Below are 268,792 nucleotides of genomic sequence, written 5' to 3' on the forward strand. Positions count from 1 at the left end.
TATAGGGAGAAAGGTACTTGGCTTTCATTCATGAAGATAGGTCAGATAATGTTATCTCTGATGATCTCAGATTTTAATGCACACTTACACTAAGATGCCTGGATTCCAAGAAAAATCAGGGAAATGTGCATAATTAAAACAGCTCAGCAGGATTTTCAGTTTACTTAATCACGTGACTTTGACACCACCCTCCGGATTCTGGAGGTACGATAGAGCAAGGATAAGGATGTAGTGGTATAGAGAGTATCTGTAGCATTCTACAAGCTTAATAAAGGGTACTTTACTGGCTGATTCTCAGAAGCCCAGATACTATCTTACCAAGTTTGAAGACTAGTATAGGAGTTTCATATAAATGATATCTTGATGTAGCCTCAGGTCCCATAATATAAGGAGAAACGGTAAGGGAGGCAAGGGGTTGATTCAGTGTCCTCCATTTTTGGCAGATAGCTGGTACCAAGGCAGCTGGTTTGCCAACAATTTTCCCTTGCCTAGGAAAAGTGATTTAATTTTGTAAGATTTTGAGTTGTTTTCCAATGTTGCTAAAAGAGTTAAAAAAAAAAAAAAAGCATTTGTCTTGGGTTGTTTGCCTAGACTATATGACATTAAACTCAATTCCCTTTTGACTTAACTGTCCCATCTCAGACCCTTATTCCTCTAAATTGGGATCTATCATCTGTGACTGCCACACACATTCAGTAAAATACAAACCAGATTCACTGCAGAAAGACAGGCAAGTGAGTTTACATTTCTAAATGTAGAAAATTGAAGGGGAGATTGTCAAGGATGCATAGTAAAATATTTTTCCAATATGATTTAAAAGGTTTGATTTAAAAACGATTGAGTACCTGCTTCCCACATGGGAGGTCCTGGGTTCTGTCCTGGTGCCTTCTAAAAACTAAAACAAACAAAATAAGCAAACAAATGAAAAAACAAACCCAGGGGCTGCTGATATGGTTCAGTGGTTGAGTGCCATCTTCTTGCATATGAGGTCCTGGGTTCAGTCCCTAGCCCCAGTACCTCAGAGGAAAAAAAAAGTGTGATTGAAGGAAGTTAAAGTAAGTAGAAACAAAGCAAATAGGAAAAAAAATCACCTTACATAGAGATTAGAATAAAAAATTTCTGAGTTATACATTGGCTGTTGTTGGGTTACTTTACTTGAAAATTCTAGTTTATGGTGCATTAAAGGATTAATTAATGAGGAATAATATAATTTTTAAAACCTTGAGTCCATTTAAAATTTTTTTTGTAAGATTGTCTTTATATGTTGCTTAGGTCAGGATAGTAGGGTTTTATTAATGGCTGTTTTTATTAGTCAGGGTTCTCTAGGGAAACAGAATTAACAAGAGGTATCTGTCAATAGTATATGATTCTATAAGTCTCTCATGCAGCCGTGGAGATGCACAAGTCCAGGTTCTGCAGGCAGGCTGCAACCAGGGGCTGCAATGAATGTCCAATGAAGGTTCTTGATGAGTTCTGGGAAATGCTGGCTGTCCAAAGACAAGCTGGGAAATTATCTGTCAATGCTGGAATCACTTTCCCTTTTAAGGCATTCAACTTGTTGGGTTAAGCATCACTCATTGCTGATGGCAATCTCCCTGATTGATGTAATTTATAACCAGTATATATGATTTACCAATGGAGTAGAGTCAATGGTGACTAAAGTCCATTAATGCCCTTGTATTACAGTTAGCCCAGTGCTTGCTTAACCAAACAACAGGGTACAATTACCTGACCCAGTTGACACAATAGCCTAACTATCACAGCTGTGCTGTCCATTAGCCACAATGTGGCATTTAAATTGGACTTTTAACTATTGTCTTAGTCTTCCAGGGCAGTATGACAAATACCAAAGAATGAGTTGGCTTAAAAAACAGAAATTTTTTGCCTTACAGTACTGGAGACTATCTATCCAAAATCAAAGTTCTGGCATGGACATACTTCCTCTGAAGTCTATAGGGTTCTCACAGTAGCTTTTTAGCAACCCATGGCTTGTGGCAGCATAATCCAATCTCTGCATCCATCACATGTGCTGTCCTTCTGTATGTGTGTGTCCAGATTTCCTCTCCTTAAAAGGACACCAGTCAGACTGCACTAGATCACACTTGGGTCTCATCATAACTAATAACTCCTTGAAACATCCTCTTTCCAAATGGGGTCACAGGACGGGGAGTTAGAATTTGAACTTATCTTTTTTGGGGGACAAAATTTAATCCATAACTATTGAGGTTTCAAATAATGCCTTTAATCTCGTAATCTACTTGATCCCTTTATAAAAGTGGGAATGAATATTAAATAATGAATTAAATATTAAATTAGTGATAAATTACTCAATAAAATAGGGTTTCTTAATTATAACTTCACATTGGGGTGAATAAACTTACCTCTTGCCACATAGGAAGATATCTTAACAGATAATAGATTCTTTCCAAAGCACAACTCAGTTTTGAAAGATGGCACTCATTCTAGGTTTGGTGACCTCTAGAATTAAATTTTTAGATGTTTCAAGGATGGAATTATATTATGTTTAGAGACTTCTATGCATTCACATTAAGTTTATTCCACGGAAAATTTCTGAATGGCTTTATACTCTGTTTAGGAAAGCCTTGGAACTTAAAAAAAAAATTCCCACATGATGGTTGATTTGTGGTTTAACCACTGTGCTTTTGACATGTGAAGATTCTTTAGAAATGATAAACATTATACTATGCACTTTTCACATTCCCATTTTAATCTATAAATCATTTTTACTGTGCAAACTTTACTATCCATACTGAGGTGTGTTTGTATATGGCCTGGATCAATGAAATATGTAAAAGATACATAAGGTAAAAAGTAAGTGACTATCAGCTTAGTGAAAAAAATATGTATGTAGTTTCTGTAGAAAGGATATTTTAAATGGACAATAACACTTTTTAAATTATAGAAGAATATTACCAGAAAAGTATGTGCAAAGAACTTGATGGATTATACATATAATTGTTAAAAACACAATATTTTTGCTGAAAAGAAATGAAATCTGTGGTATTACCAATTCAGGCAGTTAGGGTGACTAGTCTATAAGTTAAAACTATAGTAAATTGCCCTTATCTTGTCAAGAACACCCATGTTTTTAACAACCACAAGAAACGGTTTAGATATTCCTTAAGATAAATGATAAATATTATAGAAAAAGCTAACAAATTTTTTTCAGATCTACCATTTTAATACTTAGAGTATGAATTATTAATTTAGATAAGCTTCATCTTCTCCAGTCTCTGGTCAGTTTATCAACTGCATATCATATTCAAGCACAGAAGAGTAAAAATGTTATTGAACAAGTGTTTGTGCTCTTCATTCACAGATTGTAATTTTAAAATTGTTCCCTTAACATTTTGGCAGTTTTGAAAAAACTTAAGTACTCTTAAAAGGCAAAGGAGGCAGACTCCATAAAACTTTATTTTTTGCTGCATTTTCTTAAAAAGATAGGGAAAAACTCTAAAAGTAAAACATAAAATACATCAGAAACATATTTAGCTTTTACAGACTAAAGAAAAATAAAGAAATGAACTATGAATTAAATATATCTATTGGGGGAAGCGGCTGTGGCTCAATCAGTTGGGCTCTCATCTACCAATGGGAGGCCCTGGGTTCGCATTCCAGGGCCTCCTTGTGAAGGCAGGCTGGTCGGCACAATGCGGAGAGCTGGTGACCTGTGTGCCGTGGAGAGCTGATGCAGCAAGATGACGCAACAGAGGGAGACAAGCAGACACAGAAAAAACATGGAACGAATGGACACAGAGAACAGACAGCAAAAAACAAGCCACAAGGGGGTAAATAAATAAATAAATAAATCTATTGAGTAGTAGTTGTGTTCAAAGTCCCAATGCTAAACACTGTGGTGTATATAATGAAAAAGAAGAGAGAGAGTCCCTGACTGCAAGAAGATAGTTTAGTTTAGAAAAGGGAATAAGACACAAATCTAAATAACTATAAGGCAATGTGAAAGTTTTGTAGAGGTTCATGTTCAGTTGGAAAGATCAAAAAGACTGTGAGGGATGTAGTTAATGAGCTTGAAACACAACAAGTTATAGGTGTTAAGCATTACAGATAAAATCCTGGAAGTGGTTAAAGCAAAGCATGCACTGGGGACACACAAAAAATTTCGGTTTGTTTGGAATATAAGATTTGAAATCGAGAGTATTTATAGATAATTGAAAAAGTAAGTGTTCTTTAAGTCACAATCTTAGAGGATCTGAATGCTGGATACTAGATTCAATAGACATTTAGGAACCCTAAAATGGCTTTGATCATAAAAGCCACATAAGCACTGATTTTGGAAGATTAGAAGAAAGATTGAAGCAAGAAGGGATTTGATGGTGGAAGCCATTTGAGCAATTTTGTGATAGCCTGGGGATGAGATGAGGAAGACATGCATCAGGAAAGAGCAGTTGGAATGGTACTGGGGTTATATGAAATATGCTTTGGAGGTAGAATCCATAGTATCTGGCAAACAGAGTGTGTGTGTGGGGGGGGGGGGGAGAGAGAGAGAGAGAGACAGAGAGAGAGACAGAGAGAGAGACAGAGAGAGAGACAGAGAGAGAGAAATAGATTCTAGGAAATGACAGTAACAGTAATGGAATTAAAGTAGAAAGGGGTGATTTGGCAGTGGATGGGGTGATGGTGGTGCAAGGATGTTAGTGGGGTTCTGGAATGTGAGAGTGAACAGGGTTGGGGGATTGGATTGGACTATCCATGGAGCTGGGGGGAGGGCTGGAAGAAGGAACAGGTGAAGTCTGGAAGGAGGAGGTCTGTGGTTGAAACTACAATTATGGGAATGTTCTTTTGGCAAATATGGCAGGAGAAGGTCACTGGTTCAGGGTGGTGGGGAGGGGGACATGGGAGAAAGAGTACACCTGGGGAATGCCTCTGTGGAATATGATGTGTTCTAGTCATTGGGCATTATCTCAATGGGTGGAGACCCATACAATAAACAACAAAATATTAAACTCTTATCCTGCAGAGTCCTGCTATGTTCTCAAATAGAGGGACAAGAATCTCTCAAGTACATAGGCAGCACCTAATAAAAGAAAACAGATCAATATGTTAAGCCCTCAATATTAATGCATGTTACTATGAACCTCGTTCTTATAAAATTGAAACTTATCCTAATAATACTATTGCTTAAGACTTACTTCTTGAAAACCTTATTATTCAAATGTGGCCTCTAGTTAAGCCAAACTCAGCAAATAAATTCCCTTTCCCTCCCCTCAGCTGGGCCATGACTCCTTGGGATAAGTCTCCCTGGCGCTGAAAGATTATTATCAAGCACCAACCAGTGATGCATTTGGAAAAAAACCTTGGCCAAAAGGGGGAAACATCAAATACAAAAGACTTTTTATGGCTAAGTGATTTCAAAATGAGTCAGGAGGTCATTCTAGAGGTTACACTTATGTATGTCTCAGGGAGATCTTACTAACTGCCTCTGTGAACAAAGCCTCAAGTAGGAAGGCTCCTGAGGGCTCTAGAGCCATCCAGACACTATAAGCAAGGCCACAGTCCCTTAAAATTAGCATCCTGTTGGTGGGCCTTACCTTGAAATATATGGCAACCTATTTCCCCAATATAACAGAGTTAGACTCATTTATAATTTCCCTACACATGATTCTTCTACTCCTTTTATTTGAGCCTATAATTAGTACTATACCCTTTAAAGATATGTCTCAGAGACTTAAATCTTCAATCTGTTCATATGCTGACTGAGCTCTGACTCTCAGAAGAGTTGTGGCCAATACTTACTCTCCAGGTCTTTAGGCTCACCCAGGACAACTAACAAAATGATAATGATGGACAACATCCATCCTCCAAAAAGAGAGTATCTACAACTGCAAGTGAAACAGTTCCTTCCATCTGCCCCATAAGATCTAAGCCCCCTCTCAATATGAGGCAGAGCAGGCATCACCATCCCAAAATCCTTAAGGTTGAGCAATGAACAAACATAAGGGGGACATGGAACCATTGACAAAGTAAACTTGTTACTATTGTAGTAATGGAAGAACATGTAACATTGTTATAAAGACAGTGGCTACCAGAGGATCTGAGGGGAGCAGGAGGGAATAATAGGTAGAACATAGGGCATTTGTAAACCATTAGAATTAAGTATAAACCACAATGTAAACTATAAACCTTGGTTAGTAGTGAAGCTTCAATAATTATTCATCAATTGCAACAAACATGCCATACAATTGTAAGATGTTAATAGGGGAAGATGGTGGGGGGCAGGGGGCAGTGTATATGGGAATCCCTTATACTTTTAATGTAACTTTTCTGTAATTTGAAACTGCTTTTAAAATGAAGTTTATTATATTAAATACATATAAGCATATTTGAAGTGGACAGATGTGTCAAAAATGATTAGGTTAGTTTTTATTCATACTTTTAATAAGTATTTATTGCTCTCCTACTATGTGCCAGAAACTGAGCTGGGTGCTGGGAAAAACTGTGAACAAATCAGATAGATAATAATTTGTTGAAGAAGACAGCTGTGCCATTTGATTATGCAAACACACGTAAACTGTTAAGTATAACAAATGAGATAAGCACTGCAAAGGAAAGATATCTAGTAACATTTGAGGCTGCAAGGAGTGCTTCTATTGCTTCTAGGAGGCCGTGCTTTACCTACTAAATCACTCTTAAACTGGAATCTAAAGGCTGAGTAGGGAGAATTAATTAGAAGAGGGCAGAAAAGGGCTTTCCAAAGCACAGGTTGTATATGTGTGCTGAAATCGCACCATCACACCACCATCACGACAACCACCATAACCCATATTGCAACACCTTGTGGTGGAGAGGAAGAGGATAGCACATGTGAAAAAAAAGAGAAAGCTGGGTATTGTAACTGAAGCAGAGAGTGAAGGGAGCTGAAGCATGCATGATCTTAGACAAGAGGGACAAGAAATGACAAAACTGTTCATGTCCTTTTAGTTTATGTTAAACAGTCTTTTATTCTAAGAGCAATAGGGTGCATTGAATGTTTTTAAGTTTGAAAGTACCAGAGAGTGATGATAATGAAGATTAGTATGGTGGTGGGAAGCAGGAGAGAAGTGATCATGGCTAGGAAATATTTCATAGGTTTAAAGTGTCAGATTTCATGATGGATTTGAAATTGGGAATGAGGGAGAAGAAAGGGTCAGGGTGACTTCTGTATTTCTGTATTAACCAAGTAAATAGATGAGGTGGGGGACAAAAAGAAACATCCATGGATAAAGGAAGAATCTATGAGCTGAGTTTTGGGTATATGCAATACAAGGCATCCAGAAAAATATGTCCAAAGTATTGAAAAAGACAAGATGTGCCTGAGATAGAAGAAGGTTAGGGGTAAAGATGTGAAAATCACTGGCAGGGGAGTCATCATTGAAGTTATTCAAGAGATAAAATCCTAAAACAGACTACAGGCTAAGATAAAGGAGACCAAAGAACTTTAAGAGATATCCACATGAGAAAACAGCAGAAAGATGTCCTTGGGCAGGTGGCAGAAAAGGAATAATCACAGAGATGGGAGTAGAGTCTGAATATTGATACACTACAGTTTTATTTATCCCCTTGATTTGTATATAATCCCTATTATTTATTCAATGATATGAGCAATATCAAGATGTACAAAGATGTGCAAGGACAACTCCTTCTAACTGCCCTTCCCCCTCTGCTCCAACATACACACACACGTACATACCTGCTACCCATCAATGGTAGGAAAGCAAATGATTGTGAAAGTTATTCTTTATGTTCCTTAATAACAGGGCTACATTTAGATCAATATATTCTTGCTATATTCTATTGAGATGTAAAACAATTATTAGAAGTAAGTGAAAGATTATCTCTAACATTAAGTATAAAGAAATTATAGCTGTTATCTGAGATTGACTTGCTGAGATGTTGTGGCATAGGGCCTGTTTAGCTCAACAGTGGACAGTATCAACAATATAACAACAAAGTTGCCAGTTTATGTGAAAATTATAGAAGAATATTAGCTGGGTTATTCTTGCCCTTGAAATGTTCTTTTCTTTATTTCCTCTTTTGTTGCCATAGGACATCAGCTCAAATTTTCTGTCATTGTTTTCATTTGGCCAAAGAATTTCATGAAATGTAGTAGGCATTGAACCTTGTGTGAGTGTATAAGCCCGTGTTTGAAGAGTGACTTCTCAAGGGGTTTATCAGATTGGCTGAGTGGTTTGGGAATACAAATGTGACAGAGAGGATTTTTTGCCCCTCAAGGGAAATGTGCCCTTAGTAGTGTTTTGTACCTCATACAAAAGGTATGGCCTTTAGGAAATACAATTTTCATTTTTGTAAGTTTTCAAAATTAGTCTCTAGACTTAGGTAAGCATCCTGAAATTCCATGAGAATTTCCCTAGAAACAAAGATCTGCTTTTATGGAAAATAAGCCTAAGGCAGGGTTTCTCAACCTTGGCAATATTGACATTTTGGGCCAGGTAATTTTTTGTAGTGGATGCCTGTCCTATGCATTTTAGGATATTGAGCAGCATCTCTGGCTTCTACCCCGTAGATGCCAATCATACTCCACCCCTCCACAACTTCTGACAATCAAAAATTTCTCCAAACAATGCCAAATGTCCCCTTGGAGACAAAATCACCCCAGGTTGAGAACCACTGATCTAAAAGAAGTGCCTTAAAGTAAAGCAAAATGAATAGAAGTTGTTAAACAGATATGTGCATACACGATTTCAATTCTTCCTAGCTACTGTCACTAAGTAGTATAACTGTCTCTAAACAAATAGTAAATAGTAAAATCATCTAGAGTAATAATTTTTTAATCTTTCTCATCATAATGAAAAGTTAGGTAAGCTCTCCGAGGTGTTTTGATTTTCTGCAGTGTTTTGAATTTTATATGCTATTTTCATTGATTATTTCATTCAGGGAGTATTTACCAAGCTCTTTCTATGTTCCAGACGCTCTTATAGTTGTTAAGGAATAAAATAATGACTGAGAAAAGCAAAGTCCCTGCTAATCTCATTGAGTTTAAATTCTTATGGAGGAAGATGCAATTTACAAGTAACATTCTATTATGTAGAAAATCCAAATAGGATGATATGATAGTGCAAGGATTGGCACTCTACATTGTTCTGTTTTTGCAAATGAAGTTTTATTGGAAAACAGCAATATTCAATGCTTTGTTTATTATCTATGGCCCTTTTCACACTACAAGAGCAGTCAATTAGTTGCAACAAAGCCTGCAAACCTAAAATATTTGCTCTCTGCTCCTTACTGCTTGCCCCCGTAATAAAGTGTGATTGGGTGGGTGTTTTTTCATTGGGTAATTGGAGAACAACTTACAGTGTGTGTGACATGCCATTAACTGATAGCTGACAAGAAAGAATCAGTCATGAGAAAAAGAGGGAAGAGCAGGCAAAAGGAGAAGCTGAAACTAAACTTGTAAGGCAAAAATGAGCTAGTGTGGGTGATAGGGATGGTTTGAAATGTGATCTGAAAGAAAATGGGGACCTGTTCCTGTAAAGCTTTAGAGACAACGCTAGAGTTGAGGGGTTTTGCTCCAGGTAAAATTGGAAGCTCAATGGTATTTGAGAGCTTTGTGTGAGGTGGTCTTGGTTACTTTTTAGCAGGAACTCTCTGGCTGCTCTGCTGAGGACAGGATATAAAAAGGCAAGTGGAGAAGCAGGAATATCAATTAGGAGACTAACAGTCAAGCTAAGAGACAACCGTTTCTTGGGCTAGGCTGTTGTTAGTAGTGTACATTGAGAGATATGACGAATTTAGGATAATTAATTTTAAAAAAACTTTTACTTTGAAATATTTTCAAACTTTTAGGGCAGTTTCAAAAATAATATAAACCTCATTTGGGGCGCTTTGACATACCCTTAGCTCCCCTAGATACCCAGATCCATAAAATTTTACATTTGCCACATTTGCTGTATCATCCAACTATCTATCTGTCTCTATCTATCTATCTATCTATCTATCTATCTATCTTTCTTTCTCTCTCGTCTATTAATCCATTTCTGAACATTTGAGTGTAGGTTGTATATATCATGCTCCTTGAAAACAGTACTGATTCATATATTTCCTAAGAACAAAAATACTCACTTATGTAATCCCCTTAAGTATAATACAGTTATCAAGTGCAAGAAATATAACATTGATATAAAGCATACAGTCTATGTTCCAATTTTTCCCATTGAGCCGTTTTTTCCTTCCTTGTTAGATCTCATTCAGGATCATGTATTATATTTAATTGTAATTGTCTCTTTAGTTGCTCATTCTTTTTTAATTGTGTTATATACAACATAAAATTCCCATTTCAACCACTCACAAGCATATCATTCAATGGGATTAATCACATTCACGACATTGTAGTACCTTTACCACCTTCCATTACTAAATTTTTTCCCTTCTCCCCAAACAGAAAATCCCTATGCTCATTAGGCATTAACACCCCGTTCCTCCTCTCCACCTGTGCTCCAATTTCTCTCTATGAATTTACATATTCTCTGATATTTTATTTGTAATTACCATGGGGCTTACATTTATCAACCTAAATCTTTACAGTCTTTTTTGCTTTGATACTAACTTAACTTCAATAGTACATACAAACTATGTTCCTATACCCATCCAACCCCCCACCTTTATACAGTTCTTGTCACAAATTACATATTCATACAGTATGAGCCCAAAAACATGACTTCTCATTACATTTTATGCATTTTCTTTTTAAATCCTGTAGGAAGTAAAAAAAAAAAAAAAGATCAAACCAAATATACAATATTGCTGGCATTTATACTTGCTCCAGTGTGCCTCACTGATAGTTTTTAATGCTTTAGTCTTCTCTTTTGCCTGGGCCTTTACCTCCTATTTCTTTGTATCTTTCGTAGTCTTTGTTGAAAGCCTGACATTTTTATATTTTAATATTTTATCATTGGAATTTAAACTCTGAGCATCTGTTCCTGAAACTTGTGTCCAACAGGTATAGCATTATGACTGAACTTTCCTTGATTGCCAGTAACAGAAAAACAAACAAAAAGAAGAGGAAGAAGGAAAAAAAGAAAACATCTTTCCCAGTTTTTGCAGAGTGACCTGTGCAAGTGCTCTCCTTCAGGGATTATTCATACAATGAATTTAAGAGAATAGCTGCAGACCAATTTGGAGGGGCACCTGCTCCCTTCTGTGTATGCCTCTTGTCTTGGGCAAGCATGCACTGCCCTAGGATTTTCCATTTTTCCTAGAAGACAGTTTCCTTATGGGACTGGGCACTGCCAGCAATCTCTTGAGCCATGCAACACGACTTGACTACTCTCTCACAGCTTTCTGTAGGAAGTCAGTTGGTTTCATGAGTTGCCTTCTACACAAAGGGCTCACTCAGGTATGGTGAGTCTCTCAGGCCACTATCAAAGAGATTGAACTAAACTGACATACTCCCAATATGTACACAAGGGTTCCTCTGCTCCCTCTGAAACTGTAATTAGGGATCTGCGCTGGTAGCCCGGGCTGGCTCCTCACTGAGTCAGTGAGCCAAGGTGCCAAGAAATCCTACTGCTTTTAAGTAGCTTTTCTTGATTCAGCATGTGCCCTGTGCTATAGTCCTTTAATTGTTTATTGGAGCTTTGAGAAAGAGATTTCTGCCAGTTCAAAGTTTCTGTAGGGGAATGGAGTCCTGAGGCATCTTAGTATACCACCTTGAACTGGGATAAGTTTAGAAAGTAAAATTTGCATGACTTGTGTAGCAGTTTGATATTATTTATGAATTCCAAAAGTAGATATTAGACTATGTTTGTAAACTGGTCTGTCTGAGGTTTCACTTTTACTTGATTAAATAATGATTAGGGCTTTGATTGGGCCATGTCAGGAGGGCGTTGTGTCCCTGCCCTTGGTGGGTGAGGACTCACAGATAAAAGACTTGGCAAAGAACAGAACTGGGAGTTTTAATACTGGAGCCTGGGAAGTAAGCACACAGAGAAGCAGAGCAGCTGAACCCAGAGAGAATCAAGGCCAGGGGAAAGAGACAGAGCCAGCCACTTGATAGTCTACAGCTGGCCTTGTGGAGCAAGCAGGGCAGTGGAGCCTGGAGAGAAACAAGCCCCAGAAAAAGAGGAACCCAGGAAGGCTGAACCCTTACAGATGTCAGCAGCCATCTTGCTCCAACACGTGGCAATCGACTTTGGTGAAGGAAGCAACTTGCACTTTATGGCCTGGTAAGTGTAAGCTTCTACCCCAAATAAATACTCTTTATAAAAACCAACTTATTTCTGGTATTTTGCATCAGCACCCCGTTGGCTGACTAATACAACTTGCCAATAGGTTGGTAAAAGGATAAAAAAGAAGCAGAATCAAGAATAGTTCCTGTTTGTTTGTTTTGGGGGGGGGGCTGAAGGATTTGCATGGATTATAATACTGTTCACTGATGTTGGGGGGCCCAGGTGAAAGTGAAGCTTGAGAGTCTATTATGTTAGAAGTTCTGTTTTGGGTCTATTAGACATCTGACATGAAATACAGAAAAGAAATTTGGATATATAAGGAGTTGCAAGGAGAGGTCAGAGATGGAGATAGGTATTTAGGATGCATGGATAGATAAGTATGCATATATTTAAGTTCATGGGAGTGGATGAGCTCATTTAAAGAGATGTATATAGAGAAGGGCAAAAAGAGGATACAGTTCAGAGCATCAATTAATTCCACATTTAGGAACAACTACAAGAGGAGGATGAAGTAGAAGATTACAAGGAGTAAGAGGTGAGGAAGAAATAAAGCTAGGTAAGTGGAATTGTCATGTAATCAACAGAATACTCTATCATCTTGTGACACCAAATAGTTTTATTTCCATTTTATAAGGAACTGGAGGTTAATGAGATTGGGCAATGAGGAAATATGAAGTAATCAGTAGAGTCATGACTAAATTCAGATCTTCTTTTTCATGTTACCTAGTGGAGTCCTGGTAATCCCAAAATATTTGAGTTAGACACTTGGTTATATCTAGTTAGTATCTCTTTGGGAACCACCTCGCCACTCTATTCTCACTCTATGTGGCTGGAGTGAACTCTTCATCCTTTTGGCTTCACTAACAATTTTGGGAATGGATTCATGACAGAAGACAAGCTCATAAGAAATTTCCTGGCTCACTTGTATAGGGAAATCCTGCTTAAAAATAGGACCAATGCAGAGACAATGGGAAGAATGTGAAAGATCATTGCACTGGTAAAAATATTTGAACCACTGATTCCCAGTTGGGTCTGAAGCCAAAAATACTTTCTGCCCTCACCATTATTTTGCTTAAATTGGTTTGAGTTGGGTTTTTTGCCTCTTATAACCAAAAAAATTCTAGTACAATACTTTCATCTTTGTCTACAAGCATACCTCCATTTGTACATAGTAGATTGTCAATAAATTTTCCTTAAATAAAATTGAAATGTGAGTTTTTAATGATAGCATACCAGATTTTAAATTAAGCAACTGGTTTAGCTATTTAACATAGGAAAATTAAAAGATTTGAAAAGATTTTCTTCCCATTACTATTAAAAAAATCAGCTGAGAAAACTAATTTCACACAAAAATTTTGGTTTATTCAAAATGCCAACTCTGTGAGATGTCAATGTTTGTTTGATTGCCTTTCTAAAATTTAAGACTCTCTCCTTTTTCTCAAATTTATTTTCATAGTTTAATAGATGGATGAATAAATATTTTAATTCTTCTGATGGTTTCACTTACATTTCTGTCTTATTTTTAAAGTATATTTTTACACGTCTTCTTTCTTACTCTTGCTACTCCTTGAGGTCAAGCCTGACATATTGGTCTTCACACTAAGTCCTTAGTATATTGCCTTGCATTGCTAAATTACAAATAAGCATTTAAAAAAATATATTTTAGGAGATACTGGGGATTCAACCTGGGACCTCATTCTTGGAAAGCAGGCACTCAACCACTGAGCTACAACTATTCTCCAACAAATAAGTTTGGAAACCTTTAAAAAAACAGTGTAAACTAAGGTTATAATGAATATTGACATAATCAATATATATAGTGCCCACCATCTGTTTCACTTTTTTCCTCTTCTGAAATTTCTGAAATTACCTTTTTAACTTTTTGTCACTAGAAGGAAAGTAATCCACAATTTTCTGGGACTCCAGAGATGGTAATATTTCGGGACCCTAGAATTTCAATTTTAAGTGCCTACAGGCATGATTCTATCTACCATAGTCTCTGAACTTCTAATGTTTTTACGCTGAAACTGTAAAGAATATGATTTGAGGCTATGAACAAGGTAGGCTTTGACGAAGTTCATGATCCACCAACCTCCACAGTTACTTTAGTCACTACATATTCCTTTCCTTCACTTCTTTGTCTTTTCTGCTCCTTCACAAGTTATTAATTCAAGTTTTGCCTGTACTTTTTCTGGTCTCATCTGACCCAGCTTTGTTTTTCAAAGTGTCAGATTATTAACTAAATTTATGCTAATATAAAGCAGTTTGCTTCACTCTCAGCATCCCTTCTCAAGTTCTTCACTATTTGGATTAATCTAGCATTTATTGAATACTTACTTTCACACATTGTGCTTTAAAGACTATTCTTAACTCCTTTTCTATTTTTAAAATGGATTTTATGATGTACTCATTATTAAGGCCTCTTTTGAGAGAATCCCACCTAGGTGCATCTGACTCAGACTTCAAGTAAACATTTTTGTTTCAACTGTCATAATCTTCCTGAACTTGTTAAGTATTACATATTGGAAGTTAGCATATCTGAAAACAAAAACAGAACATACCAGAAGAATAGTTTCCACCAATTCCAATTCATAATGTGTTATGTGTTGCATAAAATATTATTGTAAAATGTCTTCTCTTGAATTTCTATTCCTCATTAAAGCAGAACCTTGAATCATACCTCAAGAAAATTGTTGAGTCATGTCTACTACGCCTATCCATTTAGGCATTAGATAAAATGTCATCCAATGTCTTATATTACACAAAAGCTGAATTTAACCAGAAAGAGAATTGTCTAAAGTGGATCTGACATCTCATCCTCTGATCCTAGTGAAGAAGCTGTTGGGGTAAACGGTTCTATCTATTAGTAGAGCTTGGGTGTGTGTGTATGTGTGTGCATGTTTTAACTGATAGAGGGGGAAAATTACAATTAATAACTTTATTTAAACAACCAACAAGATGGGTAAAGAATAGCTTACTAACATTTTTGGATGAAATATATTTGAGCTTAAACCAAATAAATATATCAATTCACCACAACCTAATGCTATAGAAGGCTGCCTTAATAAACTTACAGTCTGTAAAATGTCCAAATCCACCTATACTCTTGAACATATTTTAAGAGAGCCACAAACAAATTGAATTGTAGTTAGAAAAAAAATTAAAGGACCAGAAACCAAATAACTTGAAGATCAATTTAAGAAACTAGGAAGATTTTTCCTAAAAGAATGACTATATGACTATAGGTAACTATATGATGCCATATTAATATAAATAATATTAATATTATTAGCTCAAAGGTGGATGATAAACTGTGGTTAACAGGACAAGCATAAGAATGTTCTCTTGATAACAAATATACTAATATAGTATTGAGTGGGGTTGGGAGAAAAATACTCCAAACGTAAGGGGCTATAGTAAGTAGTAATATTTTGACAAATAAAGTAAAACTTGACAGTAGGTGAATCTGGGCAAAGGAATTAGAAGTATTCTTTGTACTGTTTTTATATTTGCAACTTATCTTTGATAAGTTTTAAATATTTGAAGTTATTTCCAAATAAAAAGTTAAAAAGTAAAAGCAGCCAGAAAAGGACAGATTACCTAAAAAAAAATCATCAGTTTGACAACTAACTTCACAAATATAATAGCGTAGGCCAAAAGACAGGGGCATTATATATCTAACATACTGAGAGACAAATTATCATCAAGCTAGAATTCTATACCCAGCAAAATTGTCTTTCAGATCTTTCTGGAATGAAGGTAAAATAAAGTTATTTTTAGACAAAGAGATATTTTTCCACCAGTGGACCTTCACTGAAGGATATACTTCAAAAGGATATACTTCAAGCAGAAGGAAAGTGATCCCAGATGAAAGGTCTTGGAAGTAAAAATTTTTAATTAAAAAAAGAAGAAAAAAAAAAAAGGAGACTGTATTTTTCTCCATGGACCCAAGAAATAAAACTGAGGTCACTGAAGTATCTCCAAATAGAGATATTTTGGTTCTTTGTAAGGAAAAGTTTTCTTTTGAAAATCAAAGTACCCAATGGGAGTGAAATCTCTTAGCATGTTTAAGCAAAGGCTATTATATCACAAAATTAGGCTGTGTGTTTGGGATTGAAGCATTGGTTTTTCCTAACCCAGAGATTTTCCTCTATCCTAAGACATTCTCTACCTCCATCTATGAAACTGATGCTTATTTAGCCAAACTATGCAAAAATTTTCTTATTTGCTTGATATTGTAATATAGTAGAAGGCAGTTAACTGCAGTGAAAAACTTCCTTGGGACCTATTATGGCATCAAACCAAGGTGTATAAAAATGAACTCTTTATGTCCCGAGGTCTGTTCCCCTTCTTATATTTTATATTTTTAATAAATATATGCATACATAAATGTGTTCTTTTCCTTTTATTAAACCAATTCAGTTAAGTCTAAGTCATGGTCCTTTTTCTTTAACAAGTGTGTCACATGCCCATTCTTCATGTCTTCCCACTCTAGAACTAACACGATTCCAGACCCTAATCCACTAAATCTAAACTAGGTCACCAACCTCTTAACAAGAGTTTCTGCTACCATTTTCCTCCCTTCCATGTATTTTTTTAGATACTCGGCCATACTAATGTCCCTCCAATACTTCTCTTATTTTGCATGTCCCATTTTCAGTAATCTTTGTATTTGTTACTGACTACAAACTTAGTACAGATTCCTAATCATAACATTTGAGGGAAATGGACATGGCTCAACTGATAGGGTGTCTGCTTACCATATGGGAGGGTCTAGGGTTTGATACCCAGGGCCTCCTGACCTGTGTGGTGAGCTGGCCCATGTGCAGAGCTATTATGCTATGTAGGGGTGCCCCACGCTCAAGGAGTGCACCCTGCAAAGAGAGCTGCCCCACGTGAAAAAAGCACAGCCTGCCCAGGAGTGGCGCCACATACCTGGAGAGCTGATGCAGTAAGATGATGCAACAAAAAAGAGACACCGTTTCTTGGTGCCGCTGAGGGTGCAACCAAACACAGAAGAACACACAGCAAGTGGACACAGATAGCAGACAATGGGGGAGGGGGAGAAATAAATAAAAATAAATCTTTAAAACATAAATAAGTAAATAACATTTGAAACTCCCCATAAGTACAAGTTAAATGTTTGTTTCTTCCTTGCTTTTTAAATAGACATTTTAACTATAAATTTATATTAAATACTTGAATAAACTACTAGCACTTAAATTATAATATGTATGAGATAAAGCCCAGATATATAACAGTCCTGTAGGTTTTGTAATATGGCTTAATTGTGTATAATAATCACAATTATACAACAATTATTTTCTACAACATTAGACCTTTAAGAATAGTGGCAATTCTCTGCCAATATCCAGAAAGCATATTAAGGCAGAAGAGCCAGAATACATACGATCTACATCTGAATTTACAGAAGACTGGCCTGAAGCTGGATGAGCCACGGTGCCATCTAAAACAGATTGTTATTTTTAACTCTGCCAAGAAATAACTAATTTCACGCAAGAATCACCTCACATCTGACCTAGAGAAAAGACTCTGGCTATTCTTTATATATGTTGATGCAACAGCAGAATTGTTTCATGTTTTAAGAACCAAGTAAGGAAGAACATGAGAAAAAGAAAAGAGATTTGTAAGTTTTGTGGGGGTTTTTTTTTTTGAATACATATTTATGGCAGAAAAAGAAAAAAAAAAGCTGTCAGATTTAGCAACTGGGAAAAACCATTTTTCTTAATGTTCCTTTAGGAAATTGACTAACTTTAGCAGGTGGTATTTAAGTCTCTTTCACTCTGCTGTTGACATTCAACTCACATAATCACCTCATTTATCCTTTTATGTACATTAAAAAATATCAATGTTCACAATGTTGATTGCCTTTGCAGCAATCTTCTTGTGACCTGCTAGAATACAATGGAAAATTGAAAAGAGGTCATTTAGAGAGCCAGGTTTAGGGGAAAGGAATAGAGTAGGAAATCAATTGTATTCATCACTTCAGTCCCTTTTCAGAGGCTGCCTTCCAAAATGCCACCTTTTATTTCCAAACTCATTTTTCTTCATACTTAGATGCAACTGTAGCTGTTAAGAAAGACTTTGATCTATATTTCATAGGGAAATGTTATTCAAGTGGATACTGATTTCATTAGTATAGAAAATATAAGCTGCACATATCCCTTGACCTCACTGCCTCTCATCCTCACTTGCGGGTCATGAAATCATGTGAAAAGGTACATCTGTTCCTTCATTAATACCAAACATTAAATAGAAGCATGAAGCCTTCTTGATCTTCACATTTAATATTGGAAACAATTTTTCTTCTAATCAACAATCAAAAGAAAACAATACACAAAAGGGAAAAAGAAAGAACCCAGTGACTTCCTTGGGGAATAGGAAGAGTGGTGTTTGACGGGTGGAGGGCATATAATCAAAATCATCAACCCTACCGAAGCCTGGCATTGGCATTAAATTGTACCCTTGATGACTCATCTCATTATCCATGAGTAAAATGTAACTATTTGGGGAAGGATAACATTGAGTTTGTCAACCCCTTCATAAGAAACGTTTGTAATAAAATTTCAAACAGTCAATTGAGAGAGAGTTTCTACCTGAAAGAAGTGAATGCAATTTGGGTTTGACATTAAAGAGGGCAGAGAACTCAATGCTGGAAACTTGAGATTGAAAAAGCAGCCTTAGGCACAGTGTGCCAGAGGCCTGTGTGTGTGTTTGTGTGTGTATGTGTGATTCTGTGTGTACATGTGTAAAAGGAAACACTACGAAATAAGGAAGTTATGGAGATGAGAAACCATTGAAGATGACCAGATGATTCCATAATATCCAGGGCCAGGCCTGATTGGAAATACTGGAAACTGAGTTCATAAATTTCAGTCTGGTAAAATGTCTACAGAGAGATCCTGACAGTTGGCAGACAGAAACAAGAGTTTCTGGTAATAGATTCATACTGTGGATTTCCCCCCATTTATCTGTGAGTATATAAAAGTAGAAGATGCTTTTAGAAAGATAGGCCTTGGTTAATACACTTGCTGATTCCTCAGCACACAACATCCAGTTAATAATGGAAATGAATCCTATTAATGAATATATGCTCTTTGCGCTTAGATTTAAAATCAAAATGACATTTGAGAAGTACATTAAAAAAAGTAAAAAATGTTGTCCTTGGTGTGTCCTATGTTTTTGTATGTCATCCTGTAAGGCCACTTTCTTCTCTACTGTTTTCACATAATGTGAAAGAGCACCTATAAGAGTTATTTGGTTGTTAGAGCATATAAATGAATTAAAAGTGAATAGACCCCCAGGGTTTTTTTCACTTCCTTTGTATTCTGGGGCTATCCATAAACTTACAGATATTAAAGTGAATTTAATAGTTTTAATTTTGAACCTTCCATTATTCTTTCATTATTTTGTAGAAGATATATTACCATGAATAATTTAAATCAATATTTTATTATTATAAGAAATAGTATTTTATATCCTCTTTCACTTTGGTGACTGAAAAAGGAAATCTGCCGTGAAAGAAAATTAGTATTTAAATATCTAACTATACAAAGCACTGAACATGAAAGTATGAGTATATTATACAAAACACCATAGCTATGTAGAATTTTACACACACACATATGACCAAAGTTGAATAATTTCTTTTGGTGGTAGAACATTATGATGTCGTTTTTCTGGTAAGTGGAGATATACATTCTGTATTAACAAGATAACTTTTGAGGGGGCAAGATGGCGGCTGAGTGAACATCCCTGTTAGAGTCTTCTGCAGGGAATCGGCTGGGCGGCGTTGGAGACTCTTTGGGACCGGATTGTTTCGGGATTTTTGCTGGTCTGGAGGTGTCTGGACATCGATTTGGAGGAAAGGTAACAGAGAGGATTCGTCTGTGAAATATACACGGAGATCCCAGCTACCTGCAGAGGATTCCCTTCTTGGGTAGGCGGAGACGAGGCATCTAGCCCCGCTCGGTGGGGCTGAGCCAGGCCGGGCCGGGCCGCGGTAGCGTTTGGAGCCGGGCGGGGCCGGTGCAGGCCCCGGCTGCGGGCCGCGGTAGCGCTTGGAGCCGGGCGGGGCCGGTGCAGGCCCCGGCTGCGGGCCGCGGTAGCGTTTGGAGCCGGGCGGGCCCGGGTCAGGCCGCGGCGGGTACGGAGCCGGGCAGGGCCGGTTCAGGCCGCGGTGGCGGGAGGTGGATGCCGGAGCCGGCTGGGCCGCTGTAGCGAGCGGAGCTGGGCGGAGCCAGGCCAGGCCAAGGCGGCGTGAGGAGCCGGGCAGAGCCGGTCCAAGCCTCCGCGGCGGGCGGAGCCGAGCCTGCGGAGGGGTTTCTGTTTTTTTTTTTTGTTTTTTTTTGTTTGTTTGTTTGTTTGTTTGTTTTTTTTTAATTTTACTTAAATTTTTTTTTTTTTTTTTTTGTTTTGAGCATCTGCAGTACTGGGGAGTTCGTGGGCCCTGGGCGGCCTATTGGGGGTTTGTGGGAAGGGAGGTGCTTGCAGACCCATTTGGGCAGACAGACGGGGGGGTTTTAGGGCAAAGCGGGGGGAAGTTGTTGTTTTAGATAGTGTTGCAATTGTGACACGTGTGTACCTGTATCTCTCTTCTCCCTATCCGTTCCCCACCGTTTGCCCATCCTCTTTTTCTTTCTTCCTTTCTTCTTGCCTTTCTTTTTTCTCTATTATAATTAGTTTGTTTTTTTTTTTTGTTTTTTTTTTTCGGTTTTCTCTTTCCCTCTTGTACCTCATCTTCCACTTATTTTTACTTTAATTCAAGTATACAATAGGTGCTACAGGGAACACCTCACATTTGCTGGGTTTTCCCATCCTCCACTGCCTCATTTCTGTGTGAACTGATTTAGGCTACCTACACTATCCCCCTTCCCCTGCATCTTGATATCCACTATCATCTACTGTCTCTCCTATATTCCACCCCCCACCTCCCATTCTTTGATCCACAAAGTGTCTAACTCTTAATTTCTAATACCTTTGTTCTGTTTTCTGTCTATTATCCACTCTTGAAACTATTACCTTTCTTTTCTTTTTCCCTCTCTCATGAAAACAATAGCTGTGTAGTTCATACCATATTCCTCCCAAATTCAGTCATCAACTTCATAAAAGGTACTCTACCTACAGCTATAACTCTATACAATCTACATGAATCTAACCTCCATCCTTCCAGATCTCATATTCCTGCTTTATTAACATACATCACCAATACAACTTTACACTTTTCCCTTGCTTACACAATTGCCTTTCCCCAACACTAATACTTTCCTCTAAAGTGAACTTAACCAACAACAAGTAACTAGAATAAGAAGAAAAAAGTGACAAAGAGAAGATATAACACCTGTGCAAAAATAACAACTAATTAACCTCCAAGAGCAGACAAAGAAGCTAAGGAACTGATTAAATTCGTCAAAATAAAGAGATGACCAGAAAGCAACAAAAATCTACGAACCAAACCAATAATCAGGAAAACATGGCTGAATCCAATCAACAAACCAATAATCACGAAGGGGAGCAAAACTTGGCACAAGCAATGAAAGATCTCAGAACATTTATCACCGACAAATTTGATGCAGTAATGAAAGAGGTTAACAACATGAAGACATCACTTGGAGGGGAAATTGCAGACATACGCAAAAACATAACAGATATGATGGGAATGAACACCACAGTTCAAGAAATCAAAAATACACTTGCAGCAAATATCAGCAGACTAGAAGAGACAGAGCAGAGAATTAGTGATGTGGAAGACAGTACATCAGAAATCAAACAGATAGTAGAAGGGGTCAATAAGAAGATAGAAAAAATCCAATTAGGATTTAGGGACCTGAATGACAATGCAAAACGCTCAAACATACGTATTATAGGCATTCCAGAAGGTGAAGAGAAGGGAAAGGGGTCAGAAAGAGTGTTGCAGGAAATAATGACTGAAAACTTCCCAAATCTACTGAAAGAGACAGATGTACATATCCAAGAAGCACAGCGCACTCCACAAGTCATAAACCCCAACAGGCCCACCCCAAGACATATACTTGTCAAATTATCCAATGCTCAAGACAAAGAGAAGATCCTAAAAGCAGCAAGAGAAAAGAAAACCATCACATACAAGGGAAGCTCAATTAGATTAAGTGCTGATTTCTCTTCTGAAACCATGGAGGCAAGAAGACAGTGGTATGATATAGTCAAGGTACTAAAGGAAAAAAATTTCCAACCAAGAATACTCTATCCAGCTAAACTAGCATTCAAACATGATGGAGAGTTCAAAATATTCGCAGACAAACAGAAACTGAAAGAGTATACCAACAAGAAACCTCCCCTTCAAGAAATTCTAAAGGGAGTTCTGCAGGAAGAAAGGAAAAAACAGGAAAGGCAAAGTTGGAGGAGAGTATAAGACCAACAACAACAACAAAAAAGACAAAAAAAAATATAAAACAAAATATGACAAACACAAATCCAATCAAAATATGGCTAACACAAATAATTCCTTGATAGTAATAACACTGAATGTCAATGGATTAAACTCACCTATCAAAAGATTCAGACTGGGACATTGGATAAGGAAATATGACCCATCCATATGCTGTCTACAAGAGACACATCTTAGACCCAGAGACGCATGGAGATTGAAAGTGAAAGGCTGGAAAACAATCATACAAGCTAACAATAACCAAAAAAAGGCAGGAGTAGCTATATTAATATCAGACAAAATAGACTTTAAATGTGAAACAATTGTGAGAGACAAAGAAGAATACTACATTTTAGTCAAAGGGAAAATCTGTCAAGAAGATCGAACAATCATAAATATCTATGCCCCTAACAAGGGTGCCTCTAAATACGTCAGGCAAACGCTGGAAAAACTAAGTGAAAGAATAGATACAACTACAATTATAGTGGGGGATTTTAATACACCACTATCAATTCTGGACAGAACATCTCAAAAGAGAATCACCAAAGACACAAAACATCTGAATAGTATATTAGAGGAGCTCGATCTAATAGACATATATAGATCGCTACACCCAAACACAGCAGGATATACATTTTTCTCAAGCGCACATGGATCATTCTCCAAGATAGATCATATGCTAGGCCACAAAGAAAGGCTGAACGAATTCAGAAAGATTGAAATCATACAAAACATTATCTCTGACCACAGTGGAGTCAAGCTGGAGATTTGCAAGGGAAAGAAGCCCAGATTTCACACCACGATTTGGAAATTAAACAACACACTCTTAGAAAAACAGTGGGTCAAAGAGGAAATCTCAAAAGAAATCAATGACTACCTTGAAACAAATGATAATGATAACACAACATACCAAAATTTATGGGATGCAGCAAAAGCAGTACTGAGAGGGAAGTTTATAGCCATAAATTCATATATCAAAAAAGAAGAAAGAGCAAAAATTGAAGAACTAACTGCACATTTGAAGGAATTAGAAAAACAACAACAAAGTAACCCAACAGGAAGAAGAAGGAAGGAAATAACAAAGATAAGAGCAGAACTAAATGAAATAGAAAATAAGAAAGCACTTGAACAGATAAACAAGACCAAGAGCTGGTTTTTTGAGAAGATTAACAAAATTGACAAACCTTTAGCAACACTAACAAAGAAAAAAAGAGAGAAGATGCAAATACACAAAATAAGAAATGAGAAAGGCGATATCACCACTGACCCCACAGAAATAAAGACTATCATAAGAGGATATTTTGAAAAACTATATTCCAACAAAAATGACAATCTAGAGGAAATGGACAAATTCCTAGAAACACATAAACAGCCCATATTGACAAAAGAAGAAATTGATGATCATAACAAACCAATCACAAGCAGAGAGATAGAATCAGTTATTAAAAATCTCCCAACTAAGAAGAGCCCAGGGCCAGATGGCTTCACAGGTGAATTCTATAAAACATTCCGGAAAGAACTGACACCAATCCTGCTGAAACTATTCCAAACCATCGAAACAGAAAGAACATTACCCAACTCCTTCTATGATGCCAACATTACCCTAGTACCAAAGCCAAACAAAGACATCACAAGAAAGGAAAATTACAGACCAATTTCTCTAATGAACCTAGACGCAAAAATACTTAACAAAATACTTGCTAATCGTATTCAACAACACATTAAACGAATTATACACCACGACCAAGTGGGATTCATCCCAGGTATGCAAGGATGGTTCAACATAAGAAAATCAATCAACGTAATACACCATATAAACAGATTGAAGGAAAAAAATCACATGATTATATCTATTGATGCAGAAAAAGCATTTGACAAAATACAGCACCCTTTCTTGATAAAAACACTCCAAATGATTGGAATACAAGGAAATTTTTTGAACATGATAAAGAGTATATATGAAAAACCTAAAGCCAATATTGTTTACAATGGAGAAATCCTAGACTCCTTCCCTCTAAACTCAGGAACAAGACAAGGATGCCCACTGTCGCCGCTCCTATTTAACATTGTCTTAGAAGTACTTGCTCGAGCACTGAGGCAAGAACCAGAAATAAAAGGCATTCAAATTGGAAAGGAAGAAGTCAAAATTTCATTATTTGCAGATGACATGATCCTATACATAGAAAACCCTGAGAGATCTACAACGAAGATTCTAGAACTCATAAATGAGTTTAGTAAAGTCGCAGGTTATAAGATCAATGCGCAAAAATCAGTAGCATTTCTGTACACCAATAATGAGCAAGATCAGGAGGAAATCAAGAAACAAATACCATTCACAATAGTAAATAAAAAAATCAAATACTTAGGAATAAATTTAACTAAAGAGGTAAAGAACTTATACACTGAGAACTATACAAGATTGTTCAAGGAAATCAAAGAAGACCTAAATAAATGGAAGACTATTCCTTGTTCATGGATAGGAAGACTGAACATTATTAAGATGTCTATCCTACCAAAATTGATCTACACATTCAATGCAATCCCAATAAAAATCAATGCAGCCTTCTTTAAGGAACTAGAAAAACTAACTATGAAATTTATTTGGAAAGGAAAGAGACCCCGAATAGCCAAAGACATACTGAAAAAGAAAAACGAAATTGGAGGAATCACACTACCTGACTTCAAAACATACTATAAAGCTACGGTGGTGAAAACAGCATGGTATTGGCATAAGGAGAGACATATAGACCAATGGAATCGAATTGAAAGCTCTGATATAGAACCTCACATATACAACCACATAATATTCGATAAAGCCACCAAACCCTCTCAACTGGGAGAGAGTGGCCTATTCAACAAATGGTGTCTGGAGAACTGGATAGCCATATGTAGAAGAATGAAAGAGGATTACCATCTCACACCTTATACAAAGATCAACTCAAGATGGATCAAAGACCTAAATATAAAAGCCAAGACCATAAAAACCTTAGAAAGCAGTGTAGGGAAACATCTACAGGACCTTGTAATAGGTAATGGATTTATGAATATCTCACCAAAAGCACGAGCAGCAAAAGAACTAATAGATAAATGGGACTTCCTCAAAATTAAAGCCTTCTGCACCTCAAAGGAGTTTGTCAAGAAAGTAAAAAGGGAGCCCACACAGTGGGAGAAAATATTTGGCAATCAGATATCTGATAAGAAACTTATAACTTGCATATATAAAGAACTCCTACATCTTGAAAATAAAAAGATAAACAATCCATTTAAAAAATGGGAAAAAGACTTAAACAGACACTTCTCCGAAGAAGAAATACAAATGGCAAGAAAGCACATGAAAAAATGTTCCAAATCTCTAGCTATCAGGGAAATGCAAATCAAAACCACAATGAGATACCATCTTACACCCATAAGATTGGCAGCTATGAAAAAAACAGAAGAATACAAGTGCTGGAGAGGATGTGAAGGAAGGGGAACACTCATCCACTGCTGGTGGGAATGCAGAAGGATCCAACCATTCTGGAGAACAGTATGGCGGTTTCTCAAAAAACTAGCCATAGATTTGCCATATGACCCAGCAATACCACTGCTGGGAATATACCCAGCAGAACTGAAAACAAGAACACAAACCAATATATGTACACCAATGTTCATAGCAGCATTGTTCACTATTGCCAAAAGTTGGAATCAACCCAAATGCCCATCAACAGACGAGTGGATCAATAAAATGTGGTATATACACACAATGGAATACTACTCGGCTGTAAGAACAAACACACTACAAACACATGTGATAACATGGATGAATCTTGAGAACCTTATGTTGAGTGAAGCAACCCAGACATTGAAGGACAAATACTACATGACCTCAATGATATGAAATAAACAAGCTGCCCTAGATAGCAAGAGACTGAACGATAGGCTTGCAGGAAATCGGAGGGTGGAGGAAGGATATGAGCCGATGTCTGCAGGGGTGGAATTTAAGACGAGATGGTGGTAAGTATGAACACAAAGAAGAGATAAAAGGGGGGCAAGGGGTTGCCTTTGCTTGGGGCTTTGCGGGTTTGAGGGTGGCTGGGGAGGGACGGGTGGGTAACGTTGCCCAAAAGTGGGGGGAGGGAGGGGTAGCATACGAACCAGGAGAGGGTCAGGTGTTGGTGGAGAGTAAAATGCCGAGAAAATCATATCAAAATATAATAAAGAGGGTTACCTGTTTAGAATGCTCGGAGGGGAGGGTCTGATGCAGGACGGGCTCCTGGGGAATGTCTAAATGCTCATTCTGCCAGAGTGGGTGACACCATGGGGTAGAAACCCAAGTAGTGAGAGTGGGGGTGGACCCACATCCTGGGGAGGACTAATGCCATCCAATAGAGGGAACTGTATCCCTCGAGAGAAAGGGTGGCTCCCAGGGCATTGGGGCAGTTGAGCAAGTTAGGCCCTGAACACTATTCCATCTATCTCTGGAAGTGGCTCCTCAGGAAACGGAGGTTGGCTATCACTGAGGGCACCAAGGTGGAAGGGAAAATGGACGTTAAATGTGTGGAACCAAAGTAAATGGGGGGTAAGAGAGGAGTTTCTTGAGAGTACACAAGGATGGATATAAAACATGTAATATTACACCATAACATATAGGAGATGACAGACTGATAATGTAAACCATAATGTAAAACATAGGATAACTAAAAATGTAAAGAACTGTGTATCCTAAAGTATGCACCATAATGTAAGCACAGATGTCACCTTGTTAGAAAGCTAATGTCTCAGACTCTGTACATCACTTTAAGTAAATATGATATGAATAGGGCGTAAGAGTATCACTGTGGAAGGGAAAAGGTTTTCTGGTGGATGTGTGGGAGTGCTGTATATTATATATATACATTGCTGTGGTCTAGGACTCCTGTGAAGAAAAGCTGAATAATTAGGGGGGGGGGGGGGGAAAAAAAAAAAAAAAAAAAAAAAAAAAGAAAAAAATAGGATGTGGAATTTTTTCAAGTCAACATTCTTTATCTAAGTTCTTTATCTAAATTTATCCAAGTTCTTTATCTATCCTTTAAACTCATCGCTATATGCCATTCCCTAGTAAGGGACCATGACATTATATTGGGCTTCAAATTTCGGGGAGTTCTGGATCACAGAGTGTTTCAACAATGGCAATGGAGGGATACTGGTATGGGATACCAATGACAGGTGATATATGACTGACAGGGAGCTGTACAGAACATATGTCCAGGGTGCATAATAATGTTTGGATATACTCATAGTGGCAACAATTAAAAACCACAGTAGGGGGGGTACTGGGTTCCTGGCCAGTGGTGCTCTGTCGTGGTCCCTAGGGGAGCAGCGACAGTCTCCCAGGTACAGTGGTGGGGACCGGGAGGGAGTGAGGATTCAACAGTGAGCCCCTGATACTAATGACTATGCTTGTGAGCTGATAAACCCAAAATAATAACAAGGCCTAGAGCAACTTTGTGCCTGGGAATTTCCTTCTGTCAGCCTTCATGTTACTCAAATGTGGCCAGTCTCGAAGCCAAACTCAGCATGTAAATGCAATGCCTTCCCCCCAGCGTGGGACATGACACCCGGGGATGAGCCTCCCTGGCAACGAGGGACCACTATCAACTACCAACTGATGATGCAACTGGAAAATGACCTTATACGGAAGGTTCAATGCGGATCAGCAGAATATCCATGTCTACATAAAATACCATGACTTTAAAATGCTGTTTGACCTAAAGTAAGGGGGAAATGGAAAGGAGAAATGAGTTTATATGGCTACGAGTTTCTAAAAAAGAGTCTGGAGGCTGGCAGAAGGTTTGCCCTCATGCACAACTGAGCAGAGTCAGAGAGACAGATAAAGCAGATACAACCCCCAGATATTGGTTCCTTTGAGGGCTAAAGAGACCCATGGGAGTTATGGTCATGGCCGATGGGGTTAACTACCAGGGCAGATGGCCCCTCTTTGGAAATGGTGTTTATGTGTGATGAATCTGGACTCAGATGGGATCTCCCTTCATAAGACATTCATGCTAATGTGCTGGAGGTGCAGTTAATGTTGGGGTTTAAGATATATTTAGGGGATTTGAATCTCTGGACTGACAATGTGATAGCCAGATCCTGAGCCTCAACAGACTCCAGCACCTACAATCTGATTTATTGGACTTACCACACTCAGCTAAGATGGAGGTGAAGAAGGACAACCACCACACCATGGAGCCTAGAGTGATTACAACTGAAAATGGGAGGATTGCATCCAGCATCCAGGTGGAATCTGAGCCTCCTCTTGACATAAAGGTGCAATGGACACAACCAATCCAGTGTCCACATAGAAGAGGTGGCATTGGATTGGGAAAAGTGGACATAATGGACAAAGGGTATGGGGAAAGGCAGGAAGAGATGAGAGGTGGAGGCGTCTTCGGGACATGGAGCTGCCCTGGATGGTGCTTCAGAGGTAATCACCGGACATTGTAAATCCTCACAGGGCCTACATGATGGAATAGAGGAGAGAATGGGCCATGATGTGAACCAATGTATATGAGGTGCAGAGGTGCCCAAAGATGTACTTACCAAATCCAATGGATGTGTCATGATGATGGGAACGAGTGTTGTTGGGGGGGGGGGGAGAGGGGGGGTGGGGGGGCGGGGTTGAATGGGACCTCACATATATATTTTTAATGTAATATTATTACAAAGTCAATAAAAAATAAAAAAATTAAAAAAAAAAAAAAAAGATAACTTTTTTTTTTTTTAATTACCACCTCTTCTTTCCTGACCCATCTTGAACCCCACAGCAGATAATATGAAATACTCTTTCACCCAAACCCTTGGTTTCTTTGGTTCTTGTATTTCTGCTATGCCCACTCAATCAAACCACAAACCTGATCTAAAGCTGCACTCTTCCTTTGCCAATGCCCAGCTCAAGAAATTCATAAATCCTTCCAAGTTGGCATCGCTATCCAATTCATGGTCTCCAAACTCCCTTGTATTTTCAGAATAGATTTTCAGTACTCTTACTTGTCCTTCCCCTTGTCCTTTTCTTTTGAACTCAAAATTTTTACTACTTTAATTTCCCTTGAAGAGGACAATTTTGTCTACTTCATCTAGTAGAAAATGGAATATGATCAAGTATGAGAGCATGATCACCCTCAATCTCTCACTACTTGGAGAAATTTATTTTCATTTAAATATATCCATGGTTTCTCCATTTCATCCTCAGAGGTCTCCTTTTTTCCTCAGAGGTCTCCTGTAGGATGAGATGCCCCTTAAACTCTTTCTTTTAAATTCCTCTATTGGCATATAAATTCATGCTTAAATTTCTCTCATTCCAAAATTTTGTTTCACTATACCTACCTGTAATGACCTTTACCTTTAAGAATTGTTGGAATTCTCTTCCCTATTCTTAAACAGATTTCCTAAAAGAATAATCTCTACTTCTCTTCATTTCCCTATTACGCATTCTTTTCAACCCACTCTTCAAATGAGATTGTTCCCACTAAAGTCACAATGATCTTAATTGCTAACTCCAGGAAAGCGGACTTGGCCCAATGGATAGGGCATCCGCCTACCACATGGGAGGTCCGCCGTTCAAACCCTGGGCCTCCTTGACTGTGTGGACCTGGCCCATGTACAGTGCTGATGTGCACAAGGAGTGCCCTGCCACACAGGGGTGTCCCCTGCATAGGGGAGCCCCATGTGCAAAGAGTGCACCCTGTAAGGAGAGCCAACCAGCACGAAAGAAAGTGCAGCCTGCCCAAGAATGGTGCTACACACATGGAGAGCTGACACAGCAAGATGACTCAACAAAAAGAAACACAGATTCCCGGTGTCGCTGATAAGGATAGAAGCAGTCACAGAAGAACACACAGCGAATGGACACACAGAGAAGGCAACTGGGGGAGAAGGGGGTAGGGGAGAGAAATTTTTTAAAAATTGCTAACTCCAATGGGTGTTTTGAAAATTCTTTTTAAAAATTTGACTCCTGTCTTGCCTTTGAAACTTTGTTCACTCCCTGGAAAACCTGTTCTCCCTTGGTTCCAGTCTATCATACGCAATTGGTTTCTTTTGCGATTCTCCATTCTATCTTCTTTCTCTGTGATTTCTCTTGTCTTTTTTCCCTTTGTTTTTCTCTAATTGTTGATCTTTAAGGCTCAACTCTTAATTCAATGCTCTTCTTATACAAATACTCTCCCTTTATGGTTTCATAACTCTCAGGTATCAGTTATTTGTCAATGCTGCCAAATCTATTGCATGTATATGCAGCTGCCTAATCAAAATGCTCATCTACTTATTCTATAGATGCCTTCCACTTTTCATTTCCAAACAAGAATTCATTCTCCCTTCCCCTAAACAGATTACCATTTGATATTCTCTTCCTTAGTTATTGGGGTTATTTTTCACTGTTATTAAAACTAAAATATTGGCAGACTTTCCTGACTCTTCTAACTTCTGATGACTCTTCTAACTTCTGAAATTCTCATATCCATGCAATTATCATAAATTGATTAATAATACATTTATTAATCAGCATTTCTCAATCCAGGTCGCCAATTAAGATCACCTAGGGAGCTTTAAAAACATCCTAGATCAACTAAAGTAGAATTTCAGGGATTGGGGATTAGAAATTTGCTACTCTAATGTGCAGAGAGGGCTTGGAAATATTTTTCTCAATATTTTTTAAATGTCACTTGCTTTCACTTCTACTACCACTGCCCATTTCAGTTTCATCATCACTTACTATGTGTCCTAATTAGTCACAACTGCTTTCGGATGTGCCCCTTGCAATCTATTATCAATCTGCCACCAGGGTGAACTTCATGAAATATGAATGTTATGTAATGTCACCTCCTTTCCTCTTCTTAGTCAATATACTCTCCCCTGGCTTAAAATTCTTGAATGATTTTTGTTGCAGTTTGAGATTATTTTGTGAGTCACAAAAAGAGAAAGATTATGTTTTTAAACTAATCTATTCCTGTGGGTGCAATAATCTTTGATTAAATTTCTTTGAGGGTCTTTTGATTAGACTGCTTGATATGATCAATTTAGGGCTTTTGATTAGACTAGGTCAGTGAAGCATAAGCCAACATGGGTCTTCACCCTCTGGATAGGTCTGATATAAACAGAGACACAGAAAGAGAGAGAGAGAAAGGAAGCCACCATATTTGGTCCTGCAATGATGGGGAAAGGCCTAGTTTTGCCCACAGCTGAGCTGCAAGGAGAGAAGCTCTCAAGAGGCTCAAAGAGCTAACTCAAATAAATGAGTAAATGAGCTGTTGGGACTCATAGATGATAAATTAAAGATGAATGCCTATAAGCTGTAGTCTCCTGAAGCCATCAAGAGCTTTTTAAAAATAGAAAAGGATAATTTTTGTAAATTGAGAATGGGGAGTTTTGGAACTAATAGGGAAGACTTTTTGTAGACTTGAAAGATATTAGATCTCTTTTTCCATTGTTAGTTATCCTTGTAGGCAATTTACTCCTTCCAATTTATACATTCATTTAAGAACTTTCTGGTCTGAATATGGCTTCCGGAAGAGAAAAATGAATATAAAATTGGTCTACATTAATATTGGTCTGCCTATAAATTGCATTTCTAATAGAATTACATGGTTTTTGTACTACAAATTAATCTCCTGTGAGTTTGGTTTATGCTTTATTTCTTTCAGGATCCAATCACCTTGGAAAAATTGACCAATTTCCAGATCAGCTCAACTAAGTCATGAGATCATTACCAAGATCTAGTCCAGACTTAAAATCCTAATTTTTTAAAATTTATTTTGAAAAATAAAAATACAATATTGTATTATATTTTATATTTTAGAACATATAGGGGTACTCTAGATAAATTATAGTGATAAATTCTGTCAAATTTTACATTCTTCACACAAATTTATGTGGAAAAATGAACCATATTTTTCTGAGTCAAGGCATGAAATTTAAGGGACCATGGAAATTATATTATGAAATATCAGGAGTAGATGGAAGCCATAGAACTGGGACAAAGTAGTAGGTTTATTCCAAGTTTTAAAGTAACTATATTTAATATCTTGATATAAATCCTCTTTGTTTTACAGAATGTTATCAAATAAATCACTGTCTTAATTGATTAACTGATTTTGAAAACATCAGTTTTTCTCTTGGATATCCACCTGTTTAATCTGAAATAAACTTGTGAGTGGAAATCTCTTAGGAATGTCCCTTACTCAATTTCAGCCATTCTGCTCCCTGCAATACTGAATTACTCATGATAACTGAGCCCATATAGTGCAATGAGAATTGTAAATAGTTTACTATATATATTCATATAGTAAACTTTCAAAAATATACTGTGTTTAGTAATAACAAACTCTAATTTCTATTTACTAAGGAACTGATGAGAACTGGTAATAAATGTAGCTAAGAGAACAATGTTCACATAAGCAAATTCTCTATTTCAGCCAGGTATCCTGAATTGTTCTTGTCTCATGCCACCTATTTTAGCTTGTGAAAGGCTAGCAAGCTCTCTTCAATTTTAAAACAAGGATTTCCTTTCCTCCAGTTTCTGATAATACATTCATCATTTCCTTCGAAGGCCTCTTTGGAAGTAACTTTAGCACCCATATCTCTAGCAAAAGTCACTTCAAAGCAGTCTAGGCCTTTTCTATCAAGCACCTCACAATTCCTCCAGAACCTTCCCCTTACCCATTTTTAAAGCCACTCCAATATTTTTGGTATTCACATAGTAGCACCCTATTTTCTAAGTACCAATTTCTGTTTTAGTTTGCTTAAAGGCTGCCAATGCAAAAATGCCAGAAATGGGATGGGTTTACAAAGGGAATATCAGGGTAAAATCTTACAGTTCTGAGGATTGGAAAATGTCCAGATAAAGGCATCACCAGAGATGCTCTCTCACTAAAAGTCAGCTGCTGGATGGCAAAGCAAAACAGTGGCTGGACTCTACCTTTTCCTACAGGTTCACTTTCTCCCCAAGCTCAGTTGTGGGCAATCAGGCACATGGCTTGGCTCACCCCTCTCCCCTGGGCTTCTTCTCTTTAGCTTCTACCTGCTCCAGTGATTCCAGCCTCAGCCTTTCACGGTTTCTCTTTCTGCAGCTACAGGTGATCCTGAAGTCCTCTCTCACATGGCAAGACAAAATGGCAACCCTTTTTCTGTTCTTACCTCCATTTATATAGGACTTCAATAAAAAGATTAGGAGGCCCTTACTTGATGTGATCTAATAAAAAGTGATATAATCAAAAGGTCCTCTAACTGAATCTAACCAAAAGTCCCACATATAATAGGGTTATACACATAGATGTGGGTGACCTTAAGAACATAATTTTTTATGTCTACAAAACACTCAAACCAGTCTATTTCACCCTCTGGGCCCCAAAAATACATGTTCTTTCCATATGCAAGGTCAATTCAATCCATCACAATATTTTAAAAAACCCTAAATCATTTCAGTAGTAATGCTAAGTACAAAGTCTCATAAAAATCAGTGATAGGCATGGGAGGTCTGCGGTTCAAACCCCGGGCCTCCTTGACCAGAGTGGAGCTGGCCATGCACAGTGCTGATGCGTGCAAGAAGTGCCGTGCCACGCAGGGGTGCCACCCCGCGTAGGGGAGCCCCACGTGCAAGGAGTGCACCCTCTAAGGAGAGCCGCCCAGCGCGAAATAAAGTGCAGCCTGCCCAGGAATGGCGCCACACACACGGAGAGCTGACACAACAAGATGACGCAAGAAAAAGAAACACAGATTCCCATGCCGCTGACAGCAACAGAAGTGGACAAAGAACACACAGCAAATAGACACAGAGAACAGATAACCGGGGTGGTAGTGGGGGGGGGTGAGGAGAGAGAAATAAATAAATAAATCTTAAAAAAAAAATGGGGGAAGTGGATGTGGCTCAACTGATGAGCATCTGCCTACCATATGGGAGGTTCAGGTTCAAACCCAGGGCCTCCTGACCCATGTGGTGAGCTGGCCCATGTGCAGGGCTGATGTGTGCAAGGAGTGCCATGCTACACAGGGGTGTCCCCTGCGTAGGGGAGCTCCACATGCAAGGAGTGCACCCTGCAAGAAGAGCTACCCCACGTGAAAAAAGAGCAGCCTGCACATACAGACAGCTGATGCAGCAAGATGATGCAACAAAAAGAGACAGATTCCTGGTGCCACTGACAAGAATGCAAGTAGACACAGAAGAACACACAGTGAATGGACACAGAGAGCAGACAACGGGGGGGGGGGGGGGTGGGCAGGGGAAGGGGAGAGAAATAAATAAAAAATAAATCTTAAAAGAAAAAAATCAGTGATGCAGTCTGTCTTAGAACAAAATCCATTCTGGCTGTAGACTTGAAAACTTAGAAAACAAGTTATCTGCTTCCAATATACAGAGAAGGGACAATCACAGAATACATGTTTCCATTTCCATAGGGAGAAACTGGAAGGAAAACAACTGTCATGGGTCCCAATCACTTCTGAAAATGTGCACGGCATACTCTGTGAGATTTCAAAGTCTGGGAGTTATTTGTAGAACCATATCTTCTTTTCCTCAGGGTCTCATGGAGGCCCACCCCTTCTAAGGGCTTGCCCAAGACCATTTTCTTAGTTCTACCTCATCAAGCATATGTGTGGCTGCTGAACTCTAGGCCTCATCCTCTAAGAACACTGGGGTGACAGCCACATCTCCCCAATCTCCAGGGCATGTGCTCAATTCTCTTAGGACAGTTGGGTGTCAACCTAACTCTCCCAACCCCCAGGAAATGTGCTCTACCCTCTCTAAAACCTCGAGTGGCAAAACTTTCACTGAACAAAGAGGCAGAAGTTCCACCTTCTTCAAATGCTGGGGAAAACTCAACCTTTCAGCACACATGGGTGGGGTCCCTCTCTTGGCCCAAGAAGATGTCTTAAGTCCCAAACTCAGCTTCCACAATTTTGCCCTTGAAGTTGTTTTCCCTTCAATCTCTCTTTTTTCTGTCCTTTTAGTCCAGCCTGGCCATGGATCTGTTCATACAAATCTCACAAAACATGTGGTTTAGAATGCAGAAAACAAGAGTCCAAGCAGTCAGACAGTAAGACCTTACACAGGTACTTGCTGGATAATTGCATTTCCAGTCCTGACTTGCAAGCCTATGGCTGGCTGGTTCCAAGTTAAGTCCTCACATAGGGCCCTTTTCTCCTGGGACTTGTTTTCTGGAAGCTCAGAATTTCCAAAACCATCAATTTTTGGTTTCTTTATGCCCAGGAATTCAGTTTTCAGAGTTCTTATCTCTTTCCTTTCAAATTTTGTTATAAGCTGCAAGGAGAATCAAGGCTGTGTTTTCCAATTTAGTTTGGAAATCTCCTCAGCTAAACATACAAGCACATCACTTTCAAATCCTGCCTTCCATCTAACATCAGGAGTCAATTTTGCCAAGTTCTCTGAAACGTTAAAGCAAGGATTGCCTTCCTCCAGGTTCCAATAATACATTCATCATTTCCTTCTAAGGGTGCACTGGAAGTAGCTTTAGCATCCATATTTCAAGCCACAAGCTCTTCAAAGCAATCTAGGCCTTTTCTAGCAAGCATTTCACAGTTCTTCCAGAATCTTCCTCTTACCCATTATAAAACCTCTTCGAATTTTTGGCATCTGCAAGCTGCAGCACCCCACTCTCCCAGTACCAATTCCTATTTTAATTTCCAAAAGGTTGCTAATGCAAAATACCAGAAATGAGTTGGCTTTTATAATGGGAGTTTATTAGGTTAAAATCTTACATATATAACCACATACCACAAAACCTGTCTAAATCAAGACATCATCAGAGATGCTGTCTCATCAAAGTTTGGCTGCTGGAGATCCTGGACTCCTGCTCTGTGGCAAGAGAAAATGAAGGCCAGTGTCTTGCTTTCTCTCCCAGGTTCACTTTCTCCCCCAGCTCAGCGATCAGGCACATGGCTGTCTCTCCCTTCTTCTCTGGGCCTCGTCTCTTCAGCTTCGAGTTGCTCTGCTGATTCCAGCCTCCTCCCTCTCTCTCAGCCTCTTGGGGTTTCCCTTTCTGTGGCTGCAGGTGCTCCTGGAGTCCTTGCTCACATGGTAGGGTAAAATGGTAACTCCCTTTTTCTGTTCTAGCCTCCATTTATATAGGTCTCCACTTAAAGGATTAGGACCCTGCCTGGGTCTTGCAATCTAACCAAAGGCCCTTAACTGAAGCAATCTAATCAAAATATTTTTTATTTTTGCTCATATTCTTTCCCTTCTGGTTGTTCTGGTACTTTAAACTCTCTTCAATTAGGATTCCCTCAATACTGCATCCTGTCAAGGTCTTCTAGGAGAATACTGCTCTATTGTAAGGGTGACATATCCAAGTTTTCTCTAGGTCACAAGTCCCCAGTATGCCAAACGAAGCTGTACTTACTTCAGCCTACACAGTTCTGGAAAACAACTTGTTCTTGGGAAAACTATTTCTCAGGCCAACTCTTGTCACCTTGAAGTAGTACCGCTTATGCCCTGAGTATCACAAAGTCTCCTACTGCACAATTTCTTTATACTCTTATGTAGAGTCCCTCTCTGCAGGCAGGTCTTTCTTGTGCTTTATTTCTTTTGGCTCCATTGTATGTGTTTAGGTGTACATTTTTTTCCCCCCAGAAGTTGTTGCTTTTTTAAAGATTTATTTCATTTCTTTAAACCCCCTCATTGTTTGGTTTGCTGTGTCTGTTTGTTGTGTGCTTGTCCTCCTGAAAAGGAACCGAACCTGGAAATTGAGAGGGAGGCACCTAATGCTTCCTGCTTTGTTGTCTCTCATTGTTTTCCTCCTCATGTCTCTTGTTGCATCAGCTTGCCGTGTCAGCTCATCTTCTTTAGGAGGCACTGGGAACTGGGCCCAGAACATCCCATGTGGTAGGGAGGAGCTCAATCACTTGAGCCACATCTGCTTTCCGCCCCAGAGGATCTTTTTCCTCCCATATATACCAATTGGCAGGGAGGTCTATTGTCCCATCAGTTCATCAAACAAAACCAAACACTAAATCCTAGTTTGGGCTTAAGTAGGAACCCTACTACACTAGGATTTACTTTGAAATCTTAGATGGCTTTGATGAAATAATAAGTTGAGAATGAAGCTCTAATTTCCTGATTTATTATACATACACACATAAACACACATGTACATATATACACACATATGCAAAAATACATGTAAAGCACATACCACAAAACCTGTCATTTGTATCAACATGTATGCTTGATACCTTAAAGTTGTATAATACAAAAGTAATGGCATATGCTGGAACACGTATTTTACTTGTACACTTTCACAAATATGCATATTAGTAATATACTTAGTTAAAATGTTACCTTAAGCCACTGTTTTGCTTTGCTCTGTAAATACACTTTAGAGTCTTTTTAGATTTATTGTTAAGATGACTGTGGTAGTTTGAGGCTTGTATGAACCCCAGAAAAACATGTTCTTAAATATAATTCATTTCTGGGTATGAGCCCATTTTCAGTAGGACCTTTTGATGAGGTTACTTCAGTTAAGGTGTGGCCCCGCCCAATCAGGATGGATCTTAATTACTAGAGTCCTTTATAAGCCAACTGAAATTTAGAAGGAGAGAATGCCACAGGAAGCAAGAGACTGGACACTGAAGGAACCCAGAAGAGAAGGGAGAGACCAGGAGATGGCTGCCATGTGCCTTGCCATGTGACAGAGGAGCCAAGGATTGTCAGTAGCCAGGCCCAGAATTCCAGTCTTTAGGAAGAAAGCATTACCTTGATTTGGACATTTTCTAGCCTCAAAACCATGAGCAAATAGATTCTCATTCTTTAACCTGCACCATTTCATGGTATTTGTTTGAGCATCCAAGGAAATTAAAACAGATGACCCAATAAGTTTTTCTCTTCAGTTTTCCCTTAGTAAATGTAGCTGTTGTTACTAAGACTAAAGGAGATATGGATGGGTGGAGGAGATATGGAGAACACTTTTGCAAACACAATGTGAAAGCAAGGAACTACTCCTTAATTATTGCCATAGATATAATGAAAAATAAAACTGCTTCCTCAACCCCATTTTTGTCACTTGACTAGTTGCAAACAATACAGTTTTTCCCCCATTTTTTAATTAAATAAAAATCTTAACTAACTAAATTTAAGGTTGTAAAGAGAGTTTATAATAAGTTGGGGCCCTTCACATAAACAATTAGTCTGAAAGTGCTTATCTAGCTAGAAAGTGGTTGGAGCCATTGAGAAATACTTTATCTGATTAACAAGTTACTCAAAGAGTAGAGATAAAACAAAGAAAAGCATATGACAATATCTGAGAAATCCAAAATGTACAATGCATTCAACCATTATAATTGTAGTGGAAAGAAAGTTCCAGAATTGTTAGTATAATATAAGGTAGGGCAAAATAAATGCAAGGCCTTTGTTTAATCTATGATCCTGTCAAAAAATGATCCCAGCACAGTGGTTTTTTCCTTTTAAGACTAGCCAGGTGTGGGCCTTTTAAAGGGTAAAAAGGATGGAGCCACAAAAATGCTGGGAATGAATGGCAGATATAATGTTTTTTTGTGTGTGTTTTTTTTTTTTCAAGAAAGAAATCTCTGTAGAACAAAGGTGACTCACATAAAATACAAAACACAAAAGATATTTTCTTCTCAGCCATTTATGCAGAAACTTGTACAAAATAAACAGGTGAAACAAGTACCATTAGCAAACGATTTTTTTTTTTGTTGTTTGTTTGTTTCACCACCATCTGGTCCTTGTACTGTCCTGGTATAGCAACAGATAATATTTGGCCAGGGTTGACAATCTATTTGCTTTTTTTTTTTTTTTTTTTTGTAATCATCCTGACGTATGATATGCAATTCTCCTGGGAATTAACAATAAAAGGGAAGCCCTCACTAATTTAGAAAGTATCGGTTAGCAGTCGGGTGTTACCCTTAGCCTCCTTTAGTCTTAGAAGCTTGGTGACTACTTTTCCTTGATAGTCAACAAGAAGCAATGTCTTAGACCTGTTTTGCTGCTGTCTTGTGCAGATGAGTTTGGCAGCCCTAGGGAGATGAATTTCTTCAGCCTAGGACTCACCCAGAGTAAAGAAGCAACACCCTCCCAGCCACTACTCTGTTGCTATGAAACAAAAGAGAAGGAAGGTGAGCGAAGCAGGAAGTCCCGCCTTTTAGCCCCAGTCCGCCTAGGTTCCCCCTCGCGACGCTCACGCCCACTTGCCTACCCCTCATTGGTCAGCTCACTAGTGCCTTGCATCCCTTCTTCCATATCCTTTCCCTTTTCCATTTTCGTTCCAGGGCCTACCATGGCCCTCCGAGTCCCTCTCCATTTGGGACGTGCGGAAAGCGGACCTCCCTTTGGGGCCCATTGTGTACGGTGGAGGACGTGGAGGAGGTGTAGCGAGAAGACCGGCGCCTCCTGCTTATTGGTGCCACCTGCTGTCTGTCAGCTCGCGTGCGCGTGCAATTGGCTCAGCCGGGCGCGCCCCCGCCCCCGACTCCTCCTCGCTCCTAGGTCTCTGTGTGTATGTTCCAGGGGTGGGGTGTTCCGCGAGCGGTCTCCTCCTCCAGCCAGCGCTGCTGCGGCGTCCCGCGCCCTCTCCGAGTCAGGCGGGAGGGAGGAGCGGGTGTGGATTTGTCTCGACGGTAACTGTTGCGTTTACGCCTCTCGGTGGCCTGTGCCTTGGGCTGCTCCTTTCTCCGGCGCGTAATATTTTGGCGATTACACACTCCCCGCCCGGGCTACCCACGCACCCTGGGCTGCGTGCGTGTGGGGTAGGATCCGCTCTCACGCGTGTCTCGGGACAGCTACGGCGCGGAGCGGCGAGGCAGAACCGGGGGGCCGGGCAGCCTCGCCGCTTTTTTCCAGCAGAGGGGCTCTGGGACAGCCAGACGCGGGCCACGGAGGAAGAGGGGACAGCCCCCGGCTGCCAGCTGCTGTCGCCGCGGCCGTCACAGTTTGAAGAGGGGTATTTAATTACCGGAACCCGGGCAGGGCCGGGGGAGGAGGAAGAGGGAGAAAAGAGAAGAACTGCTGGGATTGCAGAAGACCCAGTGCGCCTACCGGGGCGCCTAAGATCGAGTGCCCGAGGCGGATGGGGCTGCTGGCGCTCGCGGCGCAGAGGGCATACTTTGTCCTTTCTCTGTTCACTTTACTCCCCCAGCTGTGGTCCGAGAGTGGCAGGGGAGGGGCCTGACCAGGGAGAGGGCACAGAAGTCCCGAAACAAAGCTCTGGACCTGCCGCCACCCCCACTCCCTTGGGTGAGACCTGAGGCTAGGAGCGAAAGAAGTGAACTCTCTCCTCCTGTTCTTACCCTCTCTTGTCAGTCGTTCACCCATTTAAAATGGCTTTTTCTTTTAGTTGGTTTATTTGACTTTTAACTTGGGGATAATTATTCTCACCGCGTGTATTTTAAGAAATGTATGCGTTTCCGTATTTGTCGATTTTAGGGGGGAAAGTCCAAGTCCTATGCCTTTGTTGACAAACAGACGTGCTCCTTATGCTGTGTAGAATAATCTTTACGTTTATATTACTAGGCAAAATCTAGCAGCGAAAGTCAGGCTTCTTAGTGAAGCTCCCAAACCTCTGAGCTTCGGTTGTTCTAGTATTTGGAACTGGGATTAAGGCCCTGGAGAGGGAGAACATTGTGTTCTTATCTAGTTGGAGGAAACCTATCTAAGTTGCTTTTTTTATTATGAGTTGGGTATTAATCAAGGCTTTGCAACTTGAAATGTGTGGAGGACGCATCTTTAACTGTTAGTGTTCTGAAAGCAAAGCTAGGTAACGGTCCCTGAACTTACTGTGTGCAAAGTTTGAGAGTGTAAATTCACATGCTCTTTGAAAAGTTGAATTTGGTCCATGGATTTGGATCTCACTGATGGAGGATGTAGTGGATATGAGTTAGCCTGTTTAGTTTTCTGTTGGGTAAATATTTTCATGCCAAACCAACTTTTCATTTTCTGTTTGCCTTTCAAAGAACTAAGATTCCAGATGGCAAATTCTATGAATGGCAGAAACCCTGGTGGTCGAGGAGGAAATCCCAGAAAGGGTAGAATTTTGGGCATTATTGATGCTATTCAGGATGCAGTTGGACCCCCTAAGCAAGCAGCAGCAGATCGCAGGACAGTGGAGAAAACTTGGAAACTCATGGACAAAGTGGTGAGTTCTCTCTGACCATGCCTGTACATAGTTCTCTTTACTATGTTTCTACCATACTTCAGTATGGTTTCTCCAGATTTATTTATGCTGTTAATTTCTAATAATTATTATTATGGCAACAAGATTTTGATTTGGTTGACTTTTTCTTACATCTACTCTGAGTGCTTTGAAAAGTCACATTCAGAGCAGAGACTTGTTTTTTTTTTTAAGCTTTTGTCCTACTTTTCAAGGTTCAAGGTTCCTCTATATGACTCAGATATGCAAAGCTTTTACTGTTGGCTGCTTTTTGTTGGTGCATGGCCATAGCATAGTTTGGAAGTGTTTGTTCTGTCTTATGTGAAGTTGTGTTGTCTTGGATTAAAAAATGAGTGCAAACAGGTAATTTTAAAAAAGCCTCTGACTGAGCGCTCATGACAGCCACATGCATGCTGCTGAGAGTATTTACTTGGAAAGAACCAGATTAGCCTTAAAGTGAAGGTAGTATTTGAGAGAAGTACAGAAAAATAGTTTCCATTTTCATCTTTGACAATTCATCTTCATTAAGAAACTTCTGTGTTGTTATTGTTAATGGTAGAGTTATAGTTTCTTTCATCTACTATTCCATTTTAAACAGGAAGCTTTTCTGATGCACTTTGTTTATTGTGAAAGGAAAATTTATGCTGGGGGTTGTGGGGTTGAGAGTATCAGAAACCTCTGTGGTTTCTACATGTTGCTTTCAGATCAACTAAAATTTCACAAGAAGACATGAACTAAAATTTCACAAGAAGAAATCAAACATGATTTCAGTACTCAGAGAAGTCCAGTTAAGAGGCAACCTGAATACCTTACAAGGGTCTACTCAGAAAACTATAGCTTTTAGTGTCCTGTGTTACTAAGCAGAATTACACAATACATATACTTAGGGTATAGCTTGCTGCTTTGCTAAATAAATAGCTCTTGCATTTGAAGCATTAACACTGTCCCCATGTATTGGTGAAGGTTCATAGCACTCTATGACTTTATTTTATAGATTTTTAGTGCTAATTGTAAATTTAGTTGAGGTAGGCTTCTTGATCGTTTTCTTGATAGCTTCATGGCTTCAGGAGTGAACTTTTTTTAAAAAAATTTCTTTGTAGGGATATACGAAACCTCCATGGAATACTTTGGTAACATTCACCTTTGCTTTAACTTGGAACTGAGTGTAAATATTGGCCACAAAAAGCTACTGTCGGTAGTATTAGCAGTACAGGAAAGTGACAAGATTTATTTATTTTTATTTATAGAAAGTTCAGATGGATGTTTGAGTAATGGGCCTGCCATTCTATGGCCATTGTTGCCAAATGCAGAGCCAGAATATTTTTGCCAGATAAGTACCCTTAGTTTGAGACTTCAGTGTGACCTATTTAAGCTTCTTCCAGTTTATTCAAATTGTTATATTAAAGTGTTCCAGACAGAATGATGTCATGGTGTCAGAACATTGCAACTTGATGTTTGGGGTCAGGTTTTGATTTTAGCATTGGATACTTAAGAATGAGGAGTATGCAGTTGGGCAAATTGAATCTATTTGGCAGGCAAAATCAGAATTTTCTTTGCTTTTCTAAAGAGCATGCAATTGATGGTTACCCATACAGCCTACATCATTAGTTGGTGGTAAGAGAGGAATTCAAGGGTTTTCTGTAACTTATCTGTTATATATGTGAGTAACACACGGATCAGATTCTACAAAGGGTGCTCCTCCTCCCAACCCACTCTCTCCTTTGAGTGGCCAAAATTTCTACATTTTTGAGTGTTTGTTATAGCATCAAATCAAAAAGATTTATATGAGGAAGTGGTTAGGTAAAGTTACTCTAATTACTTTAAAAAAATCAAAATGTGTGTGTAAATTTTGTCTATAACTGGTTGTTAGCTTAAGTTTCATTCACTTTTAATTATTTGATCATGAATTATGGCAAAATAGATGGATATTTGATAGTTAAGCATCTGCCATTGTTTGTATTTTTAACCCTTTTGTGGGTTTGGGTTTACCCTCTCCACTTGAGAATCTTGACTCACCAGGAAATCTATTATCTAAAGTCTCCACTTAGTGGAATGTGGGTGTGGATATTGGCAAAGGTGTAATACTGTGGCTTTCCCTATTTGTCTTCGTTATTTGTCAAACATAAAAATTGTTGTGTTCATTTGTGAGTGAACCGTGGGTTTTGTGGAGGGAAATCACGAAAATTATTATGAAGGAGTTCTGTATGTTTATTTCCACTCTATTACATAGTAAGAGAAAGTGAATTGGCAATATATTTTATTGTGTAATGAAAAGCATCCCCCAAGTGTTTATCTTTTCATATTTGTCAGTGGTGAAGGAAGTGGTGCATAATGTCAACCTAGTCCTGATGATTTAATCAGGAGCTTTATTTTAGTCCAAAAGTTAATACCTTGACACATTACCCACGTATTTTGTAAAATAACTGCAAAAGCATGAATTTAACTTATAAATAACAGAAAACAGTAACTTTCAAGTCTAATTGTTAGTTATGTAAAAGAAAGTATAAGTATATAATTGCATTTTTTTCCTTATGAAACCTTTTCACAAAGCAGATTCTAACTAAGTTTGGTGTGTCTCAGCTACCTACAAAGTAAATAAATTATTTTACAGAGCATAATGAAGCAGTAGTAGACTGAGGAGAAATAGCTAGGCAGTGTATAGTTTCACCATTCCCTGGTGTTTGGATGGCTAACTGAGATTCCAGTTTCCACTAGTTACGTGTTCAGAAGGCAGTCTTCTTGTACTAGGTCACTGAGAGTAGGAGAGTTTAACTACTCCTTCAATAGCATGGAGTTAGCACAGTGCATATATTGAAAAAAAGAGTAGGTTATCCAAAAGCATCCCATTTGTATGTATTTTCTGGCCCTTAACTTTATATACCAATGAAGTCTATAACTGGCCCAAAAGTCTTCAAGTCACTGGATCCTTATTTGATACATGATAGAGCTATTAGTCATGGATAGAGATCAAGGTTCAGATACACCCAGGATGTTGATTCTGTTTGAAAGGTACGTCAGAGACATGATTTCTTAAACATTTAATAAACACTTCTTGAGGACCTTCTTTGCTCCCACTACGTGCTTATTACTGGGGATGCAAAGCTAAGCAAGATATAATCCCATGCCTGCCCCATCAAGGAGCTCAGAGAGTAGCAATCAGAGTCAGGCATATAAACAGATAATTGTCATGTAGCATGGAAAGGGCTGTAATATAGATCTGTATGAAGCACAGTGGGAGCAGAGCAGAGAGCATCCACCTGCCATTGACCATAGTTGTTTGTCTGGACTCTGCTGCTTTTTGGAATAGCATAGTTGTGCTCTTGTAAATGCTGAGGTGAGAGTAAGGGAGTTATTGCTAATCAGTGTGGAAGGTACCATTAATGTGAGGTACCTTAGTATGGTTTGCACAGATCTTGGCAAGGTGATAGAAAATAGAAGAAAGAATTTTCCATTTAATAGAAGCTAAAAATAATGAATTGATGCTAGAGAGCCAAACAAGTTGAGCACCTGCTTATATTTTTGTCTTGCTGTCCTTGTTATTTTTTGGAATTCCATTCCTGAGTTATTACAGCATTTGAAAAGTGAGGCTGCCTAACAGCGTTTTCCTGCTTTTTACCCTCAGTACATTTAGTTCGTTTGTCAAGCTTGGAATATAATTTGTTCTCTATCTTTATAACTTCAGTGTGACCATAATATACTTTATAGTTTGTCATTCAAATATGCTTGGGTTATAAACAGATATTAAAAAGTAGTATTAAGTATTTTTTTCTAAGTTAAATTTCTCATACATCTGAAAAATAGTGTATGCATGTAGAGTAAAGCTTTGGTTTGGGGTGCCTACTGTTTGGATTTTTTGGTGTTGAGAATATCACCTTCCTAGGGCCCTTGGCACAGAGAATATTGTTTATTTGAATATTTCCTTGTCACATCATTCCTATTCCTCATTGAAATTGTTTTTTCATGTTAGCAGGATCATGGCATCCTAGTAAACTCGGACTGGGGCTTATAGCACATGAAATGCCTAGATAATTTTGTTTCATTTGAATTTGTTCTGAGTGAAATGAAGTGTTCCCACAGCTGCAAATTCTAGGAAAAGTTTTTGATAAATTGAAAGATTTAAAGGAATCCTACTCAAGAGTTATCTTGATTTATCCCTGTGATAGAAAACAAATGTTTGAACGGAGGCTTAATCATTTAGTAATCTGTTAACTTATAAAATTTTTACCATTCAGAATTTGAATCAACGTCTTCTTTTCTAAGTTACTTTATATGCTGTATGTTGTTTTCATCCCAATTAAAGAAAGATAGCATTCTTTCTATCTTGTATGACTGTGCCATACAGTAGAATGTAATACATGCTATAATGTAATATAAATAAAGTGCTGTGGTGGTGAATATTGCTTGCTGGGGGTGTAAAGTTGATGTAGAATGAAGCTTAGAGGAGGAACTACCTAGCTGTTCTTTAGGGAATGGTTGGTATTCTAGTGAGTTGGAGGACATACCAGGCTGAAGGAATAATGGTTGAAGTGAACTTGTTGAGTGAGAGAAGGTAAGTTAGAGAAAGATGGTAGAGGCCTTGTATGCCCTGTTAAGGAAGTTGGAATATTTTATTTTGGTAGACAGAAAAGAACCATTGAGGGCTTTTGAACAAAGAGGAAAAACAGCAAGGCTATGTTGTGATAGATTACTCTCTTGACTCCATGAAGGGTGTGAGTTAAGATAAAAGAAACTTAAGAAAATGATCAAGAGGTTAAAGACCTAACTCTACCCCTGAAATAATGAAGGACTATTTGAGTTTCCTTGGCTGCTCAAGCAAATACCATACAGTGGGTTCACTTAAACAATGAGGAGTTATTAGCTCAAAGTTTCAAGGCTAAGAGAAAGTCAAACCATGACATCATTGAGGCGATGTTTTCTTTCCAAAGACTGGCATTCTGGGGCTGATTGCCGGTGATCCTTGGTCCTGAGCTTCTCTGTCACATGGCAGTGCACATGGTAACCTCTCATGGTCTCTTGGTTCTCTTCCAGGTTCCATTAAATTTCAGCTTCTTGTTTCCCATGGCTTTCTGTCTGTCTGAATTTCATTCTGCTTATAAAGGATTCCAGTAATGCGATTAAGACCCATCTTGACTGAGTTGGGTCTTATCTAAAGTACCCTCATCAAAAGTCCAATTTACAATGGGTTCACACCAACAGCATTTATTTTTGGAGGGTATATACAGCTCCAAACCACTGCAAGGGCCAAACTAGAGAATTGGCAGTAGGTGTATAGCAAGTTTGAATCAAATGTGGGAGCCATTTTGGAGGTAAAATGTATACCTCTTGGTGACTCTTTTGAGATAGAGGATTAAAGAGAAGGTGATGTGAAAGTGACTCTTGAGGTTTTCAGCCTAGTTGACCCTGAAGGCAGTGATGCCATTAATGAGATAAGGAACATAGGAAGAAAAGAGGAAGTTCAGGGGTTAGTGTATAAATTTTTTTTTGGCCTGGTTGAGTTTGACATGCCAGAGTGAAATCTATTTTGAAGTCAGAAAATTGAACTCAAGAGAGAAGTTGAAAATAGAGACAAACATTTTGTAGGTATGTCCACAGAGGTACCATTTCAAGTTATGGAACTCATGATATTTCCAAGACAGAGTAAAAGGAGAGAGTAGAATAAGTCAGAGAAGAGAATTGGGTGGGGTTATGTGCTTGTGCCTTTAATTAGATGTCAGAGAAGGAAGAGAAGCCTGCGAACAGTGGTGTTCAGAGAGGTAGGAGAAGAAATAGAACATAATAATTTCCTGGGTAGAGAGAACTTTAGGAAGAATTGTCAAGTTCTATAGAAAAAACCAAGCAGTTTGAAAATTTAAGAAGTCAAATTGACTTTCATCATTAGGAGGCCATTAGTTGACCTTTATGAGTAGTTTGACTTATGGAATAGGACTAGATTAAAATGACTGTATGGTGGTTGTTAAAATTGTTCTAGAACTGCAGTAACTTGGGAAAAAGAAAATTTGTTCTGGTAGCTTGAGGGTTTGAGCAGTGTTGAAATAACTTTTTGTGTTTGTGAGAGTACTGTAGAAGTGATTTGTAAATTGATAGGAATGGATGTAGGTAGGAAGTGATTGAAGATGTATAGGAACAGGGACTAATTGATGAGCTGGCATTCTAGGTTACAGTGTGGGAGGTAAAGGCTAAGACTAAATAGAAGGGTTAACTTTAGTAGACACATGTAACTTCTACTGAGACAAGAGGGAAGCAAGGAAGTATATGGAGAAGTTTTAAGGGCATCTGTAAATTTTATATAAGGTTGTCAGAAAGTGATTTAAGTCATAAAACTTGTAATGTTTAAACCATGTCTTAAAATTGTATATTACAGAATAAACAAAATATATTTTTACTTTTGGCAATTAAGTGGGTAAATAAATAAAACACTGAAATGGAAATATGTTCTCTTTTATATTAAGATCATCTTAAAGACATGCTGTGACCTAATGACTTAAATGATGCCACAATGCTATTTTTATCTACTGTGCTTGGGCATATATTTAAGGTTTTTCTTATGTGTTTGTAGATTGCTAATTTTCTCCTTGTAACCAAAAAAGTATTTTGAAAAATATCAGACTCAATTTTATAGCTTTTTGTCATGTTAAAGTTGCCCATGCCGTCTTACAATAGCATTAACAAAAATAGTTATTAAGTTAATGTTCTGCCTTAAAAGTTAATGTTCTGCTTTTAGTATTTTAGCCCAGCATCTTTTCCTGAAAAATCTCTTGGGTTTGAAGAAACTAGAAGATTCCACAACAATGTTAGAAGTATTGAACCAGTCTTAGAAGGCTTAGTTCCTTCTTTCCTTCATAAGACATGCCAGATTTTTCTAAGGGTTTCAGTTAACATGAAGAACTTTATGAACTAAAATAATTTTTGAAGTTGTTATGATCCCCAATAAAGTGATCAGAGTGGTCAAATTCTCATACTTGCACAAAACCCAGAGGGTTTTTGCCCTGTTGCAATGGAATATAAAATACGGAAAGGAGAAAAATACTTAAAAGTAGGGAGTGCCGACTGTGTAACAGGTGCTGTGCAGAGCTTTCTACATTTCCTCTTCTAGCAAGTCTAAGGAGGTTTCCAGAAGAGAAACCTACCCAAGATTGTAAGGCTTGTAAATGAGGGCCAGATCATAGTGTGCTTGATTATGTTCATGGTATGAAGAGAGTCAGACACACTGCTCCATGGAATAATAATGATTCTTCCTCTTTCCATGGAAAGTAAATTAAAAGGGTATTTTCCCTATTATTTTATACACTTTTTTTTGCTTCCACTCTAAATTTTGTATCCATTTTTAGATAGGTTTAATTCAGTAGCAGTATGGATATTCTATTTTAGTGTTACCATACTTCTGATAGATTCTTCCTTACATTGTTTCTTTCCTCCTCTTCCTCCTTACTTCCATGAGATATTTGTTGCAAGTCTACTAAATGCAAAATTCTACACTGGGTGCTCGAGATAGACCAGTGAGCAAAACAGGTGTGCTCTCCACCCTTAGGGAAGTTCCTTTCTCCTTTGTAAAAAAAGATAATGAATAAATGAAAACCAAATTAATATTTTAATTACAACTAATTGGTTATTTAATGGTGTTCCTTATATTAATCTTCTAATGAAACTGTTATTGAAACTGTAAAAATTAGTAGTATTGCCAAAATCCTTCTATATCTAAATATGCTAGACTCATGATAAGTTTAATGTGTTAACTTCCTTATTTTTACCCAATTTATATCCTTTTAGAAAGAGTTTTGTATTCTTTTTCTTTTTTTAGCTTTTATTTTTAATAAAATTTTATTGATATATATTATTCATACATAAACATACATAAACAATAAGCATATGGTAAAAGTTATGAACTTACTTAACAAACATGCATGTCATCATGCAGGGCCTCACCACCACCTTGCATTGTTGTGAAACTTTTGTTAAAAACTATGAAATAGCATCATCAAAATATTACTACTAATTATAGCCCATATCTTATATTTGGTGTATTTTCCCCCAACCCACCCAATTAATTAACATCCTGTATTAGTATTATTCATTTGTTATACTTCATGAGAGAACATTCTCTTATTTGTCCTGTTAACCACAATCCATCTTCTACCTCTGGATCCCCTGTATTATACATTCTCATGCTTTGTACAACCATTTTGTATTATTTTTATACTTTGGTCCACAGTGATGGTTTGCTGAATTAAAATGGAAGGAATCCAAATAACTCAGATTTTTAAAAACACCATAATTATATTCTTTATGTAACTACAGTAAAAAAAGCTTCTTATTTACAGGAGACCAGGGCAGGGAGTCTTTCTAACTTTCTATACCGTCTTAGAAAAATATCATTTTTCATTTTGAGGGTACATTGCTTGATTGAGTATAATGGGGAATGTTCCATAAACTAAGGTATGTTTTGTTATGAAAGTCTATTATAGAACAGGTACAATTCTTTACTCTCCCAGTATCCATTTGCTTCAGTAGATTTTCTTTCATGTGCTTAAGGGGCTGGTTTGAATCTTGTTTATAAGGAATATGTTAGCTGATCTCATATTTCTTTATTTCCTTTTGCCTGGAAATTTTAATTAAGGCACAAAGCAGGAAGCTCTTTAAATGTAAGGGTATTGAAAAAATAATTAATGGCTTTGAAAATTCTTATAGCATTAGAAAATCCTGTTTTTCTGTTTGTGTCTTTGCTTTGATATGCTCTTTGAATATATATTTTATGCATGTATATGTTGAATAATATGTATTCATTTAAATACATAGGTATTATGTATATATTAGACATTTTTATGTATATGACAATGTAAAAAGGTACCATGTACCAAGCGGTCTGCTTAAAAATCTTTAAGTGCATTTAAACAGGTTAAACAGGCTGCTGACTGTTGTCATGGAGAGAATACCCGACTCTTGAGTCCAGATGTCAGAGTTCTGAGCATCTACGGCATCTAGGATCCATTTCTGTGTTTTTAGTATTTGCATGTGAAAATGAAGGTGTTGGATATGGCAATCTCCAAGCTTGTCTTTAGCTCTAAAATCCTTTGTATTATGTATTTATAAAGGAATTTTCAGCCTAATTGCCCTATTGAATGTTTTAGTTTTTATTTCACAAGAGAAGAATAATGTTGCTAATAAACTAGTCCTTTTATGCACCAGTTAGTGCTGCAAAATTTCTTCGTGGTATAATATGACCATGATGATTTGTTCTTGGCGACAGCTCTTATGCTTTGGGGCAAACTTTCATTCTAGAGAGTGACTTAGATATTTCTAGAAGAATGAACTTGAAGCTCGTGGTGAGCATGATAAATTCCTTATTCATCTGGAACTGTCACACATCACAAGGTTTAATACTAACCCATCTGAATCAAGTGCACACTCGGCTTTGTGTAATAGTTCAGCATTGTATGTTGCATTTTCCCAAGTGTAAGTTTAGAAAATGGTGTGGCCTTCAAGGGCCTGATGAACTAACCCTAGCCTCCTGCAAATTCCCTTGCTGCACTCACCCACAGGTTTCCTGTGATCCCACCTTTTACAGTGACTATATTTATGCCTCTCCGAATGCCCTGTGCTCTCTTGTGCTTCTTAAGAGCCTCAAATATTCCTTTTAGAACATTTAAGTATGCCTTTCTTGATGCTCCCCTGCAGATACGAGCTTCTCTTTTTCACCTGTGGTACTTCTTACTCCATTATAGCACTTAAATTTTACTGTAATTCTTTTTTAAACCACCAGTCTTTTTCACTAGACAACTCCTTGAGGGTAGGTCTGTGATTTATTCCTTTCTGTATTCCCCAGGGCCTGAAAAAATGCCTAACACAAAAATGTTTGTTGAATTAACAAATGGATCCTGAAGTTTACGCTAATTTTTAAATGGAATAAAATAGAAATTTAAATGAGTTTAACAGCAGCGATCATTAATTATATGCCTAACTAAATAAATTGTGATATAGTTAGACTATAGGCCTGAAATTCAAAAGATGTGGACTTTTTTGTTGGATTAATGGTTTTATAATAGTCCCTTAATCTTTGTAGTTCTTAGTTTCTTTATCCAGAAATGAATGGATTGGATGGATTTTTACTAAGATCCCTTCCAGCAAGAATTATATTGCTCCCAAGTTAATTATAGAGAACTGGGTCTCTTTTCTGCCAGACTCCTTGAGGCAAGAAGTATGTTCTAGTCATCTATAATTTCTTGACGTTAAGCTCTGTACATGGTATATGGTAATTATTCAAATAATTTCACTGAATTATGCAATAAATTCACAGATTGCATTGTTAAATAAGGCAAATGAGAAAGAGCCAGATAGTGAATGGCGAATTAAAACTTCGTAAAACTTAAAAGAAAAACCACAGGGAAATTTTTAAAAAAATATTAATTTTTTAGGTATTGGGGGTGGGGATTGAACCTGAGACTTGCGTATGGGAAGCTGGTGCTCAACCACTGTGCCACATTGCCTTCCCTAAGTTGGTTTATCATTTGTTTTGCTTGTTGTTTGGTTTTTGTTTTTTTCAAGAAGGTACTGGGAACCCAACCTGGAAACTCACATGTGGGAGGTGGGCGCTCAACCACCCGAGTCACATCTACTCCCCTGAGAGAGAGATTTTTTTTTTATTTGTTAAAAAATTTACCAGTGGAGGAAATGAATTTGAAACCACCTGGTTCCTTAACTGCAAGTTAATAATTTATCAGTCTATGGCATGTTTTAACAAGTTTTATGTTTTTGAGGTTAAACTGTGCCTGCTATGGGTTGCTAGTTGTGTTCTTCAAATTTGCATATATTTGTTCTAGTCTAAATAATTGAAAAACTATATCCATTGCAATCAGGATTTGTTAAATCATTGCTGTATTTGGAGCCTCATCAATCTTTAGGTCCGAAAGAACTTCTCTGATTATATCAAGATTTCATAAAAGGGGGGGAGTTTTATCAGCCCATTCTACTATGTTTTTATAAAGATTTGGCATTAAAGTCAGATCAGTTGTAAAATAAAATAATACAATCAAACTATTTGCTTGTAATATGTAGTGTTCTAGAATACTCCATCCACTCTTTCATTTGTTAATTATGAATAACTAGACAAATCTAGTTTAGGCACTGTATGTAAAAAGGAGAAAGATCTGATAATGCTCCAGATTGATGTGAGAAATGGTGTCTTAAATAAGGTGCTGAGGCTTGTTTAATTTGAGCCAGATTTTCCCCCCACGGAAAGCAATATAGTAAATTTCTTAATGGAAGCAAGTGAAATACTGTGTATAAGAGTTCTTTTTCCACTTTGTTGTGTCCTTGATGTATTGTTTTTGTGGTTTTTGAAATTATTGTTGTTCAGTTGTTCTTAGTTCAGATACTTTTATGAGTACCTATGGACAGATCATGGTTTTTTTTTAATTTTTAAAAAAATTTTTAAGATTTATTTTTTATTTCTATTTCCCCTTCCCTCCTGTTGTCTGCTTTCTTTTTTTTTTTAATTTTATTTCTCTCCCCTTCCACCCCCCCCAGTTGTCTGTTCTCTGTGTCTGTTTGCTGTGTGTTCTTCGTCCGCTTCGGTTGTTGTCAGCGGCATGGGAATCTGTGTTTCTTTTTGTTGCATCATCTTGTTGTGTCAGCTCTCTGTGTGTGCGGCGCCATTCCTCGGCTCTCCTTATGGGGCACACTCCTTGTGTGTGGGGCTCCCCTATGCGGGGACACCCCTGCATGTCATGGCACTCCTTGCGCGTATCAGCACTGCGTATGGGCCAGCTCCACAAGGGACAAGGAGGCCTGGGGTTTGAACCGCGGACCTCCCATGTGGTAGACGGACGGATGCCCTAACCACTGGGCCAGGTCCGCTTCCCTGGATCATGTTTTGTAGAACCTGAAACTTTAGACAATTTGAAGGGGTCTTTTTAAAGAAAAAGAATACAAAATTGGGTACAAAATCGAATTTTCTTTAGAATGAGGAAAATGTCATAAAAAATTATAAATTTTAAAAACGTACAAATACACAAACATCAGAAATGTTTGTGCTTTGATTTTCTTTCAGTGCCAACATTTTCCAGTGCTGGGTGCTTTGTTGAACAGGCTCAAATTGACAAATTCAAATCAGCCCTTTTGTCCCCAGACTGGCCTAGTAAGCACTGTGGGTGCTTGAAGTTTTCTTGAAGCCATTCTTTTATCAGGACTGCTGACAATATTTCAACTATTTACAGGTGTGGCTGTGCACCTCATATATCTTCCACTCAACCCAAATCAAACGCATCTCCAACCCCAGTTCTTATTAGCCAGATTCCAAAAATGCCTGGGGCCACTACAGTGCTTCCCTTCCTATGCTGGGAAGGAAGTTAGTGATCTTAATCAATTGAGCTTAAAATATCTTGCTTTTGAAAATTTTACAAAAAATATATAATGAGGACCTTAGAAGAGGACCATATGTTTGTGGGACCCCAAAGCTTAAACTTCATTAGCTTCTCAGTAAATCTGCCATTATATGTATATTCTGCTTTTTATAAGAGTGCTGCATTGTTAGACTGTTATGTTCTTGTCCAATTCCTAATGATTTAACTAAAATATATATATATTTCATTGGAGTGTTCTTTGTGTTCTGGTTAGAGGGGTAAAAATGAACGGGGCTTGCTTACTTTTGGACAGATCATATGAACATGTAGAAGTTAATGTAGCAAATTACTACTCTTTGTGACAGGTGGTATCTTCAGTTTTATAAGTGGCCCTGAATGCCTCAGTGGTTCGGTGACACACAGTGGATGACTGAACCGTTATATAACACATGTTTATAGGGATGGTAGAAAATATGGGAAAGTGGAGAAGACTAGTTCTGACCTGACATCCATTTACTACTTAATAACTCAGTTATTAACATATTACCTCTTTGTTTTATTCTCTGGGTTCAGGAACAATATGTGAAAACATTAAATAAAATTTATGAAAGATATTTAGCTGGGAGTTCAAGGTAGTAAAATAATGTTTAAATGTGAGAAACTGGTTGCCAGCAAACAAGGTTCATTTCCTCATTTTCCTTAAAAAAAAAAAAGGATTATTAGTGGTATGCAGTGATTTCCATACTGGGGTTTTATTAAGCTATAGAGAGAAAATATCATGGGAGGAGAAGATAGAACTTAATTGTATTAAAACAGACGCCATTCTTTGCAGGTTAGAAAGAGTAATTTAAGATCAAAATTTATGTTATAGAAAAATGAAGAAACAGTATATAGTTCTATAAATTTATCATTTTTTAATGAAAGAAAATATTGTGGCTCATAAAATGTTTTGTTTTGTCTTTGTTTTTAGGTAAGACTGTGCCAAAATCCCAAACTTCAGTTGAAAAATAGCCCACCCTATATACTTGATATTTTACCTGATACATATCAACATTTGCGTCTTATACTGAATAAATATGATGACAACCAGAAACTTGCCCAACTCAGTGAGAATGAATATTTTAAAATCTACATTGATAGTCTAATGAAAAAGTCAAAACGGGCAATAAGACTCTTTAAAGAAGGCAAGGAAAGAATGTATGAAGAACAGTCTCAGGACAGGTAAGAATATTTAATAATTATTTCCCTTCATGTTAAGATTATTTATGTTGCTTTTTGTCTCATAGTTAACATGAATGTCACCAATATCTGTTTTGTAGGAAGAGTCATCAATGTGTATATTTACTTTTCACTTTCTTTATACCTTGCACATTTAAATAAATTTATGACAGTTTGTGAGATGGTGTTCTCTAAGGTAGTCTTATTGGATGTGTGGGCTTGGAAGATTTGGGGTGGCAAAGATTAAAGTGATAGCAACTGAGTTGCCATTTCATAGCTAGGATTCGTGACTTATGGAATTCATGACTTTGGCTAGTTCAGTGGTAAATTTCGTGGTCTCTCTTAAACTAAATAAAGAAAACAATAGGGTTTTCCAGTTCTGTGGTATTTTTAATATATCTAGAATACTGATTGATGATAGTGATTGATTTAGATTTCCAAGTTGGAAAAATGTACATTATCTAAAACTTAGGTTGTCTTACAATCATTAGTTAAGTTGAATATTAGTGTAAGGTGATTAACATCCCTGAATTTTAGTTTCCTTACCTATAGGTAAACCTTTAAGAAACCTTTAATGTTTCTTTCATGTCTGAAAAATTAGTGTCATTTATTCTAATAAAGTATAGGATAATATAGAAAATTCAGTAATCTCAGTATATAAACTTAAGAGTTTTCCTTACATACTGGCCAAGGAAATACCCAGAGTGAGTAGAACCGTCAAATTAAAACATAGGAAAATGCTCTGCCTAATATAGAATGGTGTAAGTCATTTATAATTTACTGATAAGCCCCAGTGCAATTATAGAATTCTCACCAATTATGTAATTGTGTCCTTCATTTAATACTTTTGGATTCCAATTTACATATCTTGAGGATGGTGAATCTTTGAGTGGCCTTTTAGCTCTCCAGTACTATTAAGTAGAATTTGAATTGACACAAAGTACGAAATTAAGGTAGAGAAATATCCTAATGATTGTTTACTACAGACATTTCAAGAATGATGAAGGTCAAGGGAAGCTAGATATGTTAATAACTGTATTTTCACTTTGTATTTCTTGTATAGATCTAATAAAACTGAGTTTCTTACAGATATCTTCATAGTTCTTATTCATATTTAGGTCCTGAAATTCTTTCTGATTCAGCAAATCAATCCATTAAATTTTACTTTTATGGTATGAGGATGCTGAGGTGTGTAACTTCTAGTTCTAGGAACTGGAGTGGATATAATGTTTTTACTGGATATGGTAATACATAATGTGGTAAATTTATATTCTGCTTTTATATCTTCTGTCCTATTTGACCTAAGCTAACCCATTCCTGTGCATGTAAGCCTTTTATATGTGGGGCCTTTTGGTAGATTCAGTTAAGGAATGTGTTGATTAGATGACATGATTAGTTCACCTCACATACGAGCCTTTGATTAGATTTCAGGACCCATGTTAGCTCCTAATCCTTTACTGGACATAGGAGAGAACAGAGAAAGAGAGCTATAATTTTACTCTGCCATTTGAGAGAGGACTTCAGGATTGCCTGCAGCTACAGAAAGCAGAGAAACCCCAAGAGAATGAGAGAGAGGCCAGAGACTGGATACAGTGGAACAGCTTGCAGCTGAAGAGAGGGATCCTTTAGGAGAGAGAAGAGGCCTGATAGCCACAACGAGGTCTAGGAGAAAGTGAACCTGGAGGAGAAGGCTGAGACCAGTTGCCATTTTTCCTTGCCACATAGCAGGAGTCCAGGATAGCCAGCAGCCAGCCTTTGATGAGACACCATCTCTGGTGATGTCTTGATTTGGACATTTTCACAGCCTCGGAACTTTAGGATTTTATCCTAATAAATTCCCATTATAAAGGCCAGCTCATTTCTGGTATTTTGCATTAGCAGCCTTTAAAAAAACTATAACAGAAATTGGAACTGGGAGAGTGGGGTGCTGCTGCTTGCAAATGCCAAAACTTTGAAAAGGTTTTATAATGAGTAAGGGGAAAGATTCTGGAAGAACTGTGAAATGCTTGCTAGAAAAGTGAAGAGATTGTTGCTTGAAATATGGATGCTAAAGTTACTTCCCTTGAGGCCTTAAAAGGAAATGATGAACATATTGCTGAAAACTGGAGGAAAGGTGATCCTTATTTTAAAATTTCAGAGAACTTGGCAAAATTGATTCCTGATGTCAGATGGAAGGCAGGATTTGAAAGTGATGTGCTTGGTTAGCTGAGGAGATTTCCAAACTAAATTGGAAAACACAGCCTTGATTCTCCTTGCAGCTTGTAGCAAAATTTGAGAGGAAAGAGATAAGAACTCTGAGAACTGAACTCCTAGGCATAAAGAAACCAGAAATTGATGTTTCTGGAAATTCTGAGCTTCTAGAAAACAAGTCCCAGGAGAATAGGGCCCCATGTGAGGACTTAACTGAACTTGGAATCAGCCAGTCATTGCCCTGCAAGTCAGGATAGAAATGCAGTTATCTGGAAAGTACCTCTGTAAGGTCTTATTGTGTGATTGCTTGGACCCCCTGTTTCATACTAAACCAACAAGCTTTTTGTGAGGTCTGTTTTAACAAATCCACTGCCAGTCTGGACTAAATGGGACAGAAATGGAATATTTTGAAGGAAAAACAACTTCAAGGGTATAACTGTGGAAGATCAAGTCTTGATTTAAGACATCTTCTCAGGCTGATAGAGGGACCCCATGCATATGTGTTGAAAGGGTGAGTTTGCCCCAGCATTTGAAGAGGGTGGGCCTTCTGCCCCTTTGTTCAGGGAGAGTTCTTCTACCCAGGCTTTAGAGAGGATGGAGCACATTCCCTGGGGGTTGGGAGAGTTTGATCACCACCCCGTTGTCCTAGGATAATTGATCACATGCCCAAGAGATTGGGGAGATTGTGACCATCACCCAGTTTTCTTGGAAGGTGAGGCCTAGAGTTTGACAGCCACACAGATGCTTGATGAGGGAGAACTGAGAAGATGGTCTTTGGAAAGCCTTTGGATGGGTTGGGCTTCCATGAGACCCTGAGGAAAAGAAGATATGGTTCTATAGATGACTCTCAGACTTTGAAATCTCATAGAGTATGCCCTGCATGTTTTTGGAACTGTTTGGGACCAACACAGGTGCTTTCCTTCCAGTTTCTCCCTATGGCAATAAGAACATATGTCCTGTGACTGTCTCTCCTCTGTATATTGGAAGCAGATAACTTGCTTTCTAGATTTTCAATCTGCAGCCAGAGGGGAATTTTGTCCCAAGACAGATTGCATGCTCATAACTGATGTTTATCAGACTTTTGTACCTAGCATTGCTACTGAAATGATTTAAGGTTTTTGGAAATATTGTGATGGATTGAATTGATTTTGCATATGAAAAGAACAAGTATTTTTGGAGTCCAGAGGATGGTTTGAGTGTTTTGTGGATTCTGGAAAATTATGTTCTTAAGCTAACCAGTTTGTTTGCATGTAAACCTAATGTATATGGGGCTTTTTGGTTTGATTCAGTTAATGGACCTATTGATTAGTTCACTTTTGATTTGATTGCTTTAGTTCAAAAGGCCTTTGATTAGATTGTGGTACCCAGGGTGGATTCTAATTGTTTTTACTGGAGTCCTATATAAATGTAGGAGAGAACAGAGAAAGATAGCTGCCATTTTTACTCTGCTATGTGAGAGAGGACTACAGTATTGCCTGCAGTGGCAGAAAGACAGCTAAACCTCTGTAGAGACTGAGAGAGAGGCTGAAAGGTGGAATCAGTGGAGCAGCTCAAAGCTGAAGTGAGGAAGTCCGGAGGAGAGGGGAGAGATGACCAATGTACCTGATGCCCACTAAAGGAGAAGACGGAGGCTGGCCGCCATTTTACCTTACTACATGGTAGATTCCAGGATCTGCCGGCAGCTGACCTTTATGAGACAACATCTCTGATGATGCCTTGATTTGAACATTTTTAAAATGTGGGAGCATTTCATAGGGAAATCCTGTAATTTTGGTCAGTTTTGTAATACTGCCTGTCAATCCTATGTATCTGATTTTTTTTTTCCTTAATATTTAAGTAAATTTTGGTCCCTCTCCTAGATGTAAGCTTGAGACAAAACTTACTAGTTTCTGTGCTGGTATAGCATATTTCTAATTGGATTTTCCTGTCATCCATGTTCCATTTCTGATAGTATTCTGAGCAAAGCTATGCTTATACAAATTTGAGTTTGGTAAATGGCTAATCTTACTATACCATTTTTGGTAAACTTTAGCAAGGCTGTAGTTATTTTATATTGGTGTTTTTTCTAGTAATAATTGATTTATACATATTAATTTCCTTGTTCTTTTAGTATTTGTATTCCAAACTGAGTAAAGTGTACTATTGGATAGGAAGTCCTTGGCATTTAGGAAACTTTCTATAATGTACTTATGGTGGTTAGGCGCCAGAGTATTCTCTTTAGTAGAATGACTCTACCTAACATTTGTGCCATATTGGTTATTGGGGATATTATAAATTCTTGGAACAATCTTATCTTTCATTCTGCTAGTAGCTTACTAGGGGCATTAGTATCATTAAGCTCAAAATGAAAAGTTGTGATAGTAAAAAGAGTAGTAATTTGGAGTTGACTAAACCAGCTTTGCCACAGGTGATTCTGTACTTTATTAAAGAAAATTGTGCTGGTTGCTTAAGTGAATAAAAGTGTTTATTTTAATGTCCATATACCTCATTTGTGTCAAAATAAAATTTTGTGAATTTCTCTTAAATGTAACGGTACAAGGAAAAGAAAAGGCATCAGTTTTGAACTGTCTCTTTTAATTGATTCCTAAAGAATGAGTAGGCTGAATTTTTAAAGCAATTTCAGGCATAGGAATATAAAAAAAGGCATTCAATATAATTCAATAGCTACTGCAGAGAGAGGTAGAAATAAATTATATTTAAATATATTTATTTGCCATTGAAATAGATGTTAACAGCACAGTGGTAGCCTCTTGCATTTAAAATTCACTTGCAGTATAAGTGGAATAGTGATTTCTGGTAGAGAAAATGAATGAGTAGGCTGTATGCCTCAATTTACTTTTATAGTGAACCTCCTCTTTTTGCCAGTTTTTGTCCTACAAAAAGTTGAACTTCCACTGAGTTGGTGCTTTTGTGGATGGTGTCTAAACTGTTCTGAACTGGCTTTTCTAGGAAGAGTAATGTATTTATTTCTGGCATACATGTATTTTACATGTGTGTTGTAAGTTTGGTGGGGATTATATAGAGAAGGGTGAGTTTATCTCTGCTTCCTTCCTCAAAAAGAGAACCTTTGTATCATTTTGCTTAATGTTATAGTGGCAAAAGTCAAAATGGATATGAAGGTAAATAGAGCTGACAAGTGTAAAATTAACAGGAGGCTTGCTTCTTATGTGATTTGACTGGCAATTTCAGGTGACCATTTTAATCTTCAGTTAAATTTTTCTTTCATTCAGAAAGTATATATTCTTACCCGCTCTGCAAGGATTGGTTTTGGACACTGTGTTGCACAGAACTTCCAGATATGAGGCATAAAGATGTTCAGATTTTCCATTTTTCAGAACTATGTCAGTAAACTGGAGTACTACAACCCATTTCTCCCTCCCACACTCTGAATTATGACTACTGAAACAAAACTGAAAGTCAACTGGTGTGGAAAGAATATCTCTGAGTTTAATAAATTACCTATGAAGAAATATAAAGGCTTTTTAGAAATTTGTGCTAGAGATTAATACAAAGATCCTGTCATTAATAATGTCATTTTAGAGCTTCAGACAATTCTTTAGTACAGACAATTCTTTAAGCAAATCAACTTCTACACAGAATGGGGTCGGGAAGTAGTAAGCATTTTTGCATGGTTCGTACAATAATATTTATACCAAATAAGGTAACAGAAAAATTTGTCCTAGAAGAGGCTAGTCTTTATTTAAAGTCCTTCAGGAGCATCAGGCAAAAATCTTTTTCTCCATTAACCATTTGTTCAAAGAAAAGTATATAATCTGTGAAATTAATAAAATGCTTTTCCCCCTAAAGAATCACAAATGGCTATACTTGTTGCTTACCTGTCTTATTTATGAGTTAGTGTACCGGGAAGGTTTTACAACTGATATATTACATGGTTAAATTAAAAGTTGAAGCAACAAAAGCTAAAACAATGATGACAATTTCAGCAGCAACAACAAAACACAAAGCAGCAAACAGACCTACTTGCTTTCCTCTTACCACTGTAGAACAGCATTGCTTTGGGCAAAAAATAATATAATAATTTAAGTGTTTAAATTTGTATAAACACAAGTACAGGTCATCAAAGTAGTACTGAAAGCCCTCATGGGTTTTCAGTCTACCCTTTAAAGAAATTGACCTATATGTACTATTTGTACTTTATATAATAGTTTTCATGAATACTGGAATGATAAGTTAAGGACCTAGCTTATAATGCCACACTGAGTACCACATTTTCTCATAGGGAGTTCTGTATGTTGTGTGGAGAGTATGAGGAAAGGGTACTGTCCTTACTGGGTACAGATTGTGGAGCAATGAAATACCATGGTCTGATGCTGTTGCTGCACCAAATGATCCTTGATTAGTTTCCTGCCTTCAGTGTAGTGTTCAGTCTTTAAATTATTTTCTGAATAGTCATAACATTTTTACTTCAGAATGTTGCAGCATCATAAAACCAAGATGTAGTTGTTTGTTTCAGGTTAAATGATACTATCGCTTTATCAGTCTCGTAAATAACTTTTAAAATCCAGGAGTAGTTTCTAGTAAAAATCATGTATTGGATTATTAATTTGGGAGGTTTTGTCTTTTGTAAATAACTTGAATTGTATTGAATGACTACCCTTCTCTGAAATATCTGTTTCCTGATGCATGAGAGGTAATAGTTTATATTAATTTAAATTAACTTTATATTTTTAAAATTAACCAAACCTTTCCATTTCTCTTTTTTATTTTTACTAATGGTGAAAATTGCAGTCACTTTGACTTTATGAGGATAAGGGTTAAGTTGCATGTAGAAAAATATGATTGGTAAATAAGCAAAATAGGTCTCAGGTCTCTTTTGAATCTAAGTATTTTCATATAAACATATTCAGTTGCTATTTTAATTTTTCTGTATTTGTCTGCATTATAAGTCATTTTTTCCTTTTCATTGGAAGACTAGAGGGATTAAAAGATTAATATTTATTTTTAAATGATACGTATCTTGGATTCAGAGGGTGAAGAGAGGCCAACCCTGTATGTAGAAGTGTGTCTGTGGGTAGGAAGTGAAATTTCTTCAGAAAACTTGAACATCCTTCTAAGATTGATTTATCATTATTGAATAAAAAGTTTATTTAGTTTTGATGAGAATGCCTTCATTCATATTCTGGCATTTGAGAGATGTGAGTATACTTCTCTAAAGTTTGGAAATGAAAAGGCTTATTTCTTTAACACATCATGAAAGTAGAGACCACAGAAAGTTACTTAGACAAATGTTTTCAAAGTGAACCAAAGGGAATCTGTTAGAGTGGGCAGGTGAGAGTTTGTAGAATGTTTGACTGATAAAGACTTTATGGCCCCATGAAGTTCATTAACTACATCTTTGTTGCTTTGCTAACTAGATACAAAATAATTTTCTTGTTGATTTTCTTTTAAGGGGAAGGAGTTGTTCCAATGATTTCTTCTTTGGGACTGACTTTTCAAAATAAAAAGGAAAACAGAAATTTTCAGATAAAAATCCCACTGTCTATATTGGTGTTTTAAATAAAACGATATTAACCTTTAACTATTTGTTATTTATTTTATTTTATTTTTTCAGTCCTGTGTAAATACCATTTAGCCCTTAATCCCTGGCTTTTCAGTTATTAAAATTTTTATTGCAACTTAATTGCTTCCAAGTCAGATTATATATTAAGTACATATGATAGTTTGATTTAAAAAATGGGGGATTTTTTCCATGCAGATTAGGGTTTATTAAATGGTTATAAATTCCTGAGGATAAGGATTGTATTATATAGGACAGTAAACAAACCCACAAAACTCAGATGAACTTGGCTTTGTGGATAATTAACTTTTATGCTTTTCAATATTAAGGCAGCTCATTAAAATTGATGTTTTCCTTTCAGTAAATATCTGGTGACATTCAAATTTGATAATTAAAATCCAGAAGTATTCAAGAAAGAATGCCTGTTTTTAGTTTCATAATAACAATACTCCCACAAAGAGAAGGTTGATGAATGCTGTCTTTCAAGTGGCAGATTTGTTATTTAAAGAAAGCTCCTTTGGCAGTTTTTTACAAAACTAAATTAAAGCCTGTTTATAAAAGACAAGTTGCAGTGATAATCCTATAGCCTGAGGAATGATTGCAAATCTAGGCCAAGAACTCTTATTTTTTCAGTAGTTTAACAAAAAAGTAGTTTCCAGGAATACAGACAGATCTAGCACTCAACCCTAAACAGTAGGGTGAAAATTAGTACTCATGTCTGTTTTCTAGAAATCTTTAGTTTTCTAAGCCCATTTTTGACATTAATTTTTCCCTCTTCAAACTCAATATTGTTAGAGTATGAATTCTTTTGTTTGAGTATACATTTGTACACCAATTGTTTATAGACAAGTGCTATTCATAGCAGGATACACGTATTTAGATCATAAAGTACTTATAGATTAAAATAATAAAGAGAGATTAGGGCTATCTCTGATTAAAGTGAAAGATAATTCAGATTTATTATTGAAATACATAGCCTTGAATATCTGTTATTGTGTCATACAGCTTACACATGTTATCACAAATGTTTGACCAAATATGACAGTGTAGAATTTACAGTTAAGGAGGGAAAGAAAATAACTCATTAGAATATGCCATAAAAGTGTAAAAGACTTTGCTCCAGAGAAGGCAAATTGTTTAATATTATATCTTAGAAGAACCTATAGCACAAATAATTTTTGTAGTTTTTTCAGATTTATAATAGATAGCCTGGGAAATTTATTTATTGATTAATTTCAGTTCTTATGTTAAGATACATGGTGACTTCAACATTCATCTGTAATAAAATTTTCATGTGTATTGATATAAGTGGATTTATGTATACCTATTATAAATAACATTCTTACTGATTTTAATGTATAAAATGCCAATTCCCTTTAAGAATGATCAGTTATATATTTAATTAAAATTTATAGTATTAATAGCCCAGATTTTCCCTGGATTAAGGATCCCTATTTTGTTCTTTTATTTTGTGATAAGCTCCAGAGGATTAAATAAAATAGCTAACTGAAATTTACATTATCATCATTGAATCTGTTTACAAAGTAAAAAAGGTAGGAAGATTTTTCCATATTGGTGGTATAGAAAAGGCTATAATTCACATCCTCTTTGTGTCTTTACTATTAAAATACTATAAATTGTTATAATAAGTATGGTTTCAAATAAATATTTCAAGGACTTGATTAGAGGATTTTAGTTTAAACAAGAGCGAATGATTATTTCTACAAGTGCCATGTTGAGTTGTTTAAACCAGGAGTTGGCACACTGTACAGAGCCATATAGTAAATATTTTAGATTTTGCCAGATGGTCTCTGTGGCAACTATTCAACCCTGCCTTTGTTGCGGAAATGTAGCCATAGACAGTATAGAAATGAATTGGCCTGGCTGTGTTCTGTTAAAACTTTATTTACAAAAGCATGTGGCAGGCTAGTTTTGGCCTGTGGACTGTAGTTTTCAACCCTTAGCATAAATATTAATATAATTTTTGACAGTAAAATTTTAAAGGTGTTTTGTTAACATGGATTGAGTATGTAAATTGTTTCTGTTAAGTCTCTGTTCGGCTAAAAGTGACACTATCCAACTGTGGTGACTTGGAGTTTTGTACCCCAGGAAACATGTTCTTAATCTTAATCCATTTCTGTAGGTGTGAACCCATTGTAAATAGGATCTTTTGATGAGGTTGCTTACTTCTGTAAAGATGTGACCCTACTGAATCATGATGGGTCTTAATCTTATTACTGAAGGCCTTTTGGAGAGGGCCACAGAGAGAGAAGCCGCTGGGAGCAGCTAGAAGCTAGAAGTCAGTGAAACCCAGAAGAGAAAGGAGAAGACACTGCCATGAGTGCATTGTCATGTGATAGGATCCCCAAAGATTGCTGGCCAACCGGAAGATTCCAATTCTGGGAAAAAGCAAGCCAAAGCCTCTAACCATTAGCCAATAAATTCCTGTTCTTAAGCCAACCCATTTTATGGTATTTGTTTTAGCAGCCAGGAAATAATAGTAGTTTATATTCATAGGGTTATATATATTTCAAAGTGCTGTCAAGGAACCAAGCTCTTTCAAGCTTTGTAATCTTTTTCCTCAGTGTGTTGTTTTTTGTCCTCATTCTTTTCATCTTACTGTTGTAGAATTCCTGCTGCAACTCTATGTGTTTTAAGGCTAGAAGACACAAGAAAGGGAGAAGGGCAGCACCGGATATGCTTGTCCTCTTTTAATCACAAATCAAAAACTGCCCCAGAATCTTGCTTCTCCACTTTCTCTCTCCTGCAGATTTCTCTTAGATCTTATTAGATCAGTAGGTTACCCCTAGTTACAAAGATGGCTTGTATATTTAAAATTATAAATTTCAGTCTTGCTGTTAGAGGAAGGCAAGGGAGAAAGGGTGGTGAGAAAGGATGTTGAGTCAATCTGCAGTATCTGTCAAAATACATAACCAGATATCCATTAGGAGTTTATTTAAAGGTATCTTATGGTATAACTTGGCTTTAGAATTTACTTCTCTGATACATTGTCAGGAACTGGGGAAAGTCTGCCACACTTTCATAGATACTGACAGAAGACATGAGAATTTTGGTCAGAGCAGTAGCATTAGGCAGGTTATTGTCATTTGTGTTGGGGCCCTGACCCCCAAGTCCTACAGGTGAAAGCCAGGTGTCATCTGCATATACAATAGGTTATATTTTAGAAGAACCCCCGAGCTTAGGAAACCTGAATCTTTTATAATGGACATTAAGCCTGCCTGATCTTTGTCCTGGAAGGAAACATTATTTTAATTATAATTGGACAGTAAACAAACCTTCCTAATGTTCCACAGGGAAACACTATTGCTGTCAGACAGGCTGCTTGCTCCTTAAAAGGAATGTCGCAAACAAAGACAGTATTTCTGGTCAGAAGACATGCAGAAATGAGAATTTTTCCCAAAATATGTATGTTCAGTCTTTCCTAAAAATCATAATTGTGTCTTAAGTACTGAGTTTTTAATCCTACTTAATAGGAGTAAGGATATTATGACACTATTTCTAATTGCTAGTTAAGACCAAAATCTTGGGTTCTGCCATATTAATATATATACATATGTATGTATGCATAAATCAATAAAATTATGTCTTTTTCTACAATATATATGATATGAAATATTGGATATCAGGAACAACTGTGGTAACTTAGTGTGACCTTATTTTAGTCCTTGTGGGCTTTCTAGAAGAAATGTTAGTTAAAAGAAGGATCAGTGATACCAATAGTTTCATCTCAAGCTCATTATCTTTTAAAAAAGAAGACAATTATATTTTCTCCTTTTTTCATTCTCTTTTAAAACTTGCTTTACCATTGTACATTTAAATTTAACCACAAATAGCCAATTTTGGTAGGTGAAAAAGATCACAATTTTGTATTTAAGAATAATACTGTTTAATTTTCTTTGTTATCAGTGACTATATCTGAGAGATGGATGGTGATTTCTCCAATTCCACTTTCTATCTAGAGAAGCTGAAATGCCTGGAGATTTCTTGACTTGACAGGATTCGTCTGCACACGTGTGCAGTGTATTTCTAAATGATGTCTCATTGCCAGCTGGCATGTCTGATCCTGCAGCTGTTGGCATCCAAAGGGCACCATTATCAACATTATAAACCCTTTTTCGACTTTGTTGCAGGAGGACATATTAAAACAATTAGCCTGTTTTATCATTGTGAAAATAAGGTACTTTCCCATTTTCATTAAACCAATGTCAGTATTGCATGACAACTGGTTTCTGTCAGTGCCTTTTTTTATATATCCTTTTATATATATAGATATATATATGTGTATATATATCATGGCTTTTATTTATTATTTGAATTAAGGACTATTTATTTAAAGCTTCATTTCTCAATTATACTTTTTTTGTGTATATATTTTTGTCCTGCATGCATGTATATATCTAAAAATGTTATGTGTTTTTAAGCTTTTAATTTGCATGGTTGGACACTTTTCCTTTAAGGAAAGAGGAAAAGTCTCTAAATCCTCCTCTCTTTTTTGAAGTGTGTTAATGATATTAAAAAATTCATTTTACAGAAGCTGCAAACATTACATTTTTTTCCTAAAGAGTTTTCTAAGTTTGTAACATAGGCATCTGTCAACTCTATTCTTTTTAAAAAATTTCAGAAAAAATTAATTTGACTAAATATATCCATGTTGATTAGCTAAGTCTCATTTATCTGATTACATAGGTTTTAATGGATTTAGAACCTAAGAAATAACATATTCTTACCAAATTTTTTGTGGATAACATATTAATCTTACTAAATTTTTGTGGATTATTTTTTCCAGTATAGTTGTAATTTAGGTTTGTTCTGTCCACAACTATATGAGCAAAAATTATGTTTAAAAAGGAACTTAAAAAAAAAAACAACTGAAGTCCTGAAGATGATTTATTACTTTATTTTTCCCTCTACATCAGAACTTGGCATAGTATAGCCTGCAGGCCAAATTCAGGGCCAATCCTTTCTATACACAAATTTTCAGTGGCACATGGCCACACCCATTTGGTTACTTATTGTCCATGGCTGTAGTGTAGAGTTGAGTAGTTGTCACAGCATATGGCCCGCACTGCTAAAAATCTGTACTATCTGGCGCTTTGTAGAAAGTTTGCTTATTCCTATACTATATGGGTATAACCTCTTCACATCAGTCTTACAAATGGGGCATTACATTTTTTTTCATATAATATAAAAAATTATATTTTTTTATATTTCTAAATATATATAATATATTTCTAAAAAACTTTACTTTTAAAGAAGTTACATTACAGAAAAGTTGCATAAAAAGTATAGGGAATTCCATTTATCCTACCCTTTCCCCTTCCACTTAAAAATTTTAAAACTTTCTTTCCTCTCCCATTTCTACTAGTGATGCTTTATGAATTACTAACCATTGTGATTTTATACAGCCAAAAACATGTCAGTGGCAGGTAATCAGTGGCTTTTCATTTCCTCTCTTGTGCAGATATTCAGATGTATGTGATCACTTTAAAATATAATACATTTAGTCCTTTTGGTAGATGTTTTTGCTTGTTGTTTTGTTTTTTTTTTTTAAACAAAATAAGGTATTTCACAAGGTCTTTTGCAGCCATCTAGTTTAGTGGCTTCTAACATAGTCCATGGTCCAGATGCATTCTAATTCTCTGGAATGATTATTTAAAAACTGATCCTGAGGCTTCATGCAGTATCTTCTGAATTTACCAGTTAGGATCTAAGCATCTATAATTTTTGAAAGTACCTTGGCTATTTCTGATATACTTATAGAATCCCCACAAATCAAACCATTTCATTTTATATGAAGTTACCAAGGAGTGTTGTGGTAGCATAGATGGGACTAGAATCTTCGACTCTGTTTAGAACTCTTTTTACTTTAATAAGTTTCCTCTTGTCACCATTGTAGGAATCCACTCCCAGTCATAATGCACTTCAAATGCTCCCCAGAAAGACAAGTTCCTGTAAGACCTTTGAAAATATTTTATTGTAAAAGATAAATTGAAATTGACCTAATCACTATCCTTAGAACTTTGTGTACTGGCCTTTAATCCTGCCATTTTCCCCTTACCTTCCCATTTCCCTACTGTTTATGCAGATTCTCTTTATTCTTTTCAGTACAGCCAAAGCCCCCATCCTGCCCTATCCCCATCTTTAGTTCAACATTTTCTCATCTCTCTGGCCCAAACATCTCTTATGTTGTTGACTATAGCACTCAAAGCCTTTCATGTGGCAATTAACAAATAGTATCCAAAATGCAGCACTTAAAATATATTATCAAATATTGCTACCTTTTAAATATTGATGAGATATGTCATTTAAAATGTTCTCTTGTAGGTTCTTTAATGACCAAAATCACTTTGTTTCTGATGTATCCTCCAGAATCCTGAACAGTCCTTCATACTTGGTAAACACTCAATAATTTACATTTATTACTATAAGAATTTTTGGAAATCTCATTTAGTTCTGGAAATGGGAGGAAGAAAATGTTAAATTGGAAAGTTTTGTCCACTAATGAGCATCTAATAACTAGCTTTTAGATTTGCTGGTAAACTCAAAATCAGTTTCTTCAGATGTGGTGTTGAGAACCATTGTTTTTAGGAGGAAAAACGGTTCTGTAAACATAGTAAGGCCATTATTATTTTTTATGGAGTAATTATATTTTAAAGTACCATTGAATTCTGTATGTATATAAAATATCTTGAATGTAGTAACGTTTGTTGGCACAGTTGGTAAAGTTTCTAAGATGTGGAAGATCATACGGCTTTGGCGTGTCCTTGTAGCCACACTTAGCATCCTGAGAAACTCTGCAGTTTCACTATTTTACCTGCTCCCACAAACTACACCTAGCAAGGAGCATATTTCAAAGTCTTCCTATAGACTTATTCTTTCTCTGAGACCTTATGAGTGTTTTCACTTCCTCTTATTATTCTTATTTTAACGTTTCTTCAAAGACTGTTTTTGTTTCTGTGCCATGTTGTATATATGACTCTGAACACACAAAACTTTCAGCAAGTGGGGAATCCTTTCAAAACCTGTGCTTTCGACATGAATAGTCCTGTTTCGTTTGATATGTATTATTGACAGAAGTAGTGCATCCTTTTTATAGCTTGCTCTGCAGCCGATGGTCGCTCGTGGGAGTGTATAAAATACACATGCCCAGAAAAAAAAGTTTTGTTATGGGAATATCTTGTGTTCTTATTGATGGAATTCCCTCATACAGATGAAGATTTCCAAAATAGAAAATTAATTTTTAAAACTTAGCTGAGTTTATTTTTGTATTTTAGTACTTTAGTCTCTTTTTCTTTCCTTTTACAAGACAAGCTTGGAGGGTTGGATCTGGTATTATTTATATATATATGTTGCCTGTTATTGGCATGAGCATACCGGCTCAATGGACACCCGAGTCATTAATGTGGAGACAGGGCTTTTGAAGAAAGAACTGGTTTTCTCTTACATCAACTGTGCAGACTTAGAAACAGACTTTAAAGGAAAACAGGTATGCATATTTTCACTGTGTATTCTTATTGCACCCCCTCACTTAGCTGTTAGGATTTGTCAGCAGTTTGTTTCGATTTAGTATACCAACGTGGAGGTTTTGTGTTTTTGTTAGTTAATTAGTGTGGGATGTCAGTAATCTTGACTTTACCATATTGGTTGTACTCCTCCTATGTGAGAACTATTACGTTTTTCCTATATTCGGGCAAGGTTTTGGTACTGATACTGGCCCTAAAATATTTGCCAAATAGTTTTTCCTCTGCCTATAACTCTGGATGTCAAACCCCCATCCTTAGGATTTATAATCTTTCTTATTTCATGCTGCCTCCTTGTTTTCCTGAGCTTTTGGGAACCTCCTTGAGTTGCCCTTCTTTTCAATCTATCTGTCCTTCTGACATGATAAAATTTAATTTTACTCAAATTGGCAAGGCATTTCATTTCAGGCAAGGTGGTTTTTGATACAGATGGCAAACTACATTGTTTTGAGTGGGATTGAGAAGTCTTTGTAGTTCTGTCTGAACTGTGACACAGAACTGTAGTTCTGTAGATGTGATTGAAAGGGTCTTCAGATTTCAGAAATTATCAATAAAGAAAAGGTAACCTGGGCACATTTTACTGTTTCCTAAGGGAAATGGCACCTCTGGGAGTTGTGTTACATCTTTGACATGGATGTCCTGCAAAATTCAGGGTTGGGAAGTGAAGCTTTACAGGTAAGACACAAAAGGCAAAGTTTACCTCTAGTCACCCAAGTTAACCGTTAGGTTTGAAGAGCAGCCTACTTGCTTGTGTCCCAGACAACTTTACATTATGTAACTACTTTTTGTTTCCTTTAATATAAATGTGACATCATTCCCCCAGCAAATTAAATTCTTTTGTATACTTTATTCTAAATTGTCATTTAAGTGGAATTAAAATAACTGAAAAGCCTAAATAACTCAGATTCTTAAAGCATTTTTGCTATTTGACATTTAAGAGAGAGACAGATGGCAGGTAAACAAGGTGATGGCAGGGCTTTATTTGCTGTACTCGAACTACTGCAAATAATTTTAATTAGATGTTATTTTAAGAAGTTTCCAATTCATTGCAGGTCATTGAAGCTCAGACAGAAATAGAATGCTCACCAAGTATTTTAATGTAGTAACAATCCACTTTATGTGGCTGAGAGTTCATCAAGAACTACAAGGTTATATTTTTTAAAGTATAAACATTTTCTGGGTCCCAGTTTGGCAGAGAGTAAAACTATTTTTCCACTTCTTAATTTAAAAAAAAGTGTGATTTAAATTTCTAGTTAGAGTTCTGAGTAAAGTTGGTTAGTTGATATGTTTAAAAATTCCTCTTGCTGTCTTAACTCTCCTTTCTTGTACGCTCATTTTCATTGTTCTTTATGGTGACTGTTTCTAATTTCTCACAGCTTCACTGTAGATTTCCTTCACTGTGATACAGTAGTTACACATCATTCAAAATTACATTCTTAACGTTTCAGAAAAGGATTTCTGTGAAATGACTTAAAAGTTTTTTTATTTTTCAGATTGAAACTAGTATTTAGAATTATTCATGGTATAAGACAGTAAATTCATATATGAAAAATTTCAGGTTATTCTTTATAAAATTATTTGTTGCTTGTCACCAGCACAAATAATTATAAAAAATTTGGAAGAATAGTTGCTTCTCATCCTTAATATATAAATAGTCTTGAAAAATGGTTGGTGCTGATAGTTAATGGTGATACTAGCAAGATGCAAAAGACAGACTGTGTTTAATTGCAAAGATGTTCCATAATTTGTACAACAAATCGTCTTGGGAGAGCATGTAGTCATAGTTTAATTGGTAGACAAGAAAGCTTCCAATGAAAGGTCCTATAGATGATTTTTCTCTCCCATATCCCAAGATTGCAAGATATCTGAAAAATATAGAGTATCTTATGATATGGTAATAGGATTGTAACAATTGAAAGGCTACTTTTTCTTTAATTGGTATAGAGTTAGAGAAGCTAATATTGTACCTTTGAAAAAAGTCTTACATGCATATATTTTTAACATAAATGATTTAAAAATTTTTTGACACTTTAGTTTTGTAGTCAACTTGGTTAGTGAATTTTGTTCTAAAATTGGTTGTAATATAGTATGATATCAATATTAGGTATTTTTCCCAGTTAATTTATATTAATATGTTAATGTTTTCTGGTTTCTCTTCAATTGCTAGAAGTGTATTTGTGTTTCTGCTCTTTTATTGGCTTGATTCAGTATCTGTTACCATTGCTTTATAAGAATGGTACTACCTACTGTGTACAATTGAGCGAGAAGTAATTTCTTAGATTCTGAGCGAAAACCTTAGAAAATGACCTTAAGGAATAATGTTTCATTTGATATTATGGTGTTTTAAGAAATATTTCTCCTTCATCAGATTATGTCAATAGAGTAGAAGTGCAGAATTTTGACATTTTTATTTAAGCTACATTTTTCCTTATGTAATCTTTTATTGTCAGTGTTAAGCCAGTCTGTTAACATTTTGTTTTAGAGTAATTGAACTCATTTTTATGTACAGTGTGAAAGTTTGGATTGGTATAGTTTTAAAGGCTGTTGAGTTAATATTATTCTTTTATAGTTAAAAAATTTTCCGAAAGAGAGAGGGACTATTTAATTGGTAATTGGAGAATGCAAGTTACTTCTGGCCTGGCAAGTTAAGATCTAGAAAAATAGTTACTTACAATATTTTTTTTAATTAAAGGTTTTACTTAATTATCAAGCTCTAATTCCTTTGGGATTTTGGTTTTCAATGATTGTTTTAATGCCTCAGAGGAAATTCTCTTATATAAGTTAAAAATTTTCATTTTAAAATGTATGCTATTCCAGGGTTGAAAGCCCAAGCTCTCAGTCATTTATAAATTGTGTTAGTTCATTTAAAAGGGAAGCATATTCATTCTTTGAGGTATCCATGAATAATAAAATTACTTGAATTGTCAGGACATGCCTAAAAGTGTGTCTTTCTTCCTTTTATATAAGAATTAAGCGAAACATTTATGCTTACAGTTTCCCTGTATACTGGAACCAAATCTTAACAACATTTCTTAATTAGAAAATGAAACTGATTGCAAACAGAAAGAACAGATGCCCTGAGTGTTACTTTGAAAGCCAACTAAGTTATTAGAATATAAAGGCACTAAGCTTTATCTGTATTAAAGTTTTAAAATTTGTTTTTAATTTTAACTGGTCATGGAATTGAACAAGCTGTTTTCTGCCCAGGAGAAAAGTCTCCCTTCACCATTCTATTTGAGGTTAAAGACCTTGTAATGCTTTCCAAACCATCATGTCAGATGAGCTTTAGTTTTAATTAGCTGGTCTCCAAATCCATTTCCTTATATAGAATCATGTGGTTGAAATGAATGGGAAACTATAATGACTATAACCTAGAGCAATAACAAAACAAAAAGTATTTTTTTCATATGACTGGTTTATCAATTTTACATATCCGTATGTGTCTTTCTAGTTCTTTCTTAGAGCACTCTCCCTTAGGTCCATAAACTCCAGCCATTCATCATTTTTTAGTTTTTCAGGCTTTCTGGGAATCTATATTTCCAGTTTGGATCTGTCTGAAATTTTTTATGCTACCTAACTCCCGCTAGTTCTTCACATCATAACTTAAATGTAAGTTCCTCAGAATGGTCTTCCTTAACCACTCATCTAAGTTATTCTGCATATTTTTCTCTCTCATGTTATTTTCTGTTTTTTCTAGAACTTGACACAATTTATATAAGATTATTTCTTTTCTTCACTACTCTTTCCTCAGTGCCTAGCTTAGTTCCTACACTCAATAAATATATGTTATAGGAATGAGGGATGAATGCATACCTAATCTCAAGCTATATACTATTCATGGAGCATCAGTGTACATGACAGACATTATTAAATTTACATATGAATAGGAGGCACTATTTTCCTTTCCATGAGGGTTGTTGGTTTGTTCTTGTTTTCTTTCTGGGGTGGAAGGAGAAATCTGAATAGTGATTTAGCTGGAGAAATTTAATTAAATTGGTTCTGTTAATCTGGTATGGTCCAGAGACATTTCTTTTAATCAGCTGTAGATTATATTTTCATTTGAATTTTAGAAAGGATGAATTTTTGAAACCACATGCATCACTCCTTTTGCCTACTGATCCATAATTAGAGCCAGTGGCTAGAGTCAGTTTTAGCACAGAGCTGAAACATCAGAATTACAAGAGGAACCACTTTCCACATATTTAATTATTTGTTGTATATCTACTGCTTAAAATTATCATATTTAAAAGATTTTCTCAGAAGCATGAAATTGGAACCTGATGCATGCAGGCCATATTTCTTCTAATGCAAATTAAGTAAAATTTCTGAAGTCTTTATAACACATGGTGCTATTGGGTAGTTTCTTACTCTTAACTCTAAGTTAATAAACATATTAATATATTAAATATGAGATTCTATGTATGATACTCAGTTTTCTTCATTAGAGAAGTGAAAAGTAGTCATTTTGTATGCCTTATTGAAAAAATTGCTATCCTTTGCTTTAATAACTGTGTCATACCAGGATATTTTTAGGGCAGTTTTTTAATGGTTCTTACGTTCAGTTATATCAACCTGAAACTACTTTGGCTAGCTTTTTGGCTTCATCTTACTTTGTTGAATCATGTCCTGTACCCCTTTCCCACTGTTCATTATTCCATACTATTCTCTTCTTGTAGCTTTGTTTATTTGGTTCCCTTAATTTGAAATAGTTAAAAAATATTTGTTATTCTCTTGCCGAGAACGTGTTTATGCATTTCCATTATAAACCTCAGCTTCACTTATCATTATTTCAGTTCAAGAATTGCACTGAAGTATTTTCCACCTTGATGTATCTCCAGATTCTTGAAGCATTCTTGAAAAATTCTTTTCCAACTCTCCAGGTTTTTGGGCAGGGTAGGCCCAGAGCTCTAAATGTCAATTACCATCTCCTTGGATGGGCCTTCTCTGTCTCCTTTCAAAACTGGGCCCCACTTAGTATTTGAATGTTTGCTGATGATTTCTACTTTTTCCTACCTATTTACTTGTCTTTTAAGGAATAATTGAAGTACTAGCTTTTCTTTTTTTGTCTTCTCATTTTTTCTCCTTTAGGATTCACTGGGATTCGATCCTGGAGACCTCTGACGTGGAGAGAGGTTCCCAGTCAGCTGTGCCACCTCAGTTCCTGATTTCTGCTGCGCTTCACCTTGATTCTCCCCTTCATCTCTCTTTTGTTGCGTCATCATCTTTCTGCATGACTCACTTGCGTGGGCACTGGCTTGCCATGCGAGCGCTCATATGGGCACTTGGCTCACTGCACAGGCACTCGGCTCACCATGTGGGCACTCGGCTCGCTGCATGGTGCTTGGCTCGCCATTCAGGCACTGGCTCACTGCACAGGCATGCTTTCTCTTCTACTTTTTTATCAGGAGGCCCCTTGAGCCACGTCCACTTCCCTACTAGCTTTTCTTGAAACATTTTCCTAATAATGGAGTCCTAGAGCTTGGGCTTTTTGAGATTTTACTATTTATCAAGCACTGTAGTTGTTGGTGTAGAAAAAGAAGTCCTTCTTGGTCCTGCGGTTGCCCATGTCCAGTAGTGGGAAACTCGGGGTCCTCAGGAATCAGAGAGGAGGACATGAGTGCCTGCAGGTTAGGTGGAGACTTCTGTGGGGAGTAATATTGGAGCCGATTCTTGGAGTTTGAGTAGCAGTTAGATATAGGCCAGGATGTCACGGGGAGCATTTTAAAGGAATGGGAAGTTTATGTGCATAGTTCAGAAGCATGGGGAAGTGTATTGTGTTTGATGATATGTCAGCAGGTTGAGAATTAGGTAATTTTGGTTTCTTGTTTTATAGTTTTCTTTTCCTCTTCTGTTTTTCAACCATGAACTGGGTTATATTTATGATTCAGGAGGAAAGGTATTTAAAAGGGAAAATAAAGAAAGGAAGTTACTCTGATAGTGTACTACAAAATTTAATATTCAAGTGGAAAAGTTTTGCATTTCTGTGATTTCATGTGTTTCCTGTATCTCATTTAGTATATTCTAATCATATTGAAGTTTGTGCTACAGATTTTTATTGTCAGGGCTTCACATGGATTAGCTTTATATACTTAAATCACTTACCAAATGAATATTTGGCACTTAGTTAACACCTGCGTGAATGAATGCACTAACTTCCATCCCCCAAGATGGCTCCCTCATCTGTTTGTTCATTTTTTGCGCTTGTCTGCTCATTGTTTTTTTGCTCATTGTCTGCTGTTTTTTTCTTTTGGAGGCAGCAGGAACTGAACTTGGGACATCCTGTGTGAGAAGCAGGTGCTCAACTGCTTGAGCCTCATCTGCTCCCTGAATACACTTTTTTTTTTTTTTAAAGATTTTATTTATTCCTCTCCCCTTCCCCCCTGTTGTCTGCTGTGTCTGTTGGCTGTGTGTTCTTCTGCATCCACTTGGATTATTCTGTGGCACTGGGAAACTGTGTCTCTTTTTTTTGGTGTCTTTTTGCTACGTCAGCTCTCCATGTGTGCAGTGCCATTCCTGGGCGGGCTGTGCTTTTATCATGGGGGGTGGCCCTCCTTGTAGGGCACACTCCTTGTGCGTGGGGGACCCCTATGCGGGGAAGCCCCTGCCTGGCGTGGCACTCCTTGTGCGTGGCAGCAGCACTGCGTGTGGGCCAGTTTACCACATGGGTCAGGAGGCCCTGGGGATCAAACCCTGGACCCTTCATATAGTAGACGGATGCTCCATCAGTTGAGCCACATCTGCTTCCCTGAATACAGTAGCTTTTGAGACTAGTTTGACTTGTAAATTTGGTGATTTGTCTTCCTTATGCCCTAATTAAAATTGCAGTAGACATTCCCCTTCATTTTAGGCTGTTTGTGCAATAAGCAATGGATTAAATGCAGATGTGTTTCTTTTATACCCTATGATAGCTTTGTCTCTTGATTAAATGATGAACTCTTTTTACTATCTTACAACTTCAACTTAAAAATTTAATCCTAGATTGCAGTTTTTTTAAAAACAAACTTTTAGAGATAGAGAAGTTTCTTTATAAGAAAAAAAAACTAGTTTTCATATGTCTTCTTCAGTTTTCTCACATCTAAATCTCAATGATCTATATTTTTACTAACTGATACTTGTTAAGTTTGACTGTGTATCAGGACAGCTAACACTTCCTCTAAAGGAAGAAAAACATTCAGCTCCCTGTAGTGCTAAGTCAGGGAGGAAGTATTATTAATACATACAAAAGAAAAGCCTTTAATAGGAAATATTGCTTCCTCTAGGAAACTAAGCTCAGGGAACTAAATGTCTGTCATATCAACAAGGGCCAACCTTATTAGGCAATTTTGAACACCTACTGATGGCTTTAGTAGAAGGCTTTTCCCATCATGATACTCAAGGATTTGTAACGTAATGACCACATAGACAATCTTACAAGTTGTTCGACAGCAGAGCATTCTGGGGTGGTAGGTAAAGAGTATAACTGTGCACTCTTGTCTCTTTGCTCTTCTATTTATTTCTTAACCTCTAAGGTGTTAGAATTCTCCTGAGTAACTGTTCTAGTGAAATGGAGGAAAGTAAAATATACCTGACAGTTGGGTAGTTTACAGATGTGCTGATAATTACATATGAAAGGAGATATCCTTTTAAATCAAAATGTTCAGTATTTGAAGACAACACTACTGTTCGTGGGACTGTTTTAGTTAATGGATTTAAGAATTTCTCCCAAGGAGGGATAATCAACTACAAATGTGAAGAAACATTTCCAAAATAATAATAATTTGTCAGTGTTTATTTTATTGTGTGATATTCTAGATATGAAGTGATAAGAAATTTTAAAGTTAAAGTGAATGCTAATTCATTTTGAAAGGATTTATTTTCTTTCATTTAAGAATTTTGGGCTTCCCTAAAGATAATTGGGAGAATTGTGAAGTGACTCAGAACTAGGATTACTGATATATCAGGGTCTTTTGGTAGATGTGGGAGAAGGAAAGGATAGAAAAAATTGGTTTTCAAAGGAGATCTTCCACATGATAAAGATAGCTGCAGTTTTGTGTGTGGGAGTTGATCTCCTGTCTTCATTGTTGATCTTTGGCCTTTTTTTTGGTATAGAAAGACAAACAGTAATCATTACATTTATTTCACTTTTATATTTGATGCTGAAGTGTTTTTTCTTTTACATAACTCCAAGGCTAAACTATAAAAGTAACCTTTATTTCCTAAGTAGGCATATTTCCTGAGCCATTTTTAAATGGTATTTTAAATGGTATTTTAAAATATTATTTTCTCATTACTTTCAGGGATATTATAGCATCTCTTTAACAGTTAATATATAGGGGGAAAGAAGCCAAAACAATTGTTTGCTACTTAATTTTTCTTTTTTTTTTGTGAAGACTGTAACTTAAAAAAGAATTATAGCAAGTTGTATGTTAAGTTTTCTGGTCTAGAAATGTGGCATTAAAGTTCCTTAGATGCTTTTGTTCCTTTGTGGTTGAAATGTTTTCTCACCTTTTTGAACTATCTTATTATTGCTGATGTGTGCGATATCTTGAAATTTGCCTAGAGAAAGTTGTATAAAACTTCTTTGACCTTTCTGCACTCAGGATAAGATATCTTAGATTTGGTGATTATTTTTAAAATCAAGTAGTTTCTGTTCAGACAAGAAAGTTCATTTGTAAAAATACATCAATTTGCATTTTATATTTAATCATTTACCTCTTGTGAATTTATCATGCAAAGGACAGCAGAGAATATTTTGTCTCAAGGTCAAAGTAATATTATTTAAACTTATTGATGCGTGTTTGTTTTTTGTTCTATGTAAAAAAAGTTTTTAAAAATGTTGGCTTTTTAATATAACTTATCTTTAATGTATCTTGGCATCTATCTTAACATTTCCTCCTTTAATGAAAGGGAAAAATAAAAAATCTAATTTGGTTTAATTCACTTACTGAAACATCATCTAATGTTTAATGAAAATCATTTTATAAGTTTCCATTTTCATTTGTGACAGATACTGCTAATTGCCCCTAAAAAATCATTTTGCCCATTTTCTATCATTTTTTCCCCATTTTATGTACTCACAGTAAGGACAGTATTTCCTGGGATCACAGGGAGTTGCATGTGGCCTTGTGAGTAAGCCCTGTGAGTAACTGGATATGAGTCGAAGTGAGGTGTGCAGATTATAGATCATGCCCTTAAAGGGAGGCAGCAGGCCCACCTCTTCCCCTTTTTCCTGTCCTGCTGGCTAGATTGAGCAGATGGTTAAGAATAACCTTGGGCCATGTGGAGGACAATGGCAAAGGGATGCTAGAACTTCAAGGGAGTGCTTGAGAACTTCATGGACTAGAGCTGCTATACTTTTAGGCGAGAAGAGAAATAAACATCAGTGTATGCCACTTTTCTGCGTCTGGTATACCCAGCCAAACTTACATGCTAAAGTCTATCACTGTGCTGAAAGTGTTCAACATTTCTGCTGAAATTTTTGGAGGTTTAAACTTCACCTTACAATTTTTGAGATGTATAGTAGTAAGTGAAGGCATTTTCATATGAAATAAAGCTATTAACTCTGCTTTAATATTGTATATTTTGTGATTTCCATTATATAGGTATACTATATTAAACCATTTGGGGACTATCTCTCTGACCTTTCCAGGGTTAAGCAAGATGTTGTCTTTTGTAGACCAGATTTCCTTTTAGTCTTTGTGTCTTTTCTACTTTACTTTCCTTACTTTATCTTCTGTGTTTTGCTTGCCCTCTTCAGTTGGTCTGTGTCTAGTGAAACTGGTACAGCTCTGGCTGGTCAGTCCACTAGGCTTTCAGACCTTAATAGACACCACACACTCGTGCGTACACGCAGACACACACACACACACACACGAAGTTCAGTTACTTGCTTGGGGAATTTGTGGGCTTAAATTATAATGGATGAGAAAATGCCCTGTGCTCTACAACCTTTTAGACTAAGTAATGACACTTACAAGAAATTTTGAATGTTATGAGAACCAACTTCTGTGTGGGAGATGAGTACTAGGAAAAAAGTAAAAAAAGTTTCATAATGATGAATGAGAAATTTTCAGAAAGCTTTGTTTGGTTTGTCATTTTCAATCCAAAAGGCAACTTACATCATCACACTGGGGATGGGATATAACTTCACTGAACGATAGGGTTTTGTTCCCAAGTTATTTCGTTATGTTTCATTATATTGTAATAACTCTGCCTTTGGCAGAATCATTGTAAATTATTTGCTCTAGGTGGAAAATGTTGAAAGAAGGACAATATTATATTACAAGAACTGTGCATGTCCTTCTGTTGGTGTCCTTTCCAAGCTCTCTCTTTGTGGCTGTGCCAAATCTTGTCATCTTCTATGTGCATAGCCATAGCTACATGCAACTGTCAAGCATCTTGCATTTTAAAGAAAACAAGTTGTGGCCACATGTAATCTTACTTGCCTGTAATTGATTCACATTGTCAAGTTCATTTTATATATGAATGGAAGAGTACAGGGAACATTGCATTCCATATCAATGTAGAAAACTTTCTCGTACCATAGCCCCTATTTCCTTGTCCTTGGAGCAATATTGGAATTCTCTTGGTGCAGTGCAGCTACTTGAGCACCATTGCTGTTCTATTTATATTCAGAACCCTTTCCTGTCAACATTTCCACAGTCTTCTGGCTGCCGCGAGCAAGCATGTCAATATGTCTTCAGAGCCTTCCCAGCACTTGAAGGCACTTTTTACCACACCCTTTCCATTCCGAATATTACTGTCACTTCTAGGTAACTGTGATATCTGAAGTCACTGTCAGGTACTTTAACCGTTATTCCTCCCAGCAGAGTGTATACCCAGCCACATTGTACCACCCTCTGGAAACTTTAATTCCAAAATCCCTTTCTGAAACTGCCCTCTACTCCCTCCACTCACCTACCCCACTCATTTCACTTTTCTTATTTTGTGGTACCCATGAAACCTGTTCTTAAACGCCATTGCTTTTCTCCCTTATTCTCCACCCCATTCTTCCTGTCTCTTGATTCTCTTCAGGCTTCAGTCATTTCATTACCTCATTTGGATCCAGTTAATCCTTGGGCAGACAGACCTGAGTCTAAATCCTCACTCTCTGAGTTACTAACTGTGTGATGGCAATTTACCTAACTTCTCCAAGTCTCCATAGTCTTACTTGTAAGAAGGGTATTATAATATCCACCTAGTGGAGTGGTTGAGAGGATTTAGAAGGATAGTTCTAAGCACTTAGTGGCTACTAAGTAAATGCGAGCTCCTTTTGTTTTACTGTGATTATTTTTTTAAGTGAATGAGAAAAGATGTGATGAAAGGGTAGATGAAGTTGGGGGCAAAACAATGGAGGGTCAGAAAATAAAGATTTGGTTTCATAAAAGGTGTGAGGAACCAATGGCAGTGAAGTAATGGCACCATTTAAAATGTGTGGGAATAGTCTAATAGTCTAATACAGTTTTTGTGAGGGTGGTAAAGACTGAAGAATGAAGTAAAACAATTGTTGGATTTTATGCTGAAGAGCTAGGTATTTTCTGGTTTGCATGTCTTGTTTAGCATTTTATCCCTTTTTAATCGATAGAACTCTCTTAAATAGATTAATAGATCTTTATCATGTTTTATATTGCATCATGACATTCTTTACCACATGTTTTTATTACTTTTTTATGAATACGGAACATTTTATATATGTAGTAAATGTAATTATGTTCATTTGTCTGATGAAGGGGAGAATGGATTTTGAAGTGTCAACTATCTAGTTTCCCTAAACAAGTTGTACAATGAACTTGAGACCTCATAAACAACATTGGGGACATGTCATGCTGGAGATTTGCAGAGGCCCAATGAGCTTGGCTTCAAATTTCAAAAGCATTTGGATTTTTTTTAGTGCTTAATTAAAGCAGGCTTTTCAAGAATTTAAATCTTGTGAATTGATTTTATTTAATTTCTAGGAATGTGCGTCAACAAAATAATCAGTAGTTTGTTTTTCAGATATTAAATGGAATATGAGAGAAATGATGTGGGGGTCACTTCGTGGCAGTGTCTAGTATACTGAAAAGTCTATGATGATAACATGATGCCTGCTTATGTTACTATTTTTACATATTTTCATCAGGAACAGTCAAAAGTGGATAAAAAGTTTCATTAATGGAAGAGTACTTTCTGCCTATAAAATGTTTTAATGAGGAATTATTTTTGCTCTGAAAACAAGCAAGAGATTGTCAGTAAAATCTTAATTTATACTACTCTTAAATTTTTATTAATTACTTTATTCATTGATTCATTCAACAATTATTTCTTGAGCACCTATTCTTTTACAGCATTGTTCTAATTATATAGGATAACTGTGAGGTACTGAATCAAATTTCTCTTCCATACTTATTAAGATAGACATAAAATATAAGGAAAACAAAGCAGTCTCCATATTTTGCTTTGAATGCTTTTCTCTTTCTTCCTGCCTTCTCTTTCCTCCTCTTTCCTTTCCTCACCTTTCCCTTAAAGATTCTCCTCCATATCCCTCCCCCCTCCCTTCAGGATTGGGGAGAAGAACTGGGAATTCAACAAGAATATTGCTGAAGGGAAGATATGACCATCCCTGGACTGATTCCTCCATTCATCTGATTGAGGGCTCTCTCTAAGTGCCAGCCACGTTCCAGGCACAGGGATTTAGTGGTAAACAATCCAGACACAGCTTTATTCTTCTTGGTGTTTACATTCTAGGGAAGAAGGTCCACTACAATGAATCTAATATATACACATACAAAAATATTGTAATTTCAGTTAATGGCATTTTTTTTAAGGCAGAGTAATCAAGTCTAATAAGATAGAAAAAGAGAAGATGATTTTGTAAGCAGTGCTTTTAGGTGGCCTTCTGGTTGCATTCTCGGATTATGTGCATGGCCCTGTCTTCCCTTGTAGGTCTAAGTCTGCCTTAAAAGAGAGAAGGTAGATTGGGGCAATCTCCCTTTCAGTGGCTGGTGTGAAGCAGAATGATGTAGGATAAATGCTTTTCTCCCTACCCATGCCCTTTCTATACCTCATTGTGCTACCCTGTCCAAGACTGAAACAGTCAGATTCTTGTTCTAAATTGTCATTTCTATTACCTGAAGTTCCACAGTTGGTGTCAGAATTTTCATTTAAGATACTGCTACCTTAAGCTGTCTGTGAATAAGAATGGGCTATGTGATGGGTACCAGGGAGGGAAGGGCACAAAGAGGAAAAGGATCCGGAGAGGGCAGGCTGGAATTCACTAAGACAAGCTGACTCTACTTCAGTTTTCCTAAGCTTGTGCTTAGTTTGTAGTATTCATTCGTTTTATGTGTTAGAAGTATGGGGCATTTGGCTTAGGTTCTAGCACTATTTTTATTAACTAAAGTAAGCTTTCTTGGACAGCTAGAAAGAGTTTGTAGTCCACTTTCTATGTTTAAAGCAGTAGAATGATTGATGTTTGAATTTGAATCTTTGGTAATGTTTTCCACAAATGTATACTTTACAAGGCCCCTTAAGCACAAAATCACACTTTAAAGAAAAAAGATATGCAGCAAACTAGCCCTTCTCCTAACTCCTCCCACTTTGATCCCTTGGAGAGTGATCAGGATTGCAGAGGGAACTCAGGTAGATTTCACAGTCCAGTCTGAAGTTTTGGAAATACTGAAGGTATAGGAAGAAAACACTAGTAGACTTTAGTTTACGATATCCAATTTCTGCCTGCTACTCTGGGAGACTGATGATGGGGGAAAAGTTAAGAAAGGGAAAGTTCTGGAGAACCAGTGAGCTCAAAAGGCAAAAGAAGAATCGTGACAATGTAGGAAGAAATGTGAAGCAGCTTGTTAGAATTTTTTAAAAGAAGATAATGGGGGCTTAGTGGGAGAGAAGATCCAGAATCAGCTACTTAGAATTAATAGCAGGGCCAGAGTTGGAGTTGGGGGTGGGCAGGGGTTGTACATTGAGGAAGAAATTATTAAAAATTGGTGCTTAAGGGAGCCCTGAGAGATGCTTTGTACCTTGAGCAGAGGAGAATTTATAGGACAGAGTTTAGGGAAATTGGCATGTTAGAACTATCAGGTAGCACAAGAACAGTTGCAGTTTGAAACTAAGAAGGTGACCGTGGTTTTGATAGAAAAGCACCTTCCTCAAAGGTCTGTCCAGTTCAGCACTAGGAAGAGTAACCCAGTAGGAAAGGCAGCAGCTTATATAGCAAAGCATACAAGTGACTGAATCAGGGGAAGAATGGGAACAAATTGTTTTGGATGTAGGATAAATTAATCAAGTAATATGAAACCTCCTGTGTGTTTTCATAAACAGTGATTACTTTGAACTCAATATTCTCTTGTAATATTGTAAAAATAGTTTTTATTTCTTAAAATATCTCTCTATCCATTTCCCTTGGCCCTGGAATGGGCATAGCAAGACAAATGCAAATTCTCCTGTTTTAGTCTGGAGGGGGAAATATCTAGCTCCCTCTTTCTCTTAAATGGTGTGGATGGAAGGTCTCCAAGAGATTCAGAGATGAGATTAGACCAAGGAGCCTTCTGTTTTGGGACCACCCTGTTCTGTGTAGTTTTGTTTGTCAGTGAATTGATCATAGCCAGAAACAGCTGTTGAAACTTGCCATCTATTTTGGGTAGAAGCAGGAAGAATGTCAGAGGTGATGTTTGAATTTTAGGACCTTTTATAAGGGCTGACAATAAAGCTGTTTAGACCTTCTGTCCTCTGTCATTTCACTTATCAAATTCAAGCACAGTCTTTTTATTTCAATACACATAACTTTTGGGGATGAACTGGACGTTGAACAGATTCTGTAAACAAGTACTTCTCTGAGCCATAAACAGGGACACAAACAGCACAAAGATAGCACGTCAGCAAGGCAAAAGATATAATGAGAAGGGCAAGGCCGGAGAGCTTTCTGTGCTCCCATCTGGGAAAGTAACTGTGTTTTCCTTGAATTTAAGAAGTAGTAAAGTTATAAATAGGAAAAACGTGATGGATCTACATTTTTCAGTTCTACAGACAGTGCTACTGGGTAATATATGAAGAATGCTGTGTGTTGATAAAGAAATGTTGCTTTATAAAGAAACCACAAGATGAAAAATCTGAATAAAATGTATAGAAGTGTTTGGGTAACAATACTACCAGAGGAGACGTTGAAGAAAATGTAAAATCCTATCACATGGGAGGTTTATTTTCCCTTCCATATCTAAAATGACCCTAGTGTTAACCCTTCATTCTATTTTACTTGTTTAGTTTGGCCCTGAGTATGCCTGAAGACATACTCGCCCTCCCAGTGAATTTAATGGAATGAGAACATTATTTTAGTTTACTCTCAAAGGGAGTAGATCTGAATCACATTACCTAAAATAGAGAGTACCAGTTAGCTCTAGAGTTGACCCAACTGTGGAAAGACTTAGAATCATTGCCTGTTAAAATGCTAGTCTTAAGAATATGGCCTGAGCTTTTGGAGGTGTTAGAAATTTAGTAGACCTGAGAACCGCTAAGACTGTATTTTTTTCTTATTTGACCATCTTTCTTGAGCAGCTTTTCTGCCCCTGTCACCTTTAGAGGAACTTAACACATGCTATCTCATTCAAAAGTATAATTTGTTATTAAGTAGATTATACACTGTCACTATATGTGTGAGTGCACATGCCATATGTATTCATCTATAAATGCGTATGAGTAAAAATAATTATAAATAAAAAATATAAATTGTAATTTATAGTAGCAAATGACAGGATCAGTGAAAAGTTATAATCCATACACTGGAACATTATTCCATATTTAAATATCGAGTTATATCTGTATGTGCTGGTATGGAGCAGTATTGAAGATATAAAACAAAGTAAAACACGGGATAGAAAAGTTTGTTTAGTACAGTAACATAGATGTGAACAGGGACACACATGGACTCGTGTTTGCATCCTACGCTTGTTTATATTTGGGCTATCGGAAATGGTGAGAAGGGGTCAGGTCATGACTTCGGAAATGAAAGCCCCTGTTTCTTCCTCTGTGATAAGAGGGAACAACAACTTGGGTAAAGATAATAGAGAAATTCTAAGATGATGAAAAAAATTAGTTGAGAAAGAAGGAAGGGAATTCAGTGAGAACTAATCTAGGTTGTTTCTCTACACTCTTCGGTATCTGGGAATTTTGAGAAAGCCAGGGTTCTTGGGGTGGTGGTTCATTGTAGTACTTTCTAGCATGTTGAAGCGGCAGGGTACACATGCACAGTCTGCAGTGTCAATTCTAAAATGCTGCTGATCTTTGTAATCAGGTTCTTTTTCTAACTGCCTTGCAATTTTTTTTTTTTTGGTAGTAACATTTATTTGAACTTGTACCCTTATTGTGAGATGTTAACATCCTGTCTTCAAACTAGTTTTTGTGAAGGACTCTACCTAATGATGGAACTAGAAAGGACCTACCTACTACTGGCTAGACCATTTGTTCTGGCACTTGACTTTTGGGAAAGTGAATGTGTAAATCTTTGACCTGTTTGGCCTTGAAAGATGTGTCTCTGATCTTTAAGGGACTACAATTGTAGAATAATACTAGCTGGGTACCAAAATTGCAAAGTATTTTGTGTTTGTATGTAAGATAGATTACAAGAAGCTAGATCAATGATCTGCATCTTATAAACTTAGGAAAATGGAAATAATGGGATATTTTTTATTTGGCATTTGTATTAAAATGTGAGATTTAGGGATCGTGGTATCTCCTGGTACCTAGAAACTAGTGATTTATATTCTCCCTTCACGGAATAGGGTAAGGTATTTTCTTTAAACCAGATAATATGAATCGCCATTAAAAATGTTGAAATTTTGTTTTTTTTTTTAAATTAAAATTTCACGCTCCCTAGTAAAGAATAAAAGGGAATGAAGAGCCACAAAGATGGAAAACAAACTTCCCGTAGCTCTTTAAGCAAAATAATTATTCGGGCTATGTTTCTGTTGATTTTCTTATAGTAGGGCAGCATCTAATTTTTCTATATGTATTTTCTTGATTTGTATAAAATTCTTAAAAATTATCCCAAAGAATTTTGAGGAAGGGCTTAAAGCAAATGGAATGGCTTGATGTTCTCTCTATCCTGAAACAGGTTAATTTTCTTAGTCACCATAAATACAAAAGAGGAAACTGATTGGGGGACAAGTGGAGGAGGGCTGAAGGAGTGCTAATTGATTAGCTTGAACTTTGATATCCTAACTGTACATTTCTTTCGTAGAATCAAGTTAAATGTTATCCTCCCCATCTTGCTTCCATTACTTTAAATTCTTTCTGCTGGCTTCTTTCTGAACCCAGATAAAATGACCTTAGATTGTCAGTGGGATTTTGGAATTGTGATTAAAATAAAAAAGAATATGTAGAATCCATTTAAAGAATTTTGCTAATTTTACCAATTAATGTAAAATTCTGGTGGTACTCAATTTTTAGAAATGAGAGTTGAAACTTCTCAGGAACAAAGAAACAAATAAAATACAAAGAAAAACAATACCGGTGGTTATTTTGGAAAAAAGAAACAAAATGCAAAAGAAACAAAACAAACTAAAAAACAATACCATTGATAATTTTGACCAGAAGTTAAGTAGTGTATTACCTACTTTCTTCACCTCATTATCTATTTTGATAGATATATTCATTTGACTTTTATGGAAACTTCATGCTCCATTTTAAATATTTATATTTATATATTTCTCTTCAAGTGGTTTTCACAGTGGTTGATTATATTTAGCTGATATAAATCTAGACTTAGTCAAGTGTTATTTAACATTTTGCTAAATATGTTTGAAGCACAATTCAGTGATATAGGATTTCTGTTTTGCAGAATTGACAGATGGAAATGTGAAGTTAAATCAGAGAAACTTTTTCCCTTCCAATTTTGTTCTGTGTCCTAGCCAATTTCAGGAATAAGAAAAGTACTTAGATTTTTCATACTCGGTTTTCTGCAAGTTAACAGCACAGGGCAAACAGATTTACCTGTCAAGTCTTCTAGACCCTATACTTCATAAAGGTTTTGAAGTGATAGAATAGGATAACGTGAGCTGTGTGCCCTGTTGTTCATAATTGTTTAAATATAACTAACCTTTCCATCACCCTTTCTCTCAGGGTTTTTCACATTTTCATTTATTGGTAGAAACATTCTTACAGTTTCTGTTGTGTTTAGAATTTTTTGAACATAGTTACATTAAATTCAGTGGTAATGCATAGTTGTTTTTATGATATATTTATTATCAAAAATGATCAAAATCATGCTTTTTTTTGCCTAATTTTGAATTTTATTTTTGCCTTAATTTTAAAAAGTCAATGTAATTTCTCAGCAGTTTATGGATGTGACAAAACTGAAAGCTATGTAATTATTGTGTTTTGTTTTTAAATTGCTCTCGTACATGCATTAGGGAATACTATTAATGTGGACCCATTTAATTACCTTTTAAATGTATCTTTCCAGTTGCTTTCATTGTACTGTTAATACCTGGAGATTTTGTATCTCAACCTTTTTATTGGTACAGGGAGTACAGTCATAATAAAGGTTGATTATTGATGATGAACAATTAAAATTAATGGCTTATTTAATAAATGGAGTTATGGAATGGAGGGTTTTTGTTTTTAAGTCCAAAATCCAATTTTACAAGATAGTGCTAGTAAATACAATATATACGTTTTAAATTACCAATTCATTAGTTTCCATTCTTGGAAGAGTTATTGTCTGAAGTTTCTTAAGGATAAGTTTTCACTAATTTTGATGAAATTTATGGGGTGTTTTTAAAAGCCACATTAATAGTATTGTGACATTTAAAGGGAAGCACATGGATTTCTGGAAGCCAGATTATTTTTAAATAAGAGATAATATAATTAAGCCTTTTGGAATAATAATTGTTTATTTTCACCAGTATATTTTACTTCAGGAAACAAGCTTCAGCATAATGATTTAAAATAATAAATTGATGGGCATATAACTTAATTGCACATATTAGGTTTTATCAGTTGTGATAATGTGCCCTGCTTTATATATGTATGTGTAATACCTCAGACATCTAAAATGCTTATTAAATACTAGATTCTTTCTCACATTAAACTGAAAACTTTCAAGTAGTCACTTTTATGCTTTCAGTTATTGCCAACCAAGTGGTGCATTTGCATCTCTCTCATTTTTCCTGACCAGTGACTTTAGATATGTTCCAGTTTTCAGAACTTGCTCTACTATGATTTCCTTTGACCTTATTGTTCAGCTCAGTGGTTTGACCTCTGCTACACCTTCTCTGCTTTTTTGAAATATTCACCTCTTGGGTTTTAGTAACATTATCTGTGGTGGTTCTTTTCTTACCTCTAAAACACTCCCTAACATTCCTTGGGTTGAATCCTCTTCCTCTTAAATGCCAACATTCCCAAGGCTCAGTCTCTGACTGATTCTACACTCTATTTCTCTTTTTTCCATTTAACTCTCAGTGTTCATTGTATGTTTATGATTCTCCTGTTTCTTAATTCTTTCTTTTGTTCTGGTTTCATATTGTCTATGGATAATTATGTTTGGAAATCATCACATCATCTTAATATGATGGACCTGAACCCCTCCTCTTATTCCCCAACATCCTTGTTTCTGTTAGTGCCATCAGGCTTCAAGTCATCTGTGACTACTCATCCTTTTCATCTATGTCCTCTCTTCAGTTAGTCCTAAATTCTTTTGACTCTCACTCCCTTCAAAATAAGATTTGCCACCCCTTCTTGTCCCGTATTCTTGCCACTATGTTATTTCAGCCATCCTCACTCAGTGAGATGACTGCTAATGACTGGCCTTCCAGCATCTTGTTCCTCCAGTGCACTAAAGCTAGAGTAGTCTTCAACATTTTAATTCCCATTGTAGACATTTTCCTTTGTTGCAAAAGATTAAATGTCTCTTGTTTCTTGCCACCTCTTCTCAGCTTTCTAAATCTTACATAATCTAGATTATTTTACATATCCAATCTCACCTCCCACTACTCCAGACTTGTCTCCATCCTTTTTCATTCTTCTTAATCCTAGAAACATGGCATGCTCATTCTTGTCTCTATGCCTTTGGCCATGATTTCCCCTTCTTCCCACCTGGAATCTATGTATCCCATCTACCCAATACATGTCCCAACTCCTCTGTGAGAATTTGGGCTTGGCCAATTTCTCTTTTTCCTCCACCTGATTTAGCTCTTAACGCATAGATACCAGTGTATTCTCATGTATACAGTGTTTTAAATTGCTTGCTGTTGTGGTAGACTTGCTGCTTTAATTGAATCTTAAGTTCTTTGGGCAAAGCAGAAACCTTATTTTTTGTATGTACTGTAGTTGTGCTGGGCCCATGTTTTGGGGCTTGGTAAATTTGATGGTTGATGGAGTTGATTAAGAAAATGGTAATTCCCCTTTCAAATAAAGACTTTCTCAAAAGCATTTAGTTTTATATTTTAAGTGCTGGCCGTGTACACAAACATGCAGTAGAACTTAACATAGGGTACTCCTGTAGTTATTTCTTAAAGACACTGTTTTTGGCGTTTCTTTTTTTTGTAGACTACCTTGTTTTCATTTTTTAAAAATGTGTCTTTCAGCATAAGGAATAGTGAAAAATATTTTGTGAGAGTTCCATTAATTCACCTGTAACTTTAGGCATACCTAAGAGTTTAACATAGCAAAATTAAGTTTTTGAAGAATGAGCAGCAGAAATGCTAACTATAAGGATTGAGCAAACCTGCTTAGTAGTTGTCAGTAGGTTTTTTTGTCTTTGAATAGTTAAAATCAGCCATTCATATTTTTCAGTTTCTGCATTTCCCTTTTGTTCTCTCACGCTGTGTCACTAGCAGCCAAGAGTAATGTGAGTATTAGTGGTAGGCTTAATCACTGGAGGGTAGGTTAAAACAAGAAACAGACAAACACGTAACAAACAAGTTTAAGAAGGGGGAGTGGAAAAAGGAAGGATGGAGACCAAGTAGATAAAAAAAGGAAGCGATTTTTCTCAGGGTTACAGAATTTCAGAGCTGGATGGAATGTTGGCATTTATCTAGGTCAATTATTATTATTATTATTTTACTTTTTGTTTTGAAACTTTACCCAGCTTCCCTCATGGTTAAAATCTTGCATAACTTTAGTAAAATATCAATAGCAAGAAATTGATGTTGGCATAATCCACAGACTTGATTCAGATTTCTTTAGTTACACATGCATTCATTTATGGACATGTGTTTGTGTGTGTGCGTATGTAGGCCAGTCATTTTTAAGACAAGAAAATAGAAATTTGTTGACCTTGAGTGACTTGCTTAAGATCACCAAGCCATGAAGTGAAAGAATTGATTCTTAAACTCCATGCTGCTATACATCCACCAGCCATACTTGTGGAATTCTACTAGTAGCAGAGACTGTTCATTAACATTAGTGCCAGAATTTGACTAATCATCCTATATTGAAAGGTATTAACTATGCCTTCTAGCCAACTGTACTAATTCAGACTCAGAAAATTTAGTTTTATCAACTGGGATCTGTGCCAAAAATTGGAATTAAAACCCTACTTTTGTTTTTGCCCAGCAGGAGTCCTTAACTATTCAGGGAAGGGCCTAATTAAGGTTCCCTGAAATTACTCTTAAATCACTTGGATAAGAATAAAAAAGAAATGTTTTTAATCACATACATATCTGCTAATGCTTTTCTTCTGATGTGTGATTGCTTTGATAATAAAAAGTAGTAATAAAAGTAGAAGCTTAATGGATTTTAAACATGTGGTTTCTGAACTATCTATGTTATATAATATATATACTTAATGCATTAAGAAGTATTTTTAAATTATACCTCTGCTGTACTTACGATTTAAAATTGATCAGTGGCCAGCCTTAGTATTTCCTGGAAGCAGCAGACCTTTATCACCAGCAAGAAGGATGAAGGAATTAATATAAGAATTTGGTTTGGTGTTCGAATCTGGTTAAAAAACAAACAAACATTTTCTGTGTTGTCAGCAATTCTTTTTAATACTGTCTTCATTTTATAACTTTTGGAAAAAGTGATTTATAACTATGGATTATTTTTCTTTAAGTATGGAGTATTTTTATTGGAAACAGGTCAGGTAAATTTTGTAGCATTTGACATTACAAGCACTGTTTAGGCCTCCTCTAATTTTTAATTTTAAGGTTTAGAAATTGAGTATTGCTAGGATTGGCTATTTGTTCCCTGAGTAATTGAAATTATGTCTGTGCCTTTTAATTTATTTTTGTAATTTCACTAGGAGATAGGCCAGTTGGTAGACTTTGCAAAATAGGTTGATTTTTGTAATATATGATTTTTATGATTTAAAAATTTCAAAAAGTTAAACAGCTTTAAATAAATCTGACTCGTAAAAAGTACTTCTGGGTATTTTAATGGGATTTTTGAATTTTTTTTAACCAGAAGAAACTTTTTGTAGGATTTGGGACCAAAAAAATTTTATTTTAGTAATAAAACAGAGCATGCTGTAGTGAATATAATTAGAAATGTATACCATATAATTGATATAGTTGAATAAATTGAGGGAAATACATTTCCCAATAGAAAATGTCTTTGAATTATCACTACTTACAGGCAATTATTGATTTTAAACAGGCAAAAATTCATTACAGAACCAGTTTTGCTTGATTTGTAGCACTGGAAGCAAAGGCTTAAAGTATGTGATTGGGTGTTTACTATCTTATTTGGTAGACTATTAGCTTGTTTCTTTTTTTTGAAGACAGTGGAGAGTTTTAAAGTTTCTTTTATTTTCTCCTAATGCTATAAATGTGTTTCTTTTAGGAAGTTTATTTAGACTTGCTGTTCTTGCTCTGCTAGCTTACAGTTAGTAATTAGGGAGTACTGATTCCCTATTTCTAAATGTCCCATCTTTGTTTTTCACTGTGTCTCTTTACTTGATAATGGAACATTAATACCAGGAGTGTAGCCGACCACTGATTTATATGTTTTGTTACATACCCTTAAACGCTGTATGCAACTTTTGCCCTATCTGAGCCCTCATCTGTTTGAGAAAGTAAACTAGGATTTGCGAAAGAAAACAGTAGGAACAGTGTGTGGCAGTTTTGTTGGGTCTGCCTGGGATTTGTACACATACCTCTCTCCCAGTCCTTGAGTTTTTGACTCTAATGACCATTAAAAGGAGTGTGTATAAAGCAGACTTTTTATTAGACATATTGTGATAAAACTCCAAGATGACAGTGAGGTTATTCTTTTTTCTTATTATTCCTGACAGAATTTGTGTAAGCTTAAAAATGAGAAAAAGTCTGAAGGTCCAGTTCATAGGCTTAGGCTCTGCGACAGAAGCAGAAGACTGAGCTTATTGTACCATCTCATGCAAACCCCCTGCTAGTTTTTAGGCTTCCACATAAAAGCCAAATAACTAACAATACAATTTTCAAGTCATGCTCTTCCTTTTGTGTCATTCAGTTGGACTGTCTTAATAATGTTCTGTGATTCAATCCAAACATTGGGTAGATTTGTTTCTTATGCTTCTCTTAGATGGAATATGTATTGTTTTTAATTTTTTTAAAAAAATGTCTGGTTTTATTTGAAAAAGGTGGAGCATAATGAAACCACTTTTTTTAAAAAATTGTTTTGTGTGTGTATACCTCTTTTCCTCTATCTTTCCATACATTCACTGATGTGTCCTTGTTGTCCAGAAGTGAATATGGCAAATAGATAAACTCAATAAGTATTTGATAAATGAGTGAATGCAGAAATCAACTTAAATGGTAGATTATTTTGTGCTTTCATTTAGGCACCTGGCTGATGGAATTGATTCTGATCTTATAATCTAAAAGCTTTAATTAAGTTAGCTAATAAATTACTTAGTTTTAAGAATATTTCTTAATTTACTTTCAGTACTCCTTGCTTTGGGATATAATTTAGTCTTGGATTTGTCCTATAATGATTTCTTAACATGTCGCATGAAAGCATTTTTATTAGCTATTAGTTTCTGTAAACAAAATAAAACCAACCAAAAACAAACAAAATACTCATACATTACTTTGAAATATTGGCAATAAATATTATTAATGCTATTCTCAACATACTTTAACCTGAGTGGATATTATTGGTGGCAGTTTAAAGAGTGATATCTGAACCGTAGATTTTGTTATCTCTAATGAAGAACAGATACTGCATATTACTATTCACAAAGCATGTGAGATGAAACAAAATAAATAGAAAATTGATTCCTCCCTTAAAGAAACTTAATATAGTTGGATAAATATATATATTGACATAAAAAGACTGTAATATAAACCTGACATAGTTTATAATAATGAAACAACAGAATTTGCCTAATGGATTATCTGGTGAATGAATGATGCTTGGGCAGCTTACCTTTAAAATAAAGACTGCAAAACAAATATACCTACATGTCTTTAGACAACAAATATTACAAAAGATTATGGGAAAGGAATCAGGCATGAGATAAGACTGGAATGGGGAGAATAAAAATAATTTAGCAAGGTCTTTTTATAGTTTTAATGTAAAGCTAAGGAAATTAAAATTAAATTTTCTCTTGGTAGAAGGATGGAAATGTTAATTTAACTTTTAAAAAAATGTGTATAAAGAAGATTCTTTCACATTGGATTTAGAAGGCTCAATGGAAGGAAGAAATTAGTACTGAAACCTAAGTAGCACAGCTGGACAAATAGCAAAAGCATCAATAATGTCTTTTGGAAAATGTTTTATAAACACAAGTTCCTTCTTGATGGCTTACTCTCAGATTTTCTTACATAGATCCAGTGAGAGTGTAATGAACAAGTACATACTCAATTGAGGCATCTGCAGACTCTGATTCTTGTCTGGATTCTGTTTCTGACTATTTGTGTGATGTTGGGCACATCTCCTGAGCTTCTTTATTTATTTATTAATTCATGGATATGTACCACATGACCTCTGTCTTAGTTTGCCACAGGGCTGCCAATGCAAAATCCAGAAATGGGCTGGCTTTTATAATGGAATTTTTATTAGGGGAAAATCCTACAATTCTGAGGTAGTGAAATGTCTAAAATTGAAGTACAGTCAGAGATGCTTTCTCATCAAAGTCAGCTACTGATGATCCTGGTGTCTGGCCATGTAGCAAAGCAAGATGGCAGCCTATCATTGCCAGGGTCCTGCCTTCCCCTCCAGAATCTATTTCCTGGAGCTCAGCTGTGGGCAGCCAACCATAGGGCTTGTCTCATCTCTTCTCTCACTCTCACTGCTCTGCTTCCTTCCTGAGTTCAGCATTGGGCTGCTCTGTGGTCCCAGCCTTTTGGGGGCTTCATGCTTCAGCTCTGGCTGTAGCGATCCTTGTGCCCTGTCTCTCAGGGCCAGGCCAAAATGGTAGCTTCCTTTCTCTTTGTTTCTCTCTCTCTGTCTGTTTATATAAAGCTCCAGGAAGAGGGTAAAAAGAAAGATAATCTTTTTCTTTTTGAGATTCATAAAATAATTTTATTTGTCACAATTTCTAAGGTCTTTCCAATTCCCCACTGATAGATTATTTCAAAAGAGCTAATTTTGAGTAATCTTTGTACTAATTCACAGCATAATCTTGAGAAGGATCCCAGTCTTTTTTTTTTCTTAAAGCAATTTTTTTTGGTAAATTCTTATGCTTTGTGCAATACATATTTCTTCCATCTACAATGAAATTCTGTTTTTCCCTTAATTATGTGCATTTCTCTGAACATTATGATGTTATTTTGCAAGTAAATATGTTGAAATATTAAAAATGTGTATTGAACACATACCACATTCTCAGGAGACTTCAAGATTATGTTGCTAGGTAGTGCAACAATTGAATTGCTGTTGATTGAACATATCTCTACCTATCATGCTTTTTTGATCATAAGTAGAATATTTTGGAAAGTGATTAATCTTTCCGTAAAATTTTATCTGGTAAAATTTACTTCAGTGTACTTTCCGTATATCATTTGAAATTTACTTGACAATTTAAAAAGTTCCCTTTGAATAATGGTATTCGGCTAGATATGTGTATGATGTTACTGTCCTAAGTATTGATTGATTTAAATATTTAGCATTTGTTATTAGTCAAAACTAAACTCATTGCCGTGGTTAGACAGTGAGATAGTCTAAAAGAATCTTAATTTTTGTCCCTGAACAGCTCTGTAAAAATAACCCAGCAATTCATAGGGTTCTGTTTTTTAGGTTTTTGAAGAAAATGTAAAGTTTAAAAAATATTTTTTTCTTTTTGGAAGCAACAATGAATGTATTACAGAAATCCATAGCTAGAATTGGCCCCATCTAAGTTTCTTTAATTCTGTGTAATTAAGAGTTTCTAAACATTGGGTATTATTGATCTGTGTTTTACACAGTTTTCAGATATTTTTTGCTGTATCATTCTTTTGGAAACTCCTGGCTATTAATTTGTTAGTTAATAAAAGTCACCTGATATAACACATGCTCTTCCTGTGGCTTATCTATTTTCTTTGAGTTGTTTTTCAGCCAAGCTATTTGGCAAACCTTAGTGAGGAGTTAAAGCTCCTCGTATCTTTGTGACCTTTAAAAAGAATATCCTCTTTTTGATAACAGATAGGGCTCTCATACTTACTGTTGCTGCCTTTTTAAAGAAGTTTTAATGAATCAGTTCATAAAACTAGATAAATAAATTCTACTTTTTGTTTTGCAGTGAAGTTGAATATTTGAGAATCTAGGCAGCTTCCCTCTGAGGACTGTATTCATTGCCCTGAAATTTCATTTGCATGGTGAATATGGTAAACATGCATCCTTCCCAGATGCAGGGTGTTTAACCTGAAAAATGAATGTTTATTCATTAAGTCAACACATGTTATATGCAGTGCTACATGAAAGTGAGATTTAAAAATCTCTTAGAGCTTCTGGATTTTTATAACCAAAACAAATTTATTCACATTGCTCATCATTTAGCAGACATTTGTGATATTGAGTGCTATGTGCACATCATGGAAATAGGTGTTTTGGGAACACAGTAGTTAACATGTCATGGTTCTTATCCTTAAGAATCTTTTCTTTTTTCTCTCTTTTTGTCATTTTCTTTTCCTTCCTTCATCCCTTTGCCTTCCCATTTCTGCCTCCCTCCTTTCTTTTGTTCTTGTGTTCTTTCTCTTTTTTTAAAGAATCTTGCAGAAAAGACAGATATGTGCAGATATTTCAAGAAATGAAAAAGTGTAAATGCTATACTATTGATATTGGTAAAATGGTATGGGACTGCAGAGGGTTGAGTGATTAATTCCTGCTTTTGGGCTGGAGATGGCTTCATGCAGGCATGAGTAGGATTTTGATAAGCACCCATGTGAGGAGGGAGTGGTGTTACTGTCTGAAGCAGTGACATGTGTAAAGATATCAAGTCCCAAATGTACATGGCAGGAAATAAACATATAATAGTATTAGGAGTTGGTTCATATGTTTTGAGGCAAAATGGAATGAAAAATAAGCCTTGAAACTGCCAGTTCAAGCTAGAGAGAGTGAATGCTATGCTCAGAAATTTGGATTTTTAAACTATAGGAATTAGTATACCATTGATATTTATTTCAGGAGGTAGATGCAGTGATCTGAACCTGTGGTTTAGAAAGTTGATCATGATGAGAGCATGGAAAATATATCAGAGGAGATAAATTCGAGGCAGAGCAACTAATGGGTAGCTATTGCTATGATTTGGATGTGAGAAAGTGCAGGCCTTCCTCTGCAGAAACAGTTATTATGGTGTTGAATATGGAAGTTAATGTGCAAATAGGGTGAGGAGCTTATGAGCATAGTGCACCTTACTCTTCTGATGGCTGGTAATGAAGACGTTTAGAGACAGAATGATCTCTCGTTGGGGAGGCATGATGGAGAGAAGGCCTTTCTACTTTCTATCTAAGTGGGTTTCAAAGACCCTTGAAGAGTTTACAAAAGACAGAAAAGAAATAGAAATAAGGCAGTAGATGTACTAGAAATTGGGAGATGAGCTCAAATATACTTAGAATTTAGTGCAAAGCTACAATATGAAAGGCATATGCAATTAACATTCTCTAGTAGCCACTTTAAAAAAGTAAAAAGAAACATTATGTGGATTTTAATATATTTTATTTAGCTCAGACTAAGTATCATTTTAACATGTAATCAGTATAAAAATTATTAATGAGATTCTTTGCATTCTGTTTTTCATACTAAGCATTTGAAATCCATTGTGCACTTACAGCACATTTCCTTTTAGGCTAGCCACATTTGGCTGCAATTTGGGCCTGTGCAGGTTTAAGAGGTCTTTTTTTTTTTTTTTTTAATCTACATTGTATGTTTATAAAAGTTTTGGGTTTAGGGATTTTAAGTGTGTCATCACAGAGTGCCATGTGAAAATTGCTTATTTCATCAATTAAAGTTTTAGCGTAAGTGGAAAACACATAGGCTCTTAAGTAAGTAGAAGAAGCTACTGCACAGTATTACCCTAAAAAACACTCCTATACTCCTGTCATTGAACATCATGCTCTTTCCATTCACTTCCCTAGTTTTAAAGATTTTTAAACTAGTAGTACATTGTTGAGGGGGAAATTAAATCTCCTCCCCCCCTTTTTAAATGACAGTGAAAAAATAAGTAACCACTTTAATAAGGTCTATAACGTAACAGTTTTAAGTTCATTCCATTATCTTAAAGAATACACACTCAGTTTTATTAAATTTGCCATATTCATCAACTTCCAGATTATTTCAATTTGATTTTCCATAAGAATGAACTTTCCTTTTCACCTCACCAACTGATATAATAAAACAAATAGTTAAACTATTACTTCAAAGAATTCTAGGCCACAGAGGCAGGCGCAATTGAGTCACAACTCTAACTTCCACCCTGACTTCCACTTGAGCACGTGGAAGGAATGAGCATGCTTTGAGCTGAGCTGCTTTTTATTGAGCTTTGAGAATCATGAAGAGGTAGTCCACTCCATGAAGATATTCTCTGAATATCTTTATGATACCTTTGGCACTTTGAAGGGAGCCGTATTTAATAGCAAATAACAGTTATGGAGGGGAATCTGAGATAACACAAATCCAAAGACAATGCAGTAGGGCCTGAAAAATAAATCCCAGGTCTGATAAAATCACATCCTCCCTTCTTAGCCTAAAGAAATAAATAGAGGTTCCATAATTATTCTAAAAATTGTATATTCTAAATCTCTTGGGTAATTATCACAACTAAAAATTGCACATTACAATAATCACAATTTGTAAATCACCCGGAATTACTTGCTCAGTGAATATCTTTCTGTAACCAGATTTATGCCTAAAATGACTATGCATGAGAGCTATTTATAATGGAGTGCTTGTTAGTATTGGGTGGTGCGAATATATCACTGCTTTCTCTTAATTTAATTTTCATCAACACTACATATTTATTTATTTAAAGATACTTAGATTACATAAATGTTACATAGAAAGTTTAGGAATACCATATGTCCCACTCCCCATACCTCCCACATTTTCATAAACAGCATCCTTCATTAGTGTGATACATTCATTGCAATTGATAAACACATTTTAGGGCATTGCCACTGGGCATTAATGATAGTTTATTTGTAGTTTACACTTTCCCACACAATTCTGTATGTTATGGGAAGATATATAATGGACTTTGTTGTTGCAGTGTCATTCAAGATGACCCCCAAGTCCTGAAAATGTCCCCGTATTATACCTGTTATTCCCTCTCCTTGCCCCCAGAGCTTCCAGTGGCCACTGCGTCCACATCAGTGTTGTAATTTCTTTCATTACTAGAATCACAATACGTCTACAGTAGAATATCAGCAAGTCCACTATAGTCCATAGTTCATTCTCCAATCCTGAGGACCTTGGGATGGTGATGTCCACTCCACCTCCAATGAAGAGGGGGCTTCTGTCCCATATAGACAGTGGATGGGACCCTCCTGCTTGTAGTTCTATGCTCTTCTTGTTTCCTTGATAAAGTGGCTGTCCATTCTCAATTTCCTTGTTAGTTGTCCTGGGTGAGTACGTGTTGCAACTCAGCTGAGGCTCAGGGCCCAGCTGGCACATGGACAGCCCAAAGCTTTAAGTCTCTTGAACGTACATCTTACCAACTCCTGCACCAACCATAGGCTCAAACAGAAGGGACAGATGGATCTTATGTAGGGAAGCCTCAACAGAGTCCAACTCTATCACTCTCAGGAGCACAAACTACAAAGTAGGGCCCACAGACAAGGCACCAAACTAGAGTGTTCTGCCCTGACCATAGGACCTGGGTGTCTCCAGAGCCCTCAGGAGCCCTACTATTTGTAATAGTATCTACTTTGGCAGTTTATGAGATCCTGCTGAGGTGAGTGAGCATAAGCATTACCTCTGGGATGACCTCCCGACTCACTTTTTGAAGTCTCTTAGCCATATAAACTTATTTGTCCTTACCTTTTCCCCCTTTATTTGAGGTCTTTTTCCAGTTACATTGCTCATTCATGCTTGGTAGTAATCTCTCATCCCTGAGAGTCATGTCCTGTGTGTGTGGGGGTGAGAAGGTAATGCATTTATATGCTGACTTTGGCTTTAAGCAACAAGGAGGCTCTCAGGAGGTAGCTTTTAGGCAACCTACAATACTACGCTATGTTTCAGTTTCAAGAGCAAATGCTCGTATGCATAGTTGTCAGTATCAAGGGCTGATCAATGGATTTTCCTTCTTTGCTAGTCATTGCCCCTGTACTTGGGGAATTGTTGCAGTTCCACTAGAAAATGCAGCAGAGCTCTCCAGGTAGGGAATTCAAAATTCTTTCAGTTATTATGTGAATTTCCACTTACCATGACAGTACCCCATAAACATTTGAACACATTTATAACACTACAGATTTAAATGTTACCTGCCTCAGTGTCTAAGCGTTATCCTATTCTTAGAATAAGTGGCTAAATTATACTAATGAAATGTAATACTAATATTAAAATATATACATATGTATAATTCAAAGGAAACACTAATTTCATTCATATGTTCATTAACTTGCTAATAACTTTAAAGTATTGTCCATCATTAAGTGAAAATTTCAGTATTTTTCTAAATGTTTTAGTGAGCATCTGATTTGGTAGGACAAACCACTGTTGACTATAAAATGTCTGCGCTGTTTCAATAATAATGGCATCCTGATGTTTTAGTGATTGACGGTGTGTGTAATGGGGTTATTATACATCTTTATCTTCACTTGCTCTAACCCTCCCTCCCAAAACACAGGGAAAGTAAAAGATTTTTATGACTAGACCCTCATAGAAATTTAAAATGTTTTCTTCATTTGGTCCTGGGCTCTGAGTGCCTTGAAGAACCCTGTGGGATCTGTGTTGGTGGCAAGCACTCGTATCTGGGACTTTAATTTGGCATTTGGCACCCATGCATTATGGAACATTGACCTGGGTTTTAAGTTGATGACTCTGGACACCGATTCCTAACCTCTTAAATTCCTAACCTCTTTGGGCTCATGGCACCTTTAGGAATCAGTAGAGACCAATGGATTCTTTTTTCCCAGAAAGATGTGCATAAACACATGTACAATTTTGAATAAAGCCAAGGAGGAAGGAGGACTGAACAAGGCCAAGGGCAAACCGGGAACTGTTCCAGTTGGAGAGGACTAGGTATGAGAAGAAGGGGCTCTGGTGCATGAAACAGAACCAAATGCTTGGGTATCTGCAAATCTTGTGTTTTAGAGGTTATCATAAGGAATGAGGCTAGAGGCAGAGACTAAACAATGAAGAAGAGCAGGAATGTGGTGTAGGTAAGTATGCATATATGTGGGTATGGGTGTACGTGGTAGTGGGAGTTTCTCCCTGAAGCACGTTAGATTTATGTCATTTTGGTGGATTGCTTATAGGCTTGCTGGAAAAGTATTAATATGATTCAGCTAGGTATTTTTAGAGAATTGATCATCTTTTTCATCTCTGGTTCAAATATGATTACTTTCTTTCATATGTATGGAGAAGGCTGTTCCCAGTCCTCCTCAGAACCCCCTCCTTATCTTCCCCCAACATCCCTTAGGTCTTTTGGGATTTTGTCCTAGGTTAACAGAGATGGAGTCTAAAGCCTGTTACCATTTCTGAAGCATGTTTTTGCCAAAACTTATCATCTTTAATTCTTACATTGTTGTTGTTAGTAAAAGGTTAGCTTAGACTTGTACCTTGACCATACTAAAACAACAGCCACAAAAATTGCAAAGGAATTGTCAAAATGGGCTGTGGGTCCAGGGCCCAGCCTGTTTTAAGAAGTCCCCTGCCTGTTTACCATACTACACGAAGTGAAGGACGAAGACTATTTCATGTAAATGAATGTAGTGATGTGTTTAAAACACATCAAAGCTCTTGGCAAAATGAAAATTAAAGTTGTTCAGACCTGTCCTAATGCATAATGTTTAAAAAGGCTAAATGACTAATTTGATTAGCCATTTGTTAGAGGATTACTCATTTCTACCTTTAAGTTCATTATGCTTTAAGTAGCTGAACACATTTTAAATCTGTTACATTTAAATATTAAAAAAAGATACAATTTCTTATTAAAATGTCATCTTTTACCACTTTTATAAGTATGGTATTTAACACAGTGATTAAGTATCATTTTAGTCTCCTATACCTAGGTTTTGCAACCTATTAAGGCTATAGATTATTTTTCTGTTAAAAATAATGGCTGCTGCTGTTTTTTATGCTATTTTCCTGATACTCTAAAGGTTATTTTTATTAATAAGCCAAGATTTCAATACCAAAGAGAAAGTAAATCCACTCTAAAGTTTAGCTTTCAACCTGCTTAAGTCATGAGTGATTTTAAGAAAACGTTTTTTTTTTCAAGAAAGCTCATGTGTCAAACATTCAAGAAGTATTTTAAATTCTTCTTAGACATGTTTAAAAAATCAGTGAATTCCCTTCTTATCTCCCCTCTCCCTCTGCCTTTCAAACTTTCAAATGTTTGAATAAGTCAAATGGGTCACTTTTTTTTTTTTTAACAAACTATGCATTTAACTGTCTTTTGCAATTTGTTTCTTTTCTTTTTTTTTTTTTTTTTTAAGATTTATTTATTTATTTAATTTCCCCCCCTCCCCTGGTTGTCTGTTCTTGGTGTCTATTTGCTGCGTCTTGTTTCTTTTGTCCGCTTCTGTTGTCGTCAGCGGCACGGGAAGTGTGGGCGGCACCATTCCTGGGCAGGCTGCTCTTTCTTTTCACGCTGGGCGGCTTTCCTCACGGGCGCACTCCTTGCGCGTGGGGCTCTCACGCGGGGGACACCCTTGCGTGGCACGGCACTCCTTGCGCGCATCAGCACTGCGCATGGCCAGCTCCACACGGGTCAAGGAGGCCCGGGGTTTGAACCGCGGACCTCCCATATGGTAGACGGACGCCCTAACCACTGGGCCAAAGTCCGTTTCCCTGTTTCTTTTCATGTTGTATTTTTCCAGTAAATCAGATCATGTCATAGAACTTATTCTTGAATTCTCAGAAGGTCTCCATGGGATATTGTTTGGGTTTATAGGATTGTATATCTTGTTTTCCTAGAAATTTGTATACTATCCCAGGTTTTTGTCAGCCAACTTATTGTAACCAGATAAGAGCTTGCGATTAAATAATTTTAAAGTGAATTTTTCTGCAAATTAAACTTATGAACCTTGACAGTGATACTCAAGGCAATTCATTGGAATCATCTGGGGAGCTTTTAAAGTAACACCAGTGTGTGGATACCCTTTGAGGCTCTGATGGAGTTGGTCTGGGGTGGGCCCTGCTAATGTGAGTCTGATGTTCAACTTCAGGTGGGAACTGTTGAGTGTTAGACGGCACCTTGGACATCCTTTTAGTGATTTTCAACTTGGATGCACCTTGGACTCAACATAGGGAGCTTAAAATAGCACTGATATCGAAGTCCCACCAGCAGATTTTGATTTAATTGTTCTAGGGTGCTGCTTATGTATAGCGATATTATAAAACAGGCGATTGTAACCTGAAGGCAAAGTTAAGAGCCACTGATCAATGACTTCTTTTTTTTTTTCAGATGATGAATCTGAGGCTCAAACTGGAGGGACTAGTTGACTTTTAAAAATTCACGGAACCAGAACCAAAGTTCTGATCTTCAACTTTCAGTCAAATACTTGTACCAGGACTTGACATATTTTATGACCTTGTGGCTTTTATTGTGTCAGAAGTACCCGTAAAATTTTCGTGGGGACATTTCTGACTGCATAGTAGAGAAAATGATAAAATATTTTCTGTATTTTAACATCAGAAATGTGAAAGTTCGTAGCTAAAGTTAAGTCATTACTTTAGTTATGATTTAGGAGATATTAGGAGTTGGGGATTAGACAAATTTATGTATTCTATAACTTGCCCAAACTCTCCAGATGCAATCAGACAGAGAAATAACCAACCAAAGATGCATTAGGTTGGGTTTAATACCATGTCTTTTTTTCTATAATAGGGATAACAGTTTGCTTGCGTTTATTAACATGGACATTTTCTGGTAGAAGCTTACACAGGCCTGTGGTTGGAGTTGCAAACCACAATATATTACAGAGTGTACTTTATTGGAAATATTAATGGTGAAGGTAGAAATTAGAACAGTATTTTAGGAATATACTTTTCATAATGTCAGAAGAAGGGAAAATATTTAGAAAATATTATAAGAACTATATATTCTCTTATATTTGGAAAATAAACTAATAGTGGTCTTGGGCCAGAGGGAGGGTTTGAGGTAGTTATCGGTCTCCCCATGCCTACTTCCCACAAACACACATGTTCGTGAGTCTGTCCCTTGTCTCACTTCTAGCCTCCATTACACCTACACCGTGCTTTACTTACTACACTTGTCTCTCTCTAGTCATCATCTTAGCATCTTCAGACATAGGGCGTGTTGGAGAAGTATTTGTTGAACGAATAAAGTAAACTGTAAACTCTTAAGTTGGTGGTTCACAAAATGTGGTCCACAGACCAGTAGAATCATCAACATCTCCTGGAAACTTGTTGGAAAGCAAGTCTTCAGGCTCTACCCTAGACTTACTAAATCTGAAACTCTGAAGGTGGAGCCCAGTGTTTTCACAAGCCTTTCAGGTGCTTCTGATGCACAGTGTTAGCGGGTAAGGTTTGACATTCTTTTAGTGTTTTCTGAACAGACCTGGCAAAAAGAACAAGGCACCAGCATTATAAAGTAATCATAGGTGTCAGTTACTATGTTAAGTTCATTTACAGACATAATTTCAGTGTCTGGTACTTAGCATCTGTACCAGTTCGGCTTTTGTTATGCAGAAAGTTAGTGGCTAGAAAGAACAATTGTTTGTCCTCTTTCAAGGTTCTCTGTTGGCTTCATGTTTCCTGTGGTCCAGGCTGCTTAACTGGGACTGGGCCGCCTAGGATGCCCTTACTCTTCGTGCCTGGGTACTGGGTACTTGAGTGGATGGTGGGCTGGAGCCCTGTGGTCTCGCATGTTCACTTGGGCGGTATAAGGATTCCCAGCAGCAAGCCAGGACACACACTAATCAGTGTGCAGGAGCTTTACAAGGCTCTGCTACTGTCATGTTTGCTAATGGCTAATGGGTCTAAGCAAGTCACTTGGCCAAGTGTAAATTCAAGGGGTAGAACAATAGACTGACTCCACCTCTTGATGGAATGAGCAAAGGCACATTGCAAAGAAAGGCAGTTGCATACAGGGATGGGAAGAATTTGTAGCAACTTTGTCATCTACACATTAGCTATTCACTAAGTATTTGTTGATGGATTACAACTTGTTTATGCCTTACAAAATAGTAATAGCCTAAACGTACAAGATAGATGTCTTTTGAGAACAGAAAGACATTTACAAGAATAACCTTTCTGATTATTTTGTCAGTGCATTGCTGTTTTTATCATGGAGAACTTTCTTTTCCTTTTGCAGAAATAAGGTCTTGTTTCTGAAATTTATGGATCTATAACAAACAGAAACACTAAGTGCCATTTTCAAATTTTGTGATATTTCAATATAGCATGCATTTTCTTTTCTTTCTTTTTAAATATGATGGTAAAGATTTTATATTGGGCCTTGATGGGAGAGCTTCCTCGGAGTAGGTTCATCAGTCATAACAGTAGCCTTTAGACTTTTTACACACCCTACACCTGATTCCAGCTTGAGTGTATATGTGTGGGGGAGGGGTGGTTGATGCAGATACTGATTCAAGGCATTTAGGAAAACTACAGTTGCTGGGAGAACATTCTTTAATGTATGTCTTTCAGAATTCAATGTTTAAAGATAAATTTTATTCTTTTCCAGATTATAAGATTAATATATGCTCATTATAGAAAATTTGGAAGTTTGTGAATATAAACCAAAAATAAAAATTTTAAAATCACTTGTATGAAATCCTACCACCTTGAGATGACATTGCACAAATGTTATTTATGAATTAAATGTTGAAAGCCTTTTTATTGTTTATCACACAGTCCTTTTAATTGAGGAAGGGATTAATTCTGAAAATAAAATTTATTAAAACAAACTTGATGATACAGCTATTGCCATATCTACATTAAAATCATTCCTCATTTTCCTTGCACTTTATTTTATGTGTTAATTTGTTTATTTTGTTTGTTAATTCCCTCTTGGTGTTTTTCTTTTATCTCCTTCATTTTCTCAATTGCAGGGACTTTTTCCTCCTTTCTTTCCTTGTTTGTTCTCATCATTATTTATCATGCGTTCTTTTGTCCCATTGCTGCTACTATTCTTTCCTACAATTCCATCTTTATTACCCAGGTCAGTCTTCTACATTACATTTTTTAATCTAGACATGTTTGTTAGAGTTTAAGAGATTTGCAAACCCTTCAAATCTCATTTTGTCTTCCCGTTTCTTCTTTTTAGAAGCATAGATTTTTTTTTTTTTAAAAAGGAACTGTACTTTTCCTTGCTGCTTAGCCCTACCACTCACTGATCATTATGGGTTGTCCAATCTAATTACCTTTTGCCTTTTACTATGGTTCCCTGACATCCAAAAAGACCCCATAAATGCCTTCCTAAATGCCTTAACCCCTCACACACAGAGACACACACACACACACACACACACACACACACACACACACACACACACACACACACACACACACACACACACCAGCAGTTAAAAGAATTTGATATCTAGGCTGTAACTTTTCATTTGAAATCTTGTGTGTTTGCATAAACACGTGTCACTCAGAATAACAGTAAGAGAAAAAGAGGTAGTTCTTGGGTTTTAAAAGAGGAAATCTTTTCCCCCACCCCTAATCTCAATCTCTAACATCTGGTTCTGACTACAGTTGGGAGAAAAAGTCTTAAATCCTCATCTGACCTGTTCATACCCCAAACAGTTATTCTGATAACCTTACTATTTTCGTTGTGGTCTGTAGGGTCAGATGTTTTCGTTCATTAACAAAACTTATAACTGGAGACTAATGCCTTATATTTATTTCAGTGGTTGTTATGTACATGCCTACATTTCAGTTCTCTAGATAGGATTAGAAATTAATCATTTTTTAATAAAACTGTGAGGGAAAGAAATTTTTGTCAAAACCCATGTGTTTTTGTTTTATTTGAGAAGCAAAAGAAAAACAGACATTTAATTCATGTACTGATAACCATTTTATTTTTAAACTTAAATTTATTTTAATTTTTGAGTAGTAATAAATTTACATGGACAGAATTCAAATGGTTGTATAGAGAAGCTTAAGTAGTTTTAATACTCCCCTTTCCTGTTGTGGGTTTTTAAAATTTTTATTTTAGTTACTGCTTTATGTTTCTTTGCACAGTATAATGGTTTTAAAGTAGCATTTTAGAGAAATAGATAGGTTTTGTAATTTGCTGAGATTATTCAGTAGGCTAGCTTATCTCTTATAAAAACTAAATTTTGCCTGCTTCTGATTTTAATGTGTGTCACCTTAAAATCTGGAATGACCACAATGGATTTGCTCTTCAGATAGTGCCTGAGAGCAGCTCTGTAATTAGCTCTCATTCTCCTTTTACCAGTTTAATGGATATCACCAGGTAAATTGTCATGGTCTTGAGTTTGAAAAGGTTAATGTAGAGGATAGAGCTTTCAGTTTCCATTATTTTTCTTTCTGTTTTAATGTGTACAGTTAGGGGATGCTTAAGAAAGGGAGGATTTCTGAACTATAAATTTAAATCAGTAGTAATTTTATATACATTGTTTCTGCATATATATTTTGGAAATTTGAAACATAATTATATTAAGAAAAAGAATTTTGATTGAAATTCCGTTTGTTATGTGCAGCTAGTGGTTGGATTTCTTTATGGAAGGAGGAAGAATTTTTAAAAATCACTGTATTATGATATCCACTATGTGGGTTGAAAAATGACGAGCCATCTTTCTGAAATTAGCCTCACAGTTCATGGACTTTGGCAGTTTCATATATAACTGTAGGGAGCAAGCTTTGACGAACCGCAGCCAGTCTTCTGTGGTCATGAGCTCGTGTTTCAAGAAGTTAATTTTAAGAAACCAGAGAATGGAGGGGATGGATGAGTGTATATATATTTTATATATAATATCCATTTATTTATGGATATTTATATCCATAATATATAACATATACCTTTATAAGCTAAACAAACATTAAAATGAAATCACGTGGAATATGTGTTTACCTCTGGTTACCTTTGCTCAACATGTGGTTCTCATCCTTTTTCTGAATGTTGTTAATTTCCATTACTGTTTTGTATTCTCTTTGATTCCTCCACAACTTATTTTTTCATTTGCTATTGATAGACATTAAATAGTTTTGGTTTGAATGATTTTGCTTTGAAGGCTTTGGTAAACATATGCTTGCATTTCTAATGGATATATACCTAAGATTGAGATTACTGGGTCATAGAGTATGCATGTTTCAGTTATAGTAAAATAAACATATATTTAAACATATTTTAACATTTTAAACATAATATATTTTATCTATTATAAACTGTTTCAGTCATTTTAAATGATTAGGATGATTAATTGGATAGCCTACAACTATTTATATTAGGGACAAATGAAAAGAAATCTGTAGTTTTATTATGATTAGTAGCTCAAAGACTCAGTAGTTCTAGACACTGATTTATCTGTGACATTGGTCCTGTCACAATCTCTTGGAGTCTGTTTCCCTATCTATTAAAGAGAAGATAGAAATAAACAAATGATTGCTAAGATTCCTTCCATTTGCACATTTCTGTGGTAATTTTGTAACATCCTATAAAAGAATGTTACAGGAGTGTGCTTTTCTAGGTATCTGCTTTCTCAGGGGTAGCAAAACTACCTAGTATAATGTCTGATCATATATTCACAATAAAAATTACATATTATTAGAATATGCAGAAATCTACTTGGGTTTTTCAATGAGCATGACCTTTAGTAATAAGCTAATATACATAAGAACCATGTTAAGACAATGGTTTTTTTTACTTGATATGGTAACATTTGGCAGAAAGTTGAACAGTATATTTGAAATGAACTTTAGCACTAAAGTTGCTTCTATTCAGATAATTTGATACCTTTGAATTTTACATCCAAAAAATTCTTTGTGTTTTTGTATTTAACTTTCAGTTTGAGGTAAATAAATTAAATGGAAGCCATTATTTCTGATCTTATTTTTAGTTTTGGTGGGGTGTATTTTAATAATCCGTTCTTTTACCTCACGATGTTTTTGCATAGATAATCCATATTTTCAAGTTGGTTTCAGAATTAGAAACAATGGTTAATATTTCATAGGTGAATAATATTTAGTTAGTAGCAGGCCATATTTAATTCATTTTCATGAGAAGCTTGTCATTCTTTGTTTTATTATTTTTTTCAGAGATTGTAGTGTTTACCAGGCTTGATTCATTAGCTGTGGTAAAAGACATTTGGTGGTCCTGCAGAGTAAAACTTTTGCACATTGCAGATTGCTTGAATTGCTTGTGACCGTGCTTCCTCAATACCAGAGTGTAGACTGAAAGTGGAAGTTATAGCAGGTACTTTAGTGAATTTTTCATAAAGTTAAATTTATTCCATTTAAGGAATTATTTTTTTTCCTGAGATTGTGTCCTTGTTCTTGTAGTGTGAAAATGTTATTTAATGACAGATAGATAACAAGTTTTGTGCAAATGCCTTCATTGGTGAAAGAACGAGTTCTATGTCATTTTCCTCTATTTATGCTTTTAAACATTTGAAGATGTTTGAAAGTGGAAACATCTGGGAACCAGTGGTTTATAGGACACCTTTCTTCATTTGCCCTTTTATACTGGGTTTGCTTTTCAGCATGCCAGTTTTTCAGACACCCTTCGTTAATTTACCCTTGATTTATTATTCTGAGCTGGCCTCTGTAGAATGCCGGGCATGCTTCAGTTCTCAGCCAACAGTCTCTCTCTGCCTTTTACTTTCCTTCTTTCAGGTGCCAAAATGTAGCAGCATCACCCTTAGGATTCCACAGCTGCTCCTTTCAAACTTCATCGTTCCCTGGCTCTATTCCAGCCTGTGGTGTTGCATTCATCACTCCACCCCAGGCTCCACCGAGATCTTTCTCTGATTAGAGGTTCTCATGATAAAATTAGTTAGCTGAGCTTGATTGACATTTTCCAAGGATATTTATGCTGGTGGGGTAGGCAGGGAGGACCTGATCACGCTTTAATTATTAAGTTACAAGTGATATATAGCAGTCAGAAAAATCAGTTCAAGAGGAGAAAACAGCTTAGTGGCATTTGGAGAAGATATATATATATATCTATATCTATATGTTTTTTAATTTCCCAGCTGTCTTTTTTTTTTTTTTACCCCCTCTCCTTTGCTAATCCTAAAGATAGTACTAAATATGCAGATGGATTCCTTGCTTTTAGGAATCTCACAGGTTAATGACCACCGAGGAGGTTATTGAGGGGAGAACGAATTTACTTTCTCAAATTAGGCATAGGTGAGCCACACATACATCGAACATACATTGATGTGTGTGGTCTTCTATTTCCTGCAGTAGGAGGAAACAAGGAAAGAGCAGGGCCCTCTTTCTGACCTTTGGCATTATGTTAACCAATCACAAGAATTTAGTTCTCTCTGGAGAGAGATGTGGGGGTGAGCTTGGGTGTGGTGATGATGGTATTGTCAGCCTGATGTTGATATTTACAAGTGTGAAAAGAACAGTTTGTCCTAGGATTAGGCATTTAAGGGCTAAGTGAGAGTTCTTTAGGGTTATTGAGCAAGGGGAATGACAAATGAAAATTTCTTAAGTAGTTGCCCCGGAGGTCTGTCCTGCAAAAGAAACTAAATCACTCTAAAACAATGATGTTCTAGCCCAGTAATGATGTTAGTAGACTCCCAGTATAGGGGCAGTGTCACCAGAGGTACTGATAGATGTGTGGTTTGGGAGAACCGAGGAGTGGTATGACTCACAAACTTGAGGCTGCTTTACTGTTTTTGCCTAGAGGTAGAACAATGGGGAAAAAAAGATCTTTAAGGATCCCGGCTAAATCAATGCTTTTCAGATATTAAACTGGGGAGCTTATTAAAGTGTACCTTCTGAGTTAGGCATTCTGTGGTGGGACTTCAGATTCTGCATTTTTAACAAGCTCTCTGGTCATGTCTGTGCTGCTGGTTCAAGGACCAAATTTTGAGTATCACTGTTATTTTTAAATTGTGTTCCTTCTAGATTTTGAATGCCAAATTGAAATCTAAACCCCACTAAAAAGTACCATCTAGCACTTGTTCTTCTGAATGTTCAGTCTTTCTCCTTTCCACTTAAATATGAGCTTGCTATTCACAATAAAGAAGGTAGGCTTTATTATTCCCAATAATGGTTGCATTATGGGAAGAATAGCGTTAAATAATAGATAATTAATGGGACCCAAACTGAATCTACCAACTAGTATATTGGAAATTCATTCTGATAAGACAGCAAATACAAGGCTACACATTGCAATTTGTAGATGTCTCCTTGCGGTAATGTATTACTGTGTTTGATGCCAAACAGGTGTCTGTGAAACAGATTGTCGTGACAGATTTTGACACAAGAAATATATCCAGTCTCTATAAAGCTTATTAAAATATATATATATTGCTTAACTTTAGTCCATTTTTAATGAACAGATTGTACTGTATTCGGTGGAATCAAATGAAGCTTATTCTTGAGGGTTTTTACAGAAGGGAATTACCTAAGATAGTATCCATTGGTAAATGGTATTTGATTGGCTCTTGGTAATGTTAGGAGTTGTCACATTCAGCCCAGTAGTCTATTCTAGATAATGGAAAAAGGACACATTTCTTTACTACACTAAATATTTATCTGGTGAATCAATTCTGGAAGTGAGGGAATTACTGTGGTAGTTTGAAGTAGAAACACATCTTCTCAGAAGTGCATCAGCAATGTGATTGCTGAGTCTGTTTCAAATGGTAATACACCAGGGGCCAAGATTCTGCCAAAGGAAAACATCTGCTTCTAAGACACAGGCTTCTGGTACATTTCTGCCTGTGAACTATTGTTTTCTTTTGCTTGTTTCCTTAATTTGTTCAATCTAGATTATATTCCTTCACAGAGACAGGGGAAACATTCAAAATTCATTTATCTTAAATAGAGAAATATTCTCAAACAAAAGCTTTTAAATTTGTGTAAAAATCTAAGTATTCCTAGTTATTAAATTATACTTTATGATATGTTTTGTTGAAAGTGCTTTTCTTTTTCAAAGTACCCCCATGTGTAGTCCTCCATGGTGGAATCATGGTTTGAAATGTAGAACTCTGCATTCTTGAACAGCATAGGTAGGTGGTGAAGCTGTGCTGATCAAATGGGCAGGCCTGGGTGGAGAAGCAGTTTAATATTTATAACTTGGCTTTGTTTCCCTTTAGCCTCTTCCTGTGAATGCAAATCACTTTGACCCTGCAGTCTGTCATATTGCAGGGCTGTTCCATACCTACATGCACTGGATCTACCTGCTTTGCTGCCTTCCCCCTCCCCCCCCCCTCAGATATTCTCTTGCTGGAGACCTTTTTCTTTTAGCCCTTCATAAGAGGTCCTCAGAGTTGAGTGCTTTACTCCCTTCAACTCCTGTGTTCCTGTAGCAGTTTGAATGTACCTCAGTTATACAGTTACATTGTATTGTAATTGTGTGTTTTTATATCTAGATAACCCACATAGACTATAAACTACCAGAGGACAGGGACTTAACTGGTATTCATTTTATATCCCCATTGCCTCCTGTAGTGGCAGTCTTCAAAAACATTTGCGTGAATAAACTTTATTTAAAGTCATTGCAATTCCATATATGCAGATCACAATTTTTATGCAGATAAAATCATTCTGGAAATGGGAGAACTGACATTTGTTCAAATAAACTAGACGTTTAGAGAAGCAGTGAGCTTTGTCATGAATAAAGTATACTGGAAATCAGAAAGATTAACTGGCGCTACTTTCACAGCCTCATCTTTGTGGATTATTTTCATTTTTTCTCTTTTTTTTTCAATTTTAATTCATTAAGAAATACTTAAGCAGGAAATAAGTAGAAAATAAAAATTTTAAGTTAGTGTAAGATCCCTTTCCCATAATTCTATTGTTTAACTGAAAATCTGAAAATGTTTTCTTTCTTTTTAAATATAAAGATTGTCTTTATTTCTATTAAATTTTAACTGATAGGTATTTCCTGGATAACAGTAATGATTGACTACTGCTTAGGATATAAATGATGTCTTACAAATCTTAGGTTTAGCAATGCATCTATTTAATAACCATTTCACTAAAAACATTTACATGGGTAGACAGGTACAGTGATCTGTACAGCAGCATTTTTTAATGTCTTCTCAAGATTATTGTGGTGATGGTTCAGGTACAGCTGGGAGCCAAAAAATTATGCTTAAAAAAGCACATTAATATGTATACTTCAGTGTTGATAAGAAATTATTAATAGAGCTTGACTTTTAAACAGAGACTCCTGTGAATAGAAATAGACAAGCTAACATCCAGGATGATTCCTTATCTAGACATATGTCAAATCTAGTTATGTTAAATAATCTTCGGAAAATGCGATTTAAATTGCAGCTCAATTAAAAGACTCTGCTGTAACATCTATAATTATTCCAGGTCTTTGCTTATACTTTATCCTCAATATAAGGGGATTCCTTAACTTGGAGTCTTTAAGACCTATAGAAATTGCAGCTGTTGTTTCATTGGTATAGATGAGTGAATTAGAATAATGATATTTTCACAATTTAGTTCATCAAGTAGTTATCCAAATAAATATATTTTGAGAATTAACTACAGCAGATTCCTTCTCATCCAAATCTAGTTAGGCTGCTTTCCAATTCAGTATAGTTGAGATTTCTACTAAAAACCTTTCTTGGTTTGTTTTAGTGTCAGAGAAAATATAGGATATGTAAAATATTTCATTTCCAGTGTAAAAACTCTTTGTTAAATTAAAAAGAAATTTTTTAATGTATTTGATCCATTATCCAAGGTTATTTACTTATTCATATTAGCTGACTGCAGAAGGTCCTATCCTTTCAATTGGTAATATTGGTGATGATTTTGATAATAATAATAAATTGGCAGCATTAACAGTAGTAGTAGTAATAATAACTAACATTTACTGAAAACTTACTGTGTCAGTGTATGAAGTGGCAGAGCTAGGTCCAAGCATGGGTTTAGGTCTGTTACTGAAGAGCTGGAGCATTTCAACATTTTAATGTACTGCCTTCAGTGGTGTAGGCAGATAAAATATGTTTGTCTTTTTTTATACAAAAGCCGATATATGGGGGTGGTTTTATTGATGTGGGCATTTATCCATTTGCAGTTGTACTAAGATAATAAAAGGATTCGGTTCATATTATTGAGCAGCCATCATATGGTAGACATAGAAGTCTCCCTATATAAGGCTATTTTTGAACTGTTGATTGAGATGAAAGTTAAGTTTCTTGGATCTGGCGTTATCCTGTGCCTACTCCATATATTAGCACATTTCTTCCCCAAGAACAAATAAATAAAATCAACTCTTTAAACCATAAAGTTTGCATAGGGAATACCCTGCTCTAGTGCAATTTACACTTTTCATATGGTTTCAATATTCTGGTGTTTACTATTCATTAGCATGAAACAGAGCTTTTAAATTGCCTTTTTTTTTTTTTTTTTTTAAATTTTTGCTGCTTTGAGGTTTTCCTTGTTTTGGGGAGCCAAAGTCATTGTGGACTTTTTCCTTTGTTGAAAAAAGAAATTAAAAATGTCAGAGATGCCAATGATGATAAAGAACAAATAAAAAATCAAGGGTTCCAAATATGTTAATGAAAGGTTTTATACATTACTATACTTTTAATTTTCTGTGTTAGATTCTTGGCCTCCTGACTTGATGTTTTCTACACTCTAAGACTGAAACATATTGAGGCAAATCTGCAATTTTGGAAAGGTTATGTAGCATGTTGTACTGCTGTATCAGCTGCAGGTTGTGAAATGGGATTCACAATTTCTACCTAAAGCATATGGGCTATTTAGTGCCAGAGCTATCTACTCACCTTCTGGTGACCCAAATAAAAGTGGTGATAGTGATTTGCAATGCTAGGGGGCCTCAGAACTTATGTACCACAACCCCGTCATTTTATAGAGAAAGAAGCTCTGGATTAGAGAAGACTTAAGGTCTAGTTTATGTTATGGAATGATGATACAGGCAGAACTGAGTGTAGAAACTTAGGATACCAGCTCCATGTTTTCTCTCACTATATCTCAGTAATTATTTAATGAGACTTGTTATTAGAGCTGTAGAAACCATTCATCTAGAAGGTCCTATTGCCACTACTCAGCTGCAGAACGAATTACATCCAGTTTAACTTTGGCCAAATTAAATGTTTGATTTTTTTTTTTTAATGTATCTGCCATACGGCTATATTTTGAAAGGTTAAGGCTTTTATGGTGGTCCATGGAAACTGTATTGTTAAGAATTGGTGGATAATTGCATCCAGGTTTTTCTATGAATGTTTTACTTTTTTATTTTTCATTTTGGAAGAACTGTGCCCAAAATGGTTTCACTGCTAAAAAAAAAAATGGCATTTTTGTGAAATTGTAGACATCTAACTTAGTCCTTCTTTGGAACTGGTATTATATATACATTACCATACATACATAACTAATCATATATTTGGTTAAACTGAAGAAAAAATGTGGTTAACTGAATCCTCTGGTCATTTGTAACTACAAATGTATTTTATGATGTGGTGAGGTGAAGAATATCTGATGAGCTAATTTATCATTATAGCTTACCAGGGACTTTTGTGCTCCAAAAATTAACACAACTTGACTTGCATTTTTTAGGAGACTGTTACAAAGGTGGCAGATGAAGCTACCATCTAGATAGATTTAAGGATCCAGAATCCTCTTTCTGTTTAAGCAGTTCCTGGACTATGGGCTTAACTGTTTAACCCTTAAATTCTCCATTTTTTCTTCTAAAATTGTAAAATTATAATTAATAGTTTTACTAATTGGGAAGAACCTTGAAAAATACTGGTGTGTCTTTGTCGTTGTACTGTGGGGAAGGGCTATTAGAAAATAGGTGAATCAAGGGTTAGTTTAATGGGTTGGAGAGAGTACATAAGACATGCCCCTTGACTTGAAAGCCAGAACAACCAAAATCATACTGAATATAGTTTGTTATCCTGCTTATTTAACTTCACACTTTCATTCCATGCCAGAATATTTACACAATACCACACACACATACAATGTCACAATGTTATGGTGGTATCCTTATCAGATTATGTCTAAAATAAACAGAATCACTTGGTAAAATTGTGTTTTGGTTCCTTTTCCTTTTTTTCCCAACCATTTGAATAAAAGTTACAGACAAGGGAGGGATAGACCTCATGATTTGGTTTTCTTTTCTCTTGCACAACATGTGCAACAGAGAGGCAAGCTATCCCTCTCTCCTTCCTCCTGGTTCATTTTTCTTTTACTTGTTCTACTCCAAGAAAGCAGGTTTGGAGTGACACAAGGGTATCAATAGGGAGAATTTCCAGAGCCAGAAAGGAGGAAGCAACTATCAGGGAACAGTTAGTATGATGGAAAACTATATTATGCTTCCTCAGAAATTATTAAAAATTTGCTCCATTTACTTGAGTTTCTGGAAACTACACACAAGGGATATAACATTAATTTCCTGTTTCTTGGTGGCATATTTTACCATTATGAACAAAGTCAAAATAAAAGAGAGAAAAGAATAGATCTCAACTCTTAGAGTGAAGATTTTTCTTTTTCAAGTTTAGTGGCAATTAGAGTTTTAATTCTCTGTTAAAGTGAGTTTTGGTAGAATTTCTTTTCACCAAGGTTTGGAAACTTGATGCATTAATATGCAATGTTTATAAAACCTGTGTCTATATACTGTTTGTATCAGTTTCTTCATTATACTGTTTTGGTGTCAGGAAATCCCTTTTATTTCTAATTTTCAAATCTGTTTATAGTCCTCTAAATTAACAAACATTTATTGGATACCAGTCATGTGTAAGAAGCCACTATAGGTATGAAACTTTTTTCCTCCATCAAAGTTTGCTCTGATAGGCTTAAAATGCAATGTTTATCTAAACTAACCATGATGGCAGATAAAGTGATTTAGCAGGTATTTAATAGCCTGATAAGTCGCATTGGGGAGGAGGAATGTAAGAAATAAAAGATAGTTGTTTTTCTTCTGGGTTTAGGATAGAATTTGGAAAAAAAATGACCAGTTGCATCTTTTTGTTTTATATACTTAAAATTAAGGTAGAGAATCAGAATCAATGAATACTGACTAAATTACATTGTTCAGATTGCTGTTTCACAGATATATATTTGATTAGTTAGAATATAGTTATTTGATTATTTGATTAGTGAATCTTTTTTGTTTTGTTTTGTTTTGCTATTGCCACATGTTGTTTCAGGTCCAGTTGGTTTTGTTGCATATGTTCATGAGACTCTTCAGGTCATAAAAGTATAGTTTGAATTTCTAATATGTCCTTTCCTTTTGAAAAAAACAGAAACCAAAGAAAGAAAAGAAGTTCCACTATGTTCACGTGCTTCCATATGAATCTCATCGCAATTATGACTATCCAATTAGTTAACACAACTTACACTGTATATTATCTTAAATAAAAAGCAATGTGAGAGTGCATACCTTCCTCACTTCCCCCCACCACCTTTCTCTCTTAAGTAATAGAAGTAATACACTGGTCTGTATTTTTTTATCTTTTATTTTGGATTTGCTTTACCAAAGGATACTTGTAACAGATTAGGTTTAATCAAAAGAAGTCCATTCTTTATTGAAGTAGACATTGGTAAGCTTTTAAATTAAAGTATGAGTGATCATACCGTATAATAGTAGATTATTGCAATAAATTTTCCAGATAAAACTGTTGAAAACATCAAAGGGATGTTGATGATCCTATTTTGACATTACTGCACAGTTAAAATAATTGGCATTTTGAAAAAAAGAACATTTGGGGAAGGTAAATCTTTATTAGTATAAAGACAAGGTTTATTATAGTACTTCTCTTCATCCAAACTACTGCCATAATTATAAGAGATTTCAAAATCTATATGAATGACCACATTCAACCCTGAAGCCACATAATTCCTATCCCAATTCACTTCTCCTCTACTGTAGCTCCCCACTGTAGGGCCACATTCTGGTCAGAACTCATCACCCCAGATATCATAAATTCCTTTATCTCCCTTACTGATTACCACCTTCCATTCCTCTTGTTCTACTCAGGGTCATTCCCACTATATTATTCTTTAACTTTGGAGATCTCGAAGCCTCTCTTGATGCTCCATTTTCTCCTAGCCTATTAACTCCCTCAATTCACATAAAAATGAACTTGAAGTCTTGCCATTTTGACTTCCAGTGCTGTCCTCTCCACTTCACTTCCTTCTGCACTCACATTTTTTTGCTTGAGTTAAGCCTGTCGCACCTTTAGATGATCGACCAGTGTTCTCCTTCCTTCTTCACTCTGAACTCACACTTGGTAACAGTATTAATCTACTTGTACTTCTTGTTCTAGGCTGTTTCTCACATCTGTGGTCAAGTTCTCCCCAGAATGGCCCTTCATTCCTTCTTCATGCTAACTCCCATGTCATTTATTTCTCAGCTCAGACATTTGCCCACTGGAGGAGAGAAGCTTTCTGGAATCCCAGGCTAGAATAGGTGACTCTTTTAAGTGTTCCCAGACCTCCTTCTGTCATTACCCCCACTGCATTCCATTATGGGCATTGCTTTCTTTCTCTTTCTACCATTGTATATGGTAAATTCATTAAAGGTAGGATTATGTCATTGTCATCTTTGTTTTATCACTAAATAAGTGAATCAGATATTTGACCACTCTGTGCTGTTTGTGGAATTTTGAAAGGCCACCATGATGTTTGAATCACCGTTCTCACCTTATAATTAAGATGATCATTAATTTAATGGCAATAGTGTTATATGGGGAAAAGAATAAATGCTTTGTTTCATAATTTTGGACAGAGGTGGTAGGTGGAATAATTATAATTGTTAATAACAACTATTTATTGAGTGCTTTTTTCTAATTAGATGTGTTATAGTTTCTTACATTTCTTTATTAACTTGTAATACATCAGTCAGACAAGCATTTTAATTTAAGATATTTGGAGATTTAGAAACTAATTCAGAGGGGTTAAGTAACTTGTCCAAGAATATGAGCAGGATTCTCAAACTTCAAAGCCAACTCTTTAATATAGAGAAAATTAAACAGAATGTGTTTTGAATACCTCCTTGAAACTTCTCAAATTATATTTCATTTGCACATAAGGAAAATAGGGTAGTCTTCCAAGTATAGGTATATCATTTCTTGTTTGAATTTAGTTTAGATAAGGCATTTATAAGTTGTACATTTAAAGTTACTTATTGGAGAAAGCAATTTTATTTGCCCTGCGAGTAGCATCCTAATTGGGAGAGATAATATCTTGTTCTTTGATAAGTAACATACTTAAGTAAGCATATATGATAGAGACATGAAAGGATGCCCAACGATCACCTCTCTAAGCCACAATTTCAGGCTTGGCATCCTTTGCCATGCCAGTGGTGGATGATTGTATACTTAGTACAGAAAATGTAAGATCTTTCTGTAGTTACCTATTTTAGTGCAGTTTTTGTACTTATTTAGACCACTAAATTCCTCTTTGAGTGAGCAACTCCATGTCCAATCTGTAAAATGCAGTTAAGTACTTTGAAAAATTGTCTCACGACCTATGTCTGAGGTTAGGTTGTTTCTGGGACACTTTTGACTTCTCTTAAGACTTGAGCAGACTCACCGGCATTTGGATTTTTAGAGTCTGCTTCAACACTCCCCTTAGATGTACTGAAAACTTTAAAGCAGTGGGACTGGGTGAATGGGTGAGGATCCAGTTTTATTTAAGACTCTTAGGATGAATCTTAAAAATAGTTGCTATTCCCAATAGGGAAAAATGAAAGGCAAGGCTTTCATCAGCCTTGTCTCGCCAGCTCCTTATGGATTCAAATGTTCCCAAGGTCAAAAACAGTGGGAAATAACTCTTAATTTCACCGTGGACAGCACTGCATAAGAATTACAGTGATTGGAAATTGCCTTTTAACTGGGCATGAGTCTCATTTTAAGTGGTGCTGTTTATATTCTTTATGTCCTGCTTTTCTTTTAATGTTAAATTTGTTTCACTTTGTAAAGATTAGGAAGAGCATAGTCCAACTTTTAAATGTGAGAATTGAATTGTTGCTAGTTTTTGGATTAAAAAAAGGTCCCTCATTCCTTCTACTTAAACCATGTGCTCACAAACTTTGGACCTCTCTGAAATGAGAGTATCATTTAAAGTTAACCACTAATCCAGCATTCAGAGCTTTTTGTTTCTTTCTTGCTTTATGGCTCAGCTGTTTGTTGAAAGGAGAAAATACAGGGACAACACACAATTTAGACTACATTCTTTGTGTTTCACCTACCTTAAGTGGAGACTGCTAATCCAATATTTTTTTATTCATCTTGCAAATTTAATTCATATTTCAAACCTTGTCTACCTCATCTCCTTATGTTTTCTGTAGCCACAGTGAACAACTAAGACTTGTTCATAGACAGTGAAGTGCCATCATGCCAACAAAGTTGGCACATTAACTGACTCTAGTTTATTTGCACCTTTGTGCCATAATGTAACTTGTCTTTTTGAGAAAGTGATTCATGCCTTTTATTTTTTATTTTATTTTTTTTTTAATTTTTTTATTTTTTATTGACTTTGTAATAATATTACATTAAAAATATATATGTGAGGTCCCATTCAACCCCACCCCCCCACCCCCCCTTTCCCCCCCCCCCCCCAACAACACTCGTTCCCATCATCATGACACATCCATTGGATTTGGTAAGTACATCTTTGGGCACCTCTGCACCTCATATACATTGGTTCACATCATGGCCCATACTCTCCTCTATTCCATCATGTAGGCCCTGTGAGGATTTACAATGTCCGGTGATTACCTCTGAAGCACCATCCAGGGCAGCTCCATGTCCCGAAGACGCCTCCACCTCTCATCTCTTCCTGCCTTTCCCCATACCCTTTGTCCATTATGTCCACTTTTCCCAATCCAATGCCACCTCAATTCATGCCTTTTAAAGAAGTACAATATCATGTGACCAAATCCAAGGTAAAAGAGATGTATTGCTTCCTATGTGATATTCTTTACACTGCAAAAACATTTCTCACACTTACTTTTAGGTAGCTGGCTTTCTTTTTCCTCCCACCCCCATCTTTACTCCTCTCTTCCTCTTCCTTCTGCTTCAAGTTTCCTCTAATACTAGCATCTTTACTAGTTTTACCAAGATGCACACCTAGAAGGTACTTTTTTTTTTTTAAAGATTTATTTTTATTTATTTCTCTCCCCTTCCCCCCTCAGTTGTCTGTTCTCTGTGTCCATTTGCTGAGTGTTCTTATTTTGTCCGCTTCTCTTGTTGTCAGCGGCACGGGAATCTGTGTTTCTTTTTGTTGCGTCATCTTGCTGTGTCAGCTCTCCGTGTGTGTGGCACCATTCCTGGGCAGGCTGCACTTTCTTTCACGCTGGGTGGCTCTCCTTATGGGGTGCACTCCTTGCGTGTGGGGCTCCCCTACACGGGGGACACCCCTGCGTGGCAGGGCACTCCTTGCCTGCATCAGCACTGCGCATGGGCCAGCTCCACACGGGTCAAGGAGGCCCTGGGGTTTGAACCGCGGACCTCCCATGTGGTAGGCGGATGCCCTATCCACTGGGCGAAGTCCGCCTCCTAGAAGGTACTTTTTGATTACCTGGTATTTCAGAACACTTTTATTCTCAAATTATGTCTTAACACAAAATTCCAGGCAAAAAAAATTAAAAATGGCTCAGCTTATGATGGTTTATGAAAGATACGTAGTAATGATTAGTCTTAATATAATATATTAGTGAAAGAAACTGTTTCAGAATTCATTGTAAAATTAATTAAAGTTGTATTTATAAGATTAAGCCTTTTCCTTGTGGAAAAACACTTATTTTTTAGTTTTGGGGTAGGAGAGTTTTAGTAATGGAAACATATACTTAATTAGTAAGCATCAAATCCTTTATTAAATAGTCATTATTTTTGGTCTTATGATGTAGGAAAGTCATGACTAGTGGACTTAGGGAAAATAGCTAAGTATGAAAAATTTTCATCATTTCACCTGTAAAGAGCATTTCACCTGTAAAGAATATATATTGTTGTTGCCTTCCCCTCCTCCTATGTCTAGATGATTGAAGATGACTGTATTCTTGTACTTTATTTTCAAAGTTGGATATTTAAAAAAAAGATATCTAGGAATGCACAGTGGGTGGGAAATAAAGAAGATATCGTATAGAGAAATATAGAAAACAGAAAAAAACTATAGAGAACCATATAAAAGAGAAGGCTTATTTGCTATGTAAATGTAAATGACAGCAGATAGAATTAACTGTAAAGTCTTTTCATGTCTTGGTCTGGATTGTAGGCTTTCTAAATTAATCTTATAAATAATAGAGTTCCAGAATAACTATTTACATATATACATATAAATTAAATATAGACTAAATATATAATAAACATATTCTGTTACATGTGAAAAATAAGGCAACAAAATTGATGTATTCAATTATTTTTAATAACATGAATTTAATCGAGTTTCTTTAAAGTCAAGAAGAAAGATATGTTTTCTTTGCTGTAGTAGTCGAATAAAACTGGTGATCCTCTTACAGGAACAAGAAAATGAGACCATATGCATTTCTTAGAATTAAGCAATGATGAGTTACTAGTGATTCAAGAGCTTACAGTACAGAGCTTTTAGACTGTAAATTATAACTGTAAAATGTTGCTATTTCTGTTTTAAAGTTTAGTTTTTGCAAAGCTAGAAGATCAAACATCCAAAATGGGTGATCATTAACACTGTAATTCAGACTTTAAATCAAAATGTGAAAATGAAAAGCGTTTTGGATATGATTAAAGAACAAAGAAAGAAGGGGATAGAGAGCAGCCGTTCAGAAAATTAGGAACAGTGGATTCATCCTATTTATAGCCATGTGATTTTTCTTTTTCCCTTTGTATAAATTGACTGGAAATTTGGTGGAAAATTAACCCTCTAACCTGATTAAAGAAATTAAATTCATTGCATCTTTTCTAAAGCAACTTTATGCTTTTCCTTGAACTCAGATTGCAAAAGTGCGGAATTTGGCTTTGGCCAAAAGTCTTTCCTTTGATGTAGTTTGACAGTTCACTTTTTATTTTCTAATATTGAATAACATATATACTATCATCCAAATGAGGATGTATTGATATAAATTTGAAATTTAGGTTGATGTTAAAGATTCATCTAATTACAGGAGTTTTACAATTGAATTAGGTTGAGTTGTGCCGAAGTGTGAATGAATCTAAGAAAATGAGGCAGAATCATGTATAATCATAATGAATTTGTGAAATGTTTGTTGTAGCTGGTCCAAGCACTAAAATAAAGGCATAAGTGGTGACCACACCCCTCTTTTTTTTTTTTTGTAAGTCTTCTCATAGAAAATATGTCATGAAAATGGGGTATTTTGTTTTTTCCAGGAGAGATGAATTTGTTGAGATATAACATACTTTATATTTTATTGCTTTCTTTTTTTCCACTTTTTGTCAGGAGTACCTTCATTTATTCTGTACTTAATTTATTTAGGAAGTTATATGTTTCTTTCGTAAATATTTAGGAGTTAACATACCCATTGATCTTATTGAGAGGTATATAGTATATGGTTTCATTGGCACCAAAAATGTTTTTGCTTGCTGTCTGAAAGTCATTAAACCCAAGAACATCAGTAAAAGTGGGGGAAAGAACTGAACTTTTAGTGTCAAAGGTCTGTTGAAACGTTACATTTCATATACATTGCAAATTAGATAGATTTTTCTGTTTATTTTCTTTGAAACTCAAAGCAGTTTGTGTGTTGTTGTCGTCGTCCTCGTCGTCGTCGTCGTCCCCCCCAAATAAAAGGCAGTTAAAGCTTCAGAGTGAAAGTATTTTATTTAGGTACATATAAATAAAGAGTTCTGGTGATGTGAAGAGTAAACAGGAATATAAAGAAACAAGATAAGTTTAAAACTGAAAAGGTCTTAAGTATTTTGTGTTTCAATTTTATATAAATCATATTGTAAACTTATACAATATTTGAAAGCTTTAGAGGTGAGAGTATTATTTTGAAATATGAATCATATTTTAAATCAGTTCAACATCCCTAGAACTTAACATGGAAATTAGAATAGAGGGGATATTTTTCATATTACCAACAACATTTTCTTTATAAATTTAATCATGTCTCTGTTCTGGTTAATCCCTTTTGGTTCCCCATTCCCTATAACAGTAGATCTTAACAAGAGGATCATATTTGAATCATGCAAGGAGCTTCTAAAGTATATACATATCTTGAACTCATCATCAGAATTTGATTTAGGTAGAAGTGACAAGTGCCCATTGATTCAGATGTCTCTTTGTGTCCTGTCCCAACCAAACTTTCTTATTCTGTCTCATACCATTTCCTCCTGCCACCCTGTACACTGTTCTAGGAATGGCAAACATAGATCATATACAAATGCTTAGTTCTGTTTTATCCCTTTTTACCATACATGATCCTTCTACTATCCGAAATGCCTTCTTCTGCCGCCCTTCTACTCCACGTTTTTAATGTGCCAAACAATTGTTTACCTTACTAGATTCTCCTCTGAAAACAAATCTTTTCTTACTTCCCCAGGTAGAGATAGTCACTCCATCCTTTGTGTTTAGCATATATAGTGGATGATTATTTTTTAAAAGATATGTAATGCCCCTATTTAGCTATGAGTTCTTATAGTTTTTCTTGTTTAAGTTTATATTAAGTGAATACATGGATGAATAATAAAATGATAGTCTTAGAAATTTAAAAAAACAATGTTGTTAGGAACATTGTTTTTAGGGACACTACTGAGTTGAGATATTGGTGACTAACAAGACCGAGGTTGATGTGCTGCATAATTTTACTTGTTTTCATATATATTACCATTAAAACTTATTTGCATATATGTATTTAATTTTTCCCTTTACTTTTTCCCCGTGTCTGTAGAAGAAATCTCACAAAACTGTCCCTCATCTTCAGTCACATGCTGGCAGAAATCAAAGCAATATTTCCCAATGGTCAGTTCCAGGGAGATAATTTTCGTATTACAAAAGCAGATGCTGCTGAATTCTGGAGAAAGTTTTTTGGAGACAAGTAAGTAAAAACTACATTTATATTTTGGTTATATCTTTGAAAGGTGACCTTGTCCTGCCTCCAGTTTCATGTAGTATAGATTTTACTTGAGTATTTTGAGATTGTATTTTAAGTGTTTTGGTTTAAATGTTTTGATTGGCAGTTTTTCTTCTGGGTACCAAAAGTATGCCTCAGCATTTTATAACTGGACAGGTTATAGTATTACAAAGCAAATATCAGTTTATGTAGTATGTGTTTATTTTCAGACATTCATTGCCTCATTAAGGTGTGCTCTAAGAAGCAGAGGTTTATAAGATAGAGTCTCTATTCAGGAGAAGCCTGTAACTTCTTATAATTTAGTACACATGTAAGACATAAAATAAAAGCTAGAAAGAGAGGATAGTTTAAAATGGCATAAGTAAGTTGCTGTGAGAATTCAGAGAGCAGTTGCTTCAGGATTGTAGAACCAGGGAATCCACCTAGATGAGGTAGTGTGTAAGCTTGGTTAAGGTCAGAGATTGAGGTGGGAAAAGGCCCTAGCATCCCGATTTAAGTCTTCTTTGTATTATTGCACTGAAAGTATACATGTGTGGACAAGATATAGAAATGAGGATAATATTATCACAAATAATGCATGGTACACCACGTTAAGATGTTTTTTCTTTGAGTATTTTCTATCCAGATGCAAACTCATTTGATTTTGGTAAATTATAAGAACTGAATGCCTGAAGTCAGGCTAAATAGGTTTTTCAAAGTTATTGTCAGGAATCTCTCACTAAGATCATCAAGAACTAAGCATCAGGAGGCAAACGCTTTCCTCAGTGACCTTTTAAGGACTGCCTTTGACCTGAGAGCACCCTCAGAACACCCTTGAGTATACGTGGAAGAATGAGTGCTTACACAGAGTATTGTTTTAATCCTGCATCTTAAGGTCTATCTTTATCTCTTAATTGAAATTTGCTGTATGAAATATTGGAATGTAGTTTTGGTAATTTTAGTGTTGTGACAGCTGATGAATTAACTGTATTATTGGTCTTTCTTTTCTTTTAATGTAGTAGTATTTTCATCCAAAGCTACCATCATGATTAGAATATATGGACATAGCTTAAGTAGAACAGTGCACATTTTATTAGCTATGCAATTTTGGCTCATTTGGCTGATTTCCCATTTCTTGCACTAAAATATATTCATAATTAATTTTAGGCATTAAAGGAGGAATTGCCATTATTGTTATTAACATGATCATTCTGCATTCCAAATATCTACCTTTTTCTGTCCATTCACAGATGAGTAATTAAAAGTGAAAGGCTTCTTCCTCATGTGAATTAGAATATACTAATTAAATATTTGCGAATGAAAGAAAACAAAGGGTTTGCCCAATTCTGGGAGTAAGAACTGAGAAGATTCCCTGCAGTTACTGTTCATATATTCACACTTGTGTGCCTGGTATAACCAGTTGGTAACCTTCAAAATAAACTTAAGAAAATCTATAGGTCAAATTGTCAGTGGTATTTCTCTTTGAAACTGAAAATTCTGGTGAGTTAAAAAAAAAAATCTGTCTATTTGTCATAAGGTCAGTAAAAGATGGAAAGGTGGAAAGATTGCTCACACATTTATTGAGAGGCGTTTGTTTTGCTGGCACCTCAAGCCACAGAAAATTGTGCTTTTGAGACATCTTTATTTCCCTTTATTTATAACTGTAGTCATCAAAGGTCTGAAATTTCTGTTCAACTGCTACATGACTGAAATCACTACTAAATCAAATGAGCATTCTTAAAATACCAATTAAATACTCTCCCTAAGTCCCAAATCTTTTACTTTGTGTGCTCTTTTCAAACTTGAGAAAGCTGCTTAATTTTTCTTTCAACCCTTTCTAGAATGTATAAATATATCTACAGCCATCAAATCTAATAATTCCTTTATTAGACCAATTGGAGAAATCACGTTATGTTCTCCTTGGGTTTTAACCTAGTGGTTCCACAATATTTTATTGGTTGAGCGACCAGATGGCCTTTCAAATGGTTGAATTCTTTATTTTAATTATTCTTTAATATAGTTTGTATTTTCTCATAAGTTAATTCTCATACTGAAATATTCCTGTCGTTTATCTCGCACACAATAAGGCCATGCGAGAATGCCTTCATTTGAGCTAGCTAGTGCCTTTATTAAATTGAAAGAAAGGGAGCAGGTATAACTCAGTGGTTAAGCATCTGCTTCCTATGTACTAGTCTAGGGTTCATTCCTCTGCACCTCCTTCAAAAAATTTTTTTGAAAAAACATTGTTTCTAAAAAGAGAACCATAGAGTGGTTGGTTCTAAAAACAGCCAAACCAACTATGGTTTTTATAAAGCAGCTTTTAGCTCAAGGAAGTATTGTTGAGACTTTCTTTACAAAGGAACAGAATCAACAAGAACAGAATATTAAGATGGCACTAAATTTGGGAGCAAGCTATTGTTAAAAGGACTTTGAAAAATTCCTAAAGGCAATTTTAGGTATCAGACTTCATAAAAATAGGCAGCCAATGGAAAGGGCTTTTAAGTGTTGGATGCCTAATGCCTCTTTTAGTGCTTCCCAATTTTTCTGAATTCATGGCAGGGCCCACCTCTTTGCCCAGGGGCCAAGAGGCTCTTTCCTGAGGTCTGAAAGGATGGAAAACAAATAGTCTATCATGGCAGACTGGTTGAGAAGTTCTGTATTTGTCAGACTTTAATGAAAATTAATTTAATATTTTAAGTATTAAATTGTCCTGCCTTTGTGTTCTTAATCTGTTGACTAGGAAATAGTAGAAAGAAGATGAAGGAAAAGAGATGTGACAGTATTGAGTAAATGTGTCTGGGTAAATTTTGTAAAATGAGTCCAATATCACTGAATCTCCGTGTTTTAAAATAGTAGTTTATAATCCAGAAACTTTGAGTACAGATCTTAAAGGTGTATTACTGTCAATTTAACAAAAACTTCAGTGTGATTGGGGTCTGGGTGACAGTCATTTTTTTAGGCAAGTCACATAGCACTACTCAGGCTCCTAATGCTCAACCCTTCTTGACATTGAGGAGATTTAAACATGAGCTTTCAACCATATCATAATTTAACAAGCACATAGATTCTAACTCCTAAATTTTCTTATACATCCTCTACTCCCCATTCTTATTTTAATTTGCGTTCTCTTTGCTTTGCCCCTGGATTCTTGCTTTCTGGCTGGTCTTCTAGCATCAGTACTACCCTATCCAGATAGTCTTCTTAGTGAGGCCAGTGAGCTTTCTAAAAAGCAGAGGTAATCATGCTAGTCTTTTACCTTGAAGTGCTTCCATGAATCTTTATTGATTCCATATTAAAGTCTAAAACCCTGTTAAGATTGCAAGTTTTAGAAACGTTTTTTCTAGCTTCATTTCTTTGTGTTCAATTCCTCAAAGAAACAAATAAATTACTCAATACTCCACCCATATTCCCATATGTGCTTTTTTCCCCACACCTCAGTGTCTTTGTTTCCCTATATTGCAACCACTTCTTGGCAGTTACCCATGCCCCACCCAGTGTTGCCACTTAGTAAGTTTTCCTTGACTACCCTAATCTAAGGCGGATATCCCTACTATATGCTGCTAGGTACCTGTGCTTAAGTCTTTCATACTAGATCATGAGCTGCTGACATGTTTGCGTTTTCCAATACACTAGAAAGTTCCCTTGTCTTATATTTGTTTCTCAGAGCCTGGCACATTTCCCGGATTGTGTGAGCACTAACACATGCTACAGACTGTATGAGTAGGTGGATGGATGAGTAGGTGGATGAATGATGTTTACTATCTGCTCAAATCTTGCAGTGACTTCTTTATCTACAAATTGATTTTTTTTTTAAATTAATTCCTTTAGTTCCTACTCCCTGGAATGCCCCTTTTACCTCTTCTTTCTCTTTACCTTCCCAGAATTTTGGCTCCCTTTTTCAAGTTCAGTTCATAAGTCCCTTTTTTAGGCTTTCTCACTAATACATGCCATCACGCACATTCAGTTTTAATTATTCCATTCTTTGTGTTCCTTTGTATTTTTGTCAGCCACATTTTGTTTACTGTGTGGGTCTTCCCTGCTTGATAAGGAAGCTCCTTAATGCTTTTTATCCAAAAATTAGTAAAAACAAATATATGTCTTAGAATCATTACGTGTCAAATTCTGTGCTCAATGCTTTCATATATGCTAGCTCCATTTTCATTATAATCTTTTAAAAAATCTCTAAGAGGTTGTTGAATGAGCCCTTTAGGTACTGTATAATAGACTCAGTAAATTGGTTGAATGTGTGAGTACATGGACATATTTTTATAGCATTTAAGCCCTTTTTTCGTTAACTTATGTTCTGTTCTTCAGTCAAGTTGGATTATTTTGGCTTTCTTCTCACATAGCAACAATCAAAGATTTATATAACTTTGTTCAAATTGTTCCTTCCATTTGAAGATTTTTATAGTCTCTGACATACAAATCCTTACTAATTCCCCAAAGTTTATCTCCCTTTTCTGTAGCTGAGCGTGAGGGTCTCGACCTCGCTCAGGCCCAAGAGTTGGGGGGGCTTGCTCCTGCCGGCGGGGGGTGCTCCAAGAGGGAGCACCGGTTCTCCAGGCGTGGGGGACGCGCGGTTGGGGAAAAACCACGGAGATCACTTGAGCGCAAGAACAGGTCTGCTTTATTGCGGAAGTACACTTGGTTATATAGGCAGGGAAGGGGGTGGAGTATGAAGGGGAGAGCAGGGCGGAGGGGTGGCTGCAGATTGGCTAAAACTGGGGGGGCAGACCTCTGGTCATACGCCGTAAGCAGTTACTGGGGAAGAGGGCAGATTGTAGGTTGGTAATATGGGCGGGACTGGCGGGAAGGGTGGCGGGGGATGGAAGGGGAGGAGGGGCGGAGAAAGGCGGCAACACTTATCATTTCCCCCCTTATTGTTATACCTAGATTTCTTAAAATCCTCTAAGCCCTTGCTTATTTTAGGCTGTTATTATTTATATTGTTTTATTAAATTTATTTCTGTACTTCTCTCATTTCCCCTTTGACTATAAGCTCCATGAAATCAGGCTTGTTTGTCTTTGTATTTCCTAAAGTAGCTCAGCACAGTGTTTCATATATTGATAAGGAAGTCTTGTTAATTTAATTCAAATGAGTTTTGTGGAGTAGAGGAATGTGAGTGAACATTTGTATTTTTAGGATAGACAGAACATGCTTACTTGCTTCATTTCTTGATTGGGGGCAGCCTGCCTAGTGGTTAAGTACACAACCTCTGGAGCCAAATTGGCTGTATTCAGTTCTGTCTGCAACACTGACTAGCTGTGTGACTTAAGGCAGGCCATCTAATTTGTCCATGTATCAACTTCCTCATCTATAAAAGGTGATTGATAATAACACCTACCATAGAGAGTTGCTGTAAAGGTTAAAGGAGCTAAAACCTACCTGTAAAGCACTTCAAACAGTGTCTGACACATAGTAAACAGTATGTGTTATAAAGTAATTAGCTAATTTAAACCCTTAAATTTCCTTTGAAATCCCATGAGTATTATTAGTTATTAATTCTATGGGAAAGATTATATTCTGTATGATGGATGATCCATAGTCCCAAGTAATCTAAAAGTTTACAACCCCCCCATTCAGAAAAAAAAGTTTTCTAAATTGTGTGTATTCCTATACAAAGGCAGGGTAGAAGATAAATTGTCCTCCTTACCATGATAAAAAAAAAGGTCTTTTTATAGTTCAGTTCATTTCTGCTACCTTTGATTTCCTGGGGAAGTGGTATGGACCTTCTTTGGTTTCCTGTATTTTCTTTTCGCTTTTAATAAGAAAGAAGGGACAATGGTTTCTCTACCTTTTTCTGCGGGTGAGATATATGTTTTTCTAGTGTTATTAGATAGGTCAGTTTTCCCTCCAGTCAAAGAAAAGGAAATTTAATTATATATAATAGAAAGAGTAGGTGGAAATGAAGAGTTTTTGAAAGAAACTGTGGCGGTAGAAAATTTAGAAAGAAAGGGAAAAACTGAAATAGAACTCAAATATAGTAATTATTATTACTATTTAGCCAACTCCTATCCTTTTTAAAAAAGAAAGTATCTTTTTATCAACAGGGAAAATAAAGATTAACATATTTATTGCAGACTTAATTGTGTTCAACTCATTGTAACAAGATCCTAGATACAAAAAAATATGCCATATTACAGTTTTCTATCTGTCAGCAGCATGTATTCAAGTTGAAGAAGACAATACAAAGATGATAAATATTTAAAATCGGTTCTGAACCATTAAAAAGTGCCTAAGGAATGTCCAAACAGTTAATTATTTATTGGAGTGGTCATAGGATCCCTGAGGTTGCATGAGAGTTAATAGATAGATATATATGGTATAAATGTATATATATGTATATATGTGGTGAATAATGGACTGAAGTTAACAGTATAAATATGAGAATATTCTCTAATGAACTGTAACAAATGTATAATACTAATACATGGTGTTAATAATAGGCTTGTTTTTGAAAATTATACAGCAAATGTAAACTATGGGCTGTAGTTAGCAGTAATATTTTGATGATGCTCTTTCATCATTTGAAACAAATGTTCTATAACAATACAAGGTTTTGGTGGTGGGGTGAGGTATGGGAATCCTGTATGTTATGCACAATTGTTTTGTAAGCTCACAACTTGTCTTAAAAAAAAAAAAAAAGAACATATGACCAATTAAGCAGCATTGAAAAGAAACCTGTAAACAAGCAAAAAAAGAAGCTTAGCAGTCTATGCAGTGAAGAATAATGTGAGTAGTGACTGAATTGTGTATGGTGGCTGCTATAGTTCAAAGAAAGATAAACAGCAACTTCAAGGTGACACAAAAAATGTTCATATTTTTTCTTTTCCTTTTGTTTTTTAGTTTCTTTATCCTTCTCCTTTTTCTTCACCCTGAGTCCCTCACAAAGTGATATTTATTTCAGTGAAATCACCGTAATTTAGGTTCTGGGTCTCATCATTAAAATCAGATTTTCTGGCATGCTCCAAATGAAGGCATGTTTGGAGCATCAGTGCAAACTAACTGAGCTTGCAAACTCACCTCTATTCCTGAATAATTAATTTATTAATTTACAGTGATAAATGCAACTGTCAGGCTGATGAGGATGCTTAATTATGTCACTGGATAATTTATATGCAAAGCCACTTTTACCCAGAACCTTCCTGGAGGAATGTGAATCCAGTGTGTCATAATCCTAACCTGGACCACTTGATTTATTTATATTACCTGCCTAGTCCCCAGGTATTTGAGTTTATAATCTCTGAAATAAATGTGAAACCAAGGGACTAGTTGATTCAAACCACGGGGAAGGTGAACTGAGAATGAAGAGGACCTTAAAGGATTCTGATCAATGATGTATGCACAGAGGAAATATAAGGAAGTGGCAGCATCATCAGAAAAATGAAGAAATAACCTGGGAGACGGTGATGTTATAGAAGCTGATGGAAGGCAGGGATTAAAGGAAGGGAGGTGAATCAGATAATGGTACTGAGAGGTCAAACTAGATAAAGACATAGACAGTTTTCATTTGATGTAGTAACAACAAGGCATTTGTAACTTAATTTTTTCTCTTTTTAAAATTCGGCAAGTTTCTTTTATTACCAAGGATAATAAAGTAAGCTTCGTGTCTTGGGGGTTTTTGGGGTGGGCTGAGTAGGTGTGTTGGGGTTTAGTGTGCACTAAGTTATCTGTTATGCTTTTGCTTTACCCTGAGTAGGTGTGTGGTTTTTTTCTGTGGGCTGAGTTGATGTTTTGAGTTTTTGGTGTGCAGTGACTAGATATGTTTGTATTTTTGCTGTGCTTTAGATTATCTTGTGCACTAAGTAGGTAGATCATTATGTCTGGTCACTTTGCAATATTGTTGTCAGTTAAGCCAGCAACACTGAAGAGTTAAGAGTCTGAGAATATATTTCCTTACTGCGAAGCTTCTGAAATGTACAGTGATAAAATTGTGAGCCTATCTCCTAAGGACTAATCCTGTATCTTAATTTTGGCTACTTATTTTACCTCCCCATCTTGGGAAGTAATTAAGATTTTTTTTCCTTTTCTGCTAAGTGAGGAAAAAAATATATTAATGCCATTTGCTGAGACCATTAACATTTCCTGAATAACCCTGAATATTAAGCCTGTCCTAAAACTTCCAAAAATGGTGCTTATAAAGTGTCATTTAAAAAGTGCTCCTGTGCAAGGTGTACTACTTAGTATATAGATTAATTTTCATATCCCTTCATTTCTAGTCAGCTGATCAGTTTTGCCCTAATTCATTGAAATAGAATTTTTAAAATATTTATATTCAAATTCTCAGAAATTCTTATACTCCTTTTTAGTCACTGAAAAGCTTGAAACATATGGAAACTTAAGATGTGATACTTAAAATGTTTCGATGTATTGATTCATAATTATTGGGATTTTGGGCTAGGGTTATATTTAATCTGTAAATCAATTTGAGGAAAATTGACATCTTTATAATATTGCATCTGCCAATTCATTTAAGTGGTATACCCTTTTATATCTCTTATGTATTTGATTTTGTATCTATGTGCTTGTGTCTTTATTATGGCCTTGTACATCATTTGTTAGCTTTATTTGTATTTATTTGATAATTTTCATATTCTATTGTAAAGGTCAGTATTTGTGAAGTTTCTAATTGTGTATTGTTCATGTATAGAAATACATCTAATGTTTGTATTTTGGCCTATATCCAGCAATCCTGTTGAATTTTCTTATTTCTCAGTTTAATCTATAAATAAATTCTTTTGCATTTCCTGCATACACAACATATCATATGCAAATGCTCTTCTAATTTATGTTTTTAGTTGAATCTTTCTATATGTGAACAATGTATTTTAAAACAGCTTTTAGTATGTCTTTTATTCCTTTAATCCAGTAGAGCATATTAGAAATATAGAAAGATAAACCCAGAAAGTGAAATAAAAATCACTGCAATACAGTTATCAGTTAAAATTTATGTTAAATTGATAAGAACAGATACTACACTTGATCTTAGCCAAAGACTAAGAACCACTTAACATAAGAAGTGGTTATGGAGGGCTGGGGAAGGTATGCAAAAAAAAAAGAAAGAAAGAAAGAAAAAATTGTGTTTACATCTTGGGTCATAAAGGACATGCAGTGTTAAAAATGTGATTCCCGTTTAAAAATATAGTATGGACACACTTCAGGAACAATAAATGTTTTCCTCCATACTTTCTGATTGCTGTAAATATTCCGATGTATTTATATACTTCAGATTATCCTATGAAAATTATTGGTCATGTTTTTAATTTTTAAAAATTTTAATTTGTTTTTAATTTTTTTAAATATATTATAGCATTATAAACAATTCTACTTTGAAGGAACTCGTGGATGAATTGCACTGTTGTGTAATTATTTTCTTGATGTGATTTCTTTAGAAGGAATCCCTCGACGAAGATTTTCTGGGTCAAAATATGTAGGCTTTTGAAACTTGCTGCCAAACTGCTTTCTAGAAATGCTGTGTAAATTCTCTCTTATCAGAAGTATATGAAAGCTCCTGTTTCCAAACACCCTAAGCTTCGTTTATATCCATACCTTTGTTATATGGAATGTTTCTCCTTTTTCACATCAGTTAAAATTAAAGCATATAACCTTTTAGGTACTAGTGGTTTCATGGAAATGTTTTACTTTTTAAATTTAACAGCGTTTTCTACCTTCCATTCCATTTACTTTTGTCTTTAAAATACAGGATTTTCAAATTTGGACATCTAATACACTCTTCTACTTTTATCGAAGAGGAGACAAGCCTGGACTATTGATTTGTCAGTTCCTGACCTGCTGACACCCTTGTCAGTGTTGTTCCATGCATCAGACTGATTGTGTTTTCCCTGGAAGGACACTACTTTTCAAGACTTAAACAGATAGTTAATTTTGTTTTTAGGGTGACTGACTTGAACCAATGATACTATCTAGTAACAGAATTATAATGTGTTCTTCTATTAAGTTCCTATCTCATAAATTTATATGAACAAAACTCTAATTTTATTTTTGAGAAGTCATCAAAAGATTTCTGCATATTAGGATTGGAAGCATAGTCAAATCTCTACACTCTTCCTTTCAAAAATACTCTTTTGCCTTCTCTAGGCACAGCTTAATTTAATTATAACACATTTTGGTTTTATACTTAATCTGTCTTGGGCAAAAATGAAGAAGGTACCATCTGTGTGCTCAAGGAGTTCCATCCCGTGGGGTTTCCATGGCATATACATCTTTTTGTATGATAGCCATAGCACATTTGCCCAGCATTATTTATTTAAAAGTCTTTACACTTATTCGTTGGTGGTCTCTTTTGGATGGGATCTCTTTTATATTTCTGTTCCTAACCTCACACAGTGCCTGTCACATAGAAGGTCCTTGCTGGACAAATCACCTAATCTCTTTAAGCCCCAGTTTCCTTATCTGTATCATGAGGATAAATATATTTATTTACCTCATGATGTTAATGCAACAAATTCAGAAAATACATGTAAAGTACTTGACAATTAACAAATTGCAAGTAATCAATAAATGGCATCTCTTATTCTGATTGGAAGTCTGCAGATAGTGAAATAATTTAATTAGAAGGACCTGGCCACCTGTTTGTCTTGTATTCCATTCTTTGTGAATTGACAGTTACTTTTGATTTCCAGTGTGTTTTAAAGTTAATTCTACTTGCAGTATAGAAGGGCTTATAATTTTAAGTGGTGAGTAAAACAGAATAAAATTTGTGGAATGGTGAGAGGCTTGAAACTCATTTGACCCTTTTATAATATGTTCTATTCCTTTTCTTTTTCTTCTCCTTTCCTTTGACCTTTTTCTTTTCCCGGATTTCTGCCAGCACACCAAAGTTACTATGTATTTATAAAATAATTTGCCATTAATATTTTCTCTATCTGTGGGAGGGGCTAGTAGAAACCACCCCTCTGTCTTGTTGGTGTGGTTTAATCATGGTGTGAAAATTTATCTACTCTCGTTCCCCTCTGTGCCCCAAACTCCTCAGGAAAGAATGTAATAGCAACCTGCAGTCCTCCTTGGAAAGTTCAGGTCCTTAGTGCAACCATTTTATAACAATGTTTTTGTTTTCTTAAGAAGTCATTTTACTGTATTTTTGTTTTGTACTCATGAAATCAACCTCCACCACGTCACCCTCACACCCACACTCCCTTTCCCTTGTTGGGTGTTTGCTTAGTTGATCAAAGCAGGGTTATCCGTTACACAAGATTTTGTATATGGTAAGTTAACCAAATAATGTCCTTTCTTCTTAATCCCTATTACTACCTTTAGTCATGATCACAGTGAATGTCTGTTTAGACTTTAGTTTTAATCACAAATGATATGTGACAGTGTTTCATTTATATAAACACTGTGGAAATACTTGTCCCTTTGTAAATGGTTGTTCTGGAGTGGCATGTTAGACTAAAATTTTACAAGTCTGCATATCTATGTGGGAAATCATTGGGTACTCAAAGGACTTGGGGTTTTCAGGCACTGTAAATACTAGATGAGGAAAAACTTTTTTAAGGTTAGCAAACATACTTGCCATGTCTCAAAATACTTACTTTATAAACTTCATACACAAAACAAATTTTTCTTAACTTTTCCATACAAAAAATAAAACATACCATTCTTAAATCAGTAGGTCTTCAGTTAATTCTTTTTTCTTTACTTTGAATATGATGACGTATGATGTCCCTTTTGAGTGTTGAGTATATGAAACTTTAATTTGGAAAAGAAAAATGTCCTTCTAACCATACTACTTTTGTGGTAACTGTAATGAAGCAGGGCATAATTGCATATTTGCACTCCATAATAAATCAATAGCATTCTAATATTGTTAAATTTTTTCCTTGTGATTTTTTTTTTTAACAGCAGCAATTTGTTAACCTTAATCAGAATCTGACGTGTTTCTTCTAAATGGCATCTGATGTGGTGTTTCTCTTTAGTTCTCTGTGGTTTCCTGTTTTTTTTTTTTCATAATAGAAAAAAACCTTTTCAGTTATTAAGTTTCATATTTTTTCCTTTTAATGGTACATCAAAACTATAATTTCTGATAAATGTATCATAGCATTGTAAGCCAGTCTCATCATCCATTTATTCCACTTCCCTTAGACCACTACTTACCTCCAATTCCTCCAGCCCTTGCTGTGTGTTCCATCAGGTAGCACTTCCTTATTTTTCCCCACCCTTGTATTCTTAAATATTACAAGTCTAATTTCTCCTTCAAAGAGTGTATTCTTCAAGAAGAGAGACATTGTCTTTAATTTCCACAATTATATTTCCCCACAGTACCCTGCCCTAGCAGTTATAGATGCAGTAGACCAGTGGTTCTCCCCAGAACAGCAGTAGCACTTGGGAACTTTATTTAGACAGGTGAATTCTCAAGCCTCAACCCATTCCTACTGAATCAGAATATGTGGAGTTAGGGCTTAGCATTCTCTGTGTTAACAAGCACTCCAGGTAATTTAGATACATACTAAACATGTTCCACAATCACTGCAATAGATAATTATTGAATGAATATGAAAGTTGTACATTTACAGTGTCGCTTCAATGGGAGGATTTGCTTAGGAGGGGGCCAGGTTGTCTGTCTGGTCTTTTGTTTGTCAGGAGTCACTGGTAAAGAAAAACCTAAGATTTAAGTATTTGTAGTCTTAAAAGAGGTTGTCTATAGCCCTTATGCTGTGCTTTTAAGAAAACTAAATTAAAAATGTCTACCTATTCAGGAATAGGTAGTTTACTTTCCAAAAGGGAGGAATGTTAGTGAAAAAAAAAAAAAGAATAGTGGGTGTTATTTACCTGTTTTCCTGGGGGAAGGAAGGTGAATGTTGGAAAATTGTCAGGGTAGTTTGGGAGAGACACTTTTCCCTGGATATTCTGTGTTCTAATATTTGAACCATGTAAATGATTTTGCTGTACAAAATTTTGACATGTAATATTTAATAAATTTAATACATGTTGGGTACATAAAATCCCAAAATATAGCCAGTATGATTGGTTTAAACAATAAAATTTCCCTTTGCATTAATAGCTACATTGAAAGGAAAGGTTAAGTAACATGTGCCTTTCATCTCTCTGGAAAAATTGGGATGGTGGCAGAAATGTCTTGATGACTTTCCACCTTAACTTTCTTGAAATAGTTGCTATACTATTTTGTGTGATAAAGACTTTCTAGCATTATATGGACCCATCATTTTGTAACTAGTTTAAGAAAATGGAGGGGGAGAATTTAACCTTGATTCAGAGTAAATAACTCAGCTTGCATAAACAAATGAAAAGGTTATGACACATAGGACTTTAACCTAATATCTTTTTTCAGATGTATTTCTGGAGATACCTTGATAGCTAAGTACTGTTTTGAGAGAAAAATTGATATAGATTTTTATCATATTCTTAGCAAATGGAAAATAATCCAGTTAACAGAACTAATACATATGTTCTTAGTTATGAACAATATCCTCAACTATTTGTCTTTTAATACAAATGTAATTATATTACAAATTTTGTGATTGCATTGTGCTGGTTCAATAGGTTTGCCTTAAATGATACTTGATTAAATTACTCTTTCATTTTTTTTTTTCTTGTGCAGAACTATTGTTCCATGGAAAGTATTCAGACAGTGCCTTCATGAAGTACATCAGATTAGCTCTGGTTTGGAAGCAATGGCTCTAAAATCAACAATTGATTTAACTTGTAATGATTACATTTCAGTTTTTGAATTTGATATTTTTACCAGGCTATTTCAGGTAAGCTTTATAATTGCTTAATCATTTCACCTGGACTTAGTCTCTCTCTCTCCCTTTTATTTTCTCTCTGGTACAAATACGGAGAATAGTCTCATTTTTGGTAGTCTGTAATTTTAAAGCAAATTATGGTAATTTGGTCATTGCTGTAAGTTTAGAATGAGTCATTTGGTTTAAATTTGGAGTATCAGGCAAATGTGAGCTAACTAGTTGCTGGTCAGCTTTGAGAAGATTAATGCAAAGGACCTTTGTTTTAAACTCCCTATTTAGAGTCTTTCTTTACTTTGTTGATATTTTTGGCCCAGGAGCTGATGGAATGCAACATTTAAAGAATTGGGGGTATGCAGTTGCTTGAGTTGTACTCCACCTTCTTCCATTTGCGTTTCTCGTTTATTATGTGAGAAGCAAAAAAGTAAACCTAAGTAGAAATAGTAAACTGATATATATATATAATATTATACTGTGGTGTATGCTTTTTTAAAACCTATTTTGCTCATTTAGTCATATATTATGAACATTTTCCTGTATCAGTAAAGATTCATCAATCTAATATTTAATTCTCACTTCCTATACAATATTTCATCAAAATTATATATCATTATTTAATTTAACAAATAACCTCTTTAGGGAAGTTTAGATTAAAAAAAAATTTTTTTTTATGTTACCAAGGAATAAGCCCGAGACCTCTTATGTGGGAAGCTGGCACTCAACCACCGAACCACATCAGCTCCCCTGAGTTGGTTTTTTTCGTTGTTGTTTGCTTGTTTTTTGTTTGTTTTTAGGAGGCACCAGGTACCGAACTTGGGACCTCCCATGTGGGAAGCAGGTGCTCAGCTGCTTGAACCACAACTACTCCCTGGCTTTTGTTTTTCAATCAGTCCTTCATAACTATTCAAAAGTAGGTATCATCATATGGTAAAAGCCAGATGCTAATTTTTTTTTCATGCCTCATTGGAATTCCTCTGATCATGAGTACCTAAAATTTGAGTTTATCCTACCTCTAAATTATATGTAAAACTATGGGGTTTAGTTCAGTTAGTCACAAAATGAAGGAATTGTGCTTATATATTATTGTAATAATATAAATTATATAATGAGGTAAAAGTCAGAAGCCCAGGCTTATATTCTGACATGATTTTTTATTATTTTTGTCTGAAGTAAGATTATTCTGTTGAAACATGCTTTCAGCAAATATTAGAGTGTAATGTTGGTTTTCATGTTTGTCATGTTATAAGAATTTTGCTTCTTTGATTTCTGACTCTGCTTAGCACAAGCCTGTAAGGATTGGGATAACTGATTTATGTAAGAAAACAAGATTACATGGGATTTATTTGTAATTTATGAAAGAACTCATTAACAGAAGGCAAGTTAACCCTTGCCAGTAATACTTATAGTATACATTTTACTTCATTACATTTCAAAATCATAATTCGACCTATGTGTTTAGGGTAAGAAATTGCATGATTGTCTGCAGAATGTGTGCTTATTTTCACTTTTTTGTAGTTATTTCATGATTATTTCCTTGGTTTATCCTTTTTTTGGTGATTTTAAATTCCATTTAAAAAAAACACTTGTATCATCTTATTTATAATGGAACCTCTACTTTCTTTAAAGACTTCTGATAATACTATGGAATAAATACTTCTGATAATACTATGGAATAAATACAAGTATACTCTAAATAATACTTTATCTTTAAAGAAAGAGAGGAAAGGTGGTTTTTTTACATGAAAACTAACTTCTCATTCTAGGAAGACTGTTTTTTGTGCGGAAGCCTGTATAACTTTATAGTGTGGATATTAAATGCTAGAATGCCTCAGATTTATCTATTAAAAGTATTAGGACAACTTAATATGAGTTAAACACTTGAGTTAAACACTTATCCAAACTGATACTTAATGTATGTACATATTTTTCTCTAAGCTATTTAATTTTAAAACCATCCAAATGACTATACACTGAGGCTTGTATATTTTATTTATCCTTTCTGGGATGGGAGAAGAAAAGGGTATTTTTAAGTAGAGCTGCTTTGAAAAGTTTTAGATAACAATACCAAAATCTTACTTGTGCCCGCAATAATGCCTAGTCACTTTAAGAACACATAATTACAGAATAGCTGATGAATTCTAGTTGTATTTCTGAGATTCTTCACTTCCTTTGGGTTCTATACTTTTTATTCAGCTGCTTTGACTACAATCATACGTCTAATAAAATTGATTCATAGAGAAGTAGATGTACTGACTTTTGCTGGTTTTAAAATTTTTATACAACTTTATTGAGTTAACAGTTTTAAGTTATTAATATATTTAGTTATTCTATATGGAAAAAAAATTTTTTGAAAAATATTGGATGTACCTGAACACCTATTCTGTTGCAGGCAGTGAATTCCTATAACTCTAAATTATTAGGGCTGCAGAGTGGGATCTTAGAGCAGGATAAAGTACACTCTCAGGTCTTGGTGTCTGAAGTAGAGAAACTGCTATAAGGTTACAAAAAGGAGTCAGCGGAGGGCAGGAGATGAGGTAAAGATTTGTGTTTGGGCAGGAAAGAAGTAAGAAAGCTGGAAATTCATTACCTGTTCTTCCTCTCTTCTCTCATCCTGATATCCAAATCCTGGGTTCTCATTTGGAGGATCTTGAGGTGGTTACTTCCTTCTGCTGCCCTTAACCTTCTCTTTCTCCTCTCCAGGTTGTTCAGAGATATTGGGATTGGCAGATACTAAAGTCCTGGAATGAAATATAGGAATTTTGCTTCTCTCTTTCCTCTCCCTGGATCTGCTACTCCTCCTGTCATTTTCCCTACTATTAGAGAGGACTGGGCTGTTGAGAAATGGGGCACCAAGTTCAAGGGGTGGCAGGGTAAAGAAGGAATGATTTGGAAAATACCCTTTTGAGTATAGAATATATAGCACCAATGAAATAAAAAGAAAAAAAAAAAGAGGAAAGTCAACAGTTATAGCAAGGAAGAGAGCATTTCCGGGCAGACCAGCCAAGACCCCTCTTCCTATATCAATTGTAAGATCAATGACTGTTCTTGAAAGTAGTAGCATTTGGGAGACTGGAGGGACTATTCTGCTTAATTCATTTCATTAATATCTGGAATCATTTAAGAATTTCTAAATGATTTTTTGTTGGTGTATGTAAAAAGATTTCTTTTAATTTAAAAAGAAATTACAAAATAATTCTTCAAAGCACTTGTTTTGCCTGCCTTAAGCCATTACTTGGCAGAATACTTAGAAAAAACATTTTATAAAAAAACATAACTACCACGTGTTTCTGACTGTTTTGAGTGGGTTGCATTCACAAGAAAAACAGTACACAGATTCTTTCTATTACATAAATATTTTTGCAGTTAGAAGCTAGCTCTCTGGATTATGTACTAAGAAATGATTGCTAAATCCTGCAGCAGTTGGCTCAAATCTCCAATTTCATTTTTCTCACTTGTATTTTGATCATGCATTGGCTCTATAAAGTCCAATGTTTTTTTTTAAACCAGCTCTTCCATTAATTTATGTGGACTTTAATGGAAGTGACCCAAATATTTGTTTGATATAATTTTCCATCCTTGTCCTTAGTAGATGTGAGAAGCAGAAAAAACAAAAACAATTCCTGTAATTGCAGGGCTGTTGTTGTTTTTTTTCTTCTGGTTTTTATGTATGCTACTATCTTCCCAGGTACTGTTTTATACAATTTTGAGTCATGCTTTAAGCAGAAAATTAAAAACATTTATTTTTTTTCAAGTATATAGCCAGAACCTCTCATAGTGGTATGCCCTAGAGGTCTTTTTTTTTTTTTTAGCCAGTTATGTTTTTCAGTGTGATGGGGAAATACTCTCAAGATTTTTCTAGTTATGTCAAAGAAAAACTAAACTCTTTATCAAGAAGTAATCCTCCCTTTGTTATCCTTATCCCACCTGGTAAATTTGAAACTTTCTTAACAATAATAAGGAACAAGTCTCAAAACAAAAGCAGGAACCCTCTACCAGTATTCATGTCTAGGATGACTATTTCAACAACTTTAATTTGGCAATTTAAAATGACTTTTTTTTTTTCCCTTTGTGTAGAAGATTTGAGTTAATAATCTGGCACATCAAATAGAATATGCTGCCAATTCCCTGGATTAAATGTATCTTCAGCCTTAAAAATATTGCAGAGATGATTCATCTAAACCCTTAAGCAAAGTTGTCTATCATGGATTCCTTTTTTTCTCTTGCCGTGGCAACTGATTGGTCACCTAATCAGTTTAAGGAGAACATTATACAAGACAAATGTATCTATGTTTCTGTGAAAAATTTCTGTATCTCACTTTTAAATCCTAAACCATTTCTGATTTTATAGTTGTGTAAGAATAGACTGAATATGACTATAGAAATATGTTCCATGGAAAGAACACCAGGTAACATAGTCAAGCATTTTTAGACGTTACTAATTAGAGGATCTGTTTAACAACAAATATCCTTGCCTGCTTACTATGTATCTGACAATGCATAGACAGTTTGTTTGCACAGTGAGCCATACTGTTTACTGGTAACTGTTTAGTCAGCCAAACAGGCATGTTCCTTGCCCTCTTGGAGCTTATGGTTAATGTTGAATCACTTAAATCCTCTGGTATGATTTCTTGATCAATAAAATGAGCTTTTATTAGGTTTAGACAGTAATCTAGAAGACGAGGGTACAATAGTGGGGAGAAAAACAACACATGGAAGAAAGAAGTTTGGTGGGAGGCAGCAGTTTTAAATGAGTGGTCTGAGAAGGTCTCATTAATGAAGTGGCATTTGGCAAAAGGAACTGTGGATATTTAGGGGAAGAGAATTCATGTAGAAGGGTCAGCAAATACAAAGTTTCTCTGGGGCAAAGTGCTTTTTTGTTCAAGCCAAGAGCAAAGAGGCCTGTATGGCTGGAGAAGAGGCAGATGGGAGAGAGAGGAAACTGAGAGCCAAACCCTATGCAGTCGTTTTGGGCTCTTTATAAGAGCTTTAGCTTATACTCAAAATAGGAGGGCTTTGAGTAATGTGATAATGTTTCAAAATGATCACAACGCTGTATTAAAAATAAACTCTGGGGAAGCAGCTGTGGCTCAATCAGAGGAACTTCCATCTACCATATGAGAGACCCTCGGTTCGCATCCCGGGGCCTCCTTATGAAGGCATGCTCGTCTGCATGCTGTGGAGCACCGCCAAGCCCGCAGGCACCGCAGAGCACCAACTCAGCAAGGTGAAGCAACAAAAAGATGGGAGGCAAGTGAGAACACAGAAGAGCCCGCAGTGAATGGACACAGAGGACAGATAGCAAGCAAGCTGCAAGGGGGGAGGGGAAAATAAAAAATAAATACAGATACAGAACGTATAGTGAATGGACACAGAGCTGACAGCATGCAAAAAGCCACAGGGTAGGGGTGGGGGATTTAAAAAAAAACTCTGTTGAGAGAGTATCTGCTTTTCCTTTTTGCTCTCCATGTTCTGTCCATAAGAAATCTGCTTAATTCTGCTTAATTATATTCCTTCATAAGGAATAAGGTATAGCATGTTTGCTGTTAGATAACAGAGATTGATCTAAGTCACATAAACTCATACTAACTTTAATAATATCCAGGAGAAATCTACAATTATATTAAACAATGGATTGGTAGGTAATCTATAGTTGATATTCTTCAGATAATCATTTTTATTTATATTTTATTTAATATTGATATTTCTATTTCTTTATATTTCCAGCCTTGGGGCTCCATTTTACGGAATTGGAATTTTTTAGCTGTAACACATCCGGGTTACATGGCATTTCTCACATATGATGAAGTTAAAGCACGACTTCAGAAATACAGCACCAAACCTGGAAGGTAAGACTTTTTAGCAGCAATATGCCATGTGTCTAAAGATTAAAAATTCTCTATGGTCATTCTAAGGAAATTGGTAACACCCATGGGAAAAGAAAAACGATTCTAGACCAAGATGGGGCTTCTTAATTGAATCCTTTTTATTGATACATTGTGCCTTTTCCAAAACTTATTGTTTATAAAATGAAAGGGGCTGTAGTACTAGATATTTTTTGATGAACTTAAAGATCCATTACCTCGGAGTTCTGCTTTTTAATTGGAATAGAACATTAACATATGGACTTTTTAGGGCACTTGTGATTGTATATAAAAATCATATGCATTATTTAAATACTTGAATATGGTGCTAAAGACAAACCAGTTTTATGTTCTTTGCTTTAGGGTATTTTTCAAAATATTGTCCATTCGGCTTTATGATAAATATATTTAAGTACATGGTGCAGCTTAATTGTTATAATTAAACCGAATTTCATGTTTTTGAAATCACCTTCTATAAAACCTCATGGTCCTTCATGCCTCAGAATTTATTATTTATTTTCCATTTGATGGAAATAAATGAAGCCTAAAGAGGTTGACTATTTGGCTTTGGCCAAGAAATCACACCTCAGTAAAGCAAATCTGGGACCAGATAATATGCCTCTTACCTGGCTCAGTGCATTTTCCTCTACATCACATCTAAAAATGCGTTAAGCATACAGCAAGCATTTGTACTTTGTACCTGCAATATGGCAGACAGTGTGCTGGGTATGGCAGTAATGATGGTAGAGACTGTCCTCAGAGTGTTCACGTTTTAGTACGAGGACCATTCCAGTGCCTATTACTGCACTGTGTTTCATACAGGGGTGATTTCATTTTAGGAATGAACTTGGTTGAGTTTTTTCCCTTTTATTAGAGAAGTTGTGGGCTTATAGAACAATCATGCATAAAATACAGGATTCCCATATGCCACCCCACCACCAATACCTTGAATTATTACAGTTGATGATAGTTCATTTTTATAATTGTACTATTAATTAGTGTCCATGGTTTAACTTAGGGTTCACTGCTTGTGTAGTCCAGTTCCATGGATTTTTTTTAAAATTTGTATTTGGTTGCTGTATAAACAATCTAACCTTTCTCCTTCTATATTATATTCAGATATATATTTCAGTGCTATTTATTGAATTCACAATGCTGTGCTACCATCACCACCATCCAAAACCAAAACCTTTCCATCATTCCAAATAGGAAACCTGTACATTTTAAGCTTTAACTTCCCAATCCCTATCCCCACTCCATCACTTAATATCTTATATTCTAGATTCTAACTCTGAGTTTGCTTATTCTAATAGTTTCAAATATATTAGATCATACAATATTTGTCCTTTTGTATCTGGCTTATTTCCCTCAATATGATATCTTAGGTTCAGCCATGTTCACATGTATAAAGACTTCATTCCTTTTTGTGATGGAGTGATAGTTCATTGTATATATACACCATATTTTATTTATCCATTCATCAGTTGATGGACGCTTGGGTTGCTTTGATCTTTGGCAATGGTGAATAATGTTGCTGTGAACATCAGTGTGAAAATATCTGTTTGAATCCCTGCTATCAATTCTTTTGGATGTACAACTAGTAGTGGGATTGTGGGGTCATATGGTAGTTCAATACTTAGCTTTCTAAGGAACTGCCAAAATGTCTTCTACGGTGGCTGCCCCATTTCACATTGCCACCAGCAGTGAATGGGTGCTCCTGTTTTTCTGCATCCTCTCCAACTCTTGATATTTTCTGTTTTGTTTTTTTGTTGTTGTTTTTTGATTTTGTTTTAATAGTCACTCTAATGAGTATGGAGTAGTATCTCATTGTGGTTTTTATTTACATTGCTTTCTAGCCATTGTCCTCAATCTTCTTTGGAGACATGTCTGTTCAAGGCTTTTGCCCATTTTTAAATTGGGTTGTTTGTATTTTTGTTGTTAAGCTGAAGGATTTCTTTATATATCCTGGGTATAAACCCTTTATCGGTTATGTGGTTGGCAAATATTTTCTCCCATAGTGTAGGTTGCCTTTTTACTTTTGTGATAAAGTCCTTTGAGGAATAAAAGTTTTTTATTTTGATGAGTTCCCATTTATCTACTTTTTCTTTTGTTGCCTGTGCTTTGGGTATAGTCTAAGAAACTATTATCTACCACAAGGTTCTGAAGATGCTTCCCTACATTTTTTTACTAGGAGTTTAGTAGTTCTAGCTCATATATTTAGGGCTTTGATCCATTTTCAGTTGATTTTTGTATATGGTGTGAGGTAGGGTTTTTACAAATGGAGATCCAGTTTTCCCAGAATCAGTTGGCCATAAATGTGAAGGTTCATTTTTGAGCTCTTCATTCTATCTCATTGGTTTACATGTCTTGTGCCAGTACCATGCTGTTCTGATTTCTGTGGCTTTGTAGTAAGTTTTTTTTTTTAAATTACCCCCCCTGTAGCTTGCTTGCTGTCTGCTGTCTGTATCCATTTGCTGCACGTTCTTCTGTGTCTACTTGTCTCCCTTTGTTGCATCTTCTTGCTGCCCCAGCTCTCGGCGAGCATCAGCTGTCCGCTCTCTGGGCATGAGCTGTCAGTTCTCTGTGGGCGCAGATCGTCAGCTCTCTGTGGGCACGGGCCAGCTTGCCTTCACAAAGAGGCCCTGGGACGCGAACCCATAGCCTCCATATGGGAGCCCAGTTGATTAAACCACAGCGGCTTCATCACAGCAAGGTTTAATATTGGGAAGTGTGAATCCTACAATTTCATTCTTCTTTTTCAAGATAACTTTATCTATTTTGGGCCCCTTAATCTTCCACATAAATTTGCTGATTGGCTTTTCCATCTCTGCAGAGAAGGTTGTTGGAGTTTTGATTGGGTTTGCATAGAATCTATAAATTGTTTTGGAAAATGTTGACATCTTAATGGTATTTAGTATTCCAATTCATGAGCATGGAATATTCATCCATTTATTTAGGTCTTTAATTTCTTTTAGCAATGTGTTGTAGTTTTCTGTGTACAAGTCTTTTACATTTTTGTTCAGATTTATTCCTATATATTTGATTCCTTTTTTTGCTATTGTAAATGGAATTTTTTTCTTGATTTTTTGATTTCTGATTGTTCATTGCTTGTGTATGGAAACACTGTTTGTTGGTTTTTGCATGTTGATCTTGTAACCTGCCAGTTTGCCAAATTCATTTATAAGCTCTAGGAGCTTTGTTGTGGATTTTTCCCCCTTCTATCTGTATTTATATTTAAATTTTTATTCCTTCATTTTGTTAATGTTGTGTATTGCATTAATTGATTTTCTTATGCTGAACCAATCTTGCATACCAGGGTTAAATCCCCCTTGGTAAGGGTGTGTAATTCTTTTCATATCCTGTTGGATTTGGGTTGCTAGTATTTCATTGAGTTTAATCCATTTATATTTAAAGTCATTACTGATCATATAGGTCTCTCTTCTGCCATTTTGCTATTTATCCTTTGTAAGTCTTATACCATTTTTATCCCCCACTTGCATTAAAACCTACTTCTATATTTCTTTGCTTTCTTATGTTGTACCATACTGATTGCCTGCTCATTTCCATCTGGATATATTTTTCATCTATTTTCCTTGTGATTATCATAGGGTTAAAATTTAACATCCTCAATATATAACAATTATATTTGGTTGAACTTCAATAGTGCGTGAAAGGAAGAAATTGCTCAAAAAAAGCCATCTTGTGGCTCTCTCCAGATTGCTGTGTTACGAATGTCTCTGATCTCATGAATTGCTTGACCATCTTATGTAGTAACTAATTTTAGAAACGCCACCCTAAAACAATGTTAATGATAGCAGAGAAGGATGTTGATTAAAACCTGAGCAATTTCTCATGTATTCTTTTCAGCATTGACTAGGTTCCTAATATATGAATAAGTGGAGAATTACTATTTAAATTACTGTAAGAATGCAGATTTGTAATTATTTCCTCCATTTTAATATTATAGTCTGTAAGTTCTGCTGAGAATAATATTGCATGTCTTTAAGATTTCTCTTTAACATTTGACTTTTCATTTGAAAGAATTTTATCATTAATTTATTAATGTTACAGTTTAATAACAACCTTTTCCATTTTTTTAAGGGCTTTTTTTTTAAGGTTTATTTATTTTTATTTATTTCTCTCCCCTCTCCCCCCCACCCCCCAGTTGTCTGCTCTCTGTGTCCATTTGCTGTGTGTTCTTCTGTGACTGCTTCTATCCTTATCAGCAGCACCGGGAATCTGTGTTTCTTTTTGTTGCGTCATCTTGTTGTGTCAGCTCTCAGTGTGTGCGGCACCATTCCTGGGCAGACTGTACTTTCTTTCGCGCTGGTCGGCTCTCCTTATGGGGTGCACTCCTTGTGCGTGGGTCTCCCCTATGTGGGGGACACCCCTGCGTGGCAGGACACTCCTTACACGCATCAGCACTGCACATGGGCCAGCTCCACACAGGTCAAGGAGGCCCGGGGTTTGAACCATGGACCCCCATGGGGTAGGCAGACACCCTATTCATTGGGCCAAGTCTGCTTCCCTTTTCATTTTAATTTATATTGACTTCTGTTTTTGCTCCTTCTCATAAAATCACACCCATAAATCTGTATGGAATTATTTTATCTGGATCTGACTACAGGTGCCAATATTTGATAGGTTAATATATTTTCAGACTCTGTAGAATAATATGTTTTTATATATTCTTGAAAAGACAGCTTCTTTTCTTTAAAGAAACAAGTTTTTTGGAAGATGAAATCACATTGCAGTACTAAATATGTAAGTTAACTAAATCCAAAGACTGTATAGACATTAAAGACTAAAGAGAAGTGGGTAAAATGAAATAAGTAGATAGATAGATAAAATAATAAACAAATGATAATGAATTTAAGCCAAACCAATGTCTTCTGCCATTGGGGATTAATTTTAAGGGAATTTTCTTTAATTTGATTTATATTTTTGAACAGTCTTTATGTCCTATTGCAAAGTATTAACTTGAGAAGGTTAAATGGCAATGATGACATGTCTAGTTTTCTCTGTTATTAATGTAGTTCAGTTCTTTTTGAACATTTATTTGAAGATGAATGGCTAGAATGCTTGAAAGAGAAAGTCATTTTTTACAAGTTATTTAACAACTGAAATACTGAATAATTTTAATTTTAGTATTCTTATCAAGTAATATTAAATTCCACAGTGGAAATTGGCTCAAATTCTGTCTGAGGTGGACAAATTAAATTTTTATTTATTTATTTATTCTTGTCCTATTTCCAAAACAGATTTATGTCAGAGCCATTTTGTACCACCAGCACTTTCGTACACAGAATCCCACTGGTGATGGCAATAAATCACTTTGATATTTCACTTTTTTCCTGATATTATCCTGGAGGTATTTAAATTTTTAAAAATCACTCAGTGCTTCTTTTATAGATATATAAGAGAAGACAAGAGTGATAAAATAAGTTAAGCAATTTTTATCAGGATTTCTAAATAATTATTCTTTTGCTGAAAAAAAATAAAAACTAACAAATTGTTTAGTAGTTAGTTTACATTTAGAGTGCAGTTAAACATTATTTTCTCATGTCTCACAGCTATATTTTCCGGTTAAGCTGCACTCGATTGGGACAGTGGGCCATTGGCTATGTGACAGGGGACGGCAACATCTTACAGACCATACCTCATAACAAGCCCTTATTTCAAGCCCTGATTGATGGTAGCAGGGAAGGATTGTGAGTATGAAAAACCTGGTGATTATTCACAAATCTGACAAATTTGCAATGAAGAGAATGTATAATGGGTCTGATGATGTCACTATTTTTTATTTCAACACTAAGAAATGGATGCTTATTGGTTCTTATTATTAATCTCTTTAATCATTTTAATGTAACCTAATTAGACTTGAAGTGTTTGTTACATCAATAATTTAAACATCAAACTACAACATGACTGTGTTTGAGTTTTCCAGAGAAACAGAATATAGAATGACATACAGACAGACAGAGAGGGGCAGAAATTCTTCTGACTTCTGAAATCCTCAGTTCTGGCTCTTAAGACCTCCAGCTGATCAGATGAGGAAACTCTCCACATTGCTGAAGGGCAGTGTGGTGATTGTAGATGTGATTAGCTATGCGTGCAACAAAGTGTTTATAGAGGGAAAATCCACCTATGAAATACACTCAAAGTGACGATCAGACAAGGGTTCTTGACCAAACATTTAGACACCATAACCTAGCCAAGTTGACATATAAAATCTACCATCACAGTGACTTTGTAACTTTTATAGGAAAAGATGTTGAAATTTAAAAGTAGTTTTAAAATAGGTATAAAACGGTGTATATGTTAAGAGGGTCTTTCAAATAGTTGACTTCTATTGCCTTATGTACCCTAGTTGCTAGTTTTACTTTTTATTTTGACTTACTGTACCAGGCTTTCTTTTTATTATTCCTATCCTTTTTTTCCTCCATCCCTTCCTTTTCTCTTCATAATCTCTTTCCTTTTTTCCACATTAACAAGGAATCTATTGTAGAATATATGTATCAGTGACTAAGTGCAGTTTCTCGCAAGCTAGTCTTTTTTAAAATTTAAAAGTAAATTAATTCTACTGCTTTGTTTCTTAGATTAATAATGACTTTCTTCCCATACACAAAGTTGGACTAATCCATTAGGTCCTGTCACAGTAAATATATCTGACTCTTCTCTTTCATTTTAGTAATACACAGTTCTCTTCATCCTTTCCTTTTATTTTGTGTCTCATCATCATGTTGACATTTCTTGCCTTTGCATTCCTGAGTAACTCAGGACATATGTAATACAACTTGCTGCAGTACGGATTGTGATAGAAATATAGCAGGAGAAGGTCCATCTGAGTTAGAAAGAGCCATTGATTTAATATTTACCTTTCCTAAAATAATTAGAAAAAAAAAAAGGAATCTGTGTGAACAAAAATAATTCATTTTTTTTTAAGCTATGGAAATTCAACTATTATGTAGGAATTGTAAGGATTGTATGGCATGCTGTGGCACCAAATGTGCATTTATTATTATTATTTTCAAAATTTTCTTGAATTTGCTGTTCTGGTTATATATATCTTACCTCTAATGCACCAAAGAATCACACTGATAGCTTATGATTCACCATGACTTCAGGTTTTGGTTTTTTTTTTTAAGACAAAAATATTTTAAAGTTTTAATTTATAAATAGAAGTTATGTGTGGGCAAATCTATACATTGAATAATTTTGACATAATTTGTTTGTATTGTTATAATGCTTTAATCTATTTTCAAAGCCCAATCAAGAAGTGACAAATTATAATCTATTGAGTCATCTCTAAAGTACTTTGAAAATTTACTGTTGAAATTTACACACTCACATGCACACACACCTTCGTAGGGATTTGGGTAGTTGAATTTGAACTTCAGTGATAATTAGACTATAGTAGATTTTCCCCCCTTATGATCAGGGAGAACATCATCAAAGTCAGCTGTTCTTTCCTTGTAGTCAATCCAATATTTTATGAGCTAGGTGATAAAGAAGTTTATTTTGATATCCAGCTACGATTCATTATTCTCTCATTGCCATTGTACAATACTGATCAGTAGCACCTTTGAATACTGAAAACAGTAATTATGGAGTTGCATCTTCTAAGTTAAATAGAACCTTTTAACCATATCTTTAGCACCCTTGTTTTCATTAATGTAATATTTTGTTTCTGAATTTGTTCTAGATTTTCTGCATATTTGATGTATGATGAGCACAATGTTATATAATCCTTTGTTTCTAGTTTTTTATTTTTAAAGAAGTTTAGGTTACATAAATGTTACATCAAAAATATAGGAGATTCCCATATACTCCATCGCCTGCCCCTCTCACACTTTCCCCCATTATCAACATCTTTCTTTAGTGTGGTACATTTGTTACAATTGATGAACACATATTAAAGCATTGCTTCTAACCGTCGTCTTTGGTTTACATTATAGTTTACACTTTGCACCACACAATTTTAGAGGTTTTGGCAAAATGTATTATGGCCTGTATCCATCATTGCAATGTCATGCCCGGACAATTCCAACGTCCCCAAAGTACCCCATGTTGTACCTAGTCTCCCCTCTCCCTCCCCTCAGAACCTCTGGTCGTAACTGCCTTTATATCAGTGATACACGTTCTTCCATTGCTAGACTAATCATAAGTCTATTTGCATTCCCCCATTGTTTGTTCTTTCCTCAGTCTTGAGGATCTTGAGATGGTGATGCCCACTTTTTAAAAAAAGAACAATCAGATTAAATAATCTTAATTGCAACTTAAATTTGTATATTTATAGTAATCAAGTTATGTTTTAAAACTCAGCTATCTTTTTCCTGATGGGAGGAGTTATAATCCTGATTTAACTGGATTATGTGAACCTACACCCCATGATCATATAAAAGTGACACAGGTAAGAATAATTTATGGAAAAGTTTTTATAATAAATAATTATCTATATTGCTTTCAAAATAAGTTTTCTTTTTTTTTACCTCCACTATGACTAAAATCGTGCACAAGTATTTAATGCAAAAGATATTTAAGGAACTGTGAGAGTGAAGAGAAATTACATTATTTTCTCCATTTTTTGAAAAAAAAATCTGCTATTCCTTCTTACAAAATAATATTGGCATTTAAATGGAGAGATAGGTAAATAGGTAAATAATGTGAGGAATTGGAACCTATTAAAGGTAATGATTCCATTTTTATTACTCTGTTCCTGGCAGTCTCATAGATTATTAGGGGGACTGTAACTTGGTAAAGCTTTTTGTGAGGGCCATATGTCAGTAATTACTAAAATCCTAAGTGAACATATTCTTTTGACTCAAGAGTCTCTCCCTATATATAGACTCAAGAATCCATGGATATATGTGTGGATATAAATAGCTACATATACATATGCACACACATAAAGATAAGTGAATATATACATGAAAATGTGTGTATATGTGTGTGCATATGTATATATCACTTGCATATGAACACAAAGATCTGTATTCCAGATGGTGAAAATTTATGATTTCGTAATTGTGAAAAGTAAAATACCCAAATGTTCAATAATAAGTTAAAAAAATAGTATTATCATACTGTTACATTGTGAAATTTCTAAATATTCACTTGGGAAGTTCTGCATATTGCTATATAAAAAAATCACATTCATAAGCTTCATTTTAAAACATGCCATTTTTTAAAGTTCCATTATGTAAGTTCCATTTTTTTGTAAATAAATATGAAGTTAGCCATATATGAACATATGAATTATTTGGTTTTTTAAATAAAAGTTCATCAATCTGGTGACAGTATTTAGCTCTGAAGATAGGAGAGAATGGGGATCAGTGAGAGGACAAAGGAAGAACCTTAATATTTCATTTTACATAAAATGTAATTTTTAAACCCCTTATAGTTTAGATATGTTCTTGCTGTGTATGATAAGTAATAAATATCTAAGAAAAAGCTCCCAGAAATGATAGATATATTTTGGAGAACAGTAGAAAATGATTAATTTCATTTCTAGTTCTCCAGATTTCAGTCTTTGTGATCTTGGTAATATTTTGTGAACTGCACATGTTGACATTTATATGTATTGTTTGTGAACAGATATTTAAATTGAATAGATGGTGACTGTTTTAAAAATTATGTAGTAATACTGTATTTTTTAAATATCTGTTAAAGGATACTCGATAGGGACAGTTCCGTTGTTTCAAAAAAAGTTATTAGGAGTCCATTCCCTTAAGTTACTCACAAATATTTGAAAACTTTATTATTTAGGTTACATTAAGTTGTATATCTGTGATTTTAGTTTATAGTAATTTTTTTCATAAGTGTAAATTGATTATTTTGATGGTCGTAACCAATATAAATATTAATGTGTTACTTCAGGGACTTCAGCAATTTATAACTTACTTTAGATCACTTAAGGTTTATCTCGTTTCTCTCCTGATCCATTCTCTCTTATGTTTTCCCTAATTTCTTTAAAATTTATTTATACGTTACCATAAAGATTTCACGATGGGCAGAATTTATATGTATGTGTGTGTTCGCATGTGCACGCATATGTGTATGTGTTATATTCTCACAGACTTGTAAGATCTTTTAATATGTTGGGGACTAATCTTCTCATTTATTTATTGCTATCTAGTCTTAGTATGTCGTAGGCACTTACTAAAGCATTACTTTATTTCCAACAATTTTGACTTCAGAGTTTCTTTTCTTCCTGTTCCTGTTAACCAACACTTTTTATCATACTCTCATTACATGCACCAATCTATGTGTATCTTTGTGGTGCAGATCTTTCCATTATTTGTGCTTTGCCAATTTAAATTGAAAAACTAGTAATCCAAGACAACATAAGTTTGATAAAGCAGTTTTTGGTTGCTGAAGATTAGTTTTCTGGACAATGTTAGATGGGGGAAAGAGTATGTACTTTTGAGTAAGAGACTTAGTTGAAAATTTGGGGAGAACAATTTAAACTCAGGTAACTGTAGGGTTTGTTTGTTTATTTAATTTATCTGTTATGGTTTGAAGATTATATAAATAGCAAGTGTGTACCACTATGTGTAGCATGCAGGAAGGGCTCGGCTGATGTTGCTTTTCTCCCAATCTGGAATTTCTAGAGCTATCTAAGTAATAAAATAGTATGTTCAGCCAGAATAATTATTTATTTATTTATTTATTGTTATTTGATAGTGAATGTAGATGAGCATATGGCATTCACAAAGGAAATAAATTCATTTATATTCTCCTTATAAAACCATGAGATTTTCTCTTTTAAATCACTATATTGAAGAAAAATTCCTTTCTAAAGGAACGATGTGTAACATACGTAATCTAAAGCATTACAAAATGCTAATAAAAGCTCAAACCTTTTAAAAATGACTTTGAAGACAAAATTGTGATTATCAATTTAATATATGCCTTAAATGGTAATATAATCCTGACAGGATCAAATGTGAAGATTTTACTGTAAGTTGTTATGTTCGAGAAAATTCAATATTAATAGATCATGCTAGAAATACATTAACATTGCTGTTTTTTTTCAAATTACAGGAACAATATGAATTATATTGTGAAATGGGCTCCACTTTTCAGCTTTGTAAAATTTGTGCAGAGAATGACAAAGATGTCAAGATTGAGCCTTGTGGGCATTTGATGTGCACCTCTTGCCTTACAGCATGGCAGGTATAATCGAAGTTTAATTAGCAACATGAATGCCTTCCTTATGATTTGTGTTGATATTTCTCTTTTCAGTTTTCTTCATTTAATGTTCAAGAAATAATACAAATAGGTACTTTATTTGGAATGGTTGTTAAAAAGATCTCATGTGGTTGTGTTTCTTTTACTTATGTAAGTTGATTTTTTTTTGCTGTTTTATATTTTGTTTCTTTTGCATTCACATCTTAATTTTATATTAACCATAAGCGTTTTTACTTCTGTAAAACCACTGATGCCAGGATGTCACTGATAGATACTACCAGCTAACTGTATTTATATGAGTTTAGTATATCAGATTCTGAAGTAATGTAAACCTGATAGATGAATCTGTTTTTGTTTATTTGTTTGTTTGTTTTTGCCAGTCTTCTCTTCCCACATCTGTCTCTGGTTGCACTGAAGGACTCAGATAAGAGAATCCATCAGGAAAAGTTTACAAAATAGTTACAGTCCCCCAAAAAACAAACAGTATATTTCCTAGTTTACAAAAGCAGAATCTAAGACAAACTGTCTTCCCCTCTGCAGGCAAGCATTCAATAATTATAAATTTAAATAGCACATTAAATCCATTTATATTTATATAAGTGGACCTAGAGAATAACATATTTCCCTAAGGGCTTTCTTATATTTCTTTATTTGTAACAAAGGTTGGGGATTTAAAATGGATCTTTGGACAAATTTCTGGTTTTTTTTTTTATTTGGAGGATTCACAGAACATTTTGATCAAGCCACTTGATAACTGCTGTTTAACTCAGTCATATTGAGGTAGACAAATTTTGACAGCTTAGAAGGCAAATAATTTAATTTTCAAGCTTTATTTAAAAACAACAACAACAACAAGAACTTGCAGTTGTATGTAATTGACATCCTTACCCATTCCTGAACCCTCTCTCTCCTTAGCCCTCTCTCCAGCCCTGAGAGTCTGCACTGCCTGAGGAAGGTGGGGTAGGTAGGTCATGGACAAGGCTCAGAGTGACATTGATGCCGTTTACACTCATTACTAGTGGCTTTCATGTTTTTAGTCTTATGAAAAACCTTCTTACTTTGATAGATTTAGAAAATGAATGAGGCATAAGAGGAAGAACTAAGAAATAGATTAAAATTAGTTAATGTTTTAAAAGCACTTTCTAAACCTCCAGGCATCTTTGCTGCCTCAGTAAACATGTTTCAGCATCCCTACACTTCTCACTGTCAGTATGCATTTGGTTTATATTTTACATTAGATTTTCATTGATATCTTTGGCCTTCCTTCCCTTTATCCCTTCTTGATGCTGGTGATTTTGAGGTAGGAGTTAGGGAGGAAGGGTGGAAGGTGTAGTGTAGGTAGAAGTCTGAGCAAGAAGACTCAGTCTGGCATCAGCAAAAATCATTCTCAGTATAGAGGCACTTGATTACTATTAATTTTACAGAAAGTAGTAGTTGTGTAAATGTAGCAACTTTTTTTTTTAAATAACGCATTCAACAAATAAAGATATGCTGGTAGAAGATAAAACCTTCTCTATGTAAGTATAATTCAAATGTATCAGTAGATGTGTAACAAATGCTGTTGACTCAGTGATCAGCTCACTAGGATGGTACTACTTTAGGAAGATTTGCTTTAGCTGATACCCTTTCAATATTTCAGCATAAGAATAGCACTGATAAAGAGGCCAAATTGTGTTTGTCACCTCTTTGGATTGACACATACTTTGATTGTGTAATATAGTTCTCATGGGTACATGAAAACAAAGGTTACATTTCTCACTATGGAAAACAGAATTCTATGCAAAACTCCCAATATTCTAAGTCTGCATAGGGAGTGTCTCTCAGCTTCTCCTCTTGGATCCCACTTTTGGAGCATACACACTTATATGTGTTGCAGGACTTTGCATCTTCAATTTGACTCTATGCTTAGTTTTTGGAATTTCAATGTATTAAGATTCAGAAGATCCTATTAGTTTAGCAGAAACCCTTTGATTAGCAAAGTTTACTGTTTAAATCATCACACAAATTAGCATTTTACCTTGTTGCCCTGGATGAGTTAACGTATACCTGAATATAAAACAAAAGAAATGTTTTATTTATTATACTTTTTTGTACCTCTTGAAAGAATGTTTATAGTTTTTGATTGCAGAGTGAGTATTATGTATTTTATTTATCAAGTTTGTGAACTATTTGCAGTAAGTACATTATATGCAAAAGAAACAGTAATATTTCCCATTTGTAATGACTGTATTTTAAAGCTTTGTCCTTTGTAACACTCCTTTTCTTTATATGCAGTCTCCAAATGGTACAAAACCCTACTAGTAGCTAATCAATCCCTTGATTCACTTTCATGATTTTTCATATTGGTCTAATGGCCTAACATGAAAATATGTTCAGTAATATTTGTAAATTGTGAAAAATTTGCTACTTTTTTTGTTCTGCAGTACTTCTCAGTTTTACTTTTAAAACATCGAATAAGTACATAAATAGTCAAGCACTGAAAACAGTTTTTGAGTGAAATATTAACGGAACGTACATGAGAAAGAAGTAACAGAATGACAAATTCAGAAGTATTCAGAAGATAAATTAAATCAGTCTCATGTTATTAGTGAATAATATTTTCCTAATCTGATCATGTAATTTTGCAAAATCTATTTTATATGTCACTGTAAGTTCTAACCTCCTTGTATTTTTATTGTAAATGGTTACATATTTGCTTGTTTCTCTTTCTAGAATATTAGATGGGTTTGTATTGCTTTACCTATTTTAAAATACCTCTCTCCTAGTAAGGACCTATACCTTGCTAGTTTCTCAACAAATCCGTATAGATTGTAATTGATAATGAAAAGACAAGAAGAGGACTCTTACATTAAATACAAGACATTGATATTTTGGATCAATTGTGAAGAGTCCTTATAAATGCCTTGGTTTTGTCCTGTGCTTTTCTCAGAATTAACTATGGTTTTTTCAAAGACCTTTTATCTTGCCCAACTCTGACTGAGAATGAGTTCCAAGAATTATAAGCCTCAGATTGCTTTGTTCTACTCAGTAACTGCTGTGTGATTTCCTTCTACTTTTCACATTTTGCTTTCTTCCACTTCTTTTGAACCACATTATTTTATCTTATAGCTTCAATAGTATGACACTAAGCCAGAGGAATAGGACCAGATTTCTGTATATTGGTTTTTATACCAAGAGACATGCATCGTGATCCCTGGTTCAAGTTTTCTTTGCAACTAAAGAAAATTTTCCTTAGGACAAGGTTTGAAATTTCCAAAGCAATATTCTATAGACAAGAGAACTCAATGGGATGTTGGTGATTAAAGGCAGCTTCAACTATTGAACATTTCCACTTTGGGGTAACCCAAATATTTCTACATTTACATATAGATTTCACACAGTGATGCTTCCTGGCAACTAACATATCTGTTTTGCCAGCTTTCACATCTTTGTATGAACAGCAGTATTTGGAGATTATTTAAACATATTATTACAAAGTGCCCATTATTTAATAAAAACAAAAACCTTATAAACTTAATTCAATTTAAAACATATTTGACAAATATTAGATATGCTGAATAACTCTCATGTAGCTTCAGTCAGATGCTTACTGGACTTAACTAAGTTGACAGTGACTATGTAAAAGAAAACAAAATTATGGAACATTTACATAGTTCTGCAATGTACTGTCAAACATTATATCTAAACTTATAAATGTAATGAGGGGTGTTGTGATAGTTTGGGGTCTCTGGACATCAATGCACAGAGTAATACATGTTTCTTCTTTCCCCCACCTTTTCCTTATTTAAAAATGGTACATATTTTGAGGGAGGAATTATTTATAAAATAGGAGGATTCCTATATCTAAATGAGCTTCCTTGCTTTATAGATGAATCTGGGGCACAGTGAAGTTCATAGCTATATCTAAGGACACTCAGGTACTTGTAGATAAAGCCAGGACTAGTGTCCATGTTTTCTGACTTTAAAAATCAGTGCTTTCTATTTTGTTTGGAATGTTTGTGTGTGTTTTTTTCCTATAAGGGGAAAAGTTAAGTGTTCATACTCAATTGTCCAGAGGGATTAGTTGGTATTTTGCCTATCCTAACTACTTTGATAGAAGCAAGGGTGGGTTGCTTCATCCACCATTCTCTAAAATCTCCAATCTATGCATTTATTCATTTATTAAGCAGACATTCCTTGAGCAGCTGCCATGTCCCAGGATCTATACTTATCTCTGGAACACTGAAGAACGCTAAGACACAGTCCCTACCCTCAAATTTAAATTAAATTGAAAGTTTTATAGAGGGGCGCATGATATTAATAATTACTTGAATTGAACATCCTGTTATCCTTCAAATTTAATTATGGATGCCAAACTTTTTTTTGTTACTTTCTACTACTTTGGTTGGACATGCTGATAATAAAATGATTTTAAAGGCTTGCATGTCTGCCAAGAAACTATGATAAATCAATGAGAGTCCAATAGAAAATATTAAGCTCAGACTATAAAATATATTTCAGCCAGTGTGCATTTTTAGAAAGTCATTCTTCACTAACTTTTTCTTATATTTGATGCCCTTCTTTGGTTTAATTGAAATTCATTAGAGACTTAAATTTTATGTAATTAACAGAAAACCTAAGAGATGCACAATAGCAGTGTCAATTGTAACAGACTGCAAGTGGTTACTCTTTAATTGTTGTCATAATGGCCCATTAGTCATGTCTCCAAAGAGGTGTCACATACTTTTTTCTCTTTTTGAAACATCTGTGTTATTTAATAAATTGAATAAGTTAGCTGGAGTTTTCATGGAATATTAAATAAGTTGAATGATCACCTCTCTAGAGAGTTTCTTTGAAGAAGTATCACCCTGGGTGTGGTGTTTCTGTTGTACACTTGGCAATAAAAGTTGTAGTTTTTTTCTCGCTCCCATGTGTTAATCAGATATTAACAAAACAACATTTTTCTTAAGCCTGAACTGTTCCACATCTCCCGTTTTGTAATATATTATTCAGCAGGTGATGCTACAGGGTCACCACTTGCAGTGTGAAGTAAGGAATTATATTCCTTCCATGTTTCATCCAAGGATCTAAAAAATTGGCTTCTGAGCTTGTGAATGGCACCAACTCAAAACTGTTCTTCATATCTTCCTTTCAAAATAAAAATGTATGTCTATGTCAGTTGAATTTATAGCCATGTTTTGAATTATGGCCAAGGACTTTAATTGAATTACAAGTGAAAGTAATTTTCCTGTGATTATTCTTTCTGTATAGTTATTTGAAACATTTTAAAGGAAAGATGTTGGAGAGATCAAAATAATAATTCACAAAAAGTCAACAGATAAAAATCAATAAACTCTGATTTTAATATGATGTTGTTATTAAAGAAGTATATAAATGTCCCATATTTAGTGAGCATCATTGAAGAAAAATGTGTGGTTTTCTAAGAGAAGTGAGATGCAAGCTCAAATGATCACATTTAAAGCACTAACAAATAATCTTTTTTTGTTTCTTTCCTTCAAAAGCAACCATCTCAAATTTCTAGCTACAGTGAAACTTTGTAACTTTATAGGCTACAAATAAAATATTTACCTAATGGAATTTTATAAATTGGTATGTCTGTCTATAATTATATATTGTATTATTTTATCACAAATGTAGTAAATATAGGGTCTTTTAGGGTTGTCCAGAAATATTACAGTCAAGTCATGAAGTAGAGTAGTGACAATGGGAATTAAAAGGAGAAGACATGTAAAAGAAAATGAAATCTAGAAGAGCAAATGATTAACTCTAGGTCTAGTAAATAAATTAAATGCATGCTCATTGTAGCAGGATCTAACTGGACAATAGACTGACAGTGGCACTTTGAAAACATTTTCATTTGACTCTAAATAGGTCCTCTAAAAGGTGTAAAAGATGAGTCCATTAAGTAAAACTTAAAAACTCCGTGTGTTAACTTTTAAAATTGTATTCTGGTAACAGGTATTTAAAAACGAGCTCTTACTATATAAACAAATATATATATACACACACAGTAAATATGTGTATATATATACACACATATACTATGTAAATTATATATACATTGCAAGTATATGTATTTACATATATAATTCAAGGAAGATTGTAATTACTGGGACAGGTTGTACATCTTCTATTGAAAAGCTGAAACTGTTCAATTAGAACCAAGAGAATATTCAGTAATTATAGCAGTAGCTTCTTGAATTTAAAACTTGCAATTTGAATAAATAATGTTTTATTACCTTTAATTTTATTTTTGAACCATCAGTAGCAGACAGCTATTTTTCAACTTTATTTCAACCTAAGCTAAGAATCTGAGCTTGAAGAACTATTAAATTATGAAGCTATAGAGTAGTGAATAAAAGGTTAGGATCTTGAGACAGAATATCTGGTTGTGATTTCCTACTTAACTGTGTGACCATCATCAATTGCATAAACTTTCAATTTTCTTATTTATACAATGGATGATAATATACCTATCATACATATATAGATATACTTTTAATTTTTTTAAAAGATACTTAGATTACATAAATGTTACATAAAAAATTGAGGGGATTCCCATATGCCCCACTCCCTACCCCTTCCTCATTTTCCCACATTAACAACTTCTTTATTAGCGTGGTACATTTGGTACAATTGAACACATTTTGGAGCATTGCCACTAAGTGTGGATTATAGTTTACATTTTAGTTGGTAGTAGAATAACAGTTAATTTACTCCAGTCCATCATTCATTCCCCAGTTCTGAGGATTCTGGCATGGTAATGCCTACTCCACCTCTAATTAACAGAGGGCTTAGATCCCATGGGGCACATGGATGGCAGTATCTTTCTTGCAGTTGCAGACTCTTTCTGTTCCTTGAGATGATTGTTGTCTATCATCTCCTTGTTAGTTGTCCTGGGTGAGTCCAGTGAACTTGAGAGTAGGTGTTGCAACTCTATTGAGATTCAGAGCCCAACCTCATACCTGTCTTATAGAATTAAATGAGATAATCTATGGAAAGTGCTCAGAACAGTGCCTGGAATTACGATTACTTGACTGAATTTAATAACTGATACTAAGGAGATAGCTCTGTTTCTGATATTTTTAAACTCCATTGAAAATTGTATGGTTTTTAAATAGTATTCATTTCATTGCAAGATGGAATTCTTTTTATAGAAATTTTTTCTTTCAAATGCCAAAATGTTTTCTAAGTAATCTTACTACATTTCTTTGTTCTTGAGTCTATTTTTATAGTAATTATACCAACTGGAATTTGCATAGCACATTGTAAAGCTTTGAACTAATTCATCTCATTTAATTTTTTAAGATGTTCCTTAAGTTGGACATTGTATCATTATATTCAACAAATAAAATGAAGGGATTAGTCCAGTGACACTAAAGGAGAGATTCTGAAGAAAGGACCCTAATTCAAAATGTCTGTGCCTCCCAAATCAAAACTAGAAGAGTCTGTATTCAAGTGTCTTCTTTCCTTGACTATCATGAAGAAGAACCAAATCCAAAGAGCTCTCCTACTCTGAGGCATTTGATCTAAAATATCTATCAACTATCCTTATTAATTTATTCCTCCTTTCTTTCATTTCTGAAGAAATTATGAGCTTCTGCCTTGTGGGAGATAATATGCTCTGAAAATGCTTAGGGTATACCCAACCTATTCATAGTATATGTATGTATTTAGAATTGCCCCAAATATAATGTTTGCCATATTAAAGGAGAAAAAAAAAAGATTTATAGTAACTTCAAAGCAATGTAAACTACAGCAAGATAATAAAAATTAGAAGTTACTGAGAAGAAAAAAATATACCCACCATAAATATGTAATGCAGTCCAAAATGAGACTCATCAAGTCCTGTATATTCTCAAGGTTGTCCAAGTATATTGTATATTTTATAGTACATGTGAAATGAGGGACCTTAAGTAAAATTGTATCCTCAGATGAAATAAATCTTGAAGACAAATTGTTTATGAGGCATTGGGGAAATTATTTTCTTACAGTTAATTGTGTTCTTTTTTCCTGTTTTCCCCTCAATGATAATTAGTTCTCAGATTATCTAAAGCTATATTTGTATTTAATATCATTTGCTTATAGTATTAATGGTCAGGATCTGAATCTGAATTGTTATGTCAAGAGCATAGTACATAGTTAAGTTTCAGATATATGTAGTACCTTCCTGATATCTTTGACACTTTTAAGTTTGGAAGTATTTATTATCTGAAGAAGTGAAATCTACTGAGTCAGTTAGAATGATGAAGTCCGAAGCTTACTCTTAACATTCTTAAAATGTGAATATACTGGAAACTAGAAAAGGAGTTATTTATTGGTCTTTCTTCTTCATTACCATATGCTTTTGATCTTGCTTTAATTATATATCTACAGAAGCATTATTTTAATTATTAAGGCACAATCCTGATGAGCTGTATGTCTGTTGAAGGTATTCTTCATGTATAGTCGGTAAACCATCCGACAGAAACTAGAACAGAACAACCAAAGTGGCATTTGAGAATTTAAGGTTAAACTTAATTAGCATATTACAATAGTTTAGAGAGAAAGAGTGCTGGGTGAGGTCATATTAGAGTAAAATTTGGCCTTAGATGAACTGTTCCCAGTCTTTTCTTAGAGACAATGAGCAGAGACAGCAAGCAATCAACGAGCAGATTGACGAGGGAGCCATCTTGGTAGTGGGGTAAGGGAAGGGAAAGATGCTATCTTTTGCCTCTCACCTTTTCTCCTTTCCAAATTCAATCTTCTCAGTTACTTTTATCAGGAAGTAAATCACAATAATTCCAGAGTCACCCTTACCCAAAGCAAATTGACACAGGAAGTTCTAAGAGAAAACTTCTGTAGTCTAATAGTGGCATACTCTAGGTTCTATGTCTTTTAATGGTATTTTAGTTCTTTAAAAAATTTCCTGTTTCTTAGTTACACATACTAAAACATTTACAGATGAATTTATATGCTGTCTAGGATGTGTTTAAAAATAATCCAAGAATGGAAGAAACTGGTGAGGGTGTAGACAAAACTAGATTGGGCATGAGCTGATAATTGTTGAAAGTAAGTTAACAGATGTGGCTCAAGCGACTGAGCTTCCGTCTATTACATGGGAGGTTATGGGTTTGGTTCTCAGTGCCTCCTGGAGAAGATTAGCAAAACAGCAAGCTGATGCGATGGGCAGGTGCAGTGAGCTGATGCAACAAGGTGATGCAACAAGGAGACACAGAGGAGAGATAATGAGAGACACAACAAAGCAGGGAACTGAGGTGGCTCAAGTGATTGTCTCTCTCCCACATGGGGGGATCCCAGGTTCAGTTCCCAGTGCCTCCTAAAGAAAAGACAAGCAGACACAAAGAGGGCACAGTGAATGGAGAGTAGAGAGTGAGCGCAAAACAGCAAAGGAGGGTGAAATAACTGAAAAAAATAAATCTTAAAAAAGTAGGTAATAGGTAAATGGAGATTCCTTATACTTTGCTCTCTATACTTTTGTTTATGCTTAACAATTTCTGTAATAATTTTTAAATGTATGGATGAAAGAAATGTCTACTTAGGGCCCAAAGTACTGTTTTCTATTTCCTCATGCATTAAAAAGGAACTATCAGCTCTTTCACAGCTTGCTTTTACTTACTGGAAACATCTTTTTGGAATTATTTTGTATAGATTTGTAGGAAAATTCCACCACCAGCACACAGTATGGATCCCTTATGACTTTCCTAATAAGAGATTTTATCTGGATGATAATATAAATTTAATGGGCTTGTTATCAAAAGATAGGAAGATATAGCTTTCTTTTAAATATTTACTCCTGTGCTAGAAAATAACAATGTGAAGAGGTTATACAAAATAGAAGAACTAAATGCCATTTTTGTCATCTGTAAAATAATGATGAAAATAATACTTAAAATGTCATAAAGCCTGCCAAATCTGAACATATGTGACAGTAGACATCAAAGGCTGCAGTATTAGCATATTTATATTTCTTTGTACAGCCTTATTTCAACTATTTTTAGAATTCCAAGTCTCTTTGCCAAATTTAGAAACAACAGATGAACAGAGGACTGTTGTAATTTCTTTTCATGAAGCAATTCAATTTTTTTTTTCTTTTTTTGACCAGAGATATTCTGTTTGGTAATCTGAGTGAGACTTGGGAAAGAATACACTACCCACCACATGGTTTGTGACAAAGTAGATGCTCAGTAATTTTCCAAATAAAGGAGACCAATGGAGTTATTCCATCTGCTGGTCAGAGTATCACTTTGCGGCAGGTAGATTGCCAGTGTCCCCTTGAAGCAAGTAGGTGGAACAATCCTGAGTTAAGTGATGAATGTTTTCTTTAACGATGTTAACTCTGCACATCGTTGTCTCACCTACAAAATGGTGGTAATTCATCCTGTTTCTGCCTTAAAATGTTATGATTTTGGCCACTTTTAATAACACACTACTAAAGTCAGGTTATAATGCAAAACCAAAAAGAAAGGTGGTGAATATCATATGCCACCTCTACAAAGTAGAGTATCTGTAGGGTGAAAAAAAGTCTTGTCCTATTTTCCTGCCAATTGTGAATTCTTAATGTAGTTTTATTTTTTAAATGGAATTGAGAGACTTTGAACAAAAGCATCAATAATTACTAATGGGTGTATTTCTGACCCCAAAATATTTGTGTGAATCTTTTTGCATATCTAGTTTGAGGCAAGATGAGGGTGAAAATTATCACACATAATATTTATTATATTGCAAATGAGCTGTGTCAGCATGACAGGCTCTCAAGACATAGAATTGTTTCTGAATATAAATTTACTTTTATTTTTTCCCACTTCTTGCTTATAAATCCAGATTTAAATAGACCTAGCAGTGGAAATGGAAATACTTAGCCATAGTTGCATGCACAGGAAGTTTTCCAGAATGGATTGTGAAATGGATTGTTCTTACTGATACTACTGCTTTATTTATTATTTAGTTTTTACCAAAGTGCCCTTTTTTTATAGAATATCTAATTAGCAGTAGTGTCTTTTGATTAGTAGGGACTTCACTTAGTTTCCAGTTTTTGGGGGATACTAAAGCTTTAATGTAGTAAAAATGGTAAGTGAATGTTCAAGAAAATGAAGCTTAGGTTGTTTTTCTTTGGCAACTCCAACTTTTTTTAAAGAAAATATTCCCTCTTTTGGGACTCTGAAATGCAGGAAATTTATAATACATGTTGTTCATGCCCTGTTCGAACTCCAACTTTCTTTTTAGGACAATTGTCCCCTTTCCCCCCAGCCTTTCACCTCCACCCTTCTTTTGCACCTCTTACTGTTGTGGACCATTGGCCCTTTTCAGTACTCCTTGTACGGAACAAAAGCCACCCATCCCTTTCTGTGTTTATTCAGGAGTCAGATGGCCAGGGCTGCCCTTTCTGCCGCTGCGAAATAAAAGGAACAGAGCCCATCATCGTGGATCCCTTTGACCCAAGAGATGAAGGCTCCAGGTGCTGCAGCATCATTGACCCCTTTGGCATGCCGATGCTGGACTTGGATGACGATGACGACAGAGAGGAGTCCTTGATGATGAATCGATTGGCAAATGTTCGCAAGGTAAACTAGAAATTATGAGTTTAGTTGGGGCAGAGGTATAAAAAAAATTATACTGTAACAAATGGGATATGACTGAATGTAGCTGGGTTTAACAACAAAAGATTCAGGGGTCAAGAAAGGTGAAGATGCAATTTGGCAGTCTGACAAAAATCACAGAATGAGATAGGACTGAACTGAAGCTATACACAAAGTATACCCTCTGGTTTTAAACTTTACAGTGAAAGATGGTGAGAGTTTTGTATAGAATTAAACAATCTAAGGTTGGCAATAGCAGATCTATGAGGAAAAACCTAAGAAAGGAAATTGCAAAAATTGGAAATGATCCTGAATTTGATTAAAAATAGTGTGTGTTAAAATCTGAAAAAAGTGTCTAGTATAGTTATTTTCTTACCAGAAAGCCAGCTTGCTGTTTGGCTACAAAGAGGTCATACAAGATTTACCTTTGTGAATTTACCACTCTCTGAAGTCTGTTCATCAATATTGGCAAATCAAAAAATTGACTTTGTCAATTCACTGAGAATGGATGCTACTGCCCAGTTGAACTTTATGTAACCAAGCTCATAAGAGATTAGTTAATGAACCAGAATGCCTGTCGATTAATTTACATACAAGAATATAGTGGTCAAGAGACCTGGTCTCCTGGCCATACAGAGTGTATGGCTGGAGTCAGCAAACTGTCTCCTATAGGCCAGATCCTATGTGCCAACTCCTTATAGTCTGTAAGCTAAGAATGATTTTATATTTTATTTTAATTTACTTGTTTAAAGGAGGCCACCTTTTTATTATATTTAAACTTTTTAGATTACATACATATTACATCGAAAATGTAGGGGATTCCCATATACCTCTCCCACCCCATCTCCTACACTTTTCCCCATTAACAACATCTTTTGTTAGTGTGATACATTTGTTACTATTCATGAACACACACTTTATTATTGCTTTTAACCATGGTCTATAGTTTTACATTATGGTTTACACATTGCACCACACAATTTCATAGGTTTTGACAAAATGTATAAAGGCCTGTATCTGTCATTGTAAGGTCATCCAGAACAATTCCATTGTCCCCAGAATGTCCCATGTTACACCTTTTCTTCCCTCTCCCTCTCTTTAGAAGCTCTGGTGACCACTGGCTTTACATCACTGTTATTAGTTCTTCCCTTACTAAAATAATAAGTCTCCTTAGGCCATAGTTGCAATCCTACCATATGTTTATTCAGTCCTCAATCTAGAGGATTTGGGAATAGTGATGCCCACTCTGCTTCTGATTGAGAAGGGGTTTAGATCCCCTGGGGCAGATGGATGGAACAGTCTTGCTTACAGTTGTAGATATTAAAACTTCGATAGCGTCAGTGTTATTTTTCTACTTTCCTGTAGCGTTTGGATATTGAAAATTTTAAAAGATTTGTAATTATTTGTTTTTATGTTGAGGAATTTCATTTCAATTACTGTCTATGTGCGCTGATCTGCCTCCAATGACTAGAACAGGCTAAATCCTATAATATTACATAAATCTTGCCACTCAGCTTTCAGTAAATGCTAAATTTTATCTTGGATACAAGCGTCAATTCTTGCTAAATAATTGAGAAAATATTGCTATGGCTTAGTGTTTCCATAGCACTTTTACATGTCTTTCTATTTTTGGAGTTATACTTAATTGTTATATTTTATTTATATAAACTACTAATTTTTAAGGCCAGGGCCAGTGCCTTTTTTATCTTTTTCTCCCAGATCCTAAACATTTGGAATGAATGTTTATTAAATGAACTAGTAAATACATATGAATGCACACATGTTCCTTATAGACAGTGACCTGACCTTGTTCATTTATTTATCCTCAGTCCATTCTGATGCCTAAATATATAATATATATTTGTCAAAGTAATAAGTTTTATCTAATTCCATCTTACCAACTGAGGTTATAAACAAATACTACATGGTCATTTTAGCATAATAGTTCTTCTACCAGAATTTCTTCCTTTCCTCTATTTATTTTAAAAAATGTTATTGGCATGTATATTCCTTTATTGATTTATTTAAAAAACATTTCATTTTCTTAATCCCAAGAGTGGCTGTCAGTCATTCTCCAGAAAAATGATTCAGTTTTCTTTTATATCATTTCAAATACTGTTCTCCTCTTTTATGAGTAGGCTGATAACAATTTTGTTAAATCATTTCTTTCTATCTAAAACATATTACTCTCTTTAAATTAGCAGTGCTTCCATCATAGCATAGAGTACTGCACTGTTCGTATATTCCTATTACCATGGTGATATCCAGGAGCTAGAATTTAAAAATAGTAACATGTTTGTGTTAGTCATTCAACAGGGTGCTGATGCAAAATACCAGAAATGTGTTGGTTTCTATGAGGCGTATTTATTTGGGGTAGCAGCTTACAGTTACCAGGCCATCAGACCTAAGTTACCTCCCTCATCAAAGTCTGTTATCACCTGTTGAAGCAAGATGGCTGCCAACGTCTACAATGGTTCAGGCTTCCTAGGTTCCTCTCTTCCTGGGGCTTGCCTCCCTCTGAGTTCAGCTGCTCTACTGTCTCCTCAAGGCCAGCTGAAGACTCTCAGGCGAATGGCTCATCTCTCTTCCTGGGTCTTTTGCCATGTCTAATCGAGCCTTCTCTCTGTACCCCTGTCCTGGGCACCAGCATTAAAACTCCCAACTCTGTCCTTTGACATGTTTTTTCTCTGTGAGTCCCTACCCTCCAACGGGGCGAGGCTGTAATGTCCTACTGACATGGCCCAATCAACGGCTTAGTCATTATTTAATTAAGTAAAAGTGAAACCTCTGAATCCATTATAATCTAATATGCCTAGAGGGACAGATCAGTTTGCAAACAATCCAATATCTGTTTTTGGAATTCATAAACAATATTAAACTGCTATACTGCTGGACATATAGAATGTGATTTTTAAGATTATTTTATAAACCTTGGAGGAATTGTATGCTTTATTAATAGGTATCCATAAAATTGATTTTTAAAATTTTTTTATAAGTTAAATGTATTTAATAATCCTAATTTTTACAGGAGCACATAGTACCTATAAATCTTTTTGGGCACTGTGTTGGTTTCCTTCGTGGAACTATGCTCATAGATAGCTAGCTATTGCTATCTGTCATTCTTACAGGAAGAATTAGAAATCAAAACTGTATTTATTTGGGAAGCAGATTTGGCCCAACGGATAGGACCTCAGCCTACCACATGGGAGGTCCAAGGTTCAAAACCAGGGCCTCCTGACCCATGTGATGAGCTGGCCCACGCATGGTGCTGATGTGCGCAAGGAGTGCTGTGCCACGCGGGGTGTCCCCCACATAGGGGAGCCCCACACGCAAGGAGTGCACCCCGTAAGGAGAGCCACCCAACGCAAAAAACAAAAAGTGCAGCCTGCCCAGGAATGGCGCCGCACACACAGAGAGCTAACACAGCAAGATGACGCAATAAAACAAGACACAGATTCCGGGTGCCACTGACAAGAATGCAAGCAGACACAGAACACACAGCGAATGGACACAGAGAGCAGACAACTTGGGGAGGGAGGGAAGGGGAGAGAAATAAAAAAGAAATCTTTAAAAAAATAAATAAACTATATTTATTTGACACATGGTTGCATTTCTTTAACATAGTATCTATTTCTACTTTTCTTACATGTACTATATTAAAATAATTTGCTATTAAACTATCTTTTTAGTTTGAAAATCAGAGAAAATTCGAACTTCCCAAAATATCAGTTAAAATACTATTCTAAGGATTAAATAGTTTAGGTGAACTTACAATGGTCTTGTTTTCTTTATAAATAAACTAAAATGATTAAGTGTTCTCTAAGGTAGGGTGAAGAACTATAGTAACCAAATTATAATTGCTTATTGTTCAAACCAATTTTACCTGGAATTCTGAGAGAAAGGGTTTCACATGAGGCCATTTTTCAGTGACCAGTATTTATTCCTTTAATTCCCAGAATGTTCTTGTTTCTTAATTATTTTTATGGAACTATTTCTAAATTACTTATCACCCTTCCCTGCCTTCTCATGCAGTTGTGTGAAACAGTGGGCATAAGAAGTCACTGTAATCAACATGGCATATTTCTTGAATGAGGAAAGGGGAAACATGAATTTAACTTAAAATCACAAATATTTGGATCGAGGTACAAAATGCACATAACTGCTTAAAGAAAAATATGAAACTTCCAAGAAATTGCAGGTTATGGAGTCTCGTCACAGACTAGAAGATACATTAATAGTACCTTCTCATAAGAGATACTTCAGTAAGAAGTAGGATCTCTGCTCCGTGTAGTTAACAGTGTTTAACATTGTAATAGAGCAGTGCCCTCAGGGTTATTCCCATGTGTGATACTGTTTGTATCATTTTAAAGTGGACCTTATTCACAATTTTGCTCACCATTCGCTGCTAAACCCCAAAAAGAAGTCAGCTTTTACTCTAGTCTTCTGTCTACAATATCCATTGCCTCTATCAGTATTTCTCAGTGTATAAGTTTATAACAGTTTTCCTTTTCATTACATCTAATGTAGAGTATCTGAAAATTTTCAAAAGGTCCTAGAGGACAGTAGACATAATTCAACCTTTAAAATAGTGAATCTCACTTTAAACAAAACCAAGTATCTATATTCTTAGTAAGGTGCTTTCATTTTCTCCTATAGGAAAAAAAAATGTAACTGAATTCCCTCACCCCTAGTTAGACTCTTCTGTTTGATTCTGGTCTTATCCCTAATTTCTTAGTGGTTGAGGCTTCTGGAAGTGTGACACTGGATGAACAGGAAATAGATTGTATTGTTCTTATAAAACATTCCTTATGTAAACTTTTGTTTATTCTATAAAAGGGAGCAATGTTATAACTGCTCCAAATATATAACACAAGTGCCATTTATACTTATTCTGTATACTACATATGCCTCTGTAAGTGTATGTGTAAATATTTTTGTAGTGTATATCTTTTGAATAATGTTCTCCGTAGGCTATTAGTTTAAATCCTCTTCATTTTGTTATGTTCGCAAATTAATATGAGAGAACCAAAACGATAGTTTGTTAAATGGAAAATATTCTTAGAATATTATTTTATATGTTGAAAGTTTTATCAATGTCCGTTAATTTTCCTGCATTTAGAGAAAAGCTTTAACTCAGAGCCGTTCCCATCATCCTTATTATAATACCAGTATTTACCTTATCTGGGTATGAAAATTCATTAAGTAAATATCTTGTTAGAGGTATTATAAAATTGTCTTTGATTATTTCTGAGATTGTCAGAACTCTCATCTTTATAATTGGAGTGGTTTTTCTCATCCTGTTTTTATAATAGTCTGGCCGCCAGGCTTGAAGTTTCTTACCAAATGTTTTGCCATTTCCATAATAATGGATCTTATTAAAGCTTTTATAAAATCACTCTTGAAAAGGTGTGGATAAAATGACGAGTGACTAAAATAAAAGGAGTCCCTGGTTATTATTGGTAATTGCTGAGCATGCTGAGAAAGGCCTTTGACTACTTTATTTCTTGGGCTTTCTCTGTCAGTATTTTTTGTTAAAATTGCAAATGTGGATTTCTCTATTCTTTATGGTACCCATTAGCATCCTATTCTCAGTGCTAAAGAACTCTGTAAATTTTGTCAGAAATAAAGAATAGCATTTATTCATTTCATAAAGCAAAGAGCTGGGAAAATTGTTGAGTATATTAACATAAAAGAATCACAATGTGGTCTTTAAATTTCTTGAGCTGCAGGATTCTCGTTTGAAAAGATATACTCATCAGCTACCAGTATTAAAGAAGTTAACGTAAGTTGTTAGTTAGACAGATATGCTGGTGTGATGATAGTATAGGCAGAAATTAAGGCAGGCCCAGCCTTTGTATGTTGAAAAGAGCTGAAATGAAAAACAAAGCAAAACAAAAAATTCATTTGTTCTGATGTTCTGAAAGCAAACTGTAATACTAGAAAAAACTAGGAATTACCTGAAATCAGGATAAAGGAATGGAATTAAACTTATCAGGCATATTGTTACATGAAGCCATGGCTCCCTCCTTCTAGACTTACAGTTACCTCTACATATATAATTTCAGATATCATGCTATAAATAATATACAGTTAATTCTTTGCTCATATACTACTTTCTATATTTTTCTCATTAATTTTTCCATAGCTTTCCTAGATGTTTTTAATCCTAACTTAATAGATAGATAAACATGATGTGAGAAAGAGACTCATTTGAGGCAATAGCAAAAGGACGTTTCTTTCAAGAATCCCTTAATATGTCCTTGTTATTTTGTAACTAGGTTTATTTTAATAACTACTTATTCGTTAGAAGAACAAAACTGGAAGAGTAGAGAGGCCGTCTACATAATAAAAAAAAATTAAGCTGAGGAAAGTATTTACAACAATTGTAATGGATAAAGGTTAGCTGTCCTGATATATAACTCATTCAGATCAAGGAGGCAAGGAAGGATATGATTAAAGAGCATAAAAAGCCAAAATCAAAAAAGAAGAAATGCACAAGACCAATAAATATTGCAAATTATTTGTCAAAGAAATGCAAATTCAAAGTGGGCCATTGAAATGCCAGTCAAGTATCAAAGTGAAAAATAATTAAAACTAAAAGTACTTAGTGCTTGTAATATTTGTGAAATGGTAACCATATTGCAAGGCTATTGGAAGAATATGTTGGAGTTACCTTTCTGGACAGCAAAAGAATCTTAAATATGTTCATATACTTTGACACAGTTTTAAGTCCCTGTCCTCAAAAACATTCTGTGATTCTCTCTTTAAAATAAAACATAAATGGTCAAAGACCTTCCTTATCTCATTCCTTTATAGCAGATAAAAATTGAGAACAGCCTAAACATTCACAGCAGAGGAATGGTTAGTTAAATTCTGGTACATCCAAATAATGCACCCTTTGAAATTATGATGGTGAACAATGTTTAATAGCAGCTAAAATTATTTTGATGTCATGCTAACCCACATAGATTTGATTCAGAATTTTATATGTGATTCAAAACTCACAATGGCTTTGTATTGGTATTTTTCAAAAATGTCTTTATACAGTCTCATATTCCAAAATTTTCTACAATGAACTTACATTGTTTATGATGAGTAGAAAAGTGAAATGAAAACAAAATTGAAAATACACCTTTCGAAGAGTGCCAAAAACAGCAAAAATAATTTGACAACGTTCAAGTCCCTAAACTCATAAATTTATGCCAACTCTCAAACAGTATTTTCCCTCTTATCATTTATTTCTGTATCCAGGATATTCTCTAGTGCAAGAAGAAAAAAGAAAAATTGCATTAAAGTCAATTCTGGATTTTTTTTGCCAGTGGAAGGGGTTAGTGTTAATAAATGTGAATAATCCAAGAGCTGTTTTTATTTGACTTTTTAATGCATTATGAGGTTTTTAATATAATTATTTGTTTAGATATCTGATTTTGTTACTGTTGCTTTCTTGAGGGCTGATAGAGGAATTGTCTAGAATAAAATAGGGAATAAGATGAGTAGAAGTATTTTGTTAAAGATATCTCTAATAGATTTATCTTCTGGCAGTGAAAATAATGAGCAAGTTTTGACTGGCACTTTTTTATACCACATTTTATAATAGATTGCATTTTGTCCTTTCTGTATCAAAATATCATTCCTAAGCATATCATCCAAATAAAAATTAAATCTTTATAGCAGCCTTTATTTTTTCAGTCATTATATAATTATTTTAAACCCATAATGTCTTCAGGAAGTAGATTAACCTTATTCTTTAATAAGCAGGTCACAGTATTAATAGGTGGGTGGTTTGCCCTAGACCACATATCATTTTAAACTTGTTGCAGAAATTTACATTTTATAAATAGGACATGTGCTCATTTGAGGACAGATTGCACGTATAATTACCTGATTTTTTTTTTTTTTAAGAGAGATTCTTATTCCTTGTTATTTATAATGATTTGGCATTAGAGCCCAGTTTGACAATTCACTACACTTGCTATTCACATTTACCAGTCAAGGACCTATGAGCAAAATACCTGTTATTATTCAGAATTAAATAAATGCTGTTCTATTCTTCTGCTCAAGATGTTTTATACATATGTATTAAGTCTGCATTTCTATATGGAATGGGGATGGTTTTAAAAGTCATGATTATGAGGAATACTGTATCAGTAAAAGGTGATTATATTAGTACACTTCAATCTTAAGAGTTTCAAACTGAGCCAGAGGATTGATTCCATATTTGCTCCTGTTTCGTTGTTGTTTTTTGTCCTCTCCTTACTTCCAGCAACTCCCTTTAATAGTAGGTCAGAAGTAGAGAAAGTTAATGGCCTGTATTATTTTAGGGTGGAGATGAGAACTCTGGAAGAAGAAGGCTGAGAGCAGACTTGAAAGAAATGTCTTACACAGTCATTTTAGAGAATCATATAAATTGGTAGACTAAAGATGAGTTCCCACATCCCTTTGCCATGCTTGTACGTGATAACTACCTGTTCATGGGGGAAATTCTGTTACTCTAGAATTCCTAGCCCTTAAAAGGCCAATAAAAATGCAAATACTGTATGACGACATTGTTGTAATTTAAAGGAGAAATGATTTTGATCTACATTGAATCGATTTATTTTGTTCCTTTTTATTTTCAGAAGGAAAGAAAGGGCAAACTTTCCATTTTTTTTCCCATAAGGGAATCTGATGAATGTCATGAATTATTAAGGTCTCATCTAAGAACTTAATGACATGCACTGTGTAAATGTTCGTGTTAGCTTCCTTTTTTCCTTAGATTTCTAGACAAGAAAGAAAAATATAATTTGTGACCAACTCAAATTAAAAGCGACCTTTAATTTGAAAACCACCTTCTAATAGTGTTTACAAATGTGCATAGTTATTGTTTAAATTTTACCAGCAGTAAAAATTAATGTAAAGGTTCAATACCCTAATTGCAGAATTGTTCGTAGAAATAGCAGAAGTTCCACAAAGAAAAATGTATTACTGTCTAAAGGGCATTGTTAAATTATCTACTCTTATGTGGGTATTTTACTATAAATTAAAAGAACTTAGGAAAATGATTAAGTTATGGTGAATTTAGTCCATGTAATAAATAAAGATAAAACATTTTTTGTTCCTTCATGACCCAGTATTCCCTCCATAAAATTGTTCTAAGCCAACTTACAGATATTGTAATGTTTCAAAATGAATTAGTTCTTCAGGAGGACAGTACATAATCACCTTTGAGAACACAATATAAATTGTGCTAAGCAAAATTGGCTTCCATTGACAGTCACAAAGCTGCACAGTCTGTTTGCTTGGAAGTATATACAAGTTCAAGGTTATTGCTGTGCCACACACCTTTGTTTGGATGTCTGCCCTGGAGGATTTTCAGTCTACTCTTTCAACATCTGACAAGCCTTTCACCCATTTCAAAATCTAATTCTTCCCACTATTTAAACATACTAGGAATTTGGTAACCACTTAAATATTAGTTGGTAATTAACTCAGTCTAAAGCAGAAGTCAAATTAGTTCTGTCACAATTCTGTTTTCCTGTAGCTAAGTGAGTCAGGTACTCTACATTGACTGTTTATAAGGATAGATTAGGAACGGGAAATAACTTTGTTTCTTGATACTTCTTTGTAAATAATAGTAACTAAATTAACAAGCATTTTTATCAATTAACAGTTTCACCAGTTATCGAAAAATGTAATTTGTCCTAGTGGGTATTGTGGAGAATTAAATGTCCTCTGACAACTCTTGGCCTGAAATGCTACAACTCTGTGATGCACATAGCTTTACACCAGAAATTATTTCTGTTCCTTTTATATTTTGGATGTTTTATTCCATGAAATTCAAATTTATCGTGTTACGATGCCCCATGACTTTCTAGATATGATAGTTATGTTCAGTGGCTACTTTGAAATGAGTTTATGACTACACTGTTTCTACTTTTTCTCCTTTGATTTAGTAACAATTGAAAATATTTTTTATCTTATCAAAAGCTAAGAGAGGGAAGTGGACTTGGCCCAGTGGTTAGGGCGTCTGTCTACCACATGAGAGGTCTGCAGTTCAAACCCCGGGCCTCCTTGACCCGTGTGGAGCTGGCCCATGCACAGTGCTGATGCGTGCAAGGAGTGCCATGCCACGTAGGGGTGCCCCCACATAGGGGAGTCCCATGTGCAAGGAGTGCGCCCCGTAAGGAGAGCCGCCCAGTGCGAAAGAAAGTTCAGCCTGCCCAGGATTGTCGCCGCACACATGGAGACCTGACATAGCAAGATGACGCAACAAAAAGAAACACAGATTCCCATGCCGCTGACAACAACAGAAGTGGACAAAGAAGAACACGCAATAAATAGACACAGAGAACAGACAACTGCGATGGGGTGGGAGGGGGAAAGGGGAGAGAAATAAATTAAAAAATCTTTAAAAAAAAAAAGCTAAGAGAAAGGAAAAATAATAAAATTGCAAAAAAGAAAGTTTTCTTAAAACTCATTTAAAACTACCTGTAATTTTATTGACCTATTTTTAAATTATTTAGCACTGATTGAGAGAGAGATGAATTTGGCAGCATTATCTTGGCAATATTTAGGCATATTTCTTATATTTTATCTGAGGGTATGGTCTAGAAGCTTCTATTAGCAACTCAAATTTATTTTTAAAAAGCGCTGAAAAGGAGGGAGCGTAGCTCTCCACTAAGTGTGAACTGCACATGTCCTTGACAAGAAAAGTCAGAAGGGGGAGAAAAAACTGTAACTGTACAGTAAAGAAACTTGACAATCATTACCTGATACCATTATAAGGATAGTGCAGATCCTTGATATATCATTAAAGGGATACTTTACCACTGTGATCTTCCTGCTAAAAATCCATAATTTCAGTCTAATAATGAGTAAAACAAACTGCCAAAGTTATAAAAAATAAGAAAAGTCTGAGAAATTGTCACAGCCATGATGAGCCTAAGGAGACATGGTAATATGATGTGGTACCTTGAAAGCAATCCTGGAGCAGAAAAAGGACATTGGGGGAAAAACGGAGGAAATCTGAATAAAGTGTGAACTCTAATTTTAAAAAAGACCTTGCATGATATGACTGTGTGGACTCATACATAAATCTATCTCAGTCAGATAAAGACAGAATGGGTAAAATTTTCTGCATGTTGCTGGAGTTCAAAGTAAATTATCAGGTGATGAAATCTTCTCGTCCATTAAAGGTATAAGTAATGTTAGGGGAAATATGGCTTAACAACAAGCTCAGAACTCTTTGTAAGTACTTAGATTAGGAAAAAAAATTAATATCAGAACATGATAGACTAATGTAGTAGAGCATAAAAATTAAACCTAGATCTCCAAAGAGCTAGAAAGAGAAATTGCCTTATATTTCAGAACAAAATAATGTTCATCCTTTCAAAACTGTGTGGGTAATTAGTATGTTTTTATACTTAGTGGTGATCAGATTATGCCATTTTGAAAAATTTGAAAGAGAAATATTACATATTGTACAAATCATAATACTTGTTATTGACTTTTTATAATTTTATACTATTTACCAGACAAGATAGAAAACCTGGAGTAGTTAGCAGAGGTACAGACTCCTAAGTTTACTTTACTGTTTTTAAAGGAAATCATTTAATTTGAGGATTTTTTTTCCATGTGAAGGCTTAGAAGTATTTGGGCTTAAACCTTTTTATTTTAGATGCACTAAATTATTTTTTAAGTCCTGTCTAATTTAATTGGTTTGTAGGAAATACACTATGCACTGGATTCATATGTCATATGAAACAAGGGATTTCTAAATTTTAGAATATACTGTAGATCAAAACCCTAAGAAAAATTTATAAAACAGGTTAACCAGAAACAATGTGCATTACTGCATTGTATTGGGTTTCCTTAGATAATAGTTTATTCTGTTACTGATTTCTTCATAAAATACAGACATGTTTCTTGGAGACTGGATTTAATTGTTTTCAGACTGGACTTTGGCTGCTTATTTTTCCTATACCCTTTCTGCAGTATGTAAGGAGAAACCAAGCAATTTATTCTTTACATAATACTGCTCTTGAGGGACAATGTGAACCCTTGCCATCAATTGATCAGAGTGAACTGAGTGAGTTTGTTTTAACAGATGTTCGATGGTGGACACCTTCTCAAAACCAACTGTCTTCCTTAATAACTGCAAGGCATATGTTTTTCACATAATTAAAAAGCAGCATCCTTCTCGTTTTCTGTTCCAGTGCACTGACAGGCAGAATTCCCCAGTCACGTCACCAGGGTCTTCCCCCCTTGCACAGAGAAGAAAGCCACATCAAGATCCTCTTCAGATCCCGCATCTGAGCCTGCCACCAGTGCCTCCCCGCTTGGATCTAATTCATAAAGGGATAGTTCGGTCTCCCTGTGGCAGCCCAACTGGTTCACCAAAGGTAAATCAGTTTTATTACGAACAGATAATAATTTCATAGGATAATTATTGATTGCTTAGGTACTTTCAAAGTTCCATTACTCATGTTGCTTATGCTCTTAATTGTTTATAAACAACTGTGCTGGGTATCTCATTTTTATATATGGTGAGTCCACTGCCAGTCTTTACTTTATTATCATAAAAGTTAAATAGTTATTCAGAGAGAGCTTTTATCTGCAATAGTCCCTGATTTTTAAAATAAGTACCAAAGTGTATTAGTCTGCAAAATGGATTTAAAGGTCATTATATGCATTAAAATAAATTGCATGCTGTTATCAAATGATATTTTACACTGATTTTCATAGGGCTATGACAGGAAAAATGTGATGGGAGTATATTTGCATAAGGGCTTAAGGTATGAAAAATTATCCTTGTTTCAAGGTGACTCAGAAGAGGGAATTATATGCACTTTTTATACCCAAAGGAATTAATTACAAAAAAATTGTAATAGTTGTGAAATAATTACATTACTGTTTAATATTAAAGATATTCTTCTAACTCTGTAAATTTAAACCCACAATTTATTTTAGTTCTATGAGGAATTTTCCCAGTTTTGATAATAAAAAAATATTTTGCTTTATTGAGTACAAGATTTAAAAAAACTCCATTTGGTAACATGCTTTGCAGTCCAAAGATCGTAGGAAACACAATATTTTTAGCAGTATTTGATTTTCCTGCATTTACTCTTAACTTGGTTTTAAGATCATATTAAGATTTATTAGGATGTTTATTTAACCAGAATTATGTAAAAATATAACAGATACCTTTTCTCTCTTATATTTCCTAATATAAAAAGCCCAAGTCATTTGTAAAATGAACCTTGTAAATAAAAATCAGAAGGTATGAAAACACATAGATTTAATTCAAGGCCGCATATGTTCATACTTCCACGTAAGAATCAGACTGTTTTTTTTTCACTTTTAAGGATCCATAAAATCTGTGCAAGATGTATAAATAATGTTATTCCATTATTTGTCATTTTCCACTATCGGGGTAACAACTGATAAAACAGGGAGCTCAAAAATATGCCTTACATTTTATGCAACTATATTCAATGGTAAAAACACAAAAATAAAACAACTTTACTCTTCCAAATATATCACCAATCTGTTTGCTTTTTTAAAAAGTGAAATAATAACAAACTTTGATGGGTTTCTTCTTGCTCTCCTAATTCATTGAAAAATGCAAATTAATTAGCCATGACACAATATTATTTTAACATCAGTCATTTGAAACTATCATACAACTTTGATATTCTGATACTTTTTTATGTAGTTTTAAAAAATCATAATATTCGAGTTTAAGTACTCATTTCTACAAAAACTACTAATGAAATATATTTCTGTAAGTTGTCATTAATGTTTTAAATGTTATTAAATAGTCATAAAAAGAAACATTAAAAGATAGCAAAGAACCCTAGTTAAGCTACATTATGCCTTAAATAACAAAAACAATAAAGTACCAGTTTAAAAGTCATTTTAGTGCATGATATAGCCTTACTGTTTTTTCTTTCATGTCTCTTTAGTCTTCTCCTGGCATGGTGAGAAAACAAGACAAACCACTCCCAGCACCACCTCCACCCTTAAGAGATCCTCCTCCACCTCCACCCGAAAGGCCTCCCCCAATCCCACCTGACAATAGACTGAGTAGGCACTTCCATCACGTGGAAAGTGTGCCTTCCAGAGACCAACCAATGCCTCTTGAAGCCTGGTGCCCTCGGGATGTGTTTGGGACTAATCAGTTGCTGGGCTGTCGACTACTAGGGGATGGGTCCCCAAAACCTGGAATCACAGCAAGTTCAAGTGTAAATGGAAGGCACAGTAGAATGGGTGCTGACCCAGTGCTTATGCGAAAACACAGACGCCATGATTTGCCTTTAGAAGGTGCCACGGTAAGAAACAGACAAAGTAGAAGCTAAAGAATCTACTTATAAACTCTTCTAATATGAGGTAGCTTAAAAGGGTGGACAGTGTTTTTAGCAGTAACTTCACTACAGGTCTTTAATTATGTCCAAGTTAGAATTAATCATAAGTTCATTAAAATTTAAACTTAAGCCAGGAAGAAGGTTCTAAGGAATTATTTCATTTTAACGTGAAGCCATGAGGCAATTTGCCAGAAATATATTTCTTTCCTGTTTCATCTGCCAGAAAATCTCTCCCCATTAACAACTTCCTGGTGGGAGAATCAGCCATGTATATTTTTTTAACTCCCATGGTTCTATACAGTTTGAAAAAAACGTTTTATAATTATAATTCTATTATATATCAAATAGTATTTTATAAGGTAAGGGACTCTCACTTGCTGAGTTCTAATTTGATAGATATCATCACTATTACTTAATTTTGGGAATTAATTTTAAGTGTTCTCAAAATGAAAGAGTCAACAGCAGAAGTCATTGAATTTAAAACTATCAGCAGGCCCCTGCCAGAATTGTAATGAGCTATTTCCTCATATGTGCTCCCATTATATTTTTAACTCTGAGGTCAGATCATTGCCATATTTCTTCTGTTGAAGAAGTCTTTACCTCTTTTGAAGGCTCCTTGATTTAAATTAGGGAAGTACAGGCATGCCTTGAAGGTATTGTGGGTTCTGTTCCATACCACCACAATAAAATAAATATCACAATAGAGCAAGTCCTGCACATTTTATGTTTCTCTATGCATATAATTTAGTGCATGTTTACATTATACTCTAGCTTATTAAGTGTGCAATAATATTATGTCTAAAAAACAATGTATAGCCCCTAATTAAAAAACACTTTATTGCTAAAAAATGCTAACCATCATCTGTGCCTTTAGTAAGTTGTAATCTTTTGCCTGTAGAGGGTCTTGCCTTGATGTTGATGGCTTCTTTCTGATCAGGGTAGGGGTTACTGAAAGTTGCGGTGGCTGTGGCAATTCCTTAAAATAATATAGTGACATTTACTGCATCACCTGACTCTTTCATGAAAGATTTCTCTGTAGCATGCCATGCTGTTTAATAGCATTTTACACACAATAGAATGTTTTTCAAAATTGCCCTCTCAAATACCCTGTTGCTGCTTTATCAACTAAGATTGTGTAATATTCTAAATCCTTTGTGGTCATATCAGTAATGATCACAGCATCTTTCAAATGAGTAGATTCCTTCTAAAGAAACCACTTTCTTTGCTCATCCATAAGAAACAGTTTCTCATTCACTAAAGTTTTATCATGAGATTGCAATAATTGAGTCACATCTTCATGCTCCACTTCTAATTTTAATTTTCTTACTGTTTCCACCACATCTGCAGTCAATTCTTAACTGAAGTCTTGAATCCCTCAAAGTTATTCATGGGAGTTGATCATCTTCTTCCAAATTCCTGTTAATGGTGATATTTTCACCTCCTCCGTGAACATTAATGACATCTGGAATGATGAATCCTTTCCAGAAGAATTTCAGTTTACTTTGCCCAGATCCATCAGAGGAATCACTGTCTGTGGCAGCTATAGCCTTTCAAAATGTATTTCTTGAAAGTTGAAATGACTCCTTGATCAGTGGGCTACAGAATGGATGCTGTGATTGCAGGCATGAAAACCATATTCATCTCATTGTACGTCTCCATTAGAGCTATTGGGTGACCAGATGTATTGCCAATAAGTAGTGATATTTGGAAAGGAATCCTTTTCTGAGCAGTAGGTCTCAGCAGTGGGCTTAAAATAATCAGTAAACCAGGCTGTAAACAGATGTGCTGTCATCCAAACCTTGTTGTTCCATTTGTAGAATACAGAGTAGATTTAGCATAATTCTTAGGGACCCTATGATTTCAGAATGATAAATGAGCATTGGATTCAACTTAAAGACACCAGCTACATTATCCCTAACGAGAGTCAGCCTGTCCTTTGAAGTTTTAAAACAAGGCTTTGACTTCTCCTTTCTAGCTATGAAAGTCCTAGATGATGTCTTCTTCCCATATGACACTGTTTCATTTACATTGTAAATTTGTTGCTTGGTGTAGCCACCTTTGTCAAATATCTTAGCTAGATATTCTGGATAACTTCTATATCAGCTCTTTCTGCTTCACCATGTCTGTTTACGTTACAGAGATGGCTTCATTCCTGAAACCTCATGAATCAACCTCTCCTAGCTTCAAAGATTTCTTTTGCAGCTTCACCTTTCTCCAAGAATTAGAGAGCATTAGGACTTTGCTGTCTTAGGCTTTGGCTTAAGGGAACGTTGGGGCTGGTTTGATCTTCTGTCTAATATTTTTCATTTTCCAAATTCGCAATAAGGTTGTTTTGCTCTCATATCATTTGTGTGTTACTGGAGTAGCTCTTTTAGTTTTCTTCAAGGACTTTCCCTTTGTATTCACAGCTTGGCTAACTCTTTGACACAAGAAACCTAGCTTTAGGTCTTTTTTAGCTTTTGACAAATTCCTTCTTCAGTAAGTGTAATCATTTCTAGCTTTTGACTTAAAGTGAGAAAGATATAACTCTTCATTTCATTTGAACACTTAGAGACCATTGGAGAATTGTTAATTGCCTAATTTCAATATTTTGTATCTCATGGAATAGGGAGACCTGAGGAGAAGGAGAGAGATGGGGAACAACCAGTTGGTGAAACTGTCAGAACACATGCAACATTTATTAAGTTCACCATCTTATGTTGGTGCAGTTGTGGCACCCCAAAACAACTACAGGAGTAACATCAAAGATCAGGTCACAGAACAATGTAACATATAATAATAATGAGAAAGTTTGGAATTTTGTGAGAATTACCAAAATGTGACACATAAAAAATGAACATGTTTGCAAAAAATGGTGCTAGCAAAACAGTTTTTAAATGTTTTTATAGATATTTTCTATTTTCTGTTCATGTTACAACTGAAGTTGGTATTTCAATCAAAATTTGACTTTTAAGACTTACTTTCAACCTCATTTGATTTGAAAATTTATTATAAAGGATTTATTATGTATTGTTATACAATGCAACCATCTCCTCCTTTTTTTTTCCAAATGAGTTAAAAAATGGTATTACTTCAGTAGACCACAAGGTGTATCACAAATTAGAATAGAAAAAGCCTAATTCCTTTTGTCATTTTACTGTTGGAAGACTTAACAGTCTCTTCAACTGACAGAAGGCTGAGTCCCTCTAGGATTCCTCTAGTTCTTAGTTTCTACAATCCTGGGTTGCAGTTTGTCTCTCTCTTTAACTCTTTATTGTTCCTCAATCCAAAATGATTTGATTACACACTGTTAAGCATTTTCTGTGCACAAGACTCTTGTGCTGTTCAGGATAACTGGAATCCTAATGTTCATTCCCCTGCCAACCTTGTTACAAAATGCATTCAGAGAAGAGGAATGGATCACCTCCTTAGGCAGAAGTAAATGATAGCTTCATTTTAACAGACCTAAAAATCCTGCCCACCCATATGTATTCATTCATCAGGTTGTGTTCTCAGACATGTTTTTCACTTCTGGCTCTAGAATTTACTGGTTTTTTGGAGGTGAACAATTTACTTCATCTTCACTCCTGTCCCACTTATTTTTCTTACTTTGTAAATTGGAGTAATAGTTGTACCTAGGATGATACAGTTACCCTCCCAATATTCCCTTGGTTCAGAAATAAAACCAAAAATTATCATGGCAGACATGGAGTGTCAGAATAAGTTGTGTAAGAGTTGTCATTTTCATTTAAAATGGTAATTTCTTTTTTTTCAAAGATTTATTTATTCCTCTCCCCTTCCCCCCTCTTGCCTGCTGTGTCCATTCGCTGTGTGTTCTTCTGCATCCGCTTGCATTATCCAGTGGCTCTGGGAAACTGTGTCTCATTTTTGGTTGTGTCATCTTGATATGTCACCTCTCCATGTGTGTGGTGCCACTCCTGGGCGGGCTGCACTTTTTTCACATGGGGTGCCTCTTCTTGCAGGGCACACTCCTTGTGCATAGGGGACCCCTGCATAGGGACACCCTTGCATGGCACAGCACTCCTTGCATGCATCAGCACTGCATGTGGGCCAACTCACCACATGGATCAGGAGGCCCTGGGAATCGAACCCTGGACCTCCTGTATGGTAGGCTGATGCTCTATCAGTTGAGCCATGTCCACTTCCCAGTAATTTCTTTTTTTTAGTCAAAATCGTCTTCTCTTCCACTCCCCCTCTCCTTTTTATTTAGCATAGCTCCTAATGCATGATTATTAAGCACTCTTTATCTTGGTTGCAGTTATTTCCACAGTTAAGGTATGTATGTGTGCTGGAGGTCAGGGTGGACAAGGGAAAAGGACTTTGGAAAAAGAGGATGTCCGTGACACACAAGGAATATAAATATATAGATTTTCCCCCTATTTTGCCATTATTTTGCCTTGAGCCAAAGGTAGAACATAATTTTCTTACAAAATATGATTTTTTTCTCCTTAGAAAAGTAGTTATTTTCTACAGCTAGATCACATGCAGTAAGAAAAGAAGAGTTGAAAAGGAAGAGTAAATGATTCTGATTTTTAAAAAGACATATTAATGAAAATGGCCAGTGTTACAGTGTATTCTGACCCTCCATACCTAGTGTGCTATTTTTTAATTTACCTTGAGAACAAAGGTTGGTTTACGTAACTTGGAGGATGATCTATTATCTTTACATAACCCATCCTTGTCTCCATGTGTAAGCAAATACACATTTTTGCTAAATAGTAACAATTATAATTTAGGTTTAATTGTTTACATTAGCGGTAATGCTTCAAAATTAATACTGTTTTCCCATTTTATAGTTAAGAGGTCCTAAGCATTAAGAGTTGAAATAAAAATATAATGGACATCTGGAATACCATTGGTGGAATTGGTAATAAATAACCATCCCATAAATGGAGTGATAACTCACTCACCATCATTATTTGTCCTCTGCCCATTCCTATCATCCTCTAGAACCATTTGCATCTTTATTTGCATCTTTGTTAGATAAATGGTTAAGGAAGCAAAATTAAATTAAATTCGAATTACAACATTTGCTAATCAGAGAGCGTGGAAGGAAAAAAGAACTAAAATGAAATGTAGAAATGTTACTTTCATTTACTTCCTTTTCCCCTCTCACCTAGCATATTCAAATGGTAGCTAAAAGTAATACTTTACTTGTAAAAATCCCAAGCTAAGATTTACTAGGTTTTACTATCTTATTTTACTGGGCTAAGAGATTACTTTTTTCTAGTAGAATAATTTTATTCTTGGAAATTTTCAGATCCTACTCACATTATCAACTTGTTCCTTTTATTGGGGTTAGTTGTTGCTGATTTGTTTTAGTTATTAAATATTTGCATTAAAATACTTTCAAGTATGATTGGAAACTTGAAATTTATCTGCTTAGTGTGCAACTAGCTTTACTCCTTCCCCTTGGAAGATTAAGATTACTGCTTTTTATGTGATAAAATTATCTTTGACTTGTTATTACTATGTATAAAATTTTTTTATGATATTGCTAGATAAATATGTCTAATATTTCCCCTTTTAAGATTGTGGATTTTTACAATATTGATGAGAGATACATGTTCATAAGAATGACCTTAAACTTACCTGTGAAACTCAAGAACTGTTCTTCAGAAAATAAGTATTCTTTGTATAGTGGTTTCTTTCCGTTTTTTTTTTTTTTTTTTTAAGATTTATTTATTTCTCTCCCCTTCCCCCCCACCCCCACCCCCTGCCCCAGTTGTCTGTTCTCTGTGTCTGTGTGCTGCTCTTCTTCTTTGTCCGCTTCTGTTGTTGTCAGCGGCACAGGAATCTGTGTTTCTTTTTGTTGCGTCATCTTTTTGTGTCCGCTCTCTGTGTGGGCAGCACCATTCTTAGGCAGACTGCACACTTTCTTTCACGCTGGGCGGCTGTCCTTACGGGGCGCGCTCCTTGTGCGTGGGGCTCTGCTATGCGGGGCAGGGAAAGGGCACCACTGCATGGCAGGGCACTCCTTGCGGCGCATCAGCACTACACATGGGCCAGCTCCACACAGGTCAAGGAGGCCTGGGGTTTGAACCGCGGACCTTCCGTGTGGTAGACGGACGCCCTAACCACTGGGCCAAGTCCGCTTCCCTGTACAGTGGTTTCTTTTCCAACTTGATATTATGAAACCAAACTAGAGATAGTTTTGAGTAGTGTGTGATTGTATATGCTTGTGTGGGATGGGGAAAAAGAATTGTGTTAGGTTTTATGTAAAAAACAAAAATTTTTCTTAATTTTGCTAAGATTATCAGTAGTGTTTTGTTTTTTTATTTCTCTGTATCTTGAGGATCCCAAATGTTCTAACTCTTAGACAATATCTAATTCCTAAGAAAATAGTTCAGACTTCAATATTAGGATTAGACACTACCTTGCATAATGTAGAATAATGTTCCTCTCTAGTAGATAACATAGACTTTATATAATATATTATAACTCAGATTCTACTTCTTCCTCGAATCTAAACTTCCCCTAATGTATTCTTATCCATTAGCCTAATTCAGTATTCATGAAAGTACTTAGCATGTGCAAGACTCAGTGGGTAATACAAGGATGAATGAAACATGGTTCATCGAATAGTGAAAATGAGACAGGTATAAGATTATTTAAGAGAGATGTCATATTAGAAGCATCGATAAAATATAAAGTAGAATCCCCAAGAACATTTTTTTAAGTATATAATGGATATGTGGTATGGAAGAAGGAGTAAAGAAAGCTTCATGCCAGCAGATCACTGACAGTAGACATTAAAAGATCGGTAGGTGTTGTTTTTACAGACATGAGAAGGAGTAGCATGGAGGTGAGAAAATATGCAAGGTCATTCAAAATTCATTTTGGATTTAAAGAGCGTATATATAGAGAAAAGTTAGACTGTGAAAAGTAGGATGGAACCAATTATGGTGTGTCTTGAATTCTATACTAATTTGTCTTTAATTTGGAAGACAATGAAGGCATTTTAAAATTTTTGGAAGAAGAATGATAGAATTATGCTTTTAAAAGATTTTAAAGGTCGTAATGTTTCAAATGTAATTGTGATGATTTGGGATAGAGAACTAGAAAGGTGGAGGAGCAGAAATATGTTTTCCTTAGTTGAGTATTTATTTTCAAATGATGACCTAAAGGAGGTTTCAGTGGAAACTGCTTTGAGTAGATATTATCAGTCTACACATTGGTGGAACTATTGTGTTCTTCCATTTGCAAACAGGATTTTCAGATTTCCTAAGAACTTAAAATCTTGATTGCTAACTCAGGCATTTGTGGTTTACTGCACTTCCTCAGATGGTGGCAGCTGAAATGATTTCAGGTATAAGGAAATGGGTACAGGTGGGAGTATGGAATTCAAAAATGACTTAATTTTAAGTCTTGTCATGCATCCATTAAAAAGAATTGTAAGTGAGCACTTTAGACAAACAGAAATACATGTATCACTTTAGTTTATATGTTTGGGCCCTTGGCTATTGGCACAATTTTGTAATCTTATTGTGTTAATTAGGAAAGAACCATGAAGAATTAATTTAATGTTTGGAATAGATACTCTCAGTACATATTTTAGGGCAGTATTTAAGAGTATTTCAGTTCAGTGAACTAATGAATTTCTTTCCGTTTTACCGAAGTCATTTCATTGGTTAATGCCTCTGTTAATAAAGTCATTTATGCCAATCAGCAGTCAATAGTCATTTAATTCCTACAGGGTGGAAAGCACGGAAGGAATATGCCAGGAAAATAATAATAAAAGAGAAATCCTTTAGTTACTCTGTGTCAGTAAAATTGTGTTTCCTAAACAGTTAGAGAAAGTATATTTGCATTGTAGAACAAATTGATAAATTGTTATACTAAGTTAGTAATAAGTCGCTTGACTTTTTTCTTAGGATATTACCTTTCTAGGGAATAAATTACATCATTCACTGTTCTTTGTGGTTTTACCAATGATGGACATTATTGCTTGTGTAACTTGTCTTCATGAAATTTAATGATAGTACATAAAAATATACAAGCTCTGTTATTAATATATTCTTATTTACCCAGTGTGCAAGATGAAAGCATTTTTATTAATAATATCACAATTCAGTGTACTGATATGCCTCAAGGTTCTGATTGGCCAAAATTATGGTTGACTCATTGTTAAATTAGAGCCAATACAGCTTTTATTTTATTGCTGAAATTTTTATTAGTACAGTACATTAGTAGTTCCCCCTAAAAAAGCAAGTTGTTGCATATAAAATCTGCATTATATTTTCCAGAATGAATTTTAGATATATTTGTGATAGAAACCTTAAGGGGATCTGATTGTAAAAATTGTACATTACATCTATTCTGGTAACATGCACATGACTCCTTTTAAGGACAACTTAAAATACTCATTATCACAATAAGCTTTGTGGTTTGATGCATGTATATGTCCACTAAAAGTAGTTTTTATGTAAAATAATTTCTTTGAACTTTGCGGTGATTTATATCTATTAGGAAATTCTCTCTAGCTAAGGTAAAAAAAAAACTGCCTTGCTCTGTTATTTTTTTTTTTAAAGATTCGTTTTATTTATTTTTCCCCCTTCCCCTCATCCCCCGCTGCCATTTTTGCTGTCTATGTTGTCTTTTCTTCTCATTTTCTCTCCTCTAGGATTCACCAACATTTGATCCTGGAGACCTCTGATGGGGAGAGAGGTTCCCTGTCAACTGCACCACCTCAGTTTCTGGTTTCTGCAGTGCTTCACCTTGACTCTCCCCTTTGTCTCTCTTTTGATGTGTCATCATCTTGCTTCATGACTCACTTGTGCAGGGCACTGGCTCACCACACGGGCACTTGTGCGGGCACACTTTCTCTTCCTTTTCACCAGGAGGCCCCAGGGATTGAACCCAGTTCCTCCCATATGGCAGGTGGAGACTCTATCAGTTGAGCCACATCTGCTTACCTAGCTGTAATTTTGTCCATAGTCAAAGCCTATGATAAGTTATTTCATTTAAAGATATATTTTGTCATAGTGTAACTAGAGCATATTAAATCTCATGAGTGAAAAAGAGAAATTGGTGCTACAGCATAGAACCTAGTTTTAAAGTGAAATTTTAATGCTATAACATTAGATCATGACATGCAAACATTGATATATTTCAAATGTGGTCTTTAAACTTGTTCTTTTTCTTATTTTATGTTGGTAGGGAAAGGTACAGTCTTTTCAATTTTGCATTTTAAAGCTTTTGTTCCATTTTTTAAATGGGGGTTGGGATTTGTAGGTATTGGGTTGGAATATCTAGGACTATTTAAATTGGGTAAAATTGTTTCTGCCCTAACATATCTATCTTTTAAATATGAATAATAAAAGTTTTGGAAAGTACTCCATGATGAAAATATAGTGATGCTTAAATGTTGTAAAATGTTTTTAAAATCTGTTCTTGGAAGTAAATGTAGTTCAGTGGGTAAGTGCCTGCTTCCCATGTCTGAGGCCCCAGGTTCAATCCCCAGAACCTCGTAAAGAAAAAATCTGTTGTTATGAATATGTCTTTGAAAATTTATTCTTTTTTTTTTCTTTTCTTTTTAATTGCTTTAATCTAAAGTTGTTAGATAAGCAAAGAGAAATTTTCAGACAGCTCCAATATTGTAACTGAGCAATGTGGAAATGAGTAAACACGGCTCTCTATAGGTACCTTTGAGGAAGTTAACACTTTTGGTTTGTACTGCTCACAAGCTTTGAAAGCCTAAGCAGGTCTCTGTTTATACTGTGAGTGCTGATGCTTCAACCTTGAAAAGAACAAAGACATTTCTGATTATATTCAGTACTCAATTTTATTGAAATGTTTTAAGACTGTTCTGTTAATCCCAGAGAACTATAATTTAGAACACTTTTATTTGGGAGTTTGAAGTAAGAATTGCACAAGTGCTTCACCAAATCCTTACAGAAAACACTCACTTTTCAATAAGAGTTGATCATATTTGGGGAATCTATGTATGTGTCTATCATCTATCTCTAATTTATATAAATTACAGTATTATCTCTTAATTATGTTTGAGAACTATGCTGTATCATATTTTTATGTGTCTCTAGATACTTCTTTGGGTGGTGATGAATAACCACTATGGCGCTATGACTTCTAAAGAAATTGTGTGATACTCCAGTTGTTAAACTCCATATTCTCTTCAAAACTATATGTTTTCCAAGAGCTGCTTCTGCTTTAAGGTTCTCCAGCAGGTAAACTCTTCACAACTAACCATTTGCTTTACTTTCAGGTCTTCTCCAATGGTCACCTAGGAAGTGAAGAATACGATGTTCCTCCCCGGCTTTCCCCTCCTCCTCCGGCTACCACCCTTCTCCCTAGCATAAAGTGAGTTTTACTGAATTTGGAAATCATTTGTCTAGGCATAAAAACATGGTCAATAGTGATTTGAGGTTCTCATAAGCTATAGAATAAATAGGAAGCAAACAATAATGACCAGCCATATTTGTGAACTCAAGTCTTAGAGATCAAGACCATTCCCAATTCCTAGCTGGTGCCACAGCATATGTTATTAGACATACCGCAGGGAGAGAAAATCTTCCCTACACTCCAAGAAAGGGACAGAGTAGAAAAATGGTTCTCCCTTACACCTTACCTCTCTCTTTCAGGGGTTTCACATTATTCCCAGCTACCCAGTCTGATGTCTTTGGTTCCTCTAGTTTTCCCATTTCTCATATCCACTAGCCACTAAGTCCTGTTGATAGTCTCTGACTTTTTTATACTCAGGTAATCTTCCCCATTGCCCTGACCTCATCTTATAAACTGGACATCTGAAAGAGCCTCTTACCTGATCTCCTAATATGACCTCAGAATTAGTATCAATGGATTTTAAAGCTAGAAAAATGAGTTAACCCAGGTGTATCATTTGAAAAATTAGACACAGAGGCACACTAGAAAATTAAGTGATGTAGGTTTCCAAGTGAAACCAGGATAGAACCAAGTCTTCTGGTTGATTCCCATTTTGCTATTCTTTAGATTAACCAGGCTGTGGGCATTCCTACAAAATATTTTGTTTACCACAGCTGAATTAATTTAATTTAAATTCTGCTTTTCACCACATTACTTTCCTACTCAAAAAAGAGTATTGTTTCCTCTTTCCTACTAAATTAATTCTTCGTTCTTCTGCTATTATTAAGAGCTTACAGAACCTTGAACAACTAAAATATTTTTCAGTAATTCTTAATGCTTGCCCTCCATTCTTGTATTGATTTTTCCTGGCCTGTGGGAGTTTTTCATGCTCTGCCCCTCCTCTCCTGTACCTTTTCAGAATCTTAATCCTAAATATCCATGTTTCATGCTCTTATTTTTTATTAAAACATTTCTGACTTCTTAGGCCTTAATGAGGTGTGACTTGTACTTCTCTTCCTACAATTTTCTTCCCATATGTTTAGTTATGTGCTTTCCTATACAGTTTTCTAATTTTAAGGTGCCTCTCCAAAACGATTATAAGGTTTTTGAGGTTAAAAATTTTGTGATGTATTATAATCTGATTCCTCCACATCACCTACCTGCATTTGATGTATATAGTAAGTACACTGAGGTTACTTACTTTGTTGGTTGTTTGACTTGAATTTTATTTACTGAGGTCCTTGTTTCCATTTGAAAGTCTTGGAATTTCTTTTATCTCTTCATCTGGTAGACTATGAACTCCTACTATGGGTTCAGTGCTAGTCAAATTATGGGTACAAAAGATGAATAAGTGAAATTCCTGGCCCTAACATATGTGATATAACCAGAGCACATTATGTACTAAATTGTATGTTGCTTACTTGTTTGTTTTTTTTGTGAGATTGGAAGAGAGGCTTTGTGAGTCCCGGATGCTTTATAGAGGGGATGGAAATTTCCAAGTCATGGAGTATGGGCACAGTTGGAACAGGCAGTGGATAAGAAAAAAGCAAGAGTGTGAAATTTGACATTGTTCTGAAGACAGTGGGAAACCCACCATTGGCCCATTCTCTAGTGGGAACTTTTCTGCAAACTGCCAGATATGTAGTGGACATAGAAGCTAGAAACAAGTACTATGTAAACTCTAAATCAGTAAGAACATGTGATGGTATTCTAGTCATAAATGTACTCTGGATATATAGATATGTAATAATACACCTAAGCTTAATTACCTTTTATGATTCAAAGAACATTAGAAAGTGAAATAAACGATACCTTGCTAATTAAAAATTAAATGTTCACATTGTGTTTATTAAATTCATGTTGGCAAATGGGATGAGATGTGGAGGTTGCAGGTTGCTTCGTTTGTATTTAATATTAAGTGTCTGCTTCTCAAATAAAGTAAGGTAATAAATTCATAATGAAATGTAGTTTATTGATATTTTTCTAATACTTCACTTTGTAAGTGCATCTAAAGTTAGCTACATAGTTATATTCTCTCCCTATTGACCCTTGGTTTTTCCCTCAGAAACAATGAAATTTACTTCACTTAGCAAGAGAAATACCTTAATACTACATGGTTCATGGAAAATTAGTTCTCTCTTTTGCATGCTTGTAAGCTTACCGTAGTTAAAAGAAATATTGGTTTGTAATGGTACGTTTATCTCTTAAGTTCATTATTTTTATTGTTATTTTGTAAGGGCAGCAGTTGTTCATTATAGAAAACCTGGAAAGTAAGTAAATGAAAGAAATAAATGAACAAGTATGTAGATATAAGATACATATGCCCCATACATCAGTTCCCAGAGTTTGAACATTTTGGCATTGTTCCCTTTTAGACTTTTAAAAATGATTTAGATTATACTGTAGAGTATAATTGTGTCCTCCTTTATTACTTCATATTATCATAAGTGGTACCAAGCATTGTATTTATTATAAAATCAGCATGGAATTCTGAAATGAACAGTAGAATAAAATCATACTTAAGTATTTGTTCTATTTTAAACAAGGTACTACTTTGAGCCTCAGTTTCTCCGTCTGATAAATGATGGGGTCAGTTTAATGTAAATGATGGTCTTTAAAGCTCTTTGAGCTTTTGCTTTTTAGGTTCTATATACTGTGTTTGTTAAGGAGTACTCATCTTTAATGTTAAATATCTAAAGTATTTGGCAACTTGATGTTCATTTATAGTTGGTCAGTTAACTCCCATTGTTAAAATCAGTATATTCCTGCCCTGGTTTGTTTGTTTTTTGTTATCTTTTGTCAACTTCAGTCTAATTAGAATGTACAGAGTATAAAAGTATACTCAGCTCTGGAGGACATAGAATGGAGGTTTTGCAAAATATCACATTCATCTAGACCACTCACTGAAACACAGGGTATGTTTGATGTTCAGATAACTCATTTCCATGTTAGACCCTCAGTACATGTTTCAAATTTAGGCCTTAGCAAATTATAATGACTATGTAATATAGACTTTTGGAGTTTTCACAAATAGTTGAAAACCCCAATGTTAAAATTCAAGAATGTCAAAGTCAGCATGTACCTTTAAATAAATGCTGTGTTATAAATATTTGCTGATGTGCAGTTGTTAAATTATTTGATGTTGTTACTCTGATTCCCATTTATTTGAGGTAAGAAGCTGCTATGTGATAGTGTTCCTTTCTTGTAAAAGTTTATCTTTTCAGTTATGTGACTTTTATTGTATAATTTTTCTTGAGGTAGAAGAATACTAGAATTTACCTCTAAAAAATACACTGCTGTAAAAGTAAGAAGAAACTAATTGTTCATATAGATATACTTATTTTTCTTGGGTTTCAATTTAATTAGTATCAGTGATACTTACCTATAAATATAAAATTGGAAGTAAAAGCTTGAAGCATGGTAATTATTTTTTTAGAGAGATAGAAGAAAAAAAGCCAATGTAGATAATTTTCACTCTGTAACTATTACTAAATTATATTTATCTATAAATAACTTGAATTTTCAAAATTAAACTAAATGAACCTCTGAACAATTAAAATATTTACTTTGCCTGCCATAAGATGTGGCAAATATGCAGAGGCATTATTACAAATAATAATGGAGTGATTACTTCAAGACAAGATAAGGTTCTGGAATGCTGAGAAATGTCATTTGTTTGAGGCAGGTATTTTCCTTGTGCCTTGTCTTTTAGAAATGGATCTTTCGTATTTTTGACATATTAATCTTAGTCTTTCAAATATCTATGAACTAATATTGCTCCATTTTGTTTTGTTTTTTAAGTGTTTTCTGTGTGTGTTGGTGTTGTTGGTCATTGTTATACATTTTTCTAAACATTAGGGACTATTATTTTAGGTTCAATGACTAGAGAATCCAAATTCTGCCTAACTATCCTGTTTTCATCTACTTGTGTGTACTGACTGGGAATTCAGAGTGACCAAGATAAAGTATCTATATTCAGTTGAATTAATGCTCTAGGTTGAGAGACTAGAAAGTAAATATTGCATTTCATCAGGTAGCAGTAAGTTTGAGGAATAACAAAACAGAAAAGGGTATAAGTAGTCATGGGGAGATTTATACTTTAGATGAGGTCATCACGAAAGCCCTCATTGAACAGACATATTTGGACTGAAACATGAAAGAAGTCAGGGAACAAATCATGAGTGTATCTGGCATGAAAACCAGACAGACCATACCCAAGTACAGAGCAGTCAGGTGAGTAAATAACTGTGGCACATTTGAAGAATAACAAGGACAGTTTGGCTAGAGTGGAAGCAGATTGGCAGGGGCCAAATCATACATTGCCCTTAAGCAATGGAAAGAACTTTGGTTTTATTAGTTTTAGAAGGTTCTGGTCAGTGATATGACATGTCAGTTTTTTGTGTTTTCAATCACACTAGCTGCTCTCCGGAGAACTGGCTGTAGGACAGCAAGAGTGGAAGCAGGAAGACCAATGAGAAATCTAGTCATCCAGCACAGTGGGCCAGTAAGAGATCACCAGGGCTCTGACTAGGGTGATGGTGTTCATGGTCCAATTTGGGTTATATTTTGAAGACTGACCAAACAGTACCTTCTAATGATTTGGATATCTATTGGGGAAAGTAGTCAGGGATGACACATAAATTTTTGACTAAAATACTGCATGAATGGTTGTTGCCATTTACCAGATTGAAGGATACTGGAGAAGGAACTGGTTGGGAAAGGAGGCAGTGATGGTGGAATTAAGATTGAGTTTGAGATACCTATTACATATCGAAGCAGAGATACTATAAGGACAGTTTGAAACACCTTCTGAGCTTTAAACTATATATTCTCTTTGGGTATATATTCCAGTAGGTACTATTTAAACCTATATGTCTAGTATCCAAACTGAGTAAGTTGGTTACCTTCTTAGATATTTGACTATAATTCAGTGATATTTTAAACAATGTATTGGAACTTATTGAAGTAACACCTTGGAGAAGATACCTATACAATTTACTCCTGATATTTTGATGTTGTAGAAAATATATTTAGAACATTTCTTTGTAATAAAAATTTAGCAAATGTTATCTATTATTGGTTATTATAGTAATCTCCCTCTATTTACAAAATTGCTGGGGAAAATAATCTAGTAATGCAGATTTGTGAATACAGCCTCAACTTCTGCCACCTTCCAGGGAGTGTTGTCTAAGGGGTCCACACCTTCAACCAGCAGCACCAACCCCCAACAGTGTGTCTTTGTGTTTCTCTTTAAATAGTTAATAGCCAAAATGATTCACAGATTTGAAAAGAGTGGCTGAAATGATAGGCAGAGTCATGGAGGAGGCAGTTTATGCTTTGTTTTGTCTTGTTTTTGACAAGAGAGTGGTTGACAGAAAGAAGAGGAAAAAATACAAAACCACGGGACTATTAAAGCGAAAATCAGATTGTGATTTAAGGAAACATAAGGGGAATGAGTTTGGAATTGCAAGCATTTCATCTTACTATCTGGTGCATGCCAGGCTTCATTTTTTATGCTTGAAAAATGTTCTGTTATTGATCACCTGAATATTTGGGTAGATGATATGCATACTTCAGTCTTACACTAATCCTGTTTATGTTCAATAAGAAGTATCATTGATTTAAATATGAGAAAGCCTGGTAGAAAACTTTTTAAAATGGAAGTTAAAAGATGTAATTATGTAAGAGCTTATACAGTTCCTTAACCTTAGAGAATGGACATTGTTGCTCTTTCATTCTAATACCTTAAATATTTTTAAGACTTTTGCCAAATGTATTTACTTTTTTATTTATTTGTTTATTTTACTTTGGGTAATGAAGGAAAAAAATAAAATTTTGTTCAATTCTCTTACAAAGCATATTGACTGTCCTAACAGACTTTCCAGTGTTTTGTGTTATATCCCTAGAAGCTCCTTGGTGACACTCTAATGAAAAGAACTGGGAACTGTAAAGAACTTTTTTTTTTTTTTTTAATGAGGCCATTAAAAGAGTTTATTGAGAAATGAAAGAAATGAGATAGTATGCACCTGAGGTTAAGTGTGGGTGTCCTCTAAGCAGAGAGGCACAATGTGGGGCCCCTGAGTAGGCCTTATTAAGGCCTTTCCTCTCCCCTTCCCCACATTAAGAAGGGATCTCAGCTATTTGCAGTTTTAACAGGTTGCCTTTCTCTCAGCACCTTTAGCTGCCAGGGAACCAATGGGTAGGCCATTCTGTTTGGAGTTATCCAGGGCTTCTTTTGAGCCTAGGAGTTTGAGATGGGACTGCAAGTAACATCTTTTAAAATTAGTTTCATCAGACACAGCAGTACTGAATGGAAAGGACAGAAAATAAATGTTATGGGCATTGTTTTCTATTTTGAATTTTAATTTTATAATTTCTAAATTCAGATAGAATTGAAATTCCCCCTTGTCTATTGTGAGAAAGTGACATTTAGAGGATGGTTATTATAATCTGGATTGGGGAAATACCACTGTTTCTTTAATTTTTACTAACTAAAAGCTCTGATTGCTCTGGTAGAAAACATTAATCCCAGTAATCTGAATAATCTATTACTTGTAATTCACCATAAAACTGATTTATTTTCACAAATAATTAAGTAAACAAGACAGAAATATTAGCTCCTGGATTCTATGAAATACACGATTTGAATTTGATTCCTTATACTGGCTCTTTCTTGTCCAGTAAATTTATACTCTAGCATATATTTTTCCATTTCTCCATGAACATATTGATCCTCCCATTGATAGGAAATGTGTGGGGTTAGGATGAGGTTTACTTTTTATATTAAAAGAGGACATCTTTGCACATTCTAGCATTTTTTGTGTTTTTGTTCACATTTCTCTGTAGGTTCAATTATAAGTAGATGATTTGAAGGCTACTAAAATATTTAAGCATATTCATTTATAAAAAAGTCTTATCTGTAGAAAAGAATTAAAAGTTTTAAAGTGAATTTTTTTATTTTTTAAATTCAAGCATAATTGTATACACTAATATTCACCCTGTTAATGTATATAGTTCTGTAACTTTTGACAAATACATAGAATCATGTAACCATCACCACAGTCAAGATATGGAACAGTTCTATCATATCAAAAAATTCCTCTGTGCCTCTCCATCCCTTTTTTTTTTTGACTGCCTGTTTTCTTTTGTTTATATCCCTGGGAGTGAAAATGCACTTTCTTTTTAAAGGAAAATCATGCTTGATAACCATTCTTATTAACTTATTTTTATTTAAGTATCACTTAAATGTGTCTAAACCTAGAATTAGACTTTTATTTATGGCTCTTGTGTAATATAAAAAGTAAAAATAAAAAAACTTACAACTTAAATATAACCAAAAGTATAAACAAACCCAAATATTCAAGTTAGCAATGATAACTTAATGCAATGGCTAATGTTGTACAGGAACTAATTTGCTGTACATGATATGATCATAGTTTTCACTACTGGATACAGATTCTTTAAATATCTCGGGCATGCGTCCTGAGATCAGATTAATTATAGTTCAAAGAAAATTACTGAATTTGCAGAGCAGTGTCACAGGATTTTCTTACATAGACAATCAGAATGGACCTTTTTACTTTGCTTTTTTTCTGAGAAAGTAGAGAAGTAAGGTGTCATAAATTACTCAAATGAACAATAGAGAAGTACTTGGCAGGGTGATGTTTAAGGTTTAAGTTATGTAGGTTAAGACCAAGGGCAAACTCAGAAGCCTCTGATTATATGCCTCTCACACCAGGAATATAGTGTACTGAAGAGAAATTCATTTATGAGCCTTTGGTTTCAAAATGTAAAGACTACTAATTAAGTATGTTAGAATAGGTCACCCTTTGTTGGCTGAAAATTCACCTGTTTCTTGGTTTGTTTCAGGTATCCACATGTAGGAAAAGAATGTACTTCCTCATTGTACAAATTAACTAACACGGTGTAATTGTACAAATTAACTAACACAAATTAACTAACATGGTGAATTTAGAAACATGCGGTTGAGTGGAGGTTGGCTGTTAATTTCTGAGAATGTCTGTACTGAGTTCGAATTGGAGAATTTAAGAGTTGACCAAGAAAAATATTTTACCACTAGATAGCAGTAACACACAAGCTGTTAGTTGGGGCTGCCCTGGTGGGCCCTCATAATAATAAACCTCCCAGAGGCCAGCAGCAGGAGAGAGCCACCAGAGAAGTCATGTAAGGGGAAACACTCAACCTCCTGGGTGACAGGTGAAAGGAAGCAGGGAGAGGGGCATTTGTTTACATGTCCAGGCGTCTCAGAGTCAGGAAGCAGAGAGCCACTGGGCCAGAGAGGGGCCGAAGTAGTGTGGGGCCTAATAAGTGCATGGTCTAATCCAATCAACTGAGAGTAGAAGCTGGGCAAATTTTCATGGAGTGTTCAATATATGTTAAATCTAAATGGCTAAAATAACTTATCTGGGCCATTTTTAAAACAATTGGCTGTGTAAGAATTTGAGTTTAATAGCAGGATTTTTAATAGACCTAGGATATTATGACACACAGGGTCACTACACAGAGACCATTTTGGTTCATTTATATAAGAGTGTTCTTGTGCATTCCCAGTCAGTTAATTCAGGCAGGAGTGACAGCCACAGTGTAGAACACTCCATGGATATATATAGTGACAATGTAAAGGGAATGAAGTAGTGGGTATAGAGTAGGATGGTTTGCTTGGCAACTTTACTAACCAAATCCAGTTTGTTCTGTTTTTTTTCTGCTGGTATCCTAAAAATTTCCCATAACTAAAATCAATGACTCAAAACTGATTTATGGAATCAGTTGGATTCATTCTCCATTGCCAAATATAAGCATATATATGAATTAACAATGACTAATTATTAAACTAATTCTTTTTCTACTATTTTAAAAGCAAATAAAATTGAGACTGCTTTTGAACGAATTTGTTAGAAGAAAATCCTACATGTAATTACAAATAATGTAATTATTTACATGAGTTTAGATTTGATTTTGTTATTTTATATGCAGGTTCTTTATCTTATTTCTACCTTCATTTTCTATGTATTTTGTAATAATGGAAACTGCTTTTAATTTTCCTTTCAGAACTGGATAATATCTGTTTTTTAATAAAATATTAAATGTAATAGTAAATTAAAATGCACTGGTATGATATTTTTATAAACTGACTCATCTATAAGTAGTATATTTTACTTATATAAGAAGTTTGCATTCAAAAACAGATAAGAAAAATAGAAGCTGAGTCTTAAGAACTTTCTTAAAATTTTAATGAATGGGACATTCACATATAATACTTTTTCTCATATAGTTCCAAATTTTACTTGAAGACTTCATTTTTTGCACTTCTAGCTATAATTAACTAAAATAAATGTAGCCTAATAATCTGTACCTAGTTAAGTTTTAGCAATAAGCATTTATTATTCCATAAAATATTAGATGAACTTTGCTTTTCATTTCTTTCAGAAGTACTCCGTTTAATGATTTGCAGCAAAGCAAAATAGTGGGGTAGGGGGCATTATCCAGTTGAAATTCTCTATCATTTAAGGTACAATACACGGGAAGCGGACTTGGTCCAATGGATAGGGCATCTGCCTACCACATGGGAAGTCCGCAGTTTAAACCTGGGGCCTACTGGACCCCTGTGGAGCTGACCCACGTGCAGTGCTGATGCACGCAAGGAGTGCCCTGCCACACAGGGGTATCCCCTACTTAGGGGAGCCCCACGTGCAAGGAGTGCGCCCCGTAAGGAGAGCCTCCCGGCACAAAAGAAAGTGCAGCCTGCCCAAGAATGGCCCCGCACACATGGAGAGCTGACGCAACAAGATGATGCAACAAAAAGAAACACAGATTCCCAGTGCCGCTGATGAGGATAGAAGTGGTCACAGTGTAGTGGAGAAATTCGGATAGGCGCGGTTTCGAAGGCCAGGACACGAGAGAATACTGAGAAGGAAGTTGGTTTATTTCGACCGGCCGGGCTCGGCGGACTCTTGTCCTAACAAAAACCGAGCCCCGAACAGCCTTTTCCAGACCCTTTTATACAGAGGATATAGGATTAGGAAGACTAACAGTGATGGTAAACAGACCTTTGGTTAGGTTCTTCAGATCTTAGTATCAGATAGGTTATTTCCTCCAGGTGAGTTACATATTCTCCACATCCAAGCCAGTTTGGATTAGCATAGCTCCACATCGTCTGGAGGCAGCCCTGAATACACATTCAGTCTCACATCCCTTCTGAACATTCAAAGACTGTAGGGCCTTTATTACTTATTTGGCCATCTTGGAGACTAGGTACTCTTGGAAATAATTTTGATTTTAATGCACAGGCTATATCAACAGAAGAACACACACAGTGAATGGACACAGAGAGCAGACAACTGGGGGGTGGTGGGGAAATAAATAAAAAATAAATCTCTAAAAAAAAAAAGTTATAATACAGTATTGGCCACAACAACAAAAATTGTGCATACATAACTCATAATTAAATGGTTCTTGGGAAACTCAGATCTTTAAAAGTACATTTCTACAGTAAGCCAGTATTAGAATACCCCTGATAATGATTTATTCATTGAATATTTGGTTTAAAAGTTTTATTTTATTTTTTCTTTTTCATGATTGAATTGAAGAGGAAAAAGATTCATAATGAATGAAAGTATATGAGGGCATAGGAAGAATGTATATATTTCTTCTTTCAGTTGCTAATAGAACCCATTTTTTTCCTTGAGTTAGCTAAATTGATGTACGTGACTATAAGAATTTATATAGAGGTAATGTTAGAAATCACTGGGCCATTGCCCACTTCATCACCATTTGCAACCATCTGAGCTACTTACCTGCCTTCATTTGGAAAGCAGACCTTCAAGGTTAAACCATATTCGGTATAACCCTAATATTAATAACATTCTTAAGGATATGCACTGGACAGTGACAAGGAACCTTCTGTCATTAAGTTACTGTGGTTTCATCTTATAAACTTTCATTGGAATTCCAAGGCCAATCAAACAAACAAGAGTCTAAAGATTAGTATTAAAATATTCTTCAAAGAAGGATAAGAAATACTCTTTTTGAAAATCTTAGGAGAGATTTTTCTTTGATCTCTGATCTTCATAGAGACTCAGACATATGGTTGAAACTTGAAAACTGTTAAGTTTTTCAAAAAGACTTCTTTTAGTGGGCATGAATAAAATCCCCTAAAATAATTGTTTTCATTTTAACTAGTAAAAAGAAACCAAAATGAAAATAGTGGTTTTGTCTTGATGTCTTCATATACCAAAGAACTTTTGCTCCCTCTACAGAAGGTGCTTCAAAATTGCAGTCAGTTCAAATTTTCGTATTTTTTGTCTCTCCCTTTCTCCCCTTTCATTCTTAAATTCTTTCATTCTTTTTCTTATGAATCAGGTTTCTCATGTGGTTCATGAAGTTTAACAAAATCTTTGGATTCAAATGTATCTCCAGTGTCTTGGAAACTGCTTATTTATCCCAAGGGTAGGAGAGAGGAAGTTATGACTGTGTGTTTCTACTTTGGCATATTTCTTTGCATTAGCGAGGGTTAGGTTAAACTGTAGTAGCAACAACTATAACAGTCTTTCGTTTGCCTTATTTTGTTTCTTTGCCTTTATGAATGAGTAAAATGAACATTTCTTTTGATATTAGGTGATTGATTTGGTAACTCATCTCTTTTATTCAGGGAAATTTGAGCCATAAAAATAATATATTCCGTACTTCAAAGATCTTAAGGTCTCTTACTGTCTGCTGCTAATTGGGCTATTCATTTCTCGTTCTTATTTTTGTTGGGGGAAAAGGCAGCTAACAATTGTAATTATAACCCCACAAGAGAAAAAATTAACCTCCATTGAATTAAACAGGTTATTTTCTCAACCATAGATAATATTCACATAGATAAAGTTTGACCTTTCTATGAAGACCTAACTAATTTATAATGCTACCTTGCATACATTTTTAATCATCTAAATTTATCCATTAAAATTAAATTGGAGGGGAGTGGATGTAGCTCAGTTGATTGAGTGCCTGTTTCCCATGTATGAGATCCCAGGTTAAATCCCGGTGCCTCCTAAAAAAAGAAAAGAAAAAAAAAAGAGAGAAAATTAGATGGGAACAAAATGTTATTATCTTAATAGCCTTGATTTGGATAATTTCATGCATTTTCCCATGTAACTCTAAGCACTTTATATTTTATTTGACAGGTTACCAGTTTTCCTTGTTGTGCCATTTAAAATTATAAGTATGAAATTCTTTTTATGCCATTGAGAGAGTCTTAACAAAAGGTTGAAAATCCTATTCATTTGTATTTAGTGTAAGAACAGCTCCTCTGAAGTTACCCTGTAATTGAAAAATGAACATAAGTGACAAAGTGGCTTCTTTGATTTGAATATGTCACATCAGGCTTACCTGTTCTATTATGCTTAAACTAGACTGGATTTTTTTTTTTTCCTGGTAGGTGTACTGGTCCTTTAGCAAATTCCCTTTCAGAGAAAACCAGAGACCCAGTAGAGGAAGATGATGATGAATACAAGATTCCTTCATCCCATCCTGTGTCCCTGAATTCACAACTATCTCATTGTCATAATGTAAAACCTCCTGTTAGGTAAGAATATGTATGGATAGCTTTTTAATCACCTTACATCTGCATAAGCATTGTCATTTGTTTGCATTTTTCTTCAAGCTGTTGAATCACATCTACCTAAATTAAAAATATCTGAATTCCTGTTCAAAGACTCATCTTCCTCTATACTATGTTCAAGGTGTTCTTATTTTCTGATGTACTTTCAGAGAAGACTAAAAGATGCAGACTTCTCATTAATCAGGAAGTCATGTGACTAAATTACTAGTTAGTGTAATGGATTTTTTTGTTGCCCCACAACCAAATTATACTCTAACAAGTTATAAGTTAAGTACAGTGGTTATTAATTCAGGCATTATCAAAAAGCTATTTTAATACCTTTTCATCTGTTCTAAGCGCATATGTCATGAAGAAAAAGTATTGCTTAGAAAATACAGTACTATTCCAGTCTTCCTTAAAATTAGGGTATAAAGCCTAATATAATTTATTTTCATGTTCCCTCTGAATAAGCTGCTGCCTAGTACTGTTCAGATCTTAAAAAGCAAAAAATAAAAATAAAAATTTTAAAGTTTGCTTTAATTGTTTTTTAATCAGGAACTGTTTATTCCTGGGATCAAATAAGAATGTAAAGAATAGTAGCTGTTTTTGTTTTGTTTTGTTTTGTTATCCTGTTAGTTTTTGTCTTCACTATAGTGGGGACATGCTTGGTCTTTGAAGTGGCAGCTACACTGATGTATACAAAAGTTATTAAAAATGTGTGGTGTATATTGAAATATAACTTTCCCTTTAAGTAAGTAGAAGGACAATTCTGCATTTATATAATAGAGTCAGGAAACTGTAATGTAACATTTTTCTATTTATTTTTTATCTGATTGTCATATATGAGGTATTCAGTAGCCAAATCCTAGCTTCCGAACTTGCTTTCTGAGGGCCAGTTTCCTCTGTATAAAATTCCTACAGCTGTGCTTGGCATATAGAATAGGGTTCCACTGCTGCTGGTGGCCCAGCTGTCCTGCCTTTCAGTGTCTCTTGATTGACTGAGGAGTAGAAGAGCCATTGAACACTTCAATCAAACTGTAGTAGCAACAACTCTGACTTACTTAGTGTGTCATTTCCTTTTGAGGTCATGTTAATCAAACAAAACATTTTTTAAGAGTGGATTGTGTCCTTCTTTCCGGATAAAAAAACTTAAAAGGTTTTAATGCTTTTTGTCAAGTATTGCACTGAGATAGAAAATGCAATTCTTGGAAAAGAGACGCAAACCTTAATTTTAACCAGAGGTCTGTCTTAATGAGTGGTCCCATTAGAATTATCAACACTGCAAATTTTAAACCAGAATTATTAACTTTCTGCAGTCTAGGTCTTCATATTTCAAAGCAAGAGCTAAAGTACTTCTTGCTAATTGCCAGCATTTAAGACATTTGTTGATAAAATAGTATAATTGAGGAGACAAAGAAATAACTGGGAGAAAATTTGTTATATCAGAAGAACCAAGTGCCTACTAATCTATTAGAGAAAAAGTAATTCCTTTACTTTGAATATAGATTGTAAGGATTTTCAGTTCCTTTGTCTCTTACAAATGTGTAGCAATTTTTAAAAACTGAAATAAGATGACCTTGTTTTGTCTCCTTAGGAGTCTCATTTTTTTCATTTCTGGAGAAGTGAGGGATATAATATTAGTGATTTAAATTTTAATTGTCACATCATACTGGGTGAGATTTTTGGTGGCAGGCCTCCCAAATTCTGAAAATAAATTTGAATTATGACTACCATTACCATCTTTCTAATGTTATAGAGAAGTAATAAATGTTGATAATCCCTAAACTTAATTGGAGTGAATTCTTTATCTAATTTGTTCTTGAAAACTGATAGATGAAGTATCTTCTTATGTCCTCTCCAAAGTACTCTTTAAGTTTAACACTTCCCTTCCCTCATTGTTCTTTTTTCTTTGGGACAACAGGGCAAGTAAACTGTTAATACCTGTACAAACTGAAACACTAGATGAATAATTTAATTCAGTTTCAATAAAAATCCATCATTATTATGAAAATCCAATACTTGATAACTATTTTTAAATGAACCATCTTCTGCCCGTTAAGGAGAAATAGCCACCAGAGAGAATGGAAATGAATTTCAAATGAAGCACTTTTACAATAACTATTCAAATATCCATTCTCTCCTCCATTGTATCTGTACTTTAACTTTGTTCCAAGAGTTCTGAGTAAATCAGAGAAAAGTAAAAGGTAAAGTCCCCTTTCTGTAACTCTTTGTGAGTTGACGAACTCTCCCAGGGTCATATTATGCAGCTATATGTTGAAAGCAAAATATATTAGTTTATTCTGTTCCAGCTGCTGTCTTCCTTTGCCCCATTTTATCCTTCGTGTCCATAGAATGATTCCAAAATGTGAATACCAACAAGAACAAAAATAATTTTTAGTAAATATCATCCTTTATAGTCACCCAGATTTAAAAGACTTGTGCTCCAGTGTGTACACAGGGCCTTTGCTAAAGTCATACCTGTATGTGTCAATTTGCACACCCACAGTTTGATCACCATAGGCTCTGGGTCTTCTTTGCACATGTCAGAATTTTAGTGGAATTCCTGGAAATTTAATAATATTTCCCTTTTTATGGGCTCTAGTTTATTTTTGTTATAAGGAAATCTTAAATTATAGAAAGAAAAATACAATGGAAAATACCATCAACAAATAATGCAGTAATCAGGACTGTTATGAATTTCTTGCCTTGGTACAAATTTTTTTCCTTAAAAACTTATATTACTGAGCTCCTCCAAAAAGATGTATTAATTTTGCAGTATCAATTTTGCAGTATCTAATTTAGAGTATCAAAGTTTTTTGCAGCCTTCATCATTCTTGGTTTTAGTTAAGAAAGAAAGACTATTTGTCTTATACAAAATGTTTACTTCTGCTTTCTAAAAGAAGGTAAGAATATCAGGATACTGTTACTTGTACTTTTCCAAAAATTAAATTCAGTATATTTATTTTCAAACTGTATTATATGATATTATATGGGCAGGGCTCCTGGTTCCCAAATGACTTGCAAATGGAAAGTATCCTTATATGATGTTTGTCCTTTGATCTCTGCTTTAGGTCTTGTGATAATGGTCATTGTATATTGAATGGAGCACATGGTACCTCCTCAGAGATGAAAAAATCAAACCTCCCTGAGTTAGGCATTTATTTAAAGGGTATGTATAGAATATATTCTGATATGTATTCTACATCTTAATGGTCAGAATTTAAAGGCAAAATGCCATCCCATTGTTGTACTGAAAATACATTAAGGTTTTGTGTTATCCTCTAGGAGATGTTTTTGATTCAGCCTCTGATCCAGTGCCATTACCACCTGCCAGGCCTCCAACTCGAGACAATCCAAAGCATGGTTCTTCACTCAACAGGACGCCCTCTGATTATGATCTTCTCATCCCTCCATTAGGTTGAAACCTTTAAAATTTTGAATCAAACCAACCCTGCCACTTCTTGCAATTAATACCTGAATTCAGAGTCCATAGTTAATTATAACACAATGAAGATTGTAAATTTGCCTGAAATTAGAATGTGTTCATCAGGTGTGGTGACTCACAGGTTCATGTACCATGAATCCACTTAGATGATAAAAGCAATGGTGTAAATAATTGGCTCTCATCAGGGTTTTATCTAGTTGTCTCCTAATGTACTAAATGCAGTGTATGAAAACATTTGAGAGCATTGTTCATTCTCCCAGGTGCTTGCATTCTGGCAGTTTTGAAGTGATGGTTTTAAGTATTCGTCTGAGATTGTCTTTAAGTATAATTCTTCATGAATGTGAACCTACTTTTTGTTTCAGCATGAAATAACCCAGTTTCACTTATGCTAATTACATTATGGAAAATTATGTGTTTGATTGTTGAGAACTGAGAATAAGTTCTGTCTTAATCATTGCAACTACAACACATTCAAAGAATCTCAGTTTCTTTGTTTCAAATTATAATATGAAGTACACTAATGGGTGTTTGTGTGTGTACTCAGGTAATAGCACACACAGGTGTGTATGTATTTTAAAGTTATCTGATGGTGGTGTATTTATTTCATTTATTCTGGATAGGAAGCTTCTCACCCTATTTTTGTAAGGAGACATTAGAACATCTATATCTTAAAGCATCACAAATGAAAAGTCCCCATAGCATCAGATAGCTTATCAGGATTGGTTACTAGCCCATCAGAAATATTAAATGAACCTTTCTATTTTTTCCACAAATACCTTTGCTAAGTATTTTCAGATATTCCTTTCAATGTCTTTTGTTCCTGTTCTCTCTATAGTTCAGTGCTTTGCTACTTCTTACTTAATTTCAAGTGCCTGCTACCTTCCTTCCTTACCTACCTACAGTCTTTTTCTTCCTATCACTTCATCCTGTTCACTGGTACCCAAGTCTTCATGATATAAATCAGCACTGCCCATAGGAGCTTGTAAAGAATCTGTATAGACACACATGGCTGTTAAGCACTGAAATGTGACTAGTATGACTATGGAACTAAATTTTTAATTTTAGTTCATTTAAATTTAAATAACCATCCTTGCCTATTGTGTTGGACAACACTGATTGATATTCCAATTTAGCATTTCAGCTACAACTTCCTCTATGTATACATCTTCTTTGTTCATACTATTCATTCTACCTAGAAGACCCCATCCTTGCATTTGATGAATAAATGTTTTTGAGTCTCCCATATGCCATGACTTTCTTTTCAAAACCTTGCTGAATGCTACTCTCTACATTTCTCTTCCCTTTTCCAACAGGAGCAAACACTTATCTTTGAGTCATACCTACATGTGAATTTCCTCAGCTCCATTCCAGGAATTTAAGCTCCTTTAGTTTAAAGCCTTGTGATTTTGTTTTCAGTATCTCCTGTGTGCCTCTAGCATGGTGCCTGACATTTAGGGGTTGAAAAAGGTTTTAACTGAATATGATTATATTACAGGTTATAGATGGTTGGAATGACAGCAGAGTCTCTCTTCTGTATCTTGAAATATTTTAAATTAGAAAAATATTCATGATCATTACAGAAAATATTTTGAGTATTTTGGCAAGGCAAGTTTGCCAAATGGTAAAGCTACTTTTTGAACTATATCTTTATATTTGTCATTAAAACTTAAATACCTGTGAATTTTTGTTATTGGACTCTGTAGGTGTTTATTTATACCCTTGCTCCTTGAAAACATATTTGAGGCAGCTTACAAAATATACTGTAATTACTGTTTTTTTTTTTTAAATAAGAATATAAAGAAATCAAGGTAAGGGAAAATATGAGTAGAATAGTAAGCTGCAGCAAAAAAAAGGCAAGTACATGTAAAAGCATGCTATAAAATTCCATAGTTACCCAAAACTGGGAAATATGCAAATATAAGAAACTAGCTTTTGACATCACAAAAGGGAGTTCTATATTTAACTGTCCTCTTTAGAGATATGAGTTAAAGTAAGAGATATGAGTTAAGTATCACATTCCTCGGCTCTGTCTACATTTTATTTATGACACTAAATAAAATATATGGAAAATTAAATGTCCAGTGGAATAAACTTTAAAGGGTGATCTAAACTATTCTGTGAAATCATGTGTGTGCGTAATGATTTTCTAGTTTGAGGCTGTGAACTCTTTTTGTTACATGGAGAATTTTATTTTGATGGTTGACCTATAGTAAATTTTGGTTCAATATTCCGGTGTCTTAATTATTATAAAGACTATAAGTGAGCCATAAACTGATTCATAACCTGTTAAACTGCTTTTTAATAGAAATGCCTGGGAGATAGAAAAAGTTAGGCTGTGTGTATCTCTCCAGACATTCCCACAAAATAGTTAGATGCCATTATCAAAGTTAGTGAACTGCTGGATAAATCTTGCAAGTGATGTTCTTTTGAAGTAGCAAGACAAAAATCAGTCATCCCTTTTGCTTAAAACTGTGTTTTGATTAATGAATTCTTAATTGACATTTCTTTAAACGCAGGTGAAGATGCTTTTGATGCGCCTCCCCCATCCCTCCCACCTCCCCCACCTCCTGCAAGGCATAGTCTCGTCGAACATTCAAAACCTCCTGGCTCCAGCAGCCGACCATCCTCAGGACAAGACCTTTTCCTTCTTCCTTCAGGTAGGAGGGAGAGGCCAAGACAATTTTTCATTTGAAGCAAAATCATCTTTTAAGTTCCTGCTTATCAAATGAACATTAGTAATTCGTTAGCTTCTAGCTCCATAACAAAAAATTTCCTTGAAGGTAGGGTGATGTGGGGGTGGGGTGATAGGATGGGCATTGGGTGAATTGGTTAGTTTAATGCCAAAAGGATTACAAAGATAAGGCGAAAGCAGTAAGTCATAGAGTTTACAGTTGGTGCTGTAGAGATAATCCAATTCTCCTGACACCCTTATGTAACAAAAGACATCCTGGAGAACCTGAAGGCTAAGTGATTGGCCTAATAGTGACAGAGACAAAATTTAGATGGTCTCTCAATTCCTAATACAACATATTTTTTTCTAATCAAGATTTTTAAGTCATTACTGGGTATGGCTTACGGTCATAATTTTGTTCAAAAACAAGATTTTGTCAATTTACATCGTTAAAACATGAAGAGAAATTTTTCTGAACTATCTGCATTTTATTGTTTTTGTAACTATTTTTATTTTCATGCCTTAATATATCCATTCATAAATTATTGGTCTTCAGGGGAAAATTAATACAAAGCTTTTTTTTTTTGTAATTTCTGAAGTGAGGAGTAAAAATTAATGAAATAAAGAGACTTAATAAACTTTCCATGCCATTAGTCAGAATTACCAGGAATAACAGGAAATTCAGTTATGTTGAATCTGCTGATAGAAACTGTTCCCATCTGTCCTGTTAGTGGCAATGAAATGTTTCCTCTGAAATGTTTCCTTCCTAGTTTGCTTGGTTAAATATTAAGATTTTCTTTCTAACCATTTTCATTATATTTCTGTATGAAATAAATCCTAACAAGCCTTTAGAAACCACTTAGCTTGTCCTTTAGCTACTTATATGCCTCAGTGAAAATCTGGGAATCTTAAATCTTTACTTCAGTTGTTTGTTGTTCTTTTTTTTCATTTTTTTAAAACTTGGTTTGAAAATTTAGAAGTTCGAGATTTGTGTATAAGCAAATTATATGTGTATGTGTATATGTCTGTATATTTATGTATACAACTTAGACTATGTAGTTTCAGTTTCTAAAAGTTTTTATTTTTCCAATAAATAATTTCAGCATAGTTTTTAAGCAATAAATATTGCTCAAGTGTCTACCATGTCACCCTCTGGGGCATATGAATTTTCTCTTATTTATATAGCCACCTAAAAACATTGAAGACATTTTGCTACTTTTTACCACTTGTACTTATTCAAATCATTGTTTTATACATGCATTTTAATTAACATGATTTAAAAAAAATAATTTCCTTGAATTATCCTGGGGCTCAGTTCTGGACCGTTTCTGGCCAGATTCCTGCAGCATACCCATTAACTTTTATAGATGTCATATACATGCCATTAGATAAAAGCTTGACATAATGATGTCTTTAAAATAAAGTCTAATATTTTAATAGTTTGAAGAGAACTTTTTATACAAATATACAGTTTTTATCAAGAACATTGATTGTAAACTGTTTTAGTTCTTTATGTAAAAAACCTTCATATAAATTCTCTCAAGATTAATTGCTAAAAAAAATTTTATTATTTCAGAATGAAAATACCCCTTTTTATTATTTAAGTGAGAGATGTGAAAACCTTTTTAATTCATTGCAGGTAGACTTGTTTTGCTTTTATTTGGCTGGCATGAGCTCAGGAGCAGTTAGCCTTAATCTCGAATGTGAAGCTTACATGGGCCAGAGAGGTATCATTTTAAACCTACTGGCTCTCTCTTGATCCTCTTTTGTACGTACAAGTATTCTAATTCCATTCTCAACAGGGTTGACAATCCTTGGTAATAAGCACTTCTAAGGAAAAATGAAAAGCTTGTGTTTTTTCCCTCTTCAGTCTTTCATATCATTAGCATGACTGATTTCTAGTCTGATGCCAGGTCCTTTTTATGAGATCCATTGTGACAATTATTTTTATTCAGTTTAGGGCCAAATATATTAGTTCACCTCTAAAAAACCCTAAATTTATTATATAATAATATCAGAACATAAAGGTTTCTTTTGGCTCAGCATTTGATTGTCATTTTAGAAAGTAATAAACAATTTACTACCTAAAGAAGTATAATAGAAACTTCACACAGCAGTTCTTCGCTCTAATAGTTGAACATCATGAAAGAATACTCTGAAATTGCTTAAGTTTAACTCAGTAGTTTCAGAACCATAAACAATAAACAGGCAATTTCTAAATTTAAACACACATTTCGCTGATATAATTTTTACTGTTGTCCAATCTGTGAAATATGTTATCCATTGTAATAAGTCTTTTTTGTCATTACTGAGATTTTTTTCCTTGAGGAAACAATTTGTCCTAATTAGAGCCAACAGTGACTGTTTTAGGGGCTTTGTCCTGAAAATGTATTAATACTAATCAAACCTATGTCTTTATCCTCTCATGTGGTGCCCTGCACAAATGAGTCAGAGCTACCTTTCCAGCATTAGAGCCCAACAAGTTCTCTACTGCAGCAGTTTTTAAACTGCAGGGTCCTGTGTTTCTGAAAGGAGCCTCAGGACTCTTGTAGGGTCAAGGGGGGAATCCAAGCAGGGACTGAGCTCTGGGTGGTGCTTTTCATCCATTTTATATTTTAAGCTTCCATACAAGATTTCTTTTGGCAAAACTATAATGCCGCTAAAAAGTTGAAGTTAAAACCCAGTGTTGTACATGAGCTGTTTATTCTAGACAGGCTGGGCTTATTTTAACAAAATCCAAAGAGTCCTCAAAACAACTTCCTATCTCCCCAACTAAGGCTGCTGCTAGCATATAGATGCTTTTGTTCAAATTACAAAGAGATACTTCTTTGGGCTGGTAGGTTGAAATAGGCATCCCTTCCATCAGAGCCAGTGGCTCGGGGCACAAAGCAAAGGCTGCATTTAAGCCCCACTCAGACCCATAACAAGTGCCTTTGTATTGTGCACAAACTGCACAATTTATTTGGCAGCCCTGAGTCCACCTTTCTTTTACTCTTTCTCTAACCTGGAATCTCTTCTTTGCTTCTCTCTGTTTAATGAAGTCCTTATGAAATTGTCAAGTCACAATTCAGCTAGTGAAATTTACTTTATTATAGATAAATGAGTTTTCCACTTGGATCTAGAAATGCAATTGCATGAATAAAATATGGGATAAAGTTGGGTCATTAACAACAGTTACTGAAAAGGATTTATAGAGTTTTGACAACTACAACTTTCTGAAAAACTCAGGATGTGACTACAGGTGGATGCATGCCATTTGGGGTTGGCACTCAGAATTTTAATGAGAGAAGGAGGGAGATGAGGTCCCGCACAGTGGCCAGCCCATATGGGAACCAGTCTGTTCAGGTCTTGAAAGATGGATGGGCCCAGCAGTGTTTCTCTAATTGTCGTTTCCAGATCAGCAGTATCAGCATTACCTGGCAATTTGTTATAAGTAAGGATTCTGAGAACCCACCCAGGACTTAACTAACTCAAAAACTTTAGAAGTGGGACCTGGTGATGTATGTTTTAACAAGCCCTCTGGGTGATTCTTTTTTTTTTTTTTTTTAAGATTTATTTATTTATTTAATTTCCCCCCCTCCCCCAGTTGTCTGTTCTTGGTGTCTATTTGCTGCGTCTTGTTTCTTTGTCCGCTTCTGTTGTCGTCAGCGGTGCGGGAAGTGTGGGCGGCGCCATTCCTGGGCAGGCTGCTCTTTCTTTTCATGCTGGGCGGCTCTCCTCACCGGTGCACTCCTTGCGCATGGGGCTCCCCTACGCAGGGGACACCCTTGCGTGGTGCGGCACTCCTTGCGCGCATCAGCACTGCGCATGGCCAGCTCCACACGGGTCAAGGAGGCCCGGGGTTTGAACCGCGGACCTCCCATATGGTAGACGGACGCCCTAACCACTGGGCCAAAGTCCGTTTCCCCCTCTGGGTGATTCTGATGCACACTCAGGTTTGGGAACTGAGCTAGGTTAATCTCAGAGTGCAACTAAGGCAATAAAGGAATTCAAGCTACTCCAGCTAAAATCACAGTGGATTAAAGGAATTTAGGATATTTAACCCTGAGAAGACCTTGGATATACATTAGAGTTGTCTTCCATTATAGATTGTGACAGGAAGATTAGATTTTGGTACATGTTTTTCTCCAGGAGGTAGAAGACCAATGAGAGGAAGTGTTAAGAAGGAGAATTTCATTCCTTGTAATCAAAAAGCTTCCTAAAGTATTAAGAATTGTTCAGAAATAGAATAGACTATCTCAGAAAGGTCATAAGTTCTCTAACTTTGGAGGATGTTAATCAATGGCCAGATCACTACATTTTGGGACTTAATAAAGGGGAGTTAAAAAGTGGGATCAGCAAAGAGGTAGGAACTTGTTTTCATAGAAATAAGTCTTAAAATCGTTTACAGCAGTTAGATTCTACATTGATGTATTTTAAAACTTTGGAGATATTGGATAAATCTCAACATTTTCTGAACAGCCTTAGGGGGAATATGCCACTGTTCATTAATTTTGTTCATTAATTTCTCCAACATTTATTACCATATAAATAGTATATTCATTGTGACTTTGTCAATTTCTATATTTTAATCGTAAATGTGGGATAAAAAAATTTACTAATACTTTAATGGAGCAGTATAGTTTTGTAGTCTATGGCTCTGAAATGTATTCAGAATTTAATTTTTAGTCTTAAATAAAGAAATGGTTTAAAATAGTATGTTTATCTAATAAACATAAATTACTCCTCGGGAAAATTTTTTAGAAGTATGCATTTTAAAAGCCAATTTTTCATCTGATCTAATATTATATCAGGAACATTTTAGGATACAGAAGAACTGAATGTAATTATTTATTGAACATTCAAATCTAAATCTTTGGAAAATTTCCAAATGTATATAGAAATCACATGGTTCTTTTGGTTCCTCTTCCAAACCAAGTGGTTAACATTTGTAACAGGAATTTTCATTCCTTTTCTTCTTCCCTTTGAGTTCTTCCTCCTAAAATGTTTCAGTAAAATTAATGAACCTAAGCCAGTGACTCTTCAGATACTGAAAACATAAAATCTAAGACCTATTTAAATCTTGCATTTCATGGAAATAAGCTAAGTTGTCTTGCTTAGTTATTATAAAAATTTCGCAGCAATGGTGGTGAAAATTATTGTACCCCAAAAAGGGAAAAAAATAGTGACTTCAATTCTTAGTCAAAAATTAGAGTGTAGTAGACATTTTTAAGTGTGCTATTTCTTCTTAAATAATCAAATGCTTATATATTCTTAATATCAAACTCAAATAGAAGGTAAAACATTGAAACATAATTAAATCTACTTTAATATTTATAATTTTAGCTTTATGTTAGTGATTCAAATTCACTGATTTGCATTTTATGAAATATATGGATTTGGCTGACTTTAAGTTTACTTTTGGTAATAAAAAGTAAATATTTATTAAGTATAGGCTGTTTTTTCAAGCAGTGTGCTAGGTGCTTTGTTTGTCTTAGGATATATAGTTTCAAACATGATGAATAAGATGAGGTACCTGCCCGGAAGAGAACTTACAGTACCTTTGGCAATACCAGCAGGCATATAAAAGGATATAATTTGAGAGAGTAAAACAGGAGGCTGAGGTGAAAGTTGTGACTAAATAAATTATCAGTGAACAACAGATTGCAGAAGTAATGTTCATCTACTCATAAAAGGAATTAATTCTAGAAATTTAAACATACATACTACTGATATAATCCAGTTAAATTTATGGTCTTTACAATTTAATATAGCAATACTGACAATCTCTCTTTTCTCTTTTTAATTCTAATTAATACGTATAATTAGAGGTAATAAAATAACTTTTAATTTGGCTGCAATTCATATTTTTCACTATTTAGGTGGCCCTCCCTGACTGCCAAGGTAGTCAAAAATCACTTTTTGTTGTATATTAACATTTTAATGTTAACAATAGCATAATTCTTAATAGTTGAATTTACTGTTCAATGAGCCAACTAACAATAATGATTTTTAGCATAAGATGTCCAATATAGTTCTATTCATAAAAGCATCTTATATGTGCAAAAGATTTCATATACATTAATTCATTTCATTCTCACAAATCCTGAATGTCAGTTCCATTTTACAGATGACATCATCTAATGCTTAGAATAATTGTGATTTGCTAACACTCTTATAGTTAGTGGCAAAATCTGAAACTCAATTTTTTTCCCATTATGCTTTAGACAGTTTCATTCATCATACAGGAAAGATAGGGACAGAAAATAAAATTTATAAGTAGGCTTAATCATCAAAGATCTTACAATCATATAAGAGAGGAGAAAAATATAAATATAAAATCACTAGTCAATATAATCTAGAAATAAATGGAAAAGTATATTCTGTACAAGAGTTGAATAAATTAGAAAATATGCAGACAGATTAAATAATGGTGTAGTCCATGAATTTAGTTTTCTAGTTTATTTTCAAAACCAGTAACCTTTATAGAAAATTTCTAAAGATTTTTCTTCAGCCATTTGACAGAGATCATCCTTATAATTGGAAAATTGTCTTCATTTTTAAGATCCTTTTTTTGATCCAGCAAGTGGCCAAGTTCCTTTGCCTCCTGCTAGGAGATTACCAGGTGAAAATGTCAAATCCAACAGAACATCACAGGACTATGATCAGCTTCCTTCATCTTCAGGTGAGTTAGCAATAGTAATAATAAAATCCTTTCTTTTGGTAGTGCCTTTTGCTTTTTAGAGCACCTTTTTATTCATTATGTAATTAAATGAGCACTGCTAGCCTACCCAATATTTTTATTGCCTTGCATTTTGCTTATAAAGTTTGTATTATGAGAGGAATGCCCTCAAAACTGCTTCATGGAAAAGAAAAAAAATCAGGCTGATTTCTTTGATCAGTCAGTACAATAAATTGATGCAAAATTTATTCAATCTCAAACTTATTTTTCCTGATCAAATAAGGTAAATGAGGGAAGTCCCTTTGTACACTGAAAGGGTATGTTCTCTTTGTTTCTCCATTAAGGGAAGAAATTTAGAATTAATATAAGCACCAAACTGTTCATTTTAATAGCTGATTTAGAGCTACAGTGCAGTGTCCCAATGCCAACCATCAAGTCAAAGAATGTACCATTTTACTAAATACAACACACATTCATAACCAGTAACAATGAATTGTTTCTTTACTTCATCAAGGATGCTTTCCCTGACCACAATATCTAAAGGAACTCCTCCCGCTTTCTGCAGTCACTTTCTATCCCTTGTTCAGCACCTGTCACTGTCTGAAATTCCATTATTGATTCTTTTGTGTACTGTAGAGTATTAATCTTTGAAGACAAGGATATTGCTTGGTTCATTGTTGAATCCTCAAGTTGTCAGAACTAGTGCCAAGCATACGTTTCTTGGATAGGTGGGTGAGTAGAAGGAAAGAAAGAAGTAAAGTATGCAAGGAGGGAGAAGAAAGGAAGGGAGGAAGATAGGATGATATGCATCTTAAATGAACACACCTTTTTTTAGCAATATGAGCAGTATTTTGTCTCATAATTGTAAACATCAGTTTTTCTCATGTAGCTCTGTCTTATTTCAAGATCATTGTGTTTCTTTTTTAACTCAAACATCAGTCACAGACTTGTTAACAGTGATAGCCATACATTCTGTGACTTCTGAATCAGGATAATTAAGAGACTGTTTTGAGAATTACATGGTAGTTCTTATATACTCAGAGCAAGCATGGGAGAAGCAAAATCCTCTAAAGTTTTATAGGTTTTCATTCTTGGATATAACTCAGGAAAACAGAAAATTTAATTACCTTTTTAAATTTTGATACGTTTTCTCAGTAGTTTCCTTCTCATCATTAAAATTTTCAGGTTTCTCTATGGTAGCCATTGAAACCTTGCAGTTCCAGTTGAAAGGGTAGATTGGAATTAAAACTCTGAAAGTCAAGAAGGAAAGACAATATATGGCAGCCTCTATATAATAGAAGGAAGAAAGTTCGTTAAGGGAAATAAAGTTAAGATACAACTTTAAGAAAGTACTATGAATAATTTAAAATAATATATTCAATAGCACCAACTCTGGATTAAAAGACACGTATATGCAAGTTATGGGGTTTGTTGTGGCCAATACATTCTATTTTTCACAGCTTCTTTACATCTTGCTCAGTAAAATGTGGGTGTTTTAGAACCCAGAGGAACATTATTCATCCATATGATTGCAAGTGGTATGAATTCCAGTTATCACAGTAGAAGTTTTAAGAAAAAACTTTTGAGTCACAAACCTTGTTGAAATATCCCCAAATAGGCATGTACCAGCTTTTACTTGCTTGATAAAATCACCCTGATTATCACTGTGAAAGCTTCGACTGGCAGTAACATCAAATATAGCTCCCTGCTCCCAAATCTCTCTGTAAAAAATACAGTCAACCCAGAGAAAATGAAATACTTTATTTCCAACAGGATGTTTTTTTCACATGCAGCTCACGGGGCTACCAGGGTGTCTGATAGTTAATTTCCCACCCGAGGAGTAACTAGGCTTGCCTTCTGGATTAGGTCTTTCTATCAAAACCTTGAGAATGGATGCTTATGTGGTTTTAGGATTCTAATAGCCCCTATTTTGCAGTAACAAAAGTGCCTTTACTAAGACCTTTTTTAAGGTGACTAAATGAAGATTCTGATAGGCTTTCTGTTTCTTATAAATTCAATTTCCCTTGTCTTTTATGGCAATCTAAAACATTGATAGTGATTTATTTTTGTTTAAGCTTTCTGGGAAAGAACCTTTCTGAAGAATTCAAAAATACCATTTCTTCCTTAGCCTGTTAGCTAAAGAGGATGTGTGAACACACATGTATGTCTTCATATATGAAGAGCCTTCCAAATCTTATTCCTACCAAAGGGAATATTATTTTCTTAGGTTGTTTAAATGTGATAATTAATATTTAATGAGATGAATATTTTATAACAATTACTAAATTGGAAATGACTTAAGATTTTACCAACCTGTTGTAAATTCACATATACCTGTATATAGGATAAACATTTTGACTCAAATCTGCTTATTTCTTCACGTGGGTGTATTTACATTGGTTCCAAGTCTATACTACCTTTGTGTGAGTTTTAATACATTTTCCAATTTGCCTTTCTCTTGCTATAATATTACAAGATATATGTTACATTGCAAATACTGTTCTTAAAAATCCCAGGGAATCTAAAAGGCATACGCCAATGAAGCTTATGGACTAGCTCTTAAGAAGATTTTTCATATTCTTAATGTTTATAATGCAGTCCATGGCAACACTTGAAAACATTATTGGAATTTTAGTACATGACCTGTATTAAATGTTTTTGTGACAATAGACGATATTATTGCCAAATACACAGACTTGAAAAAGGAGATCTTATTAGAAAAGGATTTCATTGCAGTATTACTTTCCTTTACCAGCTTAAAGGAAAACTGAAGGAATGTTGAATGCATTTCACATTAGGAACAAATATTCTAGAGTTATCTCAATAAGATGTCAATTAGAAATCAAGGGTTCCCATCACACAAGGGTTGGAGTTGTGCACTGTTATTATTGGCAAGATGTTTTAAGGTAAATTATGTGTTTTTAAGGTTTTGTTTTGAGTTGCAACAAAGGAATTATAGTGCTTAGAAGTTTACTGCAATTCAACTACCTAGAATGCTTCTCCTTAATAACAGCTTCAGTTTTTCAAAGTTCAGAACCTGGCATTTTATTTCTTGCAAATCTACTTTCACTGGCCTAATGTAGTTCCTTTATAACCAATTTTTAGATAGATTCAGAAAATTGTATGTTATAACCTGAGCCTTAACTATCATAATTATCTACAGCAATATATGTAAGAATTTTTAATTTAATTTTAACAGTGAAAACTGGTTGCTACATTGCACCTTTTATGATTAAACTCTTGTGTCAGTGACTGTAATTCATGTTTATGGCATAAATTAGTTCCAGAATTCATTGATCCACCTTCTAGTAGAATTATAAACATAATGATGATGTGTTTGATATTTCTTTTATATCTTCATCAGTTTAACTTATTTTCTTCTAATTCTCTCAGATACTGTTGTAATGGATAATACCAATGATGAGAGTCTTGAGGTCTTTCCCAAATCTTGCCACCAAATTATTAAGCAATTTTAGAGGTTATGTCTTAGATCATATAAAATAATCACTTACTGTGTACATATGTACATAATAAAGCACATAATAAATGCCATGCTAAGTATTTTAAATATAGATGTATGGATGATTTTAACATATATTTATGTTTTATATGTTAACATATACATATTTCATGTATTTACATGTATAATATAGATATAATTTTATTCTTTACAATCCCTCTGAAGTGAGTACTAGTAATGTCATTTTATAGAAGACGGTAAGACAAAGAAAAGTTTAGTGATCTATCCAAGGCCCTACAGCAAGTAATTATCAGTATAGTAGAATTTTAGCCAGTGCTGTCTTTTGTCAGTAAGCTGTGAACTCATTTTTTTTTTAATGTGTAAAAAACATTGAGGTTGTTATTCCATTAGTATCCAAGCCAAAATTAAATTTTAAAAAATCATATCTGTATTAAAACTGGGTTTCTTAAGTTGCTCAAAGATAGACTCAAATACGTATAATAAAGGAAGAGTAGTGATGCCAGTGAGTTGGAGGGTATTCAAAATAATAAAATTGTACTAGATTTTTAAAAACTTGGATTCTGATCATTTTTGCCTGACCTTAGACAAGTCACTCACTATGGATTTTCTATGCTTTTCCTATTGGTAAAATCATTCTCTGGTCTAAGTCATAGATCCTTGCATAGCTCAGGCCTGTGCAGGGGCACCGAGGCTATTTTGCTTCTTTTTTGTCCTAATTATGAAAACAGTACATGTACATTGGAGAAAAATAGAATTATAGAAAAAATAAAAAAGGAAAGAAGTCATGTGTAACCCTATCATCAGTATATTTCAAATATATTTTGTAAGCCAAAAATACCTGTTCCAGAACCAGAGACATTCACCACTCTAGGTAAAGGTCTTTGACTTCTTCTCTCAAGCACACACTCTCTCTCTCTATGTATGAATGTATATGCAGTTTTCTCTGCTAACTTTGACTTCCTAAAGTTTCCAAGCAAAGAATTGGTTTCTCCTAAATAAAATTAATTATCTACAAATTATATTGCATTTTGCTAACATTCACCATAACAGCCTTGCAGAGTGAATAGATTTCTTGCTTGTTTTTCCTGATGCTGGGTGCCGTCTTTTCAGTGTCATCTACCAAGATCAAAGATACATATGCTTATTAAACCTAAAAGTTCTAAATCTCAAGACTTCATTGCTTCTTGTACTTATTTCCATATGTCCATGAAAGCCATAGTAACTTTCCCTCTGCCCTGGCATACATAGATTTTCTTGAAAAACGTTACTGATGGGAAAGCGGATGTGGCTCAAATGATAGAGCATCCGCCTACCATATGGGAGGTCCAGGGTTCAAACCCAGGGCCTCCTGGCCCGTGTGGTGAGCTGGCCCACACGTGGCACTGCCACATACAAGAAGTGTGCCCCGCATTATGCGTAAAAAGTGCAGCCCACCCAGGAGTGGCACCACACACACGGAGAGCTGACACAGCAAGATGATGCAACAAAAAGACACAGATCCCCGGTGCCGCCAAGAATGCAAGCGGACACAGAAGAACACACAGCAAATGGATACAGAGAACAGACAATGAGGGGGGTAGGGGAAGAGGAGAGAAATAAATAATAAAATGAATCTTTAAAAAAAAAAATTACTGATGTACCTGTGCCCTTTCAGTATTTTGGACAGAAATAAAATAATGATTTAAGGAACACTCTTAGACAGTTACCAGTAGAATATCCAGAACTGTGCTTTTCACACATAAAAGTATCTCAGGACAGGCAAGATTTAGATTTATGAATTCTGTGGTAATTGATAAGAGTAAATGAAAGGTTGCTAAAAATTTTAATTTATTGAAAGTGATTAAAATCCAACTATAAATGTATTGTCCATCTTTGCATGACATAATGGAAAACACAGTAGAAAAATAAATGGAATCTCAAAACAGGAAAATATGCAAGTTAGCAGACCATGATAATTGGGATATTTAATAACAGATGCATGGAACAGAATAAACTTTAGCAAGAAGCAGAAATAAATGTGTTGATGTATTTAAGTATACTTTAATATGCTATATCTACAGCTATAATATTCTTTTAAAAGTGGACATTATCCTGTAAGAAAGGAAAAATTAAAACTGTTACCCACTTTGGTATTGAACCAGAAATTTGCATCCTTATATTTAATGTGATTGTCTCTATCTTGTTAGAATTATAAATAGTATTATTCTTGTTACAAAAGTTACTTTCTCATGGAAAAATAGCATCAGATCTTTAGTAAAAGAAAAATATGAAATGGAGTAGTACATCAATTTTTTTTTATGATTTAAATTTTATTATTGAAAATATCAGCTTAACAAACTTAGATCTAGTGCAATGAATGACCCACTCCTATGGTCAATCTAAAAGAGACGAGGAAGGACAGAAAGGGAATACTAGTCTAGAGGCATTTGGATTCTAATCTAACTTCACCATTTACTTTACTTTGTCCTTGAATTTGTCATTTGTCATTTGTCAATATTGATGTCTATATAGTGTTAACCCCATAAATGTTTCATGACTAAATTTTGACAATTTATATTTTAATCTTTTTTAAGTCTTTAATTTTGAAACAAAGACCCAAACATAGACATATGGAAATCCATTACGAAAGTGACCTTTCAAGTTAGCTAGCCCTTGCCCTAGGGATCCGAATGGAATTGTGACTTGTAATTTATTTTCTTTTCTTTTAATAAGATTGTTCTCCATTCATAGGCACCAGTGTCGTTTGTTTCACTTTGAGATATGATTATCATCAGGGGACTTACCTGAAAACTAAATATATTATTCTCCACTCTTTAATGTTTCTGTCAGGTTTGCTTTTTCTCGAGTGGAACTGCCTACTGAATTCAGCATCACTGAGATCTGGTTAAAGTTGTTTGAGTGAAGCACCGAGTTTACTTCTGTTCAACCTATTGACTAACAGGAGAGTCAAAACAGCTGCTTTTTTTTTTTTTTTTTTAATTTTTCCCTCTAGCATAACTTCAAAGTATTATTAACTTGAAAAAACAAACAGGAGAGCCTACACAAGCCCACAAAGGCTCTTTCTCAGAGCAGTTCTTTGACTTGGGGTAGTATGGAAGACCTGTTGGGGATGCTCTGCCATGAATGCTGTGAGCTGTGAACATAGTTTCCTCTGCATTAGAAACCTAAGAGTGTTCCTCTAGGGAGCAATCAGCCAAAGCTATTGTCATAAGAGAGAATAAGCTGTATTGCCAAACAAAGTGAAAGCCTTCCTTTCTTCAGACAGGTGTTTTGTTCTTTGTTTTGTATATCTTTTACGTCACATAGCTTGAAAAAAAAGGTGAAATTGGGAACAAAATAGTTATATTCTCTGTAGAATTACCAACACATTCTACCTCAGTTTTCTAATGGTCAAAATTGGAATGATTACCTGTCCTGTAATAATATGTAAAAAGGAAAGGAAGTTATTTATAAAAGGTAGTGAAAAAGTAGCATTGTCATTTAAAATAATGAGAAATAATATGTTATAATGTCTTTATTTTTATCTTACTGTTTAAGTGATGTTTCTCTTTTAAAAATCTACACAGATGGTTCACAAGCACCAGCCAGACCCCCTAAACCACGGCCCCGCAGGACTGCACCAGAAATTCACCACAGAAAACCCCATGGGCCTGAGGCAGCATTGGAAAATGTCGATGCAAAAATTGCAAAACTCATGGGAGAGGGTTATGCCTTTGAAGAGGTGAAGAGAGCCTTAGAAATAGCTCAGAATAATGTCGAAGTGGCCCGTAGCATCCTCCGAGAATTTGCCTTCCCCCCTCCAGTCTCCCCACGTCTAAATCTATAGCAGCCAGGACTGTGTCTACACCAAAATTTAAAGCAATCGATGAATATTCCAGGAGTATGGAAAGGAGAGCAGAAGTGAGTCTGGATTCAGGAGAGAAGGAGTCTCCTCATCTGGCATCTTGAGAAGAGGCATAGGGATGCAGCTTCCAGGAAGATAGCTGCTTGCTCAGGATGTCGGCGGCTGCGGCTTCCTTATTTTTGCTAGCCATACTTTTAAATCAGGGTTGAACTGACAAAAATAATTTAAAGACGTTTACTTCCCTTGAACTTTGAATCTGTGAAATGCTTTTCCTTGTTTACAAGTTGTCAAAGTTGCAGTTTTATTTTTGTTTCTGTTTTTTTGATATCCGTACTGTGTTCATGACAGACCCTTTGTTAGAGTGGTCAGGTCTGCTGTAACATTTCCCACCTTCTCCCTGCTGTCCTCGTCAGCAGCTAAATCACGTATTCATTTTGATCTCAACCCAGCCCCCTAACCCCCACCCAGAGGTCCAATTTCATTTCTCCTGCTTACAAGGATGCTTTAAAGGTTCTGATTTTCAACTTATCAAACTAATGCAAAAAAAGGTGTGGCCTTCACTACTGAGTCTTTTTCTATGGAAACCATTTGTTGAGAGATGGAGAAAATCTGAATGTATGAAGCGTTTGTTGTGGCTTCCCCTTTTTAGTGTGTTTGTGACCTTTAATTTTCCATATTCCCATCTTTGTCATCCCAGGGGTGTCATGACTCTGCAAAAATCTGAAATATTAGAATGCAACTACTGCATACGTGGGAGACATGCACGTGCATATAGGAAATGCTGTAATGAAGTTATATATAAAAAGGACACCTGTTATTATGTCTTCAGTACTTTGGGGCTTAGTTAATTAGGGCCTTTTCCCTGATTCTTGATAGTCTTCGGATAAAAGTATGGTCATACCTTTCCCAGAGTGGAGTAGAGTTCATTTCCTATTTGAATGATTACCCTTTGGTTCTTAACAGCTTCAGGGGCCAGTCCATATTTTGATGGAAACGTTAAATCTTTGATGCACTGTTAAAATGCTAATGCTACTGTAGCAAAGATTTTTGCAAAGTTGTTAGGAATTTTCTATTTGCAATCAAATTAGAGTTCATATATAATTTGTAGATCTCATTCATTGTTCTATCCAATTAGGTGAAAGAAACTAATATAGCTTGCCATTTTTGCCAAATGGTGGCTGGTTCTTTAGAAACTTTGTTATTAATTTAATAAATCTCCCAATATTTATTGAGCATCTACGATGTGCTCAGTACTGTTAGGCACTGTGTTTTCAAAGCATAAACTGTCACAAGCTAATTCCAATATAATGTTTTATTATTCTTTATCTGCGTTTTTTATGGCATAGTCTCTCTAATGGAATAAGCCTGTAAGTTTTCAACACGAGCATTTGAATTTTCTAGCAATTTGCTTTTTTTTGTTCCTAATGAGAAGTTGTGGCGAAATGAGACAAAACCATCACTGCTTAAAATGAACCCACAGAAGGCTTTCTAAATATGGACTAATTGTGGGTCTGTGCATGTTTCTGCCACTCCTTTCTTAACCCATGCATAGTGTGATATATAAAAAGATGCATCAGATAGTGGACCTTTCTTCAGGACTTAAAAGGACAAAACCAAACATCTAGTATAAGTTCAGAGAAAAATGCACACCCAATGGAAACAAATGTAAGACTTACGTAGACTGCCAGAATCTATGTGGGGAAGAAATTAATGCATTCCTTTGCAAAGTGGCACGTGCTCTTACTTTAAAGTTTGGCTTTCGTGATATGAGCTGGTACTTAAGGAGTCATAGGCCTTGGATAGTTTGTGCTCTTATTTGAATTTCTCCAGGTGATTCTGAGCTGGTTTTATCCCTGGAAGGGAAGTTTTAATTTGCCTTAGGTGTTCTTCCTGTAAGTAAGTATATCAGTGCAGTTTTTTACACTTTTTAAGATCACATTGTCTAATTCTTCATTGCTGTATGAACTCCATGTTATGTCATCATTTTCCACTTGTTTTTCAGCTTTAGGTGTCCTGCTGGAATAGCACTGTACATTTCGGCCTATTCTTGTCTTACTGATCAGAGGTACAATGTAAAAGCTAAAAGTTGCCACTTCATTGTGATAACATCCCCTATAGATTAGTGAGTGATGTTAAATAGGAATGTTAGAAAACATGGTGCATTTTCATTCAAACTATATTCAAACAATATGTGAAAATTTCCATGGAAATTTAAGAAGGTGAGATTGAGGAAGATACCATAAATTCAGACCTGAGATTTGAAGAAGAAAAAGTCTGTTTTGCAAAGAAAATTTACTAACCTCCATCAAATTATCTCTGTGTCCTGTACTCAGTAGCAACCATTACTTTTGTCATTAAAAAAGAATGTATTCAAAACTTAAAAAGATTGAAATGGAAAGAGGGAAACATTCTATCAAAACACTGTCATAATAAATCCATTGATGCCTATTACACAAGAATTACAGAACTCAAAAAAATTTTTGAGGAAATAAACCAAAATACTTTTTTTTTTTCATTAGAAAAGTGACTACCCATTAATCATTGGAAATTATCTAAATGTTGTTTCACTGTGATCCAAGAACTTAGACATTCTTCCTGTTTCTCAAAACTTGATAGTAATAATTTGTAAATCAATGACCATAATTAAATCATGGCCAACACTAAAACCCCCTTCCCAAAACATGTTCTGGGTATAGGGCTTATTTTAAAGGATATAACTCAGTATTTCACACGCCAAGAACACTTGCAAAGATTTCTTGATAATGTGAATTTTTTTACTTTTCAGTTCCAGAAGCATTTCCTATAGTTTGGACATTTTTTTTCCTCTTAGCATTTCAACTTGAAGCTTTAATTTGCACTGAATTATCTAACCCGGTTAAATTTTAGTTTCTCTCCTAAGCTGACAGATTTGGAAGCAAATTACCATATGTTTAAAGCAATACAGGTACTGCCTGTAGACCTGGAATTGTAGTGCTTCTAGGAAAAGTTTCTAGAAAAAGACAGCAATAGAGTGAAGGGTTTAATTCCGGATTACTATTTTATTGTTTTTTTATATGCCTTTTAAAAACTTTGTTTAAAGTGGCAAAATAGTTGTGTTTAATTAATTTATATTTTATCCATTCTTTTTCAGTTCTGGTTATTATGTAACCAAGTCCATAATCCGTTCTTTTAAAGTATTTTATAAAATGAATGTTAACAAAATGCTGAGTTGGTACTTTGTTTTTCAAGTGAACAGACTTTTTTTTTTAAGATTTATTTCTCTCCCCTTCCCTCCCTCGCCCCCCACCCCAATTGTCTGTTCTCTGTGTCCATTTGCTACTTGTTCTTCTTTTTGTCCGCTTCTGTTGTTAGCGCACGGGAACCTGGATTTCTTTTTGTTGCGTCATCTTGCTGAGTCAGCTCTCTGTGTGGGCGGCGCCATTCCTGGGCAGGCTGCACTTTCTTTCGTGCTGGGTGGCTCTCCTTACGGGGGGCACTCCTTGCACGTGGGGCTCCCCTACATAGGGGTTAAGCGCATCAGCACTGCTCATGGGCCAGCTCCACACGTGTCAAGGAGGCCCAGGGTTTGAACCATGGACCTCCCATGTGGTAGACGGATGCCCTAACCACTGAGCCAAGTCCGGTTCCCTGAACACAGACATTTCTTACAAAGCATTTCTATACTGTAATTTTCTTCATGTTTATAAGCACATTAGTCCAAAGACATTTGATTTAAGAGCTAAATGGACAAAGTGGTACAAAGTACCCATCCCTGATGATTTAGTTATTAAATACCAAAAGGTTGTCATTTTAAAATAGACCCATAGATAAGCTACTCATATGTCAAAGAACTGAATGATATAGTTTGTATTTAAGGTTCAAAGTAAGAATTACCATATCTGGGAAAGGCTGAAGGTCTTACAGGTGATGTACCATATGACTGATAAAATATCTACAGTAACATCAGCTGTTTAAATTATTGATTTGTCTTATTTTTTAATGGCCAGTGTATAGTGAGAAGAGAGCAATAAAGATAAAAATAATAATAATAATGTTCTTATACTAAGCAGAATATTGGGGTGTGGAAAGAACCATACATACTGCTCATATTTCCCCAAAGCACACAGTTAAGTGGGAGATACTCATATGCCAAACAATAAATGCTGTGAAATTACATGCCTATGGTAAGTGCTTAAGAACTAACTTTTCTGGGCCCTTATACTAAGTGCAAGGAACTTAGTATTAAATAATTTAATCCTTTCAATAACCCTGCCTCTACCAGGACTGTGGAAGGAGAATAGGGAGTAGGGAGTGACAAGTTATTTCACATAAAGTGTGACAGGTGATAAGGCTAAATGGCTTTATTTTCAGGCCAAAAGAATGCAAGATATTTATCTTATTTTTTGTAAGTAAGAAATCAAGAGATGAAACCTTTCAACTAGGAATAATTCACAAGAGGAAACATTTGCTATTTAGGCAAAGACAAGAAGTGCCATGGGGCCCAAGGAACACAGGAGAAGCAGCTAGAAAGGGGTTTTAGTTCCCTAGCTGCTAAAACAAATCCCATACCATGGGCTGGCTTAACGGGAATTTACTGGCTTACAGTTTCAGAGGCTAGAAGACGTGCTTCCTCTGGGGTGTCTTCCAGCTAGCTGGCAATCTTGGGGCCCCTTGGCCTTGCAGTCACATGACAGTGCACATGGTGGTGTCTTCTTTCGCTTCCCCGTTCTGTTGACTTCCAACTTTTGACTACTCATCGCTGCTTCACCCATGTAGTTTCCTTTGCTAATTGTAAGGACTCAAGGCAATTTGGATTAAAGTCCATCCTCATTCAGTTTGGGGACCCCTTAATTAATCCTTAAAGGACCTGTTTACAAATGAGGTCACGCACAGGACGAGGGGATGGGACCTGAACATGCCTTCTGTGGGGACGCGGTACAATCCCCAACAGAGGGTGTATTGCTGCCAAATGGTAAAGGCCACGCAGGCCACTCTTAAGATCCTGGGAACTGTAGGATTAGGAATTATTGGAGGTCAATGACAATCATGAAAATAGGCAGTAGCCTCTCGACAGAAATTGGGCTGTCCCTGTAAGTGATTGCCTGTCAAAATGAAAAGGAGGCAATAGTCTAGAAGAAAATTTAATTATGGCTCTCCATTCCCCCTTTTTTGTTTTGTTTAGAGTTTATCCTTAATTATCTATTTTTGCTTCTTTTTTCTCCATACTGCCTCTACCTTCTTTTGGATCTGAATTATAATTCCCCTAGAATTATAATAGCCCATAATTGGGTTCCATACCTCTAGTGAAATTCAGAATGACGTTTATGAAATTCAAATCCAATGTTACTCTTCTATATAAAACTCTTGGTCTTTTACATTGGGAATTCCATTTCTATATATATCTCTCCCTGCACCTCCCTTCTTCACTTGTGCTGTGCTTTCAAGCAACCAGATGTGCTCCATGTCTTGATAAATCTTACTCCTGAAAATTTCCCTTTTTCCAGCCTGGCAACTCTTATTTAGTCTTCAAACTATCACTCAAGCATTGCTTTGTGAAGCATTTTCTGTCCTCTCCTACAAGTTAAATAGAACATGCCATCTGTCATGTCCCACATGGCACCAGTATTATAATACTTAACATGGTTTTGTGGTTACTTCATTCCATGTATGTCCCCAGCTAAACTGAACTTCAGGAGAAGTGTGTTGAATTTATGTATTGTAAGTTACTAATAAAAAGGCCAACACAGTATGCAAGAAAGTGTTTTGAATAAATGAGCAATTGTGTTCTTGAGGAACCAGTAGTGAAAATGGGTGCCACGTGCTACCTTATGTGGTTTGCTGTCTCTTTGCTTTGATCCTGCTTTCTTCACCTACAGAAGTCTTAAACTAAAAGTTACACTAGACTAATTTCTAATGTGATTAAAATAGATGCTGTAGTTTTCAATCACTATTTGAATGGGGAGCAAAATGATAACAAAAGTCAGATTCACAAAGGAAATGCTAGGAGATTTAGAAAGTTACCTTTTGATGCAACAAAAAGAAACAGATTCCTGGTGCTGCTGATAAGGATAGAAGCCATCACAGAAGAACACACAGCGAATGGACACAGCAGACAACTGGGAGGGGGGAGGGGGAAGGGAGAGAAATAAATAAATTTTTTTAAAAAAGATTGCCAATAAAAGTAGGAAGTAGAAAGATTGGCTCACACCACTAAAAAAAAAAAAAGAAAAGTTATCTTTTAAAGCTCAAATCTATTTTTTCATAACTTTAGAGGAATGAATATTTTTTAAAAAGAGCTTATGACAGGGAAGCAGATGTCGCTCAACTGATAAGAGTGTCCGTCTACCATATGGAGGGTCCAGGGTTTGATCCCCAGGGTCTCCTGAGCCGTGTGGTGAGCTAGCCCATATGCAGTGCTGCCGTGCGCAAGGAGTGCTGTTCCACACAAGGGTGCCCCCGCATAGGGGTGCCCCACATGCAAGGTGTGCGTCCCGTAAGGAGAGCTGCCCCATGTGAAAAAAGTGCAGCCCACCCAAGAGTGGTGCTGCACACACGGAGAGCTGACGCAGCAAGATGATGCAACAAAAAGAGACACAGTTTCCCGGTGCCCCCCGAGAATGTAAGCGGATGCGGAAGAACACACAGAGAGCAGACAATTGCCGGGGGGGTGGGCGGGGGAGAAGCTTATACAAACAGGTTGTCCATTTGAGAGAATACTACTCACAAATTCTCCTAGCAATAGTAATGGTTATGAATGCAGACTCTAGAGCCAGGCTGCCTGGGACCAATTTCTACCTCTGCCAAACATCTAGGGTCAATTTCCACCTCTGTCACTTCCAAGCTGTATGACCTTGAACAAGTGTACTAACCTCTCTGTGCTTTAGTTGCCTCATTTGTAAAGCTGGTATAACAGCCATCCTTACAGTAAAGGTGTAATAGAAGGTTTCAATGAGTTAAACAGATGAAAGCATTTACAACAGTGTCTGGTACTTAATGCTCAGTAAGTGTCAGTTCTCACTGCTACCTACCTACCCAAGGAACTTAACCCACATTACATCTCCCAGAATCTCCAAAGTAGGCAGCAAAAAGAAGAATGTCTGATTTGTCTTATTCACATTGCAAGGGGTTAGTCTGTCAGTCTTTAGATGGCAATCAAGATAGTTACAGTTAAACTGAGGACATGTGAAACCTTGGTGGTGTCTGGTTATACTTCTTGCCAGGTAATTGGAGAGTTGGAATTTGAACATGGACCCTTTACTACCTTCCAGTGCATTGAAGTTAGAGATGGTCAGTTGGCTGCACCACCAAAGCCAGTCTGGGTTCCTGGAGAGCTGCCTTCTCCACTGACAATCACCTAGACCAAATATTCAGAAACTCTATTTTATTGAGTAATAGATGAAAGACTTTTTTTTTTTCAGTTTAAATTCAGGTTCAAATGCGGAAACTAATTTTATCTTTGGCATTTGGAGAGAAATGGCATAATTGGTTGCCCCTTTAGTTCTCTCATACCAGATGTAACAGGATGTTGAAGAGAACTTTTCCTTTTTCCCTGAAATTGATGCTAAACTAAAGTCCCAGAGTAAAAACAGATGGTAAGTGCCTCTGCATTCTAAATATCCTCAGAGTAAACCTCTGCAGGACCTATTAAGAGGCTGATGGCAGAAACCTCTTTCCCACACACTCCTAGATTCATAGGCAGAAGAAGGCGAATTTGAGTGTTGACCTGGGAGAAGTGAATGGTGGGTGTGTGTGGATGCTAAGGATGGTTTCAGCTCCCCCAGTCCGATTAATGATTGCTCCGAGAGAGCTAGTTATCGATTAGGGAACTGACATTTTATTCTTTTGATTACCTTTTTACACAATGGACTTACTTATCTGCTATCTGTATTTGAATAGAGTAGTAATAAAACTGTAGACAGAAGTCAGCAGGAAAAAAAAAAAACTATAGAGAATCAGCCGACAACATACCCACCACTGAGTGGGTAAGGCTGTATCATATTTTCATGGGACAAGCAGACTTACGTCAGGGAAGCTAAGCTTGAGCTATCTTGACCAAGAAGACTCCTTACCCATCCAAATAACCCAAGCAGCAAAAGACTTTGGGGTGCATGCTGCTGGACTAGGAGTGAGGGAGGGAGTTGAGTCGAAGCATATCTCCTGTGTCAGACAATCCAGAAGAGTGGCCTGAAGAACTCACACCTGAGCTCCATGACAGAATCCTCATTTAGAAACTTACCACCTAGATGAAACCAAGAATCAAAGAAGGGCTACCACAGCACTTGCGAAGTACACCCTTTCTTTACTTCTTCCCTTTTGCAACCCTGAAGAAGCAGAAACACAAGAGTGAAGAGAAATGGTAGAAAAAAGTAGATCTTCCTTCTCTACTGAGGTTGAAGCCTGGTCAGGGCGGGACAACAGCAAGGAGGTGACTAAAATGGGCATAAGGCTGGATGGGAATGCACGTGACCAGGAAAGAGTGAATTGGTAGTCCACAACAGTGCTTAGAGAAAAAAAACGTCAAAGCTTACCTTGTTGGTGGCCCTATCAGTTTCAAAATGTTAAGTAATATGAATTTTTTTAAAAAGTAAGGAATTAAATATTTCCTTTCAAATAGATTTCTGTGGTTGCCTTTAGCATTAAAAAAAAATTAAAGTTGGATAGCTGTCACAAGAAGGTTGTTTCCTGGGAAGATGGTATAAGATGGGCAGATCCATTTATTTTTCAGGAACACTTCCTGCCTGACGAGCTCACTGCTGTCCAGCGCCTGCAACTAATCTCAAGTCTCCTCAGCAGAGATCCACTCCTCTCGGTCACCCTTTGTGCAGGGCTCAATCTCATCTCCAAGTCTCCCTTCACTGTTGATACTCCTTCTTCCCCAGTAAATTATTTAGCCCTTGTTGTTGGCTAGTTTATAAAACAAATATGTGAAACATGAAATGAGACATCTGACAGAAGCTTATCTAGAACATCATAAAGAAGATTGTGCTGAAACTACTCTCAAAAGGAGCAGCTATGATTCCCTAAAGGTGCAAAGTATTTTCGCAGGAAATTAAGCTTAACCACAAATGCCTAGACCCTAAATTATTCAGACATGGGGGAAAAACCAGCAGTACCAGGGCACTTATTTGAATAAATGTTTAATCAAGAGCGATGCACAATCTCTATTAATCTAGAATTTCTTGCAAAATCAGGGAGAATAGGCGGCCTAAGCAACACTAATGCATCTCTACTGCGCATTTTAATAGTACATTTATATAGTACTTTGGGTTTGGGAAAGTTTTATATTTTGTTTTTAAAGTTATATTTCTCAGAACTTGTGTGAAGTAGATGCATTATGCTTGCTAGCTCCTCTTTGCACATAGACAATCCTCAAACCAGAGAACACGAATAACTCTCCCTGGATCACTGGACAATTGACAGGAAAAGCTGGAGTTGTAATCTATCCATTAGTCCCACTCACACATTAGATACTGAAAAGCAGGGCTAAAAAAATCAGGCAAGATCCAAGCAATCCTTTTGTGGGCAAGAGAGGGAAATTAAAATGAACAAGTGGCATTTACCTATTACCTTTATTGAAGCAGGCATGGGCCAGAAAGAAAAATATCTTTACTTGGCCAGATTTTTTTTTGGCGTTTTTAGGAATGGTTGTTGGTTGCTCAGTGCTATCCTGGCAAATAACAGAATTTAGGTGAAGCTGAATAACCTACCCGATATTCTGCAGAACGATCAGTAACTTGGAACCATGGAGGAGATTTGCAGTCTGTACTCTAAAGTCTTTTAGCACCACGAGTGATTCCCGTGAGCCATTTTTGATGTGTATAAATACCAATTTCTTATTTATTTTGTGTGATTATTAAAAAGAGGAGAGGAAAAGAAATTTTGTTATAGCTCGCCCTTTCTCAGCAAAAGAATTACTTAATTCAGTGAAAAGCCAATAAATAGGGGATGGGAACAAATAAATATTCTCAAAGGTAAAGTTGAAAAGCATCTGTTTTATTCGTGAGCTTGTGTAGGTGCACAAGCACTTTTGGCAGTCATTCTGTTGATCTCTAAGAGACTATAAACTTGTCACAGTAAGGACACAGCAAATTCAACTTGAATATACTTTGCTTGTCACATTAATGGCACGTAAGGACTCTTAGGCCTCTCACTATCCCTTCGGTGCCTTGAGAAGACCAATGTTCTCTTCTCAAAGGACCACTGCCTCTTCAGTGCGTGACTTATCAATTCATTGTGATATTAACCCCTTAAATAAAGCTCACTTGGAATTGAAGATGGTAACAAGAGCACTTGTTTCCCTTCAAAGGTCACATACTTTCTTTGCACCAGGAAAATTCAGAAGTACTCACTCCAAATCAGTTCAGATTTAAATAAAAAGGTTCAAGATTTAAGATTCCTATTACCGGGAACAATGGTCAGGGAATTTGATAAAGACATTACAGAGAAAATACAAAACCACGGAATAGATTTAGTACTTACTTAATTCTGTGCTCTCTAGCTAAACTAAATTCTAGCATCTTCAGATTTTACTGCATGCCCAAATTTCTTCACCTGGAAAAAATTGTTAATACACACCTCAGACTATTGTGAAAATTTACAGGTGAGTGTTTAAGGTTTTAAATGACTTCAGTGAAATGCACTGTTTATATTTCACATTAAAAATAAATATTCTTAAGTCATTACATTTTTAAACAAAGGTAAGGAACTATCACTCTCTTCCATTGATTGTTTTCAGGCTCATTTTTAACAACCTCTCTAATACACTATTCCCACATATAATTTCAACTCATCCAAGTTCTTTGAGGGAAGTTCTAAAAGCCTATTTGTCTCAGTGAGTAAAACCTCCAGAAAGAGTTTCTGGCCTCCAACATTGTTCCCCCATAACTCCAAAAGTCATTAGTCCTTGATCTCATTCAGTGATGAACTTTCTCTTCATGTAAAGACACTGGCAAATTGTCATATACGCTCCCTGAAATCAGATTGGTTGCTGCCATTTTTGTTTTTGTACCACCAAGGTAGTTATGACAGTTCTCTAGGGCTGTCTCCTCATCTCTAACATATTCAGTTTGAAGTAACTCTTTCACATCTAAATCTATACAGTGAAAAAAATACCCTATGTCAACTACACAACCGCTTCATCAAGACTGAAAACAATCACACCTTACATGATTTTAGGTCACAGTTTTTTTATTTCCTTACCACCAGCAGACTGAGGGGGCTATTTTAACGAGTTGTAAACAACGAAGTCTGATTGCTGCTACCCTCATGAAAAATAATCCAGCAGCGCTCTGTGGGAAGCCCTTCAGACAAGGGCACACTTTCAGCTGAACTTCAGCAACGCAGGAATTTGGAAGCCAACACAAATGAAGCAGAATTGCCGGGAGACTTTTGCTCCTGCTCTCTGCTTGGCAACACTGCTGACTTCGGTATGTTATTAGGGAGATTAACTTTAAGCATTTACTGGTTTCATTCTAAGCAAGAGAGCATGACCTTTTGTTGCCATCAGGGCAGGAAGCAGGTCTGCTATAAATCCTTAAGTGTTAAAGTCTGGGGGACTAGAGATAAGCAGCTGCTGAGGGTCTTGCCTTCTGTCCTTTTATCTAAAGATATCCACAGCATATACTACGAAACCAGCCCACTTGAAGAAACCTTTAAAGCCCAAGTGCTCAGTGTGAACTTAGCTGGGGCTTTACCGATGATCTATTTTCATAGAGGAGTAGAGCTGGAAAGGCTCTCAAGAGGTCATCCTATTCACTTTCCTGACCTCCTTGCGTTGTCTTATCTTAAGAGATGTGCAGACCATACGCATCCATCTCCAAGCCTGCCTGGACTTTCGTCTAAAAGCTACTGCTCTTGGTCCTGCTGTAACATTTCTTATAACTGTAAAGTGGGGGCTCAAAGCACTCAGCTACTGTTTTGTTTCATAATTTTTTTAATTAGAGAAGTTGTAGGTTTACGGAAAAATCAGATAAAAAAATACAGCGTTCCCATCTACCCCTGTTGTTGGCATTTTGCATTAGTGAGGTACCTTTGTTACAATTGATGAAAGAATATTACATCAATTACAGAGTTTACATTAGGTGTATTTTCCCATATATTAACACCCTATTATTAACACCTTGCTTTAGTGTGGTACGTCTGTTATAATTCATGAAAGAACATTTTTTATACTTGTATTATTAACTATAGCCCATCATTTACAATAGGGTTCACTGTGGTGTTATACACTTCTGTTTTATCTTCTAATTTTTATTCTAGCAACATATTATGACTAAAATTTCCCCTTTTAATTTAGTGATGTTAATTGTACTCACAATATTGTGCTATAATCACTCCCATCCATTTCCAAAGCTTTACAAGCTAAGATGTAATTTTGACATATTGCCATACTATCCAACATTCTGGTCCTCTTGAAATCATTTATGTTGTCTACTTAGTCAGGGTTAAGTTTCCCTTAGGTTAAACTATACAGGCTGGCTACCTATAATTTAAATGATATCAGAGAGTGTTCAAAATGTAGCTCACACCGTGAAAGCAGCAAAGTGCCAGCTAGAGTCCCATGCTGCTTTTTGCCAGTGCAACTTCCACTGCTGAGGGCCCAAAGGCAATTGCTTCACTCAAAAATATCTACTTTAGGGACTTACAGTCTAATGGAGTACATGCATGATCCCAACAAAATTTTCAACACTAAGAATCTTTATTGGTAAACATTAATACTATTATTAGAAGCCAATTGTTGTAAATTCTAACTCTTTTATTCCTTTTACATTTGAATGTGGGCGTGGGCGGAGGAGAATGTTTTGAAATTGTTTGAATGGAAAAATACATTACAGTTCTGTATATTTAATGATTCTTTCGGTGACAGTGGAAAAAAATCATTGACTTATTTTCCTTATCCATAAGGAAGAATGAAAACACTATCTCTCATTTATTTAATGAACTGGGGAAAATTAACGATTATACAATATCAACTAATAATGTAATGAAAGTAACATTTTTTTGACCACTGTGCCTGAGTGCTAATGTGTGGCTAGTGATCCTGCGTTTAAGTAAAGCAAGCAGGCATTTTTGGAGAGATAGTCATGTCCCCATTTACCCTGCCCCCACCCCCAATTAATCAGCATGCAGCAAATCTGCTCTTTAGTCAGTGTTAAAATTGTGGCAGCCTGCTGTGCCTGCTGTCTTTACACAGCAGTTACAGTGCTAGAAGAAGACATTATTATCAATCTCTAGATGCTGAAGCAGTGACAGCCCCCCCAAAAGGGAGTAAATCAGAGGAAATGGAAGAAAAAGACAGGGAGAAAACTGCACAGAGAGAAGGGAGCTGAAAAAAGCAAGTGGCAGAGATAAAACAAAAGCTCTAGAGGAGAATAAAGATATTAAAAGGACAGAGAAAGCATGGCACCAAAAATTCACTGCTGGATCGTATTTTATTTTCAACAGGCACATTTGGCAGATTGAGCATATTTGATTAGCATGGATAAATAAAACTCACAGAATTTGGGAAGCAGGATGTGAGCTGCTAATTTATTTCCTCCTATTAGAGGTTTGAGATGAAAGTAGGACTAGTTTCAAGGAAAAAAATATAAAGTAGGACAAGGTCATTTCAGCGAATCTTCCAGTCATTCCCGTTTAATTCAACATGTATTCATTGAGTGCCTACTCAGTGTCCAGTACCATTTAGGGTTATGGAAATGAGACACAGCCCTTGTCTCACAGAGTCAAAGTCTGGTGGTCTGATGGCACACCTTTTTTTTTTTTTTTTTTGGCTGCAAAAAGCTTTACTGTTTACACTTGGTTCAGGGCTTGTTAGAGGGCTACAAGATGGCAGTTAGAAAGATGCCTCCTGGCTGGAGGGGCCCAGGCAGAAGCCTGCATGCTGGGGAATGGAGCCCTCCCCCACGGCCTCTGGGCTCCGGAGGCTCCTAGGCGTGCTTGAGGGTGAGCCTTTCAAAGAGATCCTCACCCAGCCCGGCCTGCGGGCCAGCAAGCCTGCGGAGGCTGGTCAGGTGGTCGCCTATCTTGTTGACCAGTTTCACCCCCTCATCTAGGAAATGGTTCTCCAGGAAGTCACAGACATGGGGGTCTGTGTTGGCAGATCCCAGGGCATGCAGATCCACAAGGGCCTGGTTCAGGGACTTCTCCAGGACCAGGGCAGCTTCGGGGTGGCATCCAGGGTATTACTCCACTCATCTCTGGAAGGCTTCTGCGTGTCCTGGAAGAGGGTGCGGCCGCCGTGCTGATTTTGCATCTTCAGGAGATGCTCGGCGCCCTCGCGCTTCTCCTTCGCCAACTCGCGGAAGAAGTGGTCCATGCCCTTCAGGGCCACATCGTCGCAGTCAAAATAGTAGCCCAGAGAGGGGTAGGTGTAGGAGGCCTGCAGCTGCAGGTTGACCAGGCGGTTCACAGAGGCCTCCACGTCGGCGGAATAATGCTGACGGATCTGGGAGTTCATGATTGGTCGACAGTGAGGAGGTAACCACCGAAAAGCGGTGTTAGCTGGTCCCGGCAGCGGGGGATGGCCGAGAAGTTGGAACCGGAGGTTGCAACTGGAGAAGCAGTTGCAAGGTCGTCGAGGCCGAGAAGGTGTGGGGAAGAGTCCCCGGGTCTGTTCCATTCAAACACTGTTGAAGCAAGAGAAAGATGTGCGGGACCGCGAGGCGCACTCGGCACACCTTCTTAACTAACTTAAATGGAACATGTCAGGTCTCTACCTAGAAGGGTGAGCAGCAGCCTCTTGCCTAGTGCTGGCACGTACCACAGAGGCTGAGTCCTCTCGGGATGTTTTGTTTTATAATTTTTTGCCCCCCCCTCCTCCATGCTATAAGACCTTTTATACCTCACTAATTATTTATTTATTTATTTACTTATTTATTTATTTCTCTCCCCTGCCCCTCCCCCCCTTCTGTTCTCTGTGTCTATTTGCTGCGTCTTCTTTGCCAGCTTCTGTTGTTGTCAGCGGCCCGGGAATCTGTGTTTCTTTTTGTTGCATCATCTTGTTGTGTCAGCTCTCCGTGTGGGCCGCACCATTCCTGGGCAGGCTGCACCTTCCTCCCCGCTGGGGGGGCTCTCCCTATGGGGTGCACTCCTTGCACGTGGGGCTCCCCTACGCGGGGGACACCCCTGCATGGCAGGGCACTCCTTGCGCGCATCAGCACTGCGCATGGGCCAGCTCCACACAGGTCAAGGAGGCCCAGGGTTTGAACTGCGGACCTCCCATATGGTAGAGGGACGCCCTAACCACTGGGCCAAGTCCCAGTGGTATACCTCACTATACTTCCTGTATACCTCACTATTTTGACAATGTCCTGTTCTCTGGAAAATTTTTCTTTTTCTCAGTGCCCATGTCTAAGAACTTTCCTAGCCATTTTTGCAGACCCCTTGCCTCCTGGCTGGAGGGGCCCAGGCAGCAGCCTGCATGCTGGGGGAATAGAGCCCTCCCCCACATAAAAGAAACCGTGTAATATGTATGATCGAGGAATCAAACCATATGCACTTGGGAGTCAGGCAGCATACATTCAAATCACAGGCCCTCCTCTTTCTTCCATCATGATCTTTTACAAACTACTTGTCATCTCTAAGTATTACCTCTAAATAATGATTAAAATTTTACTTATGGGGAGTGGAATGTAGCTCTAGTGCTTCGTTTCCTGCTTCCCATATGAGAGGTCCCAGGTTCAATTCCTGATGCCTCCTAAAATCAAAAAAACACACAAGCAGCAAACAAATGGAAGAACCAGCTGAGGGAAGCTGATGTGGATCAGTGCTTGAGCACTGGCTTCCCACATATGAGGTCCCAGTTTCAATCCCCATCCCCGGTACCTCAAAAAAGTAATAATTTTACCTAGTATTGTTGAGAGGTTTAAATGAGCCTATAGTGAGCACTGCAAATTGTAGCTATTTTTTTCTATTTTTTGAGGTACACCATGCCTACCTCATAATTTCTGACTGCATGTCAGCCATTTGGATGAGCAATTGTGGATAGTCTTAAAGATAATATTTTTCTCCAGGGAACATTTAAACAGTGTTTCAAAGGCAAATGGAGTTCAGGAAGATCGCTTATTCTTTGAAGGCTGGTTTTAGTTTTTGTTAGATCTGTCTTATTTGAGTGTTAATCTTAATGCTAGGGCATGACTCTTCAGGGCTTCAAGAGAATGCCTCCATTATTTTTCAGACTCCTCTAATTTGACAGGGCTTGAGCTTTAATCTACATGTCCCCAAAATAGTACTGAAATTTCTGCTCAGTTCTTTCACTCCAGGCTGCTGCTATCTTCTCTTCTTGGTTTTGTGAACTCTTTCTCCAAGATTGTTCAGTTTCACTGCCTTGAGGAGAAATTATACGTGTATTTGTTCCCTCCTGGCCTTTATTCCTCCTTTTTTCTCTGGGTTTCAACCCTCTGAGATCCCTAACCTCTGTATCCTCAACCCAGCTACCGATGCTTTTTGTTTAAATTCAATTCCTTGACCTACAGTCAGCTAAAAAAGTCTCTTCAGCTCTTAATGAAACAAGGAGATACCCCATGTGTTTCTCATCTTAGTTTTGCTTAATTGTTCCTCAACAGTATCATCAAATGTGTGCATGTATCTACTGTACATATGCACACACATATATGTTCAAATATAAATATTCAAATACATGTTCAAATATATATATACACACATTCCAATACTTAAAAAAAATTAGCCAGTGGGTTGGAACAATATCAATTACTCTACAGCACAGGTACCTCCAAAATATTATTTTTAATATATTAATGTGATTTCTCCCAGATTGGATTTAAAGTTTAACAGTAGGTAGCCTCTACTGCCTGCATCTAATGGAGCCAATGAGTATGGATTTCCAATATTATGCTGATCTACAGGGAAATTCTTGGTGCTTCTGGGGATGTTTTAGATTGATATGACCACAGGGCTAGTGCTCAGGTGAGATGTGCATGAAATAGTCTCTCTGTGATCATACAGCTAAGGTTTGAGAAGGTGTCCAGTGAGAGAAAGAATGAACAAATAGGGTTGGCAAAATGTAGGAAAGTCGTGGCTATGTGGAAAATGCGTATCATATAATGGCCATGGAATTAATTAAACATTTATAAAATACCCATGTGTTAAGTACTACACTAGACTCAGTGGTAGAACCGAAAAATATTTAAATGCAGTATTTGACCCCAAGAAATTTATAGTATTCTTGAGAGAAAAAGATCAAATGGAAAATTATAAATAAAAATTCAAGAACTATGATATATAGCAGTCTTGATATCAATATTAGGATTTCAAAAGAAGAACAAAGTAGAACTCATCTTGCATATACTGGGCATAATTTACCTCCATTTATAAAAAGTTGAAGTGAAAAAAAGCAAAAAAATGTATGTCGTTCTAATTATGCAGGATAAAAATTTAAACTTCTTTGTCTTCCAAAGATTAAATGGTGTCAACTGGCATTCTCTCTCACTAGGTAGAGCAGCAAAAACTGCTTTACATGCCCTAAATAAAAATGTTAGGTTCAAATGAGAAATATGATAGTTTTCTGTTCTTTTTTTTTTTTTTTTTTTTTTTTACTATTACCAAATTCTAGGCCTAGCTAGTTGTTAGTAACATTTTAGCCTGGACGTGACACAAGATTTCTTAGGCCAAGGGGGTTTCAGAACATTGTGTGTTTGAAGTGGGATTAATGCTTAATTCCATTTATACATGACTGCACCCCAGATTAAAGATGTTTCTGGCATAGAGCCAACTTTACAAACAAAAGTTTTACCCTAGGAATTAAATTTTATCATTCCTTATTTGCACAGTGGCATTCAAAATTGAACACAGAAACTGAAAATTTACATCTCTGTATGTTTAACTTTGGTAAGATTTTTTATAAATAGAAAAATATAGTGAATATATCCTATTACTTAAAATAGATATTAATGAACTTAAAATAGATATTTCTAAAATAGATATTTCTAAATATAGGGAATAGTTGGGAAATCTTTCTTAAACATTAGGAACCTCAGATTCAAATGAGAAACAATTTTCATTTTTGCTGCTTTAGAAAAGAATGTAGAGTTTCTGGTTTATGATAATTTAAGTCTTCCCCCCTAAAAGTGAGTAGAGATGCTGAATACAATAAAAGAAGAATAATTTTGAATTCATAACTGAGCTTGCAAGAAGAAAAAGGAAATCCCAAGGCACAAGAAACAAATAGTGAAACTGCAAACTAGAGTAATAAATATGTGAACTTATGTTGTGGCTACCCAGGGGACTGTGAGTGTTCTGAGGAACCGAGGGACTTGTGTTATAAAACTCATGCGAAGAGGTGATAGGGCCTTGGGCCTATGCAAAGTAGGAGCTAAAACAGAGACTCCTGCATAAAACTAAAGTCTCAAAGGACTAAAATACCAGAAAAAATGTTTATTAGGGGAGAAAAAATCTGCACATTAATGCAGGGAACTGTAAAGTAAACTTACCTGTGTCTACTAAGGCTCTCGGAACAAAACAAATATTCCTTGAAAATTTGAAGTCCTGAGTTTTGAAAATCCTACATATTCAGATCTTTACATTAAAATATACCAGATTTCCAGGAAATTCAAATCAACCTATTAGCATAAAATTTGGTTCCTGATCAGTAATATCCCTGGAGTTCCTGGCAGACACATGAAATCCCATAATCCAGACTATGTGTATTTTGTACAGATAACAAGTCCTCTTTACAGATATAGACATTATAAAATACTTAGGAAAAAATACACTAAGAGCAATAGTCAGAAGGTACAATACACATAAGAATTATAAAAACAGGACTTTGAATCCTCATATGGCTCAATCCCTTGGGCACCTGCCTACCATATGGGAGGTCCCGGATTTGGCTCCTAGTACCTCCTAAAGAAGACTAGCGAGACAGTGAGCTGACGCGAGGGGCTGATGCAGTGAGCTGACACAAGATGATGACACAACAAGATGATGATGCAACAAGATGACAATGCAACAAGGAAACACAATTAGAGACCCAACAAGCAGGGAGTGTAGGTGGCCCAAGTGATTGGGCATCTCCTACCCATATGGAAGGTCCCAGGGATTTTATTCCTGGAGTCCCTTGAGAAAAAAACGAAGATGGGCCGACAGTAGGTGCAAAACAACAGGGATGGGGGTGGGGTGGGGGGAAGAGAGAGAAGGAGAGGGAGGGGGGAGAAATAAATAAAATAAATCTTTTTCTTAAAAAAAGAATATAATCTGAAAACCAAGATAAAATGAATATGGATAATTATATTACCAAGATGAAGAAAAATTTAAGACTGTAATGGTGAGAAGAGAACAATAAAATAAGATTTGAATAAGGACAATCAGAACACCTAGTAATAGAGATTGGGTTACTGGAAGATAGATCCAAGGAAAGTAAGCAGAATGCAGCAAAAAGTTGATAGAATAAATCCTTGGAAGACAGAGCAAAAAGGCTTTAAGTAGCTTAAAAGGAACTCCAGATGGAAAAAACAGAGAGATTGACAGAGAGCCAATGTTCAAAGGGTAAGGGACCAAGAATGTTATAGAAGCAGTGAAATTGATGAAATCTTAGATTTGAGAAGGAGAAAAATGCCAAAGCATGATAAGTAAAAGTGCAGATCTAGACACATTGTAGTGAAATTCCTAATAGGTTATGGAAAAGAGTTTAAGAGCATATACAGCAGAAGCAGATCACATGCAAATAGATAAGTAGACTGATAGAAAAATTTTGAAGAGTTGAATTTTGCTTCTAGCTTTGACAACATAACAAGAACTAGACTTAACTTCCCTGCACTAACAGCCAGCAAACTTGGCAAAACATATGACACAACTATTTTCAGGTATCTGACAACAGATCACTCTCAAACCATTGCGACAAGGAAGTAGAAACCAGACAGAGTGTGGCAGTCTTATGAAACTGAGGAGATGGAGCTCAGTGTTCACAGAGACCAATGAAGATGATATTTGTGGGACAGAATTCCTAAAAAGAGGGAGTTATCCAGAAAAATCTCTCCAAAAATCTTCATTAGGTTCTCTTTGAGTCTTTGCTTAAGATTACACTGCACATGCCTAGAATAATATTCCATAGCCAGAGCAAAGGATGATTAGGGAATTGAACTATTTACCATAGAGCCTGGAAGTGATATTTCAGAAAGCAGCTCTGATCGGATTACATTCAGATACAGGTTGGAATATGAAATCAAGACTAATCATCCTGATTCTGTAGGCAAGCAAAATTAAATTACTCTCTTAAAGGCATTGTCAGCAATAAAGTTTCAATATCAGACTTTGCATGCACACTTTAAAACAGTTGCTTTTGAGCAGAAAGAGACTAAGTGCCACATTTGTGCTACTTTGAATAAGAATATGACCATGTTATAAGAACTACAAAAGCAAACAGACCTGGATCTGTCACCACTGGCTGAAGAAAAGTGTGGCAAAGCAATTAAAATCTCCTAAACCAGACTTGTGAAGAAATGGACTTGCAAAAGGGAACTCTAATGGAGAAGAGATTAATTCTGAAAGATTTAGAAAGGCGTCTTGTTAGCACTTGCTGACTAGAGGTCAGGGCGGGACTGTCTTGGGTGACTGGAAAACATGCCTTTCACAAAAGAGGAGAATAAAAGAAAGGCAGACATTATATGAATAAAATTCAGACAAAAGGATGAAACAAGAATAAAGGGATTTAAAAAATGTATTTCCATATGGATTAGAGTGGACTTACTGGTATTCTATTATAAAATTATCATGACTCTAGCAATGGAAGTAATTACATCACTGATGTAGAGACAGTGGCTGCGGGAGTTGCTGAAGACAGGGAGAGGGAAAAAGAGGTGTGATTTGGGGGCTTTTTTGGGACTTGGAGTTGTCCTGAATGATATTGCAGGGACAGATGCAGGACATTATATATCCTGCCATATCCCACTGAATGGACTGGAAGAGAGTGTAAGCTACAACATAAACTACAATTCATGCTGTGTAGTAGTGCTCCAAAATGTATTCATCAAATGCAGTGAATGTACCACACTAATGAAAGAGGTTGTTGATGTGGGAAAAGTGAGGGATGTGAGGAATGGGGTATATGGGAAACTCTTATATTTTTTTGTTTTAACATTTTGTGTGATTTATGTATCTTTTTAAAAAAAGATAATAAATAAAAAGTTTAAGAAATGTAAGTTCAGGCAAGGAGGTCCATAATACTGTTTTGCATATTTCAAAAAGTAAATTGGGAAGTGGATGTGGTGCAAGCAATTGGGCATCTGTCTACCACATAGGAGGTCCTAGGTGCTCCTAAAGAAGACAAGCAAGACAGCGAGTTGACATGACGGGTGCAGCAAGCTGGTGCAACAAAGATGACACATCAAAATGATGCAATGAAGAGATACAACAAGGAAACACAATGAGAGGTACAACAAGTGGGAGCAGAGGTGGCTCAAGCCATTGGGTACCTCCCTCCTATATGGGAGGTCCTGGGTTTGGTTCCTGGTGCCTTCTAAATAAAAGAAGATGAGAACACAACAAACAGACACAGAGAATGGACAATGAGTGCAAATGAGGGGGGGAGAAATAAGTTAATAAATCTTTTTAAAAAAAGATTATACTATACACTGTACTGTAACTGCAACTTAATTATTCTTCATTTTAAATATATTTTGTATATTTTCATGTCACACATCCTTCATTCTTTTAGTTGAGGTGAAAGTCACTTATTTATTTTATAGTGAACAATTCAATGCCACCATTCTTATTAACAGCGGCCTAGTAATCCATTATTTATACAGTAATTTTTCCCAGTTCCTTATTGATAGCCATGTAAGCTGTATATTACACAAATTAGGACTTTGTGGGGGTTTTTTTTGGGGGGGGGGATGAGGTCTGCCCAGCCTTCTTTCCTTAAGAGATGCTGGTGGAGTAATAGATCATAAGCTCTCCATCATTAGCACTTGGCACATAACTTAAGCTTGGTATCTTGCCAACTAAATTCTTTTTGTTCAAGTTAGCCAAAATCTGATTTTGTGCTTGTAACTGACAACTAATTAGTGGTACAGGTTTTCCAATTTTTCTGATTTTTATGAACTATTACAATAAATCCTTAAACAATGTTGCGTATTCTTGGGTAAATATATCTTTAGGAGCATAGCATTTGCACAGGACTCCATTTTAATATTTATAATATATTGCATTTTGTCTTGTTTCTTACTATATACTGGATTTCTTGAGAGCAAGAATCATTTTTCATTACTCTTTGAATTCCAAGTACAGCACTGTGTTTCCTAAGTAATTTTTAGTGAAATAATTTTTTTGTCCCAGATTAATCTTCCTAAATTATATCTTTGTTCATAGCACTTACCTAGTTAAAATAAAATTTTTTTTGCCCACTACTTATAAGAAAGCCCAAATGCCTGGACTTGAATTGAAATCAAGGTCTTTGTACATTATCATTGATTCTTTAAATATATACTCTAGATTGGGTTAAGCATAATAAATATATTACTGAAACAAACCGGACAGGAAATTTTTTTTTAAAAGAATGACTAGGGAGTTGTAAGGAGCCATTGGGCACCTCCCTCCTACATGGCAATTCCCAGAGCTAACTCAGGGTAAGGTGAGGTTTGAGTTCAAACCAGCCAGAGTAGGAAGTCCTCTGAGATCGTTAGGTATTGAATGGAGAACCAGCTGCATCATTCCTTAGCAGTAGAGCTGTTCTATCCCTAGAGTATAAATAGGCTACTCTAGACTCAACATAACAAAGTTTAAAATCAGGACTCAGAGGGATCAAACTTATCTGTAAATATATTAATTCCTTGTTAAATGAAATTCTGACATTCCAGTCATCAAAAACCATTCAGCGAAGTACAAACTACAATGTCCAGAATCCAGTCAAAATTACTATACATGCCAAGAAGCAGGAATATATAACCCAAGAGAAAAAAATCAGTCAATGGAAACAGATTCAGAAATACCTGAGATGATGTAACAACTACAGAAGTATATTACAATACTAATTTTAACTATATACATGTTTTTAAAGGAAAACAGGAATAAATTTGAAAAGAGAAATGCTAGATATAAAAAGTAAATAGAACTTCTGAAGATGAAATATAAAATATCAGAAATGGAAATCTCACTGGACAAGTTTAACAGCATATTAAACATAGCAGAAGAAAATATCATTAATTTGAAGATATATCAATAACATATATCCAAAGAAAGCATAGAGAAGTATGCTGAAAAAGGAGCATCAGTGACCTGTAGTCAAACATCAAACATTCTAGCATGTATAATTGGAGAGTCAAAAAGAGAGGAGAGAGGAGCATAGAAAAATATTTGAAGACATTGAAAATTTTTGGAATTTGGTGGAAACCATAGATGTACTAATTCAGGAGACTCAACAAATCCTAAGTAAAATAAACACTAGGAAAACCACACCAAATTGCACCACTTTCAAGTCTTAAAAACACAGATTGAGACATCTTACAAGCATTCCCCTATCACCCCCCAAAAAAGGAAATGTTTCATACAGAGGAACAACTATATGAAACACTGAAGACTTTTCATCAGAAAATATGCATATCAAATGCAGTGGAATGAAAGTAATATACTGTCAGTCTAGAAGTATATATACATAGAATTAGCTTCTCAAAATTAAATTGGTATTATTCATTTTTACAGTTAATATTTAGATTTTCCACACTTTTTATTTCTCTTGTGTACATATCATTATTGGTACTATAGTAAACTGTGAATAGACTGAATTCACAAGTAAGCTGAGTATAAGTTAGACCAGCAGGTATTTACAGAATAATATTAATTGAACCTCAGCTCTGGTCAGAGATATGCCAGTGCATGCCAGCATATCACTACAGGTTTCATAAACTTAGGCAAAAAATTACAGCAGTTTGTACAGCTAGTGTTTCTGCTTTCTCTTATATACCCTCACACAATTTTTCCTGCATTGTGTCTGCAACTAGACCTCCAAACTATATGACAACTTCATTTATTGTATTTCCTGAATAATTTGATCAAAGTGATAATTTCAGTCCAAATTTAATTTCTGGTTCCTTTAACTGGGCATCTAGTCTAAATATTCCCTATACCCTTGTTCCATTCATATAAAGCCCTTCTATAACTTGATATATTTTATTCCTAGATAAAATTTTCTGTGGTTTAAATAAAGCATTGTTTTAAATTTTACTTTTTTATTATTCCTCCCTAAAACTGTGATGGTGCCAGTAATTGTTACTGTACTGGGCTGACATGAGATATTTAAATCTTGCAAGGCCCATGAAATTTTAATTGAAGTGCATATGGGAAATATAAATTTTGACAACTAATTGTCGGAATTAAAAGGTATGCTTTTGAATTGCAGTGTAAGAGCTAGAAGTTTAAGGAGATTGTTGTGGCTACAATAAATTAAGTGATCCACATGGAAATAAATAGATGTGTTGAAAATAGATAAAATTGATTATGTAAAGGATTGAGAGAAGAACATTCTTGAAGGATGAACAAACAGTGCAGTAGCAAACAATCCTTCCCTGGAATTCAGTGTTCTTGTGATTTTTAGGCAAAAAAGATAAGGGGGAAGTGAACTTCTGCAAGAATATCCAGAGAGTAGAAGAAACTACGAATTGGGGTTCAAGACCATTTTATGTGATACCCAAAAGACAGGGTGACCTTCTGTGATATTTGGTCTACATATATTATAATTTCAGATCAGTAGGGGGATATCTAGACATTCAATGAATGGCTTTGGTATAACGAATTTAGCATTTGGAAAAAAAGTAAATTTAAATATCCATCTCATACAACATAAATTAGAGCTGGAATAAAGATATATTAATGAATGATGAAACCGTAATTTGCTAAAATATAATGGAGAAAGATATACAAACTTGCTGCAGAGAAGTCCTTTTGAAATAGGACACTAAAGATAGGAAAGATGATAAATAATGTTGTTGTAAAAAATGTTGTTGTATTGAGAAATGAGACATGTAAGATAGAAATCAAAAGATCAGTTGTATTTTCTAGATCTGACGGGAGAATATGCCTTCATTCCTCATCCAGTTTGCTCTTCACCATGTGATATATTTGCCTAAGTAGTTTCTGCCTCATTGAAGGAAGGCAAGGGGAATGGAGGTTTATTCACAAATGTGATTACATAGAATAACATAAATAAATCACAGGGAAATCAATGCATATAACTAATCCCAAATACCCACAACATTTGGACTCTAAATGGCTTCAGATTATTTTTTCTGTGGCTGGAATAAGAAAGTGGTTGAACATTTCTGGAGGTTCCATGCTTGACTGACTCCTTCAAGAAAGAGGCAGCCTTCACTTTCCTTCCAGTTCCTTATCCATTTCATCACAATTTTTTTCCTCAGATTTCTCCCATGAGGTAAAGAGGGCAGCAGATGCACAGATCTTTTTGGTTGCTGACCTTACCACTTTCAATTCAGAATGGTTAAGTAACTTTAAAAGTGGTGAAGAAGACCCAATGTTGCCACGGGAGCAGGAAGCTCTAACAATCATCTCCTCCCACAAGGCAACAAATAATCAGCCAGAATATTCCAGATCAACTGTTTGGGGGACTCTGGAGGCCAGAACACAGTCACTATCCAGGAAAGAGCAGGAAAAGGAGACTGACAATCTGTGGTGAAGGTTTGTGAGTAGATTCCTCCATATTGCAGAGACAGCTGCCCGTCCCCCACAGGCAAGGCAGGCAGTCTTTGGAACCACTCCCCGACTGGAAGCAGAAGCTCTCTCTCCCAAAAGCACCAATTACAGCAGTCGATGGTCAAATCTGGCTAGCTGGATTCCAATTTCAAGCATAGCTGAGGTTTAAACTTGCCCAAGCCACAAAGAAGCCAGCAACATTTGCACTGTGTCCACCCCAGGCAGGAGTGGAGGAAGAAGCAGGAGTGATTGAAAAACACATCAGTCCCCAGAGTGGTAGGGATCAGATCCAGCCTGCCCAGTTTGGAAAGCCACTGCTTAGGCCCCCATACCAGCAGGAGTGGAAATTAGGTGCAACTTGGACACTTTCTCCTGGCAGAACAGGAAGATTCTCACTGGGCCCCAATGACCCTGGTAGGAAGGGAGACGTGCACTCTCTAGTGGACAGTGCAGGTACATTCACCCAACCTACTAAAAACAGAACAGACAAACATTCATGGAGGAACAGGGGAAGCTTTAGCAAAAAGCCAACCAATAAGAAAGCCATAGGCTAAAGAGAGAGACTGAGCAGAGAATAAACACATTAAAAAACCAGGTGCCAAGTCACAAGCAAAGCTTAGAAACCCTACTAAGAAACAGGAAGATATGACCCAGACAAAGGAACAAATTAAACCTTCAGATGAAACATGGGATTTGAGACAAGTAATCACAGCTATCTAAACAAATCTCCTTAATAAATTCAATGAGATGGAGAAAAAGATTAAGGATATTAAGAAGACACTGATGGAGAAATAGAGTATGGATTAGAGTGGACTTACTGATATTCTATTCATGAACTATTGTGATTAGTAATCAAAGAAAATGTGGCATTGGTGTGGAGAAAGTAGCCATGGTGGCTGCTGGGGGTAGGGAGTGGGAGGAAGAGATGAGATGTGGAGACGTTTTCGGGACTTGGAGTTGTACTGGGTGGTGCTGCAGGGACAGTTACCAGACATTGTATGTCCTACCATGGCCCACTGGGTGGAATGTGGGAGGGTGTGGGCTATGATGGGGACCATTGACCATGAGGTGCAGCGGTGCTCAGAGATGTATTCACCAAATGCAATGAATGTCTCATGATGATGGAGGAGGTTGTTGTTATGGGGGGAGGAGTGGGGTGAGGGGGGTGGGGAGTATATGGGGACCTCATATTTTTTTAATGTAATATTTAAAAAATTAAGACAAAAAAAAAAAAGGAAGACACTGAGAGAAATGGATGTGGCTCAATCTACTTGCTCCCATCTACCATATAGGAGATCCAGGGTTCGATGCCCATGACCTCCTGGTGAAGGCAAGCTGGCCCATGCAGAATGCCACCCCACACAGGAGTGCCGCCTTGTGTGAGAACTCCCCCCAGCACAGGAAATCCACCCTGCACAAGAGTGCCAGCTGACGCAGAGAGCTGGTACAGCAAGATGACTCAGCAAGACACAGAGGAGAGAAAATAAGATGGAGCAGTACAGGAAGTTGAGGTGGTGCAAGAGAGTAATGCCTCTCTTCCAGTCTGAAAGGCCCCAGAATCAGTTCCCAGAACCAATAATGAGAATATAAGCAGACACAGAAGAAGACAGAGTGAATGGACACAGAGCAGACAACAGGGGAACAGTGGGGGATGGGGGGGAGAACTAAATAAAATAAATCTTTTAAAAAAAAGGAATTAAAAAAAGAAGACACTGGTTGAACACTAGTCGAATTTGAAAGATTACAAAGAAAAGTAACAGATTTTATGAGAATGAAAGACAGTGGAAGAGATTAAAAATATATTGGATTTAAGAGCCAAGACCATAAAGACCTTGGAAGACCATGTAGGGAAGCATCTATAGGACCTTGTAATAGGAAATGGCTTCATGAATTTCATGAGCAGTGAAAGATAAAATAGATAAATGGAACTTCTTCAAAATTAAAATCTTTTGCACCTCAAAGGGTTTTATCAAGAAAGTGAAAAGACAGCCTACCTAATGGGAGAAAATATTTAGTAACCATATATCTGATAGTAGCCTAATATCCAACATATATATAAAGAAAGCCTATATCTCAAAAATAAAAAGACAAACAACCCATACAAAAAATGGGCAAGAGACTTGAACAGATGCTTCTCCAAAGAAGAAATACAAATGGCTAAAAAGCACATAAAAAGATGCTCAACATCACTAGCTCTTAGGGAAATGCAAATGGAAACTACAAAAAGATACCATCTGACACCCATTAGACTGGCAGCTATTTAATAAACAGAGGATTACAAGTGTTGGAGAGGATGCGGAAGAATGGGAACACTCATCCACTGCTGGTGGGAATGTAGAAGGACCCAGCCATTCTGGAGGACATTTTGGTGGTTCCTCCAAAAACTAGCTATAGATTTGCTATACGACCCAGCCATTCCACTGCTGGGTATATACCCAGAAGAACTGAAAACAAGGGCACAAACCAATGTAGGCACACCCATGTTCATAACAGCATAATTCACTATTGCCAAAAGTTGGAATCAACCCAAATGCCATCAGCAGATGAATTAATAAACAAAATGTGGTGTGTACATACAATGGAATACTACTCAGCTGTAAGAAGGAATACAGTACTAACACATGGAATAGCATGGATGAATCTTGAGGACCTTATGTTGAGTGAAGCAAGCCAGGCATTGAAGGACAAATACTACATGACCTCTCTGATATGAATTAAGCAAATCAAGCTGTCTCAGAGAGCTAGAGACTAGAAGTTAGCTTTACAGGAAATGGGGGGAAGAGGAAGGTTGTGCCCTGCTATCTATATGGGTGAAATATAGGATAAAGTGGAGGTAAGTAATTGTCCAGTGAAGGGATAAGACAGGGGCATAGGGATACTACTCTGTGGGGCTTTGCAATCTTGAGGGGGGCTAGGGTTGAGAGGATGGGTCAGATAGTTCATGAAATTGGAGGGAAGATTTGAGGGGGAGCAGGTGAACATGAGAGATTGTCAGGTAAGTGGTTGAAACTATAATGTTGAGAAAACTCTTTAGAAAATATAATAAGGAAGGGTTACTTGTTTAAGGTATTTGACAGGGGACATCCGGCCCAGGGTGAAACCTGGGGCAGGTTTCTAGGGACTGTGTGAGTGCTCATCTTGTCATGGTGTGTTATATCAGTGGCAGAAACCAAAAAAATGAGTGGGAAGATGTTGTACCCCCATCCTGGGAGGCCTGATGTTCTCAAACAGAGGGGAGGGTGTCTCTCAAGAGCATGTGTGGCTCCCAAAGGGGAAGGACAGACTAGTGTGTCAAGCCCTCAGCATTGTTGCAAGTATCTATGAATTTTGTCCTTCAATCAGTGAAGTTTGTTTGTCACTGTGTGCCATGAGGGGAGGAGGAGAGAGAAATAGGATGGATGGAAGAGGGGATAATTGAGGGGCAATGGAAGTGTTCCATGAGATCATGCAATGATGGATATAGGCCATGTTCAATTTCATCAAAAATTTACAAAAGCCTATAGTCTAAAATTTAAACCATAATGGAAACAATAATGTAACCAAAAATGTATAAAAGTGTATAGTCTAAAATATAAACCATAATGTAAACCAAAATGGGACCATGGCTAGTTGCTATATTTCAATATCTGTACATCAGCTGTAGCAAATATAATATCCATATGTAAAAAGATCATTGCTGGGTATATTAGTCAGCCAAAGAGATGCTGATGTAAAATACCAGAAATTAGTTGGTTTTTATAAAGGACATTTATTTGGGGTAGGAGCTTATAGATACCAGGCCATAAAGCATAAGTTATTTCCCTCACCAAAGTCTATTTTCAAGTGTTGGAGCAAGATGGCTGCTGATATCTGTGAGGGTTCAGGTTCCTGGATTTCTCTCTTCCAGAGTTTTGCTTCTCTCTGGGCTCAGTGTTCCTCTCTTCCTGGGACTTGCTTCTCTTTCCTCTGTGTGCTTACTTCCTGGGGCTCTAGCTTAAGGCTTCAGCATCAAACTCCAACATCAAAAACCATCAAACTCTGTCCTTTGCCATGTCTTTTATCTGTGAGTCCCCACCCACCAATGCCCTAATGATGTGGCCCAGTCAAAGCCCTAATCATAACTTAATCACACCCAGGTATAGGCCAGATTACAAACATAATCCAATATTTATTTTTGGAATTCATAACCATATCAAACTACTACACTAGTGAAGGGGAAAAGGGTTTGATGTTAGGTATATGGGAGTCCCCTATATTATACATGTGCTTTACTGTGGTCTAAAACTTCTTTGAAGACATAAAAATTTTTTAAAAAAAGGATGTAGACACTGAGGAAGGAATGGAAGAGATTGCCTTGCCACTGTATATACAGGGCAACACTTATTGCAATGATGAAAGGCAAAATGCCAATAACAAATTTTTATGATATTTTTCATTTTTTAATACCCCAACTTATTTTTTAAATTTATTTTAGTTTTTCTAAATTTTTATGTATTCTATTTCTGATCTTTAAATCTATCATTATTATTTCATTTTCCTACTAATTGAATTATATTATTATATAATTCAATATATTAGACTTCATTTTTGAGAAGTTTTGGATCACATAGGGGTTCAACTATGGCAGGGGAAGAACACTGGTGTGGGGTGCATGGGGGATGCATGGGTGGGAGGGAGTTCTCCAAGGCATGTATATAGGATATATAAATATGTTCAGATATTCACTGGATATTTTCATAGTAGGTAGAGTTACACATGACAACTGAGGGTATACTGAGTTCCCATCCAGGGGAGCTCTGGCACATTCCTCAATGGAACAGCAACTCCCCAAGTGCAAGGGCAAAGACCAGTGAAGAAGAATGGTCCAAAAATGGGTCCTTGATATTGATGACTAACCTTATGAGCCTGTGTGCTTGAAATTTCAGCCTAGAGCTACAGGATACCTAAGAATTACCGCCTGAGAGCCTCCTTGTTGCTCAAATGTGGCCACCCTCTAAGCCAAACTCAGCATGTAAATGCATTACCTTCCCTCCAGCATGGGACATGACTCCTGGGGATGAGCCTCCCTGGAGCCCAAGGATTACTACTAATCACCAGCTGGTGATGCAACTAGAAAAAGACCTTGAATAAAAGGGGGAAATTGTATAGACAAATGAGTTTATATGGCCAAAATGAGTCATGAGTCAGGAGGTCATCAGAGTAGCCGCACTTATGCATGTCTTAGTAGGACCACAGAGGCAGCCAAAGTAGATACAACCCCAGGTGAGTAGTGCTCCTGAGGGCTATGGAGACACACAGATTCTACAGCCATGACAGATGGCTCTGGAGTTCAGTGCCTTGCCAGTGGGCCCTACTTTGGAATTTGTGCCCCTGAATGTGATGGAGTTGAACTCAGATGTGACCTCTCTACACATGCCTCTTTTGTCACTTTTACTGAACCTGTGCTTGGTGCTGGGATTGGTGTTAGCTCAGGAGACTTGAAGCTGTGGACTGTCCATGTGCCAGCTGGGCCCTGAGCCTCAGCAGAGTTGCAACACCTACTCTCCAGTTCATTGGGCTTACCCAGGTCAGCTAACAGGGAAGTGAGGATGGTCGACCACCATATTGGGGAACTGAAAAGCAGGAGAATCACATCCATCAGTCATGTGGGATCTAAGCTCCTCTCAGTTTAGAGGTGGAGTGGATGTTGCCATCCCAGGGTCCACAGGATGGAGGAATAAAATATGGATTAAGTGGACTTACTCATCTTCTACTATAGAACTATTGTGACTCTAGCAATTGAAGAAATTGTATCATTGGTGTGGATACAGTGGCCGTGGATTTGCTGAGGGCAGGGAGAGTAAAGAAGAGGTGTGATATGGGGGCATTTTTGGGACTTGGAGTTGTCCTGAATGATATTGCAGGGACAGACACAGGATATTATATATCCTGACATAACCCACTGAATGGACTGGGGGAGCATGTAAACTATAATCAATGTGGTGTAGCAGTGCTCTAAAATGTATTTACCAAATGCAATGAATGTGCCACACTGATGAAAGAGGTTGTTGATGTGGAAGAAGTGGGGATGGGGTGGGGAGTTGGGTATATGGGAACCTTTTATATATTTTAATGTAACATTTTGTGTGACCTGTGTGTCTTTAAAAAAAAAAGACAATAAAAAATTTGCTAAAAAACAAAACAAACAAAATATATTGGAAAGGAGTGGATGTAGCTCAAATGGTTGAGAGCCGCTTCTCATATACAAGTTCCCAGGTTCAGTCCTCAGTGCCTCCTGAAAACAGAGACAAACAAACAAAACCCAACTCTCATGGGGAGTGGACATAACTCAGTGGTTGAATGCCTGCTTTCCTTTTCTGAGGTCCTGGGTTTATTCGCTGGAACCTCATTTTAAAAAATACATTGGAAGCATATATTTGCAGATTTAAATTGTTTTATGACAGAATAAGTGCACTGGAGTGCAGAGCATCTGAATTTGAAAAGACAGGAGAACAGAAAGAGAAAAGAATGGAAAAAATGGAACACGGTCTCAGGGTTTTGAATGAAAATGTGAAACACACTAACAAACTTGTTATAGGTGTCCAAAAGAAGAAGAGAATGGAAGAGTGGCTGTGATGGTTAGGCTAATGTGTCAACTAGGCCAGGTAATAGAGCCCAGTTGTTTGGTTAAGTAAGCACTGAGCTAATTGTAATACAAGGGCATTTCACGGACTTTAATTATTAGTGACTTGATTGCGTAGATGGCTGGTTACAAATACAGTCAATTAAAGAGATTGCTGTCAGCAGTGAGTGATGTCTCATCCAATCAGATGAAGAGCTTAAAAGGGAAAGTGATTTCAGCATTCAGAGAGAGAATTTCCATCTCTACTTCAGAAAGATAGCATCTTCTGGGAAACTCATCAAGAACCTTAATTGGAGCCCCTGGTTTGCAGTCTATAGAATTTGGACTTATGCATCCCTATAGTTGTGTGAGACAATTTAATAAAATCTCATACTATATAAAGAATCTCCTTTTGATTCTGTTTCCCTAGAGAACCCTGACTAATACAGCTTGGTACCAGGAATGGGTTGGTTCTTGAGAAACAGAATCTTAAAAATGGGATTTCTGCATTGGTCATGGGATTTTTGCAATTGACTCTCTACTCTGATTAGATTCAAGCACACTAATGACCCTCTTTCCAATAATCAAAAGGCTACTGACAATCCATGGCATGAGTTGGCAATAGAAATATGCAAAATATCACCACTAGATACGATGACTTCCATGCTTATAAGAGGTAAGGATCTGGGTGAGAGTGTTTTTAATACCTTAATAGAATTTTGTCGAACTCCACAAAAGGTACAGTGATGTTGGCTGGCTGTTCCTAAATACACTGGATACAGTAACAAAAGAAAGGAATGAGCTGAAGGCTTCAAATTTATAACTTAAGCACCTCAGGAATGATGTGAAAGTTTCTACGTGTGCACTGAAAGAAAACCTTGTTTTGTGCAGCTGCAGCTTGCAGAGTCTTTTTATACAGGTAGCAGACTTCCATCAGAAACTAAAATCTCAACCTTTAAGGGTGCTGTTCTTAAAGTTTGGGCATTGATTGGAAAGGAGTGGAACCCTGAGGATTGAAATGGAGACATATGGGTTGCTGATGATATTGGTGAGGACATTGAAACCCTAAATCCTGCTGAGACTTTGCCAGATAAACCTGTAATGATCTGCAATGTGGAGATCACCCAATGCCAATGTCAAGCTTGCTTCACTCAACTGCCAGCCTGACCCAAGGAGTCCAGACATCCTCCCTGCCCTGAGGATGGTGCCACCCAACCTCAAGTCTACACTACCCAATCTCCAACCTGCCCCATAGGGTCTCCACCTCCTTCCTGCCCTGAGAAAGCCATTACCCAAACTCTACACTGCTCTGAGGAGTCTGCCATGCAACTCCTGCCTGAAGAGATTTATTCTGTTTTACCAGATGATACTGTAACAGAATGCCATGAGGTAATTATCTTGCAAAACACTTTTAATTCTTCTCCTTGCCAACCCCCACCACCTCTCTTCTCTTCCAGATCTACAACTAGTTAAAATCTCAACAAGCCCCCAAAGGTGAAGTATAGAGTGTGACCCATGAAGAAGTATGCTATACTCTAAAAGAACTGAATGAGTTTTCTAATGTATATAGAAAGGAATCAGGGAAATTTGTGTGGGAATGGATACTAAGGGTATGGGATAAGATAATAGTGGAAGGAATATAATGTTGGATCAGACTGAATTTATTGATATTGGGCCCATTAAGGAAAGATTTTGGATACAATGTTGTAGCTCAAGGGGTTAGAAAGGGCTCTTCCAGTTTATTCAAGTGACTGGCTGAAACATGGGCCAAAAGATGACCTAGAATATCTGAGATTGAGAGGCCCAATTTACCCTGGAGTACAGTAGATTAGGGGATCCAAGGCTTAGATTGGAATGCTAGAATGGATTCACCATTGAAGACATGCCCACCCACCCGAGGAATGTCTAGACGACATAAATTTCACCAAGACACTAAGGAATAAGTTTGTGTGACTAACTCCATATTCCCTGAAGAGCTCTGTGGTTGCTCTTCTCTGTACATCAGATATTACTATGGGAACTGCTGTCATGGAACTGGATTCTTAAATACAATGGGAATGATTGGATCCTGGACTGGCAGAAGCCAAGTTGCAGCATTTGATCATCAAATACAAGGTAAGTGTGGCTACCACAATGAAAGGCAGACTCAAAGCAGCAATCAAAAGAGTCTGAATCACATATACTTAAGGCATTTGCTAATATATCATTGGGTACCTATGATTTAGCAGTCTACTAAATTCCTACTGATCTGTATAAGCACATTGCATGAGAGAGGATGGGAGATAAATTCAACAAAAATGCAGAGGCCTTCCAACTTCAGTGAAATTTCTAGGGGTCCAGTGGTGTGGGGCATATCGAGATATCCCTTCTGAAGTGAAGGATACAGTGTTGCATCTGACCCCTCCTCCAACCAGAAAAGAGACAAAACACTTAGGTGGATTCTTCAGATTTTTGAGACAACGTATTCCTCATTTGGGGGCACTACTCTGGCCCATTTCCTGAGTGACCAGTAAAGCTGCTAGTTTTGAGTGGGGACCGGCACAAGAGGAGGTTCTGTGACAAGTGCAGGCTGCTCTGGAAGCTGCACTGCCACTTGGGCCATATCATCCAGCAGATCAAATGGTGCCAGAAGTGTTAGTGACAAGTAGAGATGCCATGTGGAGACTTTGGCAGGACCCTACAGGAGAATCACAATACAGACCCTTAGGATTTGGGAGCAAAGTCCTGCTGTCATCTGCATATAACTACTCTCCTTTGAGAAACAGATTTTGGCCTGCTACTGGACCTTAGTAGAGACTGAATGTTTAACTATGGACCACCAAGTTACCATTTGCTTATCATGAGCTAGGTATTGCCTGACCCACCAAACCGTAAAGGTGGGCATGGAAGGCAGCTCTCTATCATAAAGTGGAAATGGTATATATGAGATAGGGCTCAAGCAAGTCCTGAAGGCACAAGTAAGTTATATGAAGAAGTGGCACAAATGCCCATGGTCACCATTCCTGCCACATTACCTTCTCTTTCCTAGCCCACAGTTATAGCCTCTTGAGTGAGGAAGAGAAAACTCAGGCTGGGTTTACAGATAGTTCTGCATGATATGGTACCACCAAAAAGTAGACAGCTGTAGCACTGCAGCTGGTTCCAGGACATCCCTGAAGGACAGTGGTGAAAAGAAATCCTCCCAGGAGCAGAACCTAGAGCTGTGCACTTAGTTTTTCATTTTGCTTGGAAAGAGTAAAGGCTGGAGGTGCATATGTCACTGATTCATGGATTGTTGTCAATGGTTGGCTGGATGGCCAGGGACTTGGAAAGAACATGATTGGAAAATTGGTGACAAAGAGGCCTGTGGAATAGGCATGTGGACAGATCTTTCTGAGTGGGCAAAAACCATGAAAATATTTGTGTCCACATGAAGGCTTAACAGAGTGTGACTTCAGTAGAGGGAGATTTTAATAATCATGTGTGTAAGATGACCCACTCTGTGGCTAGCACTCAGCCTCTTTCCCAAGCCACTTCTGTCATTGCTGAATGGACTCATGAATAAAAAGGCCATGATGGTAAGAATGGATGTTATCCATGGGCTCTGCAACATGGAGTTCCCCTCACCAAGGCCAATTAACTACAGCCACAGTTGAATGCTCAATCTGCCATCAACAGAGACCCATATTCAGCCCCTGATATGACACCATTCCTCAAGGTGATCAGTCTGCTACCTGGTGGCAGTATGATTACATTGGGCCACTTCTATCATGGAATGGGGCAGCAATTTATTCAACTGGAATAGACACATACTCGAAGTATGTGCTTGCCTTCCCTGCATGTGATAGGCACACACACACTTGCCCACGTAGAGCTTCATGGCCCCATTTGACGGTGACCAGATGTGAGCCTGTAGGGTCAGCCATGAGCCTTCCACATAGGAAGGTGGCGAGGCATCATGCAGCACTTGGAGGACCACCATCAGGGTCTGTGCAGTGGGGGTGCTAATGAAGGTCTTTGATGAGTTCCCCAGGAGAAGCTGTCTGAAGTACAAATGAGAATTCTGTCTCTGAATGCTGAAATCCTTCCCCTTTTAAGGCCTTTACCTGATTGGACGAGACATCACTCATTGCTGGTGGCAATCTCTTTAGTTGACTGTAGATGTAACCAGCCATCTATGCAATGCAATGATTAAAGTCCATGAAATGTCCTTGTATTACAATTAGCGCAGTGCTTGCTTGACCAAACAACTGAGCACAGTTACCTAGCTGAGTTGACACATTAATATATCCATCACAGTCAACTTCTTGTCAAATTGGCAGCCATACACATCATCTTAAACCATACTTAGTCTCTAAACAAAAACAATAATATGTGTGTGTATGTGTGTATCTGCCTAACAATATTCAACTCTACTGCATAGAACTAGAAACATACTAAGTCTCTGCAGAACAGGGTGAAAGCCCTTGGGTAATATTCACTCTTAAACTTGACTATGGCATGAAACTAATACATTTTATGTCACATGATAAGGGGAAAAGTTAGGGAAGAAAACAAAAATATTCATTTTATGTACATATAAAGCATACTTATCATAAAACAAAGGAAAAAATATTCATGATCATTACAGTCCTCCTTTCTGTTAACTGATCACGTGGTTAAAGTTGATATCTATCATTACCTTCTTCCTCTATCCAGCACCACTTCAGCTGGCTCTGGTTCTTTGCCTGGTGGGGGGAACCAAACTTTCATTCTGGAAGATTCTGAACCACTGTTAGTCCTGTCTGAATTGGGTTGTTGCAATTTTCCATTGACTTTAGTCACAGGTTATAGTATACTAAGAGATGCTTTGAGGATCTCCTGTATTCCAGGCAAACTCTTATTTACCTCCATTGTATAGGTGCAGTTGTATTTCCACTTAATAGGATCAGTTACCCCAGCCAGCACAGTAATTCACTTCTTTGCCTGTTGATTCAGAGGCACGAGGAGCCCAAGGTCGCCAGGTGGCAGTCCTGTACATCCCCATGGACATGTGAGACAATTTTTATAAAACCTATGGGATGCAGCAAAGGCAATTCTTTTTTTTTTTTTTTTTAAGATTTCTTTCTTTTTCCTCATCTCCTTGTTGTTTGCACTTGCTGTGCCTGTTCATATTCCTTGTTTCTTTAGGAGGCACTGGGAACTGAACCCAACACCTTCAATGTATGTGGGAGGTACCTCTGTTGCTTGAGTCACCTCTGTTCCTTACTCTGCTGTTTCACTCATGTTTTTCTTCTTGTGTCTTGTGTTACATCATCTTGTTGTGTCAACTTGCCATGCCTGCCTGTCATGCCAGCTTGCTGTCTTCTTTAGGAGGCATCAGGAACGGAACCAGGCACCTCCCATGTGGTAGGCAGGAGCCCAATCACTTGAGCCACATCTGCTTCCCCACATTGCAGGCAGTTTTGAAAGGGAAATTTATAGCCCTCAACAGTTACATTAAAAAACAAGAAAGAGCTAAAATAAAGTCCCAACAGAACACCTGCGGGACTTAGAAAAAGAACAGCAAACTAATTCCAAAGTAAGCAGAAGGAAAGAAATAACAAAGATGAGAGCAGAAATAAATGAAATTGAGAATAACAACAACAAAAAAACAATAGAGAATCAACAAAACCAAAAGTTGGTTCTTTGAAAGGTCAACAAAATTGACAAACCCTTAGCTAGATTGACAAAGAAGAAGAGAGAGAAGCCACAAATAAATAAAATTAGAAATGAGAGGAAGACATTACTCCTGACCCCCCAGAAATAAAAGAGATCATAAGAGGACACTATGAGCAACTATATGCCAACAAACTAGACAATGTAGACAAAATGGACAAATTCCTGGAAACACATCTACCACCTACACTGACCCTAGAAGAAATAGAAGACCCCAACAAACCAATCACAAGTAAGGGAATTGAAATAGTCATCAAAAATCTCCCAAAGATGAAAAGCCCAGGAACAGATGGCTTCGCAGTTTGAAATCTACCAATCACTCAGAGAAGACTTAATACCAATCTTGCTCAAATTATTCCAAAACAGAGCAAGAGGGAATGCTACCAAACTCATTCTTTGAAGCAAATGCCACCCTAATACCAAAGCCAGATAAAGAAAACATGAAAAAAGAAAATTATAGACCAATTTCTCTAACGAATATAGATAGCAAATATCCTCAACAAAATACTTGCTAATCAAATCCAACTGCAGATTAAAAGATTTATGTACATCATTATCAAGGAGGTTTTAGCCCTAGTATGCAAGGGTGGTTCAACACAAGAAAATCAGTCAGTGTAATACATCATATTACTAAATTGAGGAAAAAACTGAAGATCATCTTGATTGATGCAGAAAAGGCATTTGACAAAACCCACCTTTCTTGATGAAAATGCTCTGAAAGATAGGAATAGAAGGAAAATTCTCAATGCTAAAAAGTGCATATACGGAAAACCAACAGCTTACATTGTACCTCATGGAGAAAGACTGAAAGACTTCCCCCTAAGATCAGAAACAAGACAAGATGCCATTAATATTACTGTTACTCAACATTGTGCTAGGAGTTCTAGAAGCACAATTAGGCAAGAAAGAGAAATAAAAGGCATACAAATAGTAAAGGAAGAAGTAAAACTTTCACTATTTGCTGATGACATGATCATATATCTAGAAAATTCTGAAAAATCCACAACAAAATAAGTAGAACTAATAGTCAAGGTGAGCAAAATAGCAGGATACAAGATTAATATGTAAAAATCAGTACTACTAATGAGCAATCTGAAGAAGAAGTCAGGAGAAAAATCCCATTTACAATAGAGACAAAAAAAATCAAATATTTAGGAATAAATATAACCTAGGACATAAGTGACTTGCATTCAGAAAATTACAAAAATTACTGAAAGAAAATAAAGGAGACCTAAATAAATAGAAAGGATATTCTATGTTCATGAATTGGAAGACTAAATGTCATTAAGATGTCAGTTCTGCCGAAATTTGTCTACAGATTCAACTCAATCTCAATAAAACTTCTAACAGCCTTTAAACAAACAAGCAAAAAACAGAATTGGAAAGGCTATCTATCATATTTATTGGGGAAGTTAAGAGTTCCTGAATAGCTAGAAATGTCTTTTAAAAAAATGAGGCTGGAAGACTTGCATAGGTAGATATGTTGATCGATGGAATACAATTGAATATTCAGAAATAGGTCCTCAAAATCAAGCCCACCCAGCCAGGCCAGAAATGTCTGTTCAATAAATGGTACCTGGAGAACTGGATAGCCATATCCAAAAGAAAGAAGGGGGACCATTCCCACTTTATACAAAAATTAACTCAAAATGGGTCAAAGACCTAAATATAAAAGCTAGAACTATAAAACTTTTAGAGGAAAATATAGAGAATCATCTTCAAGATCATGCAGTAGGCAGTGGTTTCTTAAATCTTATACCCAAAGCACAAGCAGTAAAAGAAAAAATAGATAATTGGAACCTCCTTAAACAAACACTTTCGCACATCAAAGGACTTTATCAAGAAGGTGAAAAGGCAGTCTACTGAATGGGAGAAAATATTTGGAAACCACATATCTGATAAGCATTTGATATCCATGTTATATAAAAAGCTTATTTAACCCAATGATAAAATGACAAGCAACCTAATTTAAAAATGGACAAAATACTTGAATAGACATTTCTCCAAAGAGGAGATACAAATGGCCAAAAATCATATCAAAAGATGCTCAATATGCAAGTCAAAACTACAACGAGATATCATTTCACACTTTATAGAATGGCTGTTACTAAAAAAAAGAAAACTACAAGTACTGGAGAGGATGTGGAGAAATAGAAAACTCCTTCACTGTTGGTGGGAATGTAGAATGGGGCAGCCTTTGTGGAAGACATTTTGCTGGTTCCTCAAGAAACTACATATAGAACTGCCACATGATCCTGCCATCCTGTTACTGGGAATATGTTCAGAAGAAATGAAAGCAAGAATGTGAATTGACATTTGTACACCAATATTCATAGCAACATTATTCACAATTGCTAAAATATAGTAACAACCCAAGTGTCCACCAAATGATGAGTGAATAAACAAAATGTCTATACATACAATGACATACTATTCAGCTTCAAGAAGAAATGAAATCAGGATGCATATGACAACATGGATGAACCTTGAGGACATTATGTTGAGTGAAATAAGTCAGACACAAAAGGACAAATAGTGTATGGTCTCACTAACATGAACTACAAGGTTTACATGGTGTAAATTCGTGGAGGTAAATTCAAGAATATAGGTTACTAGAAAATAGAATGTGGGTTGAGAATGGAGATGCTTAATGGATGCAGAATTTTTAATAAGATTTATTGTAAATGTTTGGAAATTAATAGATTTGATAATACATTATAGTGAGTATAACTAACACCTCTTATTTATAAGTGTGGCTGAAAAGGGTAGTTTGTGGATGTAATATTTCAATTGAAAAAAAGCTAGAAAATAACATAGGGACTGTATTAAATATTGATTTCAGTGGTGGATGAAGATTGTAGTTAGTAAAAGTACAAGAATGCTCTTCTTTTACAAAGTGTTAAGAGTATGGTGATACATGGGAAAATTACAACTAATGTTACTTATGGTTTATAGTTAACAGTAATATTGTAATATTTGTGTAGCAAAGGCAAAGAAGATAATATATCAATCTAAGGGACAACTTTAGAAGGGTATAGGGGGTATGGGATTTTTATGGGAGTAATGAAAACGTTCTAAAATTGACTGAGGTGGAAACAGCATAACTCTGTGATGAATATGCAAGCCACTGAGTGTACATTTGAATGGACTGTACAAAGCATGGGACTATTTAATACAAGGAATCCTGTGGTCAAAGATGGACTGTGGTTAACTGAACAAATATGAGAACATTCTGTCATGGACTACAGCATGTATATAATACTAATACAGGATGTCAATAACTGGGTGGGCTGGGGAAAAATACACCAAATACATTGGCTATAGTTAGTAGTGATGTTTTGATGTTGCTCTTTTATAGTTTGTAACAATTGTTTTACAACAATGCAAGGTGCTGGTGGTGGGGTAATATATGGGAGTCTTGTATGATTATATGTACATTTGTTAATGTTAAGTTCACAACTTTTACTATACCTGTTGTATATGGACATTCAAATACAAATCATAAACTTCAATTTAAAAACATTTTTAAAATGTCTTTAAGAACATATTCCAAAATACTTCAGCATACTGTGGTTTATCCTTAATTTTCCCCAGACCCTTTTATCTCTGTCAAGAGATATCAAGAAAGCCTCCCAGAACTGAGCAGCTCTAAATCTCATGGAAATAAATTAAATCACTGACTTCTCCCCATAGTTGAAGTCGTCTACCAAATCCTGGGTAATTCTCCTTTATTTCTCAATACATTGGGTGTTGATTGAATAAAATTCTCTCCTACACTATTACTGTTGTACGTTCTAGTGATTTTAATAAAAACATAGGTGGCTTTTTAAATAGTTACCTGATAGTTCTGTCTATTTCACTTCTATTCTCCTTTTATTAGCCTTTACCCTACCTTAGCCACTTACTTCTAGGGTCACAGCCTAGACCTTACCATTGCCAATAAACCAGCCCTCCATAATCTCAGTATTATGTCACATGTTCTCTGAACATCATATCCTGTCTTCCCAGCTTACACTCCCTAGTATCCTGAATCCTGTTCCCTCAAACCTACCAAGACTTCTAACATTTTCATTCTCTCTCCTGTCCTTGATGTCCTCTTTACTCTTTTTGCACAGCTTAAATTCTTGGCAGTCATTATAATAAATTCATTACATACATTATCCATGCTCTTGTCCCTCTCTTGTCATCATGTTTTCTCAACAAACTAAACTTTGTCTAAATAAAATTTAAACCCTAGTTAAATGAAATCCTCTGGCTACTCCATGCCTTCAGCCATACAGCAAAACATGGTAAAAGAAAAGGCAAACATGCAGACTGGTGCCACTTTGAAATTATGACCACAGGGAAGCAGATGTGCCTCAAGTGATTGGGCTCCTGCCTACCACATGGGAGATCCCTGGTTCAGTTCCTGGTCCCTCCTAAAGAAGACAGTGAGCTGGTGCAATGGGCAGGCTCAGCAAGCTGACATGAGATGATGCAACAAGAGACACAAGAAGAAAAGCATAATGAGAGACACACAAAGCAGGGAGCAGAGGTTCTCAGTGCCTCCTAAAGAGGACAAGCAGTATGGCAAACTGGCTCAACAAGCAGGCGTGGCAAGCTGATACAACAAGATGATGCAACAAAAGATACAAGGAAAAACTTAATGAGAGATACAACAAACCAGGGAACGAAGGAGGCTTAAGCAATTAGATGTCTCCTCCCCACATTGGAGTTCCCGGATTCTGTTCCTGGTGCCTCCTAAAAAAAACAAAGAAAAAGGCAAACAATGAGGGGATGTGGAGAGATAATTTAAAAAATTAATGAAAAATTATGACCACAAATCTCAAAAGGGTTGTTAATGCTGGTGAAAAATCCTACCATACTTACCCAGGCCATTTAATCTCCCTATGTCATAGATGATTATTTCATACCCTCTCTCTCTCCTCAAACCCTCAAAACCTCCTCACTATCACTCATAGCTGATAATTTTGCTTCCATTTTGATGAGAAAATTGAAACAATCAA

The 268,792-nt window shown here is 35.9% G+C and overlaps 1 protein-coding gene and 3 pseudogenes across 10 annotated transcripts; 2 read left to right on the top strand and 2 right to left on the bottom strand.

Annotated features, from left to right (window-relative positions):
- The first annotated feature begins 40,094 nt into the window (after positions 1–40,094).
- Positions 40,095–229,099, top strand: CBLB (Cbl proto-oncogene B). 10 transcript variants are annotated; one of them, XM_004460195.5, is made up of 19 exons: positions 40,095–40,550; positions 41,560–41,741; positions 55,062–55,312; positions 125,997–126,143; positions 139,738–139,894; positions 145,604–145,725; positions 151,314–151,451; positions 154,066–154,153; positions 156,787–156,918; positions 168,294–168,497; positions 180,707–180,892; positions 182,456–182,821; positions 193,080–193,174; positions 205,635–205,781; positions 208,868–208,965; positions 209,082–209,213; positions 211,758–211,898; positions 218,457–218,576; positions 225,621–229,099. In XM_004460195.5, exons 2-19 carry the CDS (start codon positions 41,574–41,576, stop codon positions 225,878–225,880), a joined length of 2,952 nt encoding a protein of 983 aa, XP_004460252.1. In that variant the 5' UTR covers positions 40,095–40,550; positions 41,560–41,573; the 3' UTR covers positions 225,881–229,099. The 10 variants fall into 10 exon arrangements, with proteins under 10 accessions (XP_004460252.1, XP_004460253.1, XP_023445086.1 ...); XM_004460196.4 differs by having other exon boundaries at positions 40,100–40,227; XM_012525800.4 differs by having other exon boundaries at positions 40,107–40,843.
- LOC111764561 (U2 spliceosomal RNA) lies at positions 135,048–135,166 on the bottom strand (annotated as a pseudogene).
- A 10,527-nt stretch (positions 229,100–239,626) lies between the features above and the next one.
- On the bottom strand, positions 239,627–240,388 carry LOC101420074 (ferritin light chain pseudogene; annotated as a pseudogene).
- A 16,292-nt stretch (positions 240,389–256,680) lies between these two features.
- Positions 256,681–268,792, top strand: part of LOC101423592 (actin-related protein 2/3 complex subunit 2 pseudogene) — a 14,160-nt pseudogene continuing 2,048 nt past the window's right edge.

This window comes from Dasypus novemcinctus, chromosome 4 (assembly GCF_030445035.2).
Source record: "Dasypus novemcinctus isolate mDasNov1 chromosome 4, mDasNov1.1.hap2, whole genome shotgun sequence".
Taxonomy (NCBI): Eukaryota; Metazoa; Chordata; class Mammalia; order Cingulata; family Dasypodidae; genus Dasypus; species Dasypus novemcinctus.

Excerpts from the sequence above, each read along its gene's own strand:
- CBLB (XM_004460195.5), top strand. The coding sequence starts at position 41,574 with ATGGCAAATTCTATGAATGGCAGAAACCCTGGTGGTCGAGGAGGAAAT. Across the intron at positions 126,144-139,737 it reads AGAAAGTTTTTTGGAGACAA|AACTATTGTTCCATGGAAAG; the intron begins GTAAGTAAAAAC and ends TTTCTTGTGCAG. Across the intron at positions 180,893-182,455 it reads GCCCAACTGGTTCACCAAAG|TCTTCTCCTGGCATGGTGAG; the intron begins GTAAATCAGTTT and ends ATGTCTCTTTAG.